Consider the following 270,693-nt stretch of genomic DNA (forward strand, 5'->3'; position numbering starts at 1 on the left):
ACATTTATTATGATGATATAATCATGCCCAGTCGGAGGCAACTGTACCCCGTGGAAGGAGTCCTCCTTCCAAGGGGGGGGACACCAGGGACACCAAACAGTTTTGCGCAAAAAAAGGAGAACAGGACTCTACCTGCTGGGCTTGAGCTGGGGGGATTAGGGTTAAGTCAGCGCACAAAAAATAACCCAGCAAAGCTGTGCTGCCTGCCCCGGGCTAGGGATATGTCCAGCTAATCCCTTCGACATCATTATTATGTGTTTTTATGACTTTCTAATGAAAATCGGGAACAGGATCGCGGCTCGAAGATCTTGGGATCGGGGTACCAAGTCAAGCCCTCGGCTAATCCCAGCAAACAAACAAACAAACTGGGTTAGAGCCTGGAATCTCCTGACTTTGCAACCCGGTTTTTGGCCTCTAGTCAGGGTCTCTAGCCTGTCCCCTGTCTCCTGTCTCCCGGAATTCCATTTAATTCCGTTCTCAATTGAAAGCCAGGAAAGTAGAGCACAGCGTGTTACCAAACTCTCTTCGATTGTTCAAGATGCGGCAATAAAATCTAACTCGAAAGTGAAACGATGCAAAAAGGAGGTGCAGGAAGAGGGAAATGCGGGAAAACTGGCCCAAAATTGACTAATAATCTGGCTGATGGCAAACGGATTAACACAACGCAAACACACAGACACACACACAAGGCGAGGAACCTTCGATCTGACCCACTTTCCAGTTCCTCGTTTTGAGACTCAGCCAGGATTGCCATTGTTATGCAGTACCGGGTAACAACGCATCCTTCTGGCCGCTCCTGCGAGTTAGTTAAAATTATTGGGTTATATTGCGCCGCAATTTGCATTGGCATTAACTCGCCGAGGCCTACCTACGGCCGAGGCAGAGATTCCGCGGCGGAGGTGACCTGCCAAAGGTAGGTCCTCCGCGACAAGCCTTCTTGGACGAACCCTAGCCACAACCAACAACCTTGCCTATTGTGTGCCCCGAAGGAGCCTTTGTCTTTGACTCGCCAACCAGGCTTGCCTTCCTTTTGCCTTCCCTTGGCTTGGCTTGGGTTAGCGACAGTAAATACCCTTTATGGCGATCGGTTGGGTTAGGCGAAAGTGTCGGGGCAGCAGGTAGCTCGGCCAGGACTCGACTCAACTCAATCCCTCAAGTCCCGATCCGCGAACACTTTCAATACTTGGAAGTGCAGTTCCAGCGATTGTTCTCAGCTTTATTGCACATTCTGCCCTGACAAAGCGCCGATCTCGCTGATTATGCCCGTCATCATGGGAAGTAAATGGCGAACACACTGCGGCTTACAATAGAAATGCCAACAGAAATTCGCAAAATGCGCAAAATGTGCCAGGGGAAGGGCGAAGGGGCAAGGAGGCGAGAGGCGAGAGACGAGAGACGAGGCAGTGCAAAAATGTTGGCAATAAAAACGGCAAACGCGAATTATGCTTGATGATTGAGTAATTTCTGTAATAAAACAATTACAACAAAAAGGCAGAGTATTTTATGATGATTGCCTAAGTGAATATAAAGGAGGAAATCTTTTAAGCTTGCTTTATTCATGGGCAAGTTGCCAGTTGGGAAAGTGTTTTTTGGCTGGGGTTTATATATTTTTTAGCTTACATTTTTGGGTAAAATGTAACAGCTTACATGTTATTTTAAAGTGTGAAATAAGCATACTTATTGAAATAAATACTTTTTATGTTAATTCGAAACTTATCTAGGGAAATGTGCTGTAAAGTTTGTGTCAGTTTGATGTGGGGTTGTGAAGATTTGCCATGTTATTTAAGGAGGTACATAGTTTGTTAAGGCTTAAAAGGGGAAACTGACAGGTATTTAAAACCAGGAAATTGTAAAATAAAATCTTTGCATCTTAGTTTAGTAAGTACAAACTTTGGTTGTTGAAATATTTCTAAAAATACTCATTTAAACAAGTCGCTCTTTAAGTTAATCATTAGAAATACTAGCAATTTTAAAAATTTATTTCCCAAAAACTATTCCTAATTTCAAACCAAGACTACCCTTGAAGTATTGCTCCCCATGTACCTAATTTTGTATGCTTAAAGACCTCTCCATTCGTTGAGGGAAGTTCTTCGACAGCATCAACCCCCAAATAAATGTGGTGGTTGCCTCCCAGCCTCCCTTTTCCTCTCTCTCTCTCTCTCCCCACTCGTAAAACCATAAAATCTATGAGAAGCATGGTCTACCATAAGTATTTTAATTTACTAACAAATACCATAAAAAGCCATTTGAAAAAGAGAGCGATTTGAGAATATTTCTTCAGCACAGCCGAAGCATTAGTAGCTTTTTGTAAAAATCAATAAAAAGAGGAGATACTATTATAGTTGAGCTCGGGACTTTAATGGCTACTCAACACAGCTTGAGTACTAGACATTTTTATGATGGCAACAACCTAAAGATATATTTATTTATTTTCCTCCAGGGAAAGTACCAATTTTCCAATAATTGTCGCAGCACAAAAACAAACTAGAACATTTTATGCCCAGGCAAAAGGACCTTCTCATAATAAAAATATGAATGCCAATGCATAAAAACGAGAGCAGTCCGAGTTACAGGTAAGTAGAGCGCTAACCTTGTGGAAGGTTGCGAGGACGCGTTTTTCCAGGAGCACAATAAATAAAAACCCGTGAAGAATTAAAAAATTAGAGCAGTTCGCTGCGTTCGGGGAAAAAAACTAGCGCAGCGAAAAAAGCCAACAATGGGAACAAAAAACGTGATCTACTTTCCTAAAGACGTCCGTCGAGGACGAGGTCCCTGTCTCACTGCAGGATACTCCCGCTCTCGTTCCGCGAACTAGATAGCCGCGATCGCCATAAAAATCTGCATATATATATATATAGACACTGGTACAATGGAGCGGGAAATGGGAATATGGTTGGGAAACGGGGCCATAAACCATAAAGCATAAAGCGTTTTGGTAAAAGTAAAGCAGAGCAGGGCGAAACAACACAAAAAACTGATCTAGTTTTCTAATGTCAGCGAGGTCGCCCGAGGTCCTGCCCGGGAGATCCTTGCGCTGTCCTGCGGTTCCGCCGAAGGTGCACCAATAAAAAGGCGCGTCCGGATGCTTGTTTCATCGCTCCTACCTAGTTTTTTCCGTCTCTCGGCCCAATTTTTAGTGGAAATGCGAGCGTTTATTACACGCTGTCCGCCTGTCCGTCCGCTTGTCCGGCTGTCCGCTTGTACGGACAACGACTAACTGCCGTAATTAGGAGGTTTGTAGGGCAGCGGACAGAGGACCCGGGGTCCGGGGAAAAAATGACAATGGAAAAAACTCATAAAAAGAGCAACAAAGTGGCCCAGAAAGGAAAAAAATTGGCTCGCTTTTTGTCAGCGAACAAAAAGAGGCCACAAAAAGCGTCCACGAGCCGTGAGTCCTGAGTCCTGTCCTCTCGGCTCACAATCGGGCCAAATAATTAGGTGAGCGATTGTCCGTTCTTTGTGCCTCTCAATGATTAGCGGTTTCTTTTTTAGGACCATCTTTTTGGTCGTCTTCGGGATTTTTACACATCGATTGTTCCGGGGAACTATGTATATCAATGAGTAGCGGCTGGCGGGAGCTGAGAAAAGCCATTATCAATTAGGTATTGTCAGCTCTCATTAATGAGTTCATTTTTTATAATGATTGAATTCATTAATTACCATAAATTTAATAAGAAACTATAAGGTGGATAAAATGATTGTTAAAATATGGAATATTCAAAAGATGCTTTGCAAGAAATTAACAGAAAGCTAACTATATTATCTTTAATTAAACAAACATGTGGAAAAAGCTTAAGGTGAGTGATTTTTAAAGTTACGTTCGTCCTTTTTGCAGAAAGCATGCCTTTTAGATATGTATTTTAATTGTCGGCCTTGGGATATACTCCCATTTTACCCCTTTAAGATAGGATAATCCCCATCAATTTTAGTTATTCCTTATTAAATGTTATTCAAATTCTTTATATCATTTATTTTTTATACGTGACTAGTGCAAGAATTATAAGTGTAACATAGCATAATAAAATAATAACAATAAAAAATATACTATAAGAAGTTTTTTTTCCAGTTTTGAAGTTAAATATCTCATAAAGCTTAACTTATTAAACTAACTTGTATATTATTTTACCCTTTACTCGAGTTATGTGTGTTTTTTAAGATCTATATTAATTTTATTACTAAAACAAAATATTTTATATACTCATGCGCATTTATAAATTCTAAAGAATTCGGAAAAACCTTTTATAATTCAGGTAGTGGCACAGAACAAAATTTCAAAAATTAATAAAATTTAAAAATTCATTAACATATAATAATTAATATCACCAATCTACCAACAACGAAAATACAAAATTGTCTAGTAATTTAGGAACTTGTTCTGTATATTTTTAACTCTGCCTCCAATTGTTATCGAATGAAGCTCTTAAAAATGTATTATAAACTCATTTTTGAAATATTTAAAAATATAATATGTTGTATGCTTAATTTATAAATTGATATAACCTAAAGAAATCCTTAAAACTATTACAAGCTTAAGATATTCCTAGGAAAAAGGGTTAAGAAACTATATGGTTTGTTTAAATAATATTTTGCATCACTTATTCGCCCAGCACCATTCACTATAACATTTAATATACAAAAATTAATCTAAAAACAAAATTGTTTTAGAACCAAAGACCCTCCCCCATCGCTATTTCTATAAAAAAAAAACCAACCAAAGTTAAAAGTAATAGAGTCTTGTTACTCAGGCAAAGGTCACACGTTATTTGGTGTGAAATAAGAGAGCTGTCAACATAAAATGACACCGCCTTGATGGCCCATTCCAGTGATATATTCCCAGGTAAAGGCAAACTAGCTCTTGGAGATGCAAATTGGGGGAACCTGTGACCGACGACAAAGATGACTCCCCACAGATGGCCAAATCAATCGGACACGTTTACTATAAATACAGCGCATTGCGGTCTCCGAGGCAATCCAATCTGTGAATCTGTGACGAATCCCGAGATGCGAAGGGAGCAGCAGGGGCCCCGGCGCAGATTCGCCAACAAACGCTGCTGGAAAGCCGCAGATTGCAGGGTCAAAGGGACACAAGAGGGGACAGCGACCCAGGACCAAGGTTCCAGGGGACAGTAGCAGTAGTCCACCGCACTGACGAATCACATCAAAGTGGAACACACATAGCCGGGCTCTGGCTCTGACTCAGGGTCAGGCATCCTGCTAACAGACATGTCAAATCAAGGAAAAACAACGACGACAGAGCGACAGGACCAAGGTGCCGCCAAAGGAGACGGAGGAAGGAGGAGAAGCAGAGAAGAAGAGGTCCCGGAAAACAGCATCGACTTACCGCAGCAAATTCGCGCTGACTGTGCACGAACAGCGGGACACACCATAATATTTTGGTTGCTCGGCATGTAGCATACGATACTGAGAGTTCCCTGAGAGCCGCTGCTCGTCCTGGAGCAACACCAGAACGTAGCGGAGCTGAGGACTCTCGGATTCTACATAGTTTCGGAGGAATTCCTCGGGCCTTTATTGATGGGCAATTAGCCACGGTGAGTGGCGGTTTCGAGTGAGCTGCAGGACGCTGGCTACTCCGACTGGAAATTGGGATTGGAAATGAAGATTCAGGAATCAGGATCCTTCGCTCGGCGGGAGCAAACCCACAGCTTCAGTGGCGGCGTCGAGATATCCTGCCATGTTTCCATTCCCATTCCTATCCCAATTCCTGTTTCTGATTCTGTTTCTGTAAATTTGTGAAAATTAAGTCGTTCCGGTTGTGTGCCCGTTTTTAGGTGGTACTTCTGTAGCAATTTTATTTGTAACGTAGGTGTTGTATTTGTCAACATTTAGCCAGGATCTCGGGCCTCTTTCGTCCCGATCCCGATCCCTTGGGCAGTGCCACTGCGGATTAGCCGATTTGTGGGCACGGATTCGAAATGCCTACTGCAGCACTAATTGGGCCGCTCTCTGTGCGAAGGGATGGCTGCGACATGGAGGCGGAGGTGGAGGTGGCACTGTATCCGCTCTAAGGATGCGTTTATCTGCGCTGAGGATGTGCTAATTTTTTACCCAGCAGAGCCGAGCTGCGCTGACTGCGAGCAGAGGGTGAATTGAGAGACATAAGTGCACAGGTTGGAGGGCGAAATAGAAGCATGATTGGCAATGAAAAGGTGAATGGATTCCCTTATGGGAATTATGGCTCAGAATGGCAACTGAGCCTTGGTCCTTTTATCAGAAAAAGGGATGCAAATAAATAGGTAAAAAACTGTTATTAATTTCTTAAGTTAACTTAGAGCGATTCTTAAAGAAATTTAATCAATAAAAAGTTATTTTAGGTCTTTCAAAAAAAGAAAGGGCATGATAATTAGATTTCTTTATTTTTGATTCTTCCTTTATATTTAATTTAAGATTTTTTTTAGTACAACATTTTTACTTATTTCTTTAATAGATATTACATATATTTTTTACTTTTATTTTAATCAAAAATGGTTTTATTATTTAAAGTATTTTTAATATATTGTATTATTAATTTGTAATTATTAATTCTGAATTATTATTATTATTTCTGAATTATATTTAACTACTCTTATAAATATTCTAATGCTCAAAGTGTTGATTATTATATCCAATTAAAATATATTATTTAGATTCTTGTGTAAATTCCGTGTAGGCGTAAATTACACTCATTCTACATAAGCATTTTACGTTTTACGAAAAGTATGCAATACTTTACAAATGAAACGTAAGCCTTTTACGTTTAGTTTCGCACCAGCGAGCCTAGGTCAGAGTGGTAGGTGCGAGATTCATAAAACGACCTGGCAACGCCAATGCCTAACGTTTTTTTGTTGCAAACTTTTTCAAATCTTTTTTATTAACCAGCAGACAACAACAATTTAATAATTTAGAAATTAGTAATATAAATGTATTCAATATTATCAGATTAGTAAACGATTTTATATATTAATAAATTAAATTTGACGTTTAAATTGATACATTTTCTGGTTCATTTTTAGGAAAACTAAAATTTAATAAGTTATATATAAAAAAAAAATTAAGTGTTGTAAAAATTAATGTTGTAAAAGAAAGGCAACCATAGTTGATAGAAAACAGTAACCTTTGAATTCAATGTCAAACTGGGTCCCACCTGCCTGGACTTAAACGTCAGCACCTTTAGCACCGTCATCATTTCATCACTTTTATCAGTACATTCCGAATCATGGACGGCTACGAGACCAAGCTAATGAAGAAGCAGCAGGAGATGGAAGTCTACATCGTGGCAGAAACTAAAAAGAATACGGCAGCGAATGCTAAAGATTCCCATAAGTTATTGGGCAAGCGTGCCGGCAAGACCATTCTGACAGATATGATGAAGGATTCCAAGAAGAAAAAGTTTAAAAAGCACGTGGGCAAGGGTTTCGAGAAGCCAAAGCCAAAAAAGAATGCTCGATGGAGCGACCCTTTGACCGAAACCATCATAAACATGATGGTATCTAAGAAGAACCAACAGCAGGAGCTTCAGAAGAAAGAAGAAGACCAGAAAGAACCTAAATGCAAGTCACCATGGAAGCCTCCTGCCACTCCTCAGCGTAGGCAGCCCTGGAGAAAGCCACCCAATACGCCAGCCAAGCCGAGGGCGTTCTTCAAGCAAGTTAAGGCTCCAAAGGATACAAATACAAAATCCCCAGCTCCCAAGGGCTTCATAGACGACAATGATGCTTGGCTGAATCCCAAAAAGGGAAAGAAGGTTCCAGAACTCGAGTCTGAGGAGGATGAGGATGATGATGTGAAAGAGTCCTCCTTCTCCTCTGAAGATAAAGACTCCTCCTCCTCTGAAGATGAAGAAGAGTCCTCCTCCTCTGAAGATGAAGAGTCCACCTCCTGTTCTTCATCTTTATCGTCGTCCGGTGAAGACACCGCTCAGGTCGGCAAACTGGCCGATCTTTCCGACATTGAGGCCAATTTGGAGAATGACTTTGACATTTCCGGGGACGAACATGTCAACAAAAAGCTTAAGAAGCGTGAGGCCAAGGACGTTATCTTGGTTTTGTCAGATTTCAAGAATTATCGCCAGGCCGATCGTTCTCGCGGGAAGTACATTGAGCTGGTGCGCCAGGATTTGTGCCTGCACTACAGCTACAATGAGTTTTTGATGGAGAAGCTAATGGACATGTTCCCGCTAACTGAACTCGTGGAGTACCTCGAGGCCTCGGAGGTGGGTCAGCCTGCAAAGAAGCTTTTTAAACGCACTACAATTTTTTTTATTCGTACTTTCAGGTGGCCCGTCCACTAACCATTCGCACCAACACTCTGAAGACACGACGTCGAGACTTGGCCGCTGCTCTCATCAATCGTGGCGTCTATTCGGATCCCCTGGGCAAGTGGACCAAGGTGGGACTGGTGGTCTTCAACTCGACGGTGCCGCTGTGTGCCACACCCGAGTACTTGGCCGGTCACTACATGTGCCAGAGTGCCTCTTCGCTGCTGCCGGTAATGGCGCTCGCTCCGCAGGAGAACGAACGCATCCTGGACATGTGCTCGGCCCCTGGTGCCAAGGGAGCGCACATTGTCTCGATTATGAAGAACACCGGTATGCTGATCGCCAACGTCTTCAATCGGGATCGCGTCAAGGCTACCCAGGACAATTTCCATCGGCTGGGCATTGTGAATGCGATCATCACCTGCGAGGATGGTACCAAGTTCAAGAAAATTATCAACGGCTTCGATCGCGTTCTGCTCGATGCTCCCTGCACCGGCACTGGTGCGGTCTCCAAGGATCGCAGTGTGAAGACCACCAAGTCGGAGTTGGATGTCCAGAGGTGTTGCGACCTGCAGCGTAAACTCCTGCTCTCGGCCATTGACTGTGTGGACGCAAAATCGAAGACCGGTGGATTTATTGTATACTCCACCTGCTCCGTGCTGCCGGAGGAGAATGAGTGGGTCATCGACTACGTGCTTAAGAAGCGCAACGTCAAGCTGGTGGATACCGGCCTGAACTTTGGCGTCAAGGGCTTCACAAATATCCGCCAGCACCACATCCATCCCAGCTTGAATCTAACCAGGCGCTACTATCCGCACACCCACAACATGGACGGATTCTATGTGGCCAAGCTGCAGAAGTTTTCCAACACCATACCGCTGACTAAGGAGCAGCAGGAGGAAGACGAGGAGCAACTGGAGACCGCCATCGAGGAGGAGGCGGAAGCTTGTGACAAGGTTCCCCGCAAGCTATTGGGCAAGCGTGCTGGCAAGCCTAGTCTCACAGATATCGTGCAGGATCTAAAGAAAAAGAAGTTGGAGGAGACCAAGACCAAGTACGTGGTCAAGGTGTTCGAGAAGCCCGTCAAGGCGTTCAACCAGCCAAAGCCAGAGAAGCAGCAGGAGAAGGCGGTGCTAACCAATGGCAATGGTTCTTCTAAAGCAGAAGGGAAGGCATCTAAGAAGCGACAGCAGGAGCTACAGAAGGTGAACAAAGCCCCGGAAACAGATCAGAAAGTGCCTAAAAGCGAATCACCATCCAAAGTATCCAAGTCAAAGGTAAATGGTAGCGCTTTTTCCGCGTCGCCTGAGCGTAAGCAACCTTTGACGAAGACCCTTTCCAAGCTAGTGAAGTCCCCAAACAAAGTCAAAGAAGTGGCCATGCTGGAAGGTAAGCCAATAAAGAAGAGAAACAACCTGAAGAAAAAGCAGGTGGGGCAACTGAAGAAGTCGAAGGCTGGCTGGAAACAGGGAAAAAAGCAAAAGATCAAGAAGTGAACCACAAGGATCCCTGTTCCTGTTTTATATTGAGAACTTTCTTAGCCTAAATTCGATTTTAAAATACAGCAGTGCTGTAATTAACAATCGATATAAATAATAAATGCTTAATATAGTCTCTAAGAGGGTCTACTGTCTTTTTATTCACGGAACGTGAAACAACAATTCTTTGTAACCCCAAAACGCTTTACTCAAAGATCCTCACCATCTTAATTTTAGTAGGTCGATGTACAACAAGTTTCCATCCACTTTCCACTATTTTAAATGGGATATCAGTTAATCCCCAACTCCTGAAGTCATGCCATGCCATTCCCTATAGATGTTGGCTAAAACCAAAGCCGGAACAAGCTGTTCATTTTGAAAGAAAATTTAACCAAGGGCGCCTCCATCTGGCGACTATCACGAACACCAGCCCCAACAAGAGAACATCAAGGCCGTGACCATTGAGAAGGTTATTGTAAAAATAATAACATTTAATAGGGCGCCTTCTTGCGCGACTTCTTTTCCTTCTTAGACTTCAACTTGTCACTGCTTGGGGCATTTCCACTCGATTCCGCTGACCAAACGGTGACAATGCCGGATTCGCCACCCGTAACCAGCAATCCTCGCTTTGAATCAAACAGGCTGTCCCTCACTATTTGCTTGTTATCCTGGAAATTGGCCAGCGGTTGGAGCTCCTTCTTGGCGGAAACGTTAACAGATCGCAGGATTTCCCTGGAAAAAGAGTATTAGCTTGGAATTTCAAGGAAGATCGATTGTGAAACTCACCCCTTGTTAAAGTTTGTGCCCGCCAAGAGGAACACCTCGCCGTCCTCCTGGTTGTGGGCATTGATAAGGTTAAAGTTGGCTGCATTCTTGCGCCTAATGGCAGCTGTGACATCTGGGCGCTCGAAGGAGTGTACTTCGTCGCCCTCCTCGCACTCGTAGCTCTTGAAGTCGCTCGTGGTCGTGATGCAAGATATAATGTCCTTGTCGTACACGTTCCGATGCCATCTCAGGCGAGCCACGCTGCTCTCCGTGTTTACGGTGTTCAACAGGGCCTCGTCCTCGTCTGGCTGCTTTATGTCAAACACATTGATCAGTCCCTCGATGCTGCCAGTGGTCAGAAGATCCGGATTCTGAGAATGAAACCGCACCGAAGTGATGTCGTCCTCGTGGCTGTCGCAGTAGACACCCATCTGTCGGCGCTCCCGGACATCGAAGAACACCAGGAACACGTTACTCATGTGCTGGTCCGTGCCACAGCAGATAACCCTACCGTTGGCGTTTCTGTCGAAGGCAGTGAACGACTTGGGTGCCGGCGGCACCTCATTGGACTGTTTCTCGTAGTGGAACCTCGCCAGCTCGCCCTTTACACGCAGGTCGTAAAGGCGCACGTAGCCATCGGTGGTGCCCACCAGTACGTTGTCAGGTCCGTCGTCCAGGAACTTAACGCCGCATGTGCTAACAACCTTCTTTTCGGTGGCCGGCAAGAAGCTAAAGTTGGCCAATTTGCCACCGTCGTCCATGTTAAATATTTGCACCGCAGAACTCGACAGTCCCGCCGCTATCCTCGAGAATCCCCTGTCAGCGTCCAGACTAAGCACATATTCCCGTTGCAGGGAAACGCCGCATTCGTCCAGCGGCTTGTACTTGATCTGGAATTTGTCGGCCAGCTCCTGGGCGTTGCATGTGTCCTCATCGACGATTTCTTCCTCATCCTCCGAGCTGGGCAGGTCCACGTCTGCGGCTTCTGCAAGTTGCAGGATTGTAGGTGGGTTTTGTCTTGACGAAATTCAAATATTTACCCTCGCAGTACTTGTTGAATTCACTCATTTGTTTATAGATTTCCACGCGGTACAACTCAAAGTCAATTTTCCCCTGCACAACAGCTGGTCACACTTTAAAGGGCTGCATTACACTATTCGAAATTTCTAGGGAAATATGCAGCATTTCGTCTACATATAAATGTTATAGGAATCTGGTGGTGTCAATAGGTTGTTAATAAAGAAAAATTAATATGCATATCAATTCGTTACTTGCGAATAAATACAACAGACATTAAAATGTTCTACTTGGTAAATAAATCCGCATTTTGTTTTTAGCTTCTTCTAGCCAGATACTTGATCAGTTATACCTAATCAGTGATCATGTTTTCCCAGCAGACAAAGAAGCGGACGTAGTGCGGATGGATCCGCAAAATGTCTGCTAAAAATATTAAATACGGAAAAGGAATTAGACTTTCCGCATTAGTTTCGCTAAATGCTGAAAAACGGATACGAAAACGGACGAGTATTGCGAATTCTCAGTATTATAACTGAAAATGATGTCGTAAAAGGTCCGCAATCGAAATCTTATTCGGATTCAGAAAATTATAGCATTTTCTGCCACAAAACCCATGACAGGTGATTTTTGATTTTGAATCAGACGTTTTCTCCGCTTGTAATCCGCAAAACTATCGTTTTAAATATCATAAATGAAGTTAGTGTTTGCTAGGATCTTATTCCCGTGCAATTTCCCGGAACCCTTTATAATTAAAAATTAATGTTTATCGTTTAATATCGCTCTGTACTTTTAATTCTTTATACAAAAGTGAATTATTACACAAGAAGCCATTCCGAGTACGACATATGTATGGGTTGCCATAATTTGATAGTTTCCTTTTTTACAGTTACCTAAATATCCTTCAGTTTTGGTGTTGCGTGTTTCGAAATCGTTCGAAATTGAGGTTTCTTGATTGCCTGACTTGACTCTGTGTGTGTGTGTATATTTCGTGTACGGTCATATAAATATATATATACATATTTATATAGGTTCTGCTATTTTTAAATTCAACAAAGGACTCAAATTCCTGCGCAGCATTTCTAACAAGAAGAACTCTTCAACAAGCAACTATATGTATTCAATAATTAGATATATGCGGGCTACTATATAGATCCTATTCACATGAAGTCGTCGTAGTCGTCGGTGAAGTCATTGCCGTATTTTTGGTAGCCGTCAATGTCCTGCAAACGAGACGTTTAATTAGAAATTTGGATCGTTTTTTATTATAATTCTGGGACTCACGTCGTTCTCGGTGCGAAGCGTGGCCTTTCCCTTGCCCTTGGCGGCGGGCTTCTTGTTCGCCTTCTCCAGCTTGAGCTTCTCAGAGTGCAAAACCTCCACGCTCATCTTGACCTTCTTGATGTCAGCGGCGCTCACTAGATAGATAAGGCGGAAAACACACAATCAGATTATGGGCCAAGCTCAAAGCCGATCGATCACTCACGATTCACGCATAACCCCCGCACCAGATCCTCGATGAATTGCGGGAAATGGGGCGACTCGCGGTACTGGCCGACCTTCCAGCTGAGCGTGGCACCGAACTCCTTGAACTCCTCTTTGCTTTCCGGATTGAAGGCGTCCAGGCCGCCAGTACTCGTACTCGTCACGCCGAAGGCGTCCAGGGCGTGCTTGAAGTCCGACTCCTCCTGGATCTTTTGCAGCCTCAGCTTCTCGGCCATTTTCTCCTCGGCGGTCATGCTGGCCAATCGTTTCTCCTCCTCCTCCTCCGCGAGTCGCTGTGCGGTGAATGTTGTGTTATAGCTTTGACATCAATAGCATAAGGGGTTACACCTACCGCCTGCTCCTCTAACTTGGCTTTCAGCGCCTTACTCGGCTTGGGCTTGGCTGGAGGTTCTGTTTTCGTGGGCTTCTCCTCGTCCTTCTTCTCCTCCTCATCCTCCCAGCTCTCCTGCGTTGCGAAATACAAAGGAATTAGTGACGGTCCCAAAAAGTGAACACGTGTACAGCGAAATGAAAGTGAAAACTGGCGCACGCAAAACAAGTTTGTGGGAGCTGGGAGCTCTCTTGCATTTGTTTGTCTGCTAGCTTTAGCTTTCGTCTCGCCGCGACATTGGTATGCGCACCTTAACATCCTCGTCGTCGTCCTCTCCCTCCCACTTGTTAACACTGTTAACGGCATTCGGGCGGATGACCACTTCGCTGTCCGCAGCGGATTCTGCCACATCACGGGAAAAGCACAAGATTGTTAGGGGTTCGAAATACGGTTAGCTGCCGCGAATACGGCTAAAAATACGCATCAAGGTTGGTTGCATGGCGCTCCAACGACAGCAGCAGCAGCAGCAGCAACAACAACGACGGCGACCACGTTTATTGTCCGCCGCAGATGACGCAGCGCCCGCCCCGCCTCCGCCCAGAGAACACTCACCCCAGTCGTCGGCCATGTCTCGGAATTGGTTGCTATTTGAGGGTTTGTGCTTCGGATCGGCTTTGTGCTAGGTACGACTTCGTTCCAGCCTCAGGTTTCGGGAATTTTCCAAAATAAAAACTCTACATCGAGCAGATTTCCACAAGCATCACCTGTAGTGTGACCAGGCTGTGGGTGGCGGAGAAAAGCGGTAGATAGCTGAGGTGAACGTTGCAGAGAAAGCTATCGCATTCAGGCGACAAGTTTTTCACATTACTTTTAATTTAAAAAACAATAAAACTCAAGCTTTAAGAATATATTTGTTGTACTATGAAGAGGCAGAAAACAGGCAATGTTATTTGTAATTTATTTAAACTATTCAGACTGGCTTTGGTCAATAAATGCTGGCCTGTTAAAACCGTCCCCAAATATTTGAATTGCATTAGTTTTTGATTTTATGTATTTCAAAGTAGTTTTATTTTTAACTTGAATAAGACAAAAAATGGTTTCTTTTTTCGAAAGATAATTTGTTGTAAACTATTTTTCAAACAAAAAATTCCATTAGATTGCTACTGAAATTAAAGAAATACAAACACAAGAAAGGAAGCTAACTTTGGCACGCCGAAGTTTGTATACCCTTGTAGTTTGCAATTGGATCATTAAGAATCGATCCATTCTGGTCAATAAAGAGAAATATATATAAAAGTTGTAGATTTATACATAGCATATACATAATAATTTGGTTTTGATAAAATTAAAAAACAAAGAAAGTTTAATCGTATAAAAAAAATAAAATAATATAGATTTCAAATTTAAAATAGATTTATAAATTTAAATGCTAAAAACACACACTCACACAAACTGATCTCAAAGTAGACAAAAATACGTTGAAAAACAACTAAGTTATAATTTTTTTCTATTAACTACCTGATTGTTCCTATGGCAGCTATATGATATAGTCGTCCGTTCCGACATTTATAGCAGTGAGAGTATTCAGAAGACTATATGCTAAGTTTCATTCAGATAGCTTCAAACTGAGGGACTATGTTGTTTGCGTAGAAACGGACATGGCTAGATCGACTCGGCTGTTGATGCTGCTCAAGAAAATATATACATACTTTATAGGGTCAAAATAGGCCTCCTTTACTGCATTGCAAACTTTTTAGTAAAATTAAAATACTCCTCAAGGGTGTAATAAACTTACATGTTTTGATTTTGCTAATAATGAAAATAAAAAGTCACAATCCGAGAAATTTTGAAAACGGTCATTTGGAGAGAATTGGTGTGCTCCAAAAAAAAAAAAAAAACTATTTCGTTGTAATTTTTAGTGTGATTCCACTGGAGCGGGAATGGTCACACTAATCTCATCTGGGCATCCTAGAACCATCTGCCACATCAGTTTTCCCGAAACTTTTATTTTGTTTGGTAAATAAAACAATGTCTAAGCAAATTAGCAGTGAATTCTGATAAGCATTATCGAAAGCAGCTGTGTGTGTGTTGCCCCAGTCTTCATGTAGAGGACGTCCGCTTCTAACCCTTCCGCCACAGCATCCGATCGCCGCCAAACTAATCTCGAGAGCCAGCGAAACGAATGCGAAGATACAACGGCAACTTGTAGGACGCCGGCAGCGAGTAATGGTAAAAGAAGATACGCAGATTGAAGCGACGACGTGTCACTGAGAAACGAACGAAACAATAGCGAATAATAAAATGGCTCAGCCCGGTGGAAATGTATCCGGCAACATGCAGCCGCCTCAGCAGTCGGGCTCCCCCAGGTTCTCGTTAGACATGCAGGGGTGAGTTGTGGATGCACCTTTCAGCAGGAACCGCCCAATGACCCCTCATTTTGTATCTTCTCAAGCAGCCTGAGCAATCTGCCCTCGCCCATGGAAGTGGCCCAGACGGTGCGCAACGCTTTGCGTCCATGGACGGTCTTCTTTAACATCAACAACTTTAAGACTGCCGTCAGCATGCAGCGACTGAACAACCGCGTCACGCGCAACCTCAACTACTTTCAGGCCAATTACATCTTCATATTTTTCGTGCTGATGATCTATTGCCTGTGAGTGTTCCTAATCCCCCCCAGTTGCAGCTGATGGTTATATATCTGTAATCCCCTCCAGCATCACAGCGCCTCTCATACTGTTGGTCATGGTGGCCGCCGCTTTTGGCTGCCACAAGCTACGCGTGCGCAACTCCAACATCGTCATAGGGAGCTACCAACTAACGCCGTACCAGCAGATAATCGCCCTCAATCTGGCCACCGCTCCCATCCTGTTTATGGTGGGTGCCGGGGCGGTTCTATTCTGGACGCTGGGTGCCTCCTGCTTCGTGGTCGCCTTGCACGCCATCTTCTACAACATTGATTCAATTGTGACGGAGGAGAACGAGGGATTCCTCGCCGAGGTTGTCTGACCGCCAGCCAGAATATAGACTTGCGGTTTTCTGGGATCTGTTCGGATAACCGCCGGCGGGGACTGAAGGGACAGAGATATTCGCCACCATGGGGCCTTATTAGTCGATACAGACAGTATGCAATATGCGAGTTACACACATATTTATATAACGAATTCTAGTTAAGGTTAGCTGCAGACATTGAATAAATACCAAACGATGACAGATTCATAAGACTATGTATTTAAAATTTGGCAAATTAATCGCATTTCGAACGAAGATATGGGACGCATTCCGCAGAAATGGGTTAATACCAAATTCGGTTTCCGAATTCAACTGTATTTGGCTTTTTAAAGGAATTTACTGCTGCCTAAGTCATAGCAAAAACTCCAAATCTTCTGCGTAATGGGCCCAATATCATGTTAAACAAAAACAAAGAAACACAAAGTGAAAGTTATACACAGAGCACGAGAGTACAACCAAATCGGTAGTGGTCAATGAGGTACAGGTAGTTAGAACTAGGAATGCTTTGGTAGCTTGCATAAGTCTTGGTCCTGGCCCATATCGGGGGCCCTAGGCATACTGGGCGCTCGCCAGCGTCGTCGTCGTGTCCTGCTCCTCGTCGCTGGCCTGCTGGTCCAGCTTCTCGAATCCGTTCCGATCCCGATCAAGCAGGCCGCCCAGCTTGAAGCCATCGCTCTTTTCCCACGCATGCCGACGGCTCCGAGACCCAAATGGCAGGCAACCTGTGGGAAATGTTGGGAGGAGGAGGTTGATACGATTAACAATAACTATCGCCATGGCACATTCACGGGCACAGAGAACACTATACAGATTCCCCGGTAGTTCATGCAAAGATCTGCGATCTGGCGTGCACTGAAACAAACCGAAAACGAAAACAGAGTGCTTAAAGATTAACGTAAATTGTTTATGCTCATGTATTTTATATAAAAGAATGCAACACAAAATAAGAATTAAGTACAATTTAGTGGATGGAAGGAGGAATGTGGCCGGATTGAAGAGATTCCAAGTAAACTTAAAAGGTAAACCACTAGAAAATATAACTAAACATATATGTAAATATAGGATACATGTGTACGACAGCACAACACAGGACATTGAGTGATTGATGGTTCGATTGGGTTAGCACTGAGGATTAGCACAGACTCTGGTTGGATGCGGTCAACTTGCGGTAGACCAGGTCGCTGGCCGGAGCGGCGCTGATCGCTGGGTTACCTCGTTTCCGCCGACGGGCGAAGAGCAGAGCCAGAGCAAAGGTGGAGCCGGCGAACAACAGCATGAGTGAGGCCACCAGTATGGCCTTACCGCTGGGATGATGTACCGTCTGTCCCGGCGCCGCATTCTCCTGACCAGCTTTGCCGGTCCCGATGTTACTGGTGTCCTTTGTGGCCGACAGAGACAACGGTTTCGTCAGCGATCTGTGCACAAACTTGTGAATGCGCATGGGAGCCAGCTCGGCCACGTAGATCTCATTGCCATCGGTGGTGACGGCCACGTCGTGCGGATTATGGAACTCGAGATTGTTGGGCCCGAACTTGGAGACCAGCTGCTTGCTGCGCATGCTCAGTACAAAGCCGTGCACCTCATTATAGTGCTCCGGATGGATGCCCAGCTCGGCGGTGGGTCCGTTTACTATGACCAGCTGGCCACCTGTGGCGGAAAAGGGATATATTCAGGGGTGAAAAGACTGCATATGAGAAAAGACTGCATCGAGAAGCATGAGAATTCATGAGAGATTCTCGTAACACCTCATAAACACCGATATCAGCAGAAGATTTATCCACTCACCCGATGCCGGGGTGTAGGCCATGCTGAACAGGCGATCGCCTATCAGCTGGCTGTGGTACTGCGAATGGAAGGTGCCGTTTCTGGAGAAAAAGCACTGCACCCTCCCATTCTCGCGGTCCGCTGCACAGAGCAGCTCCAACTCTGGAACAAGGGTCAGGGCGTGGGGGATAGCAAAGTAATTCTGAGGCGCCACGTCGTACGAGACGCCCGAGAAGGAGTTCTGACCCCAAGAGGTAATCAGTTCACCCGCACGCGAGTACTTGAGGATGCGAGCGTTGCAGTATCCGTCCGCCACAAAGAAGTCCCCATTGTCCAGCACCGCCACAGACGTGGGCTTGCAGAACTTCTTGCCGGAACCGGGTTTGAAGGCCGTGCCAAGCGTGAGCAGCGGTTTTCCATCGCCTCCGCGGGGCGGAAACTTGAAGACTTGATGCATGGCCACATCCGTCACCCAGACGTTGTCCTCGGGATCCACGGTTAGGCCGTGCGGCATGTAGAAGCTAGGGGGTGAGAGGAGATTTCTTTTAAGTTAAAAATTCATAAATGAATTTGTTTTGAGAGCCCTTACAAGTTCTTGCCCCAATCGTATTTCATCGCTCCTGTCGCGGGCTCCAGCGCCAGAATTGTGCTCTCCCTGATGGGTCCGAGGTACTGCTCCTGGTAGACGTTCCTGTTGTCGAAGGTCTGCTGCCCCCATACGCGGTTTACGCGATGAAAGATCACCACGTTACCGGCCTTGTCGAAACTAACGGCCGTGACGGCACCCAGCTTCACATTGTTCGCCGGCCAGTCATTCTGGTATGTATAAGCTGGGAGTGGTAAGGAGGAGAGAGTTAAATGGTATCTAGATTTTTGGCAGGCAACTACTCACTACTATTCAGTTTGGCCAGCTCAGTCTTGACATCGGGTATCGCCTTTAGGGGCGGCTGTGGCCAAATCTGCGCGGGTGCCGCTCCTGCTCCCGAACCCTTGAGAATCTGCTGCAATCGCTCGTTATTGGCATTGTTGATGTCCACATTCTGCAGATAACGCTGCGAACTTTGAGTCTAAAATGGGTGAATTCCAAAATAAAGATTAGCCGGATGCGAAAAAAAATGCCACGGAGCACCCGCTCCGACGCACACACACACACACATTGCAGTAAAATCAATATGCAAAACATCTGTAGGCGCACAGCGCAAACATATGTTTCCCGATTCCAGTCGCGTGACGCCAGCAATTGATGCTCTTCGTGTGCGCATCCTAATCAATGGCTTGCCGACTCACCTGAGACGCTGCTGGCTGCAGGACGACGGCGAGGAGGAGGAGGAGCAGGCAACAGATTGGCAGGGAGCTGCGGCTGCCCAGGTATTTGGCGTTTTCGGTGGAATGCATCGTTGTGGAATATATATATCTCCGGGAATTGCAGCTGCTTAAGGCCGAACTAGAGATCAGACTCCGACTCTGTGCTCGTAAACAAATGTCTCGACTCGATATAACTGATTATGACGCGGCCATCTTTGCTTGCGTCTCGAACTATTGACTGTTGAATGAGATGTGCGCAAGGGCGTAGGTAGATGAAATTTTCAGGGGTCCTTCCAGTGTGGCCGTAAAAATGCATGTTAAAATCGCATGAAACACCTGTTAAACCTATAATCTGGCTCTTTAAAGTTATATAATTATATAAAACTCAATAACTTTATATCTCAGCCGTCCTTAAAAGCAATCACTTTAAATAATCGTAGACCCCCTTTCTTCCAGACACACTACGTTCGTTGCCTAAACAGCTGTTGTGAGGCGTTAGTGCATTTTTGAGTCGCTCTTGAATTTTTGTTTACTTCCGCATTTGATTTAAATATTGCGAAAATGTCGAAATCAGACCTAGACAAAAGCATCGAACTAATTACGAAGACCGAGGAGCTGGCCGACAAGATTCTCTCCAACAAGCTAGAGCTGAAGGCGATGGACAAACGGCGCCAGGATACGCGTCAGGCAATGCGGCTGATAAATAAATCGGAGGACAAGAAAGTTTGGATCACCATTGGCAGCATGTTGGTCAAAGTGCAGCGGGAGAAGGCCCTGGAACTGCTGAAAAAAGGTGAGCAAACTGTCGTCTTACTATATCAGGATGTAAACAACTATTTTTCGCAGATCAAGACCAAATCGAGCAGCAAATAAACCTTATGTACTCGGAACAAAAGGTTTTGGTCAACAAGCATCGGGATTTGGAGTTCAAATCGCCCTATTCTGGAACACACTTGAAAGCCTTGGAAAAGAAGGAGTTTGATGCGCTTAAAGCTAATCTACCATTGCTGTAAAAACTATTGTTAAACTTAAATTTATTTATAAATGAGTTTGTTTTTGTTTTTCTGGCAGTGTGACCGCTGCATTGGCGGCAAAATATCCCAAAAATAGTTTAACTCGATATTTATTTTTTTTTAAATACAGATAAAAGTTTGGCAATTCGATAACATTTCTATGGATAAAATAACAGTTTTGAATAATGGAGTCGAAGTAAAGCAACTTTCGCATCCGGCCGGTTTCGATGCATCTGTAATATTGTCTTGGAAAATCTTTTTGCGACTTCGATATGACGCACACTTTTACAGCAGCCAACAGAGCAATCTCACAAAGACGAGTAAGCCATTAATTTTTGCTAATACCGTATCCGCAACTGATCTCCGCCCCTAACTATAGTTTCATTGTCGAATACGACCAAAATGACCACCAACCAGTCTAACGAAGAGGTGGACGCGGCACTGGAGATTTGGATCCAAAATCTGAGTCTTGCCGACCCAGTAAACCCATCGAGGGCTGATGCCACACATCGTTTCTTTGTACGCCATGTGGGAATGCTGGAAGAAATGGTTCAATCGCCGCCCTTTACACTCAGAACGATGCAGTGGAGCATTCGGGTGATACCAAATAGTATGGGGCTGGGCGTCTTCGTGCATTGCAGCGGGAAGCACGATTCTCCCAACTGGTCGTGCAACGCCGCCATTGAGTTTCGGCTTTTGAACAACGTGCCCGGCGTGGAGTACTACCTAGTCAAAGGACCCATCTACCACATATTCAATGCGGAGGAGGACGACTACGGCTACGGAGTATTCATAAGCTGGAAAAAGCTATTGTGTCTAGCCTACGCCCACAGAGGTATCATGCTGGAGGTGAAAGTCACTGCGGATGCTCTGCAAGGTCTGGATAACTAGAACCTCTGGTGGAAAATCCTAGGGAGGTCAGAGAATTCTTATCTAGTTTTAATCGTTTGCTTCAATATGTTTTGTATAATAACACGAAATACATTTTGCATATTACTATTAAATTATTGTTCTCTCTCGAAATTGGCTATTTAAAAAAAATGACAAATTTGTATACTTCCTTACGGAGGTGGCAAATCTCCGATAGCGTTTTATCGGTACTTTTACTTTCGTCTGGATGACTAGAGGTTGTAGTATTAGATGTGGTTTGCGTATCAGGTGTGGTTTAGGTGTGGCTGTGGTTAGAACATCAAAAAATATCGAATTAGGGGCACATTTGGATTTGAGATTTTTTAGGGAAAGCTCCCGATGTTCTCCACCTCTATCTCCCACTGATTTGTTGTAGCTTTCGTCTTGTTCGGTCGCCGCCATAAATAAACGATCTGATTGAATTGATATTGATCGCATTGATTTCGAAACTCGGACTTTGGGAGAATCGGGAAATAACTGAATATCGGCCAGATCGCTGACATTATCCCCAACTGACGGAAAACGTGCGCTTACGTCGGTTCCGTGAGTGTGTGTGTGGTGAGTTCTCCTCTCCCACTGGCCCCCTCTCTCTTTGTCTCTCTCTTTCCGCGCCCCCCTATTTGGCCCACGTTTGGCTCAGCGCGCAAAAGTAAATTTTAGCAAATAAATTGCTTTGCTTATCTCAAAGCGCGCGCTCGCATGAAAAACATGGCTGTGTATGCGTGCGAGTGTGTGCCAAGTGAGTGCGAGTGTTGTTAATTAATTTACAAAACATAAGTGCGAAAAGGCAAAAGAAAAACAACAACAAACAAGGAACGGTAGTTGCATGTGGGGCGATTTGCCCACCTAAAAGCACCCCCGCCCCCGTGAACTGCAGCCTGCAGCTAGAAAACGAAAGTTCTTTTACATGTAACAAGCAACAACAACCACACTCTGGGAGAGGAGAGAGAGTGCTGCAAAGCAAAGTGAGAGAGACAGCGAACAAGAGAGCCACTCGGACACTTGGCCTTGAACTTGTGCGACGGTAAGTTGAATTAAGCCTTTCTGTTTTTCTGCCTCTTCTTTGCTTGCACTTCTTGTAACAATTGCATTGCATTGTTTTTGGATGCTCGCAAGAAAACAGGTGAAAAAACCTCCTTTCCCTCCCCAAAAATCTGTTTTGGTTCCGGTTCAAACTCGAAATTCCGACTTAATAGTTTTGTTTTGCATATCAGATCGTTTTATCCCAAATGCAGCATAGAGTTAAGTGGCAGTCTCTTGCGGCCTGTCTTTTCCCTCCCCCCTAGTCCTCCTTCTCTCTTCAATCTTGATGAGACGACAATTGACGGGCAGACGAAGAGAGTCAAAAGAATCAAGAGGCGGGCCTTGCCTCCCCCACTTACACTGCAAGAAACGAGAGAACTTGAGTAACACTTATTAGCAATTATTACCTCAGACACTTGCAATGCGCTCGCGTTGTGTATGTGTGTGCGAGAAATCCCCAACGAAATGCTGTTACAAAATAACTGTTCGGGTAACTGGGATTTTCTTTCTTTTAATTATTGTAATTGTTTTATTTGCATGCTAAATGTTTAAAACACACAAAGTTTCCACTGTGTGTTGGGGAAAATCTTCCTCTCATGAATGTAAATTTTGCCAATCACGATTTTAACTCAATCTTAATAGTGAGGTATCATTTATTGTTTTATAGAATATCTGCGAGCTCTAAACTATAGTTTTTGAGATAAAAAAATGTATTAGTTTCTGATTATTTATGGTGATTTTAAAGCTATTCTATGATTCTTTACAGTTTAACGATTATTGCTAAACTTTTAATAAGCCTTAATACTATACTCTAGGAAAAATATTAAAATATGTCTTTCAATGAGATAATCCAAGAATAACTTTCTTTTATAATGGCTTTAAGCTTTTTGTGGCTCAAGACGATACCATGATTGCGGAATATTTATCATACTTAATAATTATTGAGAGATGTTGATGGAAAGTTCCATTAAGGTGTCTGGAGTTTCTTTTGATTGGCATTTCAATTGTTGCGCTATTATAAAGTCTTGAATTCGAACCCTCGGATTTAACAGAAAACCCTTTTTTCCAGTTGGCACATGCAAACAAATATAGCTTATCGAGCTATTGTCACTTTTTATGCCATAATATAATTGTTCAATAAGCTTACAAGCAACGCGAGGAGATCAAACAAAAAGTCAATAAATAAAACAAGTTTTCAAAGTACACGAAAAATTCAGAATTAGCTTTGTTGTTGCTGTCGTCGACTTCTAATACTCCATCTGTGTCTCTGTATTTACTTACACATGTGTATGAGCTTTAATATAATTTGTAAAAATATGCGAATTAATGTTGCGATGGAAAGAAACAAGTTTTAAGCCATTTATTTGTTTGAATTTTGTTTGTGATTAGGAAGTGTGCGATTGAGTCAGCCGAATGGAACGCAGCAAGTACCAGGGAAATGCACGTGTCACTCGAAAAACAAACCTATTTGGATGATAAAACCAAATTGACAAAATGGCAACAAAGTATCAAGGAATTCTGCGCAGATTGTGGCCGCTTTTCCCCTCACTTTTCTAGTTGGCAGTTGCTGTACGTTAAGGATCCGCAGCAGCTTGAGGAATTTTCGTTTCGTTTTTTGTAAAATATTGCCGGCCAGGCCTGATTAATTATGGCTTGTCCGCTGCCGTTGTCGTTGTCGTTCAAAATGCTCAACTAGGCGTCGTTGCTCGTTGTCTAGTGTGTGTGTTGTGTTGTGGTTTGCTGAATTGTTGTTGTCCACTGGGTGTGTTTGCTGTGTGTATGCGCGAGGGGCGTGCGTCCAGTTGAGTCCGGTTTCGTTTGGCAGTTGCAAGTGCAGCACGGCGCTTGGAAATACCCTAGCAGTGGGTATAATGGATTGTCAAAAGCATCAAGGATAGGCGAGGCTCATGTCTTAGACCTTAAATTATACAATTGATTTGATGTATAAATGTAAACTATATTTAAAACTGATATAATATGTATATATGTATGTACATATAAAAAAAATTCAAACCTATCAATGATTTCAATATATATTTCGCCTTACGGGGTATCCAAAGGGGCGGCTACTCAAAATAGTATCCAGCCTTTCTGGTTCCGCGTTGATTTGATATTGCATTTTTGAAATTTCAGGCACGTTGCAGGTAACAACAATGGTTGCAGTTTTGTTGTTGTTTTTGCAATTGTTGTCTTTGTTGCTCTGCATTTAATTTTTAGCCATTTGGCGTCTCCACTTTTTTCGTTGTTTACCAAAGACGAGATCTAAAATTTTCCATGCACATGTTTTCTTTCCTCTTCCCCGTTCCTCTTCCGCTTTATATTCTCTGTTTGTTTGTTAGATTGTTAAATAATATTAAATGAATTTGCTTTAAATCGGACAGCTGATTTGGCAGCAGCTGACTGCGAACAGAGAGGGCAAGAAGAGAGGCAAAGAGAGCCAAGGCAAACAAACATATTTGACAGACTAACTGGCGGAATTTGCTTTCTATGCGGGAGTTAGGGGAAAGGAGGGCGGGCGAGGGATTGATTGTTCTATCAATTTCTGCGCCGCACTTTACACATGCGTCACACACACACACACGCATACCTTTGAGAAATTCAATAATAAAACGCAGAATATGATAATTAAGCTGAAAAAGAGGAAAACAAACTCACCACTGACTGTTTATCAAAGAGAGTGCGCGTGCGAGACCGAGAGAAGGAGAGAGAGCAAGCTTTCTGACACACCGACACAAAAAAGCGAATTGAGTTAGGAACTGGCTGGCTTCCACCTCATCCCACCCCCTCGTCTAGCCCACTCACAGCTGGGCCACTTGTTGATGAGAGAGACCAAATCGCGAGAGAGAGACTGAGAGCGTAACTCACCACTGGTGCATCGATTGTGGTGGCCTTAGCGGCAACAACAAACAGCAAGCCGCCCTTTTTTCCGCCGCGACAGAGAGCTCCTTTGTGGGGTCCTCTCTTGCTCTTCTGCTCTCTCCGTGAAACTTATCAAGGTCGTTGGTTGGCTTGGCGTTTCTTTTTTTTTCGCTGTTGTAAGCGGGTTTTTCTACTTGTCCACCAACCGCACCTCCCACCCCACGGCCCCCTTACCCGCTCTGCAGGTTTACCATCATCCTTTGGCAAAAATTCTTTTGCTTTTATGTTATTGGGTTTCTCCTGCTTTTTGCTGTTTCGCATGCCTTTGGCTTGTTATTCGTTATTGCGCTGGTTGTTGGCTTGTTGTTGCTTTCCTGCTTCTCCTTGCCGTGCACTCGAAGAAATAAAATAGAAGTCCTAAATGCCACAGTATAAGGTATATCCTGTGACCGGCATGGATACTTACTAACCTTTGTTCGTTTAAGAGCCACAGTAAGTTCACTGGACTTGATCTAATGTGATATGATAAAACGCGAATTTTTATCTCTAGGCAAAACAAGACCGATAAGAATTGTTTTACATAACATTTGATTATGATAATGGTTATATTATGTCTGTTTGCCTTGTTTGTGACGTGGTAAATAGAAACTAATTTAATATTCACCATATTTGGATTTTACTATTTATTGCTTTGCCTTTTGGCGCCAAAAGTCTGCTTATTTACGGAGTAATTTCTCAGGTTTTCCGAGTGTAGGCTGCCTGGTAAGGTGTTCCCATTCCACACTCTTAGCCGCGACGCCCACTGTTGGGCACTTTCAGTTGTTGTTGTTGTGCCTGCTGTTTAATTTACTTCGTTTACCTTGCCCCAGCGTTTATATTGCGCGTGTCCCTGATCCTGGGTTTTCCCACCTCCTCGCAGTCCCTCCCCCTTGATCCTCTCCCCGCACTGCGTGTATTTGCTTTATGTAAACAGCATGAAATGCCACTGGAACTTAACTAAATTGTTTGAAATTATGCTCGCTAAAAGTTGTGAGGGGATTGCAGGGAATTCCATCGTGTTGTTGTTGTTGCTTCTTCACCAGCTCGTTAGATGCGGCTAAAAAGTTTTTGCCATGAAAATTATTTGCACCAACTTTCAGGTCACACTTTAAATGAGGGAAATATAATGGAATGTAAGGAAAATGTGGTCAAAGGAATTACAACCATATTTTTGTTTGCATAATAGTGAAAAGGATGAAGCATTGTCGGTTGTTAAACTGAGGTGAGCTGGTTTTAATTACATAAGCTTGTATAAGTTTAATTTGTGTGGTTTATTCACTGGACTTGTGTGATTTTCTGAATCATTTACAACATCAATTTTCTTTCTTTAATTTTTTGTAGCTTTCCAACATCTTGTTTAATGCATAAATTACTTTTGAACTACTACAGAATCCATTATGGCGGGATATGATATACCAGTAGGGTTTCCCCCCTCGGAATTCCTAAATACCCCAGTGGCGCAGAATACCAGTTTTTATTCCCCGCCTCACACCAGTTAACTTACAGCTCGTAACTAGTGCAGTAGCATCGTGATTCGCAAGATAACCAGATTGCAGCAGAAGATTACACGATTGCACCACGGTGCGTATACGTCATAACTGGTGTCCTCAACCTCTTCCCCGCTGTAGCATTCACTCCGGTTTCCACTCGAGCGACACTCCACTGTGCCACAGGTTAGCGCGCTTTAATGCCGCCATCTATTTTTAGCCATTTCTAATGAGCGGTTGCTATTTTTAGGCCAGGTGCTCGTGTTCGAGCTTTCGCCCCGTCGACTCTGCGAGTTTGGTTTCGTTTTTCACTGCAAAAGACGCAGGTGGTGGAGATGGGAATTGGCGGATGGATTGCTTGGATTGGACAACGGGTGGAAGTGGCCACTTGATTGCCGATCTTTGGCTATGCTTGCTCTCTGTTTTGGGCCGCTCGTCTGGCTTTTTGTGCCTCTGTCCGTTCTTTTTGCCAGATCATTATCATCATCGTTGGGCATTGCAGTTTCGTTTTTTTCCGATCTGTTTTTGGCCAGCGTTGGTAATTGTCTTTTGATGGCATTGATCACTTGAGCCTAGCTAGTTGAACGGGTTTTTTTGTTGGTTCGAAAAGGGGGTAGGGTATTACACATTGCTACTGAAAGTTGCTTATAGGAAAGACAACGTCAGGATAATTATGTTAATCCATTGTTTTATTCATATATGGGCCTAATGTTCTTATAATAAAAATAAGGAGTTAAATGATAAGTGTTAAGTTTTTACCAGGATACCGGTCCCTCTTCGGGCGCCATTGAGATTTGGAGTTCTTACTTAATTGCGTTGCAAGTTAATAAAAAACAGTTAACTAAAGCAAATTAAGTTGAACTAATTTTTCGTTTGCCCCACTAGGTTCTTGAACACTATTAATGATTAACTCTCATGTAGAGCATTCAAAGTATCATACTAACCCCAAAAATGCCACTTCAAAATAGCTAAAAAAAAAAAGAAACGGACCAAAGGCGAAAAAAACAAACTCGAAAAAATACTTCATTTGTTCCACTTGTGGCGTTGAGTGCCAAAAATCGCCAACATCATAATGTTTGATGACTGTGAAAGTTTCCAAATGGTTCATTAAGCCGCTTAAATACGTTACACACAGTCTATGCAGTGTGTTTCTCTGTGTGTCTTTGCAGGGTACAGTTTTGTCTGATTCCCAGTGGGAGATCATTAGAATCTGGGCAACGGGAAATGAACACAGACATTAACCAGGCCCTAGTTTAGCTAATAGAGCAGGATGAACGAAAAATTCCGTCCAAAATTAAAGTGTAAAGTATCGACACCGCAAAAACACACTCACAAAAAAACGTGGGCCTGCCTTCGGACTGCGATAAAATGCCACTTTTGACCACCAACTGGTCAACCTTCAAATAGACATTTATGTATCTAATTTTAGACCGGATAAATATAGTGGGACAATTAGAGACCAAACAATGCACAGTCAAACAGTTCAATTCAAACCCTCCGACAGAAAAAAATCGAAATGGAGAAGGAACGAAAGGTGGTTAGGATAGATTGGGTGTAAGCTAATGAATTATCTAAATTATGGGTCATGTATAAATGCTTGAGAGCCCAGCAGATGCGCCTCACTCAAAGAGTGGGAGCAGCGACCCCGTGGGGAAAATCACCTATAATGACACTAACAATGAACTTCGGTCCTTTAACCGTCGTAGGAGTTGACCTTCTCCTTTTAATGGTATATATTATTTTTATAACAGTTACGTCGGGTGGACATTACCCTCACAGCAGGCAAACGACTTTAATAAGTTCGTGTTTAAGTATTTTCTCCCAATTAGGAGAGCAAGGCTTGAGTTACTCACTAAATTCCACTTCATTGAACGAAATTCCAATTGGAATTGAATTATACCAATTATTCCAATTAAATTGTATCATTTCTAACAAGGTGCTTGGGCTTGCAACCAGAAGGGTTTGAATTGATTGTTTTAATATTTTTAGTTGCATTTATTCTGGACCGAATACTCTTTCAAAATAAATGTGTATTCCTTAATTTTTGAATTCATTTAGAGTCAAAAAGAAGAAACTGACACACTTAGCCAAAGAGCTACAAACAAACATTTTTTGGAAGCAAGGTAACTTTATTATTTTTGATTAAAGATTCTATTTACAACATTTGCCCCGAATTAAAAGTTTGTTGTGGGAGAAAAGCTGTTTCCCGCTTGTCTAAACATCTTTGAAGTTTAGGGCGACGAAAAGTTTGCCGCTGCCAGCGAATTCAATTGGCGCAAAAACAAAGCACAACTTTTTAATCAGGCAAAGTTTAAGCGAATGTAAATGAGCAATAAAAGTGATTTAATTCGTGCTGATGCGTAAAAAGCGAAAACATTTACGGCTGCCATTCCGCGAGACTATTTAAGGAGCCGGGGCACTCGATCAAATCATGAAAATTACAACTCATCCACGTACTTAGACATTTTGGTTAATAAGTTTCTAGTGTGCTGCGAACACGATTGTTTGGCTAGCCAAAAAATTAAATAAATAAATATTTGTCTTGCCAAAAAGTTCTCTCTCTCACTCTCCTATAATGATTTTTCTTTGTTATGAATTTATAATGAAAAAAAGAATAAATAAATAAATAACAATGAACTGGCTGAAGTATTACCTTGAGATCATTAGCAATTCGATGAGGCCGGAGAGACAGCTAGAGATGCAGATAGAGGTGGAAGACGTAGAGAAGGCGGTGTGCCACGTCATTGTCTTGTCTCCGCCAAAAATCTTTGGCAAGCCGAGCTCTTGACGAGCCGAGACTCGATTTGATTTAATTGCTTTCATTGGGCTAACCATTATTAATGAATAGGAAGAGTTCTCTTTCCCGCAGCCATTATTTGTGTTTGGCTAACGGGCATCTGTCTGGCCGATAATGAAGATAACAGCGTTTCGAATGAGATAACTATTTTTAGTCCAAGTATTTTTGGATCCAGCTGAGATTGAGGCTAATCTTTGCTTCGTCTAGTTTCTGTTCTCCGCAAGGGTTTCTTCACTTTCCTGACGTCATTGGGGGAGTTCTTCACTTCGGTTGTTTGACAACGCTCGAAAAACTTCTCTGGTTTCAAAAAGCTCTCAAGGGGACTCCAATGAACAAAGCAAATATTGCAGACTTGAAGTGCGGAAATCGAGAGTTCTTGTCTGCGAGTTACCCTGTAAAAGATAAGGCTCTAGTAGCAAGTCAAAGTTATCTAAAAGCTTCAGGTTAAATTACTCGTGACATGTTGATGCGATAAAAGTTGGGAGAGAATGTGCCACAAATTTGTTACTATTTACTATTTTCATTCCAGACATATAACGTAATGTGTATAAAATTTGCATTGTGATGGAATTCAGAATAAATGACGGCTTGTTACATTATCTCTAGACTTTTAGGACTATTTCCCAGAACGGCTTCATATACCCCCAATCTACGAAATACCCTGGGTATCATCCCAATTCCGAGTGACGCATTGTTCCTAGAGATACACAGCATCGCAAAGAGTGGAAGAAATACGAAAAATTCTTTGCTTTGACAGCTTTCAAGCCCAGAGACATTTGCTGCTCATCGTGTCCAAGTGATTAAGGTGTCAATTGGGCAAAAAATCGAAGGAACCAAACGCGAGCGAATGAGCGAGCGATGGTGAAAACACACCGTAAACACACTTAAGCTGACATCGAAATCACATAAGAAATGAGTTTTTAAACAACCGCTTCGGTAGCAGTGCTACAGGAAAAATACAAATAAGACACGAAATAAAACAAAATAAAAACAAAATAAAAATCTTAATCAAATAAAAAAAATGGTTACGCACAAGGTTTCAACCACAAAATAAAAGGAGGGAAAAAATCGAAGAAAAGAGGGGCACGAGCATGATAAAGCAGCTAAGCAAATAAATCAATAATGAAAATATTAGAGGCGACAGGTTCACAAAGTGTTTTATATGATTTGTGGCCTTCTCTTTCATTAAAAAAAAAAAAGAGATATTGAGAATAATAACCAAGAACAACAAATAGAAGACAACCGGTTCTCAAGAGATTTCACGCGTGAGTCGTTAAACGTCAATTAAAGCTTAATGCGATGTCCGAAAAACGAGCATCACAGATTCCCGCTCAGCTATGCTTTTTGTTGTTTTCCTTTTTCTTTTTTTCTCATAATTTTGCTTATGGCACGTGAAGCTGAAAACTCGCCGAAAGTTGCGCCTGCTTCTTGATCACTGATCACTGATCGCTGGTACGCCCTCTCGCTCCCGCGGCCGGCGATCGTGCGATTAACTGTTAACAAATCGTGCACACGCTGATGTCATATGCCGCCAGCTTTAATCGCCCTCCCTCTCTCGCTGGCTGTCTCTTACTCGCTCTTATCGCCGGTGTGATGTCATTATGCAGCCGTCGCCGTCGATGCACAGAGGAAAATACACTCATACTCGTATACCATCGAAATTGATCATCATTTGGGTATTTCTTCATGCCACTATAGATTGTTTTTGTGACTTTTAAAGCGGGACACTCAAACATATTAGATTTATGTTTTTGTCAGCCTTTCAAAGCTCGGAAACTAATAAATTAAGAAGTCCAGTCGTTGCCTATTTCCCTCAGATTCAGTCATAATTTGCTCAAGTATATCTATAAGCATTGTAGAATTAGATATTAGTATTTCTCTCGGTTTTCATGTTCCAATACATTATAGATGTGTGTTTGTTAAATTAACATGACAGTCAAGCATATCAGATATATTTTATATAATTTTAAATTTTACACTGAAACACAAACTAATTTAACATTTAAAAATTTGTAGGCTTGATATCATTATGAAATCAATAAAAATAGTTTGTAATAGTAACTAATACAAAAAATATTCGTTTTACATATTAATACATTAATACATTAATAAATCATGGATTTCAAAATATCTAATTGTACAATTTTTGACATATTATCAAGGCATTATCATTTGCAAAGAAAATGTACTATGAATTTAAGAGTTGAAATATTTGGTAACTAAAACTTTTTAATGTTATTATATATATTTTTTTTATGTTAAGAAAAACTAAAATCTGTGTATTTTCGTAAGAAGATTTAATTATTATAATATATTTTAACAAATCCTTAATTTTATTATTAACCCCACATAGTATTTATTTAAAATCAATTTACATTTTAATCTAATTTTTCTCAGTGTTATTGCGATTATGGTTGCAAAAACTCTCTCACTTGGGATCTCGCACTCCGCGTCTGCCGCTCTTTCTTATTCTCTATCTCTGAGTTTATTCTAATTGGATTGTGTGCGGTTCAAACCGGGAATTGTTGACTTTTTGTCATGTTTGTTTATCACTTTTTTGAGGCCTGCTCTGCTTTCGTCACAGTGCAGCCTCCCTAAGAGCGCCGCCCATACAGTATTCCACCGTATGAGTATTACCAGCGAAGTGGCCCTGTGGCCCGTATCACTTTATCTGCTCATTCTAGTTGTCTCGCTGGCAATAAATGCTAATTTACAGCATTTGGAATTTACACGTGACTTTAGTTGAGCATTTGGAAACTTATACTCATGTGTGTAAGTGTGTTGTAGTGAAGTGTGTGTGCATGGTGTTGATTAAATGAGTTGTTGTTGTTTGCTCTGTTTGCCATTGTTCTCCTTGTTTGCTCCCTTAGTGTTATTGACTCGAAATATTACGCATACGACGCGTGTGCTGGCAAAACAACAATCTCCTAGATGTTGTAATGCAAACATCTGTTACACAATCTAAATAGATACATTTCGGAATTTCTTTGCAATTTTATAGGTGACAGGAAAAGTTAATTACTCTTTAACTATTTTAGTTATGTTATGCTTTAAACAATTAAATGAAGTTCTAAAAACTTTCTTTATATATTTTTTTTAAAGATGCAATGACAAGATAAGCTATATTTATGTCTACTCTTAATAAAATATGCAATTCTTTTAAAACCTAAATTTTAAACCTTAAAAATCCCGTATTTGACAAGTATTTTATTCAAGAACCCTCCCATAAGTGACTTTACAAGTGATTTCCATCACTTGTAGCTTGTTCTTATATAATTTCGTTTACCTTTTCCTCACATTGCACAACATTGTTTGTTGCGAATAAGGCATAAACTAATTAAACAACAAAGTGGGGGGAGAAGAAAAGGGTTGAGGTTTAAACGTTGTTTATTGTGTCACCGTATTAGTTTGGTTTTTCCCCTGTGCATAGCCTATTTTCCACCTGACATAATTGCAGACATCCCCGAGTGTCAATTGTTTCGCCAACTGCTTCCTGCATATTAGCTGGAAATTGAACAATTTGTGACGTACTAGCTTTAATTGCTCTAGCTTAGCATTTAACATTTTTTTTCTAGCATGTCGAGAACATACTTTTCCCGCCCCACTCGCTCTCTCTCTCTGCTGTTATATCTTCAAGGTCGCCGGCGACAGTGGGTGCAGAGGATTGCATTGAACTTGAACCAAAGGGGGGGTTGGTCCGAGGGTCGATTCGCTCGCCAGTTGCCAACTGGGGGGCGTGTTCTCTATACATTATTTTTCCTTTCTTTCTTCTCCTCGTCATTGCCGAGGTGCGTGGTCACTCACTCTCACTCACTCGCCTGTGTGTGCACTCACTCAGAAGTGCGCACAAACAGCTCAAATCTGTGAGCGCCTTTCAAGTATGCTATGGAATTTTCAGTTTTCCGTGGGTTCTGTATGTGTATTTGTGTGCGTGTCGCCGGGGGTAATGCATAAATTAAGTGAATATTCAAATATTGCACTTTGTGCTTAGTTTTTGTTACTGTTTCTATTGCTAGCTAGCCAAACAACTGACGTCAGCGGGGGAAAGTCCGTCCGAAAACCCCTCTCAACTTTAAACTTTCCCGGCTATATTTAGCATCTAAAAAAAGAACAAACGAGGGAGAAAGTTTGCTGTTTTTAACGGCCAGCTCCTTCGACTTATATATTTTCCATTTTTTTTTTGCACTTTTGGCAACGTTTCAAAAGACAGAGAGCAGCCCAGAAAGTGTTGCATACTTGGTGGCGCTTTTCCTTTGTTTATTGCTGCAGGCATTTTTAGTTAAAAACAAAGACGAAGAAAGCACGAGGGAGGATACTTATCATAATACTCGCATTCAATAAAGCCGCAAAAACAACTTTGGCAACAAATTGAAAAACACCGCAAGACAACAAACCACTATGCCGTCCCATTTCCTGTGACATTTCCACGAAAACTGCAAGTGAAACTCGAAAATGAAACGCAAAACTGAAAAGTCGAAGCTCATTAAGTATGCAAAAGGCATTCCGCCTGCATTTGACGGCATTTACCAGAGGGACAGGACAGCAGTTTCTCTCTTATGGGTTTCGATACCCTTGAATCGGCCATAGGCTAACATTGTGAGTCCAGCTCGCAGCTTATGGCCAAATTATACCCTTTGGCGTGGGGAAGTCGTGGTGTGTATATGAGTATGATTAATGGTGGTATTGTCTTAAAAATTATTTAGTTACCAGATATATAATTTTTGCTAGAAAGTTTTTACTTATAACTCTCTACAATGTATTGTGTTTCAAAATATTATAAAATGTATATAGTATCTGTCAATATACAATTAGATAAGATAGTTATGTAAGGTAGTATGCGTGTTAATCAATTTGCACGAGCTGATAAACTAAGCCCCTTAAACGAACTATTTTGAAACTTCTTTATATAATTGTATCATGGTATAAATATTTTCCAAGTAACGTATTTTACCCCCTAAAAACCTAAAATCAACTCGAAAATAACACAATAATATGCTTTTTTGGTTACATTTTCCCTAGAGTATTGTCACTTCAGTGTGTGCCACCTGCCTGCTACCTTTGCTTGTGTTATCAATTTGCAACCGACGCCGCAAATCGAGAATGCAAAACACAAAAGCAAAGTCAAAGTCAGGCTTTGCCACCTGTCAGGGCCAGGGATTGCCAAGTTACATACATTTCGCCGTCAAATGCCAGTCCCAAACCCAATCCCACTTAGACTCCCCCCCCTTCAGCTGGGCATTATGGCCAGCTTGTTGTTTCAAGGACATTTCGTATGCGTCAAATGTCCGTCCTTTCTAAGTTTTTGTATTTTTTATGCATTTGCATTTGGATTTGCATGGGAAAACCAAACTGGCCGCGGCGAAAGTGAAGTGGAGTCACGACGCGACGGTCTATGACTATATTACTATATGCCAGCCACAACTGAATACTGCATTTGCATATAGCGAATAGCGAATAGCGACTCGGTACTCCTTTTTGTTCTTGGCTGACTGTCGCAGCGGAAATTCTCCCAGTCTCTCTCTCCATTTTTTTTGTTCGCGAATTGATTGACGCCGCACGCAGTTTGAATATTTGATGCCCTGGAAACGGCAAATAAATTGGTTTATCTAACCAAAACACACAGAGAATGCCCTTTGTTCGACTTGTTTTGGGCCATAAAAATAAATTGCTAATTTTCTTATTGTTTCTGCTGTGTGCTATGCGATTTTCACGCTTCAATTTTCAATCTTCCATCTTCATAAATGGGCAAATTCGATGGGTGCCAAGCACCTGATGGTACTTCAGCATAGCATCGGGTTACCTATCGGCCATATCCTTCAGTGCGCATATCTATATGTATGCTTTATATCCGCTTTATATATTTTTCTGTGCGGTTTTGACAGGCAATGTAAGTTATTGGTTTTTAATGCGCCTCTCGTGCGCAGGAAAATGCCAGCCTGAAAGGGAGATTGTATGTGGTGTGGGTGTGTGTTCCTGATGGGCTCATCAATAACGATGATGGGTTACAAAAAAAAAAAATAAAAACCGAAGAAGTATCAGGAGCCGCATTATGCAAATATGTAAATTACAAGTGAATTACCTAAAAAGACATGAAATTACAAACTGCGACAGCATAAGTGTAATTTAAAACTGGAATTCGGGGAAAACTCTTAAGAAAAGTCTCTAATAGGTCTGAAAACTCGATAGTTTCAACAACTTCTAATCATATTTTGCACTAAACCAGTTGGAAAACGCTGTACTTGGCTGATTACTCCACTGAATTGCTCACAAAAGAGTTGCGTTGGGTTAAGGGGGATTTTTAGTGGGCGGAGCCTAACCCTTTGGGTTTGATATTGTTAATGCTGTCTCAAGCTTCCAGTTCAATAGGGCGCAACGAGAATATTCTCTTCGTATTTAATCATTTAACGCCTCATTAATTCATCACTTTCAATCAAATTTTACGCTTATATACATTTTTCCATAGCCGTAAACGCAGGCAGGCAGCTGGGCAGGCGGCAGGTGTGTGTGTGAGTGAGAAATCATCGCTTCATTTACCACAGTAACGCTGGTGAATCGGAGACCGCGATAAAGGTTGCCTCGCGGCTGTGGCAGCCCTTAAGCTCACTGAGTTTTCCCTTTAATTTTTTAACTTTTGTGCAGCATTAAATTTAACTTTATTGAGCACTCTCCCCTGCCCATATGTTCCCCAAAAACGCACTGCATACTTAGGGGCGCACTTCCTTTGGCTGCATAACCCGTGACTTTGCGTTCACACGTTTTTTGGGCACGTGACAAAACGCCTAGAGAATTGGCTTATATAAGTTAGGGATTTTGCACAGGGAAGCTGTAGGAATTTTTGGGGGAATCTTTATGCAATTCACGATGCGATGGGGCTTTCATTCATGGCAAGTTCTTCCAGGAATGCCCATTGAAAACTACACAAACTCAGCTTTCTTTCACTCTAATAGCTAATGGGTAATGGCTAAAAGGATTTCCCCTCCCTAGGCCCAAAGTCAACTCAAATCGAACATTTGGCATTCGTCGTTGTGTGGCGGATATTCTGCCAATTCAGCAAACACATTTCACTGGCCTGTGTGCCTGCCTGCCAGGCAGCCTTCTGCTGTTTTAAAAATAACTCCTTGTTTTGTGGAATTCCATGGAAATCATGCACATCGGGAAATGTAAAAATATTGATGTTTTCAGTCCCAGTGTGGGCTGCTAATTTTAACTGATACTCTCTGCGCAATGGGGAAATTAGCAAGAGCCCAAAACGGATACTTAGGGATCGGGAGGAGTCTGTAGACTATATGTTACCAAATGGACGGATACTCGTATGTAGTTTTGCGGGTGAGGCGCTGCCCCTTGGCTTCTTGGCCCCTGGCCGTGGTTATAAAAATAAGTGAAAATTTATTTAAAAATCATCGCACTTCCAATTCCAATGCAGCAGACACGCCGCCGAGGCAACGCCAGAAACAGATGCTCAGAATTTCCTTTCTTTTAGTTGAAGGAGATCGCCGGTCAAAGCAACAACACAGAACAGAAGGCGACAAAAATACTTGTACAATAACAAAACAAATCAAAACCGAAAGCGAGGCGAACCCAAAAATAATACAATTTTAAAATATATCTCTCAGTGTGCGGCTGCCTACATATATGAGAGTGAGTGAGTGATGGTGTCTCAGTGTGTGTGTTTATTTCGATTTATTTTCGACCGATCAGTCGGAATAAAGAGTTAAGAGGCTTTATTAGCAAGTCGGTCGGGCGCGCGTCGTGTTGGTTGCTCTCCAAATTCATCCGATTATCGATAATTAGAGACTGTTATCGACAAGTCTGTTTTGTGTTTGAACTTAACTGGTGCTTTGAAAATATGTATAAAGTAGTTTATTTATAAAGCGACTTGTTCTGAAGATGTAATAGGAAAACGCACGCATTTTGTGGGTTTTTGGTAAAATTTCAACTAATAATCGATAACAAAAGTTTTTGTTTGTGTAGAAAGGATAATAACTGCAAGTCTTGAATGGTGACCCTACTATTATAGTAGAGACCCGAGTAAAACTGTTCCGATTTTATAGATAGCTTGTTTATAAAAGATATATTTTCAAAAGTGTTATCAAAAGTTGAACATAAAGTGTCTAACTTTGTTTGCTCCTTATTCAGAACAATTTCTTAGCCATTTAAACGCTTTGCTCTCTTGTTGAATACATAATTGGCCGCTTAATACGATTTCGCTATAATCCGATTAGCCTTCTTCTTGGCAAAACATAAAAAGGCAAACAAAGTTCGCATGGCACAGGATCTATCTCCTTTTTTACTTAACATCCCTGGATGCCTGTTCGAGAGCCGCCACAAGCCGTGGAAAGAAATCCTTTGTGCCTACACACACACACACGCAGTTAGTCACAGGACTCGACGCATCTCAATCACTTTCATGAAAACGCCATTAAAGAGCTTGGAGAGCGCTTAACTCGAAAGCCCATCAAAAAGAGATTCAGCCGAAGGGGGAATCCCCTGCGGAGGATTCGGCGAGGATTGCTTGTAGTCCAAAGATGAATCGGTAGTCGCCTTGCCCGCGCGGGGCATTATTATCTTATTTCGGGTTACCTCTAATTTTAAAATGGCTCAAACGCAAACAAACAAACAAAGATGAACCGAACTGAACCGTAGAACAGAACAGAGCAGAGCAGAACAGAACGGATCCGAGCAAAACGAGAAAACGGAACAGCAGCAGAAGAAACAAAAAGCGTTTTTTATAGAACATTTATTTATAATTATACATTCTCGGTGTATATGCGATTTTCTGCGCCAGTAAAGTGAAGTGTAGGAAATATACACACCACCTCCTCCTCGTCGCCCATACATATATAGATTCTTGTACAATATTTTCATTTCCAATCCCCGATCCGAATCAATCGCATCGCATCGGTTCGTCCCGTTCGACAATCGGCAAACAATCGAAATCGATCGATCATCGCGCGCGCTGATTGGGAAATGATAAAACCCAAAAATGAGAGTGAAAGTGCTAGTTTAACACCCCTATAATCGTATAATTTCCATCCACCCAAGTGCAAATCTGCTGTCATAAGTCGTGAAATTTCCCAAAATAAAGTGAAAACATCTGTTCTTTGGCAGAGAAACAGAAAAATCGAAAAAAAGAGAAAATAAATTGAGAATCGAAAGAGAGCAACATGTTGCTGGCAACAAGAACAGTGATTCGCGCAGGCAACATGTTGCCCACTAGTGTTGTGTCGGTTCGCCGGCAGATGTCGTCTGCTGGCCCAATGGCCACCAGATGGTGCTATACTCGCGATCGTTGGCTATTTTACCCACCGCCCCATAGATGGCGCCGGCAGGCCAACACAGAAAGTAAGCAAGGAAAAATCAAAACATTGCGAAAATCCATGCTAAAAAGAGGATGAAAACCCTCGAGGCTTTCGCTCCTAAACCGCTTAGCATGAAAAGCTTATCACCTAATGCCCCGGGGCTAGACGGGCGACTAAGAAAACAAGGAAAGAACTTGAGATGAAGTGGGATTTGGGGCCTGTCACTCATCTCAAAGGGCAAGAGAGAGCTCTCAAACAATTTCCGTTTCCGCCGGGAAATTCAATATGCCGTCTGGACTCCCCTCTCCCCCTCTTTATAATTCAGTTTACTGGCTGCCGACACTCCATTTTATATGCTGCTCCTCTGCATATATTTAAAAATATTCCCTGTCCCCTTTTTTTCATGTTTGTTTTGCCAGTAATTTTTTGCTAGATTTTTTGCTTTGTGTAAACTTTAATAATTTGATTTTGACGAGCTCTAGACACAGTATATTTTTCTAGAAAATGTACAACTAAATGGAAGCGTTTATTTTAAAGGAAACCCTCTTGCTTCTGAACTAATAAATTATTTATTAAGCAATTCATAAAGTACACAGCAATATTTCTTAAAATTCACCCTAAAAAATTGCTCAAATCGTACAGCTTTTCCCCCTTTTTTATTTTTGTGTATGTTGTTTGACTTTTGGTTCTGTTGTTTTCTAAATTGCAACAAAAAGTTGTTTATTTACGCAAATTTCTGTAGACTTTGGCCCTCGGCCAATAATTGCAAATGCTCGAAAAAAAAAAAGCAAAAAGAAAAACTGAAAAGCTGAAAACGGCACGAAAAACCAAAGCAATGAGTAGGTTATTTTGCAAAAGAAAAAACAATAATAATGAGTATTATAATTTGAACTGATTAGAAATCAGCTCGGGGCCCAGATATGATGCAAAATATTCACCAGAAAATATTTGAAAAGTAATCAATAATAATGAGTGTGTGTGTCTGTATTGGACAACTTAAAAAATCATCAAATAAATTTTGAATTTTTGACACAGAAAAGCGCTCTCTTTCTCAGAGTTTAGAAAAATATATAGATATAGGCGAAGAAGTGTGGGCGTTAGGGAATGTTTAAGGTATAGGAAGATATATGTCATCAATTGGGAAAGAGAAGACAGGAGGCAAGTGGCCAGGGCGAGCGGTAGATCGAGGTGGGAAATGTGTGGAAAAATATTGAGGGGGAAATTTATGAGAGACAACTGCTAGCTGAATCTTTTTGATGTTTACTTTTTTTCTAGTATCTGAGCTATATGGGCTTGCTTAATACCCTTACACTAAAGGGTTTTGAATGTTAAATATTTGTGATACCAAGAAAATCGTATTGTAACCAGAAATTCTTTCCTAAAGGATAAAATAAAAATAATTGTCATAATGCTAATTAAATTAAGGTTTAGCCAAAGTATAAAGTTGACAATAAAAATTAACCCTTTTTTTTTTAGCTTTCTGATTAAACTCCTTCCAATATTTTCCATTTAAACTTAGTTTTCCTTCTTAAAATACAAATAAATTTTACCATCTGACATCCAATTTCTGTGCAAAGATGAAAATCATACTTAAGCTAGGTAATTTGACTAGCACTTGTATGTTTCCCACTAAAATGGCACAGCTTACCTACTGAAACTCCAGACCATTATCCGTTTCAACTTTAGTTCCATTGAAACATTCCCAACCTGACTATAACTTTTTAAGTTTTCACTTCTTATTATTTTTTTGTTGAGTAGTCACAAGGGGAGAATGGCCTTAAAGGCAGTCTGAAGCAGTCATAGGTAGCCATTTCATTTGAAATGCCATGGCAACGCAACAAAGGCGGCACCACAAGCACACACTGCTGTGAAGCGCACAGATACAGATGCTTGGGGAAACCTATGAGATACAGAAAGCTGATCAAGACTATGGCAACGTAGGTGGACGGAATGGACGAGGGATGGGATGCCTCTGATTGTCTGCTGCTGCTGTGTGGCTGTTGCCGTTGTCGCTGAAGCATTTCATTAGCCACCCACGCATTCTGACACTCACAACCCCACAGATACAGATAGAGCTACAGATACAGCCACATCTACAGATACAGATACAGAAGCTGAGGAATACTCCGCATTTATGTGGGCGTTTGTTCAGCACAGCACGCGCGCATTTCCCTCAACACAAGAGAATCCTGCAAGTGACTATCTGTCACCCAAAACTCCCCTAAAACCCAAACTCAACCAATTCCCAGGAAAACCTGTTGGGAAAAGCTCCGACTTGTTGCACTTGTGTAGGCTCAACCCAAAAAGATACTCTTTCTGCTTCTACGCGTACTTGTGCAATGCCTTAATATCTCTTCTCTCCATTTTCCTTGCAGTTATACAACTGGGCAGCAAACAAATCTCAGGTGGAAACGGCAGCGTCCACGTCGATGTCAATTCCCGTTAACAGCGAACAATAAACCAATGTACAAATCCCTAAGATAGGAGGGGAATTTAAGCAAGTTTTCTAGAACTATACACGGATATGCGCAACCTATGATGGCAGCTGAGCTGTGGCCATAGATGATTTTGGAGAGAAAAACTGCAAGGACAGTTGGCTCCCGGAATCAGGTAAGCTGAAGATGAGAGAACTTGAATGTAAATTAAAAAGTTGAATGGATTATATTGGGATTTTATATCTTACTTTATCATCCTTTATTAGAATGTTTATAATTATAAGTAGAGCTCAGTTCCTAAAACTCTGAACAAGTGTTATTTTTGGTTTTCCGAATGTTTAAAAGTTGCCCTTACAAAAAAATATTTCCAACTATGAATACTCTGACTCATACGGAACAAGCAAATGATGTTTTCATTTTAAATGCCCTTAGAAGAAGCAAATAAACAAAGATTAAGAGTGTGAATCATTATTTTAAGTGTTGGATATTATTTTCTAGCCCCTTAAGAACTGATCTTTGGGAATACATTGTATTCAGCATTGTATTCATTTCATTTCGTACTGATTTCTGGGCTCTCGAGCGGAATTCTTGGAGGTCTGCGAACAAGACCTACAACAACAGCTGCGTATGCGTAATATGTGTATACAACAACCCGCACACTCACCTCTTATACACACAGTCATAATCATACTCATACCATTCGCATCTCCAATGGCATTCTGGTTGGGCTTTCAATTAACGTGAAACATTTTCGCCAAAGAAAATGCTCTCCATTGAAGGGAATGGGGAAATTGTAAAGGAGCTCAGAGCAGCATTGTGTTACATAGTCCCTTCCCGCGCAGATATTGATGGTTTTGAATTGCAGGGCTGAAGGCTAATTAAATTTCAGCATATTTCCTGCGTAAATCAGAAATTTTCCTACACTTTAATATCAAACGTCATTGAATTGCGCCCTCCTCTCGTTCTTGGGTTATATATTCGGTGGATCATCATCAAATATTCAAGCACGCGTCTCCCAAATGTGTGTACACATGAGTGTATAAACAAATGCGGGCAAAAAGGTAGCACTTTCCGTCTATATAAATATTAAATAATTAAATTAATTTTTAAAATTTTAACAGAAAACTACAAAAAATACCTAATTTAATCATAAACAATACTAGTTTGATTTTAAATTGAGTTCCCCAAAGTTTCCTTTTTATCATAATTTTATGTTAATACCCCAAAATGAATTCATAATGCTATTGTTTTGGCCAGCATCATGTGAGTGTATGACGTGTGTGTATATAATATATACTCGAGGAGGGGGCCGGATTCTGCCTGCGGAAAATTCACCTGAAGATGAAATTTGTTTTTTCTCGCTCTGCGTTTTGTTTCATTTTGTTTACGCTCGATAATTGCACTCGACGACCGCAATAAAGGGAAATTAAAGTTTCCCTTTGGCAGCCGCAGAAGGGGACCGCCCTTTCGCCCCCTTCCTGCATTTTCCTGCACTTTCCCCCCTTTGACATTTGTGCAGTTTTGGCTTGACGTCGTCGTCGTCGTCTCGTTCCTTTCCTTTCCTTAACGTTCCCTGTCATTTCATTTGCAGCTTTAAGTATTTTGGCTGCGGGCCAAAATGTTTTTCATGTCTTGTTGTCGCCATGCCGCAGACACGGCACCAATACCATCCCGCCTCAAGGAGGAGCAGGAGACACACGGGACAGTTAGTGATTAAGCGTGAAAATATCAGATCCATCCCATCCATGGGGTACAGCAACCGCAGCAACGCCAGCAAAAAAAAAAAAAAAAAAAAAGCAAAAATTTTTAGTTTTTTGCAACATTTTCCTATGGCTTTCTGCTTTCCCATTTGCTTTGCCTTTCAATTTTTTGGCAACTACTGTTTGCAAATTAAAATGGTTTTAGCGCAGATAAAATGTTGTGTTACAAAGGAGTGAGCCAAACGAAATGAATTTAATTTAATTTGAAAGATTCAATTTAAATGGGTAAAACTCAAAAGGGAAATTCACAAGCATGTATTTTTTTTAAGTTGTCTTTCGTTAAGGAAACATGACCATTTCGGAAATGCAATTACCAACGTTTTGTATTGAATTCTAAATTATATTTTCCATACGTTAAGAAGTTGTTTCCTTTGCCTGTTAGAAATATGAGTGCAACAAGTTTTAAATAACACTTACATTTATTTATTTTATTATTATACATCTCGTGCTATGTCGTTTTTAATAAAAAACTTAGAAATGTTTCATCATTGTTTATTTTTTAATTATTTAAAAGGGCAATACAAATTGTTTAATTTTAGAAGTTAGAAGTTAAACCGTACTTCTTATTATTAATATATTTTCTGTATAATATTTTAGTTAAATAAAACTATTATAGATAAATGAAAGTTAAGCCGGAAAAGGAATTCAATCTGAGAATAAAATAAACTTAAACTAATTCTACCTTCTTTACCCTTTCACAATTCTATAAAATCAACGAATACTTCTATAACAGACATCAAAAACATCTTTTCACCGACAGATTAAAGTTTTTCGAATTACGATTTCTTCAAAGGAAGTTTATTCTGAAAAGTTGTACCCATTTGATGTCTTTCCTGCACCTGAAGATCTTTCAGATCTCTAAGAACGCTGACGAAATTGAATTTGTAGCTGTTGTTGTTGCAAGTTTCTTTTGCTTTTATTTGAAATACCATTTGTTTTTCCTTGCCAATATCGCATAACCCCGGATCGTATATCGATCCTCAATATATATATACACGCTTTACGATTTCCATGTGCTTTTCACTGGCCGGGATTATCATCCAGCAGCGAGCCAACAGCCAACCAAGGGGCCAACAATACAGAGACGCTAGCGAAGATATATACACAGATATTTGTTTATACGGAATGTCAGTACAACAAACACTGGCATCCTCTCGCTGTATCTGAATCTGTTCTGGCTGTTGTGTATCTGCATCTGTGGAAGTGCCCACGGATATGCTACACACATGTGTGTATCTGCATTTGTAGCTGTAAATGTATCTGTATCTGCAGCTGCGCAATTGGCGACGACAGACATCACACTGTTGGCTGTTAGCTGACATGGACAGCAACTGGCAGAGCGGGCAATATAGGATATATATCCTATACATCGGCGAGAGCCAAAAGGAACTAGGAGGGGAAGGAGGAGGAGTGCATACCGCATGCTGTTCTTCTGTCGCTTCTGTATTCTTCTTTCTTTGTTTCTTCCCCTTCCCGTGTTCTGCAAATTACACATAGCGCGGCGCTTTCGTAACGCATTTTGGCAGCACCTGTCTTCTTCAGTCCCCCCCCCCCTCCTCGTCTTCTCACCACGCCGCAGCACACAGAGAAGCTGAAAATTGCAAAATCTTGTGTAGAAAGATTGGAAAATTTCGAAAGAGAATTCTCGCCAAAGAAACTGAAATTTAATCAGCGAACCCATACACTCGAATCACGGCACGGGGGCTCTGTGTGTGTGTGTGTTTGTCTGGTGTGGGGAAGAAAGGTGAGGGGAAGACCCAACACATACACGGGAGAGGACCAAAGCAGCGCCGCGTAATGTGAGCACACACACTACTGTTCCCAGAGAAACACAAAGAGAGAGAGAGGTGGGCAAAAGGGGCGGAAAAAAGGGGGCTAGAAACTGGCGATCGAGGCGAGCTCTTTGTCTATATTTAGACCGAAATGCAAATGGCGTCCCGCGCGCACACACACACCCAGAGACCTGGGGAGAGGTGAAATTCCCCTGAGGTGGATTTTTCGTTCAGATTTTTGCTCATGCGCCGTTTCCCCCAAGCGATCGCCATTTTGGATCGAGCAACGACTATGCTCGTGATACAGAAAATTCGAAAAGAACAGAAAACAACAGAAAAGAAGCAGAAAACCAGAACAGAAAAGCATTTTCCGAGCGAGAAAAGCAAAAAGATTAAACTGATGAAATCTCGATATAGATTTTTATTATAGATTCCTTCGGCGCCTTTCTCGCTTGGCCATAACTAAATTTAAGAATTTGTTTTGGTTCGCGTTTTAAATTTAACTTGTGAATGAACTGGCCAACAACAGGTCGCCACCCGAACCAGAAATATTATCAATTTTCTGCAAGCGCTAAGTAAACAATCGATTCGAGCTGAAAATGTTATTGGCCCGAGTTTTATTTTTATAGAGACAGCCAAAGATCTCGCGCCGCGGGCACGTGCCGCGGCTAAAATCGTACCGAACGAGATATATAGCCTGCCGTATTCGTATATATGCATTTGTAGCCACAGTCGTTGATATAGCCTATATAGTTTTTCTTGCCTTTGCATCATCATCATCATGCGGGCCCGTGTCTTTCGGTCTCTCTGTCTGGCAGTTCCCATGTTTATACGGATTTTATGTTTGCTTTCACTATGGGTTTCTATATGTTCCATTATTCTCGGCTGTTTTGCATTCCTTATCCCCGGTGGGTGGTCCAGAAATGCAGACAAACGAGAGCTGCCCACCCATAAAATAATGGAGGCCCGACTGGTATGCAGGCTTTGTGGAGATTGCGCCCTTTTTTAATGAAATATTTTAGACTGATTTGGGATTTGTGGGATAATAATGGAATAAGGAATACCTATATTGCTGTCAGAAGGATGTTTTTGAAAGGACTTTGTATGAATATTATTCAATATTTTGCTGATTGTGAATTGGTTGCAAATACTTTGTTTACATTTTCAAAGATATTTTAATTGTTTCTATTTTTTGAAATCCCTTTCAAGAAATTAAATCTAAGACCAGGCATTCTAGGGTCCCAAGCTCACAATTCTAATAAGCCCAAGGATCCCTCAATTCATCATTTAAAGTTAATTGCCAAAATATCATCGCCAAGTTCCAAGAGTCCTCTATAGATCTCTAAGGTATTCCCGGTCTAAATTTAGTGTTCCCCTGCTCCAGGCCAATTGTTTTTCAACTCGATGCCCATTCTTCCCTTTAGTCTCAGCTGTGTAACCCCAAACCGAAAATGACAAACAGAATTATTGAAAAATTATGATTTCTTGAGCATGTCCCCAGGGCGTGACGAAGAACAACAACATGAGGGAGAAGATCGTCGACGCACATAGGTGAACAGGGGACAGGGGTGTGGCCATGGCTAAAGGATTGTCTGTGCTTCGTCCAGCCCCCACTTTTCATTTCCCTTTTCACGATCCCAAAACCCGATCTCTATCCCGAGTGCATTCCGCCTCGATTTAGGTATATACAGAGTTGCATTCGTGGACGTACCTTCACGATTCCTTACTTAAAAAAAGAGGAGAAAATGCCACGTAGAGCACGCGTGGTGTGTGAGTGTGTGAGTGCCGGAGATTTGCTGTGGATTACCCCTCAGGCTTCAATTCTTGTCGGATATATCTGCCCCGCGCTCAGTTTACTAATTGCTTCCGTTTGCCGATGCTACGGTTGCTGCACAGAAAGAAATATTTATATTAATTAGGGGTTAATTTGATCTGTTTAGATATCAAAATAAAGCTAATATGTTAAATTATTAAAAATGGTCAACTAGATAATCTTACGAAAATAAATTTCTCACTTTAAAAGTATCTTAACATTTTTTATAGTATCTGAATAATATTTTACAGCATCTAAATATTTTTTATAAAATTATTTTTATCTTATCTGCATTTTTATGTTATGTAAAACTTTATTTTCGAAGAAATAAAATTGTTTTAGCTGATATTGGTCAGATCTTTTCTCACCCTCAATCATTCGACATTTTTTTTCTGCGTGTTGCACGGTTGCTACGGCTGCCCCAAAGTTTTCTGAGGTCTCGAGACTCGGGACTCATTTTAATTGCATTTCTTTTAACGGTAACATCAGTGGCAGCAGCCCAACAGCCCTGCAGTCCCCATCCCTTGGCCCATTCCCAACCCCCATCCCCCACTCCCAATCTCCTCATCCCCCTCGGTTGCCTGTCAGTCTGGGCGTCGGTCTGACGGTCTGATGGCCCGATGGCTTGATGGTCTGATGCTCTGCCACGTCAATAACATTTGCGTATACGGCAGAGATGCGTGTCGGTGAACCTACGGGTGTTCGGGTGTACGGACGGAAAGATCTGGGGAGTAGGCAACCAGGGGTCTAATACGCATATAAACCCCCCTTATATTCGACGGCGCCGCTGACTGCCTTCGTTTTTGTTGTACTTTCGGGGCAACCAATAAGTAAAAAAGAAATCAAAGGAAACGCGGCGAGTACTTGCACAAATATACAGACAGACATATGTACAATGTGCGTACTCACAAAAACTACACAGGGAAAAACTGTATATATTATAGCTAAAATCATAGATCACAAAGTTGCAGAAATTCAGATATATGATTTTTGAGGCCTCTTGATTTCAATTACATTTTCGAACATTTTTTGTATCAGTTTCCCTTCCTATAAAAGTGTTCTCCACATTTTCTTAAATAAAAACCTTCGCAGTAAACGATTCCTTTTCCAAATAATTGAATTTACACCCTAGTCTTGCAGTGTAACACAAACCAAAAGATGTTTCTACATCGCTGCGCCTTATGGCTGCTGCTGCTCCGGCTTCTGCCGCTTCAGTTGGCTTTAGGTGAGAAAGACAACAATAAAATGTGGCTGCAGGCTCCTCTGCACATAGATACAGATTTACGCACGCACACAGGCAGAGAGATATATATTGTAGAGGGCTCAAGTGGCCCCCGGGTTCCATTCCAATGCAAAGACATTCCCGGCCATAGAATCCGCACTCGACTAGAATGTTATGCTAGATATGCCATTTGACTTTTCGCCTCCGTGTACGGCTATCTGCAACTGCAACGGCAGCAGCGTTGGGTACCCGAACCAGGAAATGGCATCAGCAGCCAAAGGATGCGGCCACTTGAGACTGAGACTGGGCAAGGGAACGGAAACCCCCGGGAAATGTGCCTCATTTGGTTTGGGATTTCCTCACATATCCATTTTGTGCAACAAAACATCTGATTGAGCAGAGTTTGAGCTGCTGCGGCAGGAAAAACATAAAACAGCTGTGAAGAAGATCCTTAGATCCTTGTCAGTGGGATACTAAATCGGAACGTTATATGTGTACATCTGTAACTAAAGAAAACTAGAACAATATTTAGTTATTATAGAAAATTTGCGTATGCAATGGACTTTCCTTATTTTAAGAAAATTTTTATTTAGATTGGATTTGCCCAATACATCACCGCATTCTACTTGTTGTGTGTCACTTGTTGAGTTTTTCTGATGGCTCATCTGTTGCTCAACTTTCTTCCTTTTTCCCCCTCGGGTTTATCTCTCTCTCTCTCTGTGCTTTGCGACTCTGATGTGTTGGCCTCGGCTTGGCTTTGGATTCTGCTTGTCTTTGGCGACTGTCGCTTTGCATCAGCTTACAAGATTTATGGTATCCTTTCAACTTTAAACCCGCTCTGCTCACTTGTCGTCTGCAACTCTGGCAGCTTCCCGTCAACTCTTATTTTTCCGCAACTTTTGATGCTCTTTAAGGAGGTATTAACAATAAATCTATAGACTGAGACATCTTTGATTGTTTAAAGTAGAAGTATTTTTTGACTTAACTTAAGTTTAGAACTAAGATAGCTCTTTAACTCTCGAATTGCTCCTAATATTAATGAATTTGTAATTAAAAATATTGCCAAATTGAGGCTTAGAATGTTAAGAATTTAGGGAACTATTTGATAAGTTAGGATTACTACATTAAAACAAAAGCAAGCTTGAAAGGCGCTGTTATGATCGTAAAAGCGCTGATAGATGAGCCAAGATTTGATATCTCCTCCCTAAATGCTGTAGTGCAAATTCTAGCATTATTTTGTATATCTTTTTATTATATCTTGTGAATATACAAACAAACTTTAAAGATCGCACAAGAGCATCATAGCTTCGGCTTTGCTAAACCCTGCTTATTTTTCCTTTGGCAGGGGGCAATGCCGCACATGTGCGGACCCCGACTTTGCCACCGTTTTCTACTCTTCTGGGGGCTTCTGGGGGGCAACCGAAGCAACTAAAACAACAGAAGCAACGACAACAACAAGGCGCGATGCAGGAGGTTAACGTGGAACGCGTGTGCATTGAACTGAGCGTCATAAATCGCGTGCGACATGAGCGCGTTTTCGGGGCGTTTTTAAACGCCTGTTTGCCCTAAGCTTGTGATTCTCGTTTTTTCCCATTTTCTAATTTCCATTTTCCCTTCTTTTCCGCCTATTTGCAGCGCAATCTTTTGTACCTGTTGTCGGCAAAAACAAGGTGAGTCCCCGCATACGCACCGCATCCTTAGATCCTGTTTTGTTTACGGCAACACCAGCAGCTTCTTGGGAAGCACGTGCCACGTATTACGAATTACCAACTTGGCTAACACACACACACACGTGCAAGGGGGGTGTGTTAGTGTGGGCACAAGGCAAATATTTACACTCAATGGAACATAATAAAGACATTAGGGAAATATTGTGTTATGTGGGGCATAACTCAAGTTCTGTGGGTGGAAATTGTATAAAACTTATCAGCCTACCTCCCCCGGCTTTTCCCGTTTTCCTGCTTTCCCTCTCCCGCTGTGTGCGCTCGAGTGCGAGTGTGAGTGTGCGGGACACTTTTCTTTATTGCTCTGCGAGTTGTCAATTTCCGTGTGTCTGCCTGTCTGCTTTTCCTGCCACCCTTCCCATTACCCCGCTTTTCCATCCCGTTTTGGTTGGCGTAGAAGAAAAGGTAGTTTGGTTGCGGGAAGTCTAGTGTTTACGATACACTGCGCATTAAACAACTCAACTGGAATTATATACATACTGCAAAAAGAGAGAGAATGAAGGAGAACTACAAGTGCAACAAGTTTTTTGTTGTATTTCTAAAATATCCATATTATAAACTTGTCATATGGATGTTAATCAAGTCTTTTGAGAGTGTTTTATTCCTGCATTCAGAATTTATTTATATAATAGAATAATAATTGTTAATTGTTGTTATTCTTAGTCTAATTCCAATTATCCTTAATATTCTCTGATATTTTAAGGCCACACATTTACGCATTTTCTGATTAAGGGAGGTATTATTTTACCAGTTTAAAACCAGAATCAAGGCCAGCATTCATTTTGCAAGTTATTTATAGCCTACTTTTCGAGGGAAAGATGCTTCGCACAAAACTGCAGCCAGCTCCTGAGAAACATTAGGACGTTGTTTTTGACTTGAGTAATTCAAACCGCTCTGCCAGGTATTAAAGCCTTCGGATTCGTGGTTAAAAGCTTATCCCACTCGGATTTGGAGTCTCTGTTTTCCAAGGTACATGAATGTTTTAGTGTGGAATCCGAGGATGAAGCGAATTCTCCCCACGTCAGCTGGGATATGCATAAATAACATTGATTGATAAGCCAGCAGCCACCTACACAAACTGAAACTTAAGCAGGGACTGAGAGGGGCAATGTTTGCCGGGTATTCCGCATGATTTCAAAATGATTACCTCACTCACTGTCGCTCGCCGACTGGTATTTTCCCCTCAGTGGATATGCCTTTCCATCAATGGACTTGCGGAACTTATGAATGAGAACTGTGACGATTCAATTAGGCTACTCTCTACCTTGACTGTTTGCCATCCGTTTCAATTATATACCTTTTTGTAGCGCGTCCTTGCCCCGAATAAAAAACAAGATAGAGAAAGAGTTTTTCGCATTAAATATGTGCCATTTGTGGCCCCATCTGAAAGGAAAAGTGTTTACCAGCAAGGGAAAAAGTTGACAGTTTGTGGATTGTTGTAGGCCAGTCCGACTTAAAAGTTTTCTATTTTGTCGAGCAATGCTAATTGCAAGTCAGCCCAAGCTGACAGTCAAAGCCAATTAGAGGCAGTTTTCGAATTCTAAGCAGGAGATGGGGGCGGCATCCCTGGGAACTTATCAGTCATGCAAACAGAGAAATGCTTTCACTGGCCCCAAATTTGGGAACACCTCGCCCCCGCAATGACACACGTGTTAAGGTGGAATTATTCGAGCTGACAGGACGAAACAGAAACTGAAACTGAAGCGGGAGCTGGATTAGAAGCAGTAGCAGGAGCAGAGGCTTACCGTGGGCGGTAAAAATTGATTAGATTTGGCAAATGTTTCCCTCTTTCCAGAGTGTCCTTAAGCTCACATTTAATCACATTTAAATTGCACTCAATGCCCGGGGAAATTGATTGAGATTTTTATGAATTAACCGGCAAGTCGGAGGGGCTTAGGCCCAATTGAAATGTAATTAGCCAATGCTAATGGCGACACCTACCCCTCTTGGCCGAGACTCCCTCAAACGTTCCCTAGAGACGCGTAATTACTTGAGCTTTATTTTGGGAGCTCCACTTTACATCTTTACTCTTCATTCTTCCTTTTTATTTTGGAGGAAGCCGGAGCATTTGCATAATTGATACCGCCGCAGACATTTTTCAATTTCGAAATCTCGGCAAGCAATTAAAAATATGTTTTTCCCTGTAATTCGGTATGCTTACAACCCTCCGGACACCGCTTGAGTCTGTGTATCGGGAAGGCAAAGGCAATTTGAATGAGATTTATGAAATTACCTACGCAGCGTCGAGCGGGGAGACCGCTCGGCTGTGGAGTGGAGTTTCACGTGGTCTTGGCTTGGGGTGTCCGTGCCTGGGATCTGAGTCTCGGTCTGGGTCTGGTTCTGATTCTGCTTCTACTTCTCGTTCTGAAGATCCCCCTGAAGAAACCCCTGCAAGGCAGGCGGCCGTTAAGTCGGACTCAACACATTGAGGCAAGCATCGGGTGCAGATGCCGCATGTTGCACATGTGTTGAGTGCATGCAGCATGCGCAAATCGCCGGTCGGCGTTTATTGAATTAAGACTGTCGACGACTGTTTGCAGTTGGCAGTTGTCGCACCCAGTCGAAGCGTTAAAAGTCACAAGGACACTGCATCGGGCTACTGAGAACCAAGAACTGGGATTTGTAATATGGAATCGAGAGATATATGTATGTACACATATGCCCAGGGCAGGCTGCTATGCAACATTGTGGCGCCGCTGAGAGGCGAGAGCCATAAAACGGGTAACGTGGTCGCGCTGCACTTGGGCTCGGTAATGCGTGATTTTTACAGAATCCGCTCAGACCAGAATCGAAAAGGGAAGGGGTATATGAATATCTCAGGCATCTGGCATTTGCATATTGCTCGGGAAGTCACGTTAAAGTTGCAACCATTTAACTGAAACGGTAATGGACATTCCTAAAGAGATATATGGTTTGCAAAATACAGAAATAAAAGGAACTAATTCTCTTAAGTAATTTAGTCTCTACAATACAGTACAATTTCCCCTAAACTTCCATAGTAATTTTCTCTACTCTTTCTCTTCATAAAAATCGAATTTTATTCTCCATTGAACTCTATTGAGTTCAAGTGGGGAGTGGGCTTCCCCTTCCTGTTCCCGTTGAGTTTGTTATCAGTTATCCTGCGTAACCTGCATAATAGAGCGTGTTTAACATAAATAATATGCCGCTTAGCGGAACAATCGACAGGGTCTGGAGTCCCAGGACCTGGATCCCACTTAGCTGGGAATATGAGTCGCATTTACAAATTGAATTCAATTTACCGGCCCCTCTTAAAGCTTCCTACCTCCCACGTATATATTTCCAAGTTCTGGCTTATAACTACCTCTGTCTGAATAGGCAATCATCAATCGAGCAGAAACAATGAATGGTTACCGCAGACCCTAGGCTCCAAGGACCTCCAAGGGCTGCCCGTCCTAGCTCTATGTGTGTCTTCCTTTTCTGTTTTTTGTGGCTCCATAATGCCTGTGTTTTCTGTATTTATAAAATACTCAGTATAAACTTAGTTTACCCCTCTAGGGTATATTGTTTATAGGAAAATTTGGTTAACTTATAAATTTGTTTAGAATTTTAATTTGAAAATTTAATGTAGGACACTATATAAGATAGCTATTGTTAACTGTAAAAGATAAAAAAAAAAAAACAAAAAAAAACCCATCTGTAAAAATATAAGGTATAAAAGCTATAGCTGTTGAAGTAAATGTTGGGTATCTTATAGTTAAAATCATTGAATAAATATTAAATATATGATAAGACCCGATTAGACCCCTTTAGATATGCAACCTACTTGGCCTTACACCGGGTATTAAATGGTCGGAGCCCCCCATTATATCTCGATATTTCCTTGTTTCCCTCTGCTGCCAAACGCAGGTCAACAAAGTTTTTATTAAGCTGCGTCAGGAGGAGCCCAAATAGTGGGCTGGGCGCCCAAAGAGGACGATCCCCTGGCAAGGACAATGTGTTGTCGCACGAGAGCCAAATAAATAAAATACACAGAGAAAAATAAGGCGCAGGGGGGCTGCGAAACGATACAAAGGAGGCGGAAACCCAGGGCGAGCTGCGGGGTAATTAGCATTCATGAGCGGGCGCCAGAGCGGGACACAGAATCGATGGCGGCCGAAATGTAACTGTTGCTGGCTCACCGACGAACGGCTGATTGATCAAGTGTGCGTGCGAGAGGGCACAAACAAAAACCATATGTTTCGGCTTCGACTCCCGCACGCACTCAACGCACTCACTCGCTCGCTCACCCACTCACCCACCGCCCATCCATCGCCGCTCTCCCTCGCACTTGGGTGCGCGGGTGAGACTTTTGCTTTCGTTCCGAGTTTCCACTCAAAGTCAGCGCCTGCGCTCCGGAGAGTGCTCTCTCCCGCGCTGCATGTGTGTGTGATATACGGTTACACAAAAAGGCAAAAACAAAAGGCGCACCGTTAGAAGGTGCGAGCGTGTGTGTTAGTGAGTTCACCACGAAACGAAAATCCTCACCGGGCAGGCTGGCCGCTGAGTGTGTGTGTGTGTGTAGGAGAGAGCGAGTGTGCAAGTGTATCGGTATCTGTATCTGTATCCGTGCGGTTCGCGCCTCGCATTACGACGTCAACGTCGGCGTATCCGTCAGTACGTTTGTACGCGTCCGCAGCGCCGCTTCTTCAGTTTTTCGGTTTTCGGGATCTCGGGATCTGCGATTTAGCGCGAGTTCGATTTTCAATAGGATTATTCCGATGCAGATGCAGATCCAAACACCATATAGACACTGAGCCGCCGCTTCTACATACCTTCGATCGCGAGAATTATGTTGTGCTGCTGCCCGCTGCTCTCGCTCTACGCGCCATCATTTATTTTTACTCCAAACATATAAACAAATTCAAGCAACGTCTATTTCCAAAAATAAATTGCAACAGCAATAGCAACAACGATAAAAAAAGAAATAAATAAAATAAAAATAAAACAACAGACGTCGGACAATTATAAGTTTTTATTTTTAACTTTTATTTGCGCCACCCTCCGTTTTCGCCTTCCTTCCGCCATCCCCGGACTTTGTTTATATTTACAAATATCAATTTGATTTGCCTTACAAATATAAATAAATACGACGAGCGGCGTTATAGATAGAACAGGCAAACGAGCAAACAAACAAATAAAAAAGCAAGCAAACAAGCTTGGAAAAAAGCACAGGCGTACGGCAAACATAACACGGCAAACACATATCACTGACTGCATTTTCCGTGAACTCCGAACAAAGCCCCGAAAGTTGTTGTACTTTTGGAGATCCCTTTCGCCGATTTCGAGCAACAATTCAATTAGCATCTGAATATCGCCAGAAGTGTGTGTTTTGTGTGCGGAAACATTTGTGCAAACACTTCTCAAGGAACACGGACGCAGAGAGATCATCTCCACACACAAAAGTTCGAAACAAAGTCGGTTTCCTATTGATTGACCAGAGCATCAGCGTATTTTTCGAGAACATTTTTAGTGACCAAAGCTCTGCTTAAAAGAGATTCACGTAAGTTTCAAAACAGTGTGAGAAATATTACAAAAAATAAAAGAGAGAAAAACAAATTATGGTTTATTTATAACCAAAATGCATTTAAATCTCTTTAAATTCAATTTATTAAAAAAAATAATAATTTAAAGCTCAAATTCCGGATAAACATTTAGTGAATTAGCAAACTAAGATTTCAAATTTAAGAAGTCATTTTTTTGGGTAAGCAATTAAAAATATATTAAAGTTGTAGTTGAAATGTAGCAGATTTTGTTGGGTTAAGGATACATATTTTTTACCAACTGAAAGCTTGTGATTGTAATACGTTGTTAAAAAACAAATATAGATAGATCGCTGTGATTCTTACTTACTCATTCGCATAATTTCCATCGAAGCTCCCATTGGGCTTTATCAATTATTTACAGATCGTGCACGCGGTGCCGTGCCGTATATGTAAGCCGCTCCTCCGATATATTCCCATATTCCTCCGATAGGGCAATTTGATTATCTATAATTTTACAATTACCCAAACACACGCAGCCGGCGAATAACCCATGGCAAACTGACGTCATCGCCTGGATTCCGCGTAAAAGAGATATCTACTTCGCTTTTGGTTTCTTGGTGTCTTCAGTTTCCATTTATTCACTTACTTTTCAATTGATTCGATTCGATGCGTTCAGATGTTTCAAATTCTCTCTTCCGCGGGCGAATTTAATGTTGGAAGTATAGCTACCGCTCCCTCTCTGCCTCCACGTACATGTACGGACTATATATGCTCGACTGATAAGCGCTTTTCGTATCAATTGTGGTAGCAGCGAAAGCGAGGGAGAGGAGAGTACGCTTCCAGCGAAGTTCAAATCCATTTTCCTCCGCTATCAGGTTCTTTTGCATGTAGTTTTATGGCCGGACTGAGTGACTAACTGACTGATTGACTGGCTGGCTGACTGACTGGCTGACTGACTGACTGACTGACTGCCTGGCTGTTTGGCTGATTGGCGAATTTGCTGATAATTGTCTGCACTTTGTTTCAGCCAGCGAATGCAAAAAAAAAGAAGAGAGAAAGAACAACAACCACGAGTCGGGGGACTTATAAGTTATCGCTTTATGTTATCGCTTCCCTCTCACTCGCTCCCTGGACATGCGTGCAATGCACTTTGACACCTACACACACGCAGGAGTCCAAATAGGTTAAGCGGGACGTGACCAAGGATCACTCCAAGAGCTGCTTCCAACAGCAAACAAAGCCATATAAAAGCCGAGATAATCGCTTCTGATTTGATGTGGACTTAGCCATGGCGATCATCGATAAACGATAACGATTGGCTTTGGCCATATGCAGTGTCGAGATAAGGATACCTCCCCGATCGTGGATCACCCCCTTCTAGGAATTTTTAACTATACTTTTGGTCTAATCACGTTTCGGCCACGTTTCATTTTCAAGTTGTATATTCCGTGGGTTGGCATTCTTGAGATATGCATATATAGGTAGTATATAGGTTTCTTTGGCCAGGAATGACTTGACTTTATTGGCTTTATGATTTCCTTTTTAGAGGATTTTTCAAGTAAATGAGTAAAAAGCCTTAAACAAAGCTCTAATTTTATATTTTTAGGCGATTAATGGATTCCCTTTACATTTAGCTTTTCAATAAATTACAGGTATTAACTGAACATTTTAATTTTTAGCTGTTTGTTTTCGTTTCCCATCTAAAGTTTCTTGATCTAAAAGGCAAACAAAATAGAAATAGGAAAACCCAGCCAACCCTCATCTTATCTGCCAGTCAAAATAATTTGTTGGCAAATTTTTTCAACAACAAAAAATAGTCGAGTTCTCTTTGGTGGTGTTGTTGTAGTTGATGTTGGTGTGTGCCTTGGCTTGATAAAAAATTCGCAATCAAATTTTGTTTTATTTGGCGCTGCGGCCCACTATCTGGGAACGAGAGCGAGAGTCTTTCTTATCACACGTGCGCATGTGGAGGTGTACAGTGAACACGGCACTAGTTCACTGTGTTGGTATAGTTATTAAAAAGTATAAATGTTCCCTTTGCCATTTGCCGTGTTTTTTGCGACTCTCGAGTGTCTGTGATAATTATGGTTATTGCCGCCGCTCTCCGTTACTCCTATGGGCCACAATTATAATTATTATTATTATAATGATTTCTTTCGGTTTCTGTTTTTGTTTGGCTCTCTCTTACGGTTTTATTTTGTTGGCGGGGTGTGTGTGCGAGTTTTTTGGGAGCGATAAGATAGAGATACGGCGGCTCGGGGCCCGAGAACTCAAATTTGTTCGACTACCTTAACATGAGACGCGTGTTTCGGGGCGAAAAGAACCTTGGATTTCGGTTTACTTCTTGTCAGTTTTTTTTTTTTTTATTTCTTTCTTTATATATTTTTTTTGTTGCCTCTGAAATTGAAATTGTTGATAAACAGGCTGCAGAAAAAATGCCAGATATGAGGGGCGAGGGCTTGCAGAATTGGAAATCGAAGTGTGCAGATATTTGCAGAATTTGTTATACTCAAGAATTGTATCCAAGATTAAGGGGAACACACAATTAGTTGGAAATAAATAAAGTGTAAAAATATGTTAGATAAATTAATATAATTTTTTATATTTATATGTTATAATCCGGATTATCTGAAATATATTTCAATTTCAAGAATTGTACTTCAGTCTAAAGAAAAAGTATTCATCGGATTAGAAAGAACAAGTAATACATCCTCCAAATGGGGGTTTCTATATGGATTTATATTACTGTCTATCTTGATGATATTACATAAAATATAAGAGATTTACTTAGTAAAGCCTGAGAGGTTAATAATTGTTAACCAAACCATAAAGGAAAGATAATTCTGCAACAAAATATGTAAAATATGGCTTTTAATTGAAAACATGATACTTAAGGCTACAAAAAACATTAAATGCTAATTAAAATATATAGAAACTAATCGTTATAATTTCAAGCTCAGATTGTTACCTCAATAAGATACAAAAAAGAAGAAAAGGCACAAAACAATTGAAGAAAATAATGATAAGACTCAAACCCCTCATCAATCCATACCTCATCTGTCAGCGAATCAACACTCTTCCGATAATGTGTCACACATTATATTGATGGCTCCCCCTTTTTTCTCTCGACTTTGTTGTCCGGCAATTTACAGTTCTAAACTTCATTTCCGAGCAGAAAGTTCCGCCTCAGTTGGAGCTCCAAATGACGCGTTACTGGCGCATCTTAAAGCGCGCGCGTGTCTTTAATTAAGTCAAGATTTATAACCAGAGTCCCAGGAATGCTGCGTTAACTGCGCCAGGCACATCAACAACAATAAGTCGGGGGGACATTGACAGATCTCTGTGGCTAATTAGAAGTGAAAGTGAAACCGAAGTCAGAAGCCTGGCCAAGTCCAAGCTCTACTCAAATGCGGAAAAATTAGCAGACATTCCTATTACACGTCGCCACCAAGCACATGATATTAACTTTGAGAATTTATATTATTATTATTCAGAGAGAGAGAGGCGGCAGGTGATAAATTCCGAGTTTCTTAAACTTGAAATTATTTGGGCAGCTGCCATAAAACGGAATTTATGAAAGGTCTCTCTGAATAAGCCTCGAAATGGGAATCGGAATCTCTCTGGCCTTCTAATTGGGCTTTCGGCTGCTGCGAGGAGAGATTGCATTCTGGCTGGTGATCTGTTTCATCTCATTTTCGGTGCGACACAACTGGTTTGCGCAATCGGTTCGGAGTTCATTCCTCCAAAATACGGAAAAGTTTAAAATTTGCATAAATTTAAGAGTGTTGGCAACACAAATGCTAATTGCGAGCAATCAAGGCGGCCACAGCAACAGCAACAAGTTTTGTGCCTTTTAACGTCTGCCCAAAGCCACAGAGAGTGATTCACTTAAATCAAATCGATAATAATGCCCCCGCCTTTGTTTTTTTTCGTTTTCGGCCCCAAAACAATTAGGAGGAAAATCTGAAGGGATTCTGGGGATTCATCAGCCGAGAAACTGCCAAGAAACCGAGCTGAGAAACTCAGATACTAGGGAACTGAGAAACCGAGAGTGGCTGTCCCACGCATGGGGACTCGTTCTTGGCCATTTGCCTAATGATGTCGCCCCGGTCTTTGGGCCAATTAAATGGAGAAACGTGAAAACGTGTGGCGGCAGTTTGCTTCGTTTTAATTGCCCGGCCACAAGACAAATGTCTTGACACACATCCTTCCTTCCTGCCTGCCTAGCTTATATCCTCTGGCATCCAAGTCCTCTCAAGTGCTGCCTTTGCCGTTGACCCAGTGAAATGTGTGGCTAAGAATCGCAGCCACAAATGGTTGCTTGATTGTTGCAATGCAAACCGTGTTAAGTTCTTTCAGCCCCCGGGCCAGAAACCGTACATCCTTTGTATTGCAGCCACCTTTCTGTTCCGGTGATTAGCCCTTCATTCCTTTTCCAGCAATTAGTCAAATATTTGCACCGCCATTCTTGATTCTGTATTTTTTTGTTGCCACACCTGCACCACTTGAAGTGGCTTTTGACTAAACAAAAACACAGGCCCATTACTATACTATGTATTCCCCGCGAATGACGTGACCAATTGATTTATAAAGAGTTTTTGGCAACTTGAAATTCTTGGCCAGATTAGATACCGGTTTGCGAGCGAATGCTTCTCCTTCCTGCCACTGAATGCAGATTTCCGATAACTTGGGACGGGGGAACTTGGCCGGTGAGGGGGGATGATTAGGAATTGGACACTATGTGGGCGGTTTAAAGAGTTGTTCTGAATGCTCACAGTATAGAAAAGATACATAAAACATATCAAGGTGGTATATAAAGTATTTGTTGTGTTTTGGTTAAATTTCTGTCACTTATTTTGCCTTTTAAAAAACTATTAGTAGATAATTAAAGTCCTGTTAGTCCTTTAGTTAACATTTTCAACTAAAAATACAACTCCCTTATGGTCTTTTCAAGGCTAACCTACTATTTATTTAATAAGTTTACTCAGTTAGCTCAGTAAAACTTTATTCGTATGCAATTATATTGACTTAGTTCAGGTTTATTTGCTTACTAAAAGGTGGATTTCACCATGAATTTAACTTGTGTTATAAATAACTGTCTTTTCCCCTTTTTTGTTCGATATAAAACGTCCCAGAAATAGACATAACCCCAGGCTTTATTCATGTTAGTTCAGTATTATTGGCTTGCTTTAAGCTCTGACTTTTTATGGCCTTTAAAAAACACTCAATTCGACCGTGGAGGGGCAGAGGTTAGCAGCGTGAGTATAATTCAATTGCAGACGCTGATAAGTATGCTACAAAAAGGACAAATTTGTAATTCAAGCACTTGATGTCCCGCTGCTGCCGTCTGCCACATGGCCCCTGTGTCCTTGTGTAGCCATCACCCCCCCAGATATCTCCAGCTATATCCCCTTTAAGGCACCCACACAATCCCCCCACAGTTTGCAACTGCTGCAATGATGGCGACAGATACGGGATACACACGCTCGGTTCCTTGTGGTGTGATTGAGTCACTTGCCTGCGCACTTTCGTGAGCTTGCGCCTTTAATTATTCATGTTTTTTCGCACTGACTCACTTCAAGTTCGCTGCACAGCTTATCGGCGCTCACTAAGCATCCGCAAGACAAGAACAATTAAATAAAATAAAGTAAGTAATGCAAGGCAAAGGCAGCTCAAGTGACTAAAACATGACTTAATGCTGGCAATCTGCGGCTTATTTCCGAGATAATCCCTCGAAAGGCAATCGAACGGAGCGTGCGACTGTGTGTCCTAAGCGGATTAGGTGTCCCTTAATTACAGGCCAAGTGCTTGGGCCCAAACACAAACACAAAGGCTAGCAATTTGTCCTGTCAGAGCGGAGGGCTTTTTACCAAAACCAAAATCTAATATTGATTACTAAACGGATAATTATTGATTTCGGAGAGAGGGAGGAGCTGGAGGGCGCGTGCCGCACTTGGAGCAACACTTGCCCCTGGTCATGCCATTAAATCCGAAATCTCACAGTGGAGAGTCTTTTTACGAATGTGTCTCCAGAATATCTCTCGGTTTGCTGCCCATCAAATGGTGGCGGCGTCATCAATATCATTATCGATTCATTTCTTATGCCCAGCTTGTCCCAGTCGCTTCCATTTCGTTTCTTTTCCATATCAATAATGAATGTTCAAGTCACCGAATACAAAACTCACGCATAATCATGGCGGGTTGCTCGACCCCCGAATAAAAGGGCAGGAAAACAGTCACGAGAAAAGCTGGAAAATGTATCGAATTTGTTGAGTGTGTCCTCGCTGTTGCTACTTCTCTGCTTGGGTCTGTGTGCGTGTGTGCGTGTGTTTGTGCTGGCTGTCACACATATTCGTCAAGGCTAAGACCCCCACTCTCCGCCCGTTTTCCGCCCTCTTGGTCCTGTCACAACCCATTTTCCAGCCCCGCTCACCCGCTGGGCATGGCTGAAAGCTGAAGCATATTGCGTAGGTCGCTGCGTGAGTCGTCGATAGCAAAGGGAGGTTGGGGGAAGGCGGAAAAGCGAGCCAGCATTTCCCAGCGTTGCCAAGGCATTCGTTTGTTGCTTTTATTGCTGTTGTTGTTGTTGTTATTGTCCCGAGTCCTGGCCGGAGGACAAGCAGCAGCAGCAGACGAAGACGAACAAGGAAGAAATGAAATTTATCCGACTCGATTTCCGTTGCCAAAAGCACTGAGCGAAAATTTGCATTAAATATATGAATAATAAAAGCTAATTATTTAATGAAAATTTAGAAAGAAAATTATAAGCAGTGATTAAATATTTTTTGATTTCTGATTTAAATTCTATAAAAGATTTATAGTATTTATAGAAAGAAAACTAGTTCTATCAACGAATTATATCCCCTATTTATCTTAGTGCTGAAACTTTTCCCAGCTTACAGAAATACTGAGAGGTCTCGAGGATGTTTTTGCTGGCTCGCGTTTGCCAGCCACGTGCCGCTGCCGCATGAGGAAAATCAGGGGAAAGCGGGGGGGAAACGACAGGGAGATGCCTCAGCTTCCGTCGATGATGTTGAGTATTGCTGTGGCCCGTTGCCCGGGGAACGGGAAACGGGATCTCTGGAGTGCCGCTTCCGTTTCCGCTTTAAAAACTGTTTGAAAGCCAACTGGCTGGCGCTTCCTTTTTTGAGTCGGTGCGTGTGTTTCGTTGGCAGGACATCAAAGCGATGGAATCTAGGGTCCTTGGCAAGGGTACCAGCATCAGGAGGAGCGCGAGTCTAATCATGCGTGGGGTCAATCGCAATTAACCGAAGCCAACCGATGAAATGGGTCATTGTTGTGGGCGAAATACCATATAGTCCCCATACATCCTTGCTCCTGCGTCCTCTTCATTAGCGGTGCATTGAACTTTCAGCGCCAGTGGAGCGACAATGGAGCAAGTTGACCGCAAATCCCGTCCCGCCCAGCCGGAAAGCTTTTTGAAGTCGAGCCACTCTAAAGTGGGTTAAATGGTCAGAGCCTCCGCTGCATATGGGTTAATTACTCCCGCCCATTGAGCCAGTCAATCAGTCACTCATTGTCTCTCCATCTCCTATCTCTTTGCAGTTACCTGAGGACAATTTATATATATGGAAACCCAATTATATAACGTAGTATATACACACACCTCAATATACAAGGAGAATTTGCCGTTTTGACAAGCCGTCCACTTATACAAGAAAAACCATACAAAAAAACACAATAAAGGAGCAAGGAACAACGTTAAATATGCCCCTCGTCTGCCACATTAATCCGAAGGAGCAGAGGAGCAACTAAGAGCGAGTATCCAGCGTAAGCGAGTGACACAGGAGGAGGATCCACAGGAACCAGTCAGCCAGCTGAGCAGCCTCAGCATCTCCGTAATAATCGCAAGGAGCAGAACACTGTTGCCATGGGTCGCAAGAAAATTCAAATATCACGCATCACCGACGAACGCAATCGGCAGGTGAGTGTCGGGCCCCATCAATATGTCATAATAATAATAATGAGGTGAGCGGGAGGAGCAACAATTGTTTGCCGAGATGAAGGACGAATTCATGGCATTCATTGCTCACAGAACTCAGACTCTGCTTAGAGTTTTGCCATGGCAATGCAAGGCAATTCCACGTTAATTAAGACCAGGATAAGGGACACCATAAGGTGAATCGATTTACGGCTATTAAATTGTAATCCAAGCCTTGTCGATATACCATTTCCTCATTAAATTTGCGCCAACGGCTCATTGTTCATTGAATTAGTTTCATTGGAGTCGACAAGCTAATTGGTTAGCTGATTAATTGACAGGCTAAAAGTGGAGGAATTTTGCTTTTAGAGTTATTTTCCATTTGGGGAATATTGAATAATTGAAATTATGTCATTAAAGCTTTAGTTTAAGATCTTAAAGTGGTCCAAAAGTCTAGCTTTAAAATGATGCAAATAATTACATTTCATTTCTAAGGAATTCAGTTCTTGCTTAGATGTTCTACAAGGTTTAATAAGGCTTCTTCCAAGTAGAGTAATTCAGCGAACCCTTGGCCTAATGAGAGCTAAAACCTTACAAAAAAAGTGAATCAATTATGGAAAATCGAAATGCGGACTTTCCCAGCTGTTATGTGCAGTATATATCTTTTTTTCCACTCGGAAATTGTTTCCCTTCACCATTTCCATTTTTTAACCGGCAACACGCTCAACGTCGTGTCATCGCAAGGTTTTCGTTTGCCTCACTGCCTTTCTGGCTAAGGCGATGTCTTGGCCCGGTCATAAACGCGTCATCACTCGGCAGTAAAAGCAACAACAACAACAACGGGCCACGCAGGAACAGTAACAACTTGTTTATTGTGCTGGCCCTTTGGCCTTGACTTGGCCATAATCGATTCATTACCAACTAGCCAGGGCTTGGGCCTGGGCTGGGCTAGGTGGCTAGTGCCTCTAATTACATTTTCGAAGCGCATAAATATTTGAACAGGGGGCAACGTAATTGAACAGTGCTTCCACTTCCGCTACCACTACCACTGCCTTTACCACTTCCGCTAACGGATCCGTTTCCGGTGTTTCTTTTCTCTCTCTCTCCCACCCCTGCAGGTGACCTTCAACAAGCGCAAGTTCGGCGTCATGAAGAAGGCCTACGAGCTGTCCGTGCTCTGCGACTGTGAGATCGCTTTGATCATCTTCTCGTCAAGCAACAAGCTCTACCAGTATGCCAGCACCGACATGGACCGCGTCCTGCTCAAGTACACCGAGTACAACGAGCCCCACGAGTCCCTCACCAACAAGAACATCATTGAGGTAAGTTTCTTGGCATTTAAGCTATTGGCATTGAAAGGGAATAGTGGGGAAAATCGTAGGAAAAGCCGGCCAAAAGAGAGCTGCCATTATGCAAATTCAAGTGAGACATTGGAAAGCACAGCCGTTAAGGGGGGGTATGTACATATAAGAGCGAAAAAGTAGATATATGGAAAAGTAAAAAAAGGAGTATCTGGGGAATGTCTTGACTTCAGGAATACCTAGTCCATTAATGGTTATAGTCTGTTTCGTGCCTAGATGTTTACACTTTTTAAAGTATAAAAGTTTAACTTAATTGCCTTTTTCTTGGAAACATTTAAGTATTTATCTAATAACTTATACTATAAATACCCTATCCTTAATATAACATGAAAAGGTAACTAAATTTTGTATAATTGATCAAAACAAAGACAATAACAGCCACTGCAGCAGCAGCCAAAACATTTACCACTGAAGAAAGAGACACAAGAAAATCGGGTGAAAAATCCGAGAGGGGAAAATGTCGCCAAAGTATTTTGCATTTCTAATGCGGCGTCGCTGTCTCAGCTCGCGTAAATGGTGTTGTAATGTTAATTCCGCCGAGTGAGCGAGCGGGGTAAGGAGGCAGGAATTGAGGCAGGGAACCCAGAAGGGGAGTAGCGGCATAGGACAGGATTTGCATTTACATAATTTAGCGGAACAAAGCGTCAATTCAGCCGAAAGGAAGGCCTTGGGCAATTATCACGTCACTCACCCGGTCTCTCCTCCTTCCGCCCTCTCTTGAAACAGAAGGAGAACAAGAACGGCGTCATGTCGCCGGACTCACCTGAAGCCGAAACGGACTACACACTGACACCGCGAACGGAGGCCAAGTACAACAAGATCGACGAGGAGTTCCAGAACATGATGCAGCGCAATCAGATGGCCATCGGCGGAGCGGGAGCGCCCCGCCAGCTGCCAAATAGCAGCTATACGCTGCCCGTCTCCGTCCCCGTGCCGGGCTCCTATGGCGATAATCTGCTGCAGGCCAGCCCCCAGATGTCGCACACCATCAGCCCACGTCCATCGAGTTCGGAGACGGATTCAGGTGGGATGTCCCTGATAAGTTAGTACGGTGTCTCGCCTCGGGTGCACACACACATTTCTATCTATCTATCGTTGGTTTCCGTTCTGTTTTTGGTTCTATTTTCTGATCTGAATATCGTTTATGATGCACTCAGGGAAAATCTTTAACATGTTTTCCCTATTTTTCTGATCTGCATGATTTCTTGAATTTATCTTAACTTCGAACTTAAAATTCCTAACTTCGTTCTGTTCTGATTTCTTTAACCCACTAACCAACACTCACCGCCATCTAACCGAGCTGCGTGCCAAGTTGTGTGTAGTTTTTAGATATATTTATATCCACATCGTGCGACCCTCTCTCAATATTCTTATCTTCTCTTTGGACCATCAGTCTATCCATCGGGTTCCATGCTGGAGATGTCGAACGGCTATCCGCATTCACACTCGCCGCTTGTGGGATCACCGAGTCCGGGTCCCAGTCCTGGCATAGGTGGGCATAAAACATTACTCCATTACTCCTACCCTCACTTGACCTCCTCCTCCTTCTAACTCCATCAATTGCTTTGGGTTCTTGAGTGCCATATCCTAACCACGTTGTCCTTGCAGCCCACCACTTGTCCATCAAGCAGCAGTCGCCGGGCAGCCAGAATGGACGAGCTTCCAACCTGCGGGTCGTCATACCGCCGACCATTGCTCCCCTACAGACTAATATGTCCGCGCCCGACGACGTCGCCTATGCAGATGTAAGTAGTTCTTCCTTTATAACTGGATTCGGGGTTACCTATAGCCTGGTTATATCTCGACTACGCAGCAACGGCAGAGCCAGGCATCGCTGAACACGCCCGTGGTCACGCTGCAGACGCCGATACCCGCCCTTACGAGCTACTCCTTCGGGGCGCAGGACTTCTCCTCCTCAGGGGTCATGGGCAGCGCGGACATCATGAGCCTGAACAACTGGCATCAGGGCCTGGTGCCGCACTCTAGGTGAGCTTCAATTACGGGAAAGTCAATGGGCAATCATAATCATGCTTTCTCTGGGCCAATTTACAGTCTCTCGCACTTGGCTGTCTCGAATAGCACGCCGCCGCCCGCCACCTCACCCGTCTCCATTAAGGTGAAGGCGGAGCCGCAGTCGCCGCCGCGCGATCTCTCCTCCAGTGGCCATCAGCAGAACAGTAACGGCTCCACGGGCAGCGGCGGCTCCAGCAGCAGCACCAGCAGCAATGCCTCGGCCAGCGGTGGAGGAGGAGGTGGCAATTCGGCGGCCGCCAATGTCATAACGCACTTGAACAATGTCAGTGTCCTAGCAGGAGGTCCCTCCGGACCAGGGGGAGGAGGAGGCGGAGGATCTGGTGGCAGCAATGGCAACGTGGAGCAGGCCACCAACCTGAGCGTGCTGAGCCACGCGCAGCAGCAGCACCTGGTCATGCCCAACTCGCGGCCCTCGTCGACGGGCCACATCACACCCACACCAGGTAGGCGTCACTTTTCTCTTTGAGTTTCCGCACCGTTTTTTCCTTTTTGTATCTTGTACTTCTCGCTCCGTTTTTTCTGAAGGATTTCCGCTTGAAAATTGCTGCCGTTTTGTCTACTAATTTGTTTAAAGAAAATTGTTAAAAGATCCACAGTTGCGGCATGTTTTTTAATGCTAAACCTCTCTCTCTCTCTTAATTATAATTAAACTGCAGTGTCCAGCGGGGCGTATACTTAATCTGCGAAATTACGCATACGCCGCGTGGCAAGACTTGTGTTCTACCTCTTATACTTACAATACCTCCGCCAATCTAATATTTGTTAATACTATATATAATGCGATTGTGTCTTCTTTTTGCATTAACCCCCAACGACAACAAACGACAACAACAACCAACAAATAAAAATAGGGCATGATAAGTATGAAGGATATCCGTACCGCGCGCTAATGGGACATAATCCTAGATGGAATTTTGCCGGTAAATTGGCCAAAAACAAAACAAAACAAACAAAAACTCAAAATACATACACATACACATCACACATGCATACCAACACCTATAAATACGCATACAACTACATATCGAAAAAAAAGAAGAAAATCTAGCAAAATTCTAGTTAAAGATTTCTCAGTTTTCTCAGGCGAAAGTCGGGGGGATTGAAAGTCGATTTAGTTTCTCTCTCTTCTGTTTACTGTTTACTGGGGGATATTTTCGAGTTCTGTGATTTTTCGTTTTGCCTGGCCTTTGTTTTTGATTTTCCTCCACTAACCCACCACAAAACGATGCGATTTCCTTGCTAACCAAAGAAAACACACTCACAAACAGCCCACACATACACACACACACACACAAGTCACACTCACACACGGGCCAGGCACCGAATGTCCTTGTGTCCTGGCCCCGCCAGAATGTCCAACAGAAAAAAAACAACAAAATAACAAAACCCGCCTGCTGCCTGCCTTTGTCATACACACGCGACCTTTGAGCAAATCAAACTAATAGCTTAACAGACTTCATTATCCTTAATGCAGGTGCGCCGAGCAGCGACCAGGATGTGCGTCTCGCCGCAGTGGCCGTGCAGCAGCAGCAGCAACAGCAGCAACACCAGCAGCAGCAGCAACAGCAGATGGGCGACTACGATGCACCCAACCACAAACGGCCGAGAATATCGGGCGGATGGGGCACATAGCCGGCACGTGGTGTCGGCACCACCAGCCACTATAAGCCACATCACAACAACAACAACCACACCAGCTGCAGCGCCACCACCAGCAGCAACTCCATCAGTAGCAGCAGCAGCAGCAGCGGCAATAAGAAGCCAGCGGACTGCGATGACCTGGTCATGATGCCGCCACCGCCGCGCAAGGAGCTGCTGCATTCGCGTAGCAGCAGCTCCTATGGCCTCCTGCAGGCTACGGGCTACGACTGTTACGGCCAGCAGCTGGCCGTGGCCTACGGGTCACAGCAACACCCGTAGCAACCGATCCCAAACCCACACCAGTGCAATAGTTTCGAGGGGAGTTAGCTGGGAGGAGCAGGAGGAGGCCGAGACAGGGGGGGAGCTTTGTTTTGTTTTCGGTTTAAGCGAACAGTGACAGTGTCATATCTATAGTTATTGTAACTTAAATGAATTACGATTACACACACACACACACCTACGGTAATAGTTATAATTTTAAATTATAAATGCAAAGGCAAGTCCTGCGGCGAATCATTCGGGACACTGAGGAGCTTGCATTAAGTTGTTTAGAGTGTTGAGCTGATTTAGTTTAGTTACAATTACAAGTACGGTTAAAGTTTAATGTTAAATCTAATCTTAGGGCAAACAACAACAAAAAAAGCTACAGACAAAAAGGAAAACAAAAAACAAAACAAGTTTAATGAGAACGATAAGAAAGAGCTCTTTATGCTGTAAATATTTGATTTTAGTGTCATAAGTTTTAAACTTAGTGCGTAAGGCATTACGGAGATACGTAAACCAAGCAAGTCGACTATGAAATTGAGAAATTCTAAGCAAGCATAAACACACGCAAAATGTACTCAGTGTTCGAACATCATTTTTTGTAATTTCGTGCAATTTTTATCGTAGAAATAACCCAGTCCCTGTCCCTTCCTTCTTACGCATGCAAGTACATACATATATATACACTTTATGATTATGTTTTAGCTTTGATTTAAGCAATTATTATTTAATATTAGACAACACACACCTTCTTCTCTTCATCTCTTAAGCGAAACGAAGTCATAATTTGTAATTTACGTTTAAAGTGGATTTCTATTCAATTTGAAAAGTGCTTCAAATTCTATTGTGCCTAAGTTCTTTTGTATTTTTTACAATTATCTTAAAATGCAGTTTGTAAAACAACAACAACAACTCAACAAAAATATAATTTAAATAAAATTATTCAAGAAATTTTTGTTTACTTTTCATTTCTTAAATATTTAAAATACATCTTGGTTATATTCTTTATTTGTTTTCTGTATATTTCTTGTTTTTTGTTTAAACAGGCCTCGAAGGGGGCGTGGCATGGCGTGTCTGTGTCAATGTCAATTGCCCAATGTATTCTCAATATTTGACTAAGAGAGGTGAATGCGCCGGAGCAAATATTTGCACTGGCCATTATTATGACCTGTTGCACTTTATACAGCAGCGCGAAAAGCGAAAAAGAGTAAAATATTTATGTATATTTGTATTTGATACGAGCCCAAGAAGGTGGCTGCCTGCATCTCAGCTGTGCATATTTAAACACACACAAAAAATAAGAAAAGGAACGGCTGCAGAACGAGCATAAACAATAAGCAAACTTACACTCTACAGGTTTCCCCATTGAACAAGCTTTACAAGAAACACACCTACATATGTAAGCAGATCGAAGCGGAACGAGGCGAGAGCGAATTATATATGTCTACCACATAGAGGGCAGCACGTGAATGATATTTTCTAGCCATATATAGGATATATACGATATACTTACTATGCTAAGCCGAGAGGTTTCCCAACAGTTGCTCCTCTCTTCAGTCAGAGTTGGCTATATAAATACTGTATGTAAATATGTGTTGAATGTGAATATTTGTGGGTATATATATATATATATATATATATTTGTTGCACACCTGGATGTTGTAGCCCGTAACCTCCCCTAACTGATTTTCATATGATTTGCGAAAAGAACCTTTCGAATCTTCCCAAGTCTTCTCATTTTGATTTAACGAGCCTTCTTCAGTTGACTGTACATAGATCCTGGTATGTAACTTCACTGTGTAGTGTTGCCTTAAAAACAGTGCCTCTTTTTGATGATCAACAAGCAGATACTTGAAGATGCAACTGAATGTTGTACGGAAAGTACATAGATTGCAAATGATAATGATAACGAACAACTTGATGGTGAAAAATTTCAATACAGGTGTTAATTGTGCTATTTAATTAAGCGTAGATAACTGATATTAACCCCAGTCGAGACCCCCAAGCAGCACGTAATGTACAAACGGACAGCCGTTGGCAAGCTGATACCAAATTTCGAATTGGCATGGCAACAGGAGAGCCCTATAGCATAGGATAATACATAGACTATATATTTGATTGACGCACTGTACAGTTGACTGTCTCCAAGACGTCCTACGGTCACAGGGACCACTCACAGCACAGAACTAGTGTGTGCACGGTTCGGACGGACGTGTAAATTCGTATTCGCTGTACCTTTAGCCTAAAGTTATAAAAAATATATACCTAGATAAAAAATGTTAAACCCAAAGCACTGTTGTAATGGATTTATGTGGCACGGCACTCCCTCCACGCGCATCATATGGATAGTTATTCAAAGACTTGTGCATGAACTCACTCACGACATAGTTAATACCGAGATACCGCGTTCAGCTAGCTAAGCTCTAGATAGGATTGGGTGGGACTCGAGGATCTGCACAGGATCGGCTAGAGACGGCTACCCAATAAGTGTATCCATCGATGTGTCTGTTCAAATAAATATATACACAAACTGAATCGTAACTCTAGGCTAAGGCAGGCAACCATTTTGGTGAAAAACAAGTTATTACATTATATACATGCATACCTATGTGTGGGAATACTATATATACTTATATATATATATATAAAGAGAAACAAGTTTTATCCGTGCACTGAATACGAAAGGTTTTGGACAATTTGTGGATTCAATATTTACCTATTAAGTTGGTGTTTTAAACAGTGAAAGCAAGGACAAAACCTAGCAAATGATAGTAGAACATTTTAAATAAAACCTTTTTGGCAAACTGAACGATCTCCGAGTGGTTTCTCTCTATAATTTTTATTGCAACTTTGAGCTTAAATTCCGATGTACAATTTCAATTTTACAAACTAGCGAAATGCAATTGCGGTACACGATATATTGGCGGGATCACCATTACATGCCGTTGTAGGCGGGGCCGCCGCCGCCCTCGGGCACCACCCAGTTGATGTTCTGCTTGGGGTCCTTGATATCACAGGTCTTGCAATGGATGCAGTTCTGGGCGTTGATCTGCAGCTTCAGGTTGCCGCCCTCCTCATTGGGCACGTACTCGTAGACGCCGGCGGGACAGAAGCGCTGCTCGGGGCCCTCGTACAGCGCCAGATTGTGGTCCACGGGTATGCGGTCATCCTTCAGCGTCAGGTGAGCCGGCTGGTCGCCTTCGTGGTTGGTGCCCGTCAGCGCCACCGACGAGAGCAGGTCGAAGGAGATCTTGCCATCGGGCTTGGGGTATACAATGGGCTGGCTAGAGCTAGCCGGCTGCAGGGACTCGTGATCCTGGGGACCGTGCTTCAGGGTCCAGGGCTCACGGCCGCCCATGAAGATGGAGAAGCCGCTGAGCACCAAGCCGCCGTACAGGCCCAAGGGATTGTGGAACGAGGGGTGGACGTTGCGCACGCTGTAAAGGTCCTTCCACACAAAGGAGTCCTTGATCCTGCATTATTCAAGGTTGGTTACTCGATTTCTTTCACTTTTACAACATTTTCAACTCACTTTTCCGCATAGCTTGTAGGTTCCACGCCCGCCGTCGACTGTGCGTCCGCATTGATGGCCTCAAAGGCACTCTCCGCAGCCAGCATGCCGCTCTTCATGGCATAGTGGGAGCCCTTGATGCGAGGCACGTTCAGGAAGCCAGCGCTGCAGCCCACCAGACAGCCGCCGGGGAAGGACAGCTTCTTTGGCAGGCTCTGGAAGCCGCCCTCGTTGATGGCACGGGCTCCGTAGGCAATGCGGGTGGCGCCCTCAAAGACATGACGCACCTTGGGATGCGTCTTGAAGCGCTGGAACTCCTGGAAGGGACTGAGCCACGGGTTCTTGTAGTTCAGGCCAACCACAAAGCCCACAGCGATGGTGGGCGTGGGTTCGTTCAAATGGTACAGGAAGGAGCCGCCATAGGTGAAGCGATCCAAAGGCCAGCCAATGGTGTGCTCCACCAAACCGGGTCTATGGAAAGGGAATAACTAAGATGGTTTCCCTGATCATTTAACGTGACTACTCACTGATGCTTCTCGGCGTCAATCTCCCAGACCTCCTTCAGACCGATTCCATAGGTCTGAGGCTCGCTACCCTCGTTCAGGCCGAACTTCTGCATAATTTGCTTGGTCAGGTGGCCGCGGCAGCCCTCAGCGAAGATGGTGGTCTTTGCGTGCAGCTCCATGCCTCGCGCAAAAGTGTCTTTCGGCGCTCCGCTCTTGGCAATGCCGACATCATTGGTGGCGATGCCTTTTACGCTGCCATCCTCGTGGAACAGCACCTCGGACGCAGCGCAGCCGGGATAGATCTCTACGCCCAGAGCTTCAGCCTGGTCGCCGAGCCACTTGACCAGGTGACCCAAGCGCACAACATAGTTACCGTGATTGTCCATGGGCCAGCCCTTGAAGACGGGAATGGAGATGCGTCCGCTGCCAGTGAGGAAGGAGAAGGTGTCCTTGGTCACGGGCGTGTTTAGCGGAGCGCCCTGCTCTTGCCAGTCTGGTATGAGTTCGTTCAGCGAGATGGGATCGATGACGGCACCGGATAGAATGTGTCCGCCCACCTCGGCGGATTTTTCCACAACGCAAACGCGGATTTCCTTAAGATCAAGTTATGATTAGAGCCGGGAATGGGGACGTGGTCAACACTCACCTGATCCTTTTCCGCCGCCAGCTGCTTGGCGCGAATGGCCGCCGACATGCCAGCCGGTCCGCCGCCCACGATAACCAGATCCACCTCCTCTATGCACCGCTCCATGTCCACTTCTGTCCACCGCTCATCCTTCTCGCGGGGATTCAGCGTGTAATGTGTGGTGATCCTAGGATACTTGGCTGCCTCCGATACGCTGCGCACCAAGGCGGGCGTGAAGAGCCGCCGGGCTGCGAGCAGGAGATCATATTTAGTAATCAACAAAGGTCAAGCGCTATCTCCGCCGCGAGACACTTTTATTGCAGAGTCTCGGCATCCATCAGAGCGGTTATGTAATCCCCGAATAGGGAATCTATTGGGTTTGAATACGGCGCCCTTCAGGAACTCACCTCTGTGCATTTTTAGAAGAGCAGACATCTTCTTTTAGGCCAAAAATAACCGTTTTTAGTAGAGCAGGAAAAGTGCACAAATCTGGTTTATATATAAATATATATAAGTGTGTTGTTGTGTTTACGCTGCTTCAGCAAACACAACAAACCAAGATCGGTGCAACAAGTTGGACTTTGACCGACCCGACCAGCTGATTCGTAGCGCCGTCCAAAGTTCGGACGCAATGTTTACCGGCGGCTGAATCAATCACTTTCCACTCGAGATAATGATTTTCTATCGGAAAAATCAGATAAACCGGCAATATAGAAAACTGATCCACAAAGTAGCGGTCCTATATTCTATTCAGTGTTGCCAGTTTAGCTTATTTGTAGCTGACATAGCTGGCATAGCTTAAAATGGAAAAGCTTTTAAAAATTGTAACTAGCTTATAGCCTTAAAAATAGCTTATTTTAATATTAATCAAGCATATTTTAGCAATAATTGCGTGACATTAACGATTTATTTTATAAGAAAATGGCTAAAGATATTGACGATTGTTATATTTTTCGCATAAACAAAAAATGCATTTTTAATCATAAGTTTCGAGCTTAAAAAATTATCTGATATAATAAAAATTTTTTAATATTTTATCATAATGAATATTGGTTATTTAAGATCCCAATAGATAAATGTTATATTGTTAAATGAACTAGCTCTGAAATTATATAAACAAAATGCGTATCCAAGCATAAGGTTTAAAAATAACCAAATAAAATTAATTAAACACTTTTAAAAACGTAATAGTTTTGTATGTTTTTTTGCATTTGGATGTACCTATGTATTTGTTTTGAGTATTTTTATTTTAGAATCTAGCTTATTCGAGGGCTCATCACTGGCAAAACTGAAACAGACCGTGTTTGGTACACAGAAAAATACAAAAAGTGTGACCAATATTAAATGACGAAGGAAAGCCAGGAATATTTTATATTTAGGGTATTCCCTTGACAACTGAATTACTGAAAATATCGGCGTTCAGTTGAAAATATCGGTTTATTATCGCAATACATCGACAATTTTTATTACAGCCATTTTTGCCATTTTTTTTTTTTTGTTTTGTTTTGTTCAAACGCACACACAAAAAATTTTGTATATGTAATTTTTTTACATTGGCCACAAAAACATAAAAAAATGTATTATTATTAAAAATGTGAAACTTAAGTTATTTAATAGCTTGATTCCTTGATGTTTGCTTCGATAAAATGTTTTAAAAAATTAATAAAAAATATATATATAATAATATTTAATAAAAAAAAAGGTTAAAAATCATTGAAAGCCGTTTCATCTTAGGCTTTACGCGTATATGTAAATTAACAACGAAGTGCTTTACATTTAAATAAGATTTTCGTTGATTTTCATAAACTAAATATCTAAATCATATACATTTTCCAAATTTCAGAGTAGATAATAAAAATGAATGAAAATCATCATGTATCTTTTAATTAAGCATAAAATGAATGCTTATTAACGATTTTTAATCCACTGAAATCTATAAAAACACCTAATACTTATGGTATGGTATTTATAATAATACGTTCAAGTGTTGACGTTCTCCTCACTTCAATTATATGATGAACATATTATTAGAGTTTTTATACACTTGCAGGGTATTATAATTTCAGTCAGAAGTTTGCAACGCAGTGAAGGAGACGTTTTCGACCCTATAAAGTATATATATTCTTGATCAGCATCAACAGCCGAGTCGATCTAGCCATGTCCGTCTGTCTGTCTGTCCGTCTGTCCGTCTGTCTGTTTCTACGCAAACTAGTGCCTCAGTTTTAAAGCTATCTGAATGAAACTTTGCATATAGTCTTCTATATACTCTCACTGCTATATATGTCGGAACGGGCCGGATCGGACGACTATATCATATAGCTCCCATACAAATGATCGATAAATTTTTAGAAAAAAAATTATAACTTGGCTGTTTTTCAATATTTTTGTATCATTTTTGAGATATAGCCATTTTATATTATTCCAGCTCATTACGCATAGAAGGAGTCATTTCCGACCCTATAAACCATATATATTATTGATCAGCATTAACAGGCGCATCTTTCTGACCATATCCGGCAAAAAAAAATTTTTATCAATTTTTTCAAAATTTTTTAATAGGTTACATCATTAAAATTCTCAAAATTTGATAAAATTTTGAATTTTTAACTAAGTTTGCAGATTTGTTAACCTTATAAAAACTAACATAACACCGCTTTCCGAATGCAAATTAAGGCATTTTTGACAGAGTTATGGCTTTTTTAGTTTTTAATTTTCTGTTTTTCTCATTTCAATTACCGACTTTCCATCGTCATTGCCATCGCCATCGCTCATCAGTACCACCCACCCCGACCAAAAACCAAGGGAAAGGACCAACGACACAGCGATCCGCGAAGCACAAGTTCATCCTAGTCATCATTGTAATTGTTGATTGATGATCATCGGATCGGCAGTGGTGAAGCTGGAGGAGCAAGCAGCTGGGATGGCGGAGCTCAAGCGAATGGCAGTGGTCGGATCTTGGCTTCGGGCTAGCTGAAGCCCAGCAGGCGTAAAGTATTGGAATATTTATAACTACTACTACTACTACTACTACTATAAATGTGTAAATGTAATTGATGGTACAAACAAATTTGAATCAATAAAAAAAGGGAAATCAATGTGAAATGGTGTGGTTTAAGCGGCATTTATTTGGGGGCCTTGGGATTGTTTGGGGAAAAATCTGTTAAAACTTTTAACTGTTAAAAGCCAAATGTAATTTTTTTTTTTTAATTTTTAACATCATTTTCTGAATTTTTTTTCTAAATTTCTAAAAGTTTTCCTGAATTTTTAAAATGTTTTTCCAATATTTTAACTTTTTTTTTAGATTAAAAAATTTTTTTTTAGTTTTTAAAATTTTTAAAAATATTTTAATTGCCAAATTTGAATTTGAATTTAACTGCCAAATTTGAATTTGAATTTAACGACGATCAGTTTCAGTGTGCCCAGGTGCAGTTGTAAAATAACACCTAAATTTGGATTCAAACGGTTTGAGTCTCCGCTAACTTTCGCCGGTTCCGAAATGGTTTGAAACTTGGACAAAATTTACAATATGGTCACACTGGCACGTTTTTCGTGGCCCAAAGTTTTTATAACAGTTTTCAGTTGCTTGCTGCTAGTTTCTGTTCGCCTGTTACCCCAATTTGGGAAACGGGCAATTTGCATGGAAATTTTTGGAAATTTGGATGGGCTGCTGTTGGGATGTTGTTGTAAAAAGGTTGTTGTTGCCATCAAGCTGTTGTTGTCGGCAACAAATAAGTATAAATGCATAAAATGAAATATAACAGATTATACCAATTATTATTTTTGCCCAAAAGTTTTTATAACAGTTTATACCAGTTTTCAGTTGCTTGCTGCTGGTTTCTGTTCGCCTGTTACCCCTGTTTGGAAAGCGGCCAAATTGAATGAAAAATTTTGGTCACTTGCATCAGTGATGCTCATCTTCATCAGTGATGCTCATCTTCATCAGTGATGCTCATCTGGCTATATTTCAATATTAGGGGGCAATGAAATCGGACATAATGGCAGTGATGCTCATGTGCATTAGTGATACGCATTTAGCTATTTTGCATTAATGGGACAAAATGGCATCTCACTAACTGCCAGTGATGCTCATCTAGCTATTGCTATATTGGGAGGCTATAAAATCTCGGTTAATACCAGTGATGCTCATCTAGCTATATTGCATTATTGGGACAAAATGGCATCTCATTAACTGCCAGTGATGCTCATCTAGCTATATTGCATTATTGGGACAAAATGGCATCTCACTAGCTGCCAGTGATGCTCATCTAGCTATTGCTATATTGGGAGGCTATAAAATCTCGGTTAATACTAGTGATGCTCGTCTAGCTATATTGCATTATTGGGACAAAATGGCATCTCATTAACTGCCAGTGATGCTCATCTAGCTATTTTGCATTATTGGGACAAAATGGCATCTCACTAACTGCCAGTGATGCTCATCTAGCTATTGCTATATTGGGAGGCTATAAAATCTCGGTTAATACCATCTAGCTATATTGCATTATTGGGACAAAATGGCATCTCATTAACTGCCAGTGATGCTCATCTAGCTATATTGCATTATTGGGACAAAATGGCATCTCACTAACTGCCAGTGATGCTCATCTAGCTATTGCTATATTGGGAGGCTATAAAATCTCGGTTAATACTAGTGATGCTCATCTAGCTATATTGCATTATTGGGACAAAATGGCATCTCATTAACTGCCAGTGATGCTCATCTAGCTATTTTGCAATATTTTATGTTTCTTTCATTTGACACCGCTAGAATGCTCTTTTATTGAGCTTACTTAAATTATCCCACCCAAAAAAAAAAACGCATCCTCCTCATAACTCCTCCTCGTCCTAATCCTCCTTGCCAACGCTCTCTGTCTCGCCATCGGCATCCGGAATTCGGAAAGCGGTTCTGAATTAGATTTTCTAAGCTTAACCAAACTGCATACTACGTTTAGTGATCCAATTGCAATCTGCAAGGGTATACACACTTCGGCGTGTCGAAGTTAGATTCCTTTCTTGTTATATTTATAATAAAGTAAAAAGCTCCTCACCTTCCCTTTCCTCAAAGGTTTAAACACGTCTATTAACCTGCAGTTCACTAAGGCTAGACTATGGAAAGATATTTTTATACCCTCGAAAAGAAATATTATTTTAGTAAGAACTTCATAATTAAAGTATTTCTGGGATGGCTATGCTATGCAAATTGCAAGAGTATACAAACTTCGGCTTCCCAAGTTTAGCTTCCTTTCTTGCTTAATTCTAAAATTTAACAAGAAAGGAAGCTAACTTCGGCACGCCGAAGTTTGTATACCCTTGCAGATTGGTTTCGATGTTTATATTATAGATTTAAATGCTGAAAACACTCACAAAATAGAGTTTCATTAAATTTTACCTATACTTATTATGTTAACAGTTTGACAGTTTCAGTTTTACATTCCCAGCTTTACATATTTTATACATTTACCGATCGCTTCTATGGCAGCTATATGATATAGTTGTCCGATTTTTATAAAATTTATACCAACTTATCTATAATTTAATTTAATTTTACATAGCTGTATTTCTTATATTTACAGGGATCTGGGAAGCACAAGTTCATCAAGTTCATTGTAATTGTTGACTGATGATACCCTGATCGGCAGAGGTGAAGCTGGAGGAGCGAGCAGCTGGCATGCCAGATCTCAACCCGATGGTCCAAATTTTCGAAAATTTCCATGCAATTTGCCTGCTTCTCAAGTTGGGGTAACAGGCGAACAGAAACCAGCAGCAAGCAACTGAAAACTGGTATAAACTGTTATAAAAATGCCAAGTTTCGAACCATTTAGGAGCAAGCGAAAGTAACGGCTGTTTTCCCAAAATGCAACTCTGGGCAGGCAGCTCAGAGAGGGATAGCAAGTGTCCAGAAAAGAAGAGAGCAGACAACACAGAGTTGTATTTTGGGAAAGAAGCCAGGTTTGAGTCTCCGCTGACTTTCGCTTGCTCCCATAAGGTTCGAAACTTGGAATTTTTATAACAGTTTATACCAGTTTTCAGTTGCTTGCTGCTGGTTTCTGTTCGCCTGTTACCACAGTTTGGAAAGCGGCCAATTTGAATGAAAAGTTTTGCTCACTTGCATCAGTGATGCTCATCTGCATCAGTGATGCTCATCTGCATTTTATCGAAATTCTGAAATAATATAAAATGGCCATATCTGAAAAATTATGCAAAAATGTTTAAAAACAGCAAAGCTATAATTTTTTTTCTAAAAATATATCGAACATTTGTATGGCAGCTATAGGATATAGTTCTCCGATCCGGCCCGTTCCGACATATGTATATAGCAGTGAGAGTATATATAAGACTATATGCAAAGTTTCATTCAGATAGCTTTAAAACTGAGGGACTAGTTTGCGTAGAAACAGACAGACAGACGGACAGACGGACATGGCTAGATCGACTCGGCTGTTGAGGCTGATCAAGAATATATATGTATACTTTATAGGGTGACTGAAATTATAATACCCTGCAAGGGTATAAAAATATTTTGTAACCCTTCAGGGTTCAACTTGTTAGAATTTATAGCTTAAAATTAAGAATTTTGTATGAATTTTGATTAACTTAATAATAATAATATCAATAACTTTGCGTACAGTGTACAATAAATAAATAAAATAATATCAATGTTAATAAGTTACTTACTAACTCTTAAGCTTACCAATGCGAAATAGTATTTCCATTTAAAAACAAAGCAAAAAACCCAACTTACCGTAGAGCAATCTTTATTTGGAAACTTGGCAAAAAGAAGTTTTTTTTCACACCGTTTTTCAATGCATTTCATTTTACACTAAGTATACATATATTTATAGATAAAGTTAGTTTTTTGGTATGATCAGATCAAAGCGTGGTGAATTTTTAATCCAGCCCCATTAAAAATTCATAATCTATCAGGAGTTCGTGTGGGGAGGAGGGAGTATACGTATATCAGTTACGATTTGTGTCTTGGGTAGTTTGTCAATCATTATCTTCTATTTACAAGGATTCGCCGCCTCGAAGGACTCGTTCTTTCACTGGCCAAAGAACTGATCCTGCTCTGCGCTCCCCTCATCCGTCGAGGTCGAGGTCTGTTCGCCGCCTTTCACCTGCTGATCCTGTTTCTTGAACAGCTCTGTCACGGCCTTGTCCACGGAATTACTATCGCCCGGCTGTCCTGACTTGGTCTCCTTGGACTCAGAAGCTGCAGACTTCACGCTCTTGCCAAACCTAATAAAGTTGGAGTCCAGCTGGGGCGGAGCAGAGCGTCCAAATCGCATAAAGTTATCGGGACGCCCGAAGCGCATAAAGTCCTGCTTCACACTGCGCAGCTCCTCGTGGGGATTGCGTCCAAAACGAATGAAGTTGTCCGGTCGCCCGAATCTCATGAAATCCTCAGCAGGAGAGCGACCAAAGCGCATGAAATCCTGCTTGGGATCCCGACCAAACCTCATGAAGTCCGAGGGATTGCGTCCGAAGCGCATAAAGTCCTGCTTTGGATCCCTTCCAAAACGCATAAAGTCCTGCTTGGGATCCCTGCCAAAGCGCATAAAGTCCTGCTTGGGATCCCTGCCATATCGATCCATGCCCGATCGTTTCTCCATGCCATCGTGCTCATCGGGGGCACCGTAAGTGCCCTCGGGCGGCAGCTGCTCCGCTTGCCGCTTCCCAAAGTGCATGAAATTGTCGGCCAAGGACCGTCGCTTGGCCTCCAGCTCCGGATCGAACTTGTAGCGCGGCTTCCGGAAACGCAGGAGCACCGCATTCTTGGTGTAATCGATGCCGATCACCGAGATGGGATGCCGGAACTCCAGCTCCGCCTTCTCGGGCTGATCGCTGCTCAGAACCGCATTCATAAGGTCATTGTCCAGCGGTGCTTGCGGGGTACTGAGACCGTTGTCCCCGTCCGTTTCCAGCAGCGAATTGCCGCCGTACGAGGGCGTCTCGATGATCTCGCTGTGGATGGCCGACTGCATCTGGTACAGGGCCAGCAGGAACATCAAGGCAATGCCCATCTGCAAGGAAATAAAGGATAATTATGAGATGCCGCCGCCTAGGACAATCTATTGCAAGTTTTAATCACATTAACGCGTTCATTTTACTTAGAGTAACCGTAGACTTGGCTTGGTCTCAACCCTCTCTCTCTCTGCTCTGGCCGCCCAAGCTGCAGACAAAGTGTCCTGCTAATTAACCATCATGATATTTATGGGCAAATCCGCCTGAGCAGCGCGTAAAAAGTTAACCACATTATGGGCCACAGCAATAGCCGCAGGAGGCACGAGCTACACTCGGAGAAAAATTAAATCTAAAATGGTTGCCTTTCAAATGGCCTAGTCTTAGTTTGCTAAAAAACAACACCAACACCTTTAAGCTTCCTTAGGAAAAGTTCAATGTCCTAGAATAATTTTGTACCCATTAAAAATTATAGATTTTAGGGTTCTAGGGCAAATGGTTTTCTGAGTGCAGCCACCCACCCCCACCCACGCTGCCACATAACCCAAACAGCGGCCAGGTTTACAGGCATTAACACTTGTTCAAGGCAGGAGCTGGAGTGGGCGCGGTATGGGGGCAGTTGATGTATGGTGTCCGGACTACGGCGACGACAACACAGCAGCACCATTAGAGATGCAAATGATTATGGCTTTTGGATACGGTGACGGTGCCGTTGCTGGGCTCTCAGTTCTGGGTTCTTGATTCCGGCCTGAGGAGGAGGAGCCTGTTTATGGCACCCTGATCCGCTGAGTGCCATGTCAAGCCAGACAGCTGCAACAGGTTGCAGGAGAGATGCGAAGCCATCGTCACTCGGGGATTTCTCCAAACTGGCAAACAGTGGCAAATTAGCACTTCTTTTCGTCGCGTTGAGTGAGCCATGGATTGGGGAATGGCTGGGGAAAAAATTAAAAACTTGCCCAGACAACTCATAACAAAAACTTGACCTCCAAGACGGCGGTTGGCTGATGAGCAGAGGCTTGGACTTCGCAACCGCGCCGAGCATTAACATACATTCGACGGTACTCGCTTAATTTGATGTCGCGGGCAATCAGGGCTTCATTCAAGAAGTGCGAATTTGTTTTTGGATTTGAATACAAAATCTGAGAGTTTAATGGCCTGCAGTTTGCAGAGTGCAGTTTGTTAGGCTTCTTTAGTGGTTGCAGCTAGCTGGGAAGTTGCAACATTCCCCACTCAAGGGTCCCCATAAAGAGGCAACTAGTCAGGCGTCGCTTAATTTATGGGCTCCAACTGGAAATGTTGCAATGCTCCATACTTCTGGGGAATTATGACAGCCGACAGCCTCTCCAGCCGGAGTCGGACAAGGAGTCAGCGGATCTGAAGTGGGTAGACAACAATTGCCAAATGCCTGATTGATTTGCGATGCCGAAATGTGCATTTAAAATTCACAAATATGAGTACAAGAGTCACTTGTGTGTCCGTGTGTGTGTGCCTTGTTTATTTCGGGCTCGAACAGGGGGGTGTTAGTGGGGGGCGGTGGTATCAATAACACACTCGTTAATTCGCTTAGCCATCGCGCAGGCGAGGGATGATGAGGCCCCGAAAATCGGGTAACCTGATTTGCATATGCGATATGTTTGATACGTTTGAAGTAGCTGCTCCCCTGGCAACACCAGCACCTGGATTATCCTCGCTGGGCATTTAAATATCATTTGTCAGAGGTGAGGGACACTGAGACGATTCCAGAGACAAATGATTGCGCGAGGCATTTCACTTGTCCGGGAAATGGAGCCATTGTCAGTGATAAATCAAAAATGCTGCACACCTCGTCGCACTAAGGTTCCTCTTGAGCACCTGCCGTCGACACCTGTGAGTGTCCAACCAGCGTGCTTTTTTCCCAGTGAATGCAAATGAAAATCTAGCGCCGCTCGGCTGCTCCGACACTATCGCCCCTCGGCCCCAGAAGTGCCACCATAAATATTTCAATTTGCCTTCATTAACCGAAATGGTGGTTCCGTATGTGTTCCAGCTTTGTTTGAGGAAAAACTATTTCCTCGGTGGGTTTTTGCCAGGGCTTAAGCGAATTTTTCGTGGAGGCGACAATTGTCGAAAAGTAAAGTTCGTTTTAGCTGTGCAGAGTGTGATTTTAGCCAATTAAAAATGAACACAATTAGGGGATTACCAAATCATATTTAGGTTGGGAGTTTACAGGAACCGAATTATCATTTAGCAAATTTAGTTTTGTTTTTTGCTTACCTCTTATGTTAAGGCTGATAAGTAATATGTATAAATGTAAAAATCACAAATTAATTACTAAAATCAATAACAAGTTCTATAAAAACAAATTATCCTCAAATATTAACTAAAATTAGAGTAAAAGGGAAGCTGAAATATGTTTTAAAGTTCCTTAAAATTGTAATTTTTTGGGTTTCCATTAAAAATGATTTCAAATCATTTAAAATAGTGCAAAACAATGGATTATATCCCGTTCACATATTAAGGAATGATTTATTTTTACGAATAATTAAAGCCTACAAAAGAAATTAATTTTCTTCAACAAATTTAGTATCAGTTTTACATTTTCCAACATTTCTAAAAGTAACTAAAATACCCCAACACTCCTTTATATGAGGTCTTATTTTTCAAAAGTTTCACTTTAAAGAAACCTTTATTAAATTGAGATTAAATAACGTATTGATGACCAAGGCCTTAATAATTGAATTTACTATAAAAAATAGTCAATTAAGTTGTAGAATTTTGATTGTCAGTTAAATATTTCACACATTCTATGAATTATACTGCTTAGCTTTTAACTAAGACTTAACTTGCCCTATTAACAAGTTTCCCCATAGTTTGTTGCATTCTCTGGAAATATTTCAGATAAATCTCTAGGCAAACTTACCTTTAGAAACTCTGGGATCTAGGATGAGGTCGGAATCGGGATAAACTGTTTTTTGGGGAGCCCGCTCGCACTCTTAAAAACACACACTTGTTGCCCGGCTGAATGTGAAATGGTTCTGGGCGAATGTTTGCCGAAACATCCTGTTTTATACGCTTTCCTTTTGCGGCAACAATGGCAAGTGACGCCAAACCTCTGCTGCTGCGGCTGCTGTGGCTCCTCCTGTGCTGCTGCTGCTGCTGCTGTTCTTTTTCCTGTGGCTGCTGTGTGGGCGCGCGCAACAAGTGCTGCAGCAACATGTTGCTGTGCGGGCATTGTGTGCCCTGGCTGGCTTTCCTTTGGCTTTTTGTTACCACTGCAGTTTTTCCGTGTTTAAACTGCTAGTCACTGGGGCTTAAATTAGCAGAGAAACACACAAAAAAAACCTTGACACTGGTCAGTCAGTCTGCCTGGCCGCTGATAGGTTTGTTGTGGTGGCTGTCAGGGCCGCTGTCAGCGGGACAAAAGGCAGCAAAGCAGCCAGGCATTCATGTTGACTTATTAGGCGGCCAACAAAGCAACACTAGTGACGTGGCAACATTCCGTCGCCAGTTTGCTGGCCACTCGAGCACCAAATTGTATGCAAATCGCCCACAATTGTTATGTTACGCCCACTTTTAAGCCGCAGCAGGAGTAGCAACAGGAGTAAGAACACAAACAAAGAGCAGGGGGCGGCCTGGCCGGGCACGTCCAATTAGCCGGCGGCAAGTGGATCGACTACGTGTCCGTATGCGTTATAATTTGCCCTTGCCGTTGCGAGAGGCGTTTATGGCGCTTTATGGCCCTGTAACCTGTAACAGGATACATTGTGGCGCCTCTGGCGTCTCATCAACACCCATGCCCCAGTCCAGGCCCCATCTCCTCCAGCTTCTTTAGAGCCTCGCCTCCTGGGTGGGGCTGCGAAACTGTTCAAAGGCGGAAGTCTGTAATTACGGCCAAAGTTTCGAAGAGACGGAGACCAGTCTCCGACGGACTGAGGCGTTCCATCAATGGTAGCCACCACGCATGACTGGGCAGAAATGTGTCAGTTTGCCGAGTCACTTCACTGGGCTCGTTGTCGCCAAGTTTATTGTGTCGGATGCGCTCTTAACGATCGCCCAAAATCAATACAAACACGTTCGATAATATCGTCCATCGGTTTGGCTTCATTTGCATAAATAGCTGCGGAAAACAGAGAATCAGCTGAGAAATATGCGAGGTGATGAGGCCAGCTCAAGTTCAAAGCGGCCTGGGTTTGTTGACCAGGCCAAGACTCACTCGAGACGTGTGCCAGTCGCCCAGTTACAAATGTTTTGCGCATTTTTAAAAGAGTCTGCCGCAGCCGTAAGCCATTGACTAGACCACAAAGCATTATGATCTTGGCCAAGCTGGTTCTGTTGCTCCTTCTAGATTCCCTTAATCTGTGGTTTTGTAATATCAAAACGTCTTTGTCATGCTAAATTTGGAATTTAAATCCATATAGTTCATGTTAAGCAATTTGCTTAAATTTTGAATAAGTAATCTGTCCCTAGATATTCCTCCTCCTCACCATTCTATAAACAAATTTATACTCTACTTGTGCTGCGATTTAAATTGAAAGTGAAATTGTATAGAAGAGACAGACCACGATCTCTACAAATAATAATTATTAAAATACAAACCACTCAGAGATGTGGATTATTTTTTTGGCAAATTTGTAGTCACAGGGTCAGGCGAGTTGGGCAAAGGTCGGGTCGTCGGCTGATGATGATGCTACTCCTCCATTCCACCTTCACTCTCGTCTATGCCAGACTTCGATAAGTCCGATTAGCCGCAGCCCTGGCAAAAAATAAAGCCAACCACTAAAGTAACTGCTACTCCGACGGTGTTTCGATGTCAATGCCATTGTCAAATTGTCGCTAGCTCCTCTTTCTGGCCACGCTTCTCCGCTGCGACTCCGATTCGGATTCAAATTCATCCGCTGACCAACAACTGTAACTAACAAGGTCCGTCTGCGTCTAATTAATGGCCGGCGCGCAATGGGGATTTATGTGTGTGTCATAAAGCAGGCTTACTCTTCCACTTTTCGCCGTAACACTCACCCACCTGCCAACCCATACGGCGATCCGGTTCGGTGGCATTAATGGCAGGGCTATCTGAATGATTTCCCTAATGCGGGTGCACACACTGCGTATGCGCAACGCATGGTGAATTGAATTCAATTTTTGGCTGCAGTAGCAGTTGCATTTACAGTTGCAGTTGCATCATGTGCCAAGTGCAGCGTCTCTGAGATGGTGATGGGATGAGCGGAGAGGTTCTCTGGTAAAACTGGTAAACGTAGCCACTAAGCGAAAATCGTTTACTTAGAGTGAGAACACAGTAGTAGTCCAACCCCTGACCGTTGTTGCCTCGAAGGGGTTAAGCGGGGCCAGGTGGGTTTTAGGGGGGGAAGCCCCTGCTCAGTGCAGGCCAGGTTTGGCCCGGGTTCGTGTGTCACTGCTCGAGTCTCGCTCTCGCCCCGCTGCACTGGCTCAGCAGCTAGTTACCGAGAGATCTCTCGGATCCCAGCTAGCCAACGCCGATGCGATATACATAGTTTGGCCTGAAGTCGTTTTCGTTTTATTTTCCATTAGGTTTGTTTTGAGTTTGCGGGCCTCTTTTCGTTAGTTCCGCAGCCAGGTGCGATCAGTTTGTGTTTAGCATTCGGTGAGCGCGGGTCAGCCAAAAGTATCTGCGGCTCGAAAACTATCTAGATATCCGTGCAGCTATCTATCCATCCGACTGCCTGCGAAAGGGTCCGCCGCTGTTGCCAAGTGAAGGTGCGAAAAATAGCCAATAGGTTTAGCAATTAATTAAAACAGAAGCTCGAAGCGAAGAGCGTTTAGTGTGCCACTAAAATCTGTTAACAGTTTGTCAATGAAGCCAGCCCAACATCCATCCATCTGATTAAGACGCAGTCCAAGGCTCTTTGTCTATGTTTATGGATTTATTTTAATGAGCTTAAAATCGATGAACCGTCGAAGACTCAAAGAAAAGTCCTTGGCTCTCGCTAGCCCCACCTGTATCTGTGTCTATGGATTTTGCAACCGAAATACCACCACGACTTCGTGACTATTTTCTCTACTTAATGCACTTTTTGATTTTATTATCGCTTTGTTGACATCTGTGCCTGCTCCAAACTGGTTAGGCTCCACTCCAAGTAGCAGAAGGCATTTTTTTCGGCCATTTCCCAATTGGGAAACTGGGAAATCCAGGCTCCGCCTGGTCCCCCATTCTTCTCCAGCGAGTGCAGCTGTCGCCAGGCATGCAATCTCGGCGTCAAGTGCTATATAAATTGTGGTTCCTATGACTTGCAGTTATCCGGGAATCGTTTTATCGCTGTATGGTCGGGCCTTAAGGGGAGTTTTGATGCCGAAGCTCTGATCTCGAAATGGCAATAATTGCCGCTCACCTCACTCTGCCAGATCGAGAGTGTGCTGCTGTGCTGCCCAAGATAAGCGTGTCAGGCGGGCTAAGCTGAGCTGTGAGGCAATCTCCCGGTTGGGGTTAACACATGTCTGCCCTGTGCCGTGCCAGATTCCGAAATTTCACTTTCAAAAAACACGTTCGCTGCCGCAGTCTTTGGTATCAAACTGAATTTATGGTCTCTCAGCAATGAACTAGGCTTAATGGCTCCGATCTTGGCCGCAGGCTTTCCATTCTTGTGCCAATGCTAAAGCGATTAGCGCATTTAATTTGGGCCCAAGACATTCAGCCACTGTTTGTTGGCCATAAAAATTACACAGCAAAAATGACACAAGTTTTACACTAGGAGAAACGTGAGGGAGAATTTATGGTATCTTTTTTAACTTTAGATATAATTTGAAAAACTTTAAAACATAATATCATAGTCTACTTTTTTGAAATCGATTTCAAATCGGGTTTTTATTACAAAAAACTTCAACAACTTCTATTATTTTCTTGCTCTAATCGTACAAAAACCAGAAATATTTATTTTTAATCACATATTAAAATTTTAAAGCTATTGTTAAAATTATAAATTATAGTCATTTAACGTTTTACAATCGCTTTAAAATTTTACTAAGTGACTGAAAAGAAATATTTCTGTTTTTAAAGTCAAGAATATATACATGGCTTGAGCTTAGGTTGCTTTCACATTTCAAATTTCTATTCTCTATCCATTATAGTTGCCTTGATCTCGAAATCTTCTGCGACTCAGTTGTTAAAGGTGATCAAGAATATATAAGTATATAAAGTAAACATTTCCTGTAATTCAATTTAATTCCCTAGAACTGGACTATAAAAATCAGAAACAAAGACGACTCTGTCGCAATTCCCTCTACCTCTCAGGGCGTGTTTTGAATTAAAACCAGTCTGAACTAGCTGTTTTTCCCCGCAGTGTACTAATGAAATTATAGTCGCACTTTGATGTTTAGTTTTTATGGCCAGACAAAAGCGGGCTCCGGTTTCAGTTTCATTTGTCGCCTCATCTCATGGAGCGACTGCCCATGATCTGCTCCGCCAGCCAGAAGATTATAGGTGCCAGTCCAGCCTGTTAACCCAGGTCCAAGTCCACGCCTTCTAATAACCAGGCGTATTTGTCGGATGCGGGTCAGCGTGTCAGCGTGGAAACGGCTTTCGATCAGGTTTACCTGGTGGGTTGGTGGAGTAGGAACTGGAAGTGGACCTGGAGCTGTAACTGAAATGGAAACCGAAGGACACCGGGCCAATGGGGTGCGTTGGGCATGCTCCAGTGCTCGCGACAAGCTCATGGCGAGAAATCCAAGACTGAGGCTCGGACGCAGATTTTGCAATGTCTTAATTGGTGCCGTAACTCAAAATTCGTGTCGCTCCGCTTGCCCACTCGTCGCGATGGTCACTGCGTTGACACTCAGAAACCCAGTCAGCCAGTTGGTTGGCCAGTAGGCCAAGCATGGCCTAATCCGATCTGCAATTGTCGCTCCGCAGGCCAACAGGTACTGGTTGCCTGGTTGCCTGGTTGCCTGGTTGCCTCACATGTGGCTCGGACAACTTTACAACCAAGATCAAATGAAATTAAAAGTGCACTTGGCGGCGATGGCGACGGTCGTTACGTGATCGCACCATAAGTGCACATACGAAAATCGTAACAATGTCAACACTAGAAATCATTTTTTAGTAACAGAATAAATGCATAATCATGGTAAATGCTAGATAATTGTGGGTGTTCTTAAAAATTTCAAATCATTCCCTTGAAAAATCCTATGCGGGTTCTAATTAGAGCTGAAAAATATTCGGATATTTCCCCTTTTTTTATGCAAAATCAATATTAACATCGATTATGATCAAGCTTTTCCAGTTCTATTTCTGAATTAGTTTAAAATCTTTTTTTAAAGATTTGTTATAGGAAATCTAAAAGAAAATTAGTATACATTTAAAATGACACAGAATTTTTAAAATTTCGAAAGTAATATTATATATTTTATGTAGTTTCCTTTATAAAGTTGCGATCTGTAAGACAAGAATAAAGGAAAATAGGTATTAAAAGTAATATTTGGCTTTAAAATCTCTTACAAATGTGTGCATTAAGGGATTTTTACATTTTATGTCCTACATCTATAAAGATGGTATGGTTTATTAGATGCAAGTCGAGACACTTTTCAAAAATGTATTGTGGCCAAACGGCTAAGGAAAGTTTATTATAAGCATATTAAATAAATACCATATAATAACACCACAATTAAACAATTTTGTATTAAAAAATATTTAAAGGTATTGAAGTTATAGGAACATATCGGGTTTGCGGTGTACATCCTAGCTGTTTGCAAAATCATCCGACATCAAAAAAATATAATGAATAAGTAAAAGGATAAGTGTCTTGAGGTAACCCATGTGGCGTTTTTATTTTAAAAACTTTTACCAGATTTTGTATCCAAATTTAAATTTAAAATCCCGAATTTTGCGAAAAAATGTAGTTACTTTGTTAAGTACCTGTAGATTTTGTTAAAGAAGTTATGAGTTATCGTGTACACCGAACTTATCCTTAAACTTCTTAATACTCCAACACCAAACGACTTCCGTTGTAAATTTTGCTGTGAGCGAATGAATCTTTGAATTAAAAGAACTTTCTAGAAATGTATACCAAAACAAGAAAGGAAGCTAACTTCGGCAAGCCGAAGTTTGTATACCCTTGCAGATATTATTTCATTACATTTTACCTATATTATTATGTTTACAGTTTGACAGTTACAGTTTTGCATTCCCAGCTTTACATTTTTTCTACATCTACCGATCGGTTTATATTGCAGCTATATGATATAGTTGTCCGATTTTTATGAAATTTATACCAAAATTCTAGAATAATAAAATAAGCTTATATCCTAGAGTAGATGAAAAAACGTTGAAAAATAACGAAGTTATAGTTTTTTTCCTATTAATTTCCCGATCGTTCCTATGGCAGCTATATGATATAGTCGTCCGATTTTCAAAAAATTAAAACCGAAATTCTGAAATAATATAAAATGGCCATATCTCAAAAATTATGCAAAAATGTTGAAAAACAGCTAATTTATAATTTTTTTTCTAAAAATTTATCCAACATTTGTATGGCAGCTATATGATATAGTCGTCCGATCCGGCCCGTTCCGACATATATAGCAGTGAGAGTATATAGAAGACTATGTGCAAAGTTTCATTCACAAAGCTTTAAAACTGAGGGACTAGTTTGCGTAGAAACGGACAGACGGACAGACGGACAGACGGACAGACGGACGGACAGACGGACAGACGGACAGACGGACAGACGGACATGGCTAGATCGACTCGGCTGTTAATGCTGATCAAGAATATATATACTTTATAGGGTCGGAAACGTCTCCTTCACTGCGTTGCAAACTTCTGACTGAAATTATAATACCCAGCAAGGGTATAAAAAAATATATACAAAATTAATCACGCATCCCCCCTTACGCCTTCCACCTTAGTTAATATTTATGTAATTGTTCTGCAACTCCAGAATCCATCAGAGATGACTGCCAAGCCAAAGTTTGTATATGAAAAGGATGACCTGGGTACCATAGGTGAGGTGGACGACAATGAGGTGGATCGGATTGCCGAGTGCTTCAAGGGACGCAGTCTGTTCATTACCGGCGGCACTGGATTCCTGGGCAAGGTCCTGGTCGAGAAGCTGCTACGGTGAGTGGGCGGAGCTGAGCTGTGCTGGGCGCTAGCCAGCTGGTCCGTACGTGGCCCCCATTAATCCCAATTGACCCTTTGCTTATGCAATATTATTAATTCGTGCAGGTCGTGTGGCGGCCTTAAGCGCATTTATCTGCTCATTCGCCCCAAGAAGGGCAAGGATCCGCAGGAGCGCATCAAGGATATATTCCAGAATGTGGTAAGCAGGGGGGTTTTGGGAATTATGAGAATCACGAGAACTTATTACCCGGCTTACGATATTAATGAACTTGGAACGTACGTGTGTGTGTGTGCAGCTATTCGACCAGGTGAAGCAGCTGCGCGGCGAGGAGCACATCCTGCAGCAAGTGGTGGCCATAGCCGGTGACGTACTTTCTCCGGGCCTGGGCATCTCTGAAAAGGATCTGGAGACTCTGCGCCAGGAAGTCTCCATTGTTTACCACTGCGCAGCTACAGTGCGGTAAGTTAGGAAATAATCATACTTGTAGGCAGTTTCAAAGGGTATTTCACATCTCTAAAGAATTATAAGGATTAAGTCATCCCAAAGAATTTAATTATATTATTTTGCTTTGTTAAAATCTTGCCTTAGGAAGGAAAATAAATTAATAAATAGTTTACCATAACTCTCGAACGATCCTCCAGCTTCGACGAGCCCCTCCGCAATGCCGTCTTTATGAACACTCGCGGCACCAAATATATGTTGGATCTGGCCCAGACTCTGAAACACCTTGACTTCTTCGCCTATTGCTCGACGGCCTATTGCCATTTGCACGTGAAGACGCTCTACGAGAAGCCCTACGATCCTCCTGCAAATCCGCATAAGGTGATGCAGGCCTGCGAGTGGCTGACGGACGATGAGGTGGCCACCATTGAGCGCAAGGTGCTCGGCGACATACCCAACACGTACGCCTACACCAAGTCGCTGGCGGAGGCACTGGTGGTGGAGAAGTTCGACCAGTTACCGGCCGTGATCCTGCGGCCCTCGATTGTGATCCCCATCTGGAAAGAGCCCATTCCCGGCTGGACGGACAACATCAACGGACCCACTGGGCTGCTGATTGGGGCCGGAAAGGGTGTCATACGCACCATGTACTGCAACTCCTCGGGCTACGGCGACTTCTTGCCCGTGGACGTGGCGGTCAACGGAATTCTGGTGGCCAGCTGGCGGAACATCACGGCGGGCACCGACACCACCAATCGCGTGGCCCACATGACCTCCTCGAACGACATCAAGGTTTCCTGGGCGGAGATTATTGAGCTGGGGCGCTGGGTGATCGAGAACAAGGTGCCGCTGAACGGCGTGGCCTGGTATCCTGGCGGCTCCATGAAGTCCAACTACTGGGTGCACTTCGTCTGCATGGTGCTGTTCCAGTGGATGCCGGCCCTCTTTGTGGACGCCCTGCTCTGGGTGCTCCGCTATCCACCCGTCTTGTGCCGCGTCCAGAACAGGATCTACAAGGGATTCGAGGTGTTTGAATACTATGCCAACAACGTGTGGAACTTTGACAACACGGAGGCGGTGAAGCTGCGAAAGCTAATGAACAATAAGGAGCGGCGGACCTACGTGATAGAGAAGATCGAACTTGACCTGATCGACTACTTCACCAACTGTGTCCTTTGCGCCCGTCGCTTGATCCTGAAGGAATCGGACGAGTCCATTCCAGCAGCCAGGCGGCACATGAAGGTGTAAGTATTTTTTTGAAGATATTTCTTCCAAAGAATCTCCATGACTAATTCCGATCTCTGGCTATTCCAGCATGTGGGTGGTGGACAAAGTGTACAAGGGTATCTGGATCTTTGGCATCCTCTATATGCTCTACAGGTGTTTCTTCGCGGGCTAGGATCCGCGTCCGGAAGCATTTGCTAGCTTAGTTAAGTGCTTGACACCAAAAGAAGCGCCTGCCCCTGCCCCAAGCCGTAGTTTATAGCCGTTATTTAGCACTAAGTCTTTTAGTTTTTAATTGGTGCTGTTGATTAGAAGCCTAATTCATTTGTTTTGAAAGGCAGCGAATAAAACATTGGTTTTTGTATTTCAGTGAGTTTTAATTGTCGTGGGTATTGATCTATAAGGTATTTTCTGTGGTGGAGACGTCAGAATGGCCTTAAACATTTCGGATGTTTAAATCTTTAATAAAATGGCGGTAGACCTATATGTACAATTTGCGTTTAAAAGGATTCGTCTCAAGAAAATTATAATTTCAGCTATGGCTGCCCTAAATGCTGGCTTACTACCTCCCAATAATTCTCAAACAATTCTAATAAATTAAAATAAATAAATTAAATTAAATATTCCAGTGTTTTTACATTTTAGTAAGTAAACAAAATCATAAAAAAGGAAAATATATGGTTCACTCCCTTAAGTTATGCGAAAAAATATAATATAATATAAAATAAAAATAATAAAATAAAAAATATATTATATATTAATTTATATTTTTTAAATTGGCGCACAAATCAATGTTATCGATTGGTTCATATGAACCTCTGATCAGCGATTTTTTAGTTAGTTGTTCAAAAATGACGTGTACTAATTATAGAAAAATAAAATATAAAAGAATTATAAGACCAACTAGTTCATAATTGTGTAAATGGTTCATTATACAATTTTAAAAATATATTTATTCTCCAACGCCGACTAAAAACAATCGATAGGTGCCGGCCAGAGCCAGACCATCGGTGCTATCGATAGTGCCATCATCGGGCAGCTCTAGAATCGCTTTGTTTTGCAAAATTCAAGCTGAGCTGAGGCCCAGAGACCTGATTGTGGGGCGAGTTCGTGGAGCAGCATTGCGTCATCACCCACTCCTGGCCAGGAACTGCTCCGGGAACGAGGAACGCGCACGCCAGCGGCACGGAACGCTCCCGGCGACGAGAACGCGGACGAAGGCGACGAGGTCGGTGGAGGAACGGAGGAGGAGACCGTGGCGGAGTCGCGGGACTTGGAGGACATGGCCAGCACCACTGGCAGTGCGCCCAGCCTGGGAGCTGGCAGCGCGAGCGGAGGTGCTGCCGGGCTCAGTGCCAGTCCCGGAACGTTGGAGGGCACTCTGAGCAAGTGGACCAACGTGATGAAGGGCTGGCAGTACCGATTCTTTGTGCTAGACGAGAACGCCGGCCTGCTCTCCTACTACACGGTAAGTGGGTGCAGTGGCTCCACTACTAACCCCTCCTTATCACACCCAGCGGAGGTCTTATCTTATCTGCGCCAGCTAGATACATTCGGATACGGATACACACATGCACACACACACTTGTTGGTGGCTCGTTTGCCTTTATTTTGAGATTGTGCCCAATTGAGGGCTCAGTTGGGCGTCGCTAGACTCTTGTGGCGCTTCTTGCTCTGGTAGGAGGTCGTGAAGAAGTCGTAGAAGCCGTAGAACATGGCCGTGATGACGGCGGTGTAGTAGTACAGCACGAAGCGCGGAATGCCGCACAGCACCAGCTGGAATACCACCTGGATTAGGATGAATGCGAACTGTGTCATCTGCATCACCGTGATGGCCTTCTTGACGGGTGTCAGGGTCCGAACGAAGTCCTTGTCGGCCACCGCCGCCACGAAGTAATAGGAATACATGCAGATGTGGACAATCGAGTTGAGGAAGACGCAGAAGTAGGCAGCTGTGCCTGCGGGTGGAGATCAGTTGCGCATTAATACACAGATAATGCCCCTCTGGCTCTGCTCACCGTTCTCATTGAAGTGCATCATCATGTACACCAGGGTCACCGTGGAGAAGTGATGGAAGATGTGCAGCTTGGAGACCTGATTTTGCTTCTTGCGCAGAACAAAAATCACGGTCTCTACTAGCTCGGAGAGCTTCAGCCAGAAGAGAAAGTGGGCCAGCTCGAAGTGGCGCCGCACGTGCTCTGGACTCTTGCCGAAATCCCTGCACTCCCAGAAGTACTGCACTGCGTAGTCTGTGATGAAGAACACCTGGCAATCAGGAGGGAGATCCTTCGAAATTAGATGATCCAGTTCAGTGTCAGTTTACCCACCTCATTGAGGACATATAGACAGGACACCACCTGGATCAAATTGTGCGCCATTATCAGTTTCTTGAGCTTGTATGCCTTTCGAAATTCCATAAACCTATAAATGAGCAAACGTATTAAAAGTGACAGCAAAGCGCCACCTCAGAATTGCAAATGCCGTTCACATTAGTAAGCCCCCCAGCCCCAATCAAGGGTTATCGCACTTACTGTGGACCCGCAACGGTGACAAAGTACAGATAGACCCCCAGCACGGCGACCATGAACCAGGGATCTGACATCAGAGCGGGATGCACCACCGCGGGCACTCGGCTAGCACCTGCAAATCGATGTGAGACATTGGCCCAATCCCGATCAATAGAGCCTCACTTGTTGCCGCCTCCATGTTGCTCCTTTCCTTGGGTTTCCTTGGTGCCTTTGGTCTCTCAGCTCCAGGGGGATCTTCCGTTGTGTCGCTCCTCAGCGCTGCCGCACTTCTAAATGCGAGCCGTACCGCGACCATTGCTTTTATTCCACACCCAGGCACCGATTTGAATTCATTAATTAAGACGTCAGCTCGACCTGACACCTAATTCCAATGGCTTTTCGCTATCTGTGTCTCTCTGTTTTCCAGTCGAAGGAGAAGATGATGAAAGGCGTGAGGCGGGGCTGTGTGCGCTTGAAGGATGCCCTGATCGGGATAGATGACCAGGAGGATAACACTTTCACCATCACCGTGGATCACAAGACCTTCCACTTTCAGGTGAGCAGCTAGCAGCTGGCATTTGAAAAACAAATATCTGGAATAAAGAGAAATTTAAAGTCAATTCTTCGGAAACAAAACAATAAGAAAGGAAGCTAACTACGGCACGCCGAAGTTTGTATACCCTTGCAGTTTTTAATTGGATCATTAACAATCGATCCAAAACTAAGACTAAACATTTATACATAACATACATTTTTGGTTATATTAAAATTTCAAGAACAATATTTTTAAATCCTAAAAAACAATATTTAGGTTAAGAAATATTTACTATAATTTAAATTTAAATTATACAAGCTGAACAAAAACAAAGTAGTATCAACTTTCAACTATATTTACCTATACAATTATTTACAGTTTTACATTCACAGCTATACATTTTTGTCTACCGATAGTTCCTTTGGCAGCTATACGATATAGTCAACCGATTTTCATAAAATGAAAACTAATATTCTTAAATATTAGAAAGTGGCAGTATCTCAAAGTATATGCAAATATGTTAAAAAAAAGCGAAGTTTTAATTTTTTCTAAATATTTTCCGATCGTTTCTATGGCATCTATTTCAAATAGTCGGCCGATCCGCCCCGCTCTGATAAAAATATGAGTGAGAGCAGTAAGAAGACATCTGCAAGATTTCATTCAACTTCAAAACTGATAAAGTGGTTTGCTTTGAAATGAAAATGTCTAGATCGACTTCGCTGTTGATGCTGATCAACAACAAAATATACTTTAAATGTCCTTTTGCGTTGCAAAACTTCTCACAAGAATTAAAATACCCTGCACGGGTATAAAAACTATTTTTCGAATTCGGTAAAATATAAACCCAATTGTACCAACAAAAGAACATCCAAAATATTTAAACATGCACGCGCACAAATTCAAATTTAGGACCCTAGCACCTCTAATAAAATTAAAGCAGAGAATAAATTTTTACGCACTCTAGAAGCTTTGCGTTAAAACAATCATCTCTATCATTGATCTATTGCCTTAACTGAAGAGTATTTAAGTTCTTAACCTTTTTTGGCGTCATATATTTGCAAGTAAGATGTCATTATATACTTAAGACTACTTATAAAAAGTCAAAGCAAACGGAATGGTTAATTTAGTTTACTTAATTTGAACTTACTGCGTGATCAACAAATGCATAAACCCATTCATTGGCCACATGAAAAACTTTGTATTAAGTTGTGCGCGTTTCCGGTCATTGGCGACACGTGAGCCCGGCCTGGCAGGCAGGGTATCCGGCCAGCGACCTAGAAACCTCTGTCTGGCCCTCACGTTCCCTCCTTTTGTTTGACTTTGCCTTGTTGCCTTGATGTAACGATAAAACTTTTTCCCAATACCAACTCACCAGAAACTTGCCAACTTTCTAAACGCTTGCAGGCGCGACACAGCGAGGAGCGAGAGCAGTGGGTTCGCCGACTGGAGGACACCATTCGTCGCCACGCGAATCGTTCGCGTCTGTGGGACACTGCGGCCGGAATCGGAGCCGGAGCCGCAGGAGGAGGCGGAGTCGGGGGCAGGCGACCCAACCACCTGGAGCTGCTGGCGCGTCGCGTCTCCGAGGCGGACGCCTACCTCCAGCTGATGATTGAGCAGACGGATGTGAGTGTGCTACCCGCTGTGTTATGCAGGCATATTATGCAATTTACCGTCACATTGGCTTCTTTCTCCATTTTATTTTCAGTTGCTGGACAAACGAATCGCGGAGCTGACCGATCCGACGGAGCAGGCCAAGTGCAAGGCGCTGCAGGACAACGCGAGTGTGAGTAGGGGGAATTAGAATCAGAAAAGTAGGGATATTAGTTCTTTGGCTCCGTGAGCCCGATCTCCAGGTGCAGCTCGTCGCGGAATTGGTTCGAGAGCCGCTCCATTTCGGTGTACGTCAGCCGCCAGTAGTTCGCGTCCACGGTAACAAAGCAAGCGGTGTCCTGGCAGTCATTAACCTGGCGAACACCTATCACGGTGCCGGTGCGGGCAGCGGCGTCTCTGCCGCACAGGCTGAGCGTGGCATTGAGCCGATGACAGTCACTAGGCGTCACCAGCCAGATGACGAAGATCGTATCCCTCTGGCTATCCGGCAGCTCGAATTTCTTGCTTTCCAGAACCGAAAGCGCCGCTGTTTGGCAGATGAGCACCACGACCGGGATGTGGGTCTCCAGGTGCGTGTGCTGGTCGGGCAGGAAGGCGTTGTAGAATTTCCGCCGACCCTGAGTCACTCCGAGCTGTTGCTCCAACTGGCCACCGTAGGCCAGCAGGCCCAGCACTTTGTTGACCCGCGAGACACAGCTCTGCGGCTGGAAGGAGAGCACCGCCCGCTCGCCCTCCAGCACCGACAGGCAATAGGAGTCCGCCTGGTTGTGGTCGCATAGGTAGTGTAGCAGCAACAGCTGGTTATCGATGCGCCGCTGGCAGTTGTGATAGACGCACTGGCTCTCCCCGTTGGCGACTTCCAGCTGGTCCGGCTTCTCGTCTGGGTCTTCTTTTTGAGGCTCACAAACTTCTGCCTCCAAAGGGGCCGGATCAATGGCGTTGAGCTCCCATAGCTGCTGCAGGCGCTCCTGTTGCTTGTGCAGCTTGTGCAACCCCGCCCGCAGGACCTCCATGTCCGCGTTGAGCTCTTCGCAGTTAGCATTCAAGCTCAAGTTCTTCAGCTGCTGCTCGAACTCCCGCTGCTCCTGGCGACGGGTCCTCTTGTAGGCCTCGAAGTGGACGAGCACGTCGTCGATGCTGTGCGAGCCAGGGTCGAGGAGCACCTTTTTCTCCATTCTAAACAGCACGGGGACAAAAAACAATCTATGAGCTAGAAATTTAGAGAGTCTAACGGCGAGACATTGAATCTGTTGTGCTCCCAACGGAGTCAACTCAAATTTCCAGGCCCTCTGGGCCTCCCAGCCATATCGATTTCCAATGCAAGTTCAGGGTTAGTCGGCGCCGGCGGCCAGATGCAAGAGCCTGAGAGAATGTTACTCGCCCAGCAGCTGACTCGGCAGCTGCTCACTTCCTCAGGCCACCTCGGCGAGGTCATGTCGAAGGTCTCGCCTTCGGTCGCGGCCAACTCTCTAATCCCCGTTCCCATTCCAGGCCATGTTGGATCACATCAAGCACTCGATTGTTAGCCTGCAGATTGCCAAGAACATGGCCCATCCCATTAATGGAATCTACAACGGGCCACCGGCCACTGCCTCGACCAGCTCCTCGGCCAGTGGAGCTGCCACCACGGGCAGCAACAACAACCTGCAGTCGGGTGGACTCAAGGTGCCCCTGGAGGGCCTTGTGACTGTCATCGGTAAGGGCGAGCCCGGCGACGATGAGGACGATTCGGCCACTGAAAACGGTGAGTGCTCTCGGGCCTGGTTATCTGCGATAGGTAGCCAGTCCAGGGTCAAAAGGCTAATCGAATGTTCACCTCTAATCTGGGCAGCCACCACCGCTCCGCTGGGCCTGGTTGTGCCGGAGACCTCCTATTCGAGCAGCGAGGGCGAGGAGGACTTCTACGATGCCTACGACGATCCCTTCACCAGCCTTGGCAGCTCCCCGATTGGCTGGTAAGTGGACCACTTGCCACATGTACACCTAAGTAGCTGAAACCAAGGCGGGCCACTTGACCAAGTGTGCCGACTGGCCATCAATCACAGATGCGATGCGACAGCCGGCAAGCGTGCTGGTCGTTCTAAAATTACGCATTCATTGCCCCCAGTCCCCACTGACGCCGCCGCTGCTCCATGGCCTCATCCCGCTGCGGTGCTGGAGAGGCGCATGCGCCTGGGCAGCGCATGCAAAATGCAGTGCCCGAAGTTCGTGACAGTCGCAGTTTTCGGGGGGAGACAGCCAGTAATTTCGGCCAAGTCGCGTGTAAATAATAAATACAGGACCTCCTCCGCCTGCCCCGACTTCCATCGAGCTCTTGCTGGCACAGCTGACACGGCGGCAAGTTCGCGTTGCCATCGTCGTCGGCTCTTCGCTTCGTCATCCGTCGTCCTAGTCGTAGTTCAAGTCGCCATTGTGTGTGCCTGTCAGTTGTAGTTTTGTTCGTCATCGACTCGCAGTGTCAGAGCGCTGCGCTCGTTAGGGTGCAACGTGGCCCCCAGCCCAGTCCTCGTTTTACTTGGTTTTCCAAGCGGCTTTCGCTTGCTCGGTGCTTCCGCTGCTGAAGTTATGCAGCTGCCTGGAGAGCAGCTGCAGTAAAGCTTGCATCCAGTCAGCCTCCCCCAAGCCATGTTCAAGAAGTGGGTGCGACGTGTGAGCCTGAGGTGAGCAAGTGTGCCTTTGTGTGTGTGTATGTGTGTGTGTCCCAGGTCGCCGTAAGTGTTTTTCTTCATAAATTGTAAATGAAGCACAAGCAACAGTGAGGAAAACTCGCAGCTGTAAAAAGAGGAAGAGGAGGATGAGGCTGTGGAGGCTGCGGAAGCTGTTGTTAGTCCCCAGTGACGCACTCGCACAGGCACAGGCTGACATCACACTGGGGGATTTATGTTCTGGCATTACTTATGCCCAGACACCGCACGAATCCTAATCCTAATCAACAAGTCCTGATTTCGCTTCCTTCGCAGCACAACGCGCGGCTTCGCGGAAACCACATCGCCCACCCACGAAAAGGGACAGGATGGCTTCGCCAATGCCGAGGCCTTGCCACCGACTGAATCGGTTGCACCCCAGTCGCTGCCCGAGATCGAGGAGAGTCTGGCCGATGCGGATGTCAGCATTAAGACGGCCAGAACCGCAGCGAGCTCCCGCAGTGCCAGCTACGACAACGGAATCGACTATGACGCCCTTTACGAGGAAGAGGAGGACACGGACCTCAGCATGGAGGCTCATGGCTCGATGATCACGCACTTGTTGTCGCAGGTGAAGATTGGCATGGACCTAACCAAGGTGGTGCTGCCCACCTTCATCCTGGAGCGCCGCTCCCTGCTGGAGATGTACGCCGATTACTTTGCCCATCCGGACCTGTTTGTGAAGTGGGTAACGATCGAGCGGGTGCGAGAATCTGGCTCATCTTCCTCTTAATCCCCAGAATCTCGGAGTTGGACGATCCACGCGATAGAATCGTCCAGGTCTGCCGCTGGTATATGAGTGCCTACCATGCTGGCCGCAAGAGCGCGGTGGCCAAGAAGCCGTATAATCCCATCCTGGGTGAAGTCTTTCAGTGCCATTGGGACCTTCCGGGTGAGCATGAGGCAGTGGTGGTGACTTTGGACTTTGGTTTTTTATAATACCTGTAATTCCAGGCGAGACCCATGATGCCCAGGAGGTGCGCGATGGCCCCGTGCCTTGGTGCCGGCGGGATCAACTCACCTTTTTAGCGGAACAGGTGTCGCACCATCCGCCAAGTAAAGAAAATCAAAGCTATTTGTGCGAGTGATTCTTATTTCTACATATATTTCAGTTTCTGCCTTCTACGCGGAGCACTACAACAAGAAGATCACGTTCGCTGCTCATGTTTGGACCAAATCCAAGTTCTTGGGCCTCTCGATTGGCGTGCACAACATCGGCGAGGGCGTGGTCACTCTGGTGGATCGCAGCGAGGAATACATAGTGACCTTTCCCAATGGTTATGGCAGGTAAGGATGAAACCTCCCATCTTCAGAGTCCTTAATCTCAATGTGTCATCCTTTGATCCTGGGGCAGGTCCATTTTAACGGTGCCTTGGATTGAGCTGGGCGGCTCGGTGGAGATCAAGTGCCCGCAGACGGGCTACTATGCCAACGTGGAGTTCCTCACGAAGCCCTTCTACGGTGGCAAGCGCAACAAGGTCTCGGCCGAGGTGACTGACTATCACAAGCTCCTAACTTCACACTACTAACTTGGAAATATATCTGCAGGTCTATGCGCCCAGCGAGAAGAAGCCCTTCGTCTCGATTGCCGGCGAGTGGAGCGGCCTGATGGAGGCCAAGTGGCACGACAAGAATGTAAGTAGCCCCGTAACGCTTTGCATATTGTAGGTAGTTAATGTTACCGTAAATGTTGAACCTTTTCGTATACTTCTTCCTCCGAACGCTGCCACAATAACAACCCCATGAGTGTGGGCAGCCACATCCTCTATAACCACCACTACACAGCATCCCACCACCTCAGCCTCTACTTACTATCCACGATTCTTCTGCTTTTCTCTTAAATAGTTTTGGGAGCATTTCCTCTGTGTGTTTACTTTGTTTGTCTAGAAAATCGAACCCAACCCTACCCATTTGCCTGTCTGTCCAGTAAATTAATGGTTGCCACCTAATATACGATTGATTGTTGTGCGTTCTGTGAACTAGACCTCAGTTAGACCGAAACCCAATCATGAATGAATCTCTTGAACTTTCTAGAAAACCGAAGTATTCGTCGACGTAAATCGCATACCCATATTTAAGAAACAAGTTCGACCAATCGTTGAGCAGGATGAGTACGAATCGCGACGAGTCTGGAAGGAAGTGACAGCGGGACTCAAGTAAACAGCTCACCGAGCACACTTATCTCCTCTGACCCCCGATCCTGAGATGCGGAATAATCTGATCTTTCTTTCGTTCGTTGCTCTCCCTCAGGTTCAACGACATCGAGCGAGCCACCAATGCCAAATTTGTGGTGGAGCAGCACCAGCGCGACCAGGCAAAGGTGCGCAAGGAGTACGACCTGGCCTGGGAGCACAAGGTAAGCCGTATCCTCTGCTGTCCGTGTGGCTAGTAAAACCGTTTCCCTCGCAGCACTTCAAGCCTGTGGGCGACAACTGGATCTACGCCAAGCCGCTGAGCCAGCGCATGTATCTGCAGGAGAAGGAGGCCAAGAGATAATGCCAGCAACTGCGTCTATATACATATATATGGATCATATCAAGAACGAGCCTCAACAATATGTTTATTAATTCCACAAGTGCGCAAACCCCTGAACACTGACGATACAACGTAACGAATGCAGGAAACGTAAAGAAACGCAAGCAAAGTAAAAGACGTCAGCGTCCGTTTATTAATTGTAAATAATATACACACGAATATCCAGGAAGGGCTCTGCTCATAAGGTTGCAACGCGAGTCGAGCAAGAACACTCACAGTTTCTACACACAATTAACGATGATTATTATTATTTACTTCTAAGTACTAGTGTGTTTCAAAGGCAATCGCAGTAAGCTGCAAAACAACACGGATGAACACCTATTCAAAATACCTTTTACATAACTAACTAACATCTAAACTAGCAACAAGGATAAGGAAGGATAAGCGGCACACATAATGGGATATATCAAAAGTTGTAGATTACAAAGTGAATAGTGATTTAAGGATAGAAACTCTATTTTTGAAATAAAGACTCTGCTATAGACGAAATACAATACCGAGACGCGCGTATCTGACGGATGAATAGGATACTGCCTTTAACGCTTGTTCCCAACACCCCAAGACACACACACACGGTGCACAACGATTGATCCGATCGCATAGCTCTTAAATCAAATACAATTACACGTTTAGTATTATGTTTCGAATTCTACAAATGTCACAAACGAGAATAAAGCTTTACTAACAAATCCGCCACAAGTCCCGCAGAAACCCACACTATACCTATACTATATACTGTAATAAATAGCAAACAAAAAAGCCACAAACCAACTCTTTAAGCCAATCAAAGACGCAACAGCCTTTAAATTTAGTTTACAATCTACAAGACAGACACTACACCCACTGCAAAGCTACCAAATACTCTCACTCAAAGTTAACGCAAATGAAACGAAAAAAGTAAATACGCTTCGATATTTATTTAAAGTAAATATTTAACGAACTAGATAACCCGTAGACTAAACAAAACTAGATTCCCCGGAGAAATGGGCGCCTGTAGCCACCCACAGACCTTGTATATATTTTTTCGAATTCCTTTTTAACCAACGTGTTAAACGAGAAATAGAGCAAAATACCCCAACAATTGATTGTAATGGAGCCCAGATACGATTATTGCAAAAATAAAGCGATTTGTTCTTACAGCAAGCTAATGTTTTATTAATGAGATCAAATATTAAGTAAATCAAAGCCTTTCCAAATTCAAATCCCAACTACCCTTAATCGAAATCGACATCGGCAATCGATAACTTCCACCCCCTTGGAATCGGCAAAAATCCCTCATTTTAATCGCATTGACGCGGTCTGGTCACTCCAATTGACGTGGCCTCAAAATTTTTTGTTCTCTGAAAATGCAAAAAAGTTTGCATTTCTTAATAATATAATTAAGATACATAACGCCCGCCCCAGAGCATCCGTCGAAACCGGGCAGTGTTCGAAGCCATCCGGAGCACGCGAAGAGTGCCAGAACAAGAGTTAGGGCGACGAGTTCCGAGCGGAGAGAGTGACGAAAAGTGCCGTGAAAATCGTTTAATTCCCGTTTTCGGAGCAAGTTACCTTCCAGGAACTGAAGCCAGTCCCCAGGAAAAGTGTCCAGCCAGCAGATCCAGAAGCTCGCGCGTGTGTTTTCACTAAAAGAAAAGCGAAAAGGCCCGCAGTCAACGTGCGCCCGCAGCAAAATCGCCAATCAAGGGCGGAAGAAGAAGAGCAACTACAAAGTGCAAGTGCTGGTGGTCGGTCAAGAGCTACACAGTGTACATGCCACTGGAGACTGCTCCGAAAGGTGATAAGTGATTATTTGATATGGAGTCTACGCTCGATACGGCTTAATAGCAACTAATTGGCCTCAGTGAGGGCGGGCAGCAGGAGAGGGCTGGGTCTGACTCCCTACAACGTCATCAAAAATTCGCTTTGTTATCTGGTGGGGGGGCCCTGAGTCAGAGGCAGAGGAGACAGCAGTTCCTTCCTGCTTCCGCAGCCAACTGGGTCAAAGGCACCCCCGCCCAGTTGGCCTTTGGCTCACCCATTAGCGATCGCTTCTGCTGACGAGGTCAAGCACATCGTGCGCACACACACACGCACCGCAGTCTGTGCTCTCCGGAGCTCTTGAGGCTGAGCCCACCAATTGGCTGCTGTCGAAGCTGTTTAAACAGCCGAATGTGATACAATTCCAGCTTATTTCCGACTTACTGTTGACGTAGACAACGGCGCACACACTTCTGTAAACATTTGCCAAACGTATTTGCATATGTATGTACCTTTGTGACGGAGGCGATAGCTTCCACATTCCACTCGATACGCGTGCAATTACCTGCCCCCAAGACTGATCTGGGGCAGGGTTATCAGATGTACGTTCGGCTCAGCACCTTCCGCGGGGCGTCGCGCATGTAACTCGTATTTCGGCATTGAACGATAAGATAAAACTTAAATTTTAGTGTCGAATGTCGGCAGCAACCTTCGGGTGATAAGATAGCGTCTAACCTAAACCTTACTCTCCATCTTTTCAGAACGCAAGCATATGAATTAGCAGCATGTCGGCATACAACCCAAACTTTGTGCCTCCCGCCCATGCGCCGGTCCCTTTGAACGGCAACAATCTGGTGAACGGTCTGCCAGGAGCAGGCCAACAGCAGCACCCGCAGCCACCTCCATCAGCAGCGCAACAGTATCTAGCGCAAAAGCAACCACAGCAGTTCCAGCAGGCGCCACCGGCAGCAGGAGCTTATCCAGGAGCAGCAGCCAACAAGTTCTTGCCACCCACGTCCGCTGTTGTTGGTGGTCCTCCTCCTTTGCAATTGCCACCCAGTACGGTGCCACCAAGCACGTTGCCGCCTCATCTGCGTCCGCCTCCGACCACCAATGCCAATGTCAACGGACCCATCACCAATGGCAGCAATGGAGCGTCTAGCGCCAACTCCTCGCGAACAGCGTCACCACGGCCAATGGGAGCACAGCCACAACAACAACCATATGGCCAAGGACCTGTAGCTGCAGCGTTAGGCAACCCACCGCGCGCATCTCCCCTACCAACCAGCCAACAACAACAACCAGCTGTGGCCAATCTGACGAACAGCATGCAGAATCTAAACTTGATCCCGAATCGGACTAATGGAGCTACTGGCAGTGGGTCGGCGTTGCCTCCCCAGCAACAGTATCCGCAGCAAAAGGATTACAGGAGCTTGGGCGTAGCTATGGCCCAGGCGCGTCCACCTCAGTTCATCGATGATAAGGGAACGACCAGTGGAATAGCCCCAAACGTGATGCCATCGCCGTTTAGTGGACAGAAGCCGCCCAACTTGGGACCACTCCCGTCAAAGATGTTCGGAACTGCAGCGACACCCGACAGGCCTGCGCCACCGTTAGCTGGCCAGAGGGTTGCCTATGGAGTGCCGCCTCCGCCTAGCACTGAGCAGCAGAACCAGCAGAACAACAATCCGCAGAAAGCGGCGCCCCCTCCGGGAACTGCTTGGCCAGCAGGAATTCAATCCCCTCAGTCTCCTCCAACGCAGCAGGTCCAGCAGCCGAGCCCCTACGCTCAGGCTTATCCTCCCCCTCTGCAGCAGCAGCCACTGCCTCCTGCAGTGCAGCCTCCGCCGCCGGGAATGTTCGGAACGCAGCCCACAGGAGCACCACTGCAGTATCAGGCCCAGGCGCCACCCCAAGCCTATGGACAACAACAACTACCAGTACAGCCACAGCTCGCAGGACCAGCAGCGTTTGGCTCTCCCGCTCCGCTGAACGTGGCCCAGCAGGGATTCAGCCGTCTGTGGGGACAGGACACCATCGACCTGATGCAAAACCGGCATATCCTGTCACCGGCAACGCTTCCGCCGCCAAAGGTTGTGCTGCACAACCAGTTCCACGAGTCCATAAACTGCAGCCCGAGCATAATGCGCTGCACGCTCACCAAGATCCCCGAGAGCAACTCACTGCTGCAGAAGTCGCGCCTGCCACTTGGCATTGTGATTCATCCCTTCCGCGATGTGAATGTAAGTCCAGGATGGCGAATACTCATCTGAATCTTGCTAACGAACGATCTTCCACAGAGCCTGCCCGTGATTCAGTGCATCAACATTGTGCGTTGCCGCCTGTGCCGCACCTACATCAATCCCTTTGTTTATTTTGTGGACAGCAAAATGTGGAAGTGCAATCTGTGCTATCGCGTCAACGAACGTAAGTCACTGGAGGAATAATAGGCAATTAAATCAGAACAAATGAATAATTCCTTGCCCTTGCAGTGCCGGATGATTTCCAATTCGATCCGGCCACGAAAACGTACGGAGACGTGACCCGTCGGCCCGAGGTGCGCTCCAGCACCATTGAGTTCATCGCCCCCTCGGAGTACATGCTGCGTCCGCCGCAGCCAGCCATGTACCTGTTCCTCTTCGATGTCTCGATCATTGCGCAGCAGAGCGGCTATCTGGAGGCCGCCTGCGCGGTACTCAACCGGCACCTGGACGAGATGCCGGGCGATGCCCGCACCCAGGTGGGCTTCATCTGCTTCGACAGCTTCGTGCACTTCTACAGCATGGCAGAGGGTCTCAACCAGCCGCATGAGATGACTTTGCTGGACATCGAGGACCCCTTCCTGCCGCGTCCGGACAGTCTGCTGGTGAATCTGAAGGAATGCAAGGAGCTGGTGCGAGACCTACTCAAGCAGCTGCCCAAGCGATTTGCCCACACCCACGATCCGGGCTCCGCCTTGGGAGCTGCTCTGCAGGTAGCCTTCAAGCTAATGGTGAGTGACCTGCCTGGGGAATGTAAATGTAAAAGAGAAACTAAAGCGAAAGCTCAAATCTTTGCAGCAAGCTTCTGGCGGCCGCATCACCGTCTTTCAATCGTGCCTTCCCAACAAGGGACCTGGAGCCCTGGAGCCACGCGAGGATCCCAACAACCGCTCGGCCAAGGACGTGGCCCACCTGAATCCGGCCACCGATTTCTACAAGCGCTTTGCTCTGGAGTGCTCTGGCTACCAGGTAGCCTGCGACCTCTTCCTGATGAACCAGCAGTACAGCGACATGGCCACCATCTGTGAGTAGCCCAGAATACCCAGTAACCCCTCATCTCAAGCATATTTTCTACCTTGCAGCTGGCATCAGTAAGCACAGCGGCGGCTGCGTGCACCACTTCCCGCTGTACCAGAAGACCAAGCCGCACATGGTGGACTCGTTCCGGACGTGCTTCAAGCGCTACCTGACCCGCAAGATCGGCTTTGAGGCGGTGATGCGGATCCGATGCACGCGCGGATTGCAGGTGCACACATTCCACGGCAACTTCTTTGTGCGCTCCACGGATCTGCTGTCTCTGCCGAACGTGAATCCAGATGCCGGCTACGGCATGCAGATCTCCTACGACGAGAGCCTCACGGACGTGAAGACGATCTGCTTCCAAGCGGCGCTCCTGTACACCAACAGCGAGGGAGAGCGCAGGATAAGGGTGCACACGGTGTGCCTGCCGGTGACTGCTTCTCTGCCAGAGGTTATGCACTCGGCGGATACGGAGGCCATTGTGGGGCTACTATCCAAAATGGCAGTGGATCGTTCGGTGGCCTCCAACTTGTCGGACGCCCGAGACGCCTTCATCAACGCCACGATTGACGTGTTCAACTCGTTCAAGATTGCACAAAATCTGCCCTCCGGCCAATCTGGTCAGCTTATAGCGCCGCGCAGCCTGGCCTTGCTGCCCCTCTATATCCTCGGGCTGCTCAAGCATGTGAGTTCAGAAAATATTCGAAATTCGGAGGAGATCTCTCTTAAACAATCCTTCCCTGTAGCCCGCATTCCGCGTGGGCACCAGTACGCGGCTGGATGATCGGGTCTTCGCCATGGACTGCATGAAGACGCTGCCGCTGGACCAGCTGATGAAGTACGTCTACCCGGAGCTGTACAAGATCGATGCTTTGATCTACCACGCCCGCAATTCGAACAGTAGTACGACGCAAGACGACGACGAGGAGGAGGACGAGCCGCTACCGGAGCTGCCGCGCCTGCAGCTATCAGCGGAGCAGTAAGTTCTGGTCATCCCAGAAGCCCATTCGGATAACTGAAAGATTTCACTTACAGCCTGGACTCCCGATCGATATTTCTGATGGACTGCGGCACGCTGATAATGCTCTACGTCGGACTTAATGTGCCGTCAGATGTCTTGGAGACGGTGCTGGGTAAGTCAGTGGAACCTCTGGCCAGATCACCACTTACATTTTCATTCAATTTCAGGCATCAGCTCCACCGCAGAGCTGGGCGACTATGTATACGGATTGCCAAATGTGGTGAGCAACGAGAACGACGTGCTGAAGCGCTTTATTTTGCGACTCAACTACGACAAGCCCTACTCGGCCCTGGTGCAGATAATAAGGTAAGCTGCAAAGAGCTTCGAAGTGGGGGGTCAACTTATTCTCAATTTTCCCTTTCCGAATCCACAGGGACACGAGCACGGCCAAGGGCCAGTTCATCGAGAGATTATCCGACGATCGCAATGATTCTAGTTTGTCATACTATGAATTTTTGCAACACATTCGGGCTCAGGTTAAATAGTACATAAGCAGGGAATCCCCAACCACTATTGTATGCAACATAAGTATGAGTTTCTCAGAACGTATAAGGCTCCGAGACTCTGGTGACTAGAAGCGAGAAGCAGATGCAGGCGAACACTGTGGAGACGGAGACCGAGACCGAGACGAGACCCTTACCCTTTCCCCACTCTACTCGCGGCTTAGGTAGTAATTTTAAAGTGCATGTATTTATTTATTTGTTGATTTATTGCACTAAAAATAAAACTAAATCAATTAAAGAAGGCAGTTGTCACAAGCGAAACTAGATATCGTTGCCAGTAGGAATTGCGCGAAGAACACACATTAGTCAAAGTCCCGCTAGCCAACCAACCAAGCCAACCAGTCAGTAGAGCTCCCAGGCAAGCGGATTGCACTGTTATTTATTATAGCTATGTTAAACGCAATAAACTGAACGAAATATACACTATTGTAAATTATAATTTAACGCGACTTCTTTTCGTTCCAACTGCGGCTTAGTAGAGCATTCTGCTAACCAAAGACCTTACAATAATAAGATGAGTAAAGCCCAAGGAGTTTTTGTTGAAAACGAGAAAGCGCTCTAGAGCCAGATTTTAAGCGGTCTATTTACGTGCATATTGCAATTCAACTGTGGGGACGTCATGCATCTTGTTAGTATAAGGTCTTTGCACCTACTCTCATTGTTATCGCTTGTTCCCCCAACACCTTATGTTTTGCTGTTATCAGTAGTATTTATTTTCGGAATATCCAGATGAAACACATTCATAATAGTCTATTACTTTTAAGTCGGTACGCGACACTGTAGTTAGTGAACTTATTTTTCAAACGAATGTGTACGGGAACAGATTTGGTATTGTGTATTGCATTGATGGGACACGGACTGCTTGAAAGTGAATGTATTAAGCTTAGAAGGATTATTGTACTGTATCAATAAAGAGACCCCCCAACCCTCTACAACCCCAGACGAAGCAAACTAATCGAGAAAACCATATATACATATATGTACTATACTTTATACACATACGAGAGTGCATCAAGATATAAAGCGAAATACATTTTAATTAAATCATAAGGCAACGGGTTTTATTTACACATTCGTTGTGCTGTCGGAGAATCACTCGGTGATCAACTCCCGAAGCTAATCGCAATACTGGCTAATGCTTGGGAAATGGCTTAATAGGAGAAAATATATATACCAGTTGGATAAGTCATCACCAGAAGGTGCCGACTCCGTCCAGGCCAAGATCTCTGAAAAATAATAAGTTTCACTTTGGGGAAATCTCACATTTCGAAGACATTCTGAACTCACGGATTAAAGAAGGGCGAGCGTGGTGGATACTTCCGCTTTGGGGGTGGACATAAGACTGAATTATCCTCATCGTCGTTGGTCAAGTCTTCATGGCTTTGGTAGGGCTTCGCGCACGCCGAGTACATCTCCGCTGGACGGTAACCCTCGCTCGAGTGCTCGATCTTTACATGCACATTCAGATAGTCCTGCAGGAGGAAAACCTTATCGCACAACTGGCACTGGAACTGGCCCTCGTCGGTGTTAGTTACATGAGCCTCATGGTACCGATTGTAGTGCTGGTGCAGCTCCAGCGGCGATCGCATCCCACGTCCGCAGATGTCACAGATGTGGCTCCTGTCTACCGGCTGCGGAAAGTGGACGATCAGGTGGTCCTGCAGTTTCTCGGCAGAGCCGAAAGTCTGCTCGCACAACAGGCACGACAGGCTGATCCAGGAGAACTCGCACATCCCTGAGTCCATTTCTGGTGGCTGAAATAGAGGAAAGAAAACAATATCGCGTTAAAACGTACATATTTAGATTAAATTAAGGAATGATATTTGATATCTGAAGATATTTAATAATATATTTATGTGTACACTTTTCACGATTTTATATTATTCTTATAGATTCCTGTCCGGAATTTTGTAACATCAATTAGCGGCATAATGTGTATGTATGTATGTGTATGCATACTATCATAATTTCACACGACCTTGCATTTAAAAATATTCCCCTTTATTGTTCATTAATTAAGCATTAACGATCAATATACACAATAATCTTAATTATTAAATGTATTTAAAGCACAATCTAGAAAATAACTACCATTTTATTGGCTGGTATGTTGGCTTCTTCCGTTAATTCTGTTTGTTTTCTTAGTGCAGGTGCCTAACTAAGCCCTGAGAAATCGACAACCGCTCGTCTTGGTTCTTGGTTGAAATTTAAATTAATTTCTACACTATACGAGTTATATTTCCAAGACTGACTTTGCGCGCTCTCTTTTTATGTTCTCACTGTGTTTCCCTCTCCGCTATGAACAAAATAGAGAGGGTGGCAAGGGATCAGAGATGCACTTTCAGCTGTATTTTAGCTATTATTTCGAACGGGAAAAATTCTTGGGTCATTGCATGCTGGGCGGGGCTGTAAATCCTCAATATTTACACTCTTGAACAGGTAGTTAGACTTATGTACGTACATACATACATACAATCGTGGACATAAGTATTTTGACACAGATTATGGCTATATTCCAGCGCGTGTCTCTTTGTACTCGTACAAGTTACGGGATCCATTTCACTTTCCAGTAAGAGATTATATTTAAAACTTTAATAGCGTAAAAGATGTTACTGATAAGTAAATTAACTTCTTTGCTAAGTCACGTGATGTGAGAGATCATGCATTTTTGGGTGGCCAAAAATATTTTGACATTGCATTCAATCAGTTCTCATTTGTTTCGTGTGCGTTAAAAACAGTTTATTGTTATTTATAACTCCAGCTTATAAATCTTTTAGCAGCTTTAAAAACATTTTTTGTCAATTTTCCTAATTTCTGTACCGTTATTTAATGAAAATATGGGTAAAACACGGGAGCTAAGCCAAATCCAGCAAAACAAAATAGTAATTAAGTACCACCCAGGTATTTCGGTCCAAAACCTCAGCATATTTTATAAAGTACCCCGACAAGCCATTTACTACCAAATAAACAAACATAAACTGACAATTTCGACGGATAATTTAGTCAAAAAAAGGGCGACCACGCAAGACTACGCCAAGACAAGATCGTCTAATCCTTTTAAAATTTAAAGATAATGTCGTTATTATACCTAAAGCAGCTTCAATGGAAGTTCAAAACGATAATGATTTTTAAATTAGTAGAAAAACAGTTGAAAGAAGAGTTAAAAAGGCTAACTTTGCTACTTTGTGGCCCGTCAGATACCTTTCATTTCACCTAAAAATGAGTTGAAACGATTAGCCGATTAGGCCGCACTTTCTTGCGAATATTTTTTGGTAATCTGCAGTAAATTTCTTTGTTTTAACCATGGTACTCAAAAGGACTCTCATCGGTCCACAAAATTTGTTCCCAAAACGATTGAGGCTGTTAACAAATGATTTGGCAAAGGCTAATCGTTTCAACTCATTTTTAGGTGAAATGAAAGGTATCTGACGGGCCACAAAGTAGCAAAGTTAGCCTTTTTAACTCTTCTTTCAACTGTTTTTCTACTAATTTAAAAATCATTATCGTTTTGAACTTCCATTGAAGCTGCTTTAGGTATAATAACGACATTATCTTTAAATTTTAAAAGGATTAGACGATCTTGTCTTGGCGTAGTCTTGCGTGGTCGCCCTTTTTTTGACTAAATTATCCGTCGAAATTGTCAGTTTATGTTTGTTTATTTGGTAGTAAATGGCTTGTCGGGGTACTTTATAAAATATGCTGAGGTTTTGGACCGAAATACCTGGGTGGTACTTAATTACTATTTTGTTTTGCTGGATTTGGCTTAGCTCCCGTGTTTTACCCATATTTTCATTAAATAACGGTACAGAAATTAGGAAAATTGACAAAAAATGTTTTTAAAGCTGCTAAAAGATTTATAAGCTGGAGTTATAAATAACAATAAACTGTTTTTAACGCACACGAAACAAATGAGAACTGATTGAATGCAATGTCAAAATATTTTTGGCCACCCAAAAATGCATGATCTCTCACATCACGTGACTTAGCAAAGAAGTTAATTTACTTATCAGTAACATCTTTTACGCTATTAAAGTTTTAAATATAATCTCTTACTGGAAAGTGAAATGGATCCCGTAACTTGTACGAGTACAAAGAGACACGCGCTGGAATATAGCCATAATCTGTGTCAAAATACTTATGTCCACGATTGTACATAAATAGGTAGGGGCGTAGTCAAAAACAACCCTTACGAAAATTTGACACGAAATATCGTGTCTAGGAACGCCTATTTTTTAGATCTTTATGGGGAGCCGTTGTACATATGTACATATGTATGTATGTACATATATGTAAATACTATGTACACATGTATTCATCATAGTGAACAATTTGCAAACTGTGCCAAAGTAAATTTCCTTTCTTGTTTAATGTTTGCTTTTAAGATAAGAACCGTACCTAAGAACATACATACATACATATGTACATATGTACATCTTTACATAAATTCGATTTGTTGTTTTTTTTATTATAAAAACGTTTCCGTTATTATCTGAAGAAGCAGGATAACACATTTTTAACTAAAGCAACGCTTCAACATTAGAAACAAATATGTACGAATGTACACTCTTAATACATATGTACATACATACGAACATATGTATGTACATATATCGCCATATGTTCCCAAGTGTTTCCCATATTTTTGTATATTGATGGGATGGACGCCATTGATCAATATTTGCCAATACGTACATACATATGTACATATGTTTCCCAGCGATAAGGAACATGTGTGGGACAAACGACTGACAATTCACACTCCGCGGGGGTTCACATAATACGTCGAGGACTATATGTAAATATGTAAAGCAAGATTACCGATGTGAAGTACCCTTGTCTCGTTGTAAATCAAGAAAGGACGTAGTAGCAACGACTTTTTGCTTGGCCGACTGTGTATGTATCATATCTTTATTCTTATTCTCATTCTTTATGCTTAATTCTTATACATAAATATATATGTAAAATATATGTACAGATAAATATATACATACAGATGTACATAACGTACTTAATACATAGGAACCCGAGCAATTAACGGCTCGAATTTCTTAGCTGAGCTCATCGAAAATCGATCGTTATCTGTGTCATAAACATTATAGTCATCGCAGGGCTCGAACTCGATATCCAAAGTGCTGAGGCATCTAAACATTTTCCTTACGAAGCTGAATGTTTGTGTATTCATGAAATTATATACAGCTTTGAGTCCATTGCATGGGTCTTGAAAGTTTCATTTTATTGTGAAATCTTCAGAGAAGCGGACAGCTCTGCTGACATCCGCTGGAAGACGACGCTGATTTCATCCTGAATATTAGATATTCCTGAGATTGGCTTGGAGCTCCCTAGAAATAGGCATCACAGTCCAGCCAGAGATCGCTGAAAATAAAGAGAGAGTAGACAAGTCAGTGGGCCGTGGCGGCTGATAAGGCTTATCTGGGAACCTACGGGTTGAAGAATGGCGAGCGCATTGGGTACACTCTCTTTGGCTTTGCCGCGAAAGTAGACTCCAGCAGCTCGGACTGCTGACGTGGCGGATTCACATACTTTGCCGCCGGCTCTGTGGCCGGATTGTAGTTAGCGGCGGCGACAGCATTGAAGACTTTGGTGCTCCACACTTCCCGTCGCGTCCCCTCGGACGAAGATGGCGACGAGGGTCGTTCCGGCGAGGGTAGAGACTCCTCGACTGGTGACTCCTCGACTGGTGATTCAACTGTGGCCGGCGGTATGGTAGTCTCAGTAGCTTCGCTTCCACATATTCCGTGCTTGATCTTCATGTGCATCAGCAAGAAGGTGCGACGCTTGTACCGCTTTTTGCAGGTGGTGCACTTGAAGTGCTTTTGCACGTTTTTGCTGACCTCGTAGATGGGTGGATCCTCCATGAAGTGGAATCGACTCTGATGATACCTCACCGACTGGCGGGAACTCAGCCTCTTGCCGCACCACTCGCATTGGAAACGACCACTATGTCGTTCGTACGGGGTTTTGCTTGACTTCTGTAGAAGCTCCGGTGAAGTCGGCTTTAGCTGTTGGTTGGCTAACTGATGCTCCTCTGGGGATTGAGCTCGAGATTGTGCCTCTGGGAAGTTGCTTTCGTTGACCTCAATCGGCGATGGAACCGGCTGTTGGGGCTGATCCTTTGGATGCTCTTCTGAAAGTTGAGGTTGCTGCTCCTTTGGCATATGTCGATCCTGGGCTTCTATCGGCAGGACTGTGCATTGCAGCTCCATTGAGGGGGAAATGTGCAGTCGCTTTTCAATGGAGAACTGATTCTTCAGATGCTCATCTGGAAGTTGAGGTGGCTGCTCCTTTGGCATATGCCGATCCAGGGCTTCTATCGGCTTCTGCAGGACTATGCGTTGCAGTTCCATGGAGGGGGGAATGTGCAGATGCTTTTCGATGGAGAACTGATCCTCCAGATGCTCCTCTGAAGGTTGATGTGGCTGCTCCTTTGGCATATGTCTATCCATAGCTTCTGTCGGCTTCTGAAGAACTATTCGTTGAAGCTCAACTGGAGGTGGTGCCGGCTGCTGCATCATGAAATGAGGCTCATGGCGAAGCTCCATGGGTTGAGGTGGCTGCTCCGTTGGCCTATGTCTATCCATAGCTTCTGTCGGCTTCCGAAGAACTATTCGTTGAAGCTCAACTGGAGGTGGTGCCGGCTGCTGCACCATGAAATGAGGCTCATGGCGAAGCTTCATGGGTTGAGGTGGCTGCACCGTTGGCCTATGTCTATCCATAGCTTCTGTCGGCTTCTGAAGAACTATTCGTTGAAGCTCAACTGGAGGTGGTGCCGGCTGCTGCATCATGAAATGAGGCTCATGGCGAAGCTCCATGGGTGGCTGATATTGCGGAGGAATCGGCATCTTCTGGTAGCTGAACTGCTGTTCCATCATTTCCATCGGCGATTGGGGTGTCAGAGGAACTGACCTGAGCAGGCGTTGATGAATGGGATACTCCATTGGCTGTGGCTGATGGACGGGACAATGCCCTGGAAACTCCGGCATTTCTTGATGCAGTTGTATGGGAAACTGTATTGGTGGCTGATCCATTATCATTTGGTTGGGAATTGACATAGGTGGTTGAATGGGACCGGGACCTGGTATTGAGACCATTGGAGGAGGCTGCTGCTGGGGGAACTCCATGGGCCATGGAAGAAACGGCTGATACATCGGCTGAGTAGGCGGCTGCATCGGCGGCATTGCCGGATTCTGCGATGCCTGCTCCTGCGCCGTGTGCCAAGCGTGGATCTCAGCCGCGTGCTGCGTGAGGTGCTCCTTGAAGGTTTCGATGTCGTTGAAGGGCTGCTTGCACAGATAGCACGGTATACACAGCACGAATCCCGGCGGAACATTAAGCTGCCCGTTGCGGGTCAGAAGATCCGTGACCAGAGGCATCTCCGCAGCCTGATTCGGGGGCCAGCCATCGTCCGAGGGCGACTGCGGAGGTGTGGCCAGCGCCGACGGGACCTGGGTGTACATCCTGCGCGGAGCCAGGATAGATGCCACTGAATGGTTATCCATAGACTTTGATTCGATTATCTCCAAGTCACTGTCACTGTCACTGTCCCTATCCGACGGATGTGCTGCTGCGCTCTTGGGTTTTGCGAGAATTTTGACAACTTGTGGTGCTGTCGGATTGGATCTCAAAACTCAAAGACTCACCATGCTGTCCATATCCACTATAAATTCAGAACCAGAAAGCTAAGCTAGATCGAGAATCGGCGCACAACAGAACACGAGGTCACGGGCCCGGCGGTTGGAAGAAGAATGACCTGCAGGCCCCGTTTCGTTTGGTTTTATACTCCAACTGCGCGTGCGAGCGTTACGGCGTGACGATTGAGTGGGAAAGGGAGAGTGCGAGCCCTTATCTTTAGTCCCGCTATTTTCTCGGTCCTTTTTTCCTCCTTTTTTTTTTAGCTGTCGTGTGCGAGTGTGTGTGCATGCGCCGTCGTTGCTGCTTACTGTTCGACTTCCATCGCGAGACTGAAAATAAGAATTCGCTCGCCTTGGGTGATAAGACGGGACTAAATGGGTCTGTTTGTTCCCTGGGCTATTAGAAGCACAATCTTTTCCGAATGCTGAGCGAGCGCAGCTTAAGCAGATAAGATGTGAACTGCGATTAAACATTCATTAATGTTTCTATATTAATTCACCATGACAGTGTTCGTAAAGTACTTATTATATTGATTTATTGTATTCCGATCATTAAGGTACTCGTTCAGAAATTTGAAAAAAAAAAAACTGGAAAGGATATTTTTTGGCATGGCTTTCCCTTTTGTTATCTAGAAAGGATATTTATGGTCTTTTTTACCTCTTTGGATGTCAAGGGAAAACAGGTAAAAAGGGACATAAGTGACCAAAGTCATAAATGTGCCATTTTCTTTTAAAAAAGGATATCAAAGAAGAAAGGACACAAGGCGTCTGGGATGTCCTAATGAGGGTTCTTAGCGGGAAATAGTGAGATAAAAAAATCTCTGCATTGTAGGTGCTATTGTCTTGATAATGGACACCTTTTGACTTTGCGACCAAATGAGCCATTAAAACGAAGAGCCACACACATACATGCATATGTACTATATATACACTTCCACATATGTATATGTAAAAAATAACCCAGTCTTTATTAAAGGCTCTCTGCTTCTGTAAAAAAATTAACGAGACTTTAACGAAGGTCTGCTGTTGAAATCGAAAATCCTTTTTCTGCTCAGGTCTCTTAGTTATCGCCATTTCAAATATTCCATTTAATTGACCTTGGATAGTTGCGAACTCTGTCACCAATTGCTAAAAATAATTGTGGCTAATCGCCCCATCCGGTGCGAGCGGACGCTCATCTCAAAAAACAATTAATCCGCCATAAAAAAAAACGTCTTATCACCAAGCAAGCTTATTAATTTTTTAAATATTCATTTAGAAAGCGGCGGCTATTCATATTTCTCTTATCAGCTTCCCAGTTACAAAATTCCCAAATCGTAAAAGAAACAAAACAAATTCGACTTTCATATAATTGTTTACTTTGCATGTATAAATTTATTGCCCCAGAATTAGTTAATTGCTAAACACATCGTTATTTTCGCTTGGTTAATTGTTAATTTACCAAATTTTTGATTGTTTGCAGTCTTTCTTCTTTTTTTCGATAGCATTCGATTGGGATTAACAGAAAAAACACAAACTCTAGGATTGATTAATGCTGTTTTGCAGATTTGTTTAAAGATAATAGTAATATTCAGTAATAGCTGAGGGTGCACACACACGGTTTCATCCAATTTGTTACTCGACTAACTAACTAAGAATAGGATTACAGTTACGTATAGTAAAAACTACGGGATTGATTATACAGACTACGCACTTATACATATAGTAAAAGCTACTAGATTGATTATACAGACTACGCACTTATACAATGGCCGGTGCTTATCTATATTTACAATTCATATTTAAAATTCATATGTATTTATACATATATAAATATAATTACACCAATGTCAGGCAGTTTTCGCCCTCGATGCCTGAAATAATATCTATTTACATTACCGGATCTGAGGGAGCACTCTGCCTAATTTCTAATGAAACCTAAAATACCAGAACTAAAGCTAATTACGAGCTAGTGCTGGTGTCCGGGCGTTCGTCCTGGCCACCAGCCCCAATCCGTTTACAAGTAAAAGGTAAATGATCTCTTTAATGTTATGACTTGGTGCGTGCTTGTGAGTGGGTGTAGTATATCTACAAATCTGTGTGGTGCTGGTGGCGGCTGTCCTTCCGATTCTTCCCAATAGGAACATGAACGAGGGTTAATTATCTTCTAGCCGATGTGAGCGCGGTATGTGCGGTGAGTGCGAGTGAGCGGTTATTAAAATTAAAGATGGTTTTCAGTCAGTATCAGTTCACCCAGCGCGCCGTCATAGCTCTGAGTGCGCAGCATAACTTCTAGGATCGGCTGGTATTATGCAATTGCCCGCTGCTGCTGTTGAGCCGTGGATGCCTCTGAAAAAATAAGAAAAATACTAATTAGTTCCGGTTTCATTAACAAAAAGGAAAATCAAAAGACACAGAAAGCAATGAAGAACTAGAAACAATGTTAGGGTCAAGCCGCTGAAGTTAGTTTAATGGAAAACGCACGCAGAAACGGAACGAGAAAACACAGAAGAACCCAAACGTCGCACAATTTTGAGCATTCCACCTACCGGGAACTGGGTGCCAAAAGGATATTCAGTTTTCAGTTTTAAGTTATCTGTTTTTCAGATTCGTGTGTACGAGCGATCGCCCAGAGCAATGTCAGTGCACATGACCAGGCAGTCCGAGTTGAAGGACTCTACGTCTTTCTGCCCCCCGCTGCCCGGGGCACTTGACGATCGCATTTGTGCTTCCTGGTTGCCTGCCAAGATCAAACGGAAAAGGAGTGAGTCAAGAAGTAACAGATAAGAGAAGACGGTCTGATCTATGAAGCACCCCTAAGTGACTTTGTGCATCCTTGCTATCACCTTTCTCCTCTTTAGGGATACTTCGGTCATTGTCCTAGACACCGGCCAAGATCACACATGTTAACAATAAACTCAAGTAAGGCGCATAAGATATTCCCTCCATTTTCCCACAATTTGTGTGTGGACATTTCCAACCGTTTTGTAAGCGACACCACTTTGGCGTCATCCAGACGCACTTCCCTGGTCGTGTCTTTTCTTCTTATGCAATAAGCGTAAAAGATACCTTATACATATATACTATCCGATCAAAAATTAACCCCTAAGTCGTCGTACTTTAGAAACTGGTTCAGAGCTGCCTGAGGAAGGTATTAAGTGCACCTGTTCATGACCTGTAAGCTGTCTAATTTATTAGTTCCGTGTGTTTTAAATATATTTAAATATGCGCATAAATTTTATGCTATCCTCCAAGTGTTTATCAGTTAAATAGATAAACAATTACAGTGGTTGAAAGATCAATTTCATAGATAGATAGACGGAAGTAAAAACTCTTAAGCAATTTTACTTTTAAAAGAGACTTACCTTGAGATCCTCGCGAGGCTTCGAACTTGTCCTTGATGATGAAGCAGGCCGTGATCATGAAGAAAATGCCTCCCAAGACCTCCACGAAACTGGTGGAGAACAAGGCATACTGCAGTCCCTCAAATTTCTCAGCATCCGTGTACTAAAAAAAAAGAAAAAACAAAAAAAATTGTTTGCTGAAGTAATCTATATGACTAACATATCGGGTATATATTTACATCGGCTGCAGCTTTCATGGAATCGATGATACCGGTAGCGGTTGTACTGATCACAGCCGTGGCATTCTCCGCCACTTGGGACATACTCTGCATTTCCATCAGTCCGGAATCGCTGGGATTCTTATGCAGATGCTTCATAATGGCCTCTGATATCTACAAGTTCATTTTTATATCGATTATATCGCTTTTTTATCGCAATTAAATCGATTACTTACCGCTCCTACCAAATAAGGACTGCCGGCATCGCCAAGCGCATGCGAGATAAGAATCTGAAAGGCTTCAGCTGTGGAGCGACGCGTCGGAACTACCACATACTGTTTAATGAAATTAATGGGTTAAATAATGTTCAAAAGGACAAATAATTAGCGTTAAAAGAGTGCAACAGCAAAGCCAAAATTAAAAAGCGGAGCCACACCGATTATTAAGCTACGACTATCGATTACACCAAGCTGACAATACCTTCTTTTGGAGCTCCAATATATTAAATAATAAATAAATACATTTAAAAGGATGGCTCCTCCAAAAAGTATTCTACATTACATGTTAATTTTAATCAATTAATAAACAAAAAAATCAACGATTAATGCGTGTGTGTGTTAGTTTGTGCAGGTGTAGTTGTGTGGGTGCGCCTCTAGCCCATTTAAATTTGTTAAAAGCTCGCCAAAGATGGAGCCACTAAAGAATTTAGGGACAAAGAACCGTTCCCCCGTAAAAGAAAAATCAACATAGCATTGCACGCTCTCGGGTTCGTGTCCAAACCAAAGTGGGAACAGCTGACGGCGAGCCTGGCTGGGAACAGTTTGCTAGCAGCGGCGGCGGAACCTTGTTTTTCAAGTTACTTTTTTTTTTACTTTTAAATTAAATGTGCCAATATGTTGCTGAACTACTGAACTTTTAGGGCCACACATTAAGTTTTTACTGTTATAACTACAGGTGATTTGATGGGGGGTTGTGTGTGTGTGTGTGTGTGTGTAGTGTGTTTTGTGGGGCAAAAATTACGCAAAGCATTTATGATATTACAGCAAGCCTGTACACATAAGCATTTCCCCATAGCCTAGGTCGTCTATACTAAGTAATAAAACCTCCGATAACGGCTATCTCTAATCACGGTCGCTTATCGCCCGTCCAGTAATTAATATAGCGCCACGCAAGAGGGGCTCCTCCCTCTTCTTTTTCGGGTTAGATAATCGCACACCGAATTGCGATTGCTTATTTTTGTCACGGAATCGCTTTTTGCAATGGCAACACACCACACAAATGGCAACAAAAAATAGAAGCACACGCAAATCAAGTGCGTGGTAAAAGCAAAAAGAAATATAACAACTAAAAGAGGCGACAAAAAATAAAATGAAATACAAAGCAAGAAAGTAATGCATTGGCCCGCTACTACGTCTATGTATACTTGTGTGTACCGGCCTGGTCTCTGACGTACTGCCAATTTTAGAACATGCCACCCAATTTACGTGCGAGAGCTTCCTACGTCCACGGAGTGGATTATATGTCATATCCATTATCTAGCGCACATCAGCTGTTTGTAGAGCCTTCTTTCTATATCCATTCATGGAATATATAATCTTATCTGGACGGCTTTGTCAATTTTGATGATGTAGCATCAATAACATTTAATGTTGATTTCTAAATCCATTTATGGTATATATGTGCAATATTATCTAACATGTCTAGTATTTCATATAATGATATTGCATAGTTAAGAGTATTTTGTACCGACCTATTCTTTGTCTATCTTATCTAGAGGGTTTAAGTAGTATTGCATCACTTGGTGCATTTCTGTTGCAAGGTATCTTTATGAAATCAGGTTACATTATCATACAGAAATATTAATTATCTAATATCTAATTCAAGAAGGCGAATCCCATTCATCTTGGTTCAGTTGTTGTAAAGAAAAAATCAAAACACACCATGAATAATCCGTTTTTAGGTCATATCTCTACAGTCTTATGATTTGTGATTTGATCAGTTGTTCAAGTTAGGTCTCAAGAATCAAAACAAAATCCGCCAGACTTCGCCATGAATCACTAGCCTCTCCTCCCTTCGCTGTCTTATAATTCTCTTATCAAGGGCTTATCTCCCCAAAGGCGGACAAACGTGACGTGCCGCCAAAAGATAACCCTCGTGAATCCAATACGAGTATTTCGACACCTTGAGCTAGTGACTGAATAAGGGGAACTTGAGCTTTAATAAGGTTATGTGTACACGACACCCATTGGGGGTTCAGTGTTGAAATTTTTGGCACGCTGCAAGTGTTTCTTGGGGGTTGGACACTCCCCTTACTCCCCATAATAAAATGGGAGCAGAGGGATGAAAGTTACAGCGAGTAGTTGAAGCTCTACATAGATTACATTTACAAAAAAAGTTAATAAAGCGAAATGAGAGCCATCTTCCCCCTTGGGGAAGTAAAACTAAATTGTAAGTTATGATGTAAGAGGCGTATCTGTGAAGTTTCAGAACCTTAAGGCAGCTGAGAAACGGAAGTTGCAACTGCCCTCCAGTTCTGACTCTTCGTGAACCAAAAGCCACTCCCAAAATTAAATAAAGACAACCACAACATGGAGTATCGAATGACCATCACCAGTAAGAGATGCGGGTAAGAACAACACAAGAGTTAGAGGTTAGATTGTGGGTGCAGGGTGTGGTGTATGTGTATCTCTGGTTTTGTGCAGAGTGTTGAGTGTGTGACTAGTTATAACAGTAAAAAGTTAATGCTTAAACTAGGATTTCGTTGTGTATTTAATTACAGTTTACGTTTACGATATATATATACTCAAAACAATACGTGGGTGCAAAAGTTACAAAGCATAAATAAGGAGAACTCAGCGCAACTTGGCTTACCAGCAAAATGTCCGCAACAATAGCCCAATTCAAATTTAAAGCTAATTGCCCGAAAAAGATGAGTGAATAGGTTGCCGCCGTGCTACTGTTCACCAGCAGGACGGCTCCCGTCAGCAGTGGAGCACTCAGGAGCAGGCCAAAGGCGCAGATCACCGGATCTGCCGTGGGATACCGTTTGATCATGAACGTGGACAAGAACGAACCCAACGGCACGCCCAGCAGACCGGCCACCATGGTGATTAATCCAAAATTGAACGCAACACTAATTTGAAATTTCGAAGGGGGTACACATTCGGTTAGTCAATGCCAAAAAAGCTTTAGGAAACCCCTTGCCCTGCAGTGCAGCCTACTTGTTAAGATAATACGATCAAGATCACCAAATAGGTTGCCCTGCAGGACGGGGTTGTAACAAAATTTAACGAGCTTGGGGGTTAGGGCGAAAATTGGGGCTTAACAAGACAGAGGAAGCACCATTTAGAACGATTGTCGCAATGGTTCGATGGGTGTGCTATCGATAATCGAATTGGCTGTGGCTTTAAGCTTTTGTTTCTGCTGCTGCTCTGGATTCGGCGTCATCTTACCAGCAGGATATCGGCCACAATGGACCAGCACAGGTTGAGCGCCACCTGGGCCACGAAGACGAAGAAAAAGCACAGCATCTCCGGGCTCGACTGGGGCACCATGAGAGCAGCAAACACCATGGGTGCCGATACGAAGAGTCCTCCCGCACAGATGTACGGATCACAGTTCTCGTAGTGTCCTCGCAGGCGCTGAGCCAAGATGGAACCCATCGGCACTCCGATAAGGCCCGCCAACATGGCCACAATACCGAACTTGTACGATATGCTTAACGACGACAGATCAGAAACCATAGTTGGTAAGGCGCACAGCTCGATTGTTTCGGGGATTCATTATGGGGTCGGGGTTCTGGGTCAGGGGAGGCAAGAAAGCCTCATTTTCACGAACACAACTCCTTTGGATTGTCTAGAATCTTGATAGGTTTCTAGGAGTTACTTTTTGTTTTCTTATAGAGTCCCAGCCTAAGTTCGTGAAAATGAGACTTGTAGAAACCAGAATTAGCACACTTACTCGTCCTGAACGAGGTTCTCGTTGCCGGGCTGCATCTTGAGGCCTAGATAGATGAATGAAGGTCCCCACCAGGCCAATGCTCCGGCCACAAACGCAACGCACGTGAATCCTCCCGTGGAGAGCATGAAGGAGCGGTTCTTGAGCAGAGCCTTAATATCCTGCTTGTAGGTAGTGGCCTCCAGATGGTGCGATCCTTCGCTTTGACCCCGCTCCGGATCCTTGATAAGCATAATTAGCAATACGGCCACAACGCCCAAGATGGGTGTGACCCTCAGTGCCCAGCGCCAGTTGTTGGCCAGGTGAGCGGTTTTCGATCCCACGATATATCTGAAAAAGAAGAGGTTGGGGGTCAGTGATGATTGACTTAGTGCTCCGGGCTGCATTGGCGGCCAATTGTGCGTTGCATAAATGCCAATCAACCCCCCCAATTGACCCAGCACTCCCCTAATTGAATTAGAGGAGCCGTCGTCAATTGCGGCATTCCGAAACCAAATCAATTTCAATTTCCCCAAGAGGAGTCGCGTGACTTCTCACGCTTCTCCGGCCGCGAGAAGCGCTGATTAGCATCCCAGTGTCAGGTTGCCGCCTCCCAGCCTCAAACTTTGGCCCCATCGCCTGTTGCCAGCGATTGATAAGACAAAGTTGCAGACTCAGAATCAGACGCAAGATAAGAGCCCGGATGCTTTGCTGATCACCGATCTGAACATTGATCCCAGATGGCAATGTCTTTGTAAGACTTACCCCAGACCGGATCCCACGGGAATGGCAAAATAGAAGAGGGCTAGCATCCTGGAGCGCATGTCGTGGATGAACAGATCCGAGATGATCGTCGGCGCGATCGTACTGTACGAGGCCTCGCCGATTCCCACCAGTGCCCGGAAGGTGATGAACCAACCAAAGTGCTGCATGTATGATCCCAACAGCGTGGTGGTGCTCCATAGCCCCACCCCGACAGCCATAATCCAGGGGCGGGAATAGCGGTCACCCAAATATCCAAAGATCGGGGCGCACACCATGTACGAGATAACGAACACGGTTTGCAAGAGGCCGGCACTGTCATTTCCGATATTGAAATCTTTAGATACGTCTGGCAGGACTCCTGGAAAAAGATATGGATACAAGGATTAGATCAGAGATTACAGATTACAGCAAGAATATAATGAACTTTGAATCACTTTATATACAATTTAATAAAAGTAAAAATGTGAAAATGGTGCAGATTATTATTATTATTAATTTTTTAAAATTTTATTGGTGAATATGCAGAATGCGCGTGATGGGTGATATATAATGTATATTTATATATGGTACCGCAGCTACTAACATACATACATCAGCCCATCCCCAGCGGGAGTTGCTAATTACACAAATAAATAAATGGTTAATACCAGTCTGCCAATATTCGAGTGTTTTTTACGTAAGCCCGTATTTATGGGGTCGTTGGGGGGAGTTGTCTCTATAATTAGCACTCCAAACATCCACACAGTCATGGAAGCTCAGGATGACTGAGAAAAAAATTCCGGAAATATGCACAGTGTTTATGGCTCATCATATTTTCAGAAAAGAGCCAATTAATTAACCCATTGGTATCTATTAAACAGCAGCATAGACTAAATGATAAGAGAAATTCGAGTGGATTGGTCATACTACCAAAACTATTGATACAGAGCATACATTTTTTATCATATCTAGGGTGTTACCCTTTTAAATGGTCAACAGTCGATACTTGGCCATCGATTGCCGGCAACAGCCGCTCTTCAAATTGTGCATCTCCAGCAGTATCGATATGTATTTGCTGCAATCTGTGTCATGATTTGAATTTTCAATCATTGCGATCACCTTCGCACACATTTTCTCAGGTATTTCCTGCACGTCGTCTTCACCTGATCGTTTAAAAATTCATTAGCAAACGGATGTGCAGCTTGGAGAATAAATGGCCAAAACGACCTCATCGTCAATAATAACTGTATGTTTGCCGTCTAACGCTACTTCCTACATTCTACATGCAGCTCTAAAACAAAATGTTGAGCTTTAAAGCCCCGGCTCGTCCCAAAGTCTGGGTCTTTCTTCGTACATTGGCCTTTCCGAATTGTTAAAAACAACAACAATTACAAAATATAGAAAAATACCTACTTAAAGTGCTTGAGCACCCGAAAATAAACAACGGCCCACAAATAAAGTTGATGAGGGGACCCGGCGGATAGGGGGCTCGTAGAGTGGAGCACAGAGAGAGTGAGAGCGGGATCAGAAGCCGGCAAATGCGGCAGCAACAACAAAATACAGAAAGCTCAACAAGTTGTGCTGCAAATAGAGAGAGCGTGCGAGAGAGCCGATCCCCCACGAATAGAGCCGAAGCGATGCGAGACGTGGCACGAAGTGCTGCTACAGTGAATCAGCGTTTGCTTTTTAATTATTCCATTTTCTGGGTCTTTTTGCTCATTTCGCTTTTGAGAAATTTATCGTACGATGTTTTCGACCAATCAGCGCGTTTGTTTGCCTTGCCCAGTGACGTAACGGTTGGAGGACGCCACGCGATAAGTGCGCGTGTGTGTGTGCGCTGCATTGCGATTGTGGGCTGGTTTGGGTGAGGCATCGGGCTTGCGAGCCTGTATGTGTTTGTAAATATTGCTATCTGGTTCCGTCGCGCAAGGAATTTCGATTGTTTATGGGCATTCTTGGCCCCCGCTGCCAAAATCAAAATAATAATGAAAAGCATCTATGTATAAGTACATGTGCTATGGATACTCTACCGAAAGCCCCCTTTTGGTTGTCCACTTGCAGGGGAGTTCCGTAGACGTACACATTTGTATTTCCTTTTAGCCGGCGGCCGCAATTTTAGAACCTGTTTGGCGCCCTCTCGCTCTCAATTCTCTCTCCCGGGTTGTTCTCTCTTTGCTATTGGGCACATGACAGTGCGATTCGCAGGTGTATCAGCTGATACCTTTACTATATTTCAGGGAGTGCAGACTTTTACTTAAAAATGTAATTCGTTCAAGCCTAATCTCTCCGAGTGGAATTTTCTGGCGCACAACAAAAAATAATAATATTATTCTTAGCAAGTTAAGGCTTATGGCTTGATCTTTGAACGAAATAGACTGGGGGAACTACAGGAAAGTACTTTAAAATAGAGCAAAGTACAATTATTTAATATTAAATGTTGTAATTGCTTTAAGAAAATTTATAATAATTGACAATATTCATTTGGTCTAAAAAATATCATTTTTTAGATTCAAAATAAGTATAACTAAACAAAAAAGAAATACAGTACCAAAGGCAAAATACTTTTATTGTATACCTTAATTTCCCCCTGAGCCCTTACACTCCCATAACGCACTGTACTATACCGATGAGGAGAAAATCGAGAACGTTGCTACGTTGAGATATAGCCAATATTTATAACCAGGCAACTGCAAAAAGGAAAAACAACAAAGCCCGGTCTGACGCTCATTACCATGAATGAAAAAGTTGTTTCTGACCGAAAGTGACACTAACTGAACTGAACTGACTGTTCTCAGTCTGGGATATTCTGAATCTCGCTCGCCCAGTAGCGTCTGGTGACGTTGGCCTTGAAATATCGCGCGATATGAGTGCGATGTGCAAGCTTTAAAATCGGACGATGATTATATATCCGAGACCAGAGGCTGTGACTTTCGCTTTGGAATGCGCTGAGTATTTGAATGCCAAGCATTCGAATTGTTTCGGGGGAAAACTTTCTTTTTGTGGCGCCATGTGGAAATCAATTGTGAAAGCCATTGGCCAGCGGCAGAAAACACTAGGGAAAAGAGCTCCAGACATTCCCTACCCCAACCTTTGTTTACTATTCCTCGCTTCGCCATGGTTTTTCCTTTAGTTAATTCAATTTGTTTGAGCAAAACGTGTGCAACGCCTGATATTTGCGTAGGTCGTTGACACAGAAATGCATGCTAGATATACCCAGCGATTGCAAAGTAGAACAAATTAGAACCAAGCCAAAATTACAATAATAATATGCAAAGTATTTAGCTTTTAATACGTATTAGAAGCGCCTCAAAGTTAGGGCTAAGTGAACAATACAATTTATTTTATGAATTTATATAAGTAAAGGTATAAGTTTTGCAATTACTCATTGGAAATTAAACTTTTTCAGTTACTCGAAATTACCACTACTTTTTACAAAAGCAAGTCCAAGGGTATTGGCCATTTCGGTGTGTCAAGGTTTTCAATTTTTTGTGTGTCTTCTGTTTATTTATTATTTCTTTCTTCAGCCGTATGTGATGGCAACAAAATGGAAAGTTTTTCGTGTATCTTTCAATATCTTTTGGTTGAGAAAACATTTCAAGCGGAAATAAAACCAAACTCGGCGACTTTTAACAAATGCAAAATATGCACAAAAGCCCAGTCAACACCATTAGGCGAAAAAAGCAAATAATGTGATTACATTCGCTTGCTAAACACGATCAAATAAAGGCCAAAAACAGAGATAGTGTGCGAATTTTGTTGCCACTAATGTCTGTTTTCGATCAATGGATATATAGACACAATTATTCAGATCTCTCGAATTGGAAGGGGGCCAAGAAAATTACGTCGGAAGCACAGAGCAGAACGGAATCTTCATGGTATATATAGTATAATACGCCTTCTTCATTCAGTCCACATAGCTATACGTATATCTGTTGACCAAAATAACTAAGCTTCTCCGATCAAAGTTCGCTAGCAGTGCAGAAAGCAATTTACTGTCAACAATACTGCCCCAGAATACCCAGCAGGGGTCCCCCCGATCATGAATGAAGAGGGCCATATGACATGGTAGTATAACATCAGCCATCGTCAGCAAAAGCTAAAAACAAAGAAAGAAAAAAAAACTATGCCAAAATTGAAAATTCAGCAAAGCCGGAGGTCGAAGCCAAAGGCCAAGACGCACTTAAACTTGTAATGATATGTATACTATTAGGGTGGCCAGACATCGGGCGATACGACTACGACTGCTGTACTATATAATACGGTGAAATACTATATATGCGACACATGAGCTGAGCTGTAAACGCGGCGAATGTGTCGAAATTCGCCTGAAAAAAGAAACCACCAGGCCAAAAGCAAAACAAAACAATATTGGCAAAGGCAATCTAATCACGGCAAAAAGGCCGAAAAGAAGCACACCGCCAGCCACACGTGTTGTCCACACCTGTGTGTGATCGAATGCAATTTAGCCGTGCAGCGGCTCTAGTGTCAGCCACTTCATGATAAGACCTTAAAGTTGGACAAAGTGATGATAACATTGCCACTGGAAAATGGCTGGCAACCTTGAGAACCAGTTGCTTATTTTAGTTTTCATATTGCCTTGCCTGGCCGTACGCTAAAATTCTCAAAAATAAACACAAGTTTTCCACAATTAATTAGACGCACATGGTTAATTATGAATTTTCGCGCAAGGCCCTGAGGGAAACACAAGCAAATTGAATCCAAAGAAATCCAGGGTGGCATTGATGGGCGGGCGACTGATTCATTGGCTCGTCCGTGTAAGTGTTATCGCCATTTTCAGTGAGTAATTCCTTTTCCTGTCTGATTAAAACTCATATGATGTTTCAACTGGGCACTTTCCGTTCAGCATTTCCCTAATTGGGGGATTTTTAATGGCTTAAAGAAAAGGTGCATAATTGATTTCTAATTGACTCGGCAGAGGATCGGTGCAGTGATTTGTATGACGTGCAGCCCATTATCATTGCAAAATATTCGCAGGCAAGTCAAATAGATTTTCATTACGATTGTGTAATTTGGCAGACTTGAACAAAAGTTCAAATACACAAGTTTAGTGTCAAAGCGCAAAGTATAATTATATTCTACTAATTACATGCATCTTTCTCGGTTTATGCATGCAAATAAACAGGTGTCCGCCAACGTGTGTCGACTCGTTTAACCCATTTTTAATTGCACTTAGAAGACATTTTTTTTCCACCGTGTACCCGTGGCGAACAAACAAGTTTCCTTTTAATTTACACTGGGGTTTTGTGTAACGGAATGTGATACAACCAGACACAATCTGAAGTCCACTTCTCCATTTCTAGATAGGAGCAATTCCAAGTCTGGAAGAATTCCCAGACTTTGTAAAGTGTCCAATTGGAAGAAGCCCGCATTTACAGACGGAAGAAACTCAATAAATAAAGCACCATTTCTCCGCTAATGCCATTAATAAATAAACCCTAATGAATTGGAAATTGGAGTCACTTTAAGTGGGTTTATTTATAGGCCGTAACATGCGATTACCCGGTAATTGTCACGCGGGCGGGTTCTAATGACCAGCGATCACTCCCCCCAATCGCCGATCGTCGGGTTCCCTACGCTCAGCTCAGCAGGGAACAGGTCAGGTGGCGGCGTCGGCTCTATTATTATTATTTTATCGCACTTTAGTGCGAGGAATATTCGCGAATCGGTTTGATCGATTGCCCACCCAGCGCCTAGTTGTACCCAATGGAAATGTCCCGGGTTGGGTGCACAAAAAAGAGGAAGCGGATTCATTTATCGGCGCATTAACAAACGATAAAAAATTCAACCGCATGTCGTCTCTGTATCTGTTTGATGAATATTTTTGGATCGCGTGATTCAATTGTAAAGCCGATTAGTCATACAATATAGTCAGCTAAATACTACCCTTGCGTATATAATCTTTATAGTACATTTTGTAAACAAAAAATCGCGCTACGTAAACCATGATATGATGATGTGTTCTGTTATTCGCCAGTGATTAAGTCACAACTTCTACTGATTACGTTTGTATACAAATAAAATTTTGAATATTTTCTTATTAAACATTTTCTTAGCAATCTTTCAGTTTCGTATACATTTTAGAGCGCTTGGATTCATTAAAGAATAAAGAATTGCTTTTGTGGTAGTACTCATTTAAATCCTAATTTTGCTTGTTTGTTATCTATAGCAATCGGTTTCCCTAATGTCAACACACATGTTGTTATCTGATGCGGAAACAGAAGCCCACTTGGCGTCACAATGGAAGGGAGGACTGTTTCAGATGCATTATCTCTGAGTTTCGGAGCAATTTTAGATTAAATTATGCGGGTGAAGCCCGAACAGGGGGCTAAATCTTCAATAGAATTGTAATTTTAGAGCCTGGCAAGCAAGATGCCTTCCAAAAACATAGAATAATCTCCTCCAGCTTAGGAGTAAAAAGCGAAATATATGTACACATGGCAGATCGGGCTCCCGACGAAGGAGTTCAGTGCCCACCCTTGCCCAGGACTTACCGGCGATCGTGAAGCGATCCATGTAGTTGATGAGGTTGACAAAGCAGAGCACCGTGACCGTGAACCACTGTGACCGCCCAACGGCGGCGAAGCGCGTGGGAACGGCTGATTGGAGTCCCGGTATGTTGGGGTCACCACCGTACTGGTTGGGTCGCAGGCGCTGCCGCTCCTCTTCCATACTGTCCGAATCTGAGGGCATAAGCTGCTGTGACGAGTATGTCTGAGGCAATCCAATGGGTGACAGATTGGCCTGGTTGGCCACATCCTCCCGACTGCTGCCGTTGCTGCTGCCGCTGCTGCTGCTCTCGACCATCGCAGGATTATCCATGGCTGCCGCTGTGGGGAGCGGTTGGTAGGAGGGTTTCTGGTGTTTCAGCGACATTCACCCGACGATCCTCTTCTCTCGCACCCTCTTCTTTGGTTCAAAATTCGCCGAAGATCTCAATAATGGCAACGCGGCAAAAGTTATTTGCACACTCCCTTTGCCACTCTCTCTCTCTCTGTGTCTCTTTCACAAACACACACTTGGCGCACACACACACACACAGAGAGCTCACAGCCCACAGCGGAACACGCGATGAAAGCGACGACTGCAAAAGAATGTGTGTTGTTGGCCACAGTTCTCTATTTTCGCGAATCTCCACTGCCAATCTCCACTTTCAACTAGATTGCCTTATCGCGATTGTGCCTCAAATAGCAGTTGCAGTTGCGGTGCTTCTCTTTATTTCAGTGTTTCGCGATTTTCCGCTTTTCGCAGTACGTGCCGTTGAATTTACAGTTTTTTTTTTTCGAATGGCTCGCATCGACTTGTATTTATAGCAACCAGTGTGGCCAGATGCCAACTCGGCTTTCCCCCTAAAAAATCTCAAATAGTTGAAATTTCCTCCTAAAAAATCAAGATCTTTGCTTTATGTATTACCGATATATATTCAAATCTCGGGAATCAATGTTATACATTGATGCAGATACACGACGATTACTTGACTATTTCCTTAAACAAACCATTCACAAAAAATGTTGACCGTTACATATTTAGTATTTAGTATTTTTTAGGGACTTTTATGTAATGCCTAATGGCGGTAGAGAAAATGGGAAGCGGTCGGAAAAGGTTTGAAGACTTGATAAATCGATAGGTTCGACAAAAAAAACCCGCGCACTTCAAAAATGAAATTAAGCTCATGAAGTTAACAAATAAAATAATAGACCAAGGGACATAAATAAATAACTTTAAGTAATGTTATTGAAGTGTATTTGATCCTTTATATTTTCTTGTATTAACAAACAAAACACATAGAAATACTTAGATTTGATTTTTTTGATAGCATGAATTTCGTTTAATTTTAATGCAAATAAGTTAGAAATCGTGCTGGAGCATAGTTAAGTCCCTAGTCAATGTCGATTTCATCCAAGCGTCCTCGCACTCGATTCTTGCGCCTATGCTTTTTGGTGGGCGGCGGCAGGAAGCTCTCGAGGAACTCGATGGTCGTCAAAATGGTTTCCGAACTGACGTTTCCAATGTAGTTTTTGTCAAAGTAAACAACTGGCACTGGCGCCTCCGTGGAAAGTAAGAACTTGTCGCAGTTGCAGCGCTGTGCTTGGATCTTGGCGTCTAGGGTTTCCACTTCCGCCTCGGCAATGGTGGTATTTGATTTATCTGAAAAATGGGATTCGGGTTCAAGGGGTTATAAATAGACCTCCTAGGGATGCCCAAGCACTGAACACACCAAATAAGGGCCGAAAGCACTCCTTGACCTGTATCCACTTGGTGCAGAATTGTTTGATGAAACTGTCGTTTTGGTTGAAAAAACTGCGCGCTGCATTGTCCACACGATATTTCATAAATCCTGGCACATACGGCCACTTTCCCTTGGCAGCATAGAAGCAGATAATGTCTTAAAAAATAAATCGTAATAGAACTATTAGCATCATTTTGCATTGCTTTGAAATAAGCTAAGAAATGCTAATTTGTTAATAGTTTCACAGTTTCTGACAACATTTTTTCATTTTTTATAACATTTTTTATAGTGTATATAGTGTATAATATAGTGTATTTGCTATTAAGCTGTAAAAAACGTAGTTCTCTTAAGGGATTAAATTAATTTACAGCTAAATTTCATAACTAATAAAGCTTCTTAGACACAAACAATCATTTAGGGTGTCCGTTTATGTCTATAGATGTTGCTAGGGCTTTCGACGGAAGGTATTAATTGAATTCTTGAAACTCTCAATGAAATTGTGCAGCTGCACACAGCTGAATAGGGCCAGATTGGGTGACTTCCCTTATAAAAGCCCCACGGAGCCCAAAGGCTTCGTTCAGCTTAATTTTTAGCCCGATGAAGTACTTGTTGGTAGTGATCGCCTGTTTGGCTTGTACGAGTGCCCTGGTGACTTATCGTCAGTTAGAAAAAGGAAGTAAGGTTCAAATAAAAAAAAAATATATATAATAAATAATACATTTCTTTTAGAGAATGGCTGCAAATGGAAAGACGCTGAAATACCGGTGGCAGACACTTATCCGATTACTGAAGTGTGCGGCGTCATGCATTGCCAGAACACGGAAGGCGATGCCCTGATTCTCTAGTAAAATAAATAAATAAATCAACAGTAGTATTTTTGCACTTAATATGCATTAATCATTATATTATTATTCGTTTTAGTTGCCAAATACCGCCTTTTTATATTTTTTGCGATCAAGATGGAATAGATACAACAATACCTTTTCCCGAATGCTGCTGGAGATGTACTAGATATGTGGAATGTGGTAACGACGGAAAAGCTCTTGATGCCTAAGATACATGTAAAATAAATACCTAAAATACAGATTGGTTGTTCGAACAAATATTAATTTGTATTTTGAGATTTCAAAATGCTTTCCTTCGAGCCTGATTTTCAAAAAATTACAATCACTATAAATAAATCCAGGCAGATTTGGATGGAGCCCCAATACTCTCTTTTTTGAAAACCAACTCACACGGCACATGAAAAAGATGGAGAAAGGTTCGCTGATGCTCCAAACTTGAGATCAGGTGAATGCCACTGGATCGCCGACTGCTGATCGATGCCTGTTTTCCGGCAAAGGGAATCTCCTCCACGCGGACACTCTTCAGATACGCCTCGCCCAGGGTGAGCAGAAAGCAGAGCACGAATATAGGTATTATGCGCCATGCGATTTTCCGAAGCAGTTCCATGATGAATGAACCGCTCACTCGGCAATGACAAATGCAACTGACGGAAGTCCTCCAGGACCCCATCGTCCTCGTCATACGTATGCATGAATATATTGATTTTAATTGCGCCCGGTGGGCCAGTTGACATAAATCCCAGGTACTGGTCACATTTGCATGTGCTAACCCAATTTGTTGGGAAAAGGCAACTAGCAGAACTAACAGTGATAGGGTGAGTCATAAGTTTATTGAACTCTGTCCTCAAACACATAAGAACTTTTATGATGTTTCTAGCAAAGTTGCATGGCATAATTTAAACAAAATGTAACTCACAGGCCAGACAGATAAAATGCAATTTCTGTTGCAATAAACTAACACATATACATAGTATTACTTAATATTGCTGGTAACAAGTTAATTGGCCTGCGGATAATTAACCGATTTGCGAGTGCAATTCAACTATTTTACGGAAGAAACTATTTCCCATTGTCGCCACATGGCGTATACTTAATGTGCCGGCAAGTAAAACCTGCTTCCATTGCACACTTTTCCCCTTTTTTTAATGCAGCCTCGTCTATATATAATCCACGTGTTGCAAATCTATTTTCCAGCTTATCAAGTCTGGCACAGTTTAAATGTAGGAATGCAAAGCCAACAAGCAGAACCAATATAAAATAATTTATGAAACTGTATACCTTTTTTCGTTTTTATTTAACACCTGAAAATGGACAAACATATGGGGGTAGATTTTTCTTGGTATTGTCAATCCGAAAATTGGCAAATAAATTGGGTTTAGACTTTCAATTTAGAAGAAAGTTAAATAACCTCGGACATAATTATCCTTTGATTTATTCATTATATTTATTTTTATAATGGTTTATTCTGTAGACATCTGTCAAACAAACTTAAACCAAACCCATAATTATGTTTGTTTAACTTTCAGTTTATTTTCTTACGACATTATGTGTGGTATTCATTTTTGTTGAAAACATACATTATCCTCAGGTAACTCCTTACCATTCATTGAGTATACTGGACCAGAGCCTGACTCTGTCCGTTTGGAATTCGCTGGCCACGTTTATCTTAAAGCCTTTGAAAGGGGCAGGTGCATTGGCGAATTCCTGGTAATCGCAAATTCCGTTGGGACGTGACTGCAACAGCTCGGTGGTGCACGGGGTCAGTGACTCGGCATTCCGTGGTTTGCTACGGAAAGTATGGTGTGATTTGTAATTGTTATATTTATAACTTAAAAGGGCGAGCTCACCCAGTCTTGGCAAACTGTACGAAATAGTCCACAAACGTGTGTATGACCTTGGCTTCCGTGGAGTTGCGTTCAAAATCAGGGAAAAGCAAGGGGCTGCGAAATAGGTACAGGAGATCATCGCAGTGGACAACACCGTATTTGCCCGTAACATTCGCTGATGTGTAAGCGGAGGCGTAGCTTAGAGGACCCCGGTAGTTGAAACTATACAGGTAGACAGGATGCGTCTCATGGCAGACATCCTGGCGAATGGTATTATATAAAGGCTGCTTGAAACCCCTGTCCGATATGAGCTAAAAAAAACAATAAGTAAATGATCAATAAACAGTTGAAAACAGGTCGAATAAATCAGCTAAGACCAGTTAAATTAATTAAAAGCTCGTTAGAATGAGTTAAAGCAATTAACCTGGCGACTTAATTAGATTCGGTAGCTGTTTGTGGGCATAATTTAGCACTTACATCCATAAATCCCTGCACGGTTTCCTCGTTCACCTCGTGCTGCCCCCGGAAGTACTCCGCCACGAGGAGTTTTGTGCTCTGGTTAAGCAGCTCCTGGCTAAACTCCGGCGGAAACTCCATTAGCTCCTGGAGAAGCTCATCGAAGCGATCGTTAAAGCTCCGGCGCAGCGTCTCGTTACCCTGTATGTTCACTACGCGCACTGCGCCCTCGCCTGGGACGGTGCCCAGGAGCAAAGGGATCGACGGACGACTTCCCTCAGCCAAGATATCCTTGGGATGTTCGCTGATGAAAGCCTCGGAGGAAGCAGCCCCACCTTGCTCCACCACCGGCCGGAAGTTGGTCATGTGATCCACATCCCAGAACTTAAGTCCGTCGCCGGCGTCCAGGAGTTGCCGGGCATTGACGCGGCGCAGGGCTCGGGTTAACTTGGCCGTGCTTAGGCTTCGGGCATCCGGCACCTCAGCGAATTCGGCCAGGAGACGGGTCTGCTCCAGCGGTTCCTCAGCGATGGCAAAGGGCACATTGGCGGTGCCGCTCATGCTGATCACACGGTGGAAGAGTCCCCGGGACCGGGGACTTAGCAGGTGCATGTGAGCGGCCACGCCGCCGGCACTCTGCCCAAAAATGGTGACCTGATGGGGATCACCACCAAAGAAGCGAATGTTGCGTTGGACCCAGCGCAGTGCTAGGTTCTGATCCTTCAAACCGAAGTTACCCGGCATGGCAGCATCCTGGGTGGACAGAAATCCTGTCACGAGCAAGGTTATATTTAAAAATCGACTCTAGAAATGGGATCTTCTTACCGAAGGGCCCCAGTCTGTAGGCCATGGTCACCAGGATCACCTCGCCCGTGTCCATGAAGTACTCGGGTCCCGTGACTCCAGGACCTGCCGAACCGCCAAAGAAACCGCCGCCATGGATGTAAACCATCACAGGCAGTAAGGATTTTCTGACCTAGGGTCAAGATATGTTTATTAATGGAGTAAGGAATTTGATTTGGAAGGACTCACCTCTGGTCTGTAGACATTCAGGTAAAGGCAATCCTCCTCTCCGTAGATAACCGGAGTGGGCAGCAAATAGTTCTTCTGGATGCAGTCCATCTTGGGCGTGGTGGCATTGTACAGGCCCAGCAGCTTGGGCATAACCTTGGGGTTCTGAACAAAGAAAGATAATAGAAGTAGGAACGGGTACAAGAACGGGAGGGAAACTCACACTGAAGCGCAGATCTCCGATGGGCGGCAGGGCGTAGGGTATGCCCATGTAGGCCTCGAACTGCTCCGACTGATAACCCTTCAGGTTGATGCCCTTCACACAACCCACGCTTGGCGGGCACACGGTGAGCTTGTCCAGCGTGGCCAGGGCCATGACAGCGGAGCGGAGTTCATGGCCAACGAAAAGAAGCGTCAGCAGCAGCAGCACAGGTTGAATCATCATCATTGAAAGCTGCTGCCGATCGTGCAGATCATTATTATGGATAATTAAATATGCATATGTCGATCGCCGCGTTATTTATGATCAACTTCTTGGGAGTTCCAACACTTGCCTGTCGATATATATTTAAATGGATCCTGATGTCACTCTTTTTGGCCGGCAGGGAAATTTCTCGCAGAACCTTCCGCTACAAAGGCCCAATTCGATCTGACGGCTTTCGAGGGCGCGCATTCACTTTAATGGTGCTGGAAAAACTTAGCTCCGTGCCTCTCTATCTATCTATCGTGGGGCTATATACTGGCTCTGTGCTGGTCGCCCACAAACCGATCCGATGGAAAATTTATACAGAGAGCGAGCCACACGACGATCATTTAGCTATTGTACGATCGGTTCACACGGCGTATGCTTGATCAGAGCGGATACCAATTGATCTGGAACTGCATCTAGCAACCGACGACCTCTGTCTCAGTCTCAAAATCTGGTCTGGTCTGAGGTAATTCGAAACACGCGCCAGAACCAATGGAAGTTCCGCCAGAGTTGACGGCTTGGCTTCAACTGATATCACCTTGGCTACGAACTTTCGCTTTTATCCTGAATCTGCCGTGAAATTACAGGCACCGAGAGCGAGAGAGTCAAGTCTCCAATCGGTAGCTTCCCCTGCGACAAAAAAGCAATCGCCCTTAGCAGCACCCACCACCACCACCACATATAACGACTTCTCCTGCTTCTCCTAAAAGTCTAAAAATAGTATAAGCAACTATTTTAGTTAGTTGTCATTAAATCGTAAAGAGAATTGTTTTTGTTTGCTTTCTATTATTCAGATAAGTCTCTTAATCAGCTAATAACTTCATTGCAAATAATATCACACCTTCGACGATATTGCAGAAATCAAGCGAGTATTTTTTGGGTAATTAAGATAAGTACTATCTTTGATGGAAAAGGGGTAAAACGATTGGGATTCAGCTGTAATCTGCGACCTTCACAGTTACTCGGTTTCGCTTTTATCCCCGCCAAAAAACGTCACGCTTTTCACTCTCACTTGGCGCATGTCTCCTCCAACAGCGGAGATTGTAGATTGTTGAATTACAAAAGTAATTCTCCAATCTCCAGGCAAGATGTTGCCCCTTTGCACGAGAGATTTATTACTCCCGACGACGAGGGCTATCTTATCTCAACCCACCGTCGTGGTCGTCGCCGCCGTTGGGCCTTTCATTCGCACTTAAGCTCGTTTCTTGCACATTCTGCATATTGTGGATGTGGATGTGACCTTCGAATGACAATTGGATGGTGGGGGGACATGTAAATGGAGCAGCAGCTCTTCACCCGCTCCCATTCCAAGATCGTTCCATTTTCGTTTTATATGGGGTATTATATTTACTATTAAATTAACCCTAATAAGATAGAACGACAAATTAAACGAATAACTTCTGCCAAATGGAAAAGGCGTTGAGCTTCAGGGTATTCTTAATGTCTTCCTGGCATTTTCCATTGGTGTCGGAAAAGTGCAAATAGGTGCACATCTTTTGATCCCCAAAATCTGGGCCTTGACAGGTGGAATCCTTATGGAATAACCTAAGAGGATATATGGAAACATATTAAATGACATACGATATATACATCGGTATTTCTCTGCAAACTCACCCCGTTTTAGCAAAGTCCGTCATTAGCGAAGTCATCCTCTTGGTTACCTGAGCATCCTCCGAGTCTTTGGGGAAATCCTCGAAGAGAAAGGGTATTCGTATGGTGTGTAGTCCGTCATCCATGTGAGCTGCTCCCACACCCCAATCCTCAGAGGTGCCACTAAAAAGCTTCGTCACCGAACGCAAGCCGTGGAACTCAAAGATATACAGAGACAAGGGATTCTTCCCAAGATTGGCATAGCCCGCATAAGAGGAAATTGTCTCGTAGAAGGGGTAGTAGAAGTTAAAGTCACCAGAGATCTCCGCCAGAGCGAGCATGGTGTCGTTGTTCAAACTCATCTCGCCCTGAAAGTCATATGCCGCTAGTATATCATTGACCATCTCGGCAGGAGTTCCCTCTGGCAGATTGAGCACCAAGGCCATGTGCTCCAGGAATTTCTCATTGAACTCTTCCCGACGCGTCTGGTCTTTGAAAGCCCGCAGCAGGAACAGTGAACCCTCGCCGGCTCTGGAGTTGACTCCCAGCAACCAGGGCACCTGGTTGATGCGCCCCGCGAGGTGAGCCTTTAGCGGATCCTCTATCAAGAAGGCATCTGGAGATCCTTCAGACTCCAGGACAGGCAAGCAGCTGATCTGAGGCAGGTTGTCCCAGATCTTCAAGCTGTCCACGCTCTTGAGCAGCTTCATGGGACAGGCATCGCGAAGAGCTTGGGCTAGATCCTGACTGCCGAGACTCTCCGCTTGATCGATGCCCACCACTTGGGCCAGCTGCCTGGCTTGACCCAAGGGATCCTTGAGGATCCTCATGGCCGGAATGAACATGGTGCCAGTCAAGGACATGGCTCGATGAAAGAGACCCTTTGAACTGGGACTCAACATGTGCAGATGGGCGGATATCCCGCCGGCACTGTGTCCAAATATAGTTACCGACTGGGGATCCCCGCCGAAGGCTTCTATGTGCTGCTGCACCCACTGCAGGGCCATTCGCTGATCCTTGAGTCCGAAGTTGCCCGGCATGTTGTTATCGCCAGTGCTCAAAAAACCTGATCAAAAACAGATTAAATCTAGCTTGGGGGTATTTAAAACACTCACCGAAAGGACCAAGGCGATAGCTGATAGTTACCATGATAACCTTTCCCGTGTCCATCAGATACTCAGGTCCACTGGCCACGGGATGAGCAGTGCCGCTAAAGAACCCACCCGAGTGTATGTAAACCATCACCGGCAGGGGATCTCCATCCCTTTCCTTAAAAGGAATAAGAATCAGAGTTGGAGGTTGTCTAAGGGATCGGTGTGTGTACCTTTGGCCTGTAGACGTTCAGGTAGAGACAATCCTCCACACCCATTACATCCCAGTCCTCTGAAAAGTAGCTCCTTTGCAAACAGCCGTCCCTGGCAGTTCCTGCCTCAAGTACTCCCTCCCAGGCGACAGCTGCCACAGGATTCTGAATAATAAAGGCTTAATCCTCTGGTTTTCATACTGCAATAGGTTAATAATCCACCTTCAGGCGAAGCGCACCAACTGGTGGCTGGGCAAAGGGAATGCCCATGAAGGCCTCAAACTCTTTAATTTGATATCCTGGCATAAGAGTTCCCCGCAGGCAGCCCAGATCCTTAAGGCACACATCCAAGGAATCAGCAGCAGCAGCAGTCACAAAAAGTACAAATCCGAAGACAAACAAGTGCATTTTGATACTATGGCAGCCTAGCTTCCGGGAGTTACCTTTATATATACTCAATCGCGAATGTGCCGGATCCCATTAATCAGAAATAAAAGCCGTAATTTTCGAATCCTAAGAGGTTGTAATTTCTGTATTTAAAGTACAAAAGCGCAGGTACGCGCTGCCAACCACGGCTGATGATCGCATATGATATACACAGAGAGAGAAGGTGGCTTCTATTTAGCCTAAACACGCATTCAAACCGAACTTAACGATTAAGATAGCTGCAATTACACATTAAAATGTCTATATATATAACTTTATGTCGAGAATCGACCAACAATGAACGATACGATGAGGGGAAATTGATCTAAATTACAGGCCTAGGAACCGGAACCGTTAACCGTCAGAGTTAAGTAGAGGCCACATCAGATAGGCGACAAGCTGCCACGCTGGGCGGCAGTCAAGTCCGGATGCCACATGTCCAGGATGAGCACCAGGCGGGCGTGACTTCCATTGTGCCACACTTCGTGCTCGAAACTGTCGTCGAAGATGAAGAGCTCGCCCTCACGCCAGGTTCTGCAATGTATGCAATGTGTGTTTTAAATAGATATCAAAAGTGGATAGCAATCTTCACCCACCTTTCTTGCTCGGCCACTCGTAAAGAGGTTTTCTCCGGCTCGGGTGCCACCAGCGTGAGGTGCGCCCGCAGGCGGCAATTGGTGGGTCCGCAATGTGGCCACACATGCGTCTGGGCCTGCATCACACTAAACTTCACCTGGCCGCGTCGACAGCCCGCGGAGGCAGGAAATTGCTGCAGCAGGTTACAGGTGATAGGTGTCCTGCGGCAGTTGTCCTTCACTTGGCGACCCTGGGCATACAACTCGTACTGCTGCCAGACGCCCTTGTCGCGCAGCCTCTCCGCCTCATCTGCAAAGTAACTTCCACCTCTGCCTAGCAGCGCCAGAGCCTCATCCCGAATGGAGCGCCAGTCGAGCTGCAGTCTCTCCAGCTGTCGTTCATAACCCGTCTCACGGGGCTGCCAAAAGGGTTTGGCCCTTAGCCTGGGCTCATTGTACAGCGATCTTTGATAGAGGCTGGCAAAGAATCCCTTGGCCACTCCCTTACCATACACTTCGAGAGCCTCCGATTGCCGGGACAGCCGCTGCAGGCTCTCACCCAACGAGAGATAGAAGTAGGCCTCCTGGGTGCCCTCGGCCTGAGACTCCACGGCATATTGAAGATAAGGCTGCGCCTGGGCATAGTCGCTGTGAAGGTTCATGAGGGCCAGGCCAAAGTGGAGTTGGGCCACGGCATCAGCTGGCCAAAGCTGCAGGGTTTCAGCTGCCACTTTTTCCACCTGCCGCAGGCTAAGAAGGAGAGGCAATTATAAGGTTTTTGGAAGAAAGTTAAAAAGCCGCCGCCTTACCTACTTATTGGCCATGAGGTGGGTGAAAGAGAGTTGGTTGCGCAGCTTTGTATCTCTGGGCAGGCGTTCGATGAGCAGCTCGTGGATGTTCACTGCCTGCTGCAAGAAACCTGAGAAATTATAAATCCTTTTAGCAGAGATTTCGGGTCAGAGTGGAGGCAAGACAACTCACCCATAAACCGCAAATGCTCGATGCACTTATTCCCGGCAGCCGTAAACTCCTGATCGCTGGTTACTAGCTCGCCAAAGGCCAGGTATCTCTTGTAGGCTTCAATGGCCTCCAGAACGCGCTGATTGCTGCGCTCCGCCTTGGCCAATATTTCCAGGACTCGGGCTTTGCCCAGATGGGCCAGGGGCTCGTGGGCGTAGTGTTGTGTGAGCGTGTTAAAGGAACGCAGGGCTTGGGCATGGTTCTTTTGTGTGTTTTTTTCAGGTGTGGTTATTAGTTCGCGGTTCGCCAGCCAAAACACAAAAAAGGGGGTTAGCGACAAAGTTCTCGAAACATGCAATTAGTATAAAATATCATCATCATTCTCTCGATTAAACGAAACTCAGTTGACAGGAGATTAAAGGATAAGCCCACGGCCAGGGATTCTGCCAGTGGGTGTGTCTTTGTTGGCAGATCCTGACCATGAGCTGATCCTACCTTAAAAACCCCCTGACAAAGTCATTTCTACACGTCTAAAGTCTACGGTTAAGTCCTAAAACTTGATTAAATATGTATAAAATATTATAAATATATTATTAAATTAAACAATAAGAGTCTAATAATGAACTCGACAAGCAGAACAAAAACTAAAGCTATGAAATGAGCGTGTGATGTATGTTTTTCTTTTCTTTAGTGATTGTTGAGCTGCAGATATATATATCGGAGTGCCTCGGTTTAGATCTTGTCAAGTTCTGGTGCCATCGATTCCGATTAACCTACCTCCCGGATCATCTCTTCGTTGGCTTTGCGCAGCTCCTGCTCGAAAGGATCCTCTTTCTCTGCAGCCGGAGCGGCGGCGGGAGTTTCTTTTGGTTTGATTTCTGTTCAAGGGATTGCAATCCGGATTAGTACTGGGTTCGAAAATAGGCTACAATGTGAAATTTTGAACGGTTCAAAGGCCTAGACATAGAAAGAGATTGAGCTCCACCTTATATATAAAAATATAAAGAATGTGAGAAGATCCTAAGGCACTTACGATCTGTGTGTGTTTAGCGATCGGTTTGTCGTGTGTCTTAAAGTAGTGATGACTTAGTGATCGATCGAAAGTATGTCGTATGGAGAGAATGGAGTCGCTGATTTTTGTTTAGTAATTACGTGTCCAGCTGGGATCGTCGGAGTCGGGATCGCTTTCATACTCCTTTGACGGCAGGCGACCATACTTTGCCTCCAGTCGGCTCATCAGATCGGTGTCATCCACGTCTGAGATCTCGTCCTCCTCGTCGGTGATATCCTCGTCGCAGTCGTCCTCTTCGTGTTCGTAGTCTTCAATGTCTCCGTCCTCGTATTCCACATAGATATCGCTGGGACCGGCTTGTGGTTCCGGCTCCTTTTCCTTCTCCTCATCTTTCTCTTTATCCTTCTCCTTCGTCTCTGGTTTGCCTTCCTTTGCTGGCTCCTGGGCGTACTTGTATAGGGCGCTCAGCTGCTCAAAGGTCTCGGGCACATAACTGGCCATGGAGGCCACATTATCGTCACTATCGTGAACAGCATCCTCCTCCTCCTCGATATCGCTGATCTCCACTTCGATCTCCTCTTCGATTTCGATTTCTTCTTCGGAGTATTCTTTGGTGGACAATGGAACAGTGACTTAAATTAAAACCCTAGACTCAGCTCAGACTCTATTATTGCTTTCAAATCAGTTTTTGAAAACTAATTGATTAGAAAGCAACCTCGACAAGCTAAATGTTATTAAATATATAAACAGGTCGACAGTTTTTAAAACCAAGAAAGGAAATGCATTTTTAGATGATTTCTGATCCACTGATCTTAAATCCGGTCTCAGAAAATGATCAATACATCAGGTTTTCAGAATATTTGATCTTAAAAAAAAAACAGAAAATATGAGTTTAGAAAATAGTTTTTCTAAAACATCGTTACGTCATCTTAAATAACTGTTCTAGCCCTTAAAAATCAGTTTTTTAAGTTTGGAAAATTGTTTATTGGTCCCCGAGATCAGATATAGTCTCTTGAAGTTATACCGATATTTTTCATATATTTCTGAGTGAGTCGAAATTGACAATTTATATGGAAAAATAACAATATAATATCTATAGACGATATATCAAAGATCCATTAGGATTTTTTCCAATTTTAAAACACGTATTTGAGATCGAGAGCAGTATTTTATGAAAAATCTATCTAATACCTATCAAAAGTAAACAAATTGTTGGACTTTTAAGATTGAATACCATAAAAACCTGACGAGACCTGAGACCGGATTTGAGTTCAATGCATCAAAAAATATCAGAAAAGTATATTCCGCTTCTTCGTTCTGCAATTTTTTCAAATTTTGTCGGCCTGTATACATATACATATATAGAAAGTCGCCAACCATCGTCCAGCAGGGGCAGCTCCTCCACATCGTCCGGTATCTGATCCTCGGCCGTGGCTATGGTCAATCTGCGTCGCATCACAGCTTCCGGTGCGGGCTCATCATCTGCTGATTCCAACATTATTCAGGTTTTTGTTTTTTTTTTGTTTTTGTTGGGGAATATTATATTATTCGAGCAAGAACAAAGCCATACAATAATTTCCATACATACATACATTGGTGGAATAAGTTAAACAAAGCTGTGATGACTACAATCAGAGATTCAAGAAATAATAATAATAATAAATCATAATCAAAATAAGCTAACTGAAGAAAGTGCAAAAATAATGCTTGTCGGGGTGATGAGTTCTCTCAGGGAGAGCACGCTCGCCCGCAGTTTGTTTTTAGTTTCTGTTAGGAGACCACGAATAGATCACAAGACACTGATATTCTTTTTCTTTGATACGGGTTAGATGGAAAAGCGGCGCTTAGTAGAGTCTCCCCATTATTAAGGTTCATTCGTTAGCATTAACAACACAAGTATCTGGCGTGCTTTGGCGGATATATATAGATATATAGATAGAGATATCAAAGAGCAGAGAGCGGAATACAAAAGAGCGGAGAATCAGGGGAGGCAGAGCAGATCAGATCAGCTATTGGAGACTCACTTGTATTTGGACTTTTCCGTATCAATACAAGGCGTGAAACTAAGGCAAGTGCAACGCCAACGCCAAATTTAACGGCAACTGTAAATGAGTCAGGTTTTAGTATTCAGAAAAACAAAAACAAATGCCTTTTGCACTTTCTTGTACAATTTCGGTTTACAGAGTTCTTTGGTTTTGTGTGTGTGTTTTTTTTTTTCTTTTTGTATATAAGGTGGAGCAGTTCTTAGGGGTCTAGGCCTACGAGATCCGTTAACCGTTTAATTATTTCACCAAACTTTGTACTTACGTGATGCCAACCAAGAGGAGCCCTCTTCTTTGGGCTCCTCTTCATCGTCTTGATCTTGCTCCTGCTCCTGCTCCTCCTGGCTATCTAGCTTCTTTGCAGGCTCCACCTCCTCGGGATCATCATTCTCAAATTGCTGATCGAGGGACTCAAAGTCATCCTCGTCGTCATCATCCTTGTTGTCTTGCTCCTGCAATAGAGCATATGATTAGCCAGGTTCCAAGTGTTAGAACTTGGACTTACATCATCTTCATCGTTGTCATCTGTGGGAGCACTCTGAGCTGCTGATTGGGATCTGGGGGGTTCGACAGACTCCTCCACCTCCTGTTCTTCCTCGTCCTCTTCATCCTATCAAAGATATTTAACAAAATCACTATTAAAATTCCCATTTGCTTACATATTTGATGACCGTACCTCATCAACATTTGAAGGAGGTTCTTCCAAGTCCTCATCTTCCTGCTGAAAACATAAAAACAAACGTAGAAACAGAAGCAGATAAGTGAAACCATAAACCCTACCTCATCAGCTGCCGACTGAGGGGCCTCTGTGGAGTCTACGACATTGTCATCAGCTTCCTCTTCTTCATCCTCATCCTCGTCAGCTTCGTATTCGGCAGTGGCTTCCGTGGTTGCTTCGACAGTGGCCTCGACAGTGCGTTCTTCGATGTCTTCCTCCTCTTCGTCCTCACCATCTTCGGCAGTTATATTTTCGCCGGCATTGTTCTCTTCTTCATCCTCCTCTTTTGCCGATAAAATGAACAACATTAAGTATTTCCTCGATATAAACTAAATTTCAGGACACGTACCGTCTTTTTCTTGAACATCTTCGTCGGCTTCCGGCTCCTCATCCTCATCATCGGCGTGATCCCCCTCCTCTTCTTCTAATTCTTCGGAGAGAGGCTCCTCTAAAAAAAAAAAATAAAATAAAATAATAATTATAGTTATTAATTATAGCAAGACGAAAATAGATAACTCACCTTCCTCTTCATGATCATCGTGGTCGTCATGATCGTCATGGTCGTCGTGATCGTCATGATCATCCAGTGCCTCTCCCGAAGGTTCATGCGGATCGTGCCCCTCATGCTCCACGCGGTGCTCATCCACCCAGCCATCAAAGTAGTTCGAGAAACGTGACTCGGACAAAGGAGTGTCCACTGATAAGGCAGACATACTTTGTAAATTAGTTCCTTTTAAAGGAGCCTAACGACTCACAATCTTCCAGGCCGCGGTTCTCCATGATGATCAGACCCACCAGTCCCAGGAGGACGGCCATCAGGGCAAAGAATATGATCTTGGCACACCAGTGACCGCCGGTTCCGTGCTCGTGCTGCACATGCAGGTGCACATCTTCGTTTCCCATCTTTGTAATATGAACGCCGTGCGAAGATTCGTCGTCATCTGAGATCGTTGCCCGTTTGGGATTGATGATAATGAATAATAAAAACACATGTGATTACAAATCTGTTTAATTGAATGCACCTTCAAATGGCGTGGGGATACATGTATGTACAATGTATATCTACATAAATTTAGCAACTGCGCGAGACTTTAAATTAGTTCAGCAGAGCGTTATCGGGGGCATTCGGAGAGTGTGGGAGTGGGTATGGAAACATTAAAATTCGGTCGGGGATTACACGTTTGTGTATTTTCTACCTTGAAAGCTGGACTGGCGCAGAACAGTCACATCGCCATCGGACTTCCGATCATCTAGACAAAAAGTTAGTTACAATAAGACGAACACAAATATATCTACGGGAAGCCATGTTACTATGGCTAACAATATCTCAGGATCTTTATGAATTAGAGATTACATTTGGTATATAACCCATAAAAACGCATCAAGAGACAAGAGAGATATCCCGGGAACTAAAACTAGATATATGAAGTATGAAAAATATAGCATGATTTGGCTTTGGTATACTAAATCTTGAAAAAAATTATAGTAAATTTATAGTTATCTAACATCTAGATCTTTACCAGATTTCAACAAGATAAAAAGATATGTTTTATATTTTACCGGCATTACAAAACTGATAAGAGAGCGAGAGAATTTGTTTATGCCTAAATATGCGCAATAATAAACAAAGAAACAGACCAAAGAGGCGAGTCATGCTCTTGGGCAGATGGCCAAGTGAAAATAAATGGTTTTACATATAATCATGGCTACTTTTCGGTGGGTGTAATGGCCCCAGACGCTGCACGGAAGCATCTTTCAGACTCGGATCCGTTGCATTGGAATTAAATTGCCGTCGAGGTGAGATGTGTTTTCCATCTCCCCCGCCCCGCCAGATCCAGATTCCCAGCACAGAGATAAGCGGAGAGAGATAAGAGGATATATTCCCAGGGAGAGCACACAGTTGTTTGCCTCAATTTGACTTATTTAAACGCAAACTAAAACATTATGCACAGCGGCATCGATTCAATGCCCTTCTGCAGGCCCCGGATCAAAATATGTACGATTCTTGGACCCCCGCACACGTCATGCATATATTTTCCTGCTCTGGCGATCATCGGCGGCACACGCATAGCGACAGAAAACAGGCGAGAGATGTATAATTTTATATAATAGGGCAAGTTATTTTTAAAGGCACTCGACAATATTATTATGCTAATAAAAGAAATGCCCGTGGCGGTGGCCGAAAAAACGGCTTTTGCCACCGACCATCAGCAACGGAACACGGCGAAGTAACGGTCAATCGGCGAGAGGAAGATGGACGAAGGACTTACCGCGTTTTCTGCGCTTATCCTTTCGCTTTCGCGGCTGCACATCGCCCGACATTTTGCTCGGCACTAAATGTATGCCAATTCGTTGAAGGTGGTGTTTGTTTCTTTTATTTTATTTTCGTTTCGAACGCACCGGAAAACTGGCGATCTTGATCAGCTAACGGCACGTTGCTAAATGCGAGTCCGTCGGAAAATTATTTATAAAGTGCGCGGTGGCAGCTATCGCAATGCAACCCTGCACGGCTGCTGTCAACTAGAGATGGATTAGTTGAAAGTGTCTTTCGTGAGGCAGTCGCGCAGCAATATGCGATTATTTCGTATTTTTGTATGAAAAAATTATGTGTCTGATTATTTTATTAACTGATATTCCTATACATCTACAATACATACAAGTGTTTTCCATGAATTAAGTCCAATTGTTGGTTGGTATAGGTTAATTACAACACATGAGATTTGGTCTTAAACATAAAAACTAATTGTTTAGCTGTTTGAATAGTTTTTCTAATATATAAAAACGCTACTTAATTTAGAATAAGAATGAACAAAACATTTCCGTTCAGCAACAATCAAAGTCGTGCCTGATTTTGCACGCATGTCGTGCTCTTGCGCGATAAGTGCCTCACGCGCCCATCTCTAGCCAGAACCAACCCCGAGCCCGCAGAAAAAAAAACAAGAAAATAATACACAATTGGCGACGGTGCAGCAGGTTCGCAGAGTGTTCTGATCCCTGGCTAATCCTCCGGGAGTTATGGCCGGCGACATGTCCATCGGCTGTGCGGCACTAAAGCGTTCCAGCAAGCTGAGGTCCTGCACCAGTGCCGCCGACACGGATTCGATGCATTTGCCCAGCGACCACAAGGAGAACGGCAACCTGGTGAAAACGCCTCCAGTTCCGCCCCAGAATATGCGGGGCGGCCTGCGAGTCTACAAGATTGTCATCCTGGGCGACGGAGGCGTGGGCAAGTCAGGTGAGTGCTCCGGAACGCCAAATGTCGAGTCCACGGGAAAAGTGCGTAAGGTCGCGCAGGTCGGCGACTGTGGAAGTTATCACTGCGCACTTTGATTGTGGCTGCGAAAAATCAATAAAATATCTCAATTTCTTTTACGCTTTGTTTTGGACCGCCACCCACCCATCGCCCAACTTTGCCTCTGAAAACGACGACCTTCGCTCGGCAAACCCGAACAGCTGTGACCCTGCAGTTCGTGAGCCACAGTTTCCTGGACTACCACGACCCGACAATTGGTGAGTGAGGACTTGCCGCCGCCTGGGAAAGCGCCCCCCTCTAATTGTGTGTGCCGCCGCCGGCTTTCCCTTTCACTCTCCCCACAGAGGACTCCTACCAGCAACAGGCGGTCATCGACAACGAGGCCGCATTGCTCGATATCCTTGATACCGCCGGCCAGGTGGAGTTCACGGCCATGCGGGACCAATACATGCGCTGTGGTGAAGGTTTCATTATCTGCTACTCGGTCACTGACCGCCACAGCTTCCAGGAGGCATCCGAGTACCGGAAGCTTATCACACGGGTGCGTCTCTCGGAGGACATTCCACTGGTACTGATCGCCAACAAGGTGGACCTGGAGTCGCAGCGCCGCGTGACCACCGAGGAGGGCAAGAATTTGGCCAACCAATTCGGTTGCCCCTTCTTCGAGACGTCGGCCGCACTGCGTCACTATATCGACGAAGCGTTCTACACGCTGGTCCGCGAGATTCGGCGCAAGGAGATGCAGAAGGCGCTGGGCACGGATTCCAGCTCGGAGAAGATTCATACGCGCCATCGCAGCCGCTGGTGGCGCATCCGCTCCATCTTTGCACTGGTGTTCCGTCGCCGGCGAAACCTCAACTAGGCCAAGGTGTCCAGATTTCTTATTGAATGAGTGCAATATTATTAATATTATTATTTTTTTTTTGTTCGCTGTATCTAAAGATACACGACCTACAAGAATTTACCGAACCGATCGAGGAGCACAACTGTAATTGTTATGGCCACCGGTGGCGGCGGTCAGTCAGTGGTTTATTTATTATTTGTTACAACTATTTAACGTACTTGTTGTTGGACAGGATAGATAGTAGTGGCGAGGCGGCAGAGCAGCGATAGAGTATATCAATATGTTTAAGCACCGATCCAAAAGATACAATGCACGTACATATGTTTATGTAGTAAATATTACTAACGTTGATTCCTAAGCGAGAGCGAACGGCAGAAGGACTGGCAATTGGCGGCAGCTCAAGAGAAATTTATTTAAAACTCAGCATCGCATGAAGTAACAGAAGAAAGTGTACACCAACTAAGTCAGGGTGTTTACAAGTTTTAATTCACATTTTTACGACCTTTATCGATCATCATCGGAAGACACACCCACAAACGCCAATTGCCACGGGTGTAGGTAAAGCGATAAGTTCGCATGGAGGGATGATTTTTAAACTTATGTATGTACGTATTTACCCTGAAGACACACACGCGACGCACATGACATACGATGAGACACAAGCAACACATTTAACTAATCGAATAAATGTTGAATTTAATGTATACTAATATTATAAATCGATCGATCGACCTAAGTATGTATGTATAACATTGCAGATGAACGAAAGTAAGGCGCGGTGAAGTTTGTTCAGATCCCAAATTGATAATTTGTAAGCCAACGACAGCCGATGCATTTGTTGTTTAAGTTTGAGAAATGTTTATTGTTTATATTGTTAAGGACACGTGTTACGCCTAAGTTTATTTATTATTAGTTTAACCAATCTGTTAATTACTTTTTACATACAAACAAGCAAAGCAAAGCAGAGCCCAAACACACATCACGTTCTCTAAGCATCCACCATGAGTTCCTCTCATCAATGTTAACTGCATCACCACGAAACGAAGTACTAAACACGGGTTTAGTTACCTTGTTTGTTACACAATCCCTAAAACAGTTGTTGGACCTGCGAGACGGCGACTACCCATATTTACTAGTAACTCATTGTTATTGCAAATCCTTTCATGCAACAGTTCAAACCAACCGATCGACTAACGAAATCAACTAAACGAGAAACAAGTAATCAAATGCGGGTAGAAGTTAATACGAAAGGAAAGCTAACGCTATTATAATATTTACGGTTTAAGCGAAAAGTCTTGGGAACCATATGTACATGTTCAAGGCATTCTGTCGCGTCCATGTCGTTTTGAAAACGACAGACTTGCTCGGTAGCAATGCCAATAATAATAAAAATAATAATGGATTGTAATACCTAATCGAAAATCGAAGGAAAAAAAACCAAATCAACATTTTGATTCATAATGTTATGTACATTTTAAATGTAAAAAAAAAAACGAAATGAAATACTAAAGCACAAAATAAACAAAAACAATCCCCTCAATAAAGATTTTTTTGGAACCCCCGTTAAGGAGTGCTTTATTTTTGCATGGGATACTTAATGATTCACCTGGTATAATTGGGTTTTCCCGTTCCATATTCATCCTTATCTTGCGAGCTAAGAATGGTTTTTGAATGCGTCTCCGGTTCGTCTCAGATCTATCTGCTTTTTGATGTTAAATCCTCCTTATCATTAAAACACATTTCCCGAACCAAATAAAACATTCTAGTTAAACCAAGAGTAGATCAAATGTACTGTTTATTCATAAGTATAATATAGTTTGGTTGTATCTGATGCATCTTCCGAGTTTTTCAACTTCTGTGTGAGAATTACACGATTGACGACGGTACAAAATACAAAAAAGAGACATACACACATTCATATGTACTGTATAGTATAATTATATGTATATTCGTATTTTATAAAATCATAAAATACTCATCATATAGTTTGGTTGTTTGTTTGTTTTGTAGTATCTTTTTTTATGTTTTCCACTCGTTTTAATGCAAAGTACAAATATTAAAAACTCGCTTAATGCGCTCGAAATAGTTTCACTTCATCAAAATTGTTCTCCCTTCTATAGCATCTCTCCCACGCGAAAACTGAATGCATCTCATTTGTGGCTTACGTTTAGTTTAAATAAACATTTATCGTTTTGTTTTTGTTTTGTGTTTAGTTCGGTTCTTGTAATGTAGTTTCTTTTACTTGCATCGACTATTGGCGGCCTGGTCTCTGATAGATTTAAAGGGAATATTACTTTCGTCCTCAACTTGATCCTAATTCCTCGCTCCTTAACGTCGCCTTAGCTCGCTGGGACCCATTGGGGTCCAACGGCTGATTCTGATTCCACCGATTCACTTCACCTGCCTTACCCTCACACGCGCACACAGTCTAATCCTGCCACAGCTGCTGGCCGGCTACACTTGACAACAAAGAAGGACAATCACGAAACTTACATCGATTAGGAGGCGTAGGAGGGTTGGACAGAAACGGACACAACTTGAATATGTTTACATATATCGATATATATTTGCTTGCAGTGGCTGACTGATCGATCTGCTCTCTGCCCTAGGGTTACAAATAATAATGCCATAGTTATTACTGTTGTTTACTTCGGTTTATAACTACACTAGACTGTATATAAAATCAAATCCGCATTTGACATTCTCCTGGGGTCTCATTCTACCGCGCTGCTCCCTCCACCACCGACCGATCTTGTGTGGCTTTTGTTCTGTTTCTGCTACCGCGTCTGCTTCTGATGTTTCTCTAGCGCTCGCTTTTTTGTTGTTTGTTGGGTGGTGCAGCTTCATGTATCCGATGTTGTTGAGTGGTTCTTCAGCTCGTTATTGTTGTAAAAGGTGTGTTCGTGTGTGTGAGTGTGTGTATGTTGTTGTTTTGCTGTGTGTGTGGTAAAGATTTTCATGTTGTTGATTTGCTCTTTTAGAGCAAAAGGCATCTGGTCTTCTTCCTCTTTTTGACTTGCAGCGCGGCCCTAGTTGCCGTCTCGAAAACATCTCGCACACCCTCCTTGGACTTGGCCGAGCACTCCAAATAGGCAAAGGCATTAATCTTCTCGGCCATGGCGCGACCCTCCTGCGGCTTCACCGGCTCCTGTTTCATCTTTGCGAGATCCTGTGGGGAAAAAACAGAATAGCACTTAGGTGACAGTGTTCTATTGTGAGCCAACGGTGCGTATACTTACCCGAATTGTGTTGGGATCATTTCGCAAATCTTTCTTATTTCCTACCAAAATGATTGGAACATTTGGACAAAAGTGCTTGACCTGAAAGCAATTAAGAAGTATAAGTTGAGTTCTATGATTTTGGTAATGCAGATGAAAAGTATTTAAAGAAACATCTTTGAGATACATTTGTCAGATAAATAAAATGACACCATTAATAATTTCACGAAACTTTAATTCATTATTTTCTCATAAGCTATCATATATACTATTCGACAGGAAGCTAGTTCCTTTTATTATTTATTTTTTTTTTCAAGTTTCAGATACTAGATTCTACTAGAACAAAAATCTGTTACTATTGCGGATAATTATGCCGTGTCTTGGAATTTTCAAATAGGATCACAAATCAAGTTATATTAGGGAATTTGAGATACTGAGCATGGTGCTTGATATACACTACTGGCCGAAATAATAAGTACATGCGTATGTGGTTTGTTTCAAGTCCTATAAAATTTGTTTGATAAACTTAAGAAAAAAACCCACTTTATTTTTAGTTTCCGTACTTATTCCAGATAATAAAAATAACTGCCTAAAGGATTTTACATTTCAAATTTAGAGACAGGGGTCAATTTTATCCAAAAAGCATGAAAATGGGCTGGCCGAAATAATAAGTACACCCATTCTTCTAAGTCTAGAACTCGGAAAGTATTAGATATTTTGCACTTCTTTTTTCTTATAAGTAAACTTAGATTAGTATCCAATAAAACCACACTCGTTTTAGGTAACTTTCGCTATTATTTTTGGCATTCTAGCAGGAAGTCTGTGGCAAGTCAGTACTAGAAGCTGAGACCAGGTTTCTTCAGCAAATCGTCACAAATCTTCAACACTTTAAAATGTTTTGGTTACAATACGACGTTTTAAGTTTCCCCATACATTTTTGATTAGGTATGAGTTCGGAAACTGACTTTTCCAACCCATGACGGTTACTTTTTTGTCCCTAAACCAGGCCATGATGACTTTTAAGGTTTACTTTGGATCGTTATCTCGTTGAAAAATCTATCGGAAGGGCATGTTTCCCTAAGCATATGGTTAGAAGATGCCAGTTAAAAAAGTTTTATTTTCGAATTCGGTCGTAATACCATTTATGAGATGTATTTGCACAACGCCATGCCAGGAAAAACAGCCCCTGACCTTTATGCATCTGTGTCCGGGCTCAACTTTTTTTTTCGCGTTTCAAAGCTGAATTTTTTGACTTTGGTTTGACGTACAAACCGTCTAGAATCGTTTAAAAAAAAAAATATTTTTGTTTCATTGCCCCAAAGTATTTTGTTTCCACCTCCGGTTCAGACCATACCAAAAAAATGTTGCAAAGCTTTTGCTTCATCTGAAAAAATTTTCCTTGAAGTAATAGAACCTTTTGGGGTATACGTCCTTGTAATCCTGTCTCATGCAGTCTACGACAAACTGTTCGAGCTCAAATTTAAATGTCAATTTCGCCAGAAATGGCCTTGGATGACCAAGCAGGTCCTTTTTGGCAAGAGAGAGGTAACTGTTATGAGATGGTCAAGTCAGTCTCCTGTCATAAACCTAAACTAAACATTGTGGGGAAACTTAAAACGTCGAATTGTAACCAAAACATTTTAAAGTGTTGAAGATTAGTGAAAATTTGCTGAAGAAACCTGGTCTCAGCTTCTAGTACTGACTTGCCACAGACTTCCTGCTAGAATGCCAAAAATAATAGCGAAAGTTACCTAAAACGAGTGTGGTTTTATTGGATACTAATCTAAGTTTACTTATAAGAAAAAAGAAGTGCAAAATATCTAATACTTTCCGAGTTCTAGACTTAGAAGAATGGGTGTACTTATTATTTCGGCCAGCCCATTTTCATGCTTTTTGGATAAAATTGACCCCTGTCTCTAAATTTGAAATGTAAAATCCTTTAGGCAGTTATTTTTATTATCTGGAATAAGTACGGAAACTAAAAATAAAGTGGGTTTTTTTCTTAAGTTTATCAAACAAATTTTATAGGACTTGAAACAAACCACATACGCATGTACTTATTATTTCGGCCAGTAGTGTACATATGTATAGACATATTACCCTTAAAGTAAAAAATGTTTGCTTTAGAAGTTGATTTATGAAACCCGATTAAACGTTTCCTTCCTGTTTGCTGTTCCACGTAATAATACTCACCTCTGGGGTCCATTTCTCAGGAATATTTTCTAGCGAATCGGGTGAATCCACTGAGAAACACATCAGTATGACGTCAGTGTCGGGATAACTCAGCGGTCGTAGTCTGTCGTAGTCTTCTTGCCCGGCCGTATCCCACAGGGCCAGCTCCACCTAGGATTGGAATTTGGAGATAGTGATTAGGATTTTAGATTTAGATAAGGATTGCTTGCACACCTAGTGCGTACTGTCATCATATTGCACTTGGTAATTGATTGTCAGGGGGGAGGAGCTGGAGACGAGACAACAACTTTGAGTTCAAGATAGCAAGAGCTTGCTGGAGAGCTGGAGAATGGGAGAGTAAGCAAGGAACTTGGCGGAAATGCCAAGCGAATTAATCACATCGAAGCGAGCCGAAGCCAAGTAGAATGACGTGAACGAGAGTCAGGCAGCCAGCATATGTATGTAAACGCTATCCAAACAGAAACACAAGCAGGCAAAGGCACAGAGGCACCGAAACCCCGCCATATTGCGCAGCAAAGGCAAACAGTGTTTATTTCGAAAAATCGCCTGAAAAATATTGAGAATCGGAATCGAACATATAGTCAAATCATGACTTAATGCCCTCGGAAATCGCGCACACCAAACGCTACTCATTACATTTAGTAGACCGGGAGAGAGGGTAAGAGAGTAGTGGGCGAACGGGAGAGAGTACAGGTAGAGAGAGCGATCGAGCGAGCGGGGGGCGGCGCAACGCACAAAACTGTATGTGCGCAACGGACTTGTATAAGACAAATACAAAATAAAAAGAAAAGAAAACGAGCGGAAGGAAGGGAGCCCTGCTAACATGGTATTGGTGCTGCCAACTCTCTGTTTGCCATCCATGTGTGTGTGTGTGTTCCAGAGTGTCTGTGGTGCGGTAGTGTGACTGGGGGAAATGTGGCCAAGTGTGACTTAATCACTGCTAACAAGAGTTGTGCTGGGGGATTCTTCCAAAAACTATCCGTAATTTGCACTCTTCTAAGATCGTGGAAAAGCATTTTCCCTGCTTGCCTGCTCCTCCTGTTATACTGAGTGTCTGTCTGTGTGTTTATAGAATCGTTCGATATTGACTCACAGCACAGTTTTTTATTATTATTATTTTTTTTTTTTTCATTTTACAAGGAGGGGTAGTAGGTGTGGGTGTGGGGGTGAAGTTGTGGGTGGCACAAACAAGAGAACAATAAAAACACACACACACAGGCACAGAGAAAGAGACAACAGACAGGCAAAGAAGAGAAGTGTAAGGAGGATACGCGCACTTGAATTCGTCTGAATTGAATGCACAAATTATAAAACGAGATCATCTGATTATCTCTTCCTCCCGGGCGGGGTTATCAGGGGGGCTAGCTGGGGTTGGGGGTTGTCTCGAAAGGGAGGGGATTTCAAAAACTTACCTGTTTGCCGTCCACCTCGATGTCGGCCACATAGTTCTCAAACACGGTGGGCACATAGACCTCGGGGAACTGATCTTTGCTGAAGACAATCAGAAGGCAAGTTTTACCGCAGGCACCGTCGCCGACAATTACCAATTTCTTGCGAATCGTCGTCATTGGAAGTTCTGCAAAGCAAAGGGAAAGGCACATTGGTGGGGGATGCAAATAATGCAACGAACTGCTGGTGCTAATGTTGCCGCTGCTGCACAGAGTCCGCTCGCTTATTCTGTTTAATTTATTCGCGAAAACTGCGAGCTGTTCGAAATTATCGAAATGAAAAAGCCACACACAGGCAAGGCACACGCAAACACCAACAACGACCGACAAACACACACACACGGGCGCTCTTTCTCTCTCTGGGTAGCCCTCTCCCGCTCGCACACACACTTAGTCATAGTCGCGGCTGGACGGGACGACGGCGATCTAATAGTCGAAAAGTGTGGGGTTCTTTCTTTTCTTTCTAGCCCATTGTTCATTGTCCGTTTTTGCCGCATTTATCTGCTGTTTTTCCCCGTTTTACGCTTTGCGCTTTCCGTTTTTCGCGTCCACCTTTAGCATTTTCCTGGGGCCAGCTCCAGTCGCGTCATAGGGCCGAAAAAATCAACTCCTCTCCTCGTCCCGCTCGCTTTATTCCATTCCAAAAACATCTCATCATCCACTCGCGCTCCGCTGTCCGTGTCCGCCGACGTCGCTGTGTGCGTGTGGCTGGGCGTGCGTGTGTGCGTGTCTGTGTGGAATTTTTTCACTGCTTTTCAGCCACTTACAATTTATGGTGATTTCACAACACTCAGCACGAATTCGACACTTAATTTGCTTACAAAATGGCACAAATTTGTTGATTCTTATGCGTCTACCGTTAGCTATATCGTATAAAAGTTAATGCAATTACAAAAATTCGAATTGAACTCGACGATTTTTTCCCATGCAAAATGACGATGAACAATGTTCATCCGTTTCGTTTCTCGGTAGCGCGATGAACCTTCGATGACCAACCAACGCCTTCAAGCGCAGGGCTGCATTTCAGCGGCTATCGGTGGCAACTCTGCGGAGGTGTTACCTTTGGCGGTGGCTGGTCACACTTGGGCGCTGTTTCTATTTCCAACCGCGGTTGAGGTCCTAAACTCAAATATTAACGTTGCCATATTGAAAATATTAATATAATATATAAACAAAATAATTTTAAACGTTTTTTAAATCAACAACAGAGTATTTAATTTTTAAAAATGTAATCGTTCTCGTTGTACTATTCCGATAGTCTTAGTTCAATAGTAATCGGCTTATCGGTATTGTGTCTGCTTCTTCTTCCAACTGCGGTCGCATGGCCGGGCAATTGTTGCTTTAATTCTTGACGTTTTCCCGAAATATGACAATAAATAAACTAAATTCGCACATACTGAAAGAAATGCAGCTTAGTTTCCGGCTTACTGAAGAGCGCGAGTTGGCCTCCGGTCGCAAGAGGCCCGGAAAACGAGTTCCTCTACCTGTGGCGGCTCCAACAGTTCCCAGTGCTCCCGCAGGGATTTCGAAAACTAAACAGCAGAAAATGGATGTGGAAAACCCAAACCTGGAACCATTCCAGGAACCAAAGAAAGCAAAGCCGAAATCTAATAAGAAAGCTGCTCAAAAGAGACCTGCCCATTTCAAAGATACCAAGTCTGAGACTTCTCCGTCCATAAAGAAGCCGAAGAAGGATGTAGCTGCTCCTAGGGATAATTTTAAAACGAAATTTGATAACACAAAATCTGAAAAAAGCTTAGTTAAGAATAAAAAATTCCAAGAGAATGTTCAAAAGAAGGCAGGCAACTTAAAAGTTAAAAAACAACCAGTAAACTCGAGGAAACCCAAGGATTCCGGGTTGAAAATAAATAAAAAGGCTTCTAAGAAACAAGATAAAAAAGTTCCTAAGAAGAGTGGTAAATATTCCAAGTTATACGATAAAGTAAAGTTTATTAATATATATTGTTTTCTTTCAGAAAAGACACATGGAGTTGAACATAACAAGTTGAATGATTCCAAAGTTACCAAAGTAAAAATTGTGACAGAAAAACTTAAAAAAGTCAATGGTACCAAAGCCCAGACTCTGATGGTTCCCAAAATAAATGGTATTGTATTTAGATATCTTATAATCCGAATGTAATTTAACCAATATTTATATAAAAAGGATTTGTAGAGGAAACATCTAGTGAAGACTCCTTTGAGGATTTCGAGGATAATTCCGATTTAGAAGATGAAAATGATGACTATTTTGAGGGGAATTCAGAGGACGTCTGGACTGAAGAAGAAAGCAGTAAGAACGATTTTGGGCCATTAATAATTAAAAACTACTTGTCATTTAACAGGTTCCGAGGAGTTCGATGGCTTTGAAGACGAAGGCGAGGACTTCTTCAGGGTGCCTAGGATAGTTAAGGCGTCCAAAAAGGATAAAAGCAAGCGACTTACGTTGCCAAATCCCTTTGAAGAACCTGACGACAGCAGGGTCCACCTTTTTCAAGGCGATTCCCAAGGGTCTGTCCGCAAAATTATGGTCTTCGAGTCGAATGTCCTAGCCGAAGTGGACAATGTCGAAACGGATGATGATTACGTCCCTCGAAACAGTGAAGACTTTGAATCAGAAGATTTTGACAGTGATGAGACTGATAGCGAGGATTTTGACAGTGAAGACAGCGAAGACTTTGGTAGTGGAGACAGCGAAGACTTTGAATACTTTGAGAGTGAAGACAACGAAGACTTTGACGATGAAGATAGTGATGATTCAGAAAGTGAAGTCACAGACAGCGAGGATTGTGGCATCGATATCTTTGATAGCGACGACCTTGACTCCACCTATGAACCACCTAATATTGAAGGTTTCTTTGATGATACGCCGCCGCATTTGCAGAAAGAACCTCTGATTATTGAAGAAATCTTTGATGAGCCACCTGTGGCAGAAAAACAAAATGAACTGGTTAGATATAACCCCAAAGAGAAGGCTATTGTGACAGAAAAGATTGTAAAGGAGACCATTATAGCAAAAGAAGCAAAAGACGAGCCCGAAGTCATGATAGAAGCTGAAGTAAAAGTAAAGGAATTGCATAAAGACACTCCTGTTACAGAACCGAATCAAGTTCCTCAGTCAAATGACACACCCTTCTATAGAAATCCGCAAGCCATTGCCACCGAGCTCAGCGTCTTCGAAAACAGCCTGAAGAGCAACTACGTCCTGGCTGTAATTAAGGAGAACATTGAACTCTATGGAACATTGGTGCTGACCCTGCTGAGTGGCCAAATCACGGTGAATGGCCACAGAGCCCGCAGGCAAGAACCACTAACCATTTATTCACTAAAAGGTCTTCCTTGGGTGTCCGTTTCGCCGACCAAAATAAAAAAACCAGCTAAGGATGAAGTGAATTGGAAGGAATTGAATGAGAACTTTACTCAAGCACAGCTGGACAGGATTCAGGGTAGCTTCCAGAGCCCGACAGACGCCATTGTGCTGCTGCAGCGCAATGCCGGCGCCCAGCGTCTCCTAGAAACCTTTGGTAAACATATGGCCCAAAATTTGTTTCCTCTGCTAAACACCTCCAATAGGCCGTACCACCAGAGCGAATCTCTGCTGCAGTGCCTTATCCAAAACTCCGATCTGAGTCATACGCTGCTAGTTCCGACGGTTTGGAACAAGTTAAAGATACATCCCGGCAGTAGAATAATCATAGCAGGTGGGAAAGGCGTTGGAAAGTCAAGTTTGCTACGTTACCTCATCAACCGGAATTTGAGTCAGCTTCCGTCTTTCTTGCTCATCGATTTGGACATCGGGCAGCCCGAAATCTTTGTTCCCCAGACTGTTTCGTGTACTCTCATCGATGGACCACTTTTGGGACCGGGATTCCTGCTTAACAAACAACCGGAATGCGCCTACGTCGTTGGCCACACCAACATAGTCATGTGCGCGGAACAGTATGCCAGAGCTGTCATCCAATTGATCCAGCATGTCCAGAAGGATTCCAAGTACGAAAATATCCCCTGGCTGATAAACACAATGGGCTACAACAAGGGCTTTGGAACTGAACTGATGGCTCTGCTGGTGGACCGTATCCGACCCACGGACTTGATACAGATTGCCAGTCCAATAGCGATCAACAACTTTGATTCACCGCTTGAGTGGAGCAGCCTCTCGCAGTGCAAACCGATTATTTATATGGCCGATGAGTTCCGGGTGAAGGAAATTCCAAAATACACGCTCCACAGACTGATGAGTGCTGTGCCGCCCAAGGAGCGGGGAACATGGAGCCTGAGTGCCAAGGATATGCGGTATTCTAATCTTTTGGCCCGTCTTAGTTCGTGTCTCACGGGAAATGCCAAATCCTTGGCAGATTGTCAGACGCTCGGCGTGCCTTTAGAAGCCTTAGAGATTCAGCATCCCACTAGCGAAGATTACACGCGTGAAGAACTGATCCAGGGCATGGAGGCCAATGTGGTGTATCTGTGTCACCAAGAAGCTGGGGGCTTGCCGCAATGTTTGGGAATAGGTGAGGTTTAGTGAAGATCTTGAATGAAAGGCATTAATTCCGCTTGTATTTACTTTCAGGAGTTGTCCGCGCCATTGACTACGAACGCCAGCGACTGTTCCTCGTACCTGCCATGCCCCTGCAGTTTATGCCTCTTGTGAACAGTCTTATACTCGGCGGAGAACTAACCCTGCCACAGGGATACTTTCGGGATCAGGGTCAAGGAGTTTCCAGCAGTGTACCTTTTGTATTCATCCTGGACGATTCCAAGTCCTCGAAGAGCATACAGCAGATCTACCATCGACCGCCGGCCTTCCTAGGAGTGCCAGCGAATCAGAGGAACGGAAACTGAACCGAACACCGGCTACATTGTTTTGTAAATAAAAAGGTTTATTATTAAATCAAAAGAGGCTAATGGGACAGGTCATGGCGGCCCTTCAGTATCCTGCGCATCAGCACACGCCGTCCCTCGGGTGTGGACATTCTTGTATCCCAGCCGTGGACATTGATTCTCTTCACCTCCTTGGGTTTTGGGAAATGGCAGCGAACTTTCGGCTTTAGCAGCGCACGGTTGAAGGCGTGTTTTTCCCGCATAAGCAGTGTTTGAGCGGTGTTGGCCACCGCTAAGCAGGTCCTGGAAGGATAATTTTGAAAGTTATTCATACATAAAATCCTTGTTTATCCTCGTTTTATTTACCTTTGAATCAATCCTTGCAGCATGTTAAGTAATTTCCAACTAGTGTGACCAAATATTTCACTTAAAATACCACAAAGCTGCAACATATGAGTTCGAAAATTCGAACTAGTGATGATATTTACAAGGCCTGGGTCGAAATTTAAAGTTTATAAAATTATATTTACAATTTGTGAGATTCTGAAAGTTTTTTATGTTTTTTTGTATAACCTTGAGCCATAGAAAATTCAAGCTTAAGACTAACATTTAAGAACTCGTTTCAAGTATTTATAAAAGCTTATTATTAATGATGTGCTAAAACAAGGGTTTCTTATGGATATTTATAGAAGTACTACGGAAATCGAAATATTTAAAGAGATTGTTAACAAAAATACAATCACTCTCGAAACGATTTCACGCATCTCTAGCACTGCAGCGCAAACAGCTGTGGCGGCCGCACATCGGTATATTTCCCGCAGCGGTATATTTCGTGGCCTCAGTCGCGGTCACACTACTCCTCTGCCAACAACAACTCGCTGCGGTTTTTCGGCCGAGTTTGTTTTCTGCTCCCAATTCCGCTGCAAAGGAAAAAGTGAAAAGCTAGCGAAAAATATGCAGCATGTGAGGCATCGCCAGTTGCATTTATAGTCCAAGCATTGCATCGAAAAAAAGTCGCGGAAAGCTCGTGCGAATTGCAGGTGAATTGTGTGACGGAAAAAAGTGCTGCAAGTGAAGAGAAACATTGCTGCTGCAGCAGTTGTGCGTGAGAGTGTGAGTGAGTGAGCAAGTGAGTGTCGCATCTCTGTCGCTCTCCCTGGACGCGATTTCCGTGGCCCAAAGAGATTTCGCCCAAAGGAGATTCCCGAATCCGGAGCAACCGAAATAGCGCAACGAGGTGAGTGCAAACTGCAACTGCAACTGGCTACGGTCGCAGAAAAAGCAACACCAATTAGCCCTGTCTGCCGCGGGACGAAAAAAAAAACAAAAATGAGAGAACGGCAACAAATATACAACAAGAAAATCGATTTTCCTGAACTTACAATTTTCTCCGCCTCACTGGGCTCCACAAATGGGGGAGCCGGCTGCGGCACCATAAAGTATACATAAATTGAATTTCGAAACACGGAAGCGAACGAAGGATGAGCAGGGAAAGGGGGCCGTAGAATGGGAGGCTGCACACTGCCGTTGTTGTTGTTGTTCTTGTTCGGTTTGCTGGTGCTGGATGCCGACAATGATGTTGATGGAAGTACGTGCATATGTGTGTGGCAACAGAGCAAGGGAGACGAAAAAATCGAGGCTGGAAAATCTGACCAGCAGGACTCCAGTTGTCATGGCCACCGCACTTAACAAATGATTTTAGCGGACACTTTTTCCGGATGCGTCTGTTGGGCAGCTGCCAGTTTACGCTTGCTCCTTCCCTTCTCTCCACCTTTCTCCTCTATCTCCCTCTGCAGGCGGCTGACTTCATCTGTCTGCCCCTTTCTATCTTTCTCTTTCCCCCGTGTGATTGAATGGATGTGTGTGTGTTTGTACTTTGATGACGGCACTCAGTTTCCGCCCGCACCGTGATTTTCGGTCATATACGGTACCAATACACCAGCACAGTGGAACCTGGAATGGGTAGGACGAGTTCCAGTTAAGACTCAATAAGAGCCTTTTGGTGACTGGAAAAGATAGAGGACAATTTGATTTTTATAATAAACCAATATATTTTAAAACTTTTTTGTTAATTTACAAATAAAGTATCTCTCCGATCGATGATTGTCCTCTGCGTCCACACCTAGCGAGGCTTTACTGTGGTAAATCCCCGGCATTACCACTCAGTTTTTGGCACTCTTTTGCGGATGCTGCGTACGCAAAAAGGGGACGACGGCTGTTTTAAGAGCTCTAGTGTTTCCTTTTTCGCTTCCGCCTGCACCCCTAAATTATGTTTCTGTGTGTGTGAGGAGGACGAGAGGTCTAGTGTGCGTGAGTGGCGTTTTCCGCGTGCGTGTGTCTTTCTGTGTGTGAGTTTGGGGCAACAAAATTACTTTTACGAGCGTTTAGCATAGGTTGTCGCTTCCCCCCCTGACCACCAGTTTGTTTTATTTTGATGCGTTTTTAATCAGATTGCGTCAATTTGTTGCTGGCCTAACGATGAGGGCGGTAGGTCGGTCGGTTGGGCCTGGTTGGGGGAAGTGGTTATGTGAAGGAGTGAGCCAACGCTGCCCCGGATTGCGTGTCAAGTGCAGAAGAGACCCTTCTCGCGCCCGCTGTTTCCCTGATTAAAAAAAGAGATGTCTGTTTCTGTTTCGCATCTGGAAGTTGGTGGGTCTTTTGGGTGGGTTAAATGTTAAACACCCTATCTTTTTCTCTTCCGCATCCAGTCCAAAAATAAGTTCTTTTTCGTCCTCTTTTCTCTCTTATAATCTTCCACGATCCATTTCTTTCCAGTTGTCGACAATCCTTCACATGAGTAATTCACCTTCCCCTGGAAGGATTCTAGTTAGACCTACGCTTTTGCAACTTCCATTATAACTCTTCTTTAATCGAATCTTTTTGTAGAGTGTAGAACCTTCGTTGCCTGTTTCTTTTCTCTGTTTTCGGTGGCTGTTCTTTTTGGCCTGTGCTTCTCCATGGCCCGTTAAAGTACAAAAATACTTGGGCCAGGCCAGCCGGAATACAAGTATCTATCTATCTTGGCGGCAGCTGTCCAATTCCAACCCGCCGGCAATGGATCGTTGTTGATGTTGTTGTTGTATCTGCTGTCGTCTTCATCAACGCCTCTGTGTATGCGCCAGTGTGGATAAGTGCGAGTGAGAGGTTTGAACTTTAAGGCATTGCGTTGTGTGTTTGTTTTTAGCATTTGCTTATGTTGTTGTTGTTCTTACTGTAAGCACACACAATTTTACGAAACATCGGCGACAGCAGGCAGAAATACACAACGCAGACACACAGGGCATCGTCATTATGCATGCAAGAGATCTTTGGAGCGCATTTGATCGCAACTCTTGGCAACTCCGCACATGGCTCCCAACAACAACAGCAGCAAATGCAACTCCAACGCCACCGCCGCCATTTGGCCAAAATGGCGGATGGCTGATGCCTGTCCCCCCACCAGTTTTTATACCCAGCCCTTCCTTGCTCCCAAGTCTCCAAACGTCTTCCAGTCCTCATGTCCGCGCGAGTATCAAGTATTATTACCAGACGTCGTTGGCCCCACGCAAAAATATTTTTGCTGTGACTCCACAAACTCGCTGCACTGCAAATAAAGTTAGGTCGAAATCGGGGATACAGTTGAGTTTCTTAAACATGACGATACTATTGTAATACTGTCAAAGTTTTAGACCCTAGAAAGCTGTAAACAACCATGTTTTATTATAATGTGACTATTTTTTTATTCAATTTACATGTTCTTGTATAATTTAATAAGATATAAATAAACTAGAGAATTGTTTCCTGTTACGGAAGGTTTTCTAGCAAACATTTTATGGGGTGACCTTTTATTTTTTCCAGTTTTTTAAGCACCTTTAATAAAGGTTCCATAAAAGGCATCTAGCTTCCGTAAAACACACTCTATAATTTTCGTTTGTACTTATGGTATGTAGATGGTCAAAAGAGGTTAAGAGTTAATTTTTCAAGCCACTATAGCCAAAGTACTTAACATTAAGAACGAAAAAAACATAAACATATTAGTAAAACAATTCCAATAACATCCAAAAACAAATAAGCTTTTAATAAATTATATAGAATATTACCTTTGACTCTTTTTCCGCAGTGTGGTGCAGTATACTGGGTCGCAGATCATTGCCCCGTACCACCGGCTTCTCCACACTCCTTCTCCACTCAGCATGCATTAAATTCTGGGAACTTCTTAAGTTTCGCTGAAGCGATAATTGCCACGTGATTTCTAATCAAATTACATTAGAGCACAATTACTCTGACTTTGTTCGCATTTAGTTGTTATCCAATTTAGGCGTCGTTTTGTCATGGTTTGTTTGTCTTAATTGGAAATCGGATTGCAGCCCACTTCAATTATGCATATCACCAAATTGGTCTTCATCATCATCGTCGTCGTCGTTGTCGTCGTCATACCCTAATTACAACCAATTAAACTCTATGAATAACCGATATATATGGGCGCATCTGTGTCAGCGAGTGCAGCCGCCATGGCAACCCCCTTTTACTTTTTTTTTTTATTGTCCCCCAGTGCATCGTGTGTGCTCCACTCACGTAGCTGGGATTTTGGATCGGCTTAACACCTTTTTTGGCGCTTTCCCAGCGCTTACCACGGGCCATTGGGCTCTTGGGCAATGTGCCGGAAATTGGGTTACACCTCAGCTACCTCGATTGCGGGCTACCTTCTTTTTATACTGGCTTATCTGATATGCATATCTCCCGACTGACTTAACCGTAACTGTTATCATATCTTAATTTTTTTGAGGGACAGTAACACTATCTGGGAAAGCCATGCTAATGCTCGCCATGTGTCGCACTTTCCAGCTCATTCTTCAGCTCGTTATTATATACACAAAAGAAACGTCTAAAGAAGACTGGAAATAAAGTCATAAGATCCCACAGACATGACATCACTGGGGCATTTCGAAATTGTAAATATTTGGGGAGCTCTATAATTTCTATTTTGCGAAAGGAAGGCACAACAAGCTTGAAGATTAAGTAATAAATTCACTTAGATAAACATTTCTGTGAAATCTATGTTATACATTTTTAAACCTAAGAAGCAATAATATCTAAAGGCTTTCGTATAATTTCTTCAATAGTGTAACGAACTAGTAAATAAATCAGTTTATAGTATAAAGCCTTTCTTTAACGAGGAGCTTCCAAACACTTTTGTTTGCCTATAAATTCAAAGAATCAACAAACAACTTTTGGGAAACGTTTTTCCAATTCGTTTTCCTTCTCATTTAGTTTTCCCCCCACAGGTTTTGTTTCAACTTTTTTTGCTGAAGTCATTATAAAATTGTTTTTTCTTGCTGTAGCGCTGGATTTTATTTTTTGTATTTTTGAAAGCCAGAATGCGACACGCCTTTCGTGACCAGCCCAAATATCCCATTGCAGGCAGCCCGGCCCCAAAAAACTCAGAGCTGATGCGTGGCGTTGATTGAGGAGAGCCGAGAGTCTTTTGGGCTATTTTTGGTAATTGCATGGCCTGCTTTCCACTGTATAGAGTTTTGTTTTTTGGACTCCCCACTCCGTTGCCTTCCCTGCCCGATTTTTCAGTTTCCAGTTCACTGACGATGCGTGCAACAAAGCATATTTCAATAAGACTATTTCCAACGACAAGATATTGTGGGTCAAGCGAGAGCATATGTACATAAAATTCGTACTCATAGAGCAGCGGCAGAATATGTATAACAATTTTTCAATCGGCCAGCATCGTAAACAAAATACAAGCGGCAAACAATCCATTAGTCCAGGGCTAGCCATCCCATCCCCAGAGACTTCGTCGTCGTCGTCGTCGCGGCTCCATCGTTTTCATCGTCGGAATTGTGCGCCCAGTGCGGCGAATCAAATTAATTAAAGCTGCCCCGAAAAGGGGGTTCCCTGTGGGGCGCACTGGCGGAGAAGAAGAAGGGGTGGATGAACTGGTGGCGAAAGAAAGCACACGGAGCACCAGAGAGAGATATGGAGCCGGCATATGGAACAATTGCGGTTTATTATTTCTGAAGAAAACCAACCGAATTAATACGTGAAAAGAGGAAAACAACATTGAAAGCTAATTGAAGATGAAATACTCTTGTTGTTCCAGAGAGCAGCATCAAAAAGTATAGAAAAAGTACAAGCTACGAGAAGCCAGCTTATGATTTGAGTTCAACATATAAGTGATAGGATCTAAAAAGAGTTCTCAGAAAATGTACAGACCATGAAAGATTTATTTGTAGTCTGGATTACATGACAAACTGATTTATTGGAAGATATCGTAGTTTCTTAAAGATCATTTGTTATACTAGGTCAGAGTTTTTAATTACCAATTTGCTAAATATATTGTTGTACTTAAATAACCCAAAAGAAACAAGTTTTGACCGAGATATGGGTTCGGAAATAGACCTGTTTTTATCTTATCTTGATAGGGATTATTGCCCTAGGCCGTTAGTGCTTTCGATTCAAAATGATCGTAAATAAAGTGACTGGCAAAGTGGCAAACTTAATGTATCCGCAAACATTTTGCATTCGAATCACGCCTCAGCTGCGGAGAGTTCTTGTTCGGATTCAGTGCCAAAAAAGATATATATAAAAAAGAAGTTTGGGTCGGCAAATAAATACATGCAAGACTGATACATATGTATTCACTATATCTTTGGGCATTGCACGCAAGTCTGGGTGCAGTGAAAATGAAAATAAATTTGTTTATGCGGTCGCTGCATTCTGCGATGAAAGAATTTCTTTGTTGCAACTGCCGCCGCTGCAGAATCAACATCTTTTGTGTCACGTAGTCGGAAAACGGAAAACAGAAAACGGAGGAGATGATGCTGAAGCCACCTTGTGTGTATTTAACGGCCAGCGTTTTCTTTGGTGTGTGTGTGTGTGTTAACCAAGGCTAATTGAACTGAACCGAGCTGGGGGCAACCTCTGAGATAATTAATTGCCCGCGGGAAGAGGCAAAATGAGTGGAGTGGAGATAGTAGATGGCACCGCAAAGTGCCGGCTCTAAAAGTAGGCCTCTCTCTAATCACATTAATACCAAACAGCAACGACTGGGTCTGGGACTGGGACTGCTACAGGCGATATATAAAGGCGGCCCACTTGAAAAGCCCTCTATGCGTGGGCGAAGTGGCATGACACTGGAAGAAAGGGTTTCCCTAGCACAGAATATATTATAGAGATGGAATACAACAAGCTTCAGGTCTTCTTTATTTTAAAATAAGGAAATATATTGTGCCTACACATAAATGTTTCCTTAATCATAAATGGTAATTTGTGTTTTTATACCCTTGCAGGGTATTATAATTTCAGTCAGAAGTTTGCAACGCAGTGAAGGAGACGTTTCCGACCCTATAAAGTATATATATTCTTGATCAGCATCAACAGCCGAGTCGATCTAGCCATGTCCGTCTGTCCGTCTGTCCGTCTGTCCGTTTCTACGCAAACTAGTCCCTCAGTTTTAAAGCTATCTCAATGAAACTTTGCATATAGTCTTCTATATGCTCTCACTGCTATATATGTCGGAACGGGCCGGATCGGACGACTATATCATATAGCTGCCATACAAATGTTCGATATATTTTTAGAAAAATAATTATAACTTTGCTGTTTTTTAACATTTATGCACCATTTTTTAGATATGGCCATTTTATATTATTTCGAAATTTTGGTAAAAATTTTATGAAAATCGGACGACTATATCATATAGCTGCCATAGGAACGATCGGGAAATTAATAGAAAAAAAATTATAGATTCGTTGTTTTTCAACGTATTTTCATCTACTCCGGGATATAAGCTTATTTTATTATTCTAGAATTTTGGGATAAATTTAAAAAAAATCGGACAACTATATCATATAGCTGCCATATAAACGGTCGGTAGATGTAGGGAAAATGTAAAGCTGGAAATGCAAAACTGTAACTGTCAAACTGTAAACATAATAAGTATAGGTAAAATGTAATGAAATAATATCTGCAAGGGTATACAAACTTCGGCGTGCCGAAGTTAGCTTCCTTTCTTGTTAATATTAAAACCTTTTTTAGAGTTTTAAAAAAACACTCTTTCCTTTATTGAAACCATTATATATCCTTAGGGGGTCATCCCATGTGACTACCTATTTTTTTTTAGAGGTTTGTTACGATTTTTTTTCCTACAACCAGTAAATATCTAGAGCTTCAAGTTTCTTAACATTTATTAACACATATAACGGCATTATAAATATAATTTGTAAGTTAAAAATATTCTGTAGAACTTGAGTTAGAGCGTTCATCCTCAAAAGAAAAAAACAACTTGTGAAGGAAGTCTCCAGGCTTCCAGGGTGATTTGTTTATCACAAAAAAAAAGGCGTTTTAATCTACAAGCCCAAGTTCACAAAATTTTATAAAATTTATCGTTATAGTTTTAAATTGATTTGTTCTTTATCGCCCTTGTTCAATTATGTTTTCGGGTGTACATTTGAAGATTGAAACAATCTTGATTTATGGCCTAAGGCTGAATTCTAAGCGTGATAAGGTTTTGATAATAATAGCTGGAATATTGCCTCACTACAAACTATTCGATTTGTTTAAAACAGCGATGGGCACGCAGTGGCTCAATTTGCTCACGCTGCTCAAACCGTTATCTTTTTTCGGAGGCGCCAGCATGTCGCACAATTGCAGACGCACAAGTGCAGTGCTCGCGACCAGCGAACCGTGAAGATTTACAAAAACAACCACACTGACCTTTGGCGCAGGTAGCGAGCCCATCGCCGCGATCCCGAGTTTGCAACAACAAAACACAAGCGACCCGAACTCGCACATCGTCCCAAAAACAAGAACAATTTTAAAGGGAATTGTGCGGCTGGCGTTGACTTCTGCACTAAAGAAAAAAGATTGGATTTTTTTTGCAGTCGTTTTTCTTAGGCGGACATAAATGCACGCAAAAATGGCTGAAGATATTGATCTACTCAAAAAGTTTTTGTCAGTGTATTTTCTCGGCTCGCACATTCTGTGTGTCGCGTGGGTGCGACGCTTCGCGACGCTGGGGGTTGTTCTTGTTTTTTTTTTTTTCAGCGAGCTGCTGCTCAAACCGTTAGATCTCGTGCCCATCGCTGGTTTAAAACAATGTCTGGGTGTTTGCTCAGTGCAGCCTAACCACTAAGCTCATCGTCGTCATCCTATACTCCTCATCATCATGGCGGTTTCTATATTGTTCTTGTACCTTTATTAGTTTGCCTTTGTGTCGGCTCAATTTATGAGCTGACCCTCAACCCCACTGGAGAGGCGGCATCACCAGTGAACCACCAGCTTTGGCTCCATGACTCCGAGCCCAGCTGTGGTGTGGTCCCAACTCTTATCTGAACCGATGCATTCAGAGGCAGAAGAGAAAAACTTGTTTCTGTGCTCCGCCTGTGCTAAGTTATGTTCTCTCATTTCTCCGGGACCCACTGGGCCCCGCATCCCGTGCCAATGGCTCTTTGGTTTTTTGCATTTGGCGCAATGCTAATTCATTTGCATAGCCAACAAATACGCAACAGAGGAGACTCATTCTCATTCATGCCAAAGAGCAAGGAAAAAGGAAGGGGTCGGGCTGGGCTGCTCCGGCGGGGTGTGAGGTGTTCATGGGGTATAACGAACGACTGATGGCCCCGGCATGCTTGGCTGCATTTTAAGTTCATATACGCTGGCACATATCGGTGGCATATTGCCGCCGCCTGACACTTGGGTCTCCGGCCGGCTCCTCCTTTTCCCATTTCTCATTTGATATTCCAGCTGGGTCTCCACGGAGACGACGGAGGTCTTCAATTAAATTTAACTAGAAAGCAGGCTGCAAATAAATAAATACAAATACAAATACTGGCAGCGCTGGGCGATGGAAAAACAAATGATATTTTAGTTGCGCATGCATAAGCAATTATATTTTCCATTATTTATGGCATTCAATAACTCCTGTCCTCTGTCTCATGTGATGGAATTTTCGTAGCAGAAGGCATTCCTTTGATATCGATTTCCAGCGCCGGACTCTCCCGCTCTCTCTGTTGCTTTGTCGCACATTTAATGTCTCAATTAAAGGCATTCCCATGCGCTTCATTTCCCTCTGCACATTTTATGCTGTTTTCTTTATTGCAAGTCACAAACGTTAACCCCATTCGGCCCGGTCCGGAATGCTGCAACTTGTGCAATTGTGCTCCAATTTCAGTGTCCCCAACACACACACACACAGCATTGGAGCTCTCCGCCTCATTTGACCGGAGGAAGATGACAAGGGTTGGCGATGTTCAGGCGATAATGCCTGCGTTGAATGATTATCGGAGGAGTTATTTGGGGAGTGGCTGAAAGCTATAAATAGTCGACGCGGCGGCGGCGATGATAAGCCTTCCGAGCTTCGGAAAATGGAAACGAACGGAAAATGGGGATGCCATAATGCCCAATGAGGGATTAACAAATTTATGGGAATTATTCTGTGAAGTGGTCCGAGATGAAAGGGGAAAGACTGATTCTGATTCAAAATCGATGTTCAGTTCTCAACGGAGTGCATTGTTCAGCTCGGTAATTGAATGGGGCGATTGGGCATTGGGAAGTGGGAAAGCCGTTCTAATTGTTCCATTATTAATTCAAAAACCGGCCAAATAAACAAGCAATTAAGATCAAAATTAGACTAAATAATTCATAATCAAATGGCAATTGTCTCCCCGAGTTTTCTCTTTCATTTATCAGCATTAATTAAGTGCCCCTTTCGGCTTGGACTTTCCCAATTTCTTCGCTCGTTCGGTTTGGGTGTTTGTTGGAGTCTCTCTCTTTCCAATTACCGAAAAGATCATGTGCATCACGTTAATCAAGCGTTAATTTTCCCCCCAAATACAGGAAAAACAACAACACTTGACAGTTGTTTATGTTAATTACTGGTCGGTCGGTGGAGGAAAAGTTACAGCAACATAAACACAAATGCTCGAAGTTTGAGGCTCACAGCTCAAATTGGGGTTTGGGTCACCGAACCCAGCCGGCAATTAATTAGCATAGGCCATATCATCGCACCCAGCTGCACTGCTCCTCCCCCCGGGGACCTTGTGCCATAAAATATGTTTAATAATATTCCCACAATTTCCACTACTTGCAGATGATGCTGAAGGCGATGACGACAACGACTACGAAGGCGCTGCTAACGAAGCAGATGATGTAAACGCTGCAAACGCTGCCACAGCCATATCCCCTTTCTCTTCTCTTTCTCTGTCGCTCGGCCACTCTCCACAAACGAAACGAAAGCGAAAACCCAGGAGGGAAACTCAACTCGAGAAGCGAGAAACCAAAGCCCACGACTGCCGCATTGGATTTCGTTTCGTCCGAAATCGAAACTGCATTCTTTTGGACACTCGACGCATTCATACTAAACTGACACATATCGGGCAACGTTCGTATCGAACATGAGATTGCCACGGTGCCATTCGGTGCTCCTGCTCCTGGCCATAGCAGCACATCTAGTGCTCGCCGAGCGGGACTTCAATGTGAACGACTCCCAGGTGAGTAGCAGTGGTAATTGGAGCATTCTCCCGCCGATCATATCGCTCTGTCTCCCAGTTGGGTCAGCGTCAACGTCTCCCTGGCGACTGGTAATTGTGATTGATGATGCATGGAATTTTTCATTTCAATTATACAGTCGCCGGTCGAATGAGAGATTAGATTGCCGTCGCGATAAGTTAATGCTTGGACAGCAGTCATGCTTTTGCTTAAATCTATTTTTACTTTATTTTTGCATTGTTTGCTGGAAAGAATTTCCGGGCCAAATAGATTTCAAGTACACAAATAGACATAATGAAACGCTGTTCGATATGCCATAAATTCTTTGGTCTTTCTAGAAATATAGGAAAACCAAAAACATTCTGTATTGAATTTAATTTATTTTCCTTTCAGGTTCCTGTCATTGAGCCCAAGGATGTGCCCGCCTACAAGCAGGATCCGTATGTCACGGAATTAATGAGCTGCCAAAATACACACAGCGAGATCGTGCTCTCGTTGCTGTTGAAGAAGCACGACTGGAGCGAGCTGACGGCCACCAAGCGAGCCCATGTTCAGGCCAAGCTGGCCAAGTTCTTTGCCATCCCAAAGGTGAGCTTCAAGAGTCACATTTTGAGACAAAGCAATGCTTAAAAAAATGTTCTCTATTTAGGAATTCATTTCCCTGGATTCGGTGTCGAAGCGTGAGCTGAAGATCATGCACAAGCTGGCCATGCGAAAGGGAGGCAAGGGCAACAAGAATATCGAGACCCTGAATCGCCGTCTAGGACGCGCCAGTTTCATGGTTTGTATATGCTATTTTTCGTTTTTACTTGTTTTAATTACCTGATTTTACCTCCAGATCGGCTGTGGTCCAAGCTATTTTGTGATGGGTGAACCGATTGCTAAGCAGATTGCCCACCAGGTGAAGGACGGCACTATTGGTGCTCTGACGGAGGAGAACTTTGGCCTTTGGTTTATTTGGCGAAAGGAATTGAAGTCGCGGTAAGGCGAAGAAAAATTACTACTTAAGGAGAAATTCTTATGAAAGTTATTTGCTGTTTTTATTATGTTAATAGAGTTTATTTGAAGTTATTATTTTATTGATAAGAGCATTTCTTGAAGCTTCCCTTAACGGATACATACATATTTATTAATGTACTCTTAAGAATGCAATGAACTGGTAACAACTCCCTTGAGCATGTCGATAACGCCAATCGTTCTTTCAACTCCCAGATCGAACCGCAAGCGACGCCAGTCTGAGGGTTCTGGTGCTGACGAGGATGACTACGACTACGGAGATGACGAAGAGGAAGTTGCGTAAGTTTCACTCACCTGGATATGTCACATAGCTTTGATTAGTAATGGCGGAAAATATTGATATTGATTGTCGATATATTTATTTGGAAAAGATATAAATTAAATAACGTTTTTCCTCACTTGGATGTGTCACATAACTTTTATTAGTATTGTCAGAAAATATTGTTATTAAAGTCGATATATAATCGATATTTTAATATTCGGTATCGAAAAAGAGATAAGTTAAATAACATTTTGCGTTATTGCGTTATTTTTTAATATTTAAAATTTTTATATATCAATGTAAATGCTGTTTTCGATATCATTATGAGTGCTATATTTCTGCCGATATATCTTATCAGAATTTCCTTTTCGTTATACATTCCCAATTCCAATCTGATTACTAATATTTGTTATTTCTTTTTTAGAGAGCCCAGCACGGAAGTTCCGGCGGTGACCACGCATGCGCATCGTCATCATCATGGAGCGGTAAGTGTTGAGGCCCAGGCTTTTTATTCCCATTCAGTTATTCCACCATATATATATTTGTTTCGGTTCTTCTCTGGGTGTTTTCTTTATCTGATACATACGTTTAAATGAGAATACCTGCGGTTCATACTTGTTGGTTAACCACACATGCTGACATATGTATGTACTACCTGTGTGTGGATCTGTATGGATCGCGTCTAGAGATGCGTTATCGTTTTTGATTTCCGGAAAGGCCTTTGGTTCTTTGTTTGTTTACTGCACTTTGTTAATAACAGCAAATTGGATATTATACCATATATAACATTCAACAACAACAACAAAAACAGCACACCACCCATGCATTTAAATGAAACGCTCACACACAACCCCATTTACACTACAATATATAACTATAATTCATCATACGGTGTTTACGTATTTTCTCTTCTCTTTTTGCTATCTTCCCTCCGTTCTCTCACACACCCTTGTCTGTGTATATCGATCACTCGATCGACCGATCGATCGGTCTCATTGTGTTAATGTGTAATATGTAAACCCACCACCACCCACAATCGAAATCGCCTCGAAAACTAACCAAAAAAACTCGACTCACTAACTAACCCAAAAGTCGGAGGTGTCGCCCGAGTCTATCTCCTCGTCGGCCGTGCCATTGGTGCCGAATGTCCAAGAGGAGATCGAGGAGAGCGTATCCAAGCTGGAGTCGGTGATCAGCAAGACGATTGAGAACACGAAGAATATCAAGGAGCTGCCCGTTCTGGGCGTAGCCGAGGATGGTGACGACGAGGAGGACGTGGAGTTACAGCAGTTGGGAGTTCCGCTGGCAGTAGAGATACCGCAGGAGGAGACCACCAGCAAGGCGGCCACGACCACGACGTCGTCTTCGGAGATGGTAAAGCCCAGTTACTTGGAGGAGAATGCAATTCAGGTGGACTCGGCCGTCGATGTGGAGGAGGAGGCCTTGGCTCCCACGCTGGCGCCATCGGTGCCCGCCTCTGAAACAGAACATAAGCAGCAGCCATTCTCGCCCTATGATGCCACCTCTTCGGTGTCGTCGTCGTCCATTGCAGCTGGCGAGGCTTCGTCCTCGGTGCCCTCGTTCCCTCATACCTCCTCCTCCTTGCCCACAGCCACGCCCACAGAGCTAGACATCCAAACAACCTCCTCTGCTGCTGCTGCTGTATCATCATCATCTCCATCTCCATCCGCCCCATCATCATCCCCATCCTCATCCACATCTCCATCCCAGGCCACTCAACCAACAACAACAACTACATCTACAAGCACTACAGCAACAATCTCGACTACAACATCAGCAACATCAACAGCAACAACAACCACGACACTGTCTGAATCGCCAAAGGTAATGATGTCGCTTCTGTGTGTGTGAGTGTACGAACGAGTGTCCTTCCGCCTCTCTCTCTCTGTATGTGTGCCGTGTACCGTGTCCTTGTCTCCTGTCTGTCGTTGTCACATGTAAAACGTTGTCTCACCTCAGGAGTTAGCTTAGCTTTATATCTCCTCCGACTCTGTACATATATATTTTTATATTGATATTGTGTTTTATTGGCTTTTGTCCTGTGTAAATGTAGCAACTCGTAAAAAGCCAGCAGGACTCCACTCCATGTTTGTAAGAGACTTTTAGTGGAGTTGGAGCCATAAATGTTAGATAAATAGTTGTAAAGATAAGTGTACATACATCAAGTTTTCATAAAAGGATGCTAAAGAGTCAGCAATCCCCTTTTGTGTAAATCCTGAGAGTAGAAGGCTGTAGACTGTAAGAGTTAACCTTAGATGTATATTGAATATAACACAAACGTACTTGTAACTTGTAGTAAGGAAATAGGTAGAACAGGGGAAAAATCGATGCCAACATCGATTTTAATCGATTCATCGATTCGTTTTTGAAACAATCGATGTACCTAAAACTTTAAATAAGCTATCATATTTATTCAACCTTTATTTATATTTATTTTATTCATTGAAAAGTGTTTTTTTTATCTCGTTGAATTTAAAAATTTACAATCTTTATTTCGATTTAATCGATGTTGTTTTCTAAAAGATCGATCAAAATCGATGCCTTGAGAATCGATCTTTTCCCAGGTATAAAAAAAGGGATAGAGTAGTTCAGGGACTCAGTTGCCCGCTTTCACCCATCCCTGCCCCCTTAAAAAAGAGCACCCACTTATTTCTGTTACCAAAATTAAACACCAAAAGCAGCCAAATACAATGCTTAACGAGTTCGAGCTGAGCACCCTGCTGCCCCTTGAGGATTTGGAGGGTTTGGCAGCAGCAGCCACGCCAACTGCCAATGCAACTGCAACTGCAGCCACAGTAGATGGAGCAGCAGCAGCAACCGCCGCCACATCAGCAGCAGAAGCCACAAGCGAGAGCGAGTTTCATGTAGAGTCCACCACGCACCGCACGATTAGCTCGAAGGTGAAATCTCGCTAAGCGCTATCGCAATCTTTAAGCCCTACTAGATTTGCACCTCTGCCCAAAACCAAAACCAAGAAACCCCCCTCGAAACCTCCGGCTCCGATCCAATTAGGGGAAATTGCTTTCCAGCCAATGCACTTAGCATGTACATAAGGGCAGGCAATTAGCGAAGCAGCGCTCCTCCTGCATGAGGTCCTTTGGTAATTGCATGTCCACTCACTCTCACTCTCTCGTTTGTATCCGTATTTGTTGTACTAACACTAACACTCTAACAACACTCACTCTCTCTCTGCCTGCCTCTCCTTCTTAGCCGATGACTTTGCAGCATGACACTTAGCCAGAGCCATCTGTCGCCAATTAGCCATCTCACTGTTAATGATTTCCCTGTAATTCCCAGGAAGGAGAACCCGATGCCATCAGTAGCAGTAGCGGCAGCAGTAGCAACATGAGCGCCGGATTGGCCAATAACGAGGTAACCAAAGATTTATTTCCCCGGCAACCCTAGAATTTCCACTAATAGCATTAAAATATCTTCCCTACCAGCTGTCCACGGCGGCCACGCCCTCTTCCTCGGTGCCCACGACTACAGCGGCCACTCCGGACTCGAGTAGCAGCAGCAGCTTCAGCTCCCCGGACTACTTGGAACCACAGCCGGAGGAGAATAGTCCCCCGATTATTAAGACTCGCCTGCAGAAGCTGGCGGTGACCTCTGGCAAGGCTTTCACCTTCCACGTGCTCCCGGATACGTTCGTCGATGCCGAGGACCAGGACAATTTGAGGCTGGCGCTTACGGACAAGGATGGCCATGAACTGAAGGCCAGCTCCTGGCTGCAGTTCAACGCCGACAAAAAGGAGCTGTACGGCCTGTAAGTAGATGGAATTGCATTTAGGCTATGGCTTAAGGCTTACTATTCCAACTCTCTGTTGCCAGACCCCTGGACGATGCGGTGTCCCGTTGGCAGTACCGGCTCTCGGCCACTGACTCCGGCAACGCCAGCGTCACCGAGACGGTGGAGATCAGTGTGCAGCAGCATCGGGCGGTGAGGACGATTAACCACGAGATAACCATTGCGGTGAGGATCAATGAGAACCTGCATGGCCACAACATCGACTGGCTGCTGAAGCTGATCAATGCCGTGGCCAGGACACTGGATGACTCTAACAACGCGGCGTTAGTGGTGCGCGAAGTTCGCCAGACGGCGCAGGATCCTCACAGCGCCACCTTTGTCTACTTCAACGAGACGCTGCCGACCAGCGAGTGTCCCGAAAAGGAACTGCACGACATTATTGCCAGGCTGGATGCCCAACGATTGAGCGACTTGGTGGAGCCAACTCTGGGCATCAAGTCCATAACCGGGCAGCTGATCGGATCCTGCCAGAAGGACCTGACCCGCGTGAAGCCCACCCAGCACATGGCTAAGAATGTGCCGCCGATGCCGCGGAACCAGGTGGATCGCGTCAACGCCAGCGTAGGCCAGCTGCTGGTGTTCAAGGTGCCGGCGGACACCTTCTACGATGCCAATGACAATCAACTGACGCTCACGCTGAAGACCAAGGACCACAAGGAGCTGGGCACGCGGCACTGGCTTCAGTTTGACTCGAAGAACGAGGAGTTCTACGGAATTCCCAAGGGCGGCGACATCGGCTCCGAAGAGTATCTGTTGGTGGCCGAGGATAGCGGCGGCCTGAGCGCCCACGATGCCCTCGTTGTGGTGGTCAATCATGCGCCCAAAAAAGAGTTCGCGGGCTACTTTAAGGCCTATCTGGCCATCAGGCACGAGAACTTCAATGCCGAGCTGCAGCGCAAATTTGTGGAGCGTGTGGCGAAGCTGCATGGCGATGCCAACACCAACCAGATCCAGATCCGATCCATCAACATGCACCACGACTCAGACGGCACCATTGTGAACTTCTACAACACATCGCTGTACAAGTCGCACAACCGGTGTCCCGAGAAGGAGCTGATAGCCACCAGGAGCGTTTACCTGAACAGCGATATGAGCTTGAAGGAGGGCGTGAAGCGGGCATTGGGCCCCGAGCTGAATTTGACCAACTTTTCGGCGGTGCCCGGCACCAATTGTCATCGTAAGGACTACAAACCCAGGCCATCTTCAAGGATTTCTATTAAATTTACTCACTTTCTTACAGATCCCGAGATAATAGACATCCACCACAATGACTATGTACCATCTCGTCCCGAAGAGCCCAGCTCAAAGTCCACATTCAGCGAGGAATACATGGCCAACATTGTGCTGCCCGCCGTGATTATAATCGTGATGATTATAGTGGCCTCCATCATTGCCTGCTGCCTGCACAGGCGTCGCCACAAGAGCGGCAAAATGGAGCTGGGTAAGGCTGACAGCTCAGAACTCTACTTAAGTCGGACTCATAACTCTTTTTATTGACTTTTCAGGCGACGAAGAAGAGCGTAAATCCTTCCGTGCCAAGGGCATACCCGTCATCTTCCAGGACGAGTACGAGGAGAAGCCCGAGATCGGCAACAAGAGCCCCGTCATACTTAAAGACGAGAAGCCGCCGCTGCTGCCACCGTCCTACAATACCTCAAACATGAATGGTAAGAATCTTATAGAATCTTATAGATGAAAAAATCGATATATCCATGCAAAAATGTAATCAATTTTCTCCAATAGATCGATTAATAGAAAATTGATTACATTTTTAGTTTTGTAGTGCTTAACATCCTAGTATCTCAAGTTAAAAACTAATTTCTTACTGCTTTGGTTAAAATTTTCGTATATTCTTCGATAAGTTCGATATTTTAACGTTAACTTTGATTTTTTCGATAATTAAAAAATTCGATATATTCCTCTAGTCTAAACCCTTTCTATTCATTTACAGGCGACAACGATGTGGATGATTATGTGCCGCCTCCATCTGTTGTCGTGGGCGGTCGGGAGGTGCGAGGGAAGTCACCGGCCACGCCCTCCTACCGCAAGCCACCGCCATATGTGTCGCCATAAATATACTTCAGTGTCAAGTAGAGGAGCAATGAGCAGAAGGAACGAGAAGAAACAGCAACAATAATAACAATCGCATCGTATTAACCACACAACAATCTATATATAGATATATACATACATATATATATATATATATACATTTAACCGATTCGGCACAAGTTATATGCAGCTAAGCAAACTCTTTTGTATATATCAAAGTGCAAATTGGTTTCTTTGGACATTGTATTCGAATTGAAAAGGGGGAAAAAGCGAGAGCCCCAGCCGAGAAGTATTCGCCAAGCCGATGGAGTAAGGAGTTTTTTGGATGACGACGTTTTTGTATTAGGAAGGAAACAATCAATTAACACACACACACCTAAGCTTAACCGAGAATCACTAAACACACGACAAGACGATGATGAACTATGCTGCATATTATTTATTTAGTATGTACTCCTAATTTATATATATATCTATGTATACCAAGCGAGAACACACAAAACACACACATCAAGAAGAGGAGTTTAGTAGGCAAGCATTTAGGCAGCTTGAAAAACACACAAAACACACATACACGAGCCCATTTAAAGCATAGCATTTAAAACTATTTGTACTAATTAAGTTAATAGAGAGAGAGAGAGGGAGAGAGGAATGTCCTTTGTCCGGATTTTAGTGCTTGCCGGACTTTCTGCTTAAATTGCTTAAGCTGAATTGTTTGCATTGTTTATATTTCATCAAAAATTTTAAGGAAATTTACGAACAAAAGCTTCGCCTGGGACCGCCCAGTCAAGGCTACGTACTTGCTGCTGGTTGGCTTCCCATTCGTTTGGGTATTTTAGTTTCTTTTTTCGAGGGACAAAGGACAGGCTTAGGAGCTTTGATTATTTTTAGTTTCTAGGAAGCAATCAAACCCACAATAGAGCTGCCAATAGTCTAGTTAGCCCGTTTGAATACGACAAATCAATTCCTAATTGCCCACAAGTGCTTCCCACAGAATAAACAAACAAACCAACAAAAAACCAGACCATATCCACCAAACACAACACAACAAAACACTCACATACACAAATATTTATACGAAAAAATGGATTACTTAAAGTAGAAACTTAGTTTTTAATGATTTTTACACACTCCCTTTGGATTATTCTACATGAAATTTATACCAATACCATTAGTTTATAGTTGCTAGCTGTAGGTCGGTACTTACTACACTTCACTACACCCGTCCCGTCCCGTCCCTGTCCCTGGCCTCCCCTGAAGTAAACATAGTGAGTTGATTTTATACGATCGTGTGTAGCAAGTCCAGGCCCAAAAAAAATATACACAAGAGCAATAATTGCCGAAGGAGAATTACTGAAGAATTACTTTACGCAAATGGCCGAATATGCAGAGCCAATTTTTACGTAATTGCCTATTAAACTAAGTATAATTAACTAATTTGTGTAATTTGCATTAAGCTCAACCGCTGAATTATTTACATTTTGTACTTTGTAATAGCGCAAAACAGCAGAAACAACAGCAATAACATCAAACAAACAAACAAACAAACAACAACAACGGTATCAATTTATTTTGAATAAAAAAATGCCAAAGATACGAATTTTTGTTTTATTTTTCTATTTATCGTCACCACACACCACTCATTCACACACCAAACACACACAGGAGTAAGTAAATGAGCTGAAATAAAATAAAAATGGAATTCCAATTAAGCAACTAAGCAAATAAATAGAGAATTGTGCATACAAATCGGTGTGTGCGAGTTGCACATTTAATTAATATATTCAACAAATAAGCGAAACTACTGTATATTTAAATGCAAACATGCATATATTCCAGTGCATGCCTATCGATTATTGTAAATGCAAATCTGTTTGCCATTTTCATTGGCTTAAATTGACCGAGACACAGTCACACCCACACTTACACCACACTCGGCTACAATAATTATAATAATTATTGAGGATAACTAAACGTGAATATATATATAGCTATATGTCCGTATAGGATGTATGCATGTACGGGATTCTAATAAACATTTATATATATTTTGATACAAAAAAAAAAAAAAAAAGATCAGCAACAGATGAGTTTCATTTTTAATTGCTTGTGTTGTGTGGCCCCTCTCGACTTCCACGTTCCATTAGGGATATATAATTTGGGAAAAAATTCAATTTATGGAAATTCCTTAACAAATTATGGAATCAAAGGGAGTCCTGGCAAGGCATCGAAGCGGGTGTGCATGGGGAAAAAGTCAAATCAAAAGCATTGCCATAATGAAGTAATACAAATTTGTTTTTCTTGTCGCTCTTTGCCGCCTAATAAAGACATCCGGCCCCCGGCCGCTCCTTCCCCCTCCCACCCGACCAAGCTATTGATTCCCGTTACTTTGACAACCAATACACGCCGCATGCTGACACACACACAAACAATACAGATCCCAGCCAGCACATGCGAAAGCACATATTTGCTTGGCTTCGTTGACGCCAGCGGAACATTGTCATGTCATGAGTGTGTTTGTGCAGATGCACAGAAAGAAATTAGCCTTAGCTTGACATATCTTCGAATGAGCTAAAGTCAGGGGTGCCCTTACTGAGTATCGAAGAGTAGCAAAGGAATGTTTTTCCCTTTAAATCTGTAAACAAGAATCATTGTAACTAGATAGAGATTAAGCGTTTAGATATTTTAAAGAGAGGGGTACCCTTGTGCAGCATTAAAATAACCAAAGCTCAGCAAAAAGCATACTTATAATAAATTAAAAAGTAACTGTCAAAACTGTTAAATCTATTAAAAGGACTTTGTTGCTCTTTAATTGTTATAGTTGACATCTTTACGGATTTATAAAACAGGAGCAACGAGGAGGACCCGAATGCCTTATGTCTCAGCTTAAGCTAAAATTCTTCCAATTCCTAGAAATATTCTTTGATTGAAGCTTTTCCTAGGCTAAGATATTAACATCCTGAGGTAACACCTAGAAGGCTAATTTCAAAGAACTGAATAATGATCAGATTTCTCAAGAACTATTCCCATTACAAGGAATATGCAAGAAATCCAAGTCATTTTTTCCTATGTAGGGACATATTGTTAAGGTGGCTGGCATTGTTGTTCTTGCCCCTTACGGTTATTGTTATTATTATGTAATGCAGTCATTTAATTGGTAACAAATTGTATTGTTTGGCTTGGAACGACAGTTCTGGCTTGTTTCGTTTGTACGCTTTTACGACTTTCCTAGGAAACGTAAATAGCAGCATCTCTTCCTCCACATGCACGTGTGTGTTTTGTGATTTTTGTATAGCTTTAATGCCACCCCCAGGACACACCTGCTCGCGGCGGTGAAAACAAAGAACTTTTGCTTGTACCTGGCGTATGTGAGTTTGGTTTTTAAACTTTTTGCAAAAGCATAATACGCTTATATGAGCTGTAATTATAAAGTCAAACCAGCAAAACAACAACGATTTGAATGCTTAATAGAACGCTGCATAACTAGTTAAATTTTAGCCAAAAAACAATGCTTTTATGTTTTGTCTGCCCGGTTTTTTCGTGGTTGTTGCGGCGAAAATGACAGCTGGTCTTATTTTTATGCCAAAAAATTCTTTTGTGTTGATTTTAAAGCTTTGTAGCAGAGTAGAGCGAAAGACATTTTAGCTGGCCAACAAGGCGTATGAGTAATATTTCCTAGTAGTGATTGCACAAAGGGATATCTTTCAACTTTGTTTTATTATACCCTTGCAGGGTATTATAGTTTTAGTCAGAAGTATGCAACGCAGTGATGGAGACATTTCCGACCCTATATATTCTTTATCAGCATCAACAGCCGACTCGATCTAGCCATGCTCGTCTGTCCGTTTCTACGCAAACTAAAGTCTCAGTTTTTAAGCTAAATGAAACTTTGCAGGGAATCTACTGACTACTGTCACTGCTATATAAGACGGATTGGACACCTATATCATATATGTAGCTGCCATAGAAACGATTGGTAGATGTAGGAAAAATTGTAAAGCTGTGAATGTAACTGTAAGTATAATATGTATAGGTTAATGTAAGTTGTTATTACTTTGTTTTTGTTCGACATAATTTATATCATATAAGTTATTTAAAATCCAAAATATATGTTAGTTAGTTAGTTAGTTTTTCTCTTCATTTGACCAAAAGGAATCGATTTATACTAATCCAATTGCAAACAGCAAGGGTATACAAACTTCAGCGAGCCGAAGTTAGCTTATTTTCTGGTTTTTCATTTATATGCTTCTGTTATCATTAAAGGAATGAACTAATAAATCTATTTAAATACGCAATACAAATGGTGCCTTGTCACATGTCTGTAATTACACAATTTGATTGCATAACTAGATTCGGTTTCATTTGCTGGAATTCACTGTCCTGCGGGGTTGGGTGGCAGGATCTTATCACTGACCCCAACGAACAGCTGCTGTCGCAGGAGAGTCCTTTTCCTTTGCCAACGGGCGTTGCCATAACGCTCATTATCGCCAACTCTGTCATCGCTGACAGCAAGCTGCCTTTGGTCCAAGTTGCGACACTGGCCATAATCACTTTCGGCCTTACCCACTTTGGTCTTTTTGCGTTTTAAGTTACCAAACAAACAACAAAGCGTATAATTAACTTATAATCTTACATGCTGCCAGGACAGATGCCCTGCCCGCCACACCCTTGATGTTTCTTATAATAAATCCCGGGCGGCACAAAAGGCGAGAGAGATCCCTATTGAAAATAGCTCACTCACACGTGCATGGGATTTTCATAGTGGCAGAAATCTAGAGCTCGAATGGAATATGGAATTTATGTTGGCTTTTGTCCGAAACAATAGGTGTTGGCCACGCCCCGCTTTGTTTGTCCTGTGAACGGATTGTAGGCGCAATACCCCAATCTCTCCCATACCAGAATATTTCTCACACTTTTCCACAGTGAGGAGTCCCTCTCCGTCTTTTCATGTTTGTGAAGTTTGAATTACATCAAATGTTTTCGCTTCTTGGAAGTGAAATCCACACCCTCACCCACTCTGCCGTCGTCGTGTAAACAACCAATCCGGATTCCGAGCTGAAGATGCGGCATCAGGCAAATTGAGATTAATCACAAAACAAACCCGGGAGCCAGCCAGGAGAGCTCAAAAGGTGACAAATGCCGGAACACACACATACCAGCAGCAGTTACAAATCGATGTGAAATATTTGTGTCGACCATGATTTGTATTTGTGTCCGTCCACATGTAGCTACATTTACCATTTACCGGGGGATACATTTAAGTTTCCTGCAATTGAACAGCTCAGGGACGAGGACCAGGTCGAGGTTGAAATCGTTTGAGAGCCGGACACAAATCAATTATGTTGCCACGGGACAAAGGCGGGAGCGAGCGTCGAAAAAATAATGGCAATACAAAATAAATACGAGGGCCGAAGCGTAAAAAGGAACAATGGGCAACATTGGCAACCTGCTGCGCTAATGCCGGTCTCAGACAAACAAACCCCCGGATACCCACTTCCCAAGATGAAGCTTCAAATACATCAACACTGTTAGAAAAGCAGGGTGATTTTTGGAGACATTTTTCTAGTTTATATATTTTCTAGTTGGGGAAAAATCTTAAAAGATATATGGGAAGAAAATCTCCATTTTATTATTAATTGTGCAGTTTTCTAAACCCAACATATTTAATTTCCTTGTATTTACGCATTCTAAAGAAAATGTAAGCAATTAAATATGTGTATCCTGGTCAAAAAGGTTGTTTCTTATCGAATTCTTATCATGAAATAGCTCCTTTTATTCTGGGTTTTGTATTTTTAGGTTTGTCAACTACATAATATCAACTTTATGTTGGAAAACACTATAAAAATTACCAAAGATAGGTCAGATAGGTATATAAAAAAGATATTAAAAACAGATGCCTGAATCTTAATATTATTTGAATTCGATTTTTAAAAAAAAAAGTTGAAATGATTAAAAATCCCTTAGGATTTTTCTAAAAAAAACAATTAAGATTGCCACCGAGCTTTAAAATCTCTTAATAAGGTGTCTAAAAGTATCCAATAACATAAGTAAATTTGTAAATATAAAACATTTTGTAGATTCTCTGATCGATTTCACTTCCTTTTGTAGCATAGTAATTCAATTTTGTAGCAGTGTCGACACTGAGCCACACGTATGGTGACACGCAGGAGGCGAACTCAGAGGAGCCGCCGAGCAGCTGGCTCCGTCAACCAATTGAAAGAACACTTGGACGGGAGCAGGGACGTGGACAGCGGGCATGGCGGAGGAACGGATATTCCGGGCCACTCTATTGGGGGCTTTAGGTAAATTGCTTTTATTGCACACAGTTCGTGTCGGCGTTCGAATTGCACTTAATTTCAATCAGGCGCCCGCTGCTAAGCCACTTCGGCTAATTGTTTGGCTTTCCTTGGCGTATTCCCTCTCTACATCAGTAGCTGTATGTTTTTCGGGGAAGTCCTCCTCCACTCGGTATCTCTCTCTCCTCCCGGGACCCGAATCACACAAGTCACGAATCTCGAATCTTGAGTCGAGACGAGAGTGTGGAAGCCAAGGCTAATTTGCAAATGCTGTGCAAGCTGCTAGGTAACCGCCGTGCCCTCCAAAGTTGAGTAGGACTCCTGCAGCCTGCTCAGCTCGACTTAAGCTGGCTTAAAAATCAACTAGGCTAGGTGGGAGCTTGGCCAGGGATTGCGTGCCATCCTGCAATGCTCCCAAATTAATTGTAGTGGCTGCTGCGCACTTTATAATTTCTGTTTCCGCGCTGGTGTATATCATTAGCCCAGGGAGCACTTTGTCTAATCCCCGGCTCCAGCTTCGTCCTGGCCCCAACTCTGATTTCTGCTTCTCGTTGTAAGTCAATATTCTGCGGCGGCTAATGGAAGTTGCTTGTTGAGGCGGGAATTATATATATATATATAGTTGCATACTTGAGGGCGCGTGGCCCGGGCAACGCATCAATAATGCGTATCCGCCCCGTATTCAGATTACGTTCCTCTGAAATCCAAAACGCGACAAAAACGCGTGTTCCGTCACTCCTTTCAGCTTCAAAGGCCAAGACCGAACACGGTCCCCGCACCCGAAGCAATTCCCATATGGCTGGCGAACTGTGACCTCATTTTCCAAATCGAAAACTCAGCCAGCGCAAAGCCCCAAAGGAAGCTCGATCAACTTGGATTTAATAAAGTTACGGAACCCAGGGACCAAGCAGCCAGCAACCGGCATATGGAGACGGGTTCGGGGCCAGTCTGACTCTGGCTCTGACTCTGGCCTGGCTCTGGTGTTTTTTCTAGTCCTTTCAGGTTGCCATTTCCACTTCCAGGTTGCCATTGAAGCGGCAACAATAAGTAAATTAAAACTAGAGCTGGCTGCATGCCGCACGCGCTTTGAATACATTTAAAAGGCAAGTAAATTAAAATGAAGCATGGCGGAATGATTTTTACACTTGCCACCCCCTTCGCAGGAGCAGTCGCGGGAGATGGCTGTGGTCCTGGGGTCACAGTCACATCCACTTGTCGTTCACGCATCCGCACGCACAGCTGGCTGGGCAGCAGACTGGCGCCAAAATTGTGGCTGACTTCACAGATTTCCCGCGACGATGACGGCTAAGCTGTTGCTCTGACTCAGTTCAACACTTGGATTAAAAAGGGAAGAGAAAATGTATTAAATAATCTATGAAATTGTCTAATCTAGGCCAATCTAGAAAAAGGTGAAAAAACGATGCTAACTTAACCAAAAATGCACACGGAATCGAGACTTAACCCTAGATCACCTAGATCACAGATTACCATTTAAGTTTCAGGAATTCCAGAATTCATGAATTTAAGTTTCTTAATATAAACATTAGATTAGTTTGCAAAGTTTAATTTTTATTTTTTTTTTTTTTAATTTTCGAACATTTCCTTTGCTGATTTTTTAAAAGTTAAACAATAGAGTTTTTCAAGTGCATTTTCAGGGAAGAGGCGACAGGATTAGGGGTAAAGAGAATCAACTGGAACCCGGCTGGCTGGACGTTCGGGCTCGTTAAAGCCGCCAGAATGCCGCAGGCCCAGCTTCAGCTCTTGCTCCTCCTCCTGCTCCAGCTCACCTCCATCGACATCTCTGGATGTGACCCACTGTGCGGCGCGGAGCGATGTCTGCATGTGTGGGTGACACGTCCCTGTCCTCTGCGTTGACACGCCGTCGTCCTCATCGGCGCCAGCTCATCAACTAGTCCTGGCTGCCGACCCCCTCCCCTGAAGCCCAGCGACCTTCCTCCCTGCCATGGCAACGCGCTGATCCTTGGGGAGTTAGCCGCGGGAGGTGGCTGAGGGTCCTGCCAAGTGCCGTTCGGGGGTTGCTGTTTTGTTTTTACTTGTCGCCGCATTAAAAAATAGAGAGAAAGCCAACAGCAACTCGCTCCATATGGAAGCTTTGGCGCGACACAGCGCCAGGGCAAGCCATGCCAGGACCCTTGTCACGGGGGGGACCGAAGGATGCGATGTACACGACAGACGCTGCTTGTGCCACCGCCCGCTGCTCAGAGCTCCGCTCGTTTTCATAATCGGGCGGTAATTGTACACCAATTTGACTTATGAATATAAATTAACTGTGAAACGTGCGACAAAGAGACATGTGCGCCTGCATGTCGGGGGTTGAATGAATAAAACCGACTCAATGGGAATATATATAAACACCCACAGTACATATAGTAGTATTTGGACGAGTCGGAGAGTGTGCTGTGTAGATCATTATACAATATTGTGGACAATTGAGATTATTGCCCTTTGACAGCGGGAAGTATTAAAAAGACAAAGTCCCTTGCATGGATGAAGATAAAAAACTTCATAGAAAACGAATGAATAAAAAGAATGAATGAAGCAGGCAAAGAGGAATTATGTCAGCCAAAGATGTGGGAAATAGGATTGACATGTCCTTTGACATTAGACATATCTAGTTGTTAAGCAGGTATTAAGAGGAGCATTTTATACCATAAAGGAAGTTATACAAAACATTTTAAGTACATTTAGGCTTAGTCTTTCTAGATACTAGTAAGTTAATACAATTTAAATTATATTTCATGATATTCTTGCTTTGAAATCACTAGATATGCTGACTAAAAGTATAATAGGTTAGGTTAGACCGGACGGCCCTCGAGGACCCTAAAAGTATAATAAGTATGCTACAAATACGGGATCTTACAGTAATTTATTTCTTACCAAAACCAAGACTTATAAACAGTAACTTTTGATTCTGAATTTGAAATGGCTCTGTGGCAAAAGTTGCTATTCATAGTGACAGCAAGCTACTCTTAAAGAAATAAAATTGCAAACCTTTTAAGGCGTTGTTTAAGTAATTTTATTTCCCTGATATTCGGCTGTGGCACAGAAATCCTTAGTGTATTGAAATCCTTTAAACATGTGCCTAAAACTATGAGAGAAAGTGCTTGAGGTATCAAACTCGCTGTTTTATGACCTTCAAATTTACGGAATTGCTGCCAGAAGTCATTCGAACAAGATCCGGGTACTAAAGCGAAAACGTTTAAGAGGATCTCTGAGTCTGTGTGGTACAGAGACACACATAGAACCAAACCTAAAGGCCCAAACTTGGGGACAAACTCCGGACTATTTCAATAAAGTACATGGAAGGACTTAATGAACACCCAAATAGCCTGGCAAGGAACATGGCCAACACTGACACGAAAAAAAAAATTGTAGAAACTTGTATCAGGTTTTTCGGCACTATTGAAAGTAGTCCCTGCGGTTGGATATGTCATAAACTCGATCTCTGCCAGACACCATAACCTACTGATAAGTCATCCTAACCCTATGGCCAGAAGACGGACTACACGAGGAACAAGACGACGACTACAGAGGGTCACAATCCGGGAGCTGACTACTCCAAATTGTTCATATAATAAGAGATGAGTAGATAATAAGTTAAGCAGCTAACTTGAAATTATACCAATAAAGCAAATTAGCTTTAAAAACTATTAAAAGTGAATACAAACCCCAATTATTCAAACCTATGTTATTTTTGAAAAATAAGGAGAAGTCATATTATTATATATATTTCTTTAGATTATCAGTGTGATCTTAATTTTAAGAAATCTTTGCGACTGCATGTGCTAGAAAGTAAGTCTACAGAGTCTTCTCCTAGAAGTTATCAAACTCGTTCTCCTGGCTAAATGGTTAGGGTGATATTTGAGTCTTCGCCATCCCATTGAAGACTTCTCCCAAATTTTAATGTTGATCACCATTGCGAGTATACAATTCAAGCCCCTATAGTAAAATCTTTTTAAAAATCACAGATATGCAGTGACTCATCTATCAATCAATCTCCATTTATGTCCATCATTTTTAATCCCTTCCGCGCATTCAGCTAAGTAATTTGAACGCTTTGTTCCTTGTTTCTTTCTTTTTTTTACCTAACTGCATTACGTGAACGCCGCGAGTCGAAAAAAGCCTCAGAATGCAATTACATTCGTCCACTCGTCCAGTTCGAATACGGGAAATGCTCGTATCTGTGCGGGACAACACATCTAATTGCCTTAAATTGTCACACTGTCCAGTCCGCCAGTGAAGCGGACTTCCAGCCCAGCATTTTCCTGCTTCCCTGCTCGGTTTTGGACAAAAAGACACAGAGAAATAGCAAAATAGTGGACGACACACCAAGAGATTTGCATTCGTAACTCGATTTGCGGTGGGAGCTCTCATCGCCACTCTCACTCGCCTGGCTCCTGTGGCATTTGCATGGCATGACAGCATCTAAGGGAGACCGAGGACGAGGCAGCATGGTCACAGGCCACAGAGACATATGTCTCTGCAGGAACAGAGAGCGAGAGAGAAAGGGGACTCGGGCTCTGTCAGCTTCGAATAAATCAAGAAAGCCAATTTATATTTGGTATATGGCCCATTAAATGAAATCTTACGAAGTTCGGATGACAATTACATGAATAATTACATGAAAGGGTAGACGCGCCTTAGATTTCCCCCAACCGCCCACACAAGGACACAGGGACACATGGTGTGACAATGGGGTGGTGGTGTTGTCGGTGGCCCTGGGCACCAAGTGGCAGTCTGAGCCCGAGTCTGGCTTTCTTTATTATTTATGTCGCGCACACGCATACCGCAGCCACCGAGCCAGGATATACAATTGCACTTAAAGCCTGCTCCATATGTGGCGGCGCACACATAGCATACAAGCGCCTTTGCTCCGGACACGAGCTGTAACTCAATCCGGGATGGGATGAGGCGGCAGGCGCCAGGCAGAAGGCGGAGTTAGAAGGCAGGAACAGGAAACTGCTAGCTTGTCAGCATTGCGTATACGCCTGCTTTTGCAGCTCCAGCTCCAGCTTCAGGTTCAGAGCCTTAGATCCCAGCCGCACAGCCACAGGAGCAGCTCCCAGCTCCTAGCTCCCACTCGGTGTTCCGGTTTTCCGGTGTCCTTCTATCCCGCCGGCAGCATTTCAAGTGCGTTTCATTTACAATTTCCTTCCTCGCTTTATGCCTCCGCTGTGCCCCAGACAATGGCACACAAAGTGCAAGAGCGGAGTGTTCCCTTGGCCCTAGTGCCATTGTTATATGCTTATTGTGTGTGTGCGTGTGCCCTCCGATGCTATTTGCCATTTTCCCCCAACGCCTTTTCCGTTGGCCTTTTGCCTTTTTAGCCAACATTTTTTCTACTCTGGCTGGTTGCCAACCGTGGGGCAACCGTTAAAATCGTTTGGCTGCCATCGCAATCGAATCACGGCGGCCGTAAAAAGATGCAAATGGCAGCTAACGAAACCAAATGCACCCACCTAGACGGGAGTCACCTCACAGGCATTCGCATCACAGGATCCGCATCCGTATCCGCACACGCCTTATGGTGCTGCTTTGGCTTTGATTCCATCTGCATATCGAATCCGCAAAGAGAAGAACTGGGAGAAAGAACTGTGACTAAATCTAGATTATTTTAGTTTTTCAAATCATTAAAATTTCTAACTGAAACCATATTTTCAAAGGTCCAAGGAGCAATATCATTATCCCACCCAATGGTACATATATTATTTTCGGACTCTTTTATTGTTTTACCCTCTAATACTTCTCTCAGTGTATTCATAACAGAGCAGCCGGAGAAGCGAACGCCAAAGAGGAGCAGCTGTTGCCAGATGGGCGTGTAAATGTGTTTAACGCCAGACATGGGGCTGTGCTGCCGCGGGAGTTCCCCTTTGCTGCTCCTGCGAGGAGGAATCGCGTCATAAACAACAGGGGGAGGAAGTGGGCAGAGTTGGGTGGCAGGAAAGTAGGCGGCGGCGGCGGCGTCAACACAAAAGTAGGCCAAACACTCACAGAGACGCACACATGCAGCAGGAGCAGCTGCTGCTCTAGTCTCTGGCTCGTTGTTGTCTGTGCTTTGTCCGTCGCCTCAACAAGTTTATTTAATTTTTCCTGCGGCTCCGGCCAAGGATTTGATTTATGATTGTGTTGAAGATTACCGAAAACTCTTTTGGCTGTTGCATCGTCGTTGAGTCCTTGGAGAGAAGAAAGGAATAAGCCAGAAGACTTGCTCGGATGAGGAGTCTCGCTTTCTTCCCTCAAAGGCAGGTTTGTGTTGGTTGCAGACAGAAAATATCGAAAGTTATAAGCTTATAAATATATTTAGGCCTTGAATTTAATATTTAATGATGTGTGAAAAGTAAGTCTCTATATTAAATTATTCTTTTAAGAAGGTAAATATTTTTATTATACGTTTTGTTGGCATTTACGAATGTATTTTGTATTTATAAAACTTATTCAGGGTTAAATAAATATTTCTGCCAGTGTGGCGACTTCTCAGTATCATCAAAAGACCTCAAAAAGTATAGAAAAAGGGCAGAAAAAAATATAGGAAAAATGAAAGGACTGCTAACAGGTGTAAAGATAATAAGATAACCTGAGCTTGAACTTCGATATTCCCCAGTGTGAGAACGGGAAAATGGGATAACGAGATATGACGGGAAAACGAGACAAGATTTAAGGCGGTTAACTTTTTTATCCGAAAAAGAAAACCTTGAAAAATTGCAATCAGAAATTTAAAAAGCAATCTATTTAAGGCGAAAAGGATCGCTAAAGGTTAATTGATCGGAGGTAATTATGCTTTCAGAAGTTTTTCCTGCCGCTCCTGCTGCTCCTTCAACTTTCCACTCCTGCAACGGGCTAATTGCTTTTGCCGCAATTTCTTTTGCCACTCTATTTCACAGATCTGCAGCTAGCAAACACTCCACTAACCACCAACCAACTCATCCTCTTGGCTTCGTGCTCCAAGCTCCCCACTTCGTGCGTCTCACGTCTCCATCTCCACTTCCAGCCACAAGTTGTGGCAAATTAAAGTCGCTTAGCAAACTTCGATAACTTTGGCAGCAACAAGTTCCGCAAGGACTCCACTCCGGCAAAACTAAACTCATTCCCTGTCCTGGTGAGTGGAGTGAGCTGCTATATGTCCCTGTTCTTGGTTCCTGGTCGGAAAGTTATGCAGACTCGCCTCTAAAGCAGGCACAAACAATTGACTTTTGAGCATCGCATCGACTCTGTCGTCGCCGTTGCCTCAGTCTGTGTCCTGTCTCCGTCTCCGTCTTCTTTTCTTTTTATTTTTTCTTGTTTGTTGTATGCCATCGTTGAGGTCCTTGTAGCCGAGGTCCTTGGCTAAGTAAAAGGCAGGGAGACCAACATATGAGACATACTTGTTACTTCCTATACCTCAAAGTCTCGCCTCCACTCCTTGTACTTGCCACGGAACATACTCGCATGGCTTAGGAGGCAGGAGACGCAGACATGGGGCAGGTATCAACTTTAAATGCCAGCTCCGCCTGCGTAGTTCTTGGATTTTTTCATGTTTTTATATATATACTTACATACATTGCTACAGCAGCTCCTTTAAAATAAAGCAATGGAATAAAAACAACAAGCATGATTTAGGGACTTTGGGTAACGAAGCCAGGAATACACTTACGGACCAATAACTCCTCTTGTAAGACTAGTATATTATATTTTGAGGATGGATACTGTTGAAATTTTTAAAAATCTGTTTTGGAGCCGTGAAAGGCCTTGATAAATTACTACTTTGAATACATCTGGTCACAATATACTACAAATCAAGACCACACTAATATATGGAAATTTGAAATACATTTTTAGGATCTAGTAAATACGACAGTTTCAAATGCATCTTACCTTATTTTTGTTTAAATGTAATTTAACATATGGTTATAAATGGTTATGATTAAGAATCTCCGCTACTTAGAAAAATAACAGTTGTTTAGTTGTTTTTTATTGTTCGTTGTCTCCTTTATTGATATTGAATTTGCCATGTTGTTAACTGAATAAGACATTTCCGTCCATATAAGTTTGTCATATAAACATATTGATAAATATTAATTTAAGGAATGTGAATATTTCAGGTCCTTTTAATGGCATACACTAATTTGGTCTAGCTATGACCGATTTTAATTCGTTTAAATAAACTAATTGCAATCTGTCAGGGTATACAAACAATCGGCTTACCGTAAATCACTCAATTTCTTGTTTCAATATTATTTTGTTTGTATTTATTATTTACATTGTTTTATTAATGATGCTTCACAAAGTTGTAAAAGAATGTAAATAAATATATTGAGGATATTAAATTAAATTTAAAACCCAATTTCAATTTTATTTATGAAAAAAAACGAAAGGCCAACTCGCATTCGAAGCTGAAATACCTGCAGGCTAGAGTATAATTAAGCATAATAATAAGTAGACGAGCGGCGACCAAAGCTTCTAACAGCTCCGAACACAGCCACAGCTAAAGCCAAGCTCCTGCTCCCGGCTCCTGGCTCCAGCTTCAGTTGCCGTCAGATTCTTGGCTCCTCCAGCGCTACGCCTTAGCAGAGAGTAAGAAGCTATGCGGGTAGAGGAGCAAAAAAATAAAAAACGCCGCCAGCTGCCCAAGAATATTCCGTATTTATTATTGCTCGCACTCGCAATCGCACAGCCATCGTCTCGCTCGCACCCAGGTGGCTTTGCTTTTTTGCCTTTGAAAATTCCCTGCCACTTCTGCTTTTTCCTCCTGCTGCTTTTTCCTGCTGTTGCTGCTGCTTGTTGCTTCACTTGTTGGCTGACATCGCGCATGCGCCCTGTGTGCCCCAGCGGCGGCGGCAATAACAAGCGGCAAATGGGTTCCACACACCGCACTCACACACACACACTCGAAGCGCACACACACACCGCATACAGTGTACCCAGAGTGAGTGTGCGTTACAGGTGGGTGGCATTCGGGCCTGCAACAAATGCAGGCGGCGCTGGCTATGCTTGTTTTATGCCTTGCAGGAGGTCAAGTGCTGGCCCCCGCCGCCACCGGGTTGCCATCAACTGGTTGCCACTATGTGGACTCCATTCATGGAAGCAGAGCAGAGACCGAGGCAGAACAGCGACTGAGACAGCGACCGAGGCAGCGACAGCGACAGCAGCCTCAACAGGCTGAAAACGCTTTTCATCCCTTTTCTGGTGAACCGTCACCGCGCCCAAGTAACCATAGATACCAAGTGGGGAGCACTGGCACCCCCACACTGCCATCCCCCGGCAGAGACGACAGCGACAGAGGCAGCGGCGGTGGCAGACGACGAGCGTTACCTAGACTTGCTGCCCGATAAATTATCAAACTTCATAACAGTCACAGTCTGACTGCCAACGGTTCTGGTTCCGCTCCTCCGGCGCAAAGGACGAGCGGTGGTTGTGTCTCATTTAGAGATCGAGGTCTAGTCCCTGACTAATTCCTACCAAAAGTTTGTCAAAAGTTTCCTCCAAGTTCGCAAGTTCACACATATTTCCAGAGTTACGAGTGATAACGTGGCGTATACGCAACGCCGCCTGTCATCATCAGCCATATGGAGGTGTTACGTTGAGCAGCAGAGGAAGCCGGCTAGTCTGAGGTCTGGAGGCCACCATATGGTCGGGTAAGTAGATAGTACTCTCATTATTGCCACAGCTTTTATCGTATTAAATATTAAACGTGAGAGCTCCGCTTATCGCACCTCGCATCGTCAGGAGGAAACGGAAGTGTCAGAGGGGGGGTCTGGGTTTCGGCAAAAGGCCAGCATATGGTAGCTGGAATTTACGACACTGATAGTCCTCAGTCGAGTGTGTGCCTGTATGCGTGAGTGAAAACCCAAAAAGCCAAACAAATCAAGCTGCAAATTGAATTGCAGACACAACGACCGAACGAACGACAACCTGGCCAAGAGCAATTTGCCATGGTCATGCCTCGTCCTCCTCCTTCACTGGCCTTCGTGTGTGATTGATCATGGTGATATATCGCCGACTGGCAGTGCTAACACCTAAACGTCAACTTTAATTAATGTCCTCCGGAGCGCCACGGGCAGGACCAGCAGTTCCGTGCCCAAGGATTGCTCTTTTTTGTCCCTGAGACATGGGTTATGGTCGAATTTAATTTCGTTTAAATTAAAAACACCAGCAAACACCAAACAGGGCTTGGAGGCAGGGGTGCTGTTGGTTTAGTGACAGATAAAGCCATAAACAAGGAATTGAAAGCCAACACCTGTTGATGATAACCCACCCATACGGCGGCCGGGCCTCGTCGGCCTCATTAATTGCGCTAAACAAACAGGCAGGCGACGGCAATGAATGGAGCTACCAAGGTGGATGAGGAGCAGCACGAGCAGGAGAAGGCTGCGAAGGCGTTGGGGCAGCCAGTTACTGGGTGCAGCAGTGGCAGTCTCGGAAATTTATGACCAGCTCATATGCAGCCCGATGGCAAGGACAGCCAGGAGCAAGAGCTGGAGCTGGCAAACTGCAGCAGATATTGACTTTTTATGCTGACTGCAGGGCAATAAAAAGAGGGAAATTATTTACCTCTCGGCTTATGCCACAGACAGCAAACACACACACACACACATCCTGCCCTGGCATACATATATGCAGTATGTGCACACATATAGGCGAGGCCAGGATGGGGACGGAAACGAGGACGAGTCGAATCTAATCCCAAAATACAGCTTAGCCTTAATGGTCTCAAATTTAAATATTTGAGCAGGCAGCCAGGAAGGGATTCGCAGCGATAAAAAGCGAGGAAATTGTCTACGATGGATCCATAATTTGCAATTGAACTGATGCTAAGTGATAGGAATCGTTCTTACGTGCCGGAAAATTGAGCTTTCATAAGGTTTGAGGTACAATTCTAAGAGGTAATCTTCCATGGGCACTTTAACTGGGAGTTTTTTGGAAATAAATATTCTAAGCTGATTAAATTATATGCATGAAAAGGTTACATTTTACATAGGAAAATGTTTTAAATACTTGTGCGAATTACTTTTAAGCTTTTATTATTAATTATTAAATTTATAAGCATGAATGGCACTCTCTATTTCACCAAACTTATTATACCATCATCACTTAAAACTAGTGGCAGCATTAAAATTCTATACTTTGGTAAAGTTTTCACTTTCTTTTGAGTTTCCAATTATTTAAATACTTCTTAAATACTTAAAAACGAATGAATCACAAAAGCCACTTGAACATACATATATTTTTTTATCTTGTTGAGTTTTTGCTCTTTTAATTAAAGCCACATATGCAGCTTAGTGTCAATTAACAGTTTCACTTTTGATGGTCAAGCCTTTTTCTCAAGAAATCCTGAAGATTTTGCTGTGAAAATAAATGATTTATAAAAACATATTCAAGGAGAAACAAAAAGAATACTAATTCAATTTTACTATGATTAAATAACAAGTTATCAAATAAAATTAAATTCCATTAAAATACCCAATTGAGTCTAGGAAAAATACAATGAAATTCCATTAGATGCTTGTACTAATTCCTCAAATTTTGCGAATCCAATTAACCTCACATTTTGGCTGCAATCTTTTCACAACTTTTCCTTCCTCGACAGCTAGACATTTATTTCCATATAGTCTTGGACTCTTGGATGATGGCCAACACTGCGTATGCTTAATCCGATGAAATCCCCACCCGGAAGGCGAAGTAAGTAAGATGCCGCGGGTCCAAGGCGCCGCTCCGGGTAAGTATCCGTTAGAGATTATGGCTTATAAATATACATACAGCCACATATAGCCATGTATAGCAATATATAGCAATATCAATATCTATAAAGCCATCGATAGTTACTTTTTTCAACTTTCAATGACATGTGAAAACATCAAAAATGTTTCAAAAAGGCAAAAGTAAAGTCAGAGGGCACAGCGCGTAACATTAAATGCCTTTAAGTGCCAATTAATGTTTGACTTACGCACAAAGGGAGCTGCGAAACATGAGCTACTCCGGGGTAGGTCCACCTCCCCCTCCAGCAGCTCCGTGGTCCTGGTCCTGGTCCATGGGTAATGTCCCAGCTGCCGGACTTATGGCAAAAGTATGTACTATATCGCCTGCGGCTCTATATTGTTAGCACATACTTATCGTAACTTTGAGGGACTTTTTAAACATCAATTATATTTACGTATTGGAGCGTATTAATGCCTTCGTATCCCGGGAACTGGCGGCTTAGTTGGCCACACCTGCCCGCCGACTGATAAGTTCTGGCTCTTGTGCGGGAATTTACTAACCATTTATGACTGAAACTAATTAAACAAAGCCGTAGTCCATTCACATGCGAGCGATGAGTCCTTTTGGCACTTCGTTAGCCCCGCCACTCAGAAATTGACAGGCAAAGAAGGAGCTTAATTTGCTTACACTTGTTGTCGGTTCTGGCTTCGGTTCTCCCCGACTTCCGTTTCAGTTACAGTTTCACTGACATCTCTGGTAATTAAAAAAGAGTCCTGGAGCTGAAAGAACAAACTCTTGATTAAGTGGGTGCAAAGTGTCAACAAATTATTCATTTGCTCGGGCTACAGCCAAAAAAACAGCAGGAAAAACGCAGGAAAGTCACAACAGGAAGGCGACAAAGATAACATTGAAAGGATAGTGAGAGCTGATGGGCGGGGCCGGGTCTCGTGCAGCTTTGAATGGAGTTTTAATTAACAAACGCCCAGCCGACAGTAGCAGACAAAGGGATTAAGTTAAAATCCCCCGTTTGGTGTCTGTGATTTCAATTTGCCATTAAAAAATGCATATGAACTTGAGTGTGTGTCCTCTATGGGGCAATCAAAGGACGAAAACTATCCATAGGCGGCCGAACTATTTATTTATAGGAAATGATCAAAAATTCACTGTGAAGACCCTTGACATGCGTGTGTGTACACACGCATTTTCCATTTCCCAACCCTCCAAGAGCAGCATTTCCCGCATTTCGAGTGGCCTGTGGAGAGAACCCCAAAAACCAAACAAAATCAAAGTTCCTTTCTCTCGTTTCTGCCCTTTTTTGCATACTTTGTTTACTTTCGCCGGCATTTCCACTCCTCCATCCCTCTTCCTTTTTGTTGCTGTTTTTGTTATTGGGAAATTCGCCAGTCGCTATTCGCTATTCGCTGTTATTGTTGTGGCAACAATTTTCTGTTTGCATAAATAAATTTGGAATGAAATCATGTGTCACATTAGCAGCGGGATATATGCGCTGCTGTTTCCGTGGACAGCCATCCATCTATCTATCCCCGATCGATTCCCGCATATGATTAACATGTGCTACCCGATTCCAGAACATGGTCTAATGACGTGACCAGCTGGTAATTTGATTACCACGAAATCACGAAAAAACTGCAAAGCTAAAGTGCATATATTTAGATGCAGAAATTCCAATCTCTGTGGGAGTTGCTCTTAATTAAGTCCCAGCAAATGATTTTTCAATTAACACTGGCCCAAGGAATGGAAACGGAATGAAAATATTTTTATTTATACAACCGAGGGGCGAGAAAGAATAAGGAGTCGGATCCGGATCCGGGTCCACTTGCAGTCCAAGTCCCTAGCAGGAGACAGCAGGCAGAAGGAGGCGGGATGCGCCGCTGTCAATGTTGGCACAAATTGTTTGTCACGCAGTGCAAATACTTCGTGCTGTTGCTCTGGTATGCGGTATTATGCGCGATTTATTTCTCCAACCCAGTGTGTGTATGTGTGAGTCTCGTCTCCTCCTGGCATCCTCTGTTTTCCTGTTCTCTCTGTGTGTGTGTGTGTGAGACACAACAAGGAGCAACACGAAGACAGCGGGAACAACATCACAGAACCATTGCCCCGCAGCAATGCGCAGCACAGCAACACAAATTTGATATTTGTTGATTTTTCCGTTTTCCTACGCATTTTCCCGACTCCTCCCTTAGCCCCTCACCCACCTCCCCCCTTATCCTGCTCAATTAAAGCCGGAAAAATGTGTAATATTAGACTTAAATGGTGAATAATGTTATAAGCTGCTCGACGGCGTTGGCGAATCTGTCAGCTTATTAACTCAACTTTTACCTGCGCTGCCACAGAACTTTTAATGCATTTTTATGAAGTTTTATGGCCAAGGCGACTTAATTTTATTTACATTTTGCATTTTCCTATTTTGCAGCTCTAAAGTTGCCAAAGTAGTTGATTGGCTTTCCCTGCTGCCACCAAATTGCAAAATAATTGCCGAAGGGGGGGGCAGGAACGATTGCGAAACAAGCTGTGTAATTTCATTGAAAGTGATGCTCGTTTGTGGCCTCTGCTTTTCCTCACCTCTTTGGCTATATATAGTGGCTTCCTTGGGGGTGGTTCCTGCAACGTCCTGGCTTCCTGCAGTTGCAGCACAGAAGAGCGAAATAATACAAAAAAGGCCAGCGATGACAGCAAGTTTGTGTAATGTAATTAATTAATTACGGTGAAACAACGTAGTTACATGTACAGTTATGGAGGACACCAGTGGAGGTCCTAGCTCCCGGCTCCTTCGGTTTTATTAGCCAGCTAAAGAACCCTTTCCCTGCCCCACCAACATTCCAGCCCGCATAGTTTCGTGTTTGCCACCCAGGTAACTTAATTACAAATTATAGTGCAATTAATTCTGCGGCTCGGCATTATTAGGCGCAGAAAAGGAGCTCTCCATTCAGCGTTGGGTAAGTAGATGGAAATTAAATGGAATCCGGCGACCGCAGTCGCTGGGTGTCGGATTGCGACCAGCGAAAGTGCCAAGGATATCCACCATTTGTCCCCCGGACTATAAGCAATCTCCAATGGCCACGTGTATGCTCGTAGCTATAACCTGATATCCGAAATGTTATTGCTTGAGAATACACGTAGTTCAGCGAGATTCGTTCATCAATCCAAACGGAAATCGAAAGTGTAGAAGCCGTTAAAATCACGACTATAACTTTGATGGAACACGGTCCGAGACCATAAAGTGTCTTATGCAAGGTAAGCTTGACCTGAATTTTGTAATTACTTATTCTGCTCTTGAGATTTACTTTCTTTGGTTGTAGGTATCTTTGATGTTTTTAAATTGCAACTAACATTGTCAAAGGGTAATGGAAATAGAGAGATTTAAGAAGAGGTTCCTAAAATTTCAGAAAAATTGGTTGATAAACATGGAAGTTATTGGGCAATAAACAATGCTGTGTCTATGCAACATCGTTGTGTTGTCAGCAACTATGGCTTCAAACAATATGCTTCTGAATAGCACAAGTAGTTAACTTGTAGCCTTATTAATGTAGCTCTCCTATTTGTTTCCAATTCTGCTATTAATAGTTTATACTTTCATTACAACACTATTTCAGTTTCAATATAAAACTTATTAAAATTCAAAGGAAAATCTTAATAAAATGTATTTCCCCAACTAATTAAGGGCTCTAAAGGAATTAAGCCTCTTAACAACTATTCTGTTATTGACTAATAATTATCTTTACAATTTCTTTGAATAGTTTAGAATTTTAATTGAACTAAAGTGGAAGAAGGAAGCCTAATTTTGGTAGTTTTGGAGAGCCAAAATTTGTATACCTTTGAAGCTGGTAATTGGATTCATTTCAATTCGATAGTTTCACTGTTTCAGCTTTTATTTTATTCTTAACAATTTGTTTACAATTTTAACCCCGTATAAAATTTTGAATTGTTTTATTTTCTCTCTGACAAGTTTAGATCAACTCCATATGATTTATGGGGTCTTAAATCACTCCTTCCCTGCGTTTCAAACTTCTGGCTTAAATTGCAATACATAATAATGACAGAATAATGGGAGCCTTTTCCCCACCATTTCCGAGACCTTTGAGCTTTGTAATTATACATACTTCTGGGGAATTTCTTAAGCTCTTTCAGGAAGTTCATAAAACAAATTACGCAATGGTATGACATATGTAAAATGAGAATAAATAATAGCGTTACATCACTTTGAACTGTTCCATAGTTTGCGTTTATTGTACTTATGCAATTTCAATTACGGTTCCCGGGTATTTCAGCACGCGCCCCGCGGTGCCTTTGCCGAAAAATAACTAACAAATCATTGACATGTGTGGGGTGTGTATTTCGGATATTTTCGGGGGCTTAAGCCTTTATGTATTTGCCTGTGAGCCATGTTTGCTGTGGAAACATACGTATATATAAAGAGCCAATTAAAATGTTTTGCTTGTAATCACAGCTCGAAAGTAGGCACCACTTTGTTTAACTTCTGATTAACAGCTTCCTTGGGGGGTTTCTCGGGGTCGGAAGTGGGAGTCGGAGGTTGGTAGGTTTGGGTTTAAAGCGTGGTAGAGATTCCGCCGCGGGGTTGCTTTGGCTGGGAGTGGGGATTTGACAAGCCTTTTAAAAACACACCCACACAGAGCGGGGGGTATGTGTGTGAGTGGGTGTGTGATTTGCATTAATGAGATGCAAATGATTTGTTTATATTTTTTTTTTTACTGCTGTCAGTTGCCAGCTTTTTCCTTTATTGAAAAGTTGCCGGCGCTGCCCCTGCCCCCAGCTCCCTCTCTGATGAAATGAGCAAATAATAAGAAAATATTGATAAAGATGTTAATCAAAGGAAGCTCACGTTGCTCATATAGGCAGTCGTCGAGTACTTGCGACATAATAAATATGTATGTCTTCCCCAACTCCTCGACCATCGGCATCTCTTGATGGGATCTCTCTGGAATGCTCCGGCTGTCACGGGCTGTCTGGCCCCGAACACCTCCACTCCGTCATCGTCCTGGCGAGGCGATGGATGTCCCCGCTGCTGTCTGCTAGTCGCTCAACTCGGAACACACGACGACGACCCGCTGTTTATTATTGTAAGTTACTTGGCGTGCTCACATCAGCGAGCTGGAAGAAATGTGCACTGACAGCACAAGTTACTATGGGCAGGAGCACGAGCAGCGGCATCATCAGGAGGAGCAGCAGCATCAGGAGTCGCTGCTCTCCGAATTTGCATTGTTTTATTTACATATTTTTGCGGCAAACTTTTGCTGGGCGGAGGAAAAAAAGAATACAAACCTAAAGCCATCAATAATGATAATGATGGCATAGGAAGGTTTCAAAAATATTCTCGCAAAGATTTCCAATACTCTTTAATCCTTTTAAGTAACTCGAAATTTAATCTACAATATTACATGTATATTTTAAAAGGGGTTTAAGTATGTAAATCCTTAGAGATTACAATTAAATTCAAACTGTTTCTAAATTCTACACTTTCTAGCATACTTTTGGACTGCATTTTAAAAGATTATAAAACCTCAGCTTTCTTTTATCCTTTTTGATAGCAAGAAGACAAATTTACCAAAGTAATGCTGTATAAAATCATGTAAGAACCTGGAAAAGAATGCTTTACCATCTCTGAAAGCTATAATTTCATGCTTTCAATTTGAATTTAAGCAAAAGAAAACATTTAAATGTTAAACATCCCCTCATTAGGGATGATTTCTTAATATTTTAGAAGCACCCCTCTGCTTGAACATCAATAAAATCTATATCCCAGCAATATCTATCAACACTGAGAACCCCGAGAATTGGTTTCGCTCGGTTAGTTTATAAGGCGGAAATATGCAAATCAAGCCTCAATTTCAGATGGCGGCATAATTTGTTTGTGTTCCAGTCAAAAATTAAACAGCCGACGAGGGCAGGCTATTAACATTTATGCAAATGGTCTAACCATTTTCAGACTCATTAGAAATCAAAACCAAGGTCCAGCTGGCCTTGTTCCACCTCATCCCAAAGTAACAATTACACACGCATTATGGACATTGATTCATGTCGTATCTTTATTTTATACACATTTAGAAATAACATTGTTTTTTTTATTTTTATTTGTTTAGCAATAGCAAATAGTCATAGCTACTAGTATATATAAGTTTAGGGTGTAAAGTTAAGAATTATAAACCGACCTCGGGCATCAATTGCTTATTAGATTAGTCCTAGAAACACCTCGACACACTCACTATCTCAAACCAAACACAGTGTACTTTACATAAATAAACGAAACGAAAACAAACAATTAAAGAATTTCCCTCAAAGCATTGACTCCATTAGAGGTCAATAGTGTTTACAATCAACGATATTTATTCATGAATATTCACAGTGTTTAATTTGTGGCATTACCATGATAAAATTTCAAATAAAAAATCCTCACAAAATTATATTACAATTGACAAATGGCATTTTCATAATATTAATGGTAAAAGGCGCTTAGCTTTGGATGAGCAGACGAAGGCGGAGGCATCGGCATGGTTATCGGCCGGAAGAGCTCCCGGCTGTTTGTCCGTACGGTTGGCGTGCTAGGTGGAGTTGGGTCCGGGTAAAAAGGCAGCTCGAAAGTTAATTAAAAATTTTCAACGCATATTTCTCAATAAAAAAAAAGAAAGGCAAACAAAAGATGAGGGGAAAAAAAAGTGAAGTTAAGTTTAAAAAGCGACTAGCTTGCGGTGTGCATGTTTGTGTATCCGTATCCGTATCCGTAGCCGTATCCGTACATGTGTTGCGGCTTCTCACGTATTTGGCTAATTAAAAAGGCGAGCAACATTATTATTATTAATATATATCCTGACTTTGCCTGCTAGTGCAAGCAGGTCAACTACGCGCTTTCACGTCTCCTCGTTTCTCGTTTCAGTCCGAGCTCAAAGCACGTCCTCACACGGCGCTCCTCATCACCCACCCATCCATCCATCCATCCATCCATCCATGCATTCCCCCATTCCCATCCACCCACAAACACACATTCGGACCTGGGCGGAGCGGGGCGGTGCGTCGAGCTGTGGCTGATCTCCGGACATAAGTACACCAGACAAATTATCTAAAAATTTACTAGCTCCTTTATGTATAACATCTTGCTTTGTGGCTTTTTGCTGGGTTTTTTTTCGGGACTCCATTGGTGCTGGGGTTGTGTGGATCGGGCTTTTTTTCGGGTCGGGGTTGTGCCACTAATGCCTGGCTTATTCTGATGCCGTTTCTGCTGCTGCTGTTGTCACTTGGCTTGATGTATGTTGTGAAGTTTTCATTAGCTGCTGCTCCTCTTGCTGCTGCCCCTGCTCCTGGGCCTTGTGGTCTGCGCCAACATTGAGTTGGCAATTTACTGCCGACGTTGGGCTGTCGCCTTCTATAAAATCAACTGTTTGCCTGTCATCCATCATTGGCCCGGCTGTAGCTCCTACCTCTGCTGCTCCAGGCTCCGAGGATTGTTTTGACATGGCAGCTGCTGATGTTGTTGCCGCTGTCCCGTCCTCGTCCTCGTCCTCGTCCTCGGCCTCGTCCTGTTTGTTTTTCTGCCGCTGCTGCTGCTGCTGGTCATTCATAATAATGCTGAGCGCTGGCTGCGGCAGTGGGCAGCTTTGCTTTTCACCTGATGATGCTTTCAGCAACTCTGGCAAATTATTTTCTAATTGCCTCGCCTTTGGCTGGCCATGATGGAACCGGACGTCGGCGTGGGTGTGGATCAGGGTCTGACCGGGCGCCACTGCCTCTGTCGCTCTGTCCGTACTTTTATCCGACATATTTATAATATCCGCCGCAACGGAATTTAGATTTTCCAGCGTCTTGGACACGCCAGCCTCGCTTTCCCCATCCGGCGGCTGGAGCTTCTTTGGCTCCACTTTGAGCTCCATCTCCTGACCGGACCTATCCTGAGCTGCTTCCGCTCCCTTTGCTGTCTCGCCTACTGCTGTTGCTGCTGCATCATTTATGCCCGATGCTGCTGCTGATGTCGGCTGCTTGCGTCCCTGATTTGTTTCGACATCTGAAATATGCAGGGAATTTCGAAGGCAGAGTGAAAATAAAACAGGAAATGACAAGCGAAACATTTACAGTGAATATTTTCCTGCGAATTGAGAAATAATTTCATGCATATTACGATTATTGTATACAGACAGACCGACAGACAGACACAGACAGCCGTAAAGAACAGCTTTGGGTCCCCGGCTATTGAATGTTCTTCTCTCCGAAATTGAGGGCTTCCTTGGCGCCGCCCATCCACATCCTGCTCTCCATCCACAGGAGCTCTCGCTGGCATTTATTGCCACTGAATCTGTTATTTGTATTGCTTGTTTGGTTGTTACCAACTCACATACGCGGCGGAGGCAAAGGGGATTGGCCCGGTTGTCGAGTGGAATTCAAATTTGAATTTATCTTCCAAACGATTTCACACACAACGCCAAAAAAAAAGAGAAAAGAGGCGGACTTCATGGCAACGAAATCTGCTCTGCCATCGGGATAAAAATTCAAGTGGCAAGGCCAAGACGAAGTTTGGATATTCTATAATTGGACTGCTTCTTAGGGAGAGATTGCACTCATGCAGTTGTCAGTCATCTTTCATGGATCTTAACTCCTTATAGAAACTCCTTATACGAAGCTCAACCCCACGGAATGCTGCACCTTGATGGACTTTAAATTATAAAGTAAAGTTAAACCGTAATGGCAATTCCCTGAGCCTATAAATATTGCCATATTTTTAATATAATATAAAAAATGTCTTTTCACTGCTATCCTTTTAATGCAAAGCCGAATGCCCACTGAAAGGGTATGCAAATGGTTGCCGCAAAAGTTAAGAGCTTAAGCCCTCAATGTGAAAGGCAATGAAGTGTGCCGGCCCCACTCAATTAAGGCCAGGAATGTCGCCAAAGCTCACCTGCTGCTGCTGCAATTCCGGCTCCCGGCGATGATCCTGCTGCTGCTGTGGCATCGCTGGCCCCGCTCGCTTCATCAGACGTGGCCTCTGCACGCTGACCTGCGGCTGGTACTGCTCGTGTTCCTGCTGCCGCAATGGCCGCAGTTATTTGATTGCGCAAGCCCTGGATATCCGGCATGTCGGCCACGTTGATGCGCTGTAGGTGGACCTGCATCAGTCGCCCGTTGCCGCCGTGTCCCAGGAAGACGCGACGCACAGTGGCGAATTGCTCTCGGCCCTGCAGCCACTGCCCCACCACGGGCAGTCGTCTCAGGTTGGCCAAGGCCACGCCGACGGCGTAAGTGGGTCCAGGTGCACGCTGAGGCTCCGGTTGCTGATTTTGCTGCTGCTGTTGCTGTCGCTGCTGCTGGCGCTGTGCTGCCAGTTGGCTGAAGAGTCGCGTCACGATGAGACGGGCACGTTGCATGGCCGCCTGCTGGCCAACGACGGGAGCTCCCGCTCCTGCGTCCACCTGGACTGCAGCACCCGGAGCTGGAGCTGCTCCACCCCGTGCTGCTGCTGCGGCCGCCGCTGCTGCGGCTGCCCCCTGGTTGCGTGTGATTATGAAGACCTGGTGCTGGGCCATGATGGCTGGCAGCTCGTAGCGATGAAAGAAGAACACCATCGAGTGCTGCGAGAAGGGAAAAAGCAGGACCCAAGCTCAGACAGATATATGGTTAAAGCATGAGAGGATGAGACGTTATGCCATGGGTTTGCCGGGCACGTGAGCCAAGTCCGGGTCTGCACGTGAGCCTCCGCCCCAGCAGCCCGGCTGGAAACAATGCCACAATGGCAATGGCATTGGCGGATCGGGGCAGCCACCAGAATGGCAATTTGTCATGCACTTGACAGGCGTAAACATGGCCGGAGTTCGTTTCCATCATTGTCGCAGCGCCGTTGCATAACGCATTCATTATTCGCCATGGTTACGCCATGGCCATGGGGCCATAAGGCCATCCAGCCATCCAGCTTGGCTGCACATCCCGCACTCACCTGTGTGAAGAGGTACGAGGAGAGCAGGGCCAGCGTCCTGTACTGTCCACTGAAGCGGTAGTGATACGCATAGAACGCAAAGTGGTATAGGTAGAAGAACCTGCGAGGAGGAAATGAACAAAAAAATGGGTAGGTTAGAAGAAGGTCCAAACAATCGGCCAATGCCGAATGCAGGCAGAGAGATAGATGCTTGCCTCCCACATTCATGTGGTTTATTTTTGGTGACAATAGCAAAGGGGGTCCTTCTTCAGGTTTGGTAAGATTGATATACTGTGCTGGTGCACATTACCAGATAATTTGGTGCAGAACGGGCCACTTTTCAAGAAATTGTTGTGGCTAAAGTTTGCTTAATCAGTTAAATTTCATATAATAATAAAACATTTGAACATTTTTTGTTTAATTTAGTTTACAAGAATCTACAAAATATCATTTTTCAGGAGAACACTTTAAACTTTGCGATACTCATACGTTGAAAACCAAATGACCTCTGACTTAATCAAATTTGGTATGATCGAAGTAAAAGTTTGACACAATATTCTTAAGATATACATACATAAAAAATATCAAAATCTACTCTCCAAACATCGTTTGCTCGTAAACCTAATTAAAAAAGAATCAAAATAACCGCTTACTTTTGCTCTTTTCTATAGCTCTCTAACTTTAGATGGGAAAGAAATTTTCGTTCTATTCAGACCGATTTCCTTCTCTCTGACCCTCCCTTGCATCTTTGCTGTGATCTACAAGCAATGAATAACTGCTCTCTGAGAGAGCATTGCATTAAATTTCTCTGAATTCACAAGAAATCTTCTTGACTCCGACAGAAACCTCTCTTGTAAGGACTCTTTTTCGTGTCGCCTTTATAGTAGAACCGAATGATTTTTCGGATTGAGCTGTATTTTAGAGTTCTGTCAATAGCTAAGTGATACATTGTCCCCACTCCAGTTTCCTCACAAGTGTCAAAAGCACTTAAGGACAGAGAGAAGCAATCTAGCAAACCAAAACACATTCACTATGAACAATCTTTTTCCTCTCCGGTTTCTTTAAAGCTGTCAAAAATTGGTGTCTGAGCCTACGAAAAAAAAACCCTCATCAAACATCGGTGATCACGTGGGGGGTTGATGTTTTTCAAGGACTGAAGGGGGCTATCATGATTACCATTCGACAAAATGGTATTTAGCTGACTGAAATAAAAAGCGAAAACATATTGGTTTCTGTTTTTCTATTTTTGTTTTTATTTTTCCTCGACCCATCTTCCCCAACAGTTTGTTTTTTGGGGCTGGGCATAAGCTGCGGAGAAATGGGTCAGACGTGTGGCGGATAGATGGGAGTACAGGGGCCATGACATAAGAGTAACAAGTAACCGTAGCCGAGGCGGACAAATATCAAAACTGCCAAGACAACAGCGCGCGGCTAGAAACGGAAACAACAATAGCCGAAGGAGCGGAAGGAGCCGAGGGAGGAGCGGAAGGAAGGACGCAAGGAAAAACACTCAAGAGGATTTAATAATATAAATAATTGCTGGCGCTGTTAGTTGAATTGTTGCTCGCCAAAGACAACAAATAAAAAACACAATGGATGCCCGTAACAACAACAGAAGCAACAATAATGACAGCCAGGCCGACTCCATTGATAAGCATGGCCGAGCGGACAAACAGCCGGACCAGGGAGACGACGGGACATCCGGATGGACAGAGCCTGACAACCGGACCGAGGTCGGTCCTTTGGCGGAATTCAACTTTAATTTATTATTAGAGAGCCGGCTTGTTTTTTTTTCTTTTTTGGGTTCCATGATTGAGTTATGTTATTGAATTTAATTCGAGTTGATTGTGCACACACACACAACCTCTAGGACTCTTCGCCGACATCAATATCAACGGCGACAAATGAAGACACACGACACTTATTTAGCAAGCCTTTCCAGGGCATTGCGCAAACCAGGGAGCGAGCACATTGAGCATTATGGACACATCCCCCGCCAATCGCTTGCCAGCAATTTCCTCAATTTCCCCTACTCCCCCCTGGAGTCCTGGGGAAACGGATGTGGAAGTGGAAGTGCGAGCTGCAGACACGTAGACAACACTTATCGCCCGTTCGTTTCCGTTTCATTCGCTTTTCTAATGTAGCGTAGCGTTGACAAGCAGCTACACGCCTGTTGTGCTATCCCCGCATCCTTTACCCTTTCCTGTGACTGTGACCCTCTCACTCTCCCTTTACCCACTCATCCGTTCTCATCCTTGCCACATACCACATTACACCACAGCGCCTTGCAGTGCCTCAGGCAAGGCACAGTGCACTGACGGCGACGAAATCCCTGTCTGACAGGCTGCATTATCATATGGATACTCCGGCTAGGACTCTGGCGAACAGCGTGTCCTCACAGCGGACAAGTCTTTAAAGTGGACACAATAATATATTTTAGTGGATAACTTCCTTAAAAGACAATGTTTTGGGAAGGATAGATCCCTTTAACAGAGAACTTTTCATGGTATTAGCTTAAATCTATTTTTAGTTCACATAAGCAATACTAATTAAATTATTTAATAGAAGAATATAAAAAAAGAGCATTTGATTTTAATATAATACATTTACTATAAGTACATGAAGTATTTTGATTTTAAGAGTTCTTTTAGAAAATAATAATGCGTTTTTGAGCTTGTACTAAGATATTTCCTTAAATATACAATTACTATTCATCATCATCGAGTGTTTAAAATACAAAAATACACAAACTGCAAAGGCTTTTTCTCTGTGAAGTTCGCACTTTTCAGACTGCTGCAGTGCGGCGTAGAGATATCAGAATTAAACCATTTTTAATTAAAAACATTCTTGTTTTTTTCTCACAAAGCTTTCACTGCCATATTCAGTTTCGCAGCCATTATTGGACCAGTGTGCGACGGATGGCAGGACGGATGTGCGCCAGGCAAATACTGTTTGGCTTTCATATCCTTCGACCCGAGAGGGAGACCGAAGGCGGAAGTGGGCGGAGATGGCAGTATAGGATGGCAAATAGGACAACTGTTGCATGTGTCTGGGCATTGAGACTGAGTCGGAGGAGTGTAGTTAAGTAAGCACCTCGGTTAAACCTGCACTGTTGCTTCTGACGGCTCCTCCAGCGACGGTGTGTGATCCGATCTGCGTCATAAGTGTTTATTTGTTGCCAGCAAACAGGGTAGCAGCAACGAGGGGGTCCCAGTAATAGTTAAAGTGCTCAATGAGCTTGTAAGCACTTTTGCTGGTGTAGCTGCTTTTAATAGCATTTGCATATGGGATTGCATATCTTTGCCGTGAGTGCTCTGAACAGCAGCGTTATGAGTAGTATTATGAGTTCGATTAGGTGGGGGAAAAGACCCTCGAATGCAACTCGAAACTTAATTGAAATATTACAAAAAAACTGAAGTATTTACAAGGCAAACACTATGTGCTCACTGACCCTGCTGCTGCTGCTGCCTCTAAATGCGTGAAAACGACCCATTTTCATGCATAAATTGGAACAGAGTTGGCGCATACGTATGCAAACAGCAGCAAGGAGACAAAGGCACGTTGCGCATACGCCATGTTGGCAAACAAACAACAAGCTGAAACTGAAACAAACGGAGCACAAACACACAAGTTGACAGGCCTCGGCAGAGGAGGAGGCAGCGTATAACAATGAAGCGATTTTGCCTCGTTATGAACACTCATCAACTGCACCTTTGAACAACACCCACTCGGTTAGGGGATACGCCCAGGACACGGCCAGGAGAGTATGCCAACCCAACCCTCCCCCCTTTGGGTGGCCACTTCTGCTCGTCGCTCGACGCTCGGCTCGGTTGGACAAAAGTTATGGCAGAAAAACAAACTTGACGCAATTATACTTTGCGTAACATGATCTCAATCAACACGAAAACAGCCAAAGGAGTGCAAAGCGTAAGGAAAATGCCACCGCCTTTTGCCCCTCCCACTCTCCCCCGATTTCCCGGGGCCTTCTTCACCATGGTTCCCAATGCCGATGCCGTTGACGTTGAGGCTAACCCGCCGACACCGTGGCCACCTTTGCGACCGAGCAGCGGCAACAATGGCAAGCGAATATATATATTATATGGTCTTTTGGTCCCAATATATATATGAACGCATATATATATATAGCACAGCTATGGCCCGTGTGTTTGTTAGCGTAACAAGCGTGTAAACAACAGGACGAAAGCAGAGACGAAGGTAGCTACTTGAGGCGCGCTACTGTAACCGACGACCTGACCCCTTTTCACCCCTTCCAGCCAGGAGTTGTGCCTGGCATTTTGCTCTTTGATGCCGCCAAGGCGATGTCTTAGCAGTGCTGTCAATTCGTCCTGATTCTGGTTAGATTGTGTACTTGGTTTAAGGGGTTTTAGGATGAAAGTATGCCAAATATGTCACTGCTCGGTAATCTGATCTTTAACGATTACATTTCTGAATTTTAAAGCTTGGACAATAGACGAGCAATCAAAGCCGCGAGTGAAGACGACGAGATTGAGAGCAAAACGACGAGTAAAGGAAGCGATATTAAAACCATCACAAAGATGAGTAACTGATGATCAAGGCAACGAGAATGAGAGCAGAACGCGGACTATATTTGATATAAACTGGTTCATTCATTTACAACATTTAACTTTTAGTTTTTTCTCTGTATAATAAAAGACATTTTATGCAACACTCTTTCTAAAAAAACAACAGCTATAAATTAGTGATTAACTTTTAATATACAAATACGTCTTTAAATTTTCCAAATATCTTATATCGTTTACCCTCCACTTTGCCCGATCTGTTGTGCTTAATGAAATAAGCCATTGACAGCACTGGTCCTTCGGCCTTAGCGCAACAGCTTCCTCGCCAGCTTCTCGGTGCGACAAACAATCTGCGCAGGACTCAAGTAGGATTCGTAGCCAGCGGGCAATGGAGAGGCAGAACTGGCGGGCAGGCAGGCAGGCAGGTGTTTCTTTTAGCTTTTTCCTGTGCGTTTGCAGCTCATTTAATACGTGTCGTCTGCCCCGTGCCTGGCAACCAGATTTAAGCACAAAAGAAGCATTACGCGCCGCAAGAAGCCACAGGGCAAAATAAGAAGCTGGCGCGAACAGAAAGGGCTACTGGGATGGGGTGAAAGTTGGGTGTCAGGGGCTTATTATGCTCCACCTTTCCACACAGCCGTATGGAAGCCGGTAGTTAGGGATGGCTTGGCGGCCTCGTTAAACGGCGATTAAGAGGAGCCGAGCGAGGCAAGGCAGGGCAGGAGCTCCTTTGATGGCTTTAAACTCCCTTAAAAGTCAATTAGAATGAATTGAAGGCAATTGACAGGAAGTTCAGAAGGTTAGTTGTTGGCTGTCTAAAAGCAGAAGCAGCTAGAGTTGGAACTGGAGCTGGGGCTAGAGGTTTTGTTGCCCCGTTCGACGGCTGTGAGTACGGGCCACTTGACAGTTTTAAGCTTCCAACTGCCGTCTGCAATTCAACCATTTGCAATTCACGTTGATTGCAACTTTTAGCAAAGTTTAAGTACACAAATTAGTCTATGCAATGAAATTAATACCGTTTGGGGGCACCGCGATAGCGGGGATCGGCAGGCGGGGCTTTCTGGGACACAGCTAAAAAGCGAAAAGCGCCGCCAGCTTGTTTGTCTTGTATGCTAACTTCAATGCCAGCCGGCTTTGGCCCGAGCTTGGGCCTTGGCTGACTGCCTGCCTTTCGCAGACCAAGTTAACCGCAAAAACAGGCAGGCAAATACGGAAGCACGAGCAGAAGGATCACGAGAAGGAGCACCACCACCACCAGCAGGCAGGAAGGAAGTCAGGAAGGAAGCAGCAGAACAAGCAATCCCGGCCCTGTAACCCATAACCGCAGGACCAACAACAGCAGGGCCAAACCAGAAGCTAGCAAGAGGAGGGAGTTTATATATTTAGAAAACCGAAGTTTTATATACCCAACCAGGAATTCTAAATAAGTAAAAGTTACATTTTAAGCTAGTTTAATAATAAACTTGAAAGTTTCTTTAACATCTTAAACACGTAGTCATTTTTCTCAAAAATAATGATACCTAAGGTAGGTGAGCGAATAACTTGAATAACCTTGCAGTTATGTATACTGTCTAGTAAACTTTTAAGGAAGGAATAAATAATAGAACATATTTGAAAAGAATAACAAGAGCCACAAGCTCGTAAACAGAAGCTATTTTAAAAAATGGCATTAAAATAAAGAAAAAAGATAAGACAAAAGCATATTTGACGTCGTAAAGTTTCCTTAACCGTTTTAATCATTCCCTTTCTATTCCTTTTCCTATTAGAATCTTATATAAGTTTCTCTCTCATTGTGTATTCAGAGAGACAAAATGCTAAACTTTCTGAGAGAGCAGCTGAAACGGAACTCTCACGTTCCCTATTGTAGTTCTCAAGAGAGCGAAAATGTAGAGATATTCCTTCATGATTTGAGAACTTTTTAGTAAGACGAAAACTAATTTGCAAGCTGTGAAATTTCCATATAACTTACATATAAATGGAAAATCGAAAGGGAACATTGATTATAGATAGTATATAGTATAGTATTATTAAGTAATCTTATTATAAGATTGCGCATTTTTGTGGCTTTCAACGGTCATACAGCATATGCTAGACCTTTTTTGATAAGAACATGGCCAATAAGAGATCTTATTCTATGTTTTTAAGTTCGATTGAAATTCTTCTTTAAAACTTCTAGATATTTCATAAATATTTACATACATATATTGAGTTACGTTTTCCTACTCAAACTATAATTGCCCAGTGCAAGGGTATTGAAAAACAGTCCCGGAAACCCCTTTCACCGCCCGGGGCAGTCAATAACAGCAAAATTAAACCGTACGAAAGCACACACACACACACACACACACACAATTTCCCTCTCCCCGCACAAAACACACCCTCCAGACACACACGCAGAAGAAAAACTCAGATGCCTGCATTTATGGTTCCGGCGGAGTGTCCGGTCCATATGGCACTCACATTCTAGTACAGACATGGATAGTGCAGACCCTTTGCTGAATTAATTTCACTTAAAGCGAGGACCAAGCAGCTGCCCCAGGAGAAGCTCTCCTCCTTGGATCCATATTTTAGCTACCTAGACGAAGGCGAAACATCGAATATTGTTTGCCATTCAATTGCACAGAAAAGGATTCTCAACCGGCGCACACACTGCAATTGGATATTTTTCCATTCAAAAGTTTTTGCCTCACAAAAAGTTTGACAATCTCGGGGCAAGCAAATGATGAGTTATGCGAAACTCCAAGGGTCGGCAGACACAAAAGATACTTCTTTTGGCCAACAGCAGCACATCAGCCAGCCAGCCCCGCAGATTAGTAGTCTCGGTGCGTATGGAAACTATCGATGGCATCCGGAATCAAGACTACCTTTTCATCTCGATTTAGAGATGCATATGTATGTATATATTTGAGAGTCACAAGGATCTCTATGGGTGCTCCTTATTCTCTTCATAAATTGTTAATTTCTGTCCCACATACACCGAGCGAAAGCTCCCTGCTAATTGAGGCTATATCGCCTGGGCATTTCCCAGCTGTCGCTGCCATTGCCATTTTCCATTTCCATAACAATCCCGCGACAAGCTCTGGGCAAACACAAGCCGGAAGCATTTAAAATCATTCGCGTCGATGAATCTTTAATGAATATAAATACGACGACAAGTGGTCTTCAAGGAGACCAAGCGAGTGGGCCTCGTTTTCAGGGAGCAATGATAGCCATTTAATTCGGCGCAAATTACGCAAAATCAACACCGCAAGCAAGGAGGCGGCGAGGGCAGTGATTGAGGACGGATGCATGCACATGAATTCATAATCAAGGCGCACGAACGGACCGGCGGACGGACGTTCGCTAAAAAGGGAATTTTCGAGTGTCTTTTTGAATTATTGATGGTCCCTCCTTCGGCGCATCGTGGAAATTGATGCCCGAGTTGCCGAAAAAAAAGTAAAAATAATTTCTATGCGGCGGCCGCTTCTCAATTATGCAAAGTGCGCGTAATAAACCGCAAAGTAGCTACGCTTCTGGACTGGGGATGGGTTACGAAACGATGGGGTTGTCCTGTCCTGTCCTTTCCTGACGTGCATAGTCATTAATGTCGATCGAACGGGAATGAGCCGGGCTCTAAATTTCCTTCGCTTTTCCGCATATTTCCCTCTCCTTTTTTTTTGTGTTATGAAGAAGCGAGTTTATTTAAATGTTTGCTAATGGCGCGGCTCAGTTGGTTGGGAGCTACATGGATGTGGCTTGGCGCTTGGGTTACGCTTGTTGACTTAAGTGATGAAATTCTCTGTTTGCCGGTGTCTGTGTGTTGGTGTGTGTGAGTGGGCGTGGGTGTGGGTGTGGGAGTGGGGAACACTACCCAACGCCCGCCCCCAGGCGAAGGGGATGGCTGGCCACTGGTCGATTTGTTCCTGGCCCCGGGGGAGGCTTGCGCAAGCCAAGTTAATTTTCAAATAACAACCGGGACTTCTCTAACGGTCGTCGGTTGGCCAGGGCAAGGAGTGTGAAATACGCTGGAGAAGGAAAATATGCGAAACCGAACGAAATGAACTGTTAAGTGCTGATGACGGCTATGGGAACGGGAGGGCCAAGATGCCGACTGGATGCTATTATCTATGGCCCGACGGCAGCAGCAACATACAGACATTGATGCTGGAAAGGATTGCAGACTTAATGTAATTGAATTTGTCATTTGTTCGGGCCACGGACGATTTCACAGAAAAATAAAAATCAAACACGACCTGAGAGCCTTCCTGAAAACGCGCTTGGGGATGCCAGTTAAGAGAGTGTGGTACGCACCTGAGCCAATGACGCTTGGTGATGCTCGTGTGGCAACATATGGCGTCGTATTGATCCGCTATCCACACAATCAGTATGATGTAGAAGGCCGTCGTGGTGTCGTTGAAAAATTCCGACATAATGGCCTCCATTCCTGCAGCAGAGGGAGAGAGCCAGAGATAACGAAGGGTTAATGACCATGAAAGTTAATTAGTCGCAAGGGCTTTAGCTTACCTACGAGCGCCAGAATGACGGTTAGCAAAGGAGCTATGGGAAACCGGGCGGACACATTGTACTCCAGCATTTGCAGCAGGTCCACTGTTGAGATGGAAAACAGATTTTCAATGGATTTCAATTAAACAAGGTTCTTCGCTGTAGCTACCTATGAAGACAAAGATCTGGTGATGCGAGTACCGAAGCAGCATGGATACAGAGAAGGTCTGAAGGTAAGAGTTTAGTTAGTGTTAATCGTTAATTAATTGAATTGAAGTGTCACTCACAAACAGAAGCATCACACAAAAGGCAACGGGATAGCTGCTCCAGGCGGCCCACCACATGGACACGAAGCGATAGTGCTCGCCGGTGATCACATTGCGCAGATAGCCCTTGTTCTCCTCCTTCTCGGCAATGGTTCTCACAGAAGCCATCAGCAGGTCATCATAGCTGTGCAGAAAGCAGGTTTTAATTTAAGGAAATAGATTAAGATAGCAAATACCCTACCCAAGCAATCGCTTCAGCAGATAGCGCGTCAGCCCGTCGCCGAAGCACTTGTTCGTATTGGGATCCAGCTGGACAGTGAGCACGGGGATCTGCAGGCGCTTCCTTGTGGCAGCAGACAGGCGCAGATGGCCGTACTCCAGCGAGTACTCCACAATGTACTGCTCCTCTGTAAGAACAAACATAAGAAAATGGTTTAATTCCTTTTGGTATGACGCCCGTAATCATAATCCCACCATCATCCTCTTCGTTCTTGAGCTGTATGGCATTGGGATGGTCGTAGGTGTCCAGTATATTGATGGCATCAAAGTAGTAGTACAGCGATTCGTTGCTGTAGGCAAAGGTGGGGCGAACGGGCAGGCCCAGTCTGCCCAGGATCGATTCGTAGCGCCTCAGCTGGTTATGATTCTCGTGGGTTTGTGGGCCTATGCCGTAGTAGCTAAAAGAGTAGAGACTTTCATGAGTCATGATCCTTCATTACTGTCTAGGATTACCCACTAGGAATCCTTTAAAGAGCGCACTATATGCTGATCCCGCTTGATGCCCTGCCAAATGGCTCGTTTCTCCGCCAGATGGGGTATGATCTCCACTCTGCCAAAAAGGAGTACAGATAATTAGCAATAAGGATTGACTAGGGAGTAAGCCTTGCCTGATGACTCCCTCGCGTGGCCAGTTCTGCACCTCCTGCAGACAAGTGCAGGGATTCTTAATGAACGCGTTGTGCACGTAGATGAGGGTGAAGAAGAACAGCAGCGCCTTGGCCAGCAGTAGGAACTCGATGGTCAGCTGCACCTTCCTGGATCACACACACAGATAATGATAATAAGAGAGCCGCAGAGATAAGACAGGGTGCAATGACACTTACCGTGGAACCAGCTCCGCGTAGGCAGCCGCCGCCCGAAAGTAAATGGCATGGAACAGGCGGTCCCGCATGTTCATCATGTTGTTCTGCAAGCCAAAACAGGGCCAAGATAAGGGTGCCGCTCTAGCATGTGGACACTCACCTGTCCGCCACCGCCGCCGCCTCCACCGCCCGCCAGCACCCGATTGCGTCCATTTCCATTTGCATTATTCCCGTTGATGTTATTGATTGCGTTGGCCACCGCAATTTCGGCCGCGTTCTCCGGCAGCACCGCGGCCATGGCTGGTGGCGAGTTGTGTTTTGGTTACTACTTCCGCGTCTGGTGGTCAGGCCGCTCTTCCGCAATCCGTTAAACTCCGTTTTCGCCTCTTTCGTATCTTGAATATCGGAGAGTTGGCCAAAAAAAATCACTTGGCGATGTTGTTGTTGTTTACGTTGTTGTTGTCGGTCACAGCTTTTTCAGTGTGACCATCGGTGGAATATTGCAAAATACCAGCAGCAAACTATCGATAGAAGTAAAGCGATAGATTTATTTATTATTTACTTAGTAAATTAATAATAAATGTTTAGATAAATTTATATTTTTATAATTATTTTAATTTTTTACCCTTTAATATATATTTAAAATATATAATTCATCATATTATTTTCCGCAATTGACTAATTTCACTTCTCTGAAAAAAAGTGTTGGAAAATCTGCCAATCTAGGAAGCACAGGCTCCCTGCGAACCGACCGAACCAGTTCCATTTCCAACTGGTTACCCGCCAAAAGCTTCCATAATTCAAATTTAAAAATACCGTTGTTAGAATCTTTTTATCTTTATTTTCTGCAAACCAATGTACGAAATTAAATATTCTCAATGCCTCCAGCGACTTGCGATTTTTCCGTTTCGTCATATAAATAAGCTACATTGAATGTCGTTTAATTTAGTTTTACATTGATTGGTGGTTGTGATTTCTTTATTCATTTTTACGCCATTGTTTCTATAGTTGTTGTTCTCATAGTCATATATGTATATGTAGTTACGCATATGTGTGTTATGATGTATATATATAACTACATACGTGGTTTATCTCATTAAGCTACAAAATTATATACTCATAAGACGAATACAAACGTTTCCCTCTCGTTATTCGTTTTATATTTGTTTACTTTTACCATACTTCGTTAGCTTTCGTTTTACAATTGTTACAACAGGCTATTCTCGGATTAGTTGTTTGTTTGTTTCGCTTTTTAAAAATTTCGCTATTGGGATTGTTAAATTGCTTTGCTTTCGTTTTCGTTTTGTTTTTTTTTGGTTTTGGTTTCCATTAGCTAGTTTGTTGTTGTTGTCTCTGTTTATTTGTTTGTTGTTTGTGGTGTGTTGTTGTATTGTATTTTGTAGTATAAATTGTTAAAAATCGCTCACAAGTTTCAATTCTGGTTCAGCGTGTGTTCGAGTAGTGTTTGTGTGAGTGTCCTTACGTATGTCTTAAGTATCTTTGGTGTCTTTAGTATCCTTACGATTTGTTAATTGATATAAAAGTTAATATAGGCAGGCGTGTGTGTGTGTCGTTTGTGTTGTGTGTTGAGAGTGTGCCGACTTACGAGCTAGTACACGCTACACATTTATTAACTTACCACTTAATATGTTTGTTCCGTTCTCTAACATCCTTCGCTTTCCGCTCTTTGATTCGTTCGTTTTTGGTTTTGGACACTGGACCTTCCAAGAAGCGCCAAATAGTGCTGAATGTACAGTTATACAGTTTACAGTTCATATAGTTTAAGGTACAGCAATGCGAAAAACGAAAGAATTGCCAATATTTGCATTTGTAACCGTGTGTTAGGTGTGTGTGTTGTGTGTGGTACAAAATGATGGCAGCTCTGCGTGTAAAAGCGTAACGGTTCGTTCAAAAAAGCGACCACACACTAAAGTATCGCTATCGATATTGAATTTCGTTAATCGTTAATCGTTTTAATCGTAAGTTGTTAATCGCTAATCGCCCAATTAACGATATTCCGCTTTCGTTTCATATTCTATATGACTTGCACGCCTTCGATATATAAATCCTTTTTTTCTTGCTAAAGTTATATATAAACTATTCCGTTCTGAAGTATTGACAGTCACAGGCTCTATTCGAAGCGTGCCCTTTTGTATTTCGATTTTTGTTTTTCTCTGCTTTAAATATATATATCTATGTGTATGCCTTTGTATATACTCAATATGCTTGTATATAATATGTAGTATGTTTCCCTTCTAGATAGTATCTCCTTCTCCACCTGCATCATTATATCCTTTTTCATTTCCATCTCCTGGTGTAAAAAAATGCTCCTCCTCCTGTAATCCTTCCCCTCGTTCGTTCTCTGTTTTTGTTTTAAAAGCGTATTTGTACAAACACAAACCGACAAAGGACATTTGTGTGGCTAACATAACATTTAAACTAGTCGATATCAAAAGTCTTGAGGCGTGCGTGCGGTACAGCGTTTCATAGGAGGCCCGTCTCCACGTTGTGCTCCGTTCCCAGCGTGTTGGGATCGAAGTTAAGCTTCATCTCGCCGGCCAGCACGATCTCGGAGATGCAGCCGACGATGCCGCTGAAGTAGCGTTGGTGCGTGAAGTAGCCCACGTCGGGCATGCCGCCTGAAAAGATCATATCACTATAGTCTCTGGGAGAAGGATGTATATTATGGGAAATACTTACCCACATACAGGCCCGTGTCTGTGTTAAGCTGGCGGAGCTTACCCGGCGCTCGAAGCGTGGCTGTCTTCCTGCCATCCACCTCAAGATAGCCCTCTTGGGAGTTTCTGTAAAAGAAGTCATTGATTGATTGATTGATTATAAAGTTACGAGAAGTTCAAAGTCTATTGCTCACCTTATGGCTCTCACTCGGTGCCACAGGCCATCGCTGACCTTGGTGCCATTGAACCGTACGTCCACCTCTCCGGAACCCAAGTCATAGCGGAAGTGCAGGTATCTACAAGATCAGAAATATTCATACCTCTGTTTGTAAAACAAAACCCTATTCCCCAACCTACCCCTGCTCAATGCCCAAGGATAGATAGTCGTCGTGCTCTTCCGTCGTACCCTGGCGTCCTGTCCACAGAATCACGCCGTTCTCCGAGTGCGTCTTGATGCGCAGATTGAGATCGATGTTGTAGCTGATCACCTGGCTCATGGTGTCCGCGTCGTTGTAGTGAAAGTAGCTGTCGCTGCCGGCGAAGCAGGCTCCGAAGTTCTTGCGAACGCCCTGCACCTGCGACTGGTGCTCGGCGGACAGATCGAACTTCTTCAGCAGGCTCCAGTCGGTGTGGGTTTGCGGTGTGCTGGAGATGTGCTGTTCCGGTTTAATAGGCGGATCCTCGCCAGCCTGCATTATGGGGGTCAGCAGCTCATCGTCGTTGTAATCATCACTGTACTGCGACTGCGAGGTGTCCTCGCTGGGGGAGCCTGCATTCTGGACGGGACTGGGCTGGAAGGGGGCCTGGACATCGGACTTCTTGTGGCTGGAGTGCGTGTTGGAGTTAGACATGATGCGTTTCATGTCCTGAGCCAACTGCTTGCGCTGGTACTCCTCCGTGCCGTCCGAGGCGTCGAACAGTGTCTCGTCAAACACAAAGGTATTCTCATCCTCGTCATTGTCGTTGTCCTCGCTTGGCTTGGGGTGAACCTCCCCCTCCTGCAGATTGCCCGTTGGCGTCTGGCTGGATGCCGCCATGGCATCGGCATACTCCTGCTGCTGCAGGCTGGCCACCCAGTCGTTGTTGTCCTCGAAGGTGAGGATGTCGCTGTCGGGGTTCGTCTGGAAACTTTCGTAGTGGGTGGGCAGGCGACTGAGCTTGCGGGCGAAGGCTGCGTTGGGCTTCTGGTGATGCTCGTGCTTGCTGGCTAGGTGTTTCCCGGAGAGCTTGGGCCTGGGTTTGGACGGGGCTGTGGTGGTGGACGTCTGGTGATGCTCCTTGAGCTCCTTCTGCTGCTGTTGCTGCTGCACAAAGCGGAATATGATATCATCTTCGATTTCCTCGTTGCTTAGCGCCCCCGCTGTGGCTGCCTCATTCAACTCAGGAGCTGCGGATGTTGGGACTGTCGTCGTGGTGGTGGTGGACGTGGAGGTACTTGTACTCGTGGTAGGGGTTGGCTTATGCAAATTCCTGTGCTTCTTTGAATGCTTCTTGTGCGGCAAGCCGGCAACCTTCTTCACCGCCTCACCATTGTCCTTTGTCTCGAGGACCTTGGACTTGTGAATGATGCCCAGTTCCGGCAGCTGTTCGGGCGGCACTTCGGCGGCCTTGTTGCAGCGCTCGTTGTGGATGCTGCAGCGGCACTCGTAGGTCTCCATCTGGGGAACGCACTCCGCCAGGGGACCGCAGGGCCGGGCCACACAGGCGTGGGGGCAGTTGCCGATGTTGCTGCCCCCCAGTGCCTCCGCCACAATGCCCAGCGAGTGGCCATTGATTTCAATCTGTAAGTGGCGAACAAAGGAGCATAAGGCAAAGTGAAGACAGAACAGGGGCGTCTCCACACTCACCTTCTGGATGCAGCCCACAAAGAAGGGCTTGTACTTGAGGTCCAGCGGGAGACGGTCTACGTGGTTAACGCCGCCCACAAAGAGATTCTGGTCCAACGACAAGTGCCAGAAGCCATTGGACGAGATGGTCATCACCTCCTGATACTGATCCACCTAGAGAGTTAAAAATCAAAAGGTTATTCGAGGCTGACAAGGAGTTGTTGAGATTTCCCACCTTGAGAACTGCCAGTCGAGCCGTTCGAGAGATCTTGATGGTGTGCCATTGACCCAGACTGAGGGAATGCTCACTCCTGCGGAAGGAAATTTGAGATTCATTTGGTGATTGTCTCGCAAAAGGGTCTTCTACTCTTTTACTCACCGTACTAAAGCCGGACCACTGCCCAGGTCAAAGGCAAACTCCACGAAGCCTTCGTTGAGGTAAAGGGCTATGAAATCCCCGCGATGTTCCGGACCAGAGTACAGGATCAGTCCGTCAGACTGTTCAGGCTTCAGAGTTACCTTCAGCTCTAGCCAGATTAGAGCACTGTCACCCAGTGGGGCGTAGCGCAGGAACGAAGAGCCATTGAAGGCGGGGACCTGAAAAAGGTTAGCATGTTAATAGGAATTAATGGAAAGCTTCCTGAAGAGACACCCACCTGCAGGTCCATGCGAATCTCGCACAGATCTCCCACAAAGCCAATGGGACACAGGCAGATTGCTCCCTGATCCGAGGGCAGACACTTGCCGCCATGCTGGCAGGGATACCTCACGCACTTGTCGGTGGAGCAGTCCTCTGTTTAAATAAAGGATATTAGAGAAAAGTAATTAAGGGGAATATCTGCCACTCACGAATATCGAATCCATTGATGACATCACCCAATGGATGTTCGGTGAACTTGTAGTCGTGTTCGTTGGCCACAAAGCGACGTATGCAGCCGGCGAAGCCCTCGGCCAGCGGCAGGCGCTTGGCGAGTCCCGTGATGTTACCTATGCCTCCCAGGAACACTGGTTCCCGGAAGGTGATGCGTGAGAACAAGCCCTGGAAAGGATATTTACCCCATAAGGAAACCTTGTTTCTTTAGAACCATTTAAACTTACATTCGATCTACCCTGGACCTTGGTGCCGTGGTTGAGCACCAGCCAGGCATCCCAGCGATGGCGATAGATGATCACCGAGTTCCATTCGTTTAGCAGAATGGTCTCCCTGGACCGAACACTGCCCACACCGGAGCCGCAGTCAAACCAGAACTCTACAAAGCCCTTGTTCAGCAGGAGAGCCATGAAGTCCCCGGTTAAGTCATCTCGCTCTCCACTCAACAGGATGATGCCGTCGAAGGACTCTGGACGGAACTCAATGCGCAGCTGGACGTGCTTGTAGGCGCCGTGAAGCGCTGGGAACGCCAGCCAGGATCGCTTGGCAAAGCGCGGTACATGGGCACGGATATCTGTGGATTAAAATGAGGGATTATGGGATTTCTTAGAGAAAGATAGATTTAACTTACCTTCCTGGCAACCCGGCCCGGTCTTGCCAAAGGGACAAAGACAGCGGGAGCTGGCGGCAGTGGCCTCCAAGGCACAGATTCCATCGGTGCCGCAGTCCAGATTGCAACTGGGGCCGCTGCAAATGAAGGGAAATTTGGAATAACTACGGAAATAGTTGCCTCTTTGTAGCAAATATTGGTTTATTAGATAAAGGTACTTTCGGAATGTGTACATTCTCTGTACTTTTGCTGCACAAATGCTCCACAAAGAGGACGAAGTGAACAACCCTTGACAACATTTTCAAAGAGGGACGCTACGCTCATACTTCTTATGATGAAAATGTATGTAAAGGAGTTCTGCTCACGCTCCCTCTTATGACCCACCTGTCTGTTGCCATGGCCACGTCCGCGCTCGCCTGCTCGGCTCCTGATATGTTGCCCAGCTGGGAGGTGGACTCCCTCGTGATATGCATTTGGACCTTATTGCTGCTTATGTTATTGTTCCTCCTCCGGTTCTTTGCGCTGTTGCTATTGCTTGTCTGCTGATATGTTTGCGATTTGCTGTTGCGTCTTAAGTTTAATTGATTATTGTTGACGTCGTCGTAGACGGACATGTCCGACTTGTAGCTATAGCTATAGTCGTCCCCATCGCTGTCCCCGTAATCCGTGTCCAGTTGGTTCTGGTTCTGGGCTGCCGTGGGGGATCTACGCGTCGTCGTGGTGGTAGCCCTTGTGGTCGATGACGGCGGCGCCGCAGTGGACGGAGGCGCGGTGCTGGCCGCCTTGAAGTCGGCCACATCCGGCTCCTGGACTCCCTCGGACTCCGAGTTAAAGTTGATGCTCTCGGCTGATATGTAGTAATCGTTTGAATTGACTTTCTGTTGCTGCTGCTGGGTATCCAGCGACTGCTGCTTGCGCTGCTCCTGTGTCTCCGAATTACTGTCCTCTAGCTCGCCGTAATCGTAGCTGTCGCCCTCCGATCCGGACTCGTCCTCGCTGTTGCCCTCCGGCTGCGTACCGGATTGCAATGCTGATCCTCTGAAGTCCGAGGACTTGGCTATCGACTTGCCATCGTCGTTGGCCAGCTTGGCGCTAAAGGAGGCGCCCTTTTGGTAGAGCACATCCTCGTCGGACTTGCCACGCCCATCGGAGCCATTGGCAGTGGCATTAATTACTGGAAAATCAGATTTCGATTCAGTTATGGCGTGCATTTAGGTTTCAGTATTAATTAAAAATATCAAATGCACGCAAAACAAAGCTCAGTGGGGTGGAAAATAGTTTATTCAATTAAAACTATGACGGAAACTAGCTCAGCGCAAGCAGTTGCAACTAGAACTTTAAAGCCTTTGTTTCAGTTTATACTCTAACAATGCAGTTACATCATCTTTTTAGGCAAAAAGAACTAAAAATTTTCTGTAACTACAAAATAAATAAAAACGTAATTCGGTTTGCATACAAAAATATGAAATATTCAATGGGAACCTAAATAAATATAAAATATTCAGAATAATATAGCAATTAAAAAGAAAATCTTTAAAGTAAACTCCATTAATCAAGCATCCCTCCATCGATAGTAGTGTATGGCTTTCAGGAAATAACTGCTCGTTGGACATGTAATTTTTTCGACACATTGTCGAAAATGCACAAATTAAATGCAAAACGCTCTTACACACACATAAAGTAAACCCCGAATAAGAACACAAAAATATCAATTTGCCGACTTGCCAAAGGCAGCATGCAGATGCAGCATCGTCCAAGCGAGCAACAATCACAAAATAATAATAATTCCCCCGAACAAGCCAGTACGAAAATAAATAATAACAGAGTGACGGCGGCGCATGCAAATGTAATCTGGGGGGCTAATCCCGTCCAGCCCCCCCAAACTCTGGGACATGTCCATTACAGGCTGATTTCCGAATAATAACCAAAACGAAACGAAATGAAATGAAATGAAATGTCAAATTGCAAATCAATTTTGTGGCCACTGGAATTTGCATCCTTGGATAGCCCATCATATCCATATTCATTTAGGCAACCTAAACGCACCTTGACAGCTGTAACCGTTCTTGTTCAGCTCGTAGCCCTCGATGCAATCGCACTCGTACATGCCATCGTGGATCTCGTAGCAGAGCTGCTCGCAGGGGCTGGTGTGTCCGCAGTGACCTGTGTGGGCGAGCAGAGGGTTCGGGTTAGTGCCATATAGATGGACGATAAGGACTAAAGGGAAAATAGTCAGTTTGGGGTTTGGCCCTGTTTCTGTTTCTGTGGGTTCATAATTTCAGTTCAGTTCACTTGAGTTTAGTTGAGTGTCCTGCGTGTCTACGTCTGCTCCAGTGTCCTGGCCCGGCCTGCTCTGGCGCCGAGTGTGTGTGTTCCTGGGTGTGACCGACGTGTCCGCAATAAATTCTAATAAGCTTTAAGGACTTTGGGCCTGGTCTGGTCTGGTCTGGTCGGTTCTCTTCTATCCTGTCCTGTTCTCCGGTCTCTGACTGTGGCATACGCTTTTGGTAATTTACGGCTGGCCATGACAGAACCCACACCCGCACCTGGCCTCCACAAATTCATAATGACTACTTAAATAACTCCCACGTTGGGCGATAGTTCGTGGTTCTCCATAGTTCTTTGGAAAAGTTCCCGTTCGATGGCAATTTAAATGCAAATTTCTCATAGGCAAATCAAAGCCTTTTTTGCAATGCATTTGGCCCACTTGACACCGAAATTGTGCCACTGCGGAGGCAGGAAGTAGGTGTAAGAAAAGTAAAACATTACAAGCATTACGCATACGCCCGAGTGGCAACCGGGCCCGGCACTTACGTCACACATTGTATTAAATGGAACAAGCACACACACACAGAACTTTCTGAAGCAAGCTAGAGCTGAAGATGGAAACGGAGACACGAACACGAACAGCTACTCTGTTAAAGTGCCATCAAAAGGATGGAGGGAAGGCAGGAGCAGCTCCTGCATTCATGCACGCCGGCGCTTGCTAGTTGATTAAGCAACTGTGGGGACGATTAAAGTGCAGTGGACAAGCAGAGGAATCCATTTGCATATGCACACACAAGAGCTGCTGCTGATGCTGGTCCTGGTGTCCCAGTATGTGCGCTCGTTTGTCCCGCCGCCGCCGGCAATGCATTGCGTATTCAAATTGAAATTGAAAAATCGCATTTTGTATGCAATTGAAATCGAAGTGTCAGCAGCACACATCAGCATCGTCGGCATCGTAGTCGTTGGCAGTGACAGATTCAACCCCACGGGCCCTGAAAATTCGACAACCAGGCGCTATATGACTCCCGATCCCTGCCTGCTTTTTCTGTATGGTGTATGGTCTCTGGTTTTCTGGTTTTGGGCCACTCTCACGCATAATTAAGTTGCTCATTAACGTCAAAGGCTCGTTTGGGTCGCACAATAGGGCCTCGTCCTCGTATATTGATATGTCAAGGGTGGGGCAGGAGGTGGTTGCCTCTTCAAAGAGGGGGCGAAATGCCCATGCCAGAGACAAATACCAAATTCCAAATACCCAAATTTCCACAATTAGGCACCTGGCCAGGGGCCGGTCACAGTTAAACAGTCACAAATGTCAAACGCACCTTGGAAGGCCGCCTCCTCGGGCTCCGCTATCGCACTCACTGCCGCGCTGGCCGATGAGAGCAGGAGGAGGAGCCACACACAGCCGGCTCTGTAATGGTGATGCTGACGCTGATGCTTTGAAGTTGACATGCTGCACTCTGTCCACAGGTGTGCGGCGCAATGGGGCGTATGCTTGATGCGGGAAGGGTTCCTCGTCGATTCCTTTTCGTTCGGCGTTCGATTCAATTGTCCCGGTTCCGATTCCAATTCCAATTCCGACTTTGGCCATCAGCCAGCGGCGAGCATGGAGCGTGCATGCGTCTCGACGTTGCCTCCGCGACTGTTGCTCCTTCGGTTCTTTAGGCTCTCCTTCAGCTCCTGCCAGCTGCCTGGTGGTAGCTCCTGCTGCTTTCCTACCTGAAAGGACATACACAAGCGCGCAATTAGTAGGCGGTAAAAGCAAAGGCAAGAGAGCTCAAGCCGACGCGAACGCAAATCAAGTGGTCATTATAATATAACCGCAAATTGCTAAACACGCAATAGCCAAATGGAACCTCTCCGGTGAGGCGGTGTGTGTGTGTATGTGAGGATGAAGGGTGCGGGGTGAACAAGGTGGATGAGCATTAAGCATGCACTGTTAGAAAAAAAATTTCTGACCTGAATGTAAAAAGTAATTTCTCAAAGACTGAAAATCCTGGAGAAGATAATAATGACAAACAAATTCTTATAGATATTAAGTCAATTATAAAGATGTTTAAAAGTATGCGAAAAATTATATTTGCCTCTAGAAACAATGGTAAAGTAGCCTAATATACCTAATGTTAATAATGTTCCAGAGTTACTTAATCTATGACGAATATATATAGTAATTGTTGTGGCAATTACAAACTTCAAGTAATTTTAAAGAAATCTCGACCAATATAAATCGTAGCTTCTCTAGGATTTTGTTAATTATTCTTATATAATAAGGCTTCAATAAAGAATGCACTAAAATATATTATCTAAATCTATTAACAGCTCAAAATGTTAAAGAGAAACTCTTAAAAAATCCAAAACAGCTTTCAATAGCACCCACCAGGGCAGTAACGTTTACTTATTTTTAGACCAACTTCTTTGCTCAAGTGTGGTCATGAGCATAGGCTTGAGCTCTGGCATGATTCATGGCATTTGTGGCGGTGGTAAAATCAATAGGAGCCGCCATGGCAACGCCGCCACAACAAATAGACAAGACCCCCATCAAGGGTGGCCACTCCCATTACCCCCTCCCCATTGATACCGCCCATCTAACTCACCCAGAACCCAAACCTCAACCTCAAACCCACAGCCCGAACCAAATTCCACCTGCCACCTGCCACCTGGCGTCCTACCTTAAGCCAAATACTGTGTGGCCGAGTAATTAGAAATCAATACGGACACAATTCGGCAAAGTGTGTACTCTGCAGGGCAAGGCAAGCAGGCGGGCGCTGTGGGACACTCCCGGATAGAAACAGTAGTAGTAGATGGAAAAATCGAAGACGGAAAAACCGAAAATTTCGTAGGCCTTTTCGAAATTGAAATGTCAAATGTCTCCAAGATGGAAGGAAACGGCGTGCAAATGTTGTTAAGCCAGAAAAAAAAAAAAACACAAAACACACACACATCTCTATCTCTCTCTGCCTCATCTCAGCCTCTGTGGTCTCTTTCTCTCTCTGCACGGCACTTAACCCGTGCTCGAGAAATGTGTAGCATACTTACTGGGGCAAACATTGCAGCCGCAGCATGAAATCGCTGCTCCGCCGCTTCAGCATTCTCTTCCTGTCCTTTCTTCTACCTCCTCCCTCCTCCCATCTTCCCTGCTTCCCACCTCTTGTTTTTTGTTTCTGTTGCCTTATTTATTTATACTCTTCGGTGCCCCAGCGGAGTACACATCAGATCCTGGACCAGGAAGTCCCCCAGACGACCGGATGTTTGATTTGATTAATTAAGCTAAACCAACTGGAAGTTGGCTTCTGTTAACTGTTTGCGCTGATGTAGCCATATTTTTTAGGGTATTTCACTCGTGTAAAATGCAACGCTGCAGAATAACAGATCAAACTAAAAATAGTACAGAAACTAAGCTATGTACCCTTTTAGGCCACCGAATGTTCTAGCTACTTGTTTTATTATGTTTAATTTAGATATAGGTAAAACATTTAATGTAGGACATTACGAGATAATTTAACTTAAATATTGGGTTTTAAATTATGTAGAATAGAACCTACTTTCTCATCAAATAATTTACACTCCCCAAAATGAGGGAAGAACCCAGTCCTAAGTAGTTTTTATATGTTAAAGAAGAAATACTCTTCGTAAGCTTCTTTAAAATCAAATTACCCCGTCGTCAAACGTTAAGTTAGTGTATGCAATCGCTGCACGCGTACTATATATATTTTTATGGCAATTTTCATATGCCTGCGCTTAAAATCGCGCTGACTGCCTTCGGCCTCGGGCTGCTTTCCCTCCCGCTTTTCACTTTCCCTCCCCCTTACCGTTTTCCCAGTCTGCATGTGTGAATGTATGTACGTGTGTGTTTCGCGCTCGCGTTGGCTGTGCGTGCAAAAAAAGTTCTCGTTTTTTTATAAGTTTGACGTAAGGGGCTAAAAAACCCATCGCCATTCCGCACTGTCTCAAGTTGAGTCAGTTGAGGTTTCTCCTTTTTTCTGCTGGTTTTTTCGGGGGGCGACCAAATGTTGCCGTATTCATTTATATCGATTTTTCCACCTTGGCTATTTACACACACAGGCACACAGAGCTCCGCACACTCACTATACACTCACTAGAGAACTACAGACAGGAGACTGGAGAGAGGGAGCGGGGACTTGGGGCAACGGTTGACATACTAGCCACATACTTCTTTTTGTCCGTTTGTATTTGCGCACTCTGCACGTTATATTTTCGCATTTCTTTCATTCGGGATTTCGCTTTTCTTCTCTATCCCCCCGAACCCGAGCCCCACAGCCAACCCCTTTTTGTTGTATTTTTCGCCTCTGTTCTTTTTTTTTTTTTGCATTTTTATTGCGTTTTTAATGGCATTTCTTTCCGGTACGACGCCTCCGAATGGCCAGCTATGCAGAAGGCTGAAGCCCTCCTGTCGGTGGGAGTTTGCTTTGTGCGGATGAATGTTCGGGGGATTCCCCCTTTTAGCCCGAAATGCATGTGAGGAAAACTCATTATTCAGGTAAGCTGCTGCTGCGACTCACAAAAACGTGTGCTCATTTGGATGGAAAATACTGTGGCCTCTCCGAAACTAATTAGAACGCATCGGTTTTGAAATTAATAGGCTCCGAGGCCCAAAACTTGACTCCTAGACCGGCTCTGCCTTCTCGATTTTCGGGGCTTTGGCGGAAAGCTGATCAATCTAATTAGTCGGTTAATGGACAAAAATGAATGCTCCAAGTGGCAGTGATTTAATTACACAATTAAGAGCTCATTGGGCAGCGATGTCTGATGTCTGATGTCCGATGCCTGATATCGGATAGTTTGCTGGCTGGCTGAAACCATATTCCGTCGCTGGGCCCATATTCATTTATCACAGATTATTACCCGGCGACTTTTTATTTGAGTTGAGTGAAAGCCCTGGGATAAAGTTTATGCATCGTAAATCGTAAACTCAAAACTTTACCCGCACCGCACAGATACTTGATACGTGACCACAGAGTGGAATTTTTTGCCGGAATGTCTGAGTTCCCGACAGTTCTGACCATAACAAATGATCAAATTGCTGGGGAGAGCCGGAAACTTTTGTGCCAGAGAGAGATATGCCCGAAAAACTACTAAACGGGGGTCCTCCGTCCCAGTGAAAGTGAGTCGGATAAGTGATAACCGAATTATTTGCATGCACATATCTCTTCTCCTTTTATCCGATAATCGCTCTTGAGCTGAAGTGAGTTGCCAGCTTTTGAGCTAAACTTCCCAGTTACTAGTGGGGCTAAGTGGTCTTTGTTGGGGGGAGGGTTCAGGGAAAAACCTCGGCTGCTTTTCAATTATTTAGGAACTGCTCTCGATTCCGTGGCTAGTTTATTGATTCAAAAGCAAAAGGCAAAAGGCAAACAAGGCCAAACAAAATGGCAGCCAGCAGCAGAATTATATCCCATATCCACGGCTGCTATTCCTGCGGCTGATGTCACGCAAAAACTTTCTATACAGCGGAAGGCCGGCCAATGGGGGATGTCCCGGGGAAAGAAGCGGAAAAGTTAAGTTGGAAAGAAACAAAACAAAGCGAAACTAAAAGCGGCCAAGAGAAATGAAACAGAAACAGTGGCAGAAACGGAAAACGGAAAACTGAAAACAGAAGCTGATGATGGTGAATCTGTATCACAAAGGGAAACCGTTAGGGCAGCAATAAATTGTGTTTTTATAAGGCAGGTAAATAGAGCACAAAATCCGTGGAGAGCCAATTGGGTGGCCAGCAACCACAAAATACACACAAAAACAATGTGGAGGGGTCGCACTTGGGCGCTTGGGGATGGTTTTCCGGGGCGGGCGGCGGGCGGCGGGCGGAGGCCCTCTTCGAATCAACTCGATTCACGCATGCCAGACTTCTGACTCCCCGAGAAAGTGGCCAAAGTGACAGGCGGGAGACAACCGAGAGGCGGCGACCACAGTGGAGACCCGTTAATTGGGCTAATCTGCCCCATCTCCCTCCCTCCATTCATCGTCATTAAAGTGGCTCCTTCGGAAGCCTTAGATGTTGCAAGGAATTTACGAGCGTGCGAGGGAAAACTAATTTACTTTGTAGCTGCATTCAAGCACGAAATCTGATAAATATATGACCTTTCCTTCAAGGCTGTTTCATGTTTGATTTAATTGAGAGCACCGTAGTTACTATAGCTTTTAAGCCAAGGTTGCTGATGCAATATTTACTTGTTGTTCATCTTTTTTTTTTTAGCAATTAGTGAGTATACAGAAGGCAATTAAAATAATTTGTGCAGTGGCTGTCAGTGAATACATTTATAATTTAATTGGCAGGAATTTGTTGGATTATCAAACGCTGAACTATACTGTTTTTATAGCACACTTTTTGCCACCTATAATTGGAGATTTGAAATCGCTGGCATTTCTACTATAATTATAAATAATACATATGAAACAGGAGAGGTAATTTATATCCATAAAACTTGAATAACAAGGTTATAGTCTGGCTAATTATTGTCTCTACTTTCGCTGTCAAATCTGCTCATAATGTGAATGGAAACACAATCGTAATTCGATTGAAATTCTGATTAAATACTAATACTTAAAGTTAGATAACAATCGGTTTCAATAGATTTATAATCGGTTTTTGCATACTACCGCATAGAAAACTATGATTTTGTAGCCTGTTTTATCCGATAGAGATCTGGAAAAGGTACATTACTCCCATTTCTCCAAGGATGGCAGTAATTAGTTCCTTATAGGCCACACTGTAGCAGCCTTGAGCTTTGGCGCGTTTTTCTTGCGGCTTATCCTGCCTCGGCTTTGAGTGCCAAGACATCGCACTAAATATATATATATCCTCCTATATGCGGGACGCGGGCCTAATTTATGGCGAATTCGCAGGTGCGCGCGCTTTACTTGAAAGCTGTCAAAGACCGCGTTCCTTGCCACAACAACAGCAACAACTACAGCGATGCCAACGGAGGCAGCCAACAACAAAGTAATTTCCCAGCAAGGACCTCAGGACTAAAACAAAAGCAGAACCCACACAAGCACACCACATACATATACACACAACTCGAGGGGGAGCAGAACGTGACGTCTGTGTGTGGGTGCTTTTTGGCTGAGTGTGTGCGTGTGTTGGGGCGAGTGGGCGAGTGAGGAATCCTTGCAGTGCAGCAAAAAGGGGAACTCCCGAACGCCCGAAAGGACTTTTGAACTGGTTGGTGGTGGCAATGTGAACGAACTGGTAATTATCAACATCATCGTTGCAACTTTAGTTTGACCCAAAAATCACAATAAATAAAAGTGGCGGATGTGTGTATGTCTGCGACATGTGTATTGGTGAGGGGAAACTCATACTAATACTAATGAGTGTTTGTGTGTGTGTGAGTGTGGAAGGGCAGTGGGTTGGCCACTTGAAGTGCGCTTTTCCACTTCTTATTCGCCGCCCTTACTGCCTTACTGGCCACATAAATTTCCATTATTTCATTTCGCATTTTTTCGTCTCCGTAAACTACACACAAACACACACACTGGCACAATCGGAGAATACAAGTACAAATCCTTACGGTTTCTGTTTCTGTTGCTGTTGCTGCTCCTGCTGCTCTTCTTCTTCTTCTTTTGGCTGCCTCTGGCCAAGTACCGTTATTCTGCGTGGTCTTTGCTGATTTCTGCTTCTGCTTTCGCTTCTGCTGCTGCTGCTGCTACTCCGCCTCCTCCTGCGCCTTGTGCTTTATTTTTCGGCTTTCAGCGATTTTCGTGGTATTTACATTTACACACTCCCGCACACTCGCACACTCTCACTCACTGGGACACATTCAGCTGTCGTATAAGCTGACTTTCACATTGCACTTGCACGAGAATTTTCAATCGCAGCGAGCAGTCGCGTCGCCATATATACAATAACGCAGGATTTCCACGTTTGGCTAGTTCCCTGCTCTGATATGGCTATATCTCGGATTCGTTGTCGAGCATCGTTGTGCGGCTGTGGCTATGGCTACGGCTACGGCTATGGCTATGGCTGCGGCTGTGTGTATATGTATGTACGTTATTTTGGTTGTATCCTGCGAGCGGATGTCTGATGACGACGGATACGGATGATTTCTGGCGTTCGAGCGATTCCGTTTGTTTTTCGGGGAGCGTAACGTTTTTACACTCTAATTGACGGGAGACTACTGAGCGTATGAGTATCGAAACGGAATGGAAATGCCACTTGGCAGGGCCACGGAGAGGACTAGGGAAAGCGAGAGAGAGAGAGCGAAGAAATGTAGCCGGAGGGAGAACACAAACTCTCGGAGAGAGCCGCAGAAACCGGAGCCAGAGAGTCCTTGGTCCTTGTGCTTGGCTGTTATTGTAATATCCGTTCGGACGATTATCCGGCCATGAAAAGAGGCGCCAATTCAATTCGCACAGTTAGCTTGGCTAATAGGGTTGCCAGGGTGCTAATACTAATTTATTAGGTTTAATTTTTAATTTCTAATTTTAATTCCGAACATGAATACATTTAGGCTCGAATTATAGGGATTTAAAGGTTGCATTTCAAAGTGATTTGAACACTTTGCTTTCCCCAGTTAGGGTCTTAAATAATTATTTTACTTTCAGTTTTTTTATTATCCTATATCTAATATTAAATGATATAACTGAAGATATAAATAAAAACAAAAAAACCTACCTACATAAAAACACCACTTAATTACTAAACACCAAACACCTGGCAACCATAAGCTTTCGCCCAACTCCACCCTCTCTCCTTCTTTCTCTCACCATACTCTCTCCCAGCTGCTCTACTCTCTCCCACGCACGCATGCGCCCCAAGAGAGAGCGTCCAAACATTCCGGGCTTTCACTGTCAAAGGACTATGCCAGGATTATGTGAGAGGTGGAGAGCGAATGTTAGGCAACAGTGTTTCGCTGCCTGCGAGTTAACAGCACAATAAACACCTACGGAGAGCCACCGACACTTTAAGGGACATAAGCCCATAATGAACTCGACGACACGCGTGGACAAAAACAACACGAGACGCCTTGGGCGGGGGGACTGGGCAATGGGGCGGGGGAGGGTACACTCTGTGTTTGTGTGCAGTGGCCAGTAAGTCAGCTGATCGGGTTGCAAGGGTTGTTGAAGGGTTGTTGTGTTTGCCTACCAAAAGAAATGGATAAAAAAAACACACACATATATAGGCGGCAGGAGCAGGAATGTCCAGGCCAGGACCTTTGCCTCCTGCTACGATGGTAACCGAGACTTGGCAAGTCTACGGCATTTCTGTTGCTGTTGTTGTTGTTGTCTTCGTCGGCGTTGTTGCTGCATTGACAAGTCAACGTTACTAATGACCCGGCGCTATTCATGACCCCCGACAAAGGCAACGACATACAGTATGCTGGTTTATTTGTGTATGTAAGCACTGGGAAAAAAACTTTGCAGGATTGGAGTTTGTGTTGTTTGTTAAAAGGAAAATTTAGGCTAAGACGGCTTTCATTCAATTGAGACTCGGCCGGGCAGGAACTTTAAAGGTAGGAGCCTGGCCTGTAAGTGGCGACAGCCTGATGGAACTTGAGAGTCCATCATAAAGATCATTTCTGTAGAAAGAACTTTGGTTCCCTGATAATACACTAATTTATCTAAAGGAGAAGCTAATTTCCCCTTTTTTTTGTAGTTAATATATTTAAAATGTATTATTTTATTTACAAATAGTGCTTGAGTTGTTGGTGTTGAAATAATAGTAATTTAAATGACAAAATACCCAATGCTTCGGCTCAGTGTATATCCTTTGTTGACGGCTTAGTGGGTGCATTCCCCCACTCCTTGACAAAGAGCCACCCCTTGGAGTTGCAGCAAATGAGGCATTAATATCCAGCCGGAGACCCACCGAGCCCAGAAGCAGGACCTCTTCCCTTTCACAGGCCCTCGGGCTTCGCTGCCTGCACCCCGGCTGGTTTCCAAAGCCATGTTTTCGAGTATGTCAGGGCAAATATTAGTATTCCACTTCAGTGTGAGCATTTTGTAATGGAAAGTGTTGTCGTTGTCGTCGTAGTAGTTCCCGTTCAGCTGCATATCCATCAGAGGAGCAGCCGAGCGCAAGTAATGTGTCACATTACAAATGTTGTTTCCCATCCCATCAAGACCCTGCACTACCTCGATGCAGTTGAAAGACAAAAGTATTAACCACTCAACTAGCTGGAATCGACACAACCGTAGAAGCAATAAGCGGCACTTTATTAACTTATCAAGCAGAAGCGAAAACCATGGCGACGGGGGATTTATTATATTATGGGGGAACTGGGGAGGGAGGGTGGTGGATTAGTGCAGCAGCAGCAGGGCATTCGTATAGAAAACCAAGGCCAGATCGCTTATGTGCTGACTATCGCTGTCATCGGCCAATATATCCTTCGGCGAGTCCTCCCCCCCAGCCAGCCAGCTGCCAATTTCCATTACGTTGCGCCAGTTTACAAACTCATTGTAGCCAAACAGCCCGCAGATGGTGGCTGCGGCGGCGGGCAGGCAGGTGGCATGTGGTAGGCAGAGATATGTGTCAGCGATATAAGCAAGGATAAGTGTCTGACTCACCTTGCTCCAGATACAGATCGCGATAGGCCGAAGGCAGCCCCAGGCTCCGGATAGCGTTCTGCTCACGCTCAACCTCATCGCACTGAATCCTCGCCAGCAGCTCGTACACCTTTGGGGGGCTGAGGTGTGCGGCACAAACCTGATGCTGCAGCACGTACAGCAGCAGGACTCTGGGCGGTGATGGATAAAGGATAGGGTTTGTTCTTGGATTCTTTGATAACTAGTACTCACTGATGAGTCCTCTGGTATCCGTATGCAGGAGCATCGCTGGTTAAGAGCTCCAGACATTTTCCGGCGAGCAGCTTGCAGTTCGGCGGCTTTAGGTTAACAATGTCTCGAAGGCAGAGATCTGAATTTTTGGGTTAAAACTAATAATATACAATTTATCACTTTCCTTGAGAACCTCACCCGACAAAGTCCTGTTGAGCTGTCCCTCGTTCACTACCTTCGAATAGATCTCCGCCAGCTGCTCGTACTCCCCGTTGGCATCCAACTCCCCCAACTTTAGAGAGGGAGGCAGCAGCAGGACATTTCTTTGAAAGGCTGTGCTGAGGACTGCACAAAAATCAATGTGAGTGCACATTTAAATTAATTGCAGGTGCAGCAAAATGCCCTTACTTTCCCCTTGGACAGCCTGCTCCTGGACCACACCACCGGATCGCTCCCGGATGTCCTCCATCCTGTGCAGCAGATGGTAGTAGAGCTGGCGTTCGTATCGCGTGGGCGCCACGTAGCGCAGCTTTTCTGGAATCGACATGGACAGGGCATAAATAAACAGGAACATCCGTCATCCGTATCGCGAGTGCACGGTTCATTAGGCTCACGTTTTATCAGGAACTGCGAGAGCAGAAGGGCGAACGTAGAGCTGGCACTGAGGCCGTGGCCGCAGGAGAGCCCATCCAGGAGCCGATAGATGCGATGCGGCAGCTCCTGGTCAGTGTCCCCGAGAATCGGGATCAGGCAGCAGCATCCGCTGACTGCGAGTATCAGGCTGAAGAGTTTCAGGTCCACGAGCAACATGTTGTCGGCTTCCCAGCCCGGAGGCTTCTATGCTTTGGTTTCATCCCGGCCACATCGAAGTCACATCGGACGGGTCTTTGATTTCGCCACTTCATGAAGATTAATCGAGGCGCATTTGTTTCGGCCGCTCAGTGCGGGGGCGAGCCGGTCGGCAGCCGGCTCTCTTATTCGTCCCCGGGGGGTGCGAGGTATAAAGTTTCTCATATTAATCACAATTTACAACTTGAATACATTACGCAGATTGAAGGATTCGCTTTCAGTTTTGAAAGGAAGTTGGCTCTGGTGCGAATAGCGTTTGAAATCATCATATTTTATTTATAAGCACGAGACCATAACAAACGCCAACAAATTAAATTAGAAATGTAAATAAATTAATTTATTGGTCAAGGAAGTTAGAGGTTAAAGGATATAGCCCGATTTCACAACAGAAATATGGTGGCTATAAGTTTAAGGTATATTTTTAAACTGAGGTAGCTAAACAAAAATATTATATTACATAAATATGAAGACATTTAGAAATGTACATCATTTGTAATTTTACATTTAAAAATAATGCCATCAAGAAGAAGTTTCCTTCCTTAGGAATGAGATCGGTTTGATCACTTTTGTTGTTTTATTATATTTGATTTAATACAAGTTTTTAATAAACTATTTCCTTGCCTTGTTATTTTAATTATATTTATAATTATTTATTAATTTGTTTTTGAATTGGCCGGGAAATAAGAAGCTATCGATTTTTCGATGTTTTGACGGACGAAACATCGATAGTATCGATTTTGCGGTACGAGCGACCAAAAGTACCAGATCGTCCGTCATGAGCGATATTTTTCGAATAAAATTTCAGACATCGATAGTATCGATAGCGCTCCGATGTTTTGCCAGCACTAACTCCAACTGTCACCTCTATTTGATAAATTTTCTTTGTGTAATTTTTTGTAGTGAAAATCCGCACAGTTAAAATACATTCAAACGGCCTAAACCAGAGACTCAAAAGCGTTTCCAATGTCGGAGAACAAGGAAGAGACACTGGCGAGCTTCCAGGTAAGGCCTTTCAGTTGCCAGCAAGCAGAAGTCTTTCAATTTCGCTGCGCACATTGCGCTTCGTTGCGATGTGCGTGCTGGCTGTGTGGGTGACTTTGAGGGAAAACTCCGATATCGAACTAAACATATCTGACTTGGTGCACTCCGCAGAACATCACGGGCATCGACGATGTGGGTGAGGCCTTCTCCCACCTGGAGGCCGTCAACTGGAACCTGATGGTGAGTGTGCAGTGTTCCTTTGTTCGATCTCATCCGCACATGCGTGGTCATAATGGCTAATTGCGTTCTCCTTTGTCGCTTCGTAGGATGCCCTGAGTCGGGTGATGCCGCACGATGATGCGCCGCTGGCCGGTCCAGTCCAGCAGCCGGAGCCGCCAGCTAGAAGCAGCCTGGCAATGGAGAGCACCAACGGCTTCCTTCCGCCTGGCTACGATGAGCTGCCCGGGCCGTCCAACGCGGGGTTCTTTGCGGCCCTGGAGAACCGGAACCAGAACCTAACCATGCACCAGGCGCACCTCCACCAACAGCAGCAGCAGAGATTTCCCAGTGAGTTAACGTGATTGAGCCACTTTTGTGCCTTGACTTGAAACGTATCTACTATAGCGTCACAATTGCTAGCCCAGCTCACGTCGAGCATCAACCTGGACCCCGTGTCCAGCCACAACAACAACCAGAACGTGATCGCATTCAACATCCACTTCAACCAGCAGCTCTACCGCATCCGCTTGCCCTCGGAGGCCACAGTTGGTAAGGGCTTCTCGCGTAAAGCCAACTAGCCTGGCCCACTAATTAAGATGAAAACCCTTTGCAGAGCAACTGAAGCGCAAGATCTTCGACGTGACCAGTGTCCCTGTGTGCCGGCAAGCCATACGCGGCTGGCCCCCGTCCAAAGCTAGCGAGGCCCAACAACCAGAAGCACGCATTGGCAACCTGGACCTCGCTCCGGAAAACGAACTGATTCTGGTGGACCTCACCGACGACGGTTTCATGGACACCGAGCAGTGAGCGATCTCCTTGAAGAATCCCCCTAGAAAATACCTATAACTCGATAAACTTTTGTAGGGACGAGGTGACGCAACGATCGGACAAGATATTCACCATCCACATTCAGTTCGAGTCTGAGTCGCTCACCCTGAGCCTGCCTGGACGCACGACGATGCAGGCGCTCAAGATGAACGTGTTCGACATCAAGAGCATACCAGTGCGCCACCAGGAGTGGACCGGCTGGCCCAGCGGTTGTGACAACGAAACCACTCTGGCTGTAGGTTGACCAATGAACGCATTCAAGCTTTACCTTATGGTCCGAATCGTTTCAGCAATCCGGCATTGAGCTGTCCCACAGATTCGCCGTGCGGAGTACGGCGGGTGCTGCCCAAAACTCCACTTCCAGCCAGCACAACAGCACCTTTGAGGTGGTCAACGTGGACAGCGAGAGCTCGGCGGATGAGTTCGAGGATGCCACGGACTTCAACAATGCCGAGTATATATTCACCGACTCACCGCCCACACAGCCGCTCAACAGACACTTAAGTGAGTTTGGATTGCAAGTAACTTGACTTGGCAGGGTTTTAAAAAGGTCAAATACTTTCCAGTACCAAACAACACGGACGACGAGACAAGTGGCTCCACGCAGTTCGTCGAAAACTACAAATCGTTGTACGGAGAGCCATGTCCAGAGTTCTTTGTCGGTAGTTTGGAAAGCGCCAAGCAGCTGGCCTGCCTCAAGTCCGCCAAGGAGGTAATTATGGCCACTCTTTACTAAACCATTAAAATAATGGCTGACATTGTGTACTCCTTAACCTTCCAGCGAAAACTTCTTGCCATTTACCTACACCACGGCAAGAGCATTCTCACCAACGTTTTCTGTGATCAACTGATGAAGCATGAGAGCATTATACAGACCTTCAAGGAGAAGTTTGTCCTATTCGGCTGGGACTTGACCTACGAGAGCAACAAGGACATGTGAGCCACGATTGAGAATTATCTTTTCCATTTACTAATGTCTCCCGTAATGTAACTCGTAGGTTTCTCTCCTCCCTGACGGCATGTATCAGCAGCAATGCCTCGCTGACGGCCAGGAACATCAAGCTGGACAAGCTGCCTGCCATTATGCTGGTGGGCAAGAGCCGTCAGTTGGGCAGCAACTGCGAGGTTTTATCTGTGATTCAGGGTATGTCTAAGCGAATCCCTTAAGCTGGAACTTTTCAACATTGTACCCTTTTTGCAGGTAACATTGGACTGGATGACTTGCTAACGAGGCTCATAGAAACCTGCGAGATGTTCGAGGAACAGCTGCAGGTGGAGATCCGACAGGAGGACGAGCGCGCCGCTCGGGATCAGGTGAAAGCGGAGCAGGACATGGCCTACGAGGCCACCCTGCAAGCTGATATGGCCAAGGATGCTGCAAAACGCCAAAAGGAAGCTGCCCAATTGGCAGAGCGCAAGCGCCTGGAGTCCGAACGAGCCGAGGAAGATGCTAGACGCGAGTCCATAAGATTAGTTGTAAGTTAAGGGGGCTTCCTTCTATTCCGAACAACGTTTTCACAGAGTTTATTTGTCCAGGCTCAACAATCGCTACCTCAGGAGCCGTCCGAGCTGGAGGCGGGTATTTCCAAAATTCGCGTGCGCAAGCCCACCGGCGATTTCCTGGAGCGTCGCTTCTACACCCACAACAGCCTGCAGGTAGGTGAACGAAGTGCAAAGTGCCCAAGATTGCCACTAACTGGAATATGCTTTTCAGGATCTTCTCAACTTCGTGACCGCCCACGGATTCCTCATCGAAGAGTACAAACTGATCAGCAGCTGGCCGCGACGGGATCTCACCGCGATCGAGGGCAGTCAAACGCTGGAGACGCTCAAGCTGTTCCCGCAGGAAACTGTCATCCTGGAGGAGCGATGATTCCGCTCGTTACGTTAAGGCAATTTCGTTTTGATTGGGTTTAGTTCTCGCATTATTAATATTTCAAAACTGTAGAGTTATCTATCATTTACCACGTACCCTCATTGCGCGGATCTGGCAACGAGTCTATAAACAAAGCATACACACACACAAACACACCCCCAACCACATATATACCTATATCTATAACGATAAAGATTACTGATACTGATTAGCGGCAGTTAGGCGTAAATGTTTTATACAACAAGCTACATATTAAACATAGGAGATTCAGCGTAATCCGATCGAGCAGCACGTCCCGACACCGGTCCCCCACATGATATGCATATAGCGCAGCAGCTGGAGAAGGGGAATGGCATACAGTGGCAGCGAATAAGAGAGAAAAACAAAATTAATGCATTTATGTTGGCTTGTTTTACTTTATTAATAATAAATTATATAACATGTACTGAACGCTCCGCCCCAAGTTACTTGCGCCTAATTACACATAACAACACAACGCTGGAGGGAAGGGGATATGGGGAGCGGGGGCAGAGCCGTGGGCGGAAGGTTAAAAACAAGGAGCACACAGAACAGATACGAGTATTGGGAGGAGGTGGAGGGGGAGGGAGGACAGGTTACACACGGTGCCACCATCCGCATCCAGATTCGGTGTCTAGGACTTGCCCAGATATTGCTCAATGGGTGCCAGCACCACCAGCAGGATCAGCACCACAACGAACAGGACGAGAACGACGGCATACACTCCAAGCAATCCCTTTCGCATGCCCGCGTACTAAAAATAAAGAGGGGAGTACCCGGATTAGAACTCTAATGTGAAGAAGATATTTAATAAAGCTTCTTTACTTACCGGCGCATCCATTTTTCTTTCCATGCTCATGCCATTCCGCATGGCATGCTGATGGTGGTGGGAGAGGTCACCCATTTGGAAGTTGTTCGCCCGCTGACTCTGGTGTCGCTCTGAGGCCATTCCCGCGACCTGCCAATGATTCAAACACAAGCCGATCTGTACGTTAATGGACGTAGCCACCAGTTCTCGGGGGATGATTTATGACAGATGAATTAGTATCGAATGAATGAACTTTTAGGGACACACAACTAGAACCACTGTACAGGCAGGCGATGCAGGGTCTACTCTTTGTACACTTTGGGGTCACATGAGAAAAGGGGGCTAAGCCAACCAACCACCCGGGGTGGAATAAACTTACGGAGAAAATCAGATGGACGAGGACGTGCACAACCACAAAGCTGACCAGGATCCAGTCCATCCACTCGGGAAGTTCCGCCTTGGGCAGTTTTACGGAGAAGAAAATGGTCACAACTGTCAAGAATAAGGGGTTTTAGTGTCAATAAAAAGCTTATAATGATCGCAATCTTCTTTGAAACCTACTTCCCAGAATGTGGGCGAGGTTGCCGCCCAGCCAATGGCCCCAATTAAAGTACGGGCGATTCTTGTCATTAGGTCCTGGACGGAACAGAGCTCCGATGGGCTGGAGGAAACAGAGGATCACCGTAATCAGCCCAATGATCGAGTGGGCGTGCCACACGGCACGCTTCAACTCCACCCAGATGAGCACGTAGGCTGCTATCGTGAGCGACCAGGTGGTGACCATGAGGAGACGATGCCAGGCGAACCACTGGTCCTTGCCGCAGCTCTGGCTGCCCACCCAAGTCTGCTTGAAATAGCGCGCAAAGATGATGCCCAGCGAGGTGGTTCCAATCCAGGCGGCGATCATGAAGGCACCGTGCAGCTGCACCAGCAGCTTGCTGGATCCACTCAGGTCCTGCACCTCCGCCAGATTGATGGCATTTCCCGATGGCAAACGTCCAATGTCATGGTAGCCCACGCTGTTCTCCTTCAAGCTGCTGCCGGAGGCCACCAGCAGGTGGTACTTGCCATTGCGCAGATCGAAGGTTTTTCCCTGGACAGAGGTCACCGCATCCCGTTGCACCCGGCAGTAGATGACGCCGTCCACGAGGGAGGCGTCCATCAGCCGAGCAGAGCTCTGACCCTGAAAGTGTTATTATATTAAAAGCAATTAGCAATTGAATATTGTGAGTACTTTTTAAAATTTTATTAGCAATTTGGGAAAATTATAAACTTTTAATGGTGTCTGAACCCCCCCAACAGTGGTAGAGAGCTCCAGACACCTGAGAACTTACCACAACTGATCGCGTAGCCGCATAGGGAGTGGCCGAAGTGTAGGACGAGTACAGATTCACCCTTCCGTTCTCGGGCACACACTCGGTGGTCAGATCTTCACCCATTTTCGGATCCTCGGAGAGACCGACAGCCACATAGGCGGCGTTGGTTCCTGCAATTTCATGAAATCGGAATCAAAAAAGCTATTCTCTTCCTCTCCTGGCTGATGACTCACCTCTGCCGGATTGAATCTCAAACTCGTAGATATCGCCACGCACTGTCACCACCGCAATGGAGGTACAGGTCTTGGATGACACACATCCGTCGGGGAAGCCGAAGCAGTTCTTGCTCTGGCCGCAGCCGTTGTAGATGGGATCAGAGGTGGCTGCAGCCACATTGCTTGGCGCCACATAGTTTGGCGGGACATAGGGAGCCCGCGTTGTTCCCGCGGAGGCTGGAGGACTTTGGGTTGGCAGTGGAGCAGCCGTCAGGTCACGTCGGACTATCTGGACGGGCTGGGAGGGGACACCCACCCAGAATTCGTTGTAGGATTGAGCAATAGTGGCACTGAGGAGGATATATAAGTTAGGTTGTTGCCATGAATGAAAGCTGTTGTTAGAGAAAGATGACTCACTTGAAGACCACCTGGCCGAGGAAGTCCACCGGGGACTGCCACTCCAGGAGCACTTGCTGTTTGGCACCGGCATTGCTGTGCGTCGCCGAGTTGTTCACCGAGTTCTCGCAGTTCATCAGCTTGATGGTTCCATCGCGGGCAGCACCGAACTGACCCACAATCTGGTAAGGTGGATTCCGGTTGCGCGCCTGGATCATGTAGCCGCCGAAGCTCAGGCCCGCCGGCACTCCCGTGAGATCAACACGAATTGTCTGACCTTGGCCGACAGTCGTGGAGGAGGTCTCCACACTGAAGGGCGACACGCTGCTCTGGGGCAGCACACTGCCGCCGGAGTGGAACGGCAGCATGGTGTCGCACACGGTTTCCGGAGCACCTTGCGGGAGACTCTGGCCCGGATCCGGCCAGGTGGCCACCGCCAGCAGCGCCGTTGCCAGCGCCAACCAACGAAGCGTCATCGTCGTATAGCACCACCTGTCATGTATGGGAGCAGAGACAATGCTGAGTTGGAATCGAATCGGAATGGAGTGATCAGAAGCGAACCGTGTCCCGGCTTCCGTTGCCCCCGAGTACCCGTGTCTCTCCCCTGTTCCCTACTCCACTATAAACAATCTGTAACCATCGTCAAACATTCGTCATTTCCATCTTCTGTCGTCTCCCGTCTGTTTAATTACCATGGCATAAATAATTGCCGCCCGGTTATCGGGGGCACGTTTCCAGCGAACCCGACCAGACCATGGAGTGCGAGGAGTGTGAGTATCGGCACTATATATCTACCTACTTGATAGCAATCAAACTATTGACGGAAGGGTTCTACATTCATATATGGTAGCCTCTTTTAGGGTGGCTCTATGACAAGGTATTAAGCCATGATATCATATGATTTATACGACGTCAGGGAAAAAGGTGTCTTGAAAATATTACACCATATTTATATCTTAAAGCTCATTTAATTTCAAATTATTCTGGGACGGCTAATTCCAATAGAAATAAATTATAAAATTAATAGAATTAAATAATGTTAATTAAGATTCATTTTGATCATTGTTTTAACCGAGATACAATGCTAAGGCGATACTTCCTGAAAATGTTTTGAAAACCTCTCATTTCTGTAGTTGAATAGCTTAATTATTATTATTTTATTGTTCACTAAGTACTTTGAGAAAAACATACTAAACTCCGTCTTAAGATCCTCCAAATATATATATTTCCTGAAACAAGATAACCATCAGTACCTGTTTGATAACTTAACCAGAAAAGTGAATAAAACACTTAATTTACTTTGCTGTTCACCCTAAATCAAGCTGCACTCAATTAATTACGAATGCTGCCGCTGATGCCACCCGATATCGGCCGAGATTGTGTCACACTGATGGGTCTATATTTAGTGGGGCGGCGGATGTAACGCTTAACACCGTTTAGCTTTCAAAGCGCTGGCCACTTCGGGCTTATCACCTCGCTGCTCCTGGTCGTCAGGCATCGCTGCGTATGCGTAATGTTTATAATAAGCGCAAATATAGTACGATTATTAGAATAATAAATCGAGTTAATGGTTTGGCGGTTAACTAATTAGCCGCTAAGCTAGTGGGGCAATAAATTAAGCGTTTACTGGGGTGTAGGCAAATCGCTCGCCGCCTGTCAAGGGAGTTTTTTACGGGGGCCACTACTTTTTGAATATGTTTCACTGGCCCCCCGAACTGTTGATGTCGATAATCGCGGGTGATCGCCACATTAACGAGGTCAGTTCCCTCGTGGCTGACTCAGAACATGACTTTTGCTTTCGTCCCCAAGATCTCGGATTCGGACCAATGAGGAAGTGAGTGGGCACAATACATATATTATGCTGGGTAGCTGGTATTTTCCCATGTGCTGTCGTGGAATACAGATGAAGGTGACTCATCGGCCGCAACTTCGCGAGCCTGGGTTGCCTCTGAACTACCCGCTCCGTGCCGAGAATGTGAATTGAACTTGAATTTGAAAGCGTTTACGATTAACCTTGGGCTGTTTCGTATCTGCGCCATATATGTGTGTTTTTTATATTCATTTGCCTTTCTTTGAAATGCCAGCCAAATGCTAATTAAAGCGCGGCTTGAACTTAAGCTCGATACACTCATTGTTTTGGGCCTTATTTTTGGCATTTTAATAAAGCTTTTTGATACATAAGAACCGCACAATGGGCGAGGCCTTGGGAGTCAGAGTTATATTGATTGCGAGTGATTTATCTAAAGAGCATTCACATTCACCTAGACCTTCGCGGAGGAGCTATCTATCTATCGGTAGGTGCATACACATGTTTCTCTGGCGGTTGGTTGTTCCACAGAAGGTAAAGTGAAAACCGAAAGACCTAAAAATTTCACCGACTGCCGCCGCGGCACAACAACAATAACGATAAATGCTTTCCATTAAATTCTTGGCACATTAATAAGTGTTTCGCAGCCATATAGCCGTTGGCCCCCATGGAGGAGCTACGACTCCGAATGCGACTTGGACTTGTGGCTTTTGTTTTTGAACGTGAGACAAAACTGATTAGCGACTTTTCCACAGCAACAATGAGCCATTATGTGGGCCCGAGCCCGAGCACTTGACTCTAACATGTTCATTGTGTGGGCTATATGGTGTTGTGTATATATATAATGCATATATGCACACATAGACATAGTCATGCCCTTGTTAAAAATCCAGTTTTGAAACCCGTACAGCAACGAATAATCGCGATTTGAATGCTGTCGGTGTCGGTGTATCTACACACGGAATATATCCACTCGAACGTATTTGACAGTCCAACTCTAATTGCTCCGATCAACGTTTAAGCCTGGGTTTGGCTGCCGCTCGAGTTGGCCATATTTGAAAGGTATGTAGATCGCAGCCAAAAGGTAAACGACTCCGATTGCCAACTGCCGAATCATCCACTTCACGGCTTGCATAAGGTGGTTCTTCCCCAAGTGGCTCGCGGTTTATGCTCATACTTGGAAATCGCAATGTAAATTGATAAGATTGGACTTGACTTTGGTTAGTCCTAGTTTTTATCACCCAATCACTGGCAGAAAACAAGCCTATATCTTCGTGTATTTTTACCCGCTTTATCAGCCATTAGGCGTGTGTCGTCTGTGTAATTCTGGTAATTTTTTAACACACGCCAGCGGCAGCTATTGGCTTTTGACCCCAAATGGGGGACTGGTGGTGGGGATCCGGTCAAGGTGGTCAGCATAGTTCCTTTGCCGTGGCAGTTGGCCATTGCAGCCAATCTTGGCCGGACATCGCGTGCCAGCACTTGTGTAAACTGGGTTAGCACTCCGCCATTGTGTTGGGCCGCCTTTTTCCAGGTATCCTAGGAGCTCGATGACCCTTCCTCCAACCGAATGAGTAGTGAATTAACCAAAGGAGGTCTCCGATTGGGGTGGGTTCTATATAATTTCTAGTCGAGTTCCGTTCGGGTTCTTTACATACGGAAAAAGATTGATCAACATTTGCTCAATCAACTGGACTGGCATGTGTCAAAAGGCTTCGTAAATTAACGCTTAGTCAATGGGTGGAAAACATGACGGAAAATTGCTTTTTGGTCCCTAGCCCTTCTATTAACTTTCAGCTACTAGTTGATGCCATATACTTAAGGAGTAGCTATAAAGGATTATTAGTTAGGGTTAAAAGTAGTTAAACCTTCAAATAGAGGTCACCAAATTAAATCCACTCCATGTTTTGGCATTTATTGATTGCTCTGCTAAAATTCCTTTAAAATAAGTTCACTGCCGTCGTCAGCTAAGTAAGAATTAATTGTCTGAGATACGAGCAGGTGTGCTCGGCGCCGCAAAGCTTTGGAAAATGTGGTGAGAAAAGCGACTTGCTTAACGACTCGTTTATTGATTCGAAATATGCACATAAAATCGCCATTAGATGACATCACGGAACGTAACGCAGATCGGCTGGAAATGACCGGAGAAGTACTCCAGATGGCAAAATGTACAAAAACAGAGACTGTAACAATTGTGGAACTGTCGCTAATTATGGCTACAGGTACGAGCGTAGAAAGCGGCTCTGTCACAGTTGATTTATCAGCAAATGCAGTTGCAGTTGCGTAAGGCCCTGGACACTTGGCCGCGGGTGTGTGTCTCTGTGCCCAATCCCGAATAGGGACCAAGGCACGTTCCGAGATAACACCATGCCTTGTTTACATCACCATCTTCGCGCAGGCGCAACGCGACGCTTGACATCACTCACAGCTCACTACAAACTTGCTTAATTAATGATATATACACCTCCATTGTGCTAGAAGACTTGCATTGCGTCTTGCCATTGAAATGTGTGTGCGAAAAAAACAAAATAAATCTATGCAATAGCCGAAAGGGGAATGGGGATGGGGGGGCCTGTGATCTCAGCATCATTAAATTCCGAACTGAAACCGGTTTCACTGTACATGCGACATAGCTAAAGTGGAAAGAAACAACAACGCCGCGGCTCAAAGCATTAGCTTTGGAATTTTTATGAACTGATTAGGGAATATATGTTTCAAGTTTATCCCCATCTTCCATTGACACCAGATCAGGCCGAAGCTTTACTTCACTTTCGGCAGCCTGCTGCCTGCCAATTGCATATTATTGTACACGGCATGTGGCATTTTTTGAGTGGCACTGGCACACCTGCGCACAGGTAGAACCCATTCATTGCGAATAACTCAGGCTCAAGACTGGAAACCCGTTTGTCAAGGCACACGCACTAACCTAAAATCGCCGTCAACAACGTTCGAAAATCAGCGCGTAGCTGCGTTAGCTTTTTTCTGTTTCTGTTTTGTTCAATGGGCTCCGGCACCGATGGAGCTCCAAGATTAGCAAACCGAACACCACGAATTGCCGCCAACGACTGAGCCAGTAAGTCGTCCGAGAGCACGGAAAAGAGCCGAGAAACACACAAATACAGGTGTCTCGGCCAGGTATCGATAGTTCAGTCCATTGCGGGCGAGATTTGGGTTTCTGAAAATCCAGAGAAAATGTTTAATATATTGTAAGTATTCAATGAAGATCTCTTTTCCCATTTCAGAAAATATATACCTACAATTATGTTTTCTGCAGTTCTCCAGAGACGGGAAACATTAAAAAGATGAGGTGGTTGATCACATCCATAATTATTTTAACAAAATATAACAAGAAAGGTTTTATATGACTAGCATTTGGCTTCCATATAAGCCATCATTACATAAATTTTAAGTGATTTTATTTTCTTAAAGTCTAATACATATATATCTTATTTAGTTAATGTAGGTTCTTAAATTTTGAGAAAACTCTAATCTAGTTGTATCTTTCGTTGCAGCATTTTGTAAATCTAGTCCAAGTATAAAGTATATATCATGCCTTGGAGCTAAAACGAATATCTACCCTCAAAAGCCATGGTCCATAAATATCTAATTTATTTGGATTATTAAAAGAAATACAAGTTCTAACGCAATGAAAACTAAGCAAGTTAGAATACAACATGGTTATTCATAGACACGAGAGATGAGACTAATAATTTAAATTTACTTTACTTTGGCGCTCTGGTAATCGACCTTCAGAAAAGGGTCACACTGGACACAAGAGATGTCATGTGATTGAATTATGCGATACTATCGTATAGACTAGTCGCACAGAAAAATATCAAAATATAGTCTACAGTTCAATAATATTAATAAAATAAAATATATTAGATAAAACAGATAAAATTTAATGATTAAATAAAATGTACTTTACTAATATATCGATGTATCGCCTTTTTAGAAACATCGATACTATCGTTGGTGAGCCAGCTCTAATTGGATGATTTTTTCAAGAAAAAATCTTTATTGACGGAAAATGTGGTTAAAATGTATTGTTTTTGCCGCGCTGCTAGCCCTCGGCAGCAGTGAGGTGGTCATCGGCCAGGACGAGCTGGTAGATGAGGTCTCTGGCCTGTACACCATCGAGGGCCGTGTCTCGCCGCCAGACAGCATCATTCCCAGAGGTCCTGGTTCGCCTGTGAATAAGGAGGCCTCCAAATGGCAGACTGAGGTGACTGTTTCCATCAACGACGGCGAGTTCAAGGGATTCGTGCGCGAAGATGGCCAGTTCCTGATCAGCGGAGTGCCCTCCGGCAGCTATATCCTGGATGTTCACCATCCTGACGTGTTCTACGAGCCAGTGAGTGGCGAGAAGCATTGGCTCAATCAAGGTGGCGTCATTGACCCTTGTAATCCCGTTTTTAGGTGCGCGTCGAGATCAATCCAAAGGGAAAGTTCCGTGCCCGCAAAGTGAACTTTGTCCAGCCGGCACAAATTATGCAGGTGCCGTATCCGCTGCGAATGAAGCCACTGATGCCCTTCAAGTACTTCCAGACTAGGGAGCAATGGAAGGTTAGTAGTCACCATTACGTTAATTACGTTTCAGAAATCATTCGAAACTCCTTTGTGTAGATTACCGACTTCCTGTTCAGCCCCATGGTGCTGATGATGGTTCTGCCCCTGCTGCTTATGCTGGTGCTGCCCAAGATGATCAATGATCCCGAAACAAAGAAGGAGATCGACAACCTGCAGTTCCCAAAGGTGAGTCCAGAGAACCTTTTATACACGTTTGACAAAATTAAAACGTTTTTTCCCGTGCTCCGCAGATGGGCAACGACATGCCCGAGATCAGCGAGATGCTTACCTCGCTGCTGACTGGCAAGCAGCCGGAGCCCAAGGAGAAGAAGCCGGCTCCGGCCGCCAGGCAGACGAAGAAGCGCAAAGAGCAGTAGCTGGGCGCCCGCAGCCGCTGCTTATAGCGATTAGCCTTAACTTTAAAGAGAGCAACGTCATGCTCACAGTCATTCAGTTGTTGGAGTAAATAGTAAATTTTCACATTTAGACAAAATCTGTTTTATTTAAGGAACCCAACTGTTTTGGGTCGCTTGGGTCCCACGCGCTCCTGCTCCTGCCTTAGCATCTTAGCGAGCAAAGTGTCCAGGTGCTCGCCAATGGACAGGCCCAGTTGTAGGCAGTTGCGCATGGTGTCTCGGTGCATAGCGCCGCCGCCCGTCAGGTGGGTGCCCGATAGGAAGGCCTCTCCATTGCGCATAGATACGGACACCACCATGCTGACGGTGCTGCACACCTCCTCCTCCGCTGAAGGATCCACGAGACAGAAGTCGCCAATCTTACAGACTGTGACCAGGAGGGGCACAGTGTCGATTCCAATGCGGGTGCAGTCGTACGGGTTGTCCGATATGATGAGGTCTGTGATACCGGCGTCCAGAAGAGTGGCGGTCACCCGTGGGAGCTTTGTGTTGAAAAGAGCGGCCTTGGCGGCCAGGGAAACGGCATCGTGGAGATTTCCGCCGCACTCCAAAATCTGCAAGATTAAGGTCACCAAAACGTAATCATAGCTTACTTAATGGCCTTACCAATATGTCTATGTAGAGCTTCCAGCATTGCTGACCCGGAATGAGGCACAAGGTGCGATAATCAAACGCCAGTGGCGATTCGTAGGCGTTCTGAAGGGACAGCACCAGTTCTTGGGCTAAGTCCGAGCCTCCGCGTCCCTCGAATTCCGGTGTGGCATTGGCCGAGCTGCACAGAGTACGGATGTAAGGAATATACTAGACATAAGCCATTCCAATCTTCTTACCAGTCCACGAAGAACTCCAGCTTTCCGAACTCCGGCGTGAGCGGATCGGGCACCTCTATCTCCGTCTTTACGCCCACTAAGATGTCTGTGTTGGCCAGGCGGAGGCGGGCAGAGCCACTTGCGTTGCTCACCAGTCCCGTCTCCAGCTCCATGGGTCGGTAATCCCTCCGAGAACGTCCGTCGCATCGAAAGTCCTCCTAAAAACGGATCGGTAAGGGAATCTACAGGATGTCCGAGTAGCTTACCTCCACGCCATGAAGGATGAAGGTTTTCTCCGCATCGCTCAGCGCCACATAAGCCATTTATTGTTTGTTTTAACTTAAAAATATGTTTTTTAGCAATCAAAACAAAACGTTCCGCGTGTTGATATTAGTATCGATATCCGCGTCGATATTAGTATCGATACTATCGAAGTTTAAAAAACCGATAGGCTTCAATTGAAGAAAATAACGTTTTTACACTACTGCAGTTGCCTTGAAGCACACATCAAAATATAATTTGTCACTTGAACATTAGTAAATTTAATTAAATAGTAAATTGTACAGTAGGTTGTAAATTAAAAATGGATCCCGACTTTGACTTTGACTTTACCCAAAAGCCCGTTAGCACTGGCGTAAGTATTTGAGCAATAAGCACTACCGTAACCCCCGGCTAATCATCCAACGTTTCAGACCACCATTATGGCTGTGGAGTTTGACGGAGGAGTCGTGATTGGAGCGGATTCCCGCACCAGTTCCGGTGCCTATGTGACCAATAGAGTCACTGACAAGCTCACCCGCATCACAGATAAAATCTATTGCTGCCGCAGTGGCTCCGCTGCTGACACTCAGGGCATCGCCGACATCGTGGCCTACTCACTGAACTACCATGAGAACCGGACTGACAAGGAGGCTCTTGTCCTGGAGGCAGCCTCTGAGTTCCGCAACTTTTGTTACAACTATCGCGATTCCCTGCTCGCCGGCATCATCGTGGCCGGGTGGGATGAGCAAAACGGCGGTCAGGTGTACAGCGTTCCGCTGGGCGGTATGATGACCCGCGATCCTTGCACGATCGGAGGCTCTGGATCGAGCTTTATCTACGGCTATGTGAAAGAGCACCATAAACCCAACATGGAGCAGGAGGACTGTGTAGAGTTTGTCAAGAAGGGTGGGTGTCACTGTCTCTTTGTTGAATGTAAAACCGAAACCCTTAATCGTCCGCAGCTGTCCAGCACGCCATTTACCGAGATGGAAGTTCCGGCGGAGTGGTGCGCATCGGCATCATCAACAAAGATGGTTTCGAGCGCCGTTTGTTCTACAACACAGAAAGTGGCGCCTCCCAAATCTCAGGCAATCAAAGTTTCATCTTGGAACAAGTAATGGATGCAGCCAATTAAAATCTCATTTGATTAAGAATATGTAATCGGAGAAATAATTTAGTAAATGTGTCTAACTTTTTGAATAAACCGCCATATTACTGAATTCAACTATCGATTGTGAGCAAATGTCCTACTAATACTGGCATGACACTGCCGCATTAATTAGAGACTTCATTAAAGATTTGACAGCGCTATAGCGTTTTACACAAGTGCGAGCAAGACGACTATATGGCGCTCTAATGCATTAGAATAATGCATTAGCTACTTCATTGCCGCGATAATCGATAGATCTACATAAAATATACTAGATACTCGATAACAAAATACGGGTTTAATGAAGAAAATTGTAATTGAAAAATGTATTAGCCAGCTCATTGACAGTATGGTCTCACAATGAGAATTTTATTTATATATAATTTCGCTGGTTTTTTGAACTGAAAAAATATTAGAAAATTAGGAAAAAATAATATGTTTTGCGAGGGCAAAGTTCTTACGCTGTAAAATTAATTTAAAATTTTTTTTGGTAATAATTTAAAAAAATTTAAGCATTATAGGTTAAAAACATACATTTAAAGGATTCTGCATTTATTTATGCAAGAATACTTCGACGAGGAATTCAGAAATTCATAGTAATACGCCTCGAATGGCGGCCGTTTGTTTTGTTTACCTTTTACGGTCGGTGTGACCGTAGTCGTATTACCAAAATAATCCAAGCAAAATTCAAGCCAAATTACACAAAATTACACATATAGTGGTCTCTTTCAAGGTTCTAATGAAGTAGCTAATTAATGAAAACTGCATTAGTGTATCATATGGGCATAAAGACTTTCAGCGACAAAAAAAACCTATCGAGCTATCGATATCAGTTTTGTTTCAAAACTATTCATTGAAAATATTGTCACTTTTAAATGTTTCCAGTTCGGTTTTTTTAAATCATATTCGTTCGGCCAGCCTGCGAGTCTACTTCCGCATAAAATCGACAAATTTCTTCACAGTTACATCTTGCGAAAGTCAGTAAATATCGAGCTATCGCCTTGCTTAAATACATCGAAACCAACAGTCGACGTTCTCGCACCTCTAGTCGCTCCATTGGATTTTATTTCATAATTCGTAGAGGAAAAATATCTTATATTGACAAAAATGGAGCTTTCTGAGGGAGTCAAGGAGCGTCTGGGAGTCGTCGTCGGCGCCCTGCAGACCACATTCCACTGGGGATTCGTGCCCTTTGTCCTGTATTTGGGTAAGTTGACTGTCTTGTTTTTCTTAGTCCCGCACGCGGCTGGGAAGAAGAAGCACTTGCCAACATTTGTGTGGGATATACACAAGTTATAATTCTTTATTTTTGCAATCTCTGCAGGCTTTAGAAAGGGAGCTGAGCCCGGCATGCCTCCCCTGACCATCTTGAGTCTATTGTGGCAATAGAAAATTACTCTCCGACCAAAACACAATGTGAAATTCACGATGTGCGCTCCGCATTTTTGTTATGATTGGATTCCTGGGCACTTTCCTGGTACCTGCAGTTGTAGGAAATAAAATTATGTTAGAACAAAACCAAAATTTGACCATGTATCCTTATATTATACAAGTTATTTCCCAACTAAAGAAGTTTGTGGTGTGGGTGGTATTTTACGATATAGACTATCGTAATCTTCATAACGTAAGGAAAGAGCGTTGCCAGATATCTCGTTGTCGTAAGCTCCGACGTTTAGCTATAAAAAGCTATGGATGGATAAGAGATAAGAAGAATATTAAAATAGGCTCAGGGTATTTCTTGACTTAATTACTGAAAATATTTACGATTTATAATGATAGCATATGTACAATAGTGTACAGTTATACAGTCGTCAAAGAAATACTCGGCCATTTTTATGGCTATTAGCTAGTTGCAAACTTATAAGCTTTTCCATTTTCAGATATGCCAGATCTAGCCTGAAATAAGCTAAACTGGCAACACTGCACATCCCCACACACACAAACGCGGATTTTTCGCTGCACAAAATTGTATATTTAACATAAAATAAAGGCAATTAATACAAACAATCGGACGGACAAGACACCTCGAGGTGCCGGCCACCGCGCTGAATACGAAATTATTGCAAATCCGCGGAGTGTCCGACTGAAATCACGTGATGAAAATCCGCCTGAAAAGTCGCCCTCGCCTCGTCCGTGAAATGTGAAGCAGTTTTTCCATCCAAATTGGGCGGAGTGGAGTGAAGTTCTAGTTCTAGTTTCGGTGGGGCAGTTCCCCGTTTGCAAAGTCTTGCAAAACATATGAAAAGCAAGGCAGAGATGCCCTCGCAAAATGTGAGCATCGACGGGCGCGTGTCCTACGCGATAAATGCGCAATTCGGTGCCAATTAGTGGCTGTCTGCGGTCCTTCTACGCTTCCTGCTCCTTCTCCTGTTGCGGCAACTCCTGCTTTGCTGCTCCTTTAGCAAAAAACTGTGAAATCGGCGGGCCCAGACTTTGAACTTGCGCCGTGCTCTGTTTATGTCCATGTGTGTGCGTGTGCGTGCGATCGTGGAAAACAAAAGAAAAGCCCCAAAGCAGCAAACAATAACAATAGGCACACAGCGCTCGAGTCGCACTATCGATGCGCGCACAAAACATGTTATCTGTGCACCGGCTAATCTTCCTGGGCGCTCTGCTCGCCGCCGCCGCCGTCGTCGGTGAGTTGTGCTCTCCACATCCCTCTATACTCTACGAGAAAAAACCCCCAAGCTCTAAAGCAGGTGCGAAACTAACCTAAATTCCCCCCAAATCCATCTCCCCATGCAGCCTCCCCCGTCGAATGGGTGCTGGACACTAGTCAGAATGGCTCCCGGGTCGCCTCCGAACCCGCCGTTGCATCTCGCGCCAATGGGAAATGGCAACCGACCAGGGCGCCAGCAGTGAGGGCGGCGAACGGAACAGCTGGCCAGGCTTATCAGTCGCCATCGTCGTCGCTGTCCGCTGATAACAGGAGCCATGACAACAACAACAATAGTAACAATAATAGCAGTGCTGTGGCCATGCTGCTGCCGCAAGACGGTGACGGACCTGGAGCGCTTGCTACGGCCGCTGCCACCCAGCTGCCCGTCTACGTTGCACAGCCCAGCGCCAAGAAGCCAGAAGGTAAGTCTAGACTTTCTAAAAGTCTCTAAGCTATGATAAAGTCTTAACTGAAATTGAATTTTAAAATTTTTTTGAATTTCAATCTCCAAAAAAGATTAAAGCTAAACAAATTTGGTTTTTAACTATTAGAACTTGAGTAGTTTTTTTTTTTGTATATTGATAAATTGACTTATTATTGTAATTGATATTGTAGTGTAGTAACTTGGGCAATAGTGGGGAGACCGATAGAATCTAATATTTATTAGATCTACCTTCGACGAAGGTAAAGTAATAGTTGTATAGGTATTTGTTTATTTAATACCAATTTTGTAAATCCTGGTACCTAATTTTGCTCTGAGTGTATCTCGCGTGACTGTAACACCTCTAAGACTCTGAATACTCCTAAAAGGCCTTCTCCGTCTTCGATTCCATTTCCATCTCGTGACGTCAGCTTGGCGCGGTGTCAATGAGCTGAGCCAGACAGCTCTCGTGGCCCACTCCAACGCTGCTTTGCCAGCAGACACCCCCACGTCTGGATGCATTTGCTCGTTGCACTTGCAACTGCAGTCGGCGCAAAAAAAAAAAAAAAAGCAGGCCTAAGCACCGTGGCCGGAGACCGGGGGAAAGGGAAAACTGGTCGCATTGTCTGGCCCTCCACTTTGCACTTGTCTTCTCCGCGTCTGCTTTGTTAATGCTAAATGGTTTTGTTTTTGTTTCATCACGCTCTCGGCGGTGTCGGTGGATTTGGATTAGACATATACGCCGCCGCGCCACGCCGCCGCCGCCGCCGATTTTTGCCTTATTTGACGCGCCGCCGCCAAATTATGAAAATAACGGCGCGCCGCGGCGCGCCGCTGGTGCGGCATCGGCGCAGCTTCAGCGCGGCCTTCAGTGTCATTGTTCTTTATAAAACTTTAAAAAAAATAAATAACTCATTAAAATGGCCTTTTTGCCTTATTTGACGCGCCGCCGCCGCCGGTTCTTTCGGACTACTCCCCCGCCGCCGCCGAGTCATTTTGACCTCTACGCCGCAGCCGATGCCTTTAACCATCGGCGTAAACCTCTAATTTGGATGTGGATGTGGCCGTCTACTGGGCGAGCATGTGCTCGTCCAGGTGCCCCGTGGGCATGGTTATGGCAAATCCGCGCTTGCGGCCACAGCCAAAGGAGATGCCAATCAGCGAGCGTGTGATTTATGGAGCTTTTCGTTCTCTAATTAGTTAATTTCTGCCAGCATCTAATTGATTGATTTGCCTCAATCGGATATGAATCTGAGAAGAGGGGTTGAATGACGTCTAGATAATTGGAAAACATATTTGTTTAGGCGCGCTTTAAGGGGGGATATACAGTGGTGCTCATAGACTTAAGCCACAAGACTTCAACCAAGAATTTTAACGAAAATTAAGAAAAGTTTTTATTCCACAGCTCCAATTATTTGTGTCACATTAGTTCTATATATCAGTGTTCTAATAAAAGAATAACCAAGTTATAAAAATATATATTCAACGAAAAATTAAAAAAATCTGAGACCAACCCCAAAATGTCCTGCTCACATACTTAAGCCACCTGGAAGAAAATGATCCAAAAAGTTAAAATTTGGCCAATATTCCTTATAATTTTAATAAATTTAGTTTAATATTAAGTGGGATGACCTTTCTGATTAAGAACAGCGGAGCAACGCTTTGGCATTAAGCCCACAAGACGTGCGCACTGATGAGGGGTGATTTTCTTCAACTCTTCCTGCAAAATATGCCAAAATCGTTTTTTTTTTGCTGTTTTTTTTGGCCAACGACTTGTTTAAGAATACCCCACAAGTTCTCTATAGGGTTCAAGTCGGGGATCTGCGGTAGCCATTGCAAAACATTGATTGTCTCTTGGCTAAGCCACGACTTGACTATCTTGCTGGTGTGTTTCGGGTCGTTGTCCTGTTGAAATATCCAGGCAAGTGGCAAATTATCGGCATATTCTCCAGATAAATTGTTAATAAGGATGTCCCTGTACATTTCGCCGTTCATAATGCCTTCTATCTTCTTTTGGAGACCTACGCCCGATGCGGTGAAACAGCCCCAGACCATAATCGAAGAGCCACCATGTTTAACGGTCTTTCTCGTGTATTTGGGGTCCAATTGTTTGTTGGGAGGACGTTGTACATATGGTTTACCATCACTCCCAAAGACATTAAACTTGGATTCGTCGCTCCAAACAATCAAACATACACGAAAAAGATCGTTAAGCATGGTGGCGCTTCGATTATGGTCTGGGGCTGTTTCACCGCATCGGGCGTAGGTCTCCAAAAGAAGATAGAAGGCATTATGAACGGCGAAATGTACAGGGACATCCTTATTAACAATTTATCTGGAGAATATGCCGATAATTTGCCACTTGCCTGGATATTTCAACAGGACAACGACCCGAAACACACCAGCAAGATAGTCAAGTCGTGGCTTAGCCAAGAGACAATCAATGTTTTGCAATGGCTACCGCAGATCCCCGACTTGAACCCTATAGAGAACTTGTGGGGTATTCTTAAACAAGTCGTTGGCCAAAAAAAACAGCAAAAAAAAAAACGATTTTGGCATATTTTGCAGGAAGAGTTGAAGAAAATCACCCCTCATCAGTGCGCACGTCTTGTGGGCTTAATGCCAAAGCGTTGCTCCGCTGTTCTTAATCAGAAAGGTCATCCCACTTAATATTAAACTAAATTTATTAAAATTATAAGGAATATTGGCCAAATTTTAACTTTTTGGATCATTTTCTTCCAGGTGGCTTAAGTATGTGAGCAGGACATTTTGGGGTTGGTCTCAGATTTTTTTAATTTTTCGTTGAATATATATTTTTATAACTTGGTTATTCTTTTATTAGAACACTGATATATAGAACTAATGTGACACAAATAATTGGAGCTGTGGAATAAAAACTTTTCTTAATTTTCGTTAAAATTCTTGGATGAAGTCTTGTGGCTTAAGTCTATGAGCACCACTGTACATGTAAACCAAAATTTGTTGGGCAAATTTTTTTTTTGGTTTAAAAAATAGTTTATTATTTAAAGAATATAGTGTGTAAGTTTCATTATCGAATTCCAACTCTAAGTGCCTCAAATCAAGTATGCACGCAAGGTTCACAAGTGTTAACGTGGGCGCATCAAAAACTTTAAACGTCTTTTTCTCAGCTTCTAATTTTTGCATTTCTACCTATGCTCTGGACACGATTCACAAAAAACTATGTAACATATCGGAGTGAATCAAAAATTGTTATAATCAGCATGAAATTATCTTCTATTTGAACCTACATGGTTGTTATAAAACTGAGTATTACTATTTTTTAAGAGGGTGGGAAGTGAAAACTGATCACCTGAAAATGGCATTTTTTCCTTGACATCAAAATTTATTTTTTTTGTCTTGATTTCTTTTTGGTTTTTTAGGTTCAAATAGAAGATAAAGGTGTAATGAATACAAAAAAATTTAGTTTACGGATTTCGGACTGGAATTACGAGCTCTATCGTGTCCATAGCACGGCAAATCAAAGCTCGAGGCGCTACGGCATATGTTCCATAAGTCCGCCATTTTGTAAAATATTGTTTATAACTAATTTTTTTTATCATCTCTGATTCTACTTTTAACTATATCCAAAGTTTCACGACGATTGCTTGACTATTTCTTATAAAAAAAAATTCACGAAAAATGGCCAAATTTTGACCGCTTACATGTATATCCCCCCTTAAGTATAAAATCATAATGTTTACAGTATTTGATATAATTTAAACAAAAACAAGAAAAGAAGCTAACTTCGGCACACCGAAGTTTGTATACCCTTGCAGATTGGTTTTGATTTTTATATTATAAATTTAAATGCTGAAAACACTCACAAAACAGAGTTTCATTACATTTTACCTATACTTATTATGTTTGCAGTTTGACAGTTACAGTTTTACATTCAAAGCTTTACATTTTCTCCACATTTACAGATCGTTTATATGGCAGCTATATGATATAGTTGTCCGATTTTTATAAAATTTTTAACAAAATTCTGAAATAATAAAAGAAGCTTATATCTAAAAGTAGATAAGAATATGTTGAAAAACAACGAAGTTTTAATTTATTTCCTATTCATTTTCCGATCGTTCCTATAGCAGCTATAAGATAAAGTCGTCCGATTTTCATAAAATTTTTACCAAAATTCTGGAATAATATATATAAAAATGATGCAAAAATATTGAAAAACAGCCAAGTTATAATTTTTTTTCTAAAAATTTATCGAACATTTATATGGGAGCTATATGATATAGTCGTCCGATCCGGCCCGTTCCGACATATATAGCAGTGAGAGTATATAGAAGACTCTATGCAAAGTTTCATTCAGATAGCTTTAAAACTGAGGGACTAGTTTGCGTAGAAACGGACAGACGGACGGACAGACGGACAGACGGACATGGCTAGATCGACTCGGCTGTTGATGCTGATCAAGAATATATATACTTTATAGGGTCGGAAACGTCTCCTTCACTGCGTTGCAAACTTCTGACTGAAATTATAATACCCTGCAAGGGTATAATAAATAGAGGTAAACTTTAAAATCGAGCAAAATGTTTTATGCAAGCATGTATGTATGTGTGTATAATATATCTTGTGAAAAATATAGATTTAAAGCTCAAGTAAGGTGTATATTTTTAAGGTCTTCTGATGATCAAAAAATGTAATAATTGTCATTAGACATACATATTTCGATAAGTCAATAAAATCTTAATAATTTAATCATTAAACAAGAAAGGAAGCTAACTTCGGCACGCCGAAGTTTGTATACCCTTGCAGATTGGTTTCTATGTTTATATTATAGATTTAAATGCTGAAAACACTCACAAAACAGAGTTTCATTACATTTTACCTATACTTATTATGTTTACAGTTTGACAGTTACAGTTTTACATTCCCAGTTTTACATTTTCTCTACATCTACCGATCGGTTTATATGGCAGCTATATGATATAGTTGTCCGATTTTTATGAAATTTATACCATAATTCTAGAATAATAAAAAAAGCTTATACCTTAGAGTAGATAAACATACGTTGAAAAACAACGAAACTATAATTTTTTTTCCTATTTATTTCTCGATCGTTCCTATGGCAGCTATATCATATAGTCGTCCGATTTTGATAAAATTTATACCAAAATTCTAAAATAATATAGAATGGCCATATCTAAAAAATGGTGCAAAAATGTTGAAAAACATCAAAGTTCTAATTTTTTTTCTACAAATATATCGAACATTTGTATTGCAGCTATATGATATAGTCGTCCGATCCGGCCCTTTGCGACATATATAGCAGTGAGAGCATATAGAAGACTATACGCAAAGTTTCATTCAGATAGCTTTAAAACTGAGGGACTAGTTTGCGTAGAAACAGACAGACGGACAGACAGACAGACGGACAGACGGACAGACGGACAGACAGACAGACGGACAGACAGACAGACGGACAGACGGACTAGATCGACTCGGCTGTTTATGCTGATCAAGAATATATATACTTTATAGGGTCGGAAACGTCTCCTTCACTGCGTTGCAAACTTCTGACTGAAATTATAATACCCTGCAAGGGTATAAAAATGTTAGCTTCTCATAAGTTGCTTAATCTTAATCCAAACCTTTCCTCTTTCTCTGTGATCCTTAGTACTTATCAAGTGCCACTGCGACATATGCAAGGAAACAAACTACATATGCGAGACGGATGGCTTCTGCTTCACGTCGGTGGAGAAGAATCCGGATGACACCATACTCTTCAGTTTCAGGTGAGTTCCGCCCCCGTGGCGTAGGTTAGCACTTTCCCCCGAGAGTTAGCAGCACCTGTGAATGTGATGTGTGTCTTTATGGTCTGCGGCGATCTGCAGATGCCTAAACATGTCGCAGAGCTTTCCGCCGGGCCGCTTCATCTGGTGCAATGAGGGCAGGAATGGCGGACCCACCGCCCGTCCGGTGGCCCGGCGTGGCGGACACGCCTGCTGCAACGACCGCGACTTCTGCAATCGGGATCTGCGGCCCCTGATCAAGAGGATCAAGCCGACCAGGCTGAATCCCTCGCACATCGAGTTCGAGGACGGGCGGCTGGCGTCGGTGACTGTCGAAGGTGCGTGCGCTTCTGCACGTGTTTCGCTCCTCCAAAAAAATCCTTTCTCTCTGACTCGTGACTCCCAACTACACCTCTGTCCCCCTGTTCTCACGCACGTCGTTCGCAAACAGCAAAAACAAACAAAAGAGTTGCCCAGTTTGATCGTTCCTTGGACTGCTTTCCACCCAGTTTTGCCCGTTGAGTTGAAGTTTTGAAATGATCGTAACCCGCAAATGCAGAGCACTACTAATGAATATACCTTCTGAGAACCAGAGCGGCGTTTTATAATTCGTTTTAAATATAATTATAATACTTTTATTGCTACTAACCAGACTGAAATCTCAATTAGCAACACAAGCCGAAAGACACACGCCGTCCGGCAAACACAGCGGCCGCAGCATCGGCAGAAGCAGCAGCAGCAAAAACCAACCAACAACCAATGCCAAGCAATACTAATTTGTGTTTTTATTGTTATGTTTTCTCTCTCTCCCCCGCCCCACCAACCGCCCTCTCCTTCGCTCCCCCTCGCGGCCCCGTAAACTCGAAAAATGTATTGAAAACGATTGCAAATAGATGCATGGAAATGAAATACGATATGCGGCGTATTCCCTTCGAGTGCCTCACCAGTAGCCTCAAGTACGATACGTATAGGATTGAGTGTTGTAAGAATGACTTCTGCAATAAGAATGAGATAATGAAGAGGCTATTTGAAAAAGGTACAGCAACATTCAAGTAACAAAAACCAAACACACAACAATACAATTTCTCTCCTTAGTTTGCACTTCTATTTCTCTAAACAACCAAACACTCTGCCTAATTATATGCACTGCATCTGCAATAAAAAAAACAATAATTTAAAATCAAATAATCTGTAATAATATACTTTGTTTTTTGGTTTAGACTAGTCTGTTTTTATTTATATTTCGTATAGGCTCAGAGTTTACTATTTACCTTAACTATTTGCACTTTTTTATTCGCTTTTCGGGCCTCCTCCTGTACTCCTCCCCTTTTTGTTTCCTTACTTTACTATTTGCTTTCCCTGTGGAACACACAACATACACACACGCCCTAGATCTTCTACGGGATATCAAGCTTACACCTTATCCTAATAAATTACACGTAACTCTATGCATGCCCAAGTATCTTGGCAAAGTCAAATCGAATGTTTGTAGTTTGTAGATACTTATATGTACTTATATCTTTCCACTTAAGGTGCGTTAATTATTCGATTTTCCCCTCTGGCAAGGTCTTTTGCTCGGTTTTGTTGTGGGAATTTGCATTTTCTGCAAGTTTTTCCACCATCACTATCAATATGGCAAGGTATCGGACTGAAAGTGTGCTCTATCTGTCTCAAAGTACCTTGGCGACTATTTAGATCTGGCAGAGAATATTGTGTATCCTTGGTTTATATTACCCAATTAGCCCTGAAAGTCCTCGAAAGTTAAATAGGGAACTGACCTGATTACCTGGCATAGAAATATATATCCCACCTCCCCCGCATTTGGCAATGGTTTCCCCCCGCATTCTCCCGGGTTTTGTGATACCCCACAGACTTTGCTTATTGCGTCCGCACTGAAAACACAATGGAATCCACCTGCTGCAGCTGAAAATCTATCCACCACCTGGCCCCCACCCCTTACTGCTCCCTGGCTCTCCTGGCTAAAAATTCGCTAAATTTGTAGCTTGTAAGTGGTAACAAAAGCTGCTTCGCAACAACTGCACACCACCGCAACAAACAACAACAGCAACAAGAACAATTCCAAGTGCTAATCTTAACCCCCCAATAAACCCAAAATCCTAGAACCTAACTTAGATGTAGTACTAAAACCAAACACCAGCTAAAGCAACAAAGTAGTTAAACGCAAACCCCAACTAAATATTATGTATGTAGATGCCTGCACGCAGGCCACTTGCCACCCGAAGATCCGACCTCGTGCAAAGTCAATTCGCTGACAGCCGCCACAAAGTGCTGCAACACAGATATGTGCAATACGCGTGAGAATTACAGTGGTGTCCTACCAGGTGAGATCAGCAATGCACCAGAAACCACCTCAAAAAACACAAAAAATATATCCCACCACCAGCCATCGAAGCGCAGCCACGCCCATGCCATTGCACCACCTCATTTGCGTAGTTTTTTGTCTTTTTTTTTCTCCTTGGTATACTCAAATTTGTAACACATTGAAATCATACAAGAAAGAAATATTTGCATATATATACGCATAAGCATATGTACCTGGCCGACACACACACATTTGCACACACACCCACGCTTTCAGCGCCCACCTGTCCCCCAGCCACAGCCCCCTTCGCTCGTCCACGTCCACGTCCTTGTTCGTCCTTCGAGAGGGGAGAATAGGTGTAAGAGAAGAATATGGCCTGTTTCCGAGTTCTATTTCTTTGGAGGTTTAATATAAATTATTGCAGTTAAAATTTAAATTTTTTTAAATTAATTTTTTAAGAATAAATGCCAGAAAATTGTTGTATTAATACTATTCTTAGAATTCTTTGGTGTTGAAAGCCTTTAGTATTGGTTTTATATAATAAATAAAGTGAAAATTCTACGAAAGAATTAATGTTGAATGTATTAAATTTCAATGTAATTAAAAAAGTTTAGGTTGCCAAATACTCTGATAATGAATTCGGGAACAGGACTATATATAAATTACGCTCATAATATTTCGTTGTTTTTCCCTTGTTTGTACGTCGACTTTTCTTTGGCACATCTCATGTGTATTACACACGCACTGCATTGTTACCTTGTCTGTGGCCTCGTCTGCTGGCCCGCCAACCCACCAACCCACCAACGCCACCTTTCACCTGTCAACTTCTAAGCGTTGCTGCATCGTTTTGTGGGCTTGTCTACTGACCTGACCTTTTGAGTCATCATCGTCGTCATCGCATTGACTTGTTAAAACGCATTTGAGAAGGAAGTAAGCAAGGCATTCAGCGTGGCAACAACAAACCTGTCTCAAGGGCCGCCGCCGCCGGCAGCAGCAACCACACAGGTCCAAGGAGACGAGGGGGTGCCTTTGTTGGCCCCACTCCAGCCCCTTCATTCGCCCACTCCCCTTAATAGTCTGTGTGTGAGTGTGTATCTGTGTCTGCCCTTTTTGTGTTTATGCAGTTTCGCCATTCATTCATGTGCACTGCCGCTGCCAAAGCTGCTGTTGCAGTTGCAGCAGTCGCAGTCAACGTTCTCTCATTTCATTCATTAATGGCCGCATTTTTGCCTGGCCGTCTGCCGCTTTTTCATACTTATTGCCCTCACAGAAGTTAGATTAGGCCACATGTTGTTACCGAGACTTGAATAATATTTAAAATAATATCATTTTTGGGTACATTTACATATTTTAGGATTTATTTAGCGGACATTTCTTAGATACCCAGTTATTTATACGTAAACTCTTTATCATATACAAAATTAACTTAACTTTCATTTGAAAATCCGTCAATGAGTTATTCTTCATATTCCCCTAGGAATATTTTTAGAATATTGCATACTCTTAGGCCCCGTTTAGTGGGATTTTGAATTCAGGCATTGGGGGTGCTACAGAGATTTTTTAAGCCTCATTATAGACACATTATTTAGTAATTTCAAATCCCTAGATATTTCTGTAGAACCTCTTGATCTTAATTAAATTTTCTTTAACTTCTGTGAGGGCATTTGGGTTTCGATTCAGCGAAGTTGCTCATATTGTTTTTCGTAGTGGTTCGCTCATTTCCATTGCACTTTTGTGTTTGTTCAGTGGGAGGTTTGTACGTGTATGTATGAGTTTGTTCGTCTGCGGCATATCTCTGTTCGGAATTGGGTTTGGATTTGGTTCGTTTTGTTTCTCTGTGAAACAGTCAAAAAAGTACACAAAGGGAATATCCCCCTTTCTCGCTCTCGTATTTTTTACATTATTTCGTAGTTTAGAAGTAGTTTTTAAGCTCGTGTCGTTCTATGCCAAGGTTTGTAAATAACTCCAAATAATTATGTGCAGGTCAGTGCGGTTTTTTGTACATAAATTATTACATTTAAGTTGTACTAATCCCGCTAACCATGTGTGTGGAATGTGCTTTTGGTTTTCGGAATTGTTTCGTTTTGTTTTGCACATTGTTTTCTACCTGTTATCACGCACATTTACCTGTTAACGCTATTTACTTAATGACTAGCATTATGCATACTCTTTGTATTTATTTTCCATTAATTCTCGCACATCTCAATGGAGTTTCCTTTGCTGGCCCAAATACTAATGATCTTTCTGTTCGACTCTGCCAGATCTTATGCCCTCCCGCCACCTGAGCAGCTGGGAGCTGGTGGGCATCATCGTGGGCGTCACACTCTTCATCTGTGTCTCGGGCACTAGCTCCTGGTACTATTGTCAACGCCGCAAGCGCTTGGCCAGCGGCAGGCCGTTTGCCAAGGAGGATTCGGTGTACGATCCCATACTGAATGGGAACACAACCATACACGACATTATCGAGATGACGACATCCGGTTCGGGTTCGGGTGAGTTCCATGGCGGGGTAAATCCCGCCTAGATCCTTCTTACAGAAGCTAATTCCTTGTGCTTCCTTTCAGCTGGCCTGCCTCTGCTGGTGCAGCGTTCCATTGCACGTCAGGTGCAGCTGTGCCATGTGATCGGAAAGGGACGCTTCGGCGAGGTCTGGCGTGGACGCTGGCGCGGTGAGAACGTGGCGGTTAAGATCTTCTCCAGTCGAGAGGAGTGCTCCTGGTTCCGCGAGGCGGAAATCTATCAGACCGTAATGCTTCGGCACGAGAACATTCTGGGCTTCATAGCGGCGGACAACAAGGGTGAGCCAATCATTCTGTCTTTAAAGACATTTCCTAAATACTAATGCTTCTTATTGAATTTTACCTCCACAGACAACGGAACCTGGACCCAGCTGTGGCTTGTTACCGATTACCATGAGAACGGATCGCTCTTTGACTATTTGACCACGCACACGGTGGACACCAACACCATGCTGAACATGTCGCTGAGCATTGCCACGGGTCTGGCCCATCTGCACATGGATATTGTGGGCACGCGCGGCAAGCCGGCCATTGCCCATCGCGATCTCAAGTCCAAGAACATACTGGTCAAGTCGAACCTGAGCTGTGCCATTGGCGATTTGGGTCTGGCCGTGCGGCATGTTGAAAAAGATGACTCGGTGGACATACCCTCGACGCATCGTGTGGGCACTAAGCGATACATGGCACCCGAGGTGCTGGACGAGAGCATGAATGCCCAGCACTTTGATTCGTACAAGCGGGCGGATGTGTACGCCTTCGGCTTAATACTCTGGGAGATTGCACGTCGCTGCAACATGGGCATGATCTACGATGAGTACCAATTGCCCTACTACGACGCCGTGCAGCCGGATCCCAGCATTGAGGAGATGAAAAAGGTAAGCCTTGGAAGCTGTTGAAAGGCCTCTGGATACATTTGTGACTCCCTTACAGGTCGTGTGCATTGAAAAGAGCCGCCCGAATATTCCGAATCGCTGGCACGCCTCCGACGTGCTCCACAACATGGCCAAGGTGATGAAGGAGTGCTGGTACCCCAATCCCGTGGCCCGCCTAACTGCGCTGCGCATCAAAAAGACACTGGCCAGCATTAGTGTGGAGGACAAGGTCAAGAACTGATTGTGGGTCTAGTTTGGCGAGGAGGATCGGAAGGAAGCGTACATTAGTAACCTGTAACCTGGCCCCGTGTTACCTTATATGTCCTGGCAGCGCCTGCGAAGCAGTTCCAGAAATACAAAGAAATTTGTAAATATTAAGTGCTAACTCATCCTTAACGTTTCCCACGCTTTGCTTTGTTATTAGTTTCGCGTCCTGAACTATTGTACATAACCTTCGTTGACATTTCCCCCGAGATTCGCTCGTTTCCGGGCAGCGTGAGCAGGGCGGCGCACCAAAGGAAACTGCCGCACTGCCATTAAAGCTACCAATTAGGGCATAGTTATACGCCATCAAGCAAACATTTTATAAAAACACTCTATATATATTTTTTATAAATCCTGTTCCAGTAAACGAAACGAAACGATAAATACAAAACGAGAAATACAGTAAGACTTTGTCAAGACTGAGCAGCAGTGGAAAGCAGTGAAAACCAAGCCCAAAAAAAAGAGAAAAATAAAATACAGCCACAACCAAGAACATCTGAAAAGAGATTTGAGAAATTGTAGCTCTAAAAACCAACAAAACACTCAGGAAATCGTAAAGTAAAATAAAGTAAAAAGTAATTAAAAATTAAAATATTCAATTTGGTGCGCCGCCCGCTTGCGTGCAGCTTGCCAAGCCCATGCCGCTTTTGCTGCTGCTGTGCCTCCCTAAGCTTAATTTATGTATATCGAGCACTTTGCCCCTAAGTGTACACCCATACGTATAGCGATTGAGCAGAGCTTACTCTTTGTTAACCTAAGTTGAAACTATTTTAAAAATGTCTACATCAGAACTCTCAACCATTTCTCATCTTCATCATACATGCCTATTATTTTTTGTTATTTCATCTGTTCGCATTTCGCATTTAACATTCACTTCACCTGTCCTTCACAATGATTTGTTTCTTGTTCTTTTATAACCAAAGCTTGTTCTTCCTATTTTATTTTAGTCGTTAAAACAAAGCAAATTAAACAAAACTAAGATTATTACCAAGATATTTATATATGAATTGTAAACTATATTTGCTTCGTTTGTAAATTCCAAGAAACTCAATGTTTCAAGAACAAACACCGAAACAACTAATTTAAGTCGGTAAACACACACACAATACACACAACACACAGCTCAGTGAGTTAATTAATTTGTCACATCAAATGCCATAAAGCTAAATGAGTCCATTGTCAAGGTATACCTGCATACAGAAACCACAACCAGAATGCAATAGTAGCTTCCACATAACACACACACATTTCCCCAACACACACACACACACACAC

At 43.7% G+C, this 270,693-nt stretch overlaps 36 protein-coding genes and 2 long non-coding RNA genes across 79 annotated transcripts in view; 17 read left to right on the plus strand and 21 right to left on the minus strand.

Annotated features, from left to right (window-relative positions):
* The first annotated feature begins 7,135 nt into the window (after positions 1 to 7,135).
* LOC108077974 (uncharacterized) lies at positions 7,136 to 9,873 on the plus strand. The gene is made up of 2 exons (XM_017171517.3): positions 7,136 to 8,209; positions 8,272 to 9,873. The coding sequence occupies exons 1-2, from the start codon at positions 7,214 to 7,216 to the stop codon at positions 9,748 to 9,750; spliced, it is 2,475 nt and encodes an 824-aa protein (XP_017027006.1). The 5' UTR covers positions 7,136 to 7,213; the 3' UTR covers positions 9,751 to 9,873.
* A 329-nt stretch (positions 9,874 to 10,202) lies between these two features.
* On the minus strand, positions 10,203 to 11,650 carry LOC108077963 (WD repeat-containing protein 89). The gene is made up of 3 exons (XM_017171503.2): positions 11,538 to 11,650; positions 10,519 to 11,482; positions 10,203 to 10,464 (listed from the first exon to the last, which is right to left on the minus strand). Exons 1-3 carry the CDS (start codon positions 11,563 to 11,565, stop codon positions 10,224 to 10,226), a joined length of 1,233 nt encoding a protein of 410 aa, XP_017026992.1. The 5' UTR covers positions 11,566 to 11,650; the 3' UTR covers positions 10,203 to 10,223.
* A 626-nt stretch (positions 11,651 to 12,276) lies between these two features.
* eIF3j (eukaryotic translation initiation factor 3 subunit j) lies at positions 12,277 to 15,138 on the minus strand. 2 transcript variants are annotated; one of them, XM_070283559.1, is made up of 7 exons: positions 15,123 to 15,138; positions 13,940 to 14,107; positions 13,638 to 13,729; positions 13,349 to 13,462; positions 12,998 to 13,289; positions 12,796 to 12,929; positions 12,277 to 12,734 (listed from the first exon to the last, which is right to left on the minus strand). In XM_070283559.1, exons 2-7 carry the CDS (start codon positions 13,953 to 13,955, stop codon positions 12,672 to 12,674), a joined length of 711 nt encoding a protein of 236 aa, XP_070139660.1. In that variant the 5' UTR covers positions 13,956 to 14,107; positions 15,123 to 15,138; the 3' UTR covers positions 12,277 to 12,671. The 2 variants fall into 2 exon arrangements, with proteins under 2 accessions (XP_070139660.1, XP_017026988.1); XM_017171499.2 differs by lacking the exon at positions 15,123 to 15,138 and having other exon boundaries at positions 13,940 to 14,109.
* Positions 15,139 to 15,209: 71 nt separating this feature from the next.
* On the plus strand, positions 15,210 to 16,546 carry LOC108078333 (prenylated Rab acceptor protein 1). 3 transcript variants are annotated; one of them, XM_017172135.3, is made up of 4 exons: positions 15,210 to 15,343; positions 15,405 to 15,714; positions 15,780 to 15,980; positions 16,042 to 16,546. In XM_017172135.3, the coding sequence occupies exons 2-4, from the start codon at positions 15,629 to 15,631 to the stop codon at positions 16,331 to 16,333; spliced, it is 579 nt and encodes a 192-aa protein (XP_017027624.1). In that variant the 5' UTR covers positions 15,210 to 15,343; positions 15,405 to 15,628; the 3' UTR covers positions 16,334 to 16,546. The 3 variants fall into 3 exon arrangements, with proteins under 3 accessions (XP_017027624.1, XP_017027623.1, XP_017027625.1); XM_017172134.3 differs by having other exon boundaries at positions 15,301 to 15,714; XM_017172136.3 differs by having other exon boundaries at positions 15,306 to 15,714; positions 15,783 to 15,980.
* On the minus strand, positions 16,533 to 19,667 carry Pal1 (Peptidyl-alpha-hydroxyglycine-alpha-amidating lyase 1). 3 transcript variants are annotated; one of them, XM_017172131.2, is made up of 6 exons: positions 19,388 to 19,667; positions 18,993 to 19,167; positions 18,690 to 18,930; positions 18,122 to 18,621; positions 17,480 to 17,983; positions 16,533 to 17,058 (listed from the first exon to the last, which is right to left on the minus strand). In XM_017172131.2, exons 1-6 carry the CDS (start codon positions 19,493 to 19,495, stop codon positions 16,886 to 16,888), a joined length of 1,701 nt encoding a protein of 566 aa, XP_017027620.1. In that variant the 5' UTR covers positions 19,496 to 19,667; the 3' UTR covers positions 16,533 to 16,885. The 3 variants fall into 3 exon arrangements, with proteins under 3 accessions (XP_017027620.1, XP_017027618.1, XP_017027619.1); XM_017172129.2 differs by having other exon boundaries at positions 17,549 to 17,983; positions 19,388 to 19,666; XM_017172130.2 differs by lacking the exon at positions 16,533 to 17,058 and adding an exon at positions 17,145 to 17,188 and having other exon boundaries at positions 17,549 to 17,983; positions 19,388 to 19,665.
* A 183-nt stretch (positions 19,668 to 19,850) lies between these two features.
* Positions 19,851 to 20,454, plus strand: Pdrg1 (Pdrg1 prefoldin-like subunit). The gene is made up of 2 exons (XM_017172137.3): positions 19,851 to 20,198; positions 20,252 to 20,454. The coding sequence occupies exons 1-2, from the start codon at positions 19,967 to 19,969 to the stop codon at positions 20,416 to 20,418; spliced, it is 399 nt and encodes a 132-aa protein (XP_017027626.1). The 5' UTR covers positions 19,851 to 19,966; the 3' UTR covers positions 20,419 to 20,454.
* A 103-nt stretch (positions 20,455 to 20,557) lies between these two features.
* Positions 20,558 to 21,422, plus strand: LOC108078332 (ubiquitin carboxyl-terminal hydrolase 7-like). The gene is made up of 2 exons (XM_017172133.3): positions 20,558 to 20,738; positions 20,798 to 21,422. Exons 1-2 carry the CDS (start codon positions 20,579 to 20,581, stop codon positions 21,307 to 21,309), a joined length of 672 nt encoding a protein of 223 aa, XP_017027622.1. The 5' UTR covers positions 20,558 to 20,578; the 3' UTR covers positions 21,310 to 21,422.
* A 273-nt stretch (positions 21,423 to 21,695) lies between these two features.
* Positions 21,696 to 69,233, plus strand: Mef2 (myocyte enhancer factor 2). Of its 8 annotated transcripts, none has more exons than XM_070283685.1 (12): positions 21,696 to 22,351; positions 41,207 to 41,441; positions 49,469 to 49,503; positions 62,607 to 62,985; positions 64,101 to 64,304; positions 65,070 to 65,385; positions 65,737 to 65,835; positions 65,952 to 66,088; positions 66,157 to 66,329; positions 66,396 to 66,820; positions 67,229 to 67,297; positions 67,852 to 69,233. In XM_070283685.1, exons 4-12 carry the CDS (start codon positions 62,932 to 62,934, stop codon positions 68,007 to 68,009), a joined length of 1,635 nt encoding a protein of 544 aa, XP_070139786.1. In that variant the 5' UTR covers positions 21,696 to 22,351; positions 41,207 to 41,441; positions 49,469 to 49,503; positions 62,607 to 62,931; the 3' UTR covers positions 68,010 to 69,233. The 8 variants fall into 8 exon arrangements, with proteins under 8 accessions (XP_070139786.1, XP_070139787.1, XP_070139788.1 ...); XM_070283686.1 differs by having other exon boundaries at positions 65,070 to 65,367; XM_070283687.1 differs by lacking the exon at positions 67,229 to 67,297 and having other exon boundaries at positions 67,831 to 69,233.
* Positions 69,234 to 71,105: 1,872 nt separating this feature from the next.
* Positions 71,106 to 73,686, minus strand: Etf-QO (electron transfer flavoprotein-ubiquinone oxidoreductase). 2 transcript variants are annotated; one of them, XM_070283684.1, is made up of 6 exons: positions 73,481 to 73,686; positions 73,332 to 73,413; positions 72,946 to 73,172; positions 72,321 to 72,892; positions 71,815 to 72,264; positions 71,106 to 71,755 (listed from the first exon to the last, which is right to left on the minus strand). In XM_070283684.1, exons 2-6 carry the CDS (start codon positions 73,357 to 73,359, stop codon positions 71,218 to 71,220), a joined length of 1,815 nt encoding a protein of 604 aa, XP_070139785.1. In that variant the 5' UTR covers positions 73,360 to 73,413; positions 73,481 to 73,686; the 3' UTR covers positions 71,106 to 71,217. The 2 variants fall into 2 exon arrangements, with proteins under 2 accessions (XP_070139785.1, XP_017027805.1); XM_017172316.3 differs by having other exon boundaries at positions 73,332 to 73,686.
* A 5,976-nt stretch (positions 73,687 to 79,662) lies between these two features.
* FMRFa (FMRFamide propeptide) lies at positions 79,663 to 83,891 on the minus strand. The gene is made up of 2 exons (XM_017171553.2): positions 83,783 to 83,891; positions 79,663 to 80,945 (listed from the first exon to the last, which is right to left on the minus strand). Exon 2 carries the CDS (start codon positions 80,943 to 80,945, stop codon positions 79,965 to 79,967), a length of 981 nt encoding a protein of 326 aa, XP_017027042.1. The 5' UTR covers positions 83,783 to 83,891; the 3' UTR covers positions 79,663 to 79,964.
* A 2,575-nt stretch (positions 83,892 to 86,466) lies between these two features.
* LOC108077953 (putative fatty acyl-CoA reductase CG5065) lies at positions 86,467 to 92,982 on the plus strand. The gene is made up of 6 exons (XM_017171493.2): positions 86,467 to 86,595; positions 90,771 to 90,949; positions 91,058 to 91,151; positions 91,249 to 91,412; positions 91,595 to 92,638; positions 92,709 to 92,982. Exons 2-6 carry the CDS (start codon positions 90,783 to 90,785, stop codon positions 92,791 to 92,793), a joined length of 1,554 nt encoding a protein of 517 aa, XP_017026982.1. The 5' UTR covers positions 86,467 to 86,595; positions 90,771 to 90,782; the 3' UTR covers positions 92,794 to 92,982.
* A 660-nt stretch (positions 92,983 to 93,642) lies between these two features.
* LOC108078303 (oxysterol-binding protein-related protein 9) lies at positions 93,643 to 102,821 on the plus strand. Of its 2 annotated transcripts, XM_017172086.3 has the most exons (15): positions 93,643 to 94,086; positions 95,553 to 95,681; positions 97,065 to 97,286; positions 97,369 to 97,446; positions 98,766 to 99,018; positions 99,106 to 99,229; positions 100,235 to 100,642; positions 100,699 to 100,850; positions 100,913 to 101,014; positions 101,071 to 101,245; positions 101,313 to 101,448; positions 101,507 to 101,593; positions 101,993 to 102,114; positions 102,209 to 102,314; positions 102,368 to 102,821. In XM_017172086.3, exons 1-15 carry the CDS (start codon positions 93,901 to 93,903, stop codon positions 102,452 to 102,454), a joined length of 2,367 nt encoding a protein of 788 aa, XP_017027575.1. In that variant the 5' UTR covers positions 93,643 to 93,900; the 3' UTR covers positions 102,455 to 102,821. The 2 variants fall into 2 exon arrangements, with proteins under 2 accessions (XP_017027575.1, XP_017027576.1); XM_017172087.3 differs by lacking the exons at positions 93,643 to 94,086; positions 95,553 to 95,681; positions 97,065 to 97,286; ... (1 more) ...; positions 98,766 to 99,018; positions 99,106 to 99,229 and adding an exon at positions 99,716 to 99,934.
* LOC108078305 (very long chain fatty acid elongase F) lies at positions 94,177 to 95,465 on the minus strand. The gene is made up of 5 exons (XM_017172090.2): positions 95,309 to 95,465; positions 95,150 to 95,258; positions 94,946 to 95,039; positions 94,637 to 94,883; positions 94,177 to 94,576 (listed from the first exon to the last, which is right to left on the minus strand). The coding sequence occupies exons 1-5, from the start codon at positions 95,439 to 95,441 to the stop codon at positions 94,254 to 94,256; spliced, it is 906 nt and encodes a 301-aa protein (XP_017027579.2). The 5' UTR covers positions 95,442 to 95,465; the 3' UTR covers positions 94,177 to 94,253.
* Positions 97,341 to 98,553, minus strand: LOC108078304 (uncharacterized). Its single transcript, XM_017172088.3, has one exon. The coding sequence runs from the start codon at positions 98,447 to 98,449 to the stop codon at positions 97,484 to 97,486; it is 966 nt and encodes a 321-aa protein (XP_017027577.1). The 5' UTR covers positions 98,450 to 98,553; the 3' UTR covers positions 97,341 to 97,483.
* A 978-nt stretch (positions 102,822 to 103,799) lies between the features above and the next one.
* On the plus strand, positions 103,800 to 109,172 carry Sec24AB (Protein transport protein Sec24AB). The gene is made up of 10 exons (XM_017171927.3): positions 103,800 to 104,270; positions 104,995 to 106,476; positions 106,534 to 106,660; positions 106,726 to 107,225; positions 107,293 to 107,518; positions 107,577 to 108,199; positions 108,261 to 108,493; positions 108,550 to 108,647; positions 108,703 to 108,841; positions 108,909 to 109,172. The coding sequence occupies exons 2-10, from the start codon at positions 105,019 to 105,021 to the stop codon at positions 109,018 to 109,020; spliced, it is 3,516 nt and encodes a 1,171-aa protein (XP_017027416.1). The 5' UTR covers positions 103,800 to 104,270; positions 104,995 to 105,018; the 3' UTR covers positions 109,021 to 109,172.
* A 905-nt stretch (positions 109,173 to 110,077) lies between these two features.
* On the minus strand, positions 110,078 to 111,322 carry LOC108078229 (uncharacterized zinc finger protein CG12744). Its single transcript, XM_017171930.2, has 3 exons — positions 111,130 to 111,322; positions 110,326 to 110,792; positions 110,078 to 110,264 (listed from the first exon to the last, which is right to left on the minus strand). Exons 1-3 carry the CDS (start codon positions 111,130 to 111,132, stop codon positions 110,228 to 110,230), a joined length of 507 nt encoding a protein of 168 aa, XP_017027419.1. The 5' UTR covers positions 111,133 to 111,322; the 3' UTR covers positions 110,078 to 110,227.
* Positions 111,323 to 113,932: 2,610 nt separating this feature from the next.
* Lime (Linking immunity and metabolism) lies at positions 113,933 to 116,998 on the minus strand. The gene is made up of 3 exons (XM_017171928.3): positions 116,697 to 116,998; positions 114,481 to 116,627; positions 113,933 to 114,411 (listed from the first exon to the last, which is right to left on the minus strand). Exons 1-3 carry the CDS (start codon positions 116,706 to 116,708, stop codon positions 114,378 to 114,380), a joined length of 2,193 nt encoding a protein of 730 aa, XP_017027417.1. The 5' UTR covers positions 116,709 to 116,998; the 3' UTR covers positions 113,933 to 114,377.
* A 1,024-nt stretch (positions 116,999 to 118,022) lies between these two features.
* spin (Protein spinster) lies at positions 118,023 to 132,227 on the minus strand. Of its 4 annotated transcripts, none has more exons than XR_005991107.2 (9): positions 131,421 to 132,227; positions 124,930 to 125,287; positions 124,189 to 124,515; positions 123,681 to 123,945; positions 120,465 to 120,563; positions 120,250 to 120,402; positions 120,032 to 120,173; positions 119,216 to 119,406; positions 118,023 to 119,015 (listed from the first exon to the last, which is right to left on the minus strand). XR_005991107.2 is itself a non-coding variant. In XM_017172051.3 (8 exons), the coding sequence occupies exons 1-8, from the start codon at positions 131,800 to 131,802 to the stop codon at positions 118,975 to 118,977; spliced, it is 1,767 nt and encodes a 588-aa protein (XP_017027540.1). In that variant the 5' UTR covers positions 131,803 to 132,226; the 3' UTR covers positions 118,023 to 118,974. The 4 variants fall into 4 exon arrangements, 2 of the variants coding, with proteins under 2 accessions (XP_017027540.1, XP_017027541.1); XR_005991108.2 differs by lacking the exon at positions 123,681 to 123,945 and adding an exon at positions 123,100 to 123,361 and having other exon boundaries at positions 131,421 to 132,225; XM_017172051.3 differs by lacking the exon at positions 119,216 to 119,406 and having other exon boundaries at positions 131,421 to 132,226.
* Positions 132,228 to 132,805: 578 nt separating this feature from the next.
* LOC108078072 (uncharacterized) lies at positions 132,806 to 134,771 on the minus strand. The gene is made up of 3 exons (XM_017171637.2): positions 134,392 to 134,771; positions 133,145 to 133,312; positions 132,806 to 133,074 (listed from the first exon to the last, which is right to left on the minus strand). The coding sequence occupies exons 1-3, from the start codon at positions 134,681 to 134,683 to the stop codon at positions 132,806 to 132,808; spliced, it is 729 nt and encodes a 242-aa protein (XP_017027126.2). The 5' UTR covers positions 134,684 to 134,771.
* LOC121502936 (uncharacterized) lies at positions 133,721 to 134,261 on the plus strand. Its single transcript, XR_005991132.2, has 3 exons — positions 133,721 to 133,832; positions 133,886 to 134,000; positions 134,078 to 134,261. It is a non-coding gene; the product is annotated as an uncharacterized lncRNA (long non-coding RNA).
* Positions 134,772 to 135,506: 735 nt separating the features above from the next.
* LOC108077939 (uncharacterized) lies at positions 135,507 to 141,051 on the minus strand. Its single transcript, XM_017171477.1, has 11 exons — positions 140,879 to 141,051; positions 140,678 to 140,821; positions 140,469 to 140,622; positions 139,378 to 140,419; positions 139,155 to 139,308; positions 137,518 to 137,751; positions 137,316 to 137,459; positions 137,109 to 137,259; positions 136,305 to 137,053; positions 135,849 to 136,138; positions 135,507 to 135,787 (listed from the first exon to the last, which is right to left on the minus strand). Exons 1-11 carry the CDS (start codon positions 140,960 to 140,962, stop codon positions 135,598 to 135,600), a joined length of 3,336 nt encoding a protein of 1,111 aa, XP_017026966.1. The 5' UTR covers positions 140,963 to 141,051; the 3' UTR covers positions 135,507 to 135,597.
* A 108-nt stretch (positions 141,052 to 141,159) lies between these two features.
* Positions 141,160 to 148,921, minus strand: Asph (Aspartyl beta-hydroxylase). 13 transcript variants are annotated; one of them, XM_070283845.1, is made up of 17 exons: positions 148,660 to 148,921; positions 147,586 to 147,639; positions 147,145 to 147,330; positions 146,910 to 147,086; positions 146,739 to 146,837; positions 146,452 to 146,672; positions 146,348 to 146,389; positions 146,177 to 146,281; positions 145,937 to 146,123; positions 145,654 to 145,731; positions 145,007 to 145,114; positions 143,770 to 144,237; positions 143,395 to 143,495; positions 142,639 to 142,879; positions 142,471 to 142,576; positions 141,679 to 142,407; positions 141,160 to 141,616 (listed from the first exon to the last, which is right to left on the minus strand). In XM_070283845.1, exons 1-17 carry the CDS (start codon positions 148,709 to 148,711, stop codon positions 141,466 to 141,468), a joined length of 3,105 nt encoding a protein of 1,034 aa, XP_070139946.1. In that variant the 5' UTR covers positions 148,712 to 148,921; the 3' UTR covers positions 141,160 to 141,465. The 13 variants fall into 13 exon arrangements, 11 of the variants coding, with proteins under 11 accessions (XP_070139946.1, XP_070139945.1, XP_070139944.1 ...); XM_070283844.1 differs by having other exon boundaries at positions 145,007 to 145,111; positions 146,348 to 146,392; positions 148,660 to 148,919; XM_070283843.1 differs by having other exon boundaries at positions 146,348 to 146,392; positions 148,660 to 148,919.
* A 345-nt stretch (positions 148,922 to 149,266) lies between these two features.
* Positions 149,267 to 150,676, plus strand: Ric (Ras-related protein interacting with calmodulin). 2 transcript variants are annotated; one of them, XM_070283850.1, is made up of 4 exons: positions 149,267 to 149,624; positions 149,843 to 149,899; positions 149,987 to 150,510; positions 150,585 to 150,676. In XM_070283850.1, the coding sequence occupies exons 1-3, from the start codon at positions 149,405 to 149,407 to the stop codon at positions 150,502 to 150,504; spliced, it is 795 nt and encodes a 264-aa protein (XP_070139951.1). In that variant the 5' UTR covers positions 149,267 to 149,404; the 3' UTR covers positions 150,505 to 150,510; positions 150,585 to 150,676. The 2 variants fall into 2 exon arrangements, with proteins under 2 accessions (XP_070139951.1, XP_017027488.1); XM_017171999.3 differs by having other exon boundaries at positions 149,269 to 149,624; positions 149,987 to 150,634.
* Positions 150,677 to 152,252: 1,576 nt separating this feature from the next.
* Rho1 (ras-like GTP-binding protein Rho1) lies at positions 152,253 to 158,316 on the minus strand. Of its 2 annotated transcripts, none has more exons than XM_017172001.3 (5): positions 158,113 to 158,316; positions 157,310 to 157,473; positions 155,898 to 156,047; positions 153,726 to 153,806; positions 152,253 to 153,655 (listed from the first exon to the last, which is right to left on the minus strand). In XM_017172001.3, exons 2-5 carry the CDS (start codon positions 157,463 to 157,465, stop codon positions 153,464 to 153,466), a joined length of 579 nt encoding a protein of 192 aa, XP_017027490.1. In that variant the 5' UTR covers positions 157,466 to 157,473; positions 158,113 to 158,316; the 3' UTR covers positions 152,253 to 153,463. The 2 variants fall into 2 exon arrangements, with proteins under 2 accessions (XP_017027490.1, XP_070140396.1); XM_070284295.1 differs by having other exon boundaries at positions 158,167 to 158,313.
* A 322-nt stretch (positions 158,317 to 158,638) lies between these two features.
* On the plus strand, positions 158,639 to 162,184 carry LOC108078166 (polynucleotide 5'-hydroxyl-kinase NOL9). 2 transcript variants are annotated; one of them, XM_017171822.3, is made up of 5 exons: positions 158,639 to 159,261; positions 159,322 to 159,450; positions 159,510 to 159,632; positions 159,688 to 161,853; positions 161,913 to 162,184. In XM_017171822.3, exons 1-5 carry the CDS (start codon positions 158,712 to 158,714, stop codon positions 162,182 to 162,184), a joined length of 3,240 nt encoding a protein of 1,079 aa, XP_017027311.1. In that variant the 5' UTR covers positions 158,639 to 158,711. The 2 variants fall into 2 exon arrangements, with proteins under 2 accessions (XP_017027311.1, XP_017027310.1); XM_017171821.2 differs by having other exon boundaries at positions 158,640 to 159,261; positions 159,510 to 159,635.
* Positions 162,185 to 162,201: 17 nt separating this feature from the next.
* On the minus strand, positions 162,202 to 162,682 carry mRpL34 (mitochondrial ribosomal protein L34). Its single transcript, XM_017171823.2, has 2 exons — positions 162,530 to 162,682; positions 162,202 to 162,466 (listed from the first exon to the last, which is right to left on the minus strand). Exons 1-2 carry the CDS (start codon positions 162,613 to 162,615, stop codon positions 162,244 to 162,246), a joined length of 309 nt encoding a protein of 102 aa, XP_017027312.1. The 5' UTR covers positions 162,616 to 162,682; the 3' UTR covers positions 162,202 to 162,243.
* A 141-nt stretch (positions 162,683 to 162,823) lies between these two features.
* On the plus strand, positions 162,824 to 182,397 carry Dg (Dystroglycan). Of its 4 annotated transcripts, none has more exons than XR_011444553.1 (15): positions 162,824 to 163,400; positions 173,244 to 173,643; positions 174,035 to 174,229; positions 174,291 to 174,422; positions 174,480 to 174,622; positions 174,854 to 174,937; positions 175,345 to 175,405; positions 176,013 to 176,765; positions 178,239 to 178,313; positions 178,385 to 178,707; positions 178,773 to 179,926; positions 179,990 to 180,190; positions 180,255 to 180,416; positions 180,701 to 181,332; positions 181,381 to 182,397. XR_011444553.1 is itself a non-coding variant. In XM_017171818.3 (15 exons), exons 2-15 carry the CDS (start codon positions 173,548 to 173,550, stop codon positions 180,820 to 180,822), a joined length of 3,720 nt encoding a protein of 1,239 aa, XP_017027307.1. In that variant the 5' UTR covers positions 162,824 to 163,400; positions 173,244 to 173,547; the 3' UTR covers positions 180,823 to 182,397. The 4 variants fall into 4 exon arrangements, 3 of the variants coding, with proteins under 3 accessions (XP_017027307.1, XP_017027308.1, XP_017027309.1); XM_017171818.3 differs by adding an exon at positions 177,623 to 177,841 and having other exon boundaries at positions 180,701 to 182,397; XM_017171819.3 differs by having other exon boundaries at positions 180,701 to 182,397.
* An 11,459-nt stretch (positions 182,398 to 193,856) lies between these two features.
* On the minus strand, positions 193,857 to 195,421 carry LOC138928064 (uncharacterized). The gene is made up of 4 exons (XR_011444561.1): positions 194,970 to 195,421; positions 194,749 to 194,901; positions 194,651 to 194,670; positions 193,857 to 194,441 (listed from the first exon to the last, which is right to left on the minus strand). It is a non-coding gene; the product is annotated as an uncharacterized lncRNA (long non-coding RNA).
* Positions 195,422 to 204,829: 9,408 nt separating this feature from the next.
* Positions 204,830 to 219,566, minus strand: LOC108078365 (membralin). Its single transcript, XM_017172187.3, has 13 exons — positions 219,254 to 219,566; positions 219,115 to 219,197; positions 218,899 to 219,045; positions 218,748 to 218,840; positions 218,486 to 218,688; positions 218,253 to 218,418; positions 218,033 to 218,195; positions 217,915 to 217,972; positions 217,767 to 217,850; positions 217,554 to 217,686; positions 208,744 to 208,843; positions 207,712 to 208,381; positions 204,830 to 206,823 (listed from the first exon to the last, which is right to left on the minus strand). Exons 1-13 carry the CDS (start codon positions 219,389 to 219,391, stop codon positions 206,024 to 206,026), a joined length of 2,838 nt encoding a protein of 945 aa, XP_017027676.1. The 5' UTR covers positions 219,392 to 219,566; the 3' UTR covers positions 204,830 to 206,023.
* A 1,498-nt stretch (positions 219,567 to 221,064) lies between these two features.
* SP2353 (EGF like, fibronectin type III and laminin G domains protein pikachurin) lies at positions 221,065 to 235,464 on the minus strand. 2 transcript variants are annotated; one of them, XM_017172210.3, is made up of 15 exons: positions 234,873 to 235,464; positions 228,669 to 229,065; positions 227,125 to 227,241; positions 225,463 to 226,252; positions 225,100 to 225,215; positions 224,696 to 225,042; positions 224,447 to 224,636; positions 224,254 to 224,390; positions 223,977 to 224,194; positions 223,833 to 223,908; positions 223,619 to 223,771; positions 222,129 to 223,552; positions 221,966 to 222,067; positions 221,794 to 221,897; positions 221,065 to 221,732 (listed from the first exon to the last, which is right to left on the minus strand). In XM_017172210.3, the coding sequence occupies exons 2-15, from the start codon at positions 228,796 to 228,798 to the stop codon at positions 221,578 to 221,580; spliced, it is 4,059 nt and encodes a 1,352-aa protein (XP_017027699.1). In that variant the 5' UTR covers positions 228,799 to 229,065; positions 234,873 to 235,464; the 3' UTR covers positions 221,065 to 221,577. The 2 variants fall into 2 exon arrangements, with proteins under 2 accessions (XP_017027699.1, XP_070140329.1); XM_070284228.1 differs by lacking the exon at positions 234,873 to 235,464 and adding an exon at positions 230,016 to 230,083.
* Positions 235,465 to 237,513: 2,049 nt separating this feature from the next.
* On the minus strand, positions 237,514 to 239,135 carry LOC108078058 (uncharacterized). Its single transcript, XM_017171621.3, has 6 exons — positions 238,692 to 239,135; positions 238,486 to 238,611; positions 238,276 to 238,422; positions 238,099 to 238,216; positions 237,868 to 238,037; positions 237,514 to 237,785 (listed from the first exon to the last, which is right to left on the minus strand). The coding sequence occupies exons 1-6, from the start codon at positions 238,885 to 238,887 to the stop codon at positions 237,601 to 237,603; spliced, it is 942 nt and encodes a 313-aa protein (XP_017027110.1). The 5' UTR covers positions 238,888 to 239,135; the 3' UTR covers positions 237,514 to 237,600.
* A 632-nt stretch (positions 239,136 to 239,767) lies between these two features.
* casp (Fas associated factor casp) lies at positions 239,768 to 243,280 on the plus strand. Of its 2 annotated transcripts, none has more exons than XM_017172101.2 (13): positions 239,768 to 239,928; positions 240,079 to 240,147; positions 240,234 to 240,474; positions 240,532 to 240,675; positions 240,740 to 240,929; positions 240,991 to 241,189; positions 241,245 to 241,458; positions 241,521 to 241,666; positions 241,736 to 241,890; positions 241,953 to 242,098; positions 242,156 to 242,430; positions 242,491 to 242,610; positions 242,669 to 243,280. In XM_017172101.2, exons 1-13 carry the CDS (start codon positions 239,890 to 239,892, stop codon positions 242,825 to 242,827), a joined length of 2,097 nt encoding a protein of 698 aa, XP_017027590.1. In that variant the 5' UTR covers positions 239,768 to 239,889; the 3' UTR covers positions 242,828 to 243,280. The 2 variants fall into 2 exon arrangements, with proteins under 2 accessions (XP_017027590.1, XP_017027591.1); XM_017172102.2 differs by having other exon boundaries at positions 240,547 to 240,675.
* Positions 243,227 to 250,451, minus strand: LOC108078310 (putative ferric-chelate reductase 1 homolog). 2 transcript variants are annotated; one of them, XM_017172104.2, is made up of 8 exons: positions 250,317 to 250,451; positions 245,605 to 246,075; positions 245,206 to 245,537; positions 244,991 to 245,142; positions 244,218 to 244,839; positions 244,036 to 244,148; positions 243,678 to 243,806; positions 243,227 to 243,602 (listed from the first exon to the last, which is right to left on the minus strand). In XM_017172104.2, exons 2-8 carry the CDS (start codon positions 246,057 to 246,059, stop codon positions 243,483 to 243,485), a joined length of 1,923 nt encoding a protein of 640 aa, XP_017027593.1. In that variant the 5' UTR covers positions 246,060 to 246,075; positions 250,317 to 250,451; the 3' UTR covers positions 243,227 to 243,482. The 2 variants fall into 2 exon arrangements, with proteins under 2 accessions (XP_017027593.1, XP_017027592.1); XM_017172103.2 differs by having other exon boundaries at positions 243,678 to 243,833.
* A 902-nt stretch (positions 250,452 to 251,353) lies between these two features.
* On the plus strand, positions 251,354 to 252,452 carry EMC7 (ER membrane protein complex subunit 7). The gene is made up of 4 exons (XM_017172322.3): positions 251,354 to 251,744; positions 251,810 to 251,956; positions 252,017 to 252,145; positions 252,211 to 252,452. Exons 1-4 carry the CDS (start codon positions 251,421 to 251,423, stop codon positions 252,334 to 252,336), a joined length of 726 nt encoding a protein of 241 aa, XP_017027811.1. The 5' UTR covers positions 251,354 to 251,420; the 3' UTR covers positions 252,337 to 252,452.
* Rrp42 (exosome complex component Rrp42) lies at positions 252,434 to 253,605 on the minus strand. The gene is made up of 4 exons (XM_017172320.2): positions 253,451 to 253,605; positions 253,206 to 253,402; positions 252,982 to 253,147; positions 252,434 to 252,929 (listed from the first exon to the last, which is right to left on the minus strand). Exons 1-4 carry the CDS (start codon positions 253,505 to 253,507, stop codon positions 252,459 to 252,461), a joined length of 891 nt encoding a protein of 296 aa, XP_017027809.1. The 5' UTR covers positions 253,508 to 253,605; the 3' UTR covers positions 252,434 to 252,458.
* A 55-nt stretch (positions 253,606 to 253,660) lies between these two features.
* LOC108078440 (proteasome subunit beta type-6-like) lies at positions 253,661 to 254,665 on the plus strand. Its single transcript, XM_017172323.3, has 3 exons — positions 253,661 to 253,818; positions 253,877 to 254,351; positions 254,408 to 254,665. Exons 1-3 carry the CDS (start codon positions 253,768 to 253,770, stop codon positions 254,578 to 254,580), a joined length of 699 nt encoding a protein of 232 aa, XP_017027812.1. The 5' UTR covers positions 253,661 to 253,767; the 3' UTR covers positions 254,581 to 254,665.
* Positions 254,666 to 255,477: 812 nt separating this feature from the next.
* Positions 255,478 to 256,119, plus strand: Tom7 (Translocase of outer membrane 7). The gene is made up of 2 exons (XM_017171592.3): positions 255,478 to 255,802; positions 255,920 to 256,119. The coding sequence occupies exons 1-2, from the start codon at positions 255,703 to 255,705 to the stop codon at positions 255,982 to 255,984; spliced, it is 165 nt and encodes a 54-aa protein (XP_017027081.1). The 5' UTR covers positions 255,478 to 255,702; the 3' UTR covers positions 255,985 to 256,119.
* Positions 256,120 to 256,516: 397 nt separating this feature from the next.
* babo (TGF-beta receptor type-1 babo) overlaps positions 256,517 to 270,693 on the plus strand; it is a 14,833-nt gene continuing 656 nt past the window's right edge. Inside the window, exons 1-8 of one of the 4 annotated variants that reach the window (XM_017172100.2) lie at positions 256,517 to 257,231; positions 257,341 to 257,676; positions 263,326 to 263,443; positions 263,543 to 263,778; positions 268,025 to 268,255; positions 268,328 to 268,561; positions 268,634 to 269,157; positions 269,213 to 270,693. The exon at positions 269,213 to 270,693 is cut by the window's right edge and continues 656 nt beyond it. In XM_017172100.2, coding sequence (XP_017027589.1) covers positions 257,156 to 257,231; positions 257,341 to 257,676; positions 263,326 to 263,443; positions 263,543 to 263,778; positions 268,025 to 268,255; positions 268,328 to 268,561; positions 268,634 to 269,157; positions 269,213 to 269,395 — 1,938 coding nt within the window. In that variant the 5' untranslated portion in view covers positions 256,517 to 257,155 and the 3' untranslated portion in view covers positions 269,396 to 270,693. Of the gene's footprint in view, positions 257,232 to 257,340; positions 257,677 to 263,325; positions 263,444 to 263,542; positions 263,779 to 264,333; positions 264,477 to 265,651; positions 265,783 to 268,024; positions 268,256 to 268,327; positions 268,562 to 268,633; positions 269,158 to 269,212 lie in introns of all 4 variants that reach the window. The other 3 variants (XM_017172096.2, XM_017172097.2, XM_070283947.1) reach the window with 3 other exon arrangements.

The sequence above is a fragment of the Drosophila kikkawai genome, chromosome 2R, assembly GCF_030179895.1.
Source record: "Drosophila kikkawai strain 14028-0561.14 chromosome 2R, DkikHiC1v2, whole genome shotgun sequence".
Taxonomy (NCBI): Eukaryota; Metazoa; Arthropoda; class Insecta; order Diptera; family Drosophilidae; genus Drosophila; species Drosophila kikkawai.

Excerpts from the sequence above, each read along its gene's own strand:
- LOC108078333 (XM_017172135.3), top strand. The coding sequence starts at position 15,629 with ATGGCTCAGCCCGGTGGAAATGTATCCGGCAACATGCAGCCGCCTCAG. Across the intron at positions 15,715-15,779 it reads TTCTCGTTAGACATGCAGGG|CAGCCTGAGCAATCTGCCCT; the intron begins GTGAGTTGTGGA and ends TATCTTCTCAAG. Across the intron at positions 15,981-16,041 it reads GTGCTGATGATCTATTGCCT|CATCACAGCGCCTCTCATAC; the intron begins GTGAGTGTTCCT and ends AATCCCCTCCAG.
- Tom7 (XM_017171592.3), top strand. The coding sequence starts at position 255,703 with ATGGAGCTTTCTGAGGGAGTCAAGGAGCGTCTGGGAGTCGTCGTCGGC. Across the intron at positions 255,803-255,919 it reads GCCCTTTGTCCTGTATTTGG|GCTTTAGAAAGGGAGCTGAG; the intron begins GTAAGTTGACTG and ends CAATCTCTGCAG.
- LOC108077974 (XM_017171517.3), top strand. The coding sequence starts at position 7,214 with ATGGACGGCTACGAGACCAAGCTAATGAAGAAGCAGCAGGAGATGGAA. Across the intron at positions 8,210-8,271 it reads AGTACCTCGAGGCCTCGGAG|GTGGCCCGTCCACTAACCAT; the intron begins GTGGGTCAGCCT and ends TCGTACTTTCAG.
- mRpL34 (XM_017171823.2), bottom strand. The coding sequence starts at position 162,615 with ATGTTGCAGCTTTGTGGTATTTTAAGTGAAATATTTGGTCACACTAGT. Across the intron at positions 162,467-162,529 it reads CTGCAAGGATTGATTCAAAG|GACCTGCTTAGCGGTGGCCA; the intron begins GTAAATAAAACG and ends TTATCCTTCCAG.
- LOC108078229 (XM_017171930.2), bottom strand. Across the intron at positions 110,265-110,325 it reads CGCTCGCCCTTCTTTAATCC|AGATCTTGGCCTGGACGGAG; the intron begins GTGAGTTCAGAA and ends ATTATTTTTCAG.
- Ric (XM_070283850.1), top strand. The coding sequence starts at position 149,405 with ATGGCCGGCGACATGTCCATCGGCTGTGCGGCACTAAAGCGTTCCAGC. Across the intron at positions 149,625-149,842 it reads CGGAGGCGTGGGCAAGTCAG|CTGTGACCCTGCAGTTCGTG; the intron begins GTGAGTGCTCCG and ends AAACCCGAACAG. Across the intron at positions 149,900-149,986 it reads CTACCACGACCCGACAATTG|AGGACTCCTACCAGCAACAG; the intron begins GTGAGTGAGGAC and ends CTCTCCCCACAG.
- LOC108078305 (XM_017172090.2), bottom strand. The coding sequence starts at position 95,441 with ATGGTCGCGGTACGGCTCGCATTTAGAAGTGCGGCAGCGCTGAGGAGC. Across the intron at positions 95,259-95,308 it reads CAACATGGAGGCGGCAACAA|GTGCTAGCCGAGTGCCCGCG; the intron begins GTGAGGCTCTAT and ends ATCGATTTGCAG. Across the intron at positions 95,040-95,149 it reads GTCACCGTTGCGGGTCCACA|GTTTATGGAATTTCGAAAGG; the intron begins GTAAGTGCGATA and ends GCTCATTTATAG.
- LOC108077963 (XM_017171503.2), bottom strand. The coding sequence starts at position 11,565 with ATGAGTGAATTCAACAAGTACTGCGAGG. Across the intron at positions 11,483-11,537 it reads ATTCAACAAGTACTGCGAGG|AAGCCGCAGACGTGGACCTG; the intron begins GTAAATATTTGA and ends TGCAACTTGCAG. Across the intron at positions 10,465-10,518 it reads GGCACAAACTTTAACAAGGG|GGAAATCCTGCGATCTGTTA; the intron begins GTGAGTTTCACA and ends CTCTTTTTCCAG.
- casp (XM_017172101.2), top strand. The coding sequence starts at position 239,890 with ATGTCGGAGAACAAGGAAGAGACACTGGCGAGCTTCCAG. Across the intron at positions 239,929-240,078 it reads AGACACTGGCGAGCTTCCAG|AACATCACGGGCATCGACGA; the intron begins GTAAGGCCTTTC and ends TGCACTCCGCAG. Across the intron at positions 242,611-242,668 it reads ACACCCACAACAGCCTGCAG|GATCTTCTCAACTTCGTGAC; the intron begins GTAGGTGAACGA and ends TATGCTTTTCAG.
- spin (XM_017172051.3), bottom strand. The coding sequence starts at position 131,802 with ATGTCGCTGAAACACCAGAAACCCTCCTACCAACCGCTCCCCACAGCG. Across the intron at positions 123,946-124,188 it reads GAGAACCTCGTTCAGGACGA|CATATCGTACAAGTTCGGTA; the intron begins GTAAGTGTGCTA and ends GTCGTCGTTAAG. Across the intron at positions 119,016-120,031 it reads AGCCTCGCGAGGATCTCAAG|AGGCATCCACGGCTCAACAG; the intron begins GTAAGTCTCTTT and ends TTATTTTTTCAG.
- Pal1 (XM_017172131.2), bottom strand. The coding sequence starts at position 19,495 with ATGCATTCCACCGAAAACGCCAAATACCTGGGCAGCCGCAGCTCCCTG. Across the intron at positions 18,931-18,992 it reads GCTGGCCAAACTGAATAGTA|CTTATACATACCAGAATGAC; the intron begins GTGAGTAGTTGC and ends TACCACTCCCAG. Across the intron at positions 17,984-18,121 it reads GGCCTACACCCCGGCATCGG|GTGGCCAGCTGGTCATAGTA; the intron begins GTGAGTGGATAA and ends TTTCCGCCACAG.
- Dg (XM_017171818.3), top strand. The coding sequence starts at position 173,548 with ATGAGATTGCCACGGTGCCATTCGGTGCTCCTGCTCCTGGCCATAGCA. Across the intron at positions 175,406-176,012 it reads ATCGTCATCATCATGGAGCG|TCGGAGGTGTCGCCCGAGTC; the intron begins GTAAGTGTTGAG and ends CTAACCCAAAAG. Across the intron at positions 180,191-180,254 it reads GAGCGGCAAAATGGAGCTGG|GCGACGAAGAAGAGCGTAAA; the intron begins GTAAGGCTGACA and ends TTGACTTTTCAG.
- LOC108078072 (XM_017171637.2), bottom strand. The coding sequence starts at position 134,683 with ATGACGAGGACGATGGGGTCCTGGAGGACTTCCGTCAGTTGCATTTGT. Across the intron at positions 133,313-134,391 it reads CCATCTTTTTCATGTGCCGT|ACATTATCTGCTTCTATGCT; the intron begins GTGAGTTGGTTT and ends TTATTTTTTAAG. Across the intron at positions 133,075-133,144 it reads GTGCTTTCGGCCCTTATTTG|ATAAATCAAATACCACCATT; the intron begins GTGTGTTCAGTG and ends CCCATTTTTCAG.
- Rrp42 (XM_017172320.2), bottom strand. The coding sequence starts at position 253,507 with ATGGCTTATGTGGCGCTGAGCGATGCGGAGAAAACCTTCATCCTTCAT. Across the intron at positions 253,403-253,450 it reads TCATCCTTCATGGCGTGGAG|GAGGACTTTCGATGCGACGG; the intron begins GTAAGCTACTCG and ends ATCCGTTTTTAG. Across the intron at positions 252,930-252,981 it reads AGCTCTACATAGACATATTG|ATTTTGGAGTGCGGCGGAAA; the intron begins GTAAGGCCATTA and ends TTAATCTTGCAG.
- Asph (XM_070283843.1), bottom strand. The coding sequence starts at position 148,711 with ATGTCGGGCGATGTGCAGCCGCGAAAGCGAAAGGATAAGCGCAGAAAA. Across the intron at positions 143,496-143,769 it reads CGACGATCCCAGCTGGACAC|AAATCAAACCAAAAGAAACT; the intron begins GTAATTACTAAA and ends TCCCTTGAACAG. Across the intron at positions 142,408-142,470 it reads ACCCACCTCATGGCCAATAA|CCTGCGGCAGGTGGAAAAAG; the intron begins GTAGGTAAGGCG and ends TCTCCTTCTTAG.
- SP2353 (XM_017172210.3), bottom strand. The coding sequence starts at position 228,798 with ATGTCAACTTCAAAGCATCAGCGTCAGCATCACCATTACAGAGCCGGC. Across the intron at positions 225,043-225,099 it reads CGGGCCGGGTTGCCAGGAAG|ATATCCGTGCCCATGTACCG; the intron begins GTAAGTTAAATC and ends TTTAATCCACAG. Across the intron at positions 224,195-224,253 it reads AGATTCGCATGGACCTGCAG|GTCCCCGCCTTCAATGGCTC; the intron begins GTGGGTGTCTCT and ends AACCTTTTTCAG.
- FMRFa (XM_017171553.2), bottom strand. The coding sequence starts at position 80,945 with ATGGGCATTGCCTTGATGTTCCTGCTGGCCCTGTACCAGATGCAGTCG.
- LOC108078303 (XM_017172086.3), top strand. The coding sequence starts at position 93,901 with ATGGCCAGCACCACTGGCAGTGCGCCCAGCCTGGGAGCTGGCAGCGCG. Across the intron at positions 101,015-101,070 it reads GGTGTCGCACCATCCGCCAA|TTTCTGCCTTCTACGCGGAG; the intron begins GTAAAGAAAATC and ends CATATATTTCAG. Across the intron at positions 102,115-102,208 it reads GAAGTGACAGCGGGACTCAA|GTTCAACGACATCGAGCGAG; the intron begins GTAAACAGCTCA and ends GCTCTCCCTCAG.
- LOC108078166 (XM_017171821.2), top strand. The coding sequence starts at position 158,712 with ATGACAATAAATAAACTAAATTCGCACATACTGAAAGAAATGCAGCTT. Across the intron at positions 159,451-159,509 it reads GATGGTTCCCAAAATAAATG|GATTTGTAGAGGAAACATCT; the intron begins GTATTGTATTTA and ends TTATATAAAAAG. Across the intron at positions 161,854-161,912 it reads GCCGCAATGTTTGGGAATAG|GAGTTGTCCGCGCCATTGAC; the intron begins GTGAGGTTTAGT and ends ATTTACTTTCAG.
- EMC7 (XM_017172322.3), top strand. The coding sequence starts at position 251,421 with ATGTGGTTAAAATGTATTGTTTTTGCCGCGCTGCTAGCCCTCGGCAGC. Across the intron at positions 251,957-252,016 it reads AGACTAGGGAGCAATGGAAG|ATTACCGACTTCCTGTTCAG; the intron begins GTTAGTAGTCAC and ends TCCTTTGTGTAG. Across the intron at positions 252,146-252,210 it reads ACAACCTGCAGTTCCCAAAG|ATGGGCAACGACATGCCCGA; the intron begins GTGAGTCCAGAG and ends CGTGCTCCGCAG.
- Lime (XM_017171928.3), bottom strand. Across the intron at positions 114,412-114,480 it reads CGCTCGCCATTCTTCAACCC|CGATCTCTGGCTGGACTGTG; the intron begins GTAGGTTCCCAG and ends CTTTATTTTCAG.
- LOC108078332 (XM_017172133.3), top strand. The coding sequence starts at position 20,579 with ATGGATAAAATAACAGTTTTGAATAATGGAGTCGAAGTAAAGCAACTT. Across the intron at positions 20,739-20,797 it reads GAGCAATCTCACAAAGACGA|TTTCATTGTCGAATACGACC; the intron begins GTAAGCCATTAA and ends CCCTAACTATAG.
- LOC108077953 (XM_017171493.2), top strand. The coding sequence starts at position 90,783 with ATGACTGCCAAGCCAAAGTTTGTATATGAAAAGGATGACCTGGGTACC. Across the intron at positions 90,950-91,057 it reads CTGGTCGAGAAGCTGCTACG|GTCGTGTGGCGGCCTTAAGC; the intron begins GTGAGTGGGCGG and ends TAATTCGTGCAG. Across the intron at positions 91,413-91,594 it reads CACTGCGCAGCTACAGTGCG|CTTCGACGAGCCCCTCCGCA; the intron begins GTAAGTTAGGAA and ends ACGATCCTCCAG.
- LOC108078365 (XM_017172187.3), bottom strand. The coding sequence starts at position 219,391 with ATGGCCGCGGTGCTGCCGGAGAACGCGGCCGAAATTGCGGTGGCCAAC. Across the intron at positions 208,844-217,553 it reads ACCAAGCGTCATTGGCTCAG|GTTCTTCTACCTATACCACT; the intron begins GTGCGTACCACA and ends TCCTCCTCGCAG. Across the intron at positions 206,824-207,711 it reads CGGAATTGCAGCAGCAGCAG|ATGTCGAAACAAATCAGGGA; the intron begins GTGAGCTTTGGC and ends TGCATATTTCAG.
- Sec24AB (XM_017171927.3), top strand. The coding sequence starts at position 105,019 with ATGTCGGCATACAACCCAAACTTTGTGCCTCCCGCCCATGCGCCGGTC. Across the intron at positions 106,477-106,533 it reads ATCCCTTCCGCGATGTGAAT|AGCCTGCCCGTGATTCAGTG; the intron begins GTAAGTCCAGGA and ends GATCTTCCACAG. Across the intron at positions 107,519-107,576 it reads CAGCGACATGGCCACCATCT|CTGGCATCAGTAAGCACAGC; the intron begins GTGAGTAGCCCA and ends TCTACCTTGCAG.
- LOC108078304 (XM_017172088.3), bottom strand. The coding sequence starts at position 98,449 with ATGGAGAAAAAGGTGCTCCTCGACCCTGGCTCGCACAGCATCGACGAC.
- LOC108078058 (XM_017171621.3), bottom strand. The coding sequence starts at position 238,887 with ATGTTGCTCGTGGACCTGAAACTCTTCAGCCTGATACTCGCAGTCAGC. Across the intron at positions 238,612-238,691 it reads CTCGCAGTTCCTGATAAAAC|AAAAGCTGCGCTACGTGGCG; the intron begins GTGAGCCTAATG and ends TGTCGATTCCAG. Across the intron at positions 238,423-238,485 it reads GCAGGCTGTCCAAGGGGAAA|TCCTCAGCACAGCCTTTCAA; the intron begins GTAAGGGCATTT and ends ATTTTTGTGCAG.
- LOC108077939 (XM_017171477.1), bottom strand. The coding sequence starts at position 140,962 with ATGCCAGGATATCAAATTAAAGAGTTTGAGGCCTTCATGGGCATTCCC. Across the intron at positions 140,822-140,878 it reads TTGGTGCGCTTCGCCTGAAG|AATCCTGTGGCAGCTGTCGC; the intron begins GTGGATTATTAA and ends TTTATTATTCAG. Across the intron at positions 136,139-136,304 it reads CCGTGCAGGGATTTATGGAT|CTCATATCGGACAGGGGTTT; the intron begins GTAAGTGCTAAA and ends TGTTTTTTTTAG.
- Rho1 (XM_017172001.3), bottom strand. The coding sequence starts at position 157,465 with ATGACGACGATTCGCAAGAAATTGGTAATTGTCGGCGACGGTGCCTGC. Across the intron at positions 156,048-157,309 it reads TCGAGGTGGACGGCAAACAG|GTGGAGCTGGCCCTGTGGGA; the intron begins GTAAGTTTTTGA and ends TTCCAATCCTAG. Across the intron at positions 153,656-153,725 it reads ATGATCCCAACACAATTCGG|GATCTCGCAAAGATGAAACA; the intron begins GTAAGTATACGC and ends TTTTCCCCACAG.
- LOC108078310 (XM_017172103.2), bottom strand. The coding sequence starts at position 246,059 with ATGACGCTTCGTTGGTTGGCGCTGGCAACGGCGCTGCTGGCGGTGGCC. Across the intron at positions 243,834-244,035 it reads TCGTCCATCTGATTTTCTCC|ATCGGCTTGTGTTTGAATCA; the intron begins GTAAGTTTATTC and ends ATTAACGTACAG. Across the intron at positions 243,603-243,677 it reads AAAGAAAAATGGATGCGCCG|TACGCGGGCATGCGAAAGGG; the intron begins GTAAGTAAAGAA and ends CTTTATTTTTAG.
- eIF3j (XM_070283559.1), bottom strand. Across the intron at positions 13,290-13,348 it reads CCAAGTTAGAGGAGCAGGCG|CGACTCGCGGAGGAGGAGGA; the intron begins GTAGGTGTAACC and ends TTCACCGCACAG. Across the intron at positions 12,930-12,997 it reads GCGGGGGTTATGCGTGAATC|TGAGCGCCGCTGACATCAAG; the intron begins GTGAGTGATCGA and ends TTATCTATCTAG.
- Etf-QO (XM_070283684.1), bottom strand. The coding sequence starts at position 73,359 with ATGTCTGCTCTTCTAAAAATGCACAGAG. Across the intron at positions 73,173-73,331 it reads TCTTCTAAAAATGCACAGAG|CCCGGCGGCTCTTCACGCCC; the intron begins GTGAGTTCCTGA and ends TCCTGCTCGCAG. Across the intron at positions 71,756-71,814 it reads CCTACAAGCTATGCGGAAAA|GATCAAGGACTCCTTTGTGT; the intron begins GTGAGTTGAAAA and ends TGAATAATGCAG.
- Mef2 (XM_070283685.1), top strand. The coding sequence starts at position 62,932 with ATGGGTCGCAAGAAAATTCAAATATCACGCATCACCGACGAACGCAAT. Across the intron at positions 65,386-65,736 it reads AGGTGGGATGTCCCTGATAA|TCTATCCATCGGGTTCCATG; the intron begins GTTAGTACGGTG and ends TTGGACCATCAG. Across the intron at positions 65,836-65,951 it reads GGGTCCCAGTCCTGGCATAG|CCCACCACTTGTCCATCAAG; the intron begins GTGGGCATAAAA and ends TTGTCCTTGCAG.
- Pdrg1 (XM_017172137.3), top strand. The coding sequence starts at position 19,967 with ATGTCGAAATCAGACCTAGACAAAAGCATCGAACTAATTACGAAGACC. Across the intron at positions 20,199-20,251 it reads CCTGGAACTGCTGAAAAAAG|ATCAAGACCAAATCGAGCAG; the intron begins GTGAGCAAACTG and ends TATTTTTCGCAG.
- LOC108078440 (XM_017172323.3), top strand. The coding sequence starts at position 253,768 with ATGGATCCCGACTTTGACTTTGACTTTACCCAAAAGCCCGTTAGCACT. Across the intron at positions 253,819-253,876 it reads AAAAGCCCGTTAGCACTGGC|ACCACCATTATGGCTGTGGA; the intron begins GTAAGTATTTGA and ends CCAACGTTTCAG. Across the intron at positions 254,352-254,407 it reads TGTAGAGTTTGTCAAGAAGG|CTGTCCAGCACGCCATTTAC; the intron begins GTGGGTGTCACT and ends AATCGTCCGCAG.